The 279,863-nt window shown below is 36.6% G+C and overlaps 3 protein-coding genes across 6 annotated transcripts; 1 reads left to right on the top strand and 2 right to left on the bottom strand.

The window, feature by feature from the left end:
• Positions 1-41,347: 41,347 nt before the first annotated feature.
• On the top strand, positions 41,348-150,732 carry TCF7 (transcription factor 7). 4 transcript variants are annotated; one of them, XR_007950733.1, is made up of 12 exons: positions 41,348-42,460; positions 42,849-42,915; positions 43,546-43,730; positions 121,571-121,679; positions 125,065-125,155; positions 134,285-134,374; positions 135,725-135,838; positions 137,050-137,212; positions 137,679-137,786; positions 138,905-138,953; positions 140,785-142,941; positions 148,695-148,792. XR_007950733.1 is itself a non-coding variant. In XM_051978201.1 (12 exons), exons 1-12 carry the CDS (start codon positions 42,245-42,247, stop codon positions 148,778-148,780), a joined length of 1,374 nt encoding a protein of 457 aa, XP_051834161.1. In that variant the 5' UTR covers positions 41,348-42,244; the 3' UTR covers positions 148,781-150,732. The 4 variants fall into 4 exon arrangements, 2 of the variants coding, with proteins under 2 accessions (XP_051834161.1, XP_051834162.1); XM_051978201.1 differs by having other exon boundaries at positions 140,785-140,880; positions 148,695-150,732; XR_007950734.1 differs by lacking the exon at positions 134,285-134,374.
• Positions 150,733-160,035: 9,303 nt separating this feature from the next.
• Positions 160,036-175,552, bottom strand: SKP1 (S-phase kinase associated protein 1). The gene is made up of 6 exons (XM_051978203.1): positions 175,375-175,552; positions 170,016-170,112; positions 166,337-166,410; positions 163,265-163,408; positions 162,693-162,833; positions 160,036-160,823 (listed from the first exon to the last, which is right to left on the bottom strand). The coding sequence occupies exons 2-6, from the start codon at positions 170,110-170,112 to the stop codon at positions 160,788-160,790; spliced, it is 492 nt and encodes a 163-aa protein (XP_051834163.1). The 5' UTR covers positions 175,375-175,552; the 3' UTR covers positions 160,036-160,787.
• A 25,998-nt stretch (positions 175,553-201,550) lies between these two features.
• Positions 201,551-231,618, bottom strand: PPP2CA (protein phosphatase 2 catalytic subunit alpha). The gene is made up of 7 exons (XM_051978200.1): positions 231,351-231,618; positions 209,227-209,436; positions 207,885-208,058; positions 207,235-207,324; positions 206,631-206,792; positions 204,091-204,209; positions 201,551-203,156 (listed from the first exon to the last, which is right to left on the bottom strand). The coding sequence occupies exons 1-7, from the start codon at positions 231,450-231,452 to the stop codon at positions 203,084-203,086; spliced, it is 930 nt and encodes a 309-aa protein (XP_051834160.1). The 5' UTR covers positions 231,453-231,618; the 3' UTR covers positions 201,551-203,083.
• Between the last annotated feature and the right edge of the window lie 48,245 nt (positions 231,619-279,863).

The following is a 279,863-nucleotide window of genomic DNA, read 5'->3' as shown; positions in this document are numbered from 1 at the left end:
AAAACATTTTGCCCAATTATCTGCTAATAACTGACAACCCAAATAAAATGGATGAATATTTATAAAAGTATAAAATGTTGAGATTAACTGAACAAGAAATAAAGAACTTAAATAGTACAATCTAAAAAAAGAAACTGAAGAAGTCCTAAATGAGTTTTCTCCAAAAGACAAAACCAAGAACCAGATGGATTTGCAAACAAATTTCATCAAAAATTCAAAGAAAATGTAATCTCAATATTATGTAATTTCAATATTACATAAAATTGTTTGAAAAATAGCAAAAGAAGGTATCCTATCAAATTCCTTCTATTATACAAATATAATCTTGATGCCTAAACCAAAGAGGATCAAAATTGTAAAAGAAAACTACAGGCCAATATTCCTAATGGATAATGATACATATGAATAAAATAAAATTAGCAAGGAGGCTATCCCACAATATCACAGAAATTATCCATTATGATCAGATTGGATTTATACCAGGAATGCAAGGTTGGTTCAAATTAGGGAAATTATCAATATAGTACTTAATAACAGATACAACAAAAATAAAATTATTATTTCAATAGATGCAGAAGAGATCTTTGACAAGATATAAGATTCTTTTTTTATAGTGATAGAAAACATAGGTTAAAAATGTACTTTTTCTCAAATAAGAAGCATATATCCAAAGCCAAGAGCCAGCATGATTAATTATATAATGGAGATAACCTAGAAGATTTTTTCAATAAAATCAGGATTAAATCAAAGATGGCCATTATCTTCACTGCTTCTTTTTAAATGTAGTATTCAAAATGTTAGCTATAACAATTAGAAAAAATTGTTGAGGGAATAAGCACAGAGAAGAAACAATTTTTAATAGATTATTTGCTAGTTTACTTAAAGAAATTATTTCATGAAATAATTTCAACAATTGTAGAATATCATCATCATATATCATCAATATTTTTGTATATTAGCAACAAAACCTGGGAAGAAGAGATAAAAAAGAAATTCCATTAAAAATGACCACCAAATGTATAAAATCCTTGGGAAGTTACCTATCAAGATACACAAAGAAATTCAATATATTCAAATGCAAAACACTCTTTACACAAATGAAGAGAAATTTAAATAACTTGGGAAACATTAATTACTCATGGATAGACTGTGTCAATATAATAGAAATGTCAATACCTAAATTGATTTTCTTATTCAGTCATACCAATCAAAGTACTAAAGATTTATTTTGTAGATTCAGGTAAAAAACCTAAACAAACTTCATTTGTAGGAGCAAAAGATCCTACAAGGGGAATAATGACAAAAATGAAAAGAAAGGTGGCCTAAGAGTATCTGATCTCAAGATATACTACAACTCAGTAATTAAAATGATTAATGGAGAAATCAATCAATGGATTAGAATAAGTATATGATATACAAAAGCAAATGAACACAGTAGCCTCATGTTTGATAAACTCAAATACTGCAGTTACTGAGGTAAAAATCCATTATTTAACAAAAAACTTCTAGAAAAATCAAAAAGTAATCTGGCAAAAACTAGAGCGATAAATCTCTCATGCTTTATACTAACATAAGCTTCAAATGGATACATGATTTAGTTACAAAGGAAGACATTAAAAACAAGTTAGAAGATGAAAGAAGAAATTATCTTTCAGATCTATAGAAAATGGAAGAGCTCATGATTAAACAAAGGCTATAAATCACAAAAGATAAAATGGACAATTTCAATTACATAAAATTTAAAACAATATTTTGCACAAAAAAACTAACTAAAATTAGAAGAGAACAAATTACTAGAGAGAAAAGAAGGAAAATATTTGTAGCAAGTCTCTTTGATGAGTTTCATTTAAAAACATATAAGAAATAGGTTTAAATTTATAATAATAAGAGTCATTCCCATTATTGTTCTGTAAGAAATAACCAGTAAGATAAATACAGAGAGGACTGGAGAGACTTACATGAACTGATGCTCAGTGAAATGAGCAGAACCAGGAGATCATTGTATACCTCAACCATGATACTATTTGAGGATGTATTCTGATGGAAGTGGATCTCTTTGATAAAGAGAGCTAATTCAGTTTCAATTGATCAAGGATGGACAGAAGCAGCTACATCCAAAGAAAGAACACTGGGAAATTAATATAAACAGCTTGCATTTTTGTTTTTCTTCCCAGGTTATTTATACCTTCTGAATCCAATTCTCCCTGTGCAACAAGAGAACTGTTCGGTTCTGCACACATATATTGTATCTAGGATATACCGTTACCTATTTAACTACTTGCCATCTGGGGGAGGGGGTGGAGGGAGGAAGGGGAAAAATCAGAACAGAAGTGAGTGCAAGGGATAATGCTGTAAAAAATTACCCTGGCATGGATTCTGTCAATAAAAAGTTATTTAAAAAAAAAAAAAAAAAGAGTCATTCCCCAATTAACAAATGATCAAAGAATAAGAACAATTTTTTCAGATGAAGAAATCCAAGTTATCAATAGCCATATGAAAAACAATTCCACAATCATTAATTAGAGAAAGAAAAATTAAGACAACTCTTGAGATTCTACCTTATTGGCAAAGCTACCAAAAAAAAAAAAAAAAAAGAGAGAAAAAAGAAAAATGATATGCTAGTAGAGCTGTGAAAAATCAGGCACATCCACTGCACTAATATGGAGATATGATTTGGTCTTGCTATTCTGGAGAACAATTAAAACCATGCCCCAAAAGTTATTAAACTCTGCATATCCTTTGAAATTGTGCATATCCTTTGATTTAGCAATAGAATTAGCTGATCTATACCCCCAAGACAAAAGAAGAAAGGGGACCCTATGTAAAAAAATATTTATAACTACTCTTTTTATGATATAAAAGAACAAAAAATGAAGGTATGCTCACCAACTAGATAATGGCTGAACAAATTGTAGCATATGATTATAATAGAATACTATTGTGCTAGAAGAAAATACAAAAGGATGGGGTTAGAAAAACCTAGGAAGAATTGTATGGACTAATAATATTGAGTGAAGTGAGCAGAACTAGGAGAAATTAGAAATACTTATAAATCTGATAAATGAAGTAACTACTCAGGGTTTCAAAAGACCCATTATGAAAAATGCTGCTTATATCCTAAAAGAAAAGTGGTTGACTGAGAATGTAAATTGAGATATATTTTTGATTGTGGTCAATACTAATTGTTTTACTTGACTGTGTATATTTGTTACAAAGGGGTAATTTTTCTTTTTTTTTTTCAAGTGGAGGAGTGTAAAGTTCTGGCTAGCTTTCTGGAAGTCTTTCAAACTGGGCCTTGGTCTCAGCAGAATAATCACCGCAAGAACAGTCAGGAATAAAGTCTAAAGTCTTTATTATTTCCTTCAGCCTCCCACTCTGTACCAGCAGTCTAAGTCAGTCAGCTAATCTACAGTTTCTTGTCTTTTCCAGTCAGCCAGTTAACCAATCAGCAGTCTGCACATATTAGTCTCTGACTTTGGTCTGACTCTGACCTCTTAAATACTCTATTACAATTACATCAATTCATCATACTGAGTATAAGCCAACCATTCTATCACTAGGGAACCATTATCTCATCAATTCCACTGAGTTAATATCTTGTTGTAAGATTACATCAATCATACTGAGTCTTAAGTATACCTTTTCAGAGTTCCTGCCCTCTACAGAGGAGAGAATATAGGAGGAAGAGAAAAGAGAAAAAGAGGAATAGAAAAAAAGAGATATTATTTTATAATTTTAAAATAAATAAAATTTTAAAATAAATAAAACAATATCTATAACTGAAGAAAAATCAAATGTGATTATGAACCAGATTAATTTTTATGCAATTGACATTACCTTGCTTTCTCTGATAAATTTATTTTTTTTTTAAAGGAAACTATCCCCAAGACTTAATTTATCAAAGAGGCCAATGATCAAGCTGATATTATGATCTCCCATACTTCTGTGGTCTTAAAGGAGACAAATTCCCCTGATTCATTAGATATACCTGGATCATCATACCCTACTGACCAGACACATTTCTGTACCTACATGAACCAATGCTCTATCTTTGACAAGAATATTTTCTATAATATGACTAAATAAACCTTCTTTTGTTAATTGTTAGTCTATGAATGTATTATTTCATTAAAATATTGAACCTGAACTACCAGACCACCCTAAGTAAAGCCTGTTTTATAAGAATCTTATAGAACTTCTAGTTCTATTCTAGTCATGAATTTCATCTTACCAAGTCTCAGTGATATTGTAAGATCAGTTTTTCTCCTTGAATTAATTGTTTGTTATCCATATTTTGTGACATTTTACAATTTGTACTTTGGAAACTTTTAGGTTCTATTGTTCTCCCTACAATGAAGCTAATTTCTGTGGTAATTTACTTGATAGATATTCACAGGAATTTTCTTCCCTCTCCTTTTCTTGGCAGTTCAAAGTCCTTTTGATTAGATATACAAAATTAGCCCTTGTTGGATAAATCCAAACTCTGATCAGGTTTTCATTTCTATTTTTTAATTTCTGGTCCAGAAATCTAAATCATTTCTTCTTTTTAAAATTAAAAATATATTAATATCTATTTATGTCACCTTAATTTCCAAATATATTCTATTCCCTTCCCCAGTCTAAGAAACCATCTCTTATTTAAAAAAAAAAAAGAAAGAAACTAATTAATCCATCAACCAAGTCTGTTTGCAATGTTCCATATCCATATCCATAGTTCTCCACATCAGCAAAGATGGAAGAGAAACACATTTTTCCATCTCTTGAAACCCATCTTAGTCATTATAATTATACAGCATTCAGCTTCAGTTTTTTTGTCCTTACTATTTTAGTCATTATGGTTATCCGATAGCATCTTAACCAGTTGTTCATACAACCCTCATAGCAGCAACAAGGATGAAAATATGAACTGTGGTCCTAAGGTCTCTGTCCTCTTGCCCTAGATTTCAGAATTTTTAGCAGTGTTTTCCATATTCCAACATCCCAGTAGGAAGAAACATTGGAAATCATGCATATGGGATAGCTCTAACTCTTAGAACATGACTCCTGATATGAAGCCAAAATTATTTTTTGTAACTTCAGCTCAATTGTGAATTATCAAAAGTGGGTAGAAGTCACAGGGTTTGACCAAGCTTGGGAATTTTGGATCTCACCTTGAATAAGTGAGGCAGGAAGATTTCTCTACCAATCTGCAAAGAGTTGTCTACTTACGCCTCACCAGAGAGGCGCCAGCCACCATGACGAGTGACTTCTTCCTTAATCCTACTATGATTTACCATTCACATCTATAGATCCATTTCATTGTTCCTAGGAGAGCAATAGCTGTTTCCTCTTCAGAAAAAAACAACAACAACAACAACAAAAACTAATATAATTACAGTTCAATATATCCAGAGATCCTTCTTTTCTTTCCCTTCATTTTTCTTGCTCTCCATCTAACTTCGTGATACCAGGACTCTCTGGTCCATAACTTCCCTTTTCTTCTGTTTTACCTTGATGATTTATTCTGTTGGGGAATAGGTTGTTGGGTTTTTTGGGGGGAGGGGGGAGGGAGGAGGGCATTTGGTGTTTTTTTTTTTTTTTTTTTTGGTTATTGTTTTTAAGAGTGCTTCCTTTTAGATAACTGGAGGAGTGGTCAGGTATTCTAAGTGACTTTACTTTTTCTTCAACAAAGAGTTAGGAAATTTAGGTTTTAGTTTTGGCTTAGTAAACTTGACTCAATTTTCTCATCTATAAGATGGGAAGAAAACACGTATATCAGGTACCTCATAGAGTGTGAGGATATATTGACATGTAAAAACCTCCAAAACACTTTCTAAATATTATTTATGTTTGTCATTAAAACAAATTCCACATTTTCTTCAAGATCAACAAACTGTTCAAGATTCTTCAGCAATAATCAAGTGATCTGAAGGACTCCAGAGGATACAGAGAGAATAGTAAATATTGATCCTATGGAGTTTCTGAGATTCATCAGTAGATAAGGAGAGAGGGAGGGGCTGTTGTCTTCAGTTTGTTTATGATCTCATCGGGGAGACTGGACTTATGTAGTTAGAATGGATGTGAATGGCTGGAAGACCTCCCATCCCAAGCTGTAAACATTATGACTACAGGTTCAGTCCATGTATTATTGGTGAACAGAGCTGTGAGAGCTCTGCAAAAGTGAAGCTAGGAGCGTTGGCAAAAGATTTTGTAAGCTGAAATTCCTATTTATGCAAAACCATTTGTTGATGTTAACATCCTAGAGGAATGAAATGTGCTCTCCAGACTGACAGATAATAATAGTCTTTCATATGTATGTAGAGTTTTATACTGAAGATTCAAAACAATTTCTCATTTATGATCTCACCTGATGCTCACAACAGCTTGTGAGGTCAGCAGGACAGATGTCAGGAATTTGAGGTCTAGAGAAGTGAAGTAATTTTCCCACAGTATTTATTGGGAATCTACTATCGGCTCATCCCTGCACAAGACTTCTCTTGCACCTCAGGACATTTCTGCTTTTTCACCAACTGATTTCCCTCCCTAGAGAAACCTCTATTCTGAGACTCACTGTCCTGAGTAATGGCTACTTAGCCCAGACCACCCCTTCTTAAGGGTTTCTAACTATGCCCACTTCACTTTCATCTTGATTTAGTTTATGGATTTCTCCCACACTTTTCCATCTCTTCTTCATGTTTTTTCTCCTCCCATTTACAAAAAAAAAAAAAAAAAAAAAAATCAGCTCCTTGAAAGTAGGGACAGTCTAATTTTTTTTTATATTTGTAATATCTAATGATTAGCACAGCACCTGGTAAATAGTAAGCACTAAATATTTTATCTGCTTAAAGAAATAGTAAAAAAAAAAAAAAAAAAAAAAAAAAAAAGATAATTCCTTTAACCATATTTGGAAAACACACCAGATTGAATTCTCATTGGAAAACCTAAAAAAAAAAAAATCAAAGTGAGTCATTTTCCCAGCCTAGGGAAAATAACAAAGATATGTGTGAATTTTAGGGACAGGATCTGTTCAGGAGCGTGCTAGGTGGAGTATTCTAGTACAGGGAGAAATTGGATATTATAACAAAGGGTAGTCCCTGGTTTAGCATAAAGAGGCTAAACTTCTGCAAGGTTATTGAGGATAGAAGCAAATTGACAACTTCTTTGATTATTGACAGCTTCTTTGATTACTAACCTATTTCAGAACACAGATCCAGAATGAACTAAGGAAAAGACCTTAAGCTAAGATTGGCATTCCCGAGTAAGGAGCAATTGCAGAACCTAGACTATATGCTAACCAAAGATAAAATTCAAAAGCAAGCAGCAGCTGTGTGGCTCAGATTCCAGTAACAGAGAGCAGGATCGCACTTTGTTTCTAGATTAATCTGAAGTCTGCAGAGGAATAACCAGGGAAGGGATCTCAGACCAAGAGGAAGCCTGCAGATCTGCCACTTTGAACCAATCAATTGATAGTAACTGAGTTCAGAAATAATCTTCTGGAACTCCAATCAGAGCAATCCACAGATGTATGGCTTTTACCCAAATTCATATCAGGAACTTACGCAACTCAGAGCAAGGGCAAAAATAAGATTTTGTTTTGGATCAGACCATTTTGGGAACACTGAAAGCTTGCAGGTCCCCAGTCTGAGTTTTACTGATGTCATGAAATAATATAACAATACCCTCAAGAAAGCAGCAACAGGACCAGCCCAGACATTCCATATAAAAATGCACAGAACTCAGCCTTAACACCAAATTCAAAATTAGAAATGGGTTCAAAGAATTCTACCATTAAAAAGCTTTTATGGTGACAAGGATGCTTAAGGCATAAACACAGAATAAGAGAATGACTCGAAAATATCTGTAAGCAAAGCCTCAAAGAAAAATATAGTTTGAGCACAAGTTCAATGAGAATTCCTGGAAGCTATGAAGCAAGAGTTTGGTTTATTTTTTTTTTAAGAGTTTTTGAATTTTTTGATAGATGAAATAACTAAAGTGGAAAATGGGAAAGAAATGAAAACTATGGAAGAAAGAACTGGAAAAGAAATTAACAGGTTGGCAAAAGAAGTACAAATCTTATCCAATCAATATACTCCTTGAAAAAAAAAATTTTGAGAATCTTATCACTTCATGAGACACCAAGAAAGGTTAAAATAGACAAAAGATTATAAATATAGAAGAAAATATGATATGTAAGTATATCTTATATAAATGTAAGATAAAATAATAGCAAATGGATCAAAAAGAGAGAATTTAAGACATATTGGACAACCTGCAAAGTATGACCAAAAAAGTATCTAGACATCATATTTCAAGAAATCACAAAAGAAAACTGTTCAGCAATCTTAGGACCAGAGAACAAACAGGAAATAAAAAGAATCCAGTAATCACGTCCTGGAATAAAACCCAAAATGAAAATTCTCAAAAACACCATGGCCAAAAATCCATTTCCAGGTCAAAGAAAAAAAATTGTGAGTAAACAGAGAGAAAGATATCAAGTATCATTGAACCACAGTCAGGATCACACCCAATTTAGTATCCACCACTATAAAGGAATAGAAAGCTTGAAACATGATATTCTAGAAAGCAAAGAATGTATATTTATAACTAAGAATAACTTACTTAGCAAAACTAAGCACAATCCTACAGGGGGGAAATGGACCTTTAATGAAATAGCAGATTTCCAAACATTCCTGAAGATACAAGAGTCATGCAAGCATGTAACCATGTAAACAATGTAAGCATATGACCAATTGGAAGGGACTAAACAAGGATAAATTATTTATATTCTAATATGGGGAGATGATACAGGTGTCTCCTCAAAACTCCATTATCCTCAGAAGTTATAGAGGGAGCCCAACTAACTGGAAGTAGTTCTATTATATCATGGTGATCTTAAAATAAGAAAAGAAAGAGGATACACAATGTGAGAAAGAACTTCAAGGATATGGATAATTATTTCACATAATCCAGATGTACAAGTAGAAGTCTATACAAATAAGAAGGAAGGCGAGAAGGGAGTGTGTGATACTTGAATTTTTCTCTCATCTGAATTATTAAAGAAGGGAAGAATAGATACACATCCACATACATACAGAGTTGCATAGAGAAATACATTTCATTAAACAGAGAAGCAGTAGCAAAAAGGTAGAAGGAGAGAGAAAAATAAAAAGAAGACATCAATATTAAGCAAAATAAACTTCAAGGATGTACAAAATATTTATATTAATTATTTTGTTCATTAGTATGGGTTCAGGAGTCAGGAAGACTCCTCCTCCTGAGTTCAAATTTGACCTCAGACACTTTCTAGCTGTCACTTGACCCAATTTACCTCAGTTTACTCAAATGTAAAATGAACTGGAAAAGGAAACAGCAAACCACTTCAGTATCCTTGCCAAACAAAAAACAACCAAATGGATTCATAGTCAAACATGACTGAAATGATTGATTGTGATAGAATGTATAATTCATGTTATATATATATGTGTGTGTGATTGAATATATAATGTGATTGAATACTATTTATCTGTAAGATATGGTGAAGGGAATGGTTTCAGACAAACCTTGAAAAATCTAATTAGGCTTCTATAAAGTGAAATGAGCCAATCAGGAAAACACTTTACACAATGATGAAATTATAAAGAAAAATATCTTAGAAAGATTTAGGAACTCTAAGTAGTATAATGATCAACCATAATTCCAGAGGACTCATGATGAAACATGCTGCCTACTATCTGATAGGAAATAGATTTGCTCAGAATGCAAAGTGAGATTTTTTAAATAGAAAATTCAGGAATTTGGTTTTTTTGGCCATGCATGCTTCTCACCAAGGTTTTGTTATTCTTTCTATGTGAGGAATGGGAGGGAAAGAAGGAAGAATTTTGCTGATTAGAAAAAATATATTTTTTTAGAAAAAAGAAATAATAGAATTAATCATAAAATCAGAATCATAAAAAGTCAGAGCTAAAAGTGACCTTAGAGAATAAATGATCTTTAAGATCCTTTCCTGCTTTAAATTTCAAGCCCTGTGCTGAATTAAGTTCAACTCTGTCATTTAACAGATGGATAAATTGAGGCCTTAGAGAAGTGAAGTGATTTACCCACAGGAAGCAGTAAAGCCAGGATTCCAACTTAGGCCCTCTGCTTCCATACCATGCTAGACACAGACCCTATTCTCAGGAAGTTCACTGTATTACTGAGGGACTAGACTATTAAATGTTTCAGATTATAAGTACCATAAAGATTCAGAGGAGACAGGAATAGTCATGGTCAGTGAAAGGAATGAGACCTTGAAAGATGGGTAATTCTTTAAAAGATGAATAGGAGCATGGAGAACGGTTCAATAGTCTATGTCTGCTAGGGACAGATGTTAAGGATGTTCTTAAATATAGTAACATATCTCAATTCCCATAAAGATCTGTTACCTGGTATAACTTTTGGAGACTTTGGATGATTCCCATAATGGGCTGGGAAACATCTCCTCTTATCCTTGAGCCCTGCTAAGTAAAACACATGGGGCTATTTAGGTTTCTTATTATCTCCCCTAATTGTCTTCCACTTTTACATTTGCTGTATAAGAGAAGGAATTTGGAATGACATCAGTAAAGGCCTAAAGGAAGAGACCAGTTACAAGGTTCTTGGAGAAAACATCTTTCTTCCTTTAATGTTTTGCATCTCTGTCAGCTAGAAAGATATGGATTTCTCTTGCAGGATGGTCAAGGCTGGGGGCAGGGAAAGAGAAGCTTACAAATATTATTCTGCACCCTGGAATGGTTCAGATCACTTCCCTAAGAATTATCTGGTCCAAAGTTCCTAAACTGACCAAAACACAGGCTTTCTCTGCTACAACTATTCCAGACACCTTTAGGGACACCAGAAATAAGGCCCTTCCCAGGAAGCTGGAAGTTCTTCCTCAGAATAGCACGAGTCTTTCAGATTTGTTGTTATTTTAGGATGGGGAAAACCTGAGACTAATTCTTGATAGAGATTCTCCTATTCTCTTCCCCTAGGGAAGGCCTATGGAAAAACAATCTTTAACGTTCCTCCTCTGCAGCATCTGCTCTCCCCTCATACCAAGGGAAAAGTCATCCCCTTCAAACTCAAAGTATAATCTGGTAGGTAGAGCCCTGGTCTAACAGTCCGGGCATCTAGGCCACTTACTTTCTGTGTAAGAAGATTTTTTCTATATGGGTTCCATCTATAAAAAAAAAAAAAATCAGTTGGACTAGTGAGCCATGGGTGGGCCCTCTTTAGGAGCAGGATAGTGATGTTATTGTAAAGAATGTTTGAGATGCAGTGGAACAATACATAAAGTACTGTATTGAAAGTCAGGAAGATTACAATTCAAATTCTATTACAATCACTTTCTAACTGTGTGACCCTGGACAATTAATTTAATCTCTCCTCTGAATGTGTTTCCTCATTTCTTTATTAAAAAAAAAAAAAAAAAAAGTGGGGAGTTTAATAGGATCAATCTAAAAGGATTATTATGAATAAAAAATTTACTTAGATGTGAATTATTATAAATAAGAAAATATAACCTTATATCTCTTTTGAAGGATGGTCAGGGCTGGGGGCAGGGTGAGAGATACATGTTACTATTGTTCAAGGATATATTGATGCAATAATTACTAGCATTTATAAAGTGCTTTAAGGTTTGCAGAACACTTTGTAAGTATTTTTCCTAACAATATCTCTATAAGGTAGGTGTCATTATTTTCTGCATTTTACAAATGAGAAAACTAAGATTTAGAGGTGATTCAACTAGTAAATTTCTGAGCCAAGATTCACATTCATATCATCCTGAATTCAATCCTAACATACTATCCAGTGTGCCACCCATTTACCAGCAGTAGAATTTAATTTAAAAGCCTTATTTAATTCACTGAAGTTTTTGTGATTATATATTTTTGCAATCAATGCATGATAGTACAAGTACTACTATATAAACATCCTCAAAATTTTTGACATTAAAAAAGATCTTCATCTCAAAAAGTTCAGGAATTACTAACATAGAGGCAGTGTCATACTCAATAGAGATGTGTCCCTAAAGCTGAATGTTGAGTTAGAAAAACACAAGTTAATATTATTTATGTCAAGTTGTATTTTTACATACTTTGTTAAACATATCTTAATTACATTTTAATCTGGCTTGGAGACACACTGGGAGTGGACAGAAGACAGCTCGTGTCAGCAACAGAATTTGTGCCGATTTATTTTTTAATAGAGTTTTTTTTCCAAATACTTTCAAAGATAGTCTACAACATTCATCTTTGCAAAACTTGTGTTCTAAATTTTTCTTCCTTCTTCCCTCCCCCTTCCCCAAGACAGCAAGCAATCCAATATAGTTTAAAGACGTACAATTCTTTTGAACATATTTCTGTATTCAAGAAGACTCACTGTAAAGCAAAGTAAATCACTTAGAGGCCCTATTTAGGGACCATTCTATGTCACTAGATTTAAGTTACTAAGAGTGCACTTGTGCATACCTGATCCCAAAAAGATTAGTTCACCCTTCAGCTAGTTCTCTAATAGGTAACAACAAGGGACAGGTCAAAACTTCTAAAAGAAAATTTCTAAAAGTTTGATAGACTGAATCCCTGCCCCTCATTCACCAATTCCCTATACTCTGTGACCCACTAGCATCAGTAACAATTAGATTTCACCTTCTGGGCAGAACCCAGAGAGGCATAAGACTTTTTATGAAGCTCCCATGGCATATCACAATAGAACAAGGCAAAACTACTAGTGAAATTTGAGTAGGAGTATGGAACATCCCAGCAGCTCTCCAGGCAATACTGTTTATAGATGGAACCCATATAGAAAAAATTTTCTCACACAGAAATACTCTAGAGATGATGGGAAGAGATGCTCATTTAGAGGGCACAGGATTATAATAACACTCCCTTCTATAAGAGTCTTTAGGTGTGACTCCTGAATTAGCATTTATTAAGCGCTTACCAGATACCAGGCAATCTGCTAAGCACCCCAAATACAAATATAAGCAGAAAGACAGGCCCTGCCCTAAAAGAGCTTACATTCTTTGGGGGAAAGATAACACATAAAAGGGAACAGAAAAATAGTAGAAAGGGAGTACCCAGATGAAAGTATTTGCTGGAGTCATGGTATGAGGAAGTCCAGAAAGTCCAGAAAAATACAGCTAGGAGAAGAATGAATATACAGTTGACCTGGACCTCTTCCCTAAAATGGAGGTTCTTGAAGGAATCAGTCGATCAAAGGGAGAAGCCTCAGAAGCAGAGAGTACTTCCAATATGAGAAATAGTCCAAGAGTTGAGTGAACTTCAGAGTGCAGAGGTTTCTATGACATATCAGAGAAAGTCTGAGGAGATGACTCAGAAATGCAACTGGGAGATGAATGAAGACCAATGAGTTGGTAAGAAAAGACTGAGGTCAGGCTATGGAACATCTAATAAAACTCGTGGTAGGGCATTCAGAACCCAAACAGGAAGTGTTCCTCCTCCCCACTTAAGACTAATACATCCCTGAGAGCCCTTAGCCCATTTGGACATAGGGGACAGCCTGACATTAGATAACTATCATTAAGATCCATAACAAATCCCATCAAGAGCAGTTTTCATGGAGAGGTTTAGGGGCTATAACACTGAATAAAGTGGAAGCATGAGCTTTTATGACTCATCAGTACCTCTAATAGGTGCTTAGAGCAATTTTTATGCCAGTTATTATACATAGGGACCAAATGGAAATTCTTGGAGCTGCCCTAAGCCATCTTAAATAGGTAAAACCAAATTATACCAGATACCTAGATATGGAAAGAGATATTTCCCCTGTGATAATGGAAATGAAGGAGGCCAGACTTTGCTACACTAAATTTCCTTATAAAAATTTATGATAAAGGCAGGTGGTGTTTGAGGTTTACAATGAACATCAGTGAGCTGAATAAAGTTATCATACCAATTAGTGTTACCATTCTTGGCCTTGTCAATGTAGTGAACCATATAGCCTAGAGCACTTGGTGTATTGTAGAGAGTTGTTGATTTTACTAATGTTTTTTGGGTCTGTTTTGGGATTGAAACTAGTCAAGAGATATTTACTCTTTTATTTTCTTTTTCTATTTAATAGTATTTTATTTTTTTCCTATTAGATATAAAGATAGTTTTCAACATTCATTTTTGAAAGATTTGAGTTCCAATTTTTTCTTTCTCCTCTTCTTTCCCTCCTCCTCAAGATAGCAAGTAATCTGATATAGGTTATACATGTACAATTATGTTAAACATATTTCCATATTAGTCATACTGTGAAAGAAAATTCAAAACAAAAGGGAAAAACAAGAAAGAAAAAAAAGTGAAAATTGTATGCTTCAATCTACATTTAGTCTTCATAGTTCTTTCTCAGGATGTGGACTGAATTTTGTGACCACCTTGTGACCAGTGTAATGACAACTTCTGTATTAAGCACAGACATCCTTTGGATTATAACTGCAAACATATTGGCCATCCCATCTCTAGAGGAGGGCATGTAGCTATAATGAGAGCTTCTGAATTATCTGAAGGAGCTTCTGAATTATCTGGAACTTCAAACAAATTATCTTTCAGTTGGCTAGCTCAGCGATTAAGAGGGAAATAAGAGATGATGATCATTTGACATTACTGGTCTTTATCACCTGGCAAGGAATGATTCTGTGCATTTTTATATAATTTAAAATAATGTGGACTTTCTCACAAAATCTAAGTTATTTATTTCCTTTTAACTTTTATGTAAAACATTTTCTCAACATTTCTAGTTAGATTTCTTAACAAGTCTATTGGAATTGTCTTGGAACACTGTATTGCTAAGAAAACTAAATCTATTATAGTTGATCATCACACAATGTTGCTGTTATTTAGTACAATATTCTCCTGGTTCTGCTCACTTCAGTCAGTCTTTCCAGGTTTTTCTGAAATTCACATATTCATCATTTCTTATAGAACAATAATATTCTATTACATTCATATACCATAACTTGTTCAGTTATTCCTCATTTGATGCATATTCCCTCAATTTCCAATTCCTTGTCACCACAAAAAGAGCTACTACAAATATTTTTGTACATGTAAGCCCTTTTCCCTTTGTTATGATCTCTTTTGAATAGAGACCTAATAATATTTGCTGGACCTAATAGATTTGCTGGATCAAAGGATAATTTCATAGTCCTTTTAGCAAAGTTCCAGATTAAGGAGTCATTCACTTTCATTTGGGAAGGAGACCAATATATCTTAACTATTATGCCTCAGAGATATATGAGCTTTACTTCATATTGCCACAGTCTACTATGTAGATACCTGAAAGAAGTCCCCTTTTCTGAAACCACTGATGTATATACTACAATATCAATGACAGAATGTTGATCATATCAGACAGTGCCATGATAATTAGAATCATGTCAAAATTAGCCTAGAAGCCCATCAGTGTAATAATAAGGTATATACCCTGAGCATAGGAAGTTCTGTCAAGTTCATTCAGTGGATGCATATGGTCCCCTTAACTAAAGAGGCAGATACTTCTATCTAATAGTAATTCTCATAATAATTAGAATATATACTTTTAAAATACTATTAATAATAATAATAATATAAATGATGATCGTTAACATTTATATATTACTTACTATGTACCAGGAATTATGTTACATGCTTTACAAATATTATTTCATTTCATTCTCATAACAACTCTGGGAAGTATGCTCTATAATTACACCCATTTTCCAGATGAGAAAACTGAGGCAAACCAAAGTCAAGTGATTTGCCTAGGGCTATACAGTCAGCAAGTATCTGAGACTGGATTTGAACTAAGGCCTTCCTGACTCCAAGCCTAGTACTCTATCCAATGTGTCACCAATTACAGACCTTCAGACCACCTGATTAACAAAATGGCAGACTAGACATTTTCTCTAATCCTCAAAACCATTCAAACCTTTCCAAATTAGAAATTTTACATCAAATAAAGTAATTTCAGTTGTTTCTATTGTCTAGAACAACAAAAAACAAATAAGGTAACAACTAAATGAATGAGAAAAAGGGAGTTGCTAGCCTCTAATGTATTTAACACTCACCATGTTTGGGCATCAGGGTTTCAAAACCAAGTTCCTAGACTTGCAAGAGAACTCAATCTTTCATACAATCTGACTCTCATCTCTAGGGCCACAAAAAAGACAGAACTTTGCTCAGATTGAGACAACAGCTTAGCAGTGTTCAACCTGAGAACTAAGGAAGAAAAGGAACTGGGATAGCACAACTGCATAGCTGCACAGTATTCTACTAAATCCAAGAGAAAGAACCCAACATTCAACTGAGACCAGCCCTGTCTTTCCAGATTTCACTTGGACAAAGGACTGAGGCTGGTAAGCTGTGTTCAACTTTAAAAAGCCTGAGAAGACTTTAAGATCCTGTCTCTAAAGAAAACATACTTAAAAGGGGAAGGAGTCAAAAAATGAGCAATAAGGGATTATAAGGGTGAGGGGAACAGTGGAATTACCAAAGATGTCAGGAAAAAGAAAACTCCATTAAAGAAGCATATGTAGATAAATCTTCAAGATATTGACAGAAGGGAATATGGCCCCCAGATTAGGGGAAAAAGTACAGAAATCTATAAATTAATATCATAAAAAAAGGAAATTAATCAATATGTGATGAGTCAGAGGACCCTATGAAACTCCAAGAAAGCATGGAATCACAATAGGATATCCCTTAATGGTTTAAAAGAAAAATAGGATTTGTGAAAGCAAAATTTATTATAGCCTGCATAGCAGAAATAATTGGCAGAATAGAAAAACTTGATTCTATAGCAGCAAGTCCAACAAAAGAAATTATATACGTGTGTGTGTGTGTGTGTGTGTGTGTGTGTGTGTGTGTGTGTTTGGTCCTCATACATTCAAAACATAAAAAATGTTAATCTTGAAGACAGAATATGTAGAGACAACTTAAGATTCTCAGAAGAATACAAGTCAAAAAAATCTGAATACCATAATGCAAGAAATAATTCATGAATGGTATGATCTTGAACATTTTCATCAAAGTTTGAGGATCTCTCTCAGAATCTAAGATGAATCTTTTTCACTCTAGGAAGAGAGAAAGTTCTCTAGTCCATTAGGTTTTTTTGATATGGCTTTCAAGAAGACTTAACCAATAACTTTGTACTTTTTTTTTTATATACATAATTCCAATTGATCTTCTTCAGTTTTTATTCTGTCTCAGGTACAGAGTTGCCTGATCTGTAGGTTCTTGACCCTTTAAAGGGCTCCATATAGCCAGAGAAATATTTTAGTATCACTTCAATCTACAGGTCTCCTTTCTCCCCTACAATGGTTTGGGCAAGTCATTTTCCAGAAAGATTGCACCAAGAGTAGAATTTTTGGGAAGTGTCTTGTTTTCCAATAACACTGAGTAGATAAACTGTTTCTTTCTAACTGTGGTGAATGTGAATTTACTTTGAAAGTATTCCTCAATATTGATGCATTGTTGGTAGAGTTGTGAACGAATCCAACCATTCTGTAGAGCAATGTGGAATTATGCCCAAAAAGTTATCAAACTGTGCATACCCTTTGATCCAGCAGTGTTACTTCTGGGCTTATATCCCAAAGAAATACTAAAGAAGGGAAAGGGACCTGTATGTGCCAAAATATTTGTGGCAGCCCTGTTTGTAATGGCTAGAAACTGGAAATTGAATGGATGCCCATCAATTGGAGAATGGCTGGGTAAATTATGGTATATGAATGTTATGGAATATTATTGTTCTGTAAGAAATGACCAGCAGGATGAATACAGAGAGGCTTGGAGAGACTTACATGAACTGATGCTAAGTGAAATGAGCAGAACCAGGAGATCATTATACACTTCAACAACGATATTGTATGAGTATGTACTCTAATGGAAGTGGATTTCTTTGAAAAAGAGACTTAACTCAGTTTCAAATGATAAATGATGGACAGAAGTAGCTACATCCAAAGAAAGAATACTGGGAAATGAATGTGAACTATCTGCATTTTTGTTTTTCTTCCCGGGTTATTTTTACCTTCTGAATCCAATTCTCCCTGTACAACAAGAGAACTGTTCGATTCTGCAAACATATATTGCATCTAGGATATACTGCAACATATTTAACATATAAAAGTTCTGCTTGCCATCTAGGGAAGGAGGTGTAGGGAAGGAGGGGAAAAATTGGAACAGAAGCGAGTGCAAGGGATAATGTTGTAAAAAAATTACCCTGGCATGGATTCTGTCAATAAAAAGTTATTATAAAATTAAATTAATTTAAATTTAAAAAAAAAAAAAGAAGAAGAAGAAAGTATTCCTTAGATAACTTGGCAAGTACTTTTGAGTCCCTTGAGCAAAGGTAAGGCAGAGTCCTTACCTGACTTCCTCAAAAAAAAGGCCAATTATTCAACAGAAATTTCTAAAGTGTCAAAGATTTATTATAACACCCCTTCCCCCAAATCCTACTTCATTGGGGCTTCCAAAGAGAAGGAAGTCCTAGCTAGTGATTTGGGGAATCTGAGCTGGTGAGCTGATGATCTGATTGGTTGGTGGTACAAAGTGAATCTTGGTATCAACCCTAGTACCTGCAAAAACTGGGAGAAATGTCCTCTTGGTTACTTTACCATGGATAGTTCTGATCCACGATAAGAATCACTGACTGTGCTAGAGGCATCATCATTTTCACTGTAGTCCAGATGCTCCCAGCACTACTTGCTTTTACCATCAATACTTTTCATCAGTGAACTATAAAATTGATATCATCAACCATATCAAAATCATTAAGATCCAAGACTTGACATTTTTTAAAAGGGGGCAAAACTTGAGATTTTGGGGTTTTGTTTTCCTTCACATTCAAACTGATTTATATTTTTTTCTGGGGGGTCATTACATTACTTCTCTGTTTTTCCTTCTCTGTTTTTTTTTTTTTTTTTTTTTTTTTTTCCTTGTTCTATGCTTCTTCTTGTGTTCTTCCTTCAGAAGCTTTTTACATACCTGAAGTCAAGGCTATTCAGAAAAGGATCTAAAGCCACTGAAGTGATGTTTTGGGCCTGAATCACCAGACTGGTATGATTGAGGCCTGAACCAGAATAATCTAAGATCTCTTCCTCTCATACTCCTTCCATCTTCTGATACTCGTTGAAAAATAAATTCTCCTAAAAACATTATATCTCTTAGCATCCCATCCACAGCTGGCTGCCTCTTCTTTTACACTTCTTAATACACAAGGATAGAAGATGTTAACAAATCTACTCATTTGCTCTCAATATTCACTTTGGGATTTTTTAAACTACCACCACTTTTAATCCTTAAAAGTATATTTCCTCCAAAACTTTTTTTAAAGTTTATTCCATTCTGTCCAGATCCTTGTTGCTACTAAATATGAAGCTCCAAATTATTCCTCACCACTCTGTTCAGTATATGGTCTGTTCTGTAAGTTATTATTGATTCTAAGCCTTTTCTCCTTTACATACCTTGGCTTCCTTGTTCCTCAACTTCTTCAGTTCTGATTACCTCCATTTCTAATCCATTTCAAATACGAACTTTAATAGTCATCTATCTCTTGCCAACCATCCATCTCCACTCAAATAAATTTGATCCAAGTGCCAAAAAAGGAGTTTGAACATTATTCCAAAGGCAATAGGAAGCCACTAAAGGCCTTTGAAACAGGAGTGTAGTGACTAGGTTAGATGCCTATATATGAGGAAGATTAGCCTAGTAACAATATAAAGAATGTATTGGAGTGGAGACTAGATGAAAGCTGGATAGAGTTGGTTCCTCATAGAGATCACTTTGACCTGTAGCTTCAGGGACAAAGTTGTCAGGAACTGTGTGACCCAGATATCTCAGAAGGAAAAAGAAGTGGGAAAGAGAGAAGCAGAATCTGGCTATATAAGCTTCCTCTCTCTCAAAATGAAGGAGAGGAAAAAAGGATACATAGGGAAATCACCTCATTTCCCTTACACATTACATATGCAGGGTTACATTTTTTCCATTTTTAAATGTTTTATTGTTTTATTGTCACTTTCCATTGTCCTCCCCCTTCTTTTATAACAAAGAAGTTTAGTGAAGCAAAATAAATCACCACATTGCCTGTGTCTGACAGTGTATGACTCATTCTCCACCACTTTTCTGCTCTGAGGCAATGAAGCATGTTTCACAATTAGTCATATAAGATGACAACTGGTCACTGAATTGATCAAAGTTCTGTTGTCTTCCAAAGTTGTTTTCCTTCACGTTTCTGTGCATGTCACGAAAATTGTTTTCCTTACTGTATTTACTTTGCCTTCTATCAGTTCATACAAATCTTCCCACATTTACCTGAATTCTTCATATTTATAATTTCTTATGAAACAACATTCCATTATACTCATCCATTTATTTTTCTACATCCATTGTTTCATTTGTTTCCTTCAAGAGGGATTATATGTATTTACAGAAGAATTTCAAAGCTCAAACTTCTAAAAGGTCTCCAATACATTGTATAGACCCTATTGGAAGATCCATGAGAGGAAAACATCATGTAAAATGAGAAGACACTAATGGGTTGAGGTCTGCATTTATGAAAAGAACCCAATTTACAAGATCACTAGTAAGACACATTTAATAATGAAAGAATTTGCAGAAGAGGAAACTCCTCATCTCAGTAATTCTGAGCCCCAGGATGCTGCACAAACCCCATTCCTCATTTCCAACTGCCTAATCCCTTACTTTCATTTTCCTCATTCTTGGGAAATAACCCCAACAATGTCCAATTCCATATCTATAGGCTCTTTCCACTGTGTTCTCTAGAATGCAAGTTTCAGGATTAACAAATTTGTTTTCATCTTAATTTTTTTCTTTTCATCCCTTCCATTTGCCACTTATACTTGGATTTCTTCCAATTACACTGTATACCTAGGCATCCATTTCAGTATTCATTGTACTTTCACTCATATCTTCAACTCTTTATTTGAAGTAGGAAAATTGAAATATCCCTTGCTAGTCATTGTCACTTCCAAACTCTCCCTCTTTCACCATCACTTAGCAACCTCTCTTTATTTGAAATTTATTTAATTCAAATTTATCGTGCAATCAAGATTCTGGTACCTACCTATCACCAATTCATTTTCCTTTCTTCTTCAGTGGTTCACAGTATTTCTTTCCACCCCAAATCCTGCCTTCACACTAGATTTCAACAAAAATGTTATTATTCCTGCAAATATCCTAATTATTCAGACTTCAATCTACTCAGTCCCAATGACCTCTTGTACCTCAGCCACACAAAGAAATGGTTATAACCATGATTGTCCCTTTGCCCACAAATGTATCATTTCCATGTTCATGAACTCTAAAATTCCTTTTATCTCATCATAAACTCTTATCATTACATTTTTCCCTTTGCCTTATGACTTCTAACTCCATTCCTCATTCTCACTGTGACATCTAACCCCTCTAACACTCAATTCTTTCTCTGATCACCATCCCTGAACTGGCTACTCTTTCCTCTCTTCACTCTCTCACTCCCTTGGCAAAACAGTTAAACTCTGTACTATCTTCTACACATGAGTCTCTTTTCCCTTGTCCTATGATCAATCATGCTTTTATAATATCTTGTCATTCATTACCTTCACTCCTATTCATGTGATTCTAGAGAAAACTTCATGCTTACCACTTACTACATCAGCTATTCAAAACTTCTTCATCTCCTCACAAATTTCCAGTGATTGACTTTGCCAAAACATGCCCATTGAGGCCTTGTCTCATAATTTGTTGAAAAAATTGAGACCATTCACTGAGAGATCCCTCTTCTCCTCTGGTCATTTCACATTAAAATCCCAGAGGTTTTCCTTACAGTGTCTTACACTAACTTACTACCTCACAAGAAGATACAGTCAAAATGCCTTGCCAAAACAAACCCTTTTGCATGAATCTTGAATTGCATTCTATCTTGTCTTTTCCAGTATTCTAATCTTTCTATCATTCCTACTTTGTCACTAATCTTCTCTCCCTATTTACTGATTTTTTCTGTTGTCTACAAAATTTCTGTCTCCTCTATCCTTAAAATACTATGATTTGATTCAATCATTACTGATAGCTATTTACTTAAATCCCTCCACCTTTTCAGAGCTAAATTCCTTAAGAAATTTATTTATATTCTATATCTTCACTTCCTCTACTTTACTCCATTCTAAGCTTCTACAATCTGATTCCTGACCACATCATGCAATCAGAAGCGTTCTCTCCAAAGTTATCAGTGATCTATTAATTTCCAAATCTAATGGGTTTTTCTCAAATCTCAACATCTTGACCTCTTTGCAGTCTATTGCAATACTGGTCATACTCTTCTCCTAGATAACTTTCTTTTTGTGACACAATTTTCTTTTACTTTTCCTGTATTTCTCCATTCCTTCTCAATCTTCTTTGTTGGATCTCACCCACTAACCATTGTTGTCCCTAAAGGATATGTCCTGGGTTATTTTCTTTTTTCCTTCCTTATTAGCTTTATTGGTGTTCAGTAGTTATAGAGTCAACTCTTATCATTATGTTGATCTATTTACACTCTTTTCTTGAGCTCTGGTTTTATGTTACCACCTACCTTGAATTGCATTTCTAAAAACATCTCAAATTTGACCGATTCAAAATTGGGTTCCATTATTTTTCCCTTATTATTATTGAAGGTACCACCATTCTACCAATTAAGCTCAAAAGATAGATGTCATTCTTAACTAATCACTAATTTCTTTCTTACATTTAGCCTATTATCAATTTTGATCATTTCTATTGTCACAGTATGTCTCATATATGTCTCCTCTGTATTCACAAAATTTACCCTAGTTGTAATCCAAGGCCTAAGATTTTCTTCTCTGTAAAATGAAGGGGTTGAACCAGATGATCTCTGAGGTTCCTTAGATTTATGAGTTTATGAACCTAAGTCAGAGTACCTCACATACCTTTAGGGCCCTCTAACCCACATTCCCTATGAACTATAAGGGCCAGAATGAAAAATACAGAGGATGCGACCAACTTAAGGTAAAACTCCCTTTTTCCACTAAAAGGCTAATTGATATTCTTGCTAAGAACAACCTTGAGGAAGTTAGGTGGCACAATGTATAAGCATTCTGGAATCAGGAAGACCAGTGTTCAAATCCTGCCTCAGACACTTATTGTTATGTAGCCCTGAGCAAGTCATTAACCTTCCCTCAATCTTAGTTTCCTCACATGTAAAATGGGGATAATAATAGCATTGTCTCATAGGATTGTTGTGAGGATAAAATGAAATAATATGTATAGCAAATTGGAATGAACCATGCATCATCAGTCAGAACTCTTCAGAGGCTTTAGCTTTGTTATTTTCCTGAAGGAGAACAAGATTCTCCCCTATGAGTAAATGTTTGAAGAAAAAGAAGACAGTGAAAAGCACAGGATTTTGAAAAAGAGAACCTAATTGGGCCGTGGGGGGTGGGGGTGGGGGGGGAGGTTAAACCTTGTTACTTACTACTTTGTGTGACCTTGAGCAAGTTATTTTAAAATTTAGATCTCATGATTCAGACCAATTCCAATGATCTTATGATAAAGAGAGCTATCTACGCCTAGAGAGAGGACTATAGGAACTGAGTATGGAGCATAACATAACATTTTCACTCTTTTCGTTGTTGTTTACTTGCATTTTATTTTCTTTCTCATTTTTTCCTTTTTGATTTGGTTTTTCTTGTGTAGCAAGATAATTGTATAAATATCTATGAATATATTGGATTTAACATATAATTTTACTTTAACATATTGGATTACTTGCCATCTAGGGAAGGGGATAAGGGGAATGGGGAAATTGGAACACAAGGTTCTTCAAGGTTTAATGTTGAAAAATTATCCATGCATATGTTTTGAAAAATAAAAAGCTTTAATAAAAAAAAAATTAGATCTCATTTGTAAAATGATGTAAATGTAAACGTAAATCTAAAAAACCGGTGCTGAACTAGGAGGTCAAAAAGACACAGTGGTACAACAGAAAGGATACTAATCCATGGGCCTTGATTTAGTTCCCAACACCAAGCCCAATTCCACTATTCATTACCTTTGTGCATTCCAAGAAGTTAATTCACATCTCTGATTCTTAATTTCCTCATCTGTAAAATTAGGGATTTGATCTAGATGACCTTTAAAAAACACCTTCCAGCTCTAAATCTGTGATTACCTGACTAGATGATCTCAAAATTCCCTTCCAGATCTAAATGTTGTAATTCTCTGAATATTAATAAAATTGTTATGCAAAATGAAGATGGCTTATAAATTGGCTTTGGGGAAAAGGGAGAATTCTTTCCTTAATTCCCATCTTGACCTATCTGTTTTAATGATTTTAGACATCCCTTCATTTTCTTCTCTCTGATAAGATCCCTCCTTGTCCACTGAAGTCTTTGGGAACAGAAGTTGGAGATCAATAGGAAAGGAATATCAGGGGGTTTATTGTTAAAAAAAAAAAAAAAAAATTCACCTCCTTTTGAGAAGGGGAAAGACAGGGCCAGGGACTTTTCGCAGCTACAGAAACAAAGGAAAAAGTATGAACTGGAGGAAGAGAAAATATTCTCCAAAATGACTTTAAAGATTATGGCATAAATACAGAGGGAAAGAGAAACAAAGTCACAATAATGAGCAGGAGGTCACACAAGGGGAAGTCAGAAACAGTCTGGAGCTCATCTCAGTGCAAAATTTCCAGAGGAGGAATGAGTTCCAGTGGTTAGTCTAAAAATCTTAGACAGTTTGCTGGACTGGAAGCAAGCAAGTCTTGACTTCAAATTTCATTTCTGGGAATGACTTACTGTTTAATCTCAGCAAGATACCTAACTTTTGGAACCTGGTTTCCCTTATTAAAAAAAAAAAGGGGGGGGGGCACAATAGAATATGTAAATTACCTTAGGTAAAATTGTTATTTTTATTATGCTGGCCCTGACTAATTAATTAGTCATAAATAATTAGTATTTCTCCAACTATTTAAATCTGATTTTATTTGTATGAAAGTTTTTTTTGAAATAACTTTATTTATATAATCCCTGAGTTTATTTCAGTGTGTACTCCCAGGTATTTTATGCTATCTAGAGCTATTTTTAAATGGAATAAATAAATAAATAATGTGAAAAAAGAAGAGGACTAGGGTGGACTAGGGTGGTCATTCAAGAACTTTTCAGCTCTAAGCCTTTGTCCCTATTAATCCTTATACCCTGAGGAATCTTCATTCCTCCCACTCCATCTGCTTCCAAATTCCCTACTTGTTATAATTAACTCTTTTTTAGTTCATTCAAAGGTCTTTCTCCTCTGGTCATCATCCAAATCTTTATGACTGAAGAGTTGACAATCCAACAGTCCTATCATAGAAGAGATTCCTAATCAGTTTTTGGATTAAATGATCTATTAGGTTTCTACCAAGTTTGAGATTCTATGATAGAGTAAGGAACTGGAGGAATATTCCAGAAATAGAAGGCTGGAATCCTTTGGTCATGGGTTTCTATGACCATTACTGTCATCATCAAACAGCTGTTCAGGGAACTTAGAAGCTCCCATTATCACAACTTCCTCATTTCTGATTTTGTTACTCCCAACAGATTCAGCAACTTCATAAAATTTAGAACTAGGGAGGGACCTTAGCATAACTCCTCATTTTACAGATGAGAAAATTGAAGTATTAAGAGTCATTCATGACAAAGGTCTGATCCAAGATTTGAACTCAGATCTTTTGACTCATAATCCAAGATTTTTCTCATTTTCTTAGACTACCTTCCATTCCTAATACTTTGTTCTGAAATTCAGGCTTCTAAGGTCTCAATTCCATTTTCTTTTCTCAAGGGACTTTGAAGAGGATTTTCATCAGAAAGTCATTTTCAGAATCACTGTTTAAGAAGAACCATAGAAGAATAGAATGTTAGAGCTGGAAGACTTTAACTATTATCTGCCCAACCCAGATTCTTACAAAATAGGGAGAATAAGTTCCAGAGAGATGAAAATACATGCCCAGCGTTGCATGATGACGAATGGAGTTTAAGGCCTAGATCTCTTGACTGCCAATACAGGATTCTTCTCACAGACATATAATGTTTCTCTTTTAGCTAAGAACTAGGGCATAGGCTATGGTAGAGGAAGGGGGAAAGGAAAGCCATTAGGAGAAAATTTTATGTATACATGTGAACAATAAAAGTAAAGACAGTCATATAAAACACATCATTACTTCATCATGAAGCAGAACCTAGCCCAATATTTCTCCAGCTCAGGAGACCCCACAGTTAGGATTACTCAGTGAGGTAACAAGGCTGCAATTTGTAACCTGAGAAACATATAAAAATGTTCCAAATAATTAATCATCAACAACATCATCCTCACCCAGGGAAAGAAGGGAATGTGGAAACAAGTTCTGATTTGAGGGGGAAGCATCTCCCTCCAGAGTCTGTTCTGTGATTTGATTTGAGAAGTGAACTAGGAGTGGGGAAAGAGGAAGAGGAAGAAAAGGAGAAGAAGGAGAAAGAAGAGGAGGAAATGGGAGAAAAAGAAAATGGAGGAAAAGGGAGAGAAATCAGAGGAAGAGAAAATGGAGAGGACACAGGAGATGGAAGAACAGAAAGATAGAGAAAAGGAGGAGGGAGAAGAGGAAGAAGAAGCAAAGAAAGAGGAAGACTGTCAAGAAAGAGGAGGTGGAAGATGGAAAAGAAGGGAGGAAGAAAAGGATGAACTAGAAGAGAATATGAAAGAGAAGAAGGAGGAGAAGGAAATGGAGGGAGTGAAAGAGGAAGATGAGGAGAAAATGTAGAAAAAGGAGGAAAAGAAAAAGAAGGCAATGGAAATGAAAATGGAAAAAGAGGAAGAGAAGGAGATGAATAAAGAATAGAAGACAGAAGAAGAGATGTTGAGGTCTAGATTTGGGGCACCTAAATGAAATTAGGGTTTAGTTGAGGTCTAGTGGCAGGTTTGGGGTACAGGGAGCCAAATGAAGCTCCCCTGCAATCCCCCTGGATTCAGTGCAAGGATACAGCAGTAAATGGAGTCTAGTAGATGAGCGAGTCCCCAATAAAAACATTTATTGGCCCAAGAGCTAGATTGATAAAAGAGGTTTATTATTGGGTTTGGAAGTAAGGAGGTAGATGAAGGTAGAGATAAGGAGGGCATCAGACAGAGGGTCCAGTGGACAGAGGGTCCTCACATGGCTAGCATATTTGGAATCTCTGCAAAGAGGGGGTCCCAGTGTCTCCCTTTTATAATGGGAGATTTAGCTCAAGGGGCTTTTGGGTGTAGCCCCAAAGTTGGGTCAGATCCGGGTGGGGCTGGGACAGGTCCAGATCTTCTATTGGAATGAAAAGGGACCAGGATTTGTGAGTTAAAGGGTAATTTATATTATTAACTAGGAGAGGGTAGGAATCTAGAAAGGAATCTTTTCCACATCATTCCTCCCTCAAGCAGTTGGAACTTAAATTCATTTAAGGAAAAAGACATGGGGCAAAATTGAGACAGAATTGAGGATTTTCTCCTTCCAGGATTTTCCAAGTTCGGGGGTCCCCTCTTCAGAGAGATGAAGTACCCAGATCTACCTTGCAATCTATGGCTTTTTCCATTATACCACATTGTCAGGAAAAGGTAAAAGTCAGAGTCTGTCCCAGGATAAAGCAAAAAAAAAAAAAAAAGAAGAAGAAGAAGAAACCATTAGACAAGATGATTTCTAAGATCCTTTCCCACCTTAGAAGTCTAAGAATCCCTATGTAACATCTTAGTGTCCATTAAAGAATTTTCATTTGAAGGGCTGGAGGAAATTTTTCCTTCTGTGTTATGGTTCTTTCTACCTCCTTTCTTTGTGACAGAGAGGGGAGAGAGACAGAGAGAGATAAAGAGAGAGAGAGACAGAGAGAGACAGAGAGACAGAGAGAGAGAGAGAGACAGAGAGAGAGAGAGAGAGACAGAGAGAGAGAGAGAGAGAGACAGAGAGACAGAGAGAGCCACAGAGAGAGAGACAGAGAGAGACAGAGAGAGAGAGAGAGAGAGAGAGAGAGAGAGAGAGAGAGAGAGAGAGAGATCTTCTTAGTTGAGTGATGCCTTATTGGTTGAGTAGGATTGTAGAAAGTACCATTTTGTTAAAAAGATAGACCACTGTATTTAGAACTGAATAGTACATTCAAACTAGCCTCCTCATTTTAGGGATGAGATTTTGCTAAAGTCACATAAGCAATAAAGAATGGAGCCAGAAATCAAATCCAATATTGTTTCTGTGAAACAAATCTGAAAACTCCAAGCCTAAAAGATCACACAACAAAGCAGACTTGGAGAACTGTGGTTAAAATAATTTAGAAAGCTTAGGTACACCTACTTTGAGATTGAATTATTTTCTTTTAATACTCTGCTAATCACTTTCTGTATTTCTGAATTTACAAATTCTTAGTTCTTTTGTAAATTAAACCTAGCAAACTCCCTCTCAGGTTTACAATGCATATTAGGCAGGGACATCAGAATTAAGTGTTTGATAATGATAGTGAGACTAGAAGTTGAATTAATTGATTATTTAACCCAGTTTAGGGGCCCAGAAGGTCAAGGAAAGTTGGTGCTTCAGTATGTGCCAATATAAACCATTCAGTGAGCATTCATAGATCAATTTCAGAGGTTAATGGGATCTTAGAGGACAATCCCCAAGTTTATAGATTTTAAAAATTGATGCAGAGAGGTTAAGTGACCTAGAACCCTTGACTACAAATTCAGTGCCCTTTTTACTATTCCATTCTTTTCTCTACTCTCTTACTCCTTGGGCAGTCCCAAGGACTAAGTGAATAGGACTAACATTTAGGCTGTCTCATTTCTTTCAAGGAAAATTGTTCCATGCTTCTACTAAGTAATTCTGACTTCAGAAAGGAGTAAGCCCAAATACCTAGAGGAGTATTGAATTTATAGAAAGAGCACTGCAGCTAACTTTAACCTCTTAGCTGGCTGACTCCTGATCTCTTGAAGGTAACACAAACTATCTTGCTCTGACTATTGAAGTTACTTTGGCTGGCCCTGGGGGTCAAAGATATGTCTTAGGGATCAACTACATATTTTAGCTCAGAAAATCCCATTTCATTGGAGGATAACCACACACCAGAAAAACAAAAGTATCTTTTGGAAAAAATTTAGGGAACAACCTGATGACAGATTCTCCAAAATTTAAGGTCCATTTATATTTCCATTCTTATCTCCTATACCTCTTCCACATAAAATTTTCCAGATAGCTTGTTCTACTCACTGTTTCCTACAGCAGTGCATAATGGTCTGACCCCTCCCACATTCCTATTTATTCTTCAAGATCTCAAGCACTATCTTCTCCAAGAAACCTTCCTGGTTTATTACACTCTACAGTGATCTCTCCCATTCTTTGAGCTTCTCTAGTACTATCTCTGCTACTCACTCATTTTTTATGCATTTAATTTTTTTTTCAGTTACATGTAAACCATAATATGACTAAAAAAATAAAATAAAAATTAAATGAAAAAATTTTAACATTTAAAAAAAATCGAGTTCCAAATTCTCTCTCTTCCCCTCTTTCTTCTCCTTGAGAAGGTAAGCAATTTAATATAAATTATACATATTTAGTCATGTGAAACATTTCCATTTCCATGCTGCAAAAGAAAACATAAATCAAAAAATAAGAATAATAAAGAAAAGATCTTAAAGTATGTTTTAATTTTTATCTGGATGTTATCAGTTTTTTTCTCTGAAAGTGGATAACATTTTTCATCATAAGTCCTTCAGAGTTATTTTGGATCATTGTTTTGCTGAAAATAGCTAAGTAATACTCAAATGATCATTATACAATGTTACTGTGTTCAATGTTCTTCTGGTTCTGCTCATTTCACTTTGCTACTCACTCACATTTACATACTACTTTCACAGCATTACAGATTTAGAATTGGAAGGGAACTGAGAAGACATTTAGACTAAGCCCCTCTTTTTACAGATTAGGAAACTGAGTCATTGAAACATAAAGTGACTTTCCCAGGCAACATATGAGGCAGAGACGAGGTTGGAAGCAGGATTCTCTGACTGCAATTCCTACATGACTTATAGTGTATGGTATTTTCTCCTTAACTATGCTTGAATAAATGAATGAACAAAGGAAAAGGAAATAAAGGGGAAAGAAAGATATAAGATAAGAGATCTAAGTTCAGGCATATAGAAAAGTCTGGTGATGAGGGTTCTGTCTGCACTAAACAGAATGTGGCAAAATCCCAAATCAAACAGGGATAATATGAGGAAAGCCTGACTTCTCCATGTTTTGTGGAAAGACTTTTCTGAGCAAATTTTTCATTGTAGCTATCCACAATTACAGAGAAGTGTGGCTTTCCTAGTCATTCTGCTTATAAAGGCAATGGGATTAGAAAGTCTCATGATCTTCTTTCTCTTCATGATCCAAGGCTATGATAATGTCAGGATAGCCTAGAACTATATCTTCAAGTCCTATACCTGCAATGGCCTCCTAGAAGCACAGTATGTAAAGCAGATGATAAAAGTTAAATGAAAAATTTACCCCTCAGAGAGTTTAAAAGATTTGCTCCAGATCACCTAGAGAGAAAGTAGCAAGAGTTTGAACTTGAACTCCCATCCTTTGACTCTGAAACAGTGTTTTCTGCAATTCAAATTCTTCCCATCCTTCAATACTCATTTCTATTATCTCTCCTTCAGGAACTCTTCCTGATTACCGCAGCCTATACTGTTCTCTGTAGTGAAGTAGATAGAGTATCAGACATAAAGGTAGGAAGATTCATCTTCCTGAATTCAAATTCAGCTTCAGATACTTCCTAATTGTGTGACCCTGGACAAGTCACTTGGTCCTGTTTTCCTCAGTTTCCTTATCTGTAAAATGAACTGGAAAAGAAAAGGGAAAACCACTCCAGTATTTTTGCCAAGAAAACCCCAAATAAGGTCAAAGAAGAGTTGGACATGACTAAAATGAATTAGCAACAATAACAACACACTGATCTCTCCTTCCTTTGAGCTCCTATATCATTTATGGTCTGTACTGCTCTTTTGGCATTTTATTCTTTTATTCCTTTTATATTCTAAAATAGGAAAGCAGCATGACTAGAAAGATAAGAAATGACTGAAGATGACTTTTAAGTTAAAGGTCACAAGTTTTGTATTTTACTCTAGAGGCAATGGGAAACCATATAGTCAGTTCATTGTTTCAGGAACAACATTTACAAAAATGAATTATATTGATATATTTTGTTCTTACATCACCTACATTTTCCTGTATTTCTGTCCCTCTCAGACAGTTATTTCATATAGCAAAGAATTACAAATATTATTTTGATAGCTGTGTGGAAGATAGATTTGAAAGGACAGAATCTGGTGGTGAGGAGACTAATCAAAAAACTATAACAATAGTCTAGGTAAAAAGTAATGAAGATCTGAATTAGGGGAGAGACTATGTAAACAAAAATAAGGGAACAAACAAAACATTGTGGAGATGGGGTTGAGAAGATTTAGTAAACTGATTAAATATGGTTAAGGGGGAGGTAAGAGCTAAAGTTTCCTATTAAGGTGACTAAAGGGATGGTAGTGCCTTCAACAGAAATAGGAAAGTTTGTAAGTAGTGGTGGGTTTGATCTGCCCATGTTTGTAGATTGTAGAGAAAGAATAGATAAGAAAACATTGAAGTAAGTTTCAGAGTAGACAAGAAGGAGTGGTATCAACAATATAAATGAAGGTGTTTTTCTTGTCAAAAAAAGAAATCTCTTCAACAGAGACAAAGGAGGATAAAATGAGGGGTTATTCAAGAGAAATGAAATTTTAAATAAAAGAGAGAAAGAAAGGGGGGAGAGGAGAGACAGACACAGAGAGAGGAGAGGGGAGTCCAAAAACTATAAAAACAAAAATAAAACATTTCTTGACCTCAAGGAGCTTGCTTTCTATTGGAGAAGACAACTACTCAAAAGAAAAAGTCTCTCAAATAAAACCTACAGCAATTTTTTCTCCTGATGCAATGGGGGTTAAGTGACTTTCCCAGGGTCACACATCCAGGACGTGTTAAGTGTCTGAGACCAGATTTAAGCTCAGGTCATCCTGATTTCAGGACCGGTGCTCTATCCACTGCACCACCTAGCTGTCCTAGAAAATGAATCTAAATTTCTTGTATCAAACTAGTGAACCTTTGTATAGGGATTTTTTCTCCTTGTTTTTAGTTTTTCCTATACATTGAACAGGAATTAAAATTTCGGCTCTCAGACCCTAGACTCATCATCTACAAAAGGCACAGATCAGAGCACAGACCACTTGGAAGAGCCCAGAGGACTGCAGAGTGATTGGGGGAGGGGCAGGGGAAGACTCAGATTCTGCTTCTGCAAGCTGTAATTTACCAACTCCATCTGGTGGGCCTCGCAGCAGCTCTCTGAGCTCCATGCATTCAAGGGTCCTCTTGTTAGAAAAGGTCAAAGAGTTAGCCTAGTCCTTTCATTTGGAAAGAACTTGAAAGAAAAAGAAAGGAAGTTTATATTTTCAGCTCTAGCCATGATTAAGTGAAAATGTTAAGGAAGTTCCATGAAGTAACTTTTATGCACAATCGACCTATGCTGGACATTTCCTGCTCTAATAGCTATGAGAAGATAAATCTTGGGAGAGATATCCAAGGGCAGCTCTGCATTCCCTGTCCTCACTCATCACCCTGCACCCAGCTCAAGAGAAGAGAATCTAGGCTCCAGTAATTTTCATAAAGATAAAAGTATCTCATTAAAAGAGCTGGGCCCTGAGCCTCTTAAGGAAGTTTTATTGTCCTCCTCTTTTGTTAAGTGTGATGCAGGGATTTGTGTTCCAGAATATTGTCCAAAGGTACTTTAATTCTGAAACACTGTGATGCAAAGGAAAGAGCATAGGGAGAAATTAAGAGGCGGGGGATTTTAGTCTTATAGCATCATAATGACAGATCTGGAAGGGGATTTTAAGGAGTGTCTAGTCCTGGCTTCTTAACTATTTTTTCATCACAAACCCTTTGTCAGTGTGGTGTAGCCTATAGATTCCTTCTTAGAATAATGTATAAAATAAAATACACAGGATTACAAATGAAACCAATTATATTGAAATACAGTTGTCCAGATTTTTAAAAGGAATTTTCAACCTCTCTGAATTCTGTAAGATCAAGGGGTTTGTGAATTCCAGATTTAAAAAAAAAAAAAAGTCAGATCTGATACAGAAAGGTGATGATTAGGTCACACAGATAGTAACTGGTCTGAGAGTCAAACTCAGATTCTCTGTCCCTAAATCTATCATTCTTTCCATTATACCACACTATTTACACCACTCGCTTTGTTTTAAAAAATAGGGATAATAGTTCACCTTCATAGTCACTTGAAGTTTTATAATCCAATCCAAATCAACAATCTTAATTAAGCATCTACTAAAATCAAGGAATTGTGCTAGGTCCTGGGGATATAAAGATGAAATAAAAAACAATCCCTCATCCTCCATGATATTGGGGGGTAGGAGTGCGGGGTGGAGTTGGAGGGAAAGGAGACAACATAAATATTAATGAGTATATAGAGGATAATTTAACAAGGAAAGAAATTGTATTAATGAATATGGAAAGATTTCTTGTTAACAGATAAACCTTTGAAAGATTCTAAAAGGAATAAACACAAATCACTTTGTTGTCAAGAACCAAGGAACTTCAAGCAAAGTGAAATACACTATGTACAAAGTAATAGCAACGTTATGGGATGATCAGCTATGAATGACTTTTCTATTTTCAGCAATATAATGATCCAAGACTACTCTGAAGGACTTATGATGAATAATGCTATCCATATCCAAAGAGGAAACTGATTGTATCTGAATACAGATTAAATGTACTTTTTTTTTTTTTAAATAACTTTTTATTGACAGAACCCATGCCTGGGTAATTTTTTACAACATTATTCCTTGCACTCACTTCTGTTCCGACTTTTCCCCTCCCTCCCTTCACCCCCTCCCCTAGATGGCAAGCAGTCCTATACATGTTAAATATGTCACAGTATATCCTAGATACAATATATATGTGCAGAACCAAACAGTTCTCTTGTTGTGCGGGAAGAATTGGATTCAGAAGGTAAAAATAACCCGGAAAGAAGAACAAAAATGCAAACTGTTTACATTTATTTCCCAGTGTTCTTTCTTTGGGTGTAGCTCTAAATGTACTTTTAAAAAACTTTTTGGAGGGTTTTTTTGGGGCAGAGATCTGTTTCCTTTTGCAACATGACTTTAATGGAAATGTTTTGCATAACTTCATGTATACCTTCTCAATGTCGAGGGGAGAAAGAAGAGAGTCTGGAATGCAAAGTTTTAAAAACACAAATGTAAAAAATTGTTTTGTATGTAACTAGGAAAAATAAAAGTATTAAAACATGAAAAAAAGAACCTATAAGCTTAGCCAATGGAAGTATTATTATCTTCATTTTATGACCTATGTAACAGGGTTGCAGTGGGGATCAAATTAAATAGTATATGTAACATGCTTTGCAAATCTTAAAGTCTAGATAAATGTAAGCTATAATAATTTACATTTGTGTAGTGATTTAAGGTTTATAAAATGCTTTACATGTATGATTTTATTTGGCAGCATCATTATCCTCATTTTACAGATAAAATGACTTGCCTACAGCAAAAAATCTTGTGAATGATAAAAGCTGGCATTTGAACCTTGGTTGCCTTGTGTCAAGTTCAATACCCATAAAGATCAAATCCTCTCTATGGGCATTTTAAAACTATAAAGCACTATAAGATTATAGCTATTATTATTCTGACTCCTTTGATACATATGTGAAGAGGGGAAGCTGCAGATGAAGGAGTAAAACTAAAGGAGAACCAGTCAGAAGGTACAAAAACTTTCACAGAAGTTCAAATCCAATTTGGGTCAGTGATCATAGCTGCTCTTGAGGCATGGAAACATGGGAGTGATATGACTCTGGTTACAGAATGATTCTTTCACTAGAAAATTCAAAAGGGATATGGAGAATAAGCTGGTAGTCCTTTATGCCTGAAAGATGGGTTCCTTCAAGAGCCCAAGGAATCCATTAAAAACTATATTCTTCTTTTTTCTTCTGGCCAACCTGAGGACTAGTCAGCAATTAACCCTCTTTCCTGAAATTCAGGACTTTAGTTGTTTACAATTTTCAGCCACACCTACTGGAGGACCCTCACACATTTTAAAGACATAGCTTCCACAGATCATGACTGAGAAAGCAAAAGCAAGAAAGCTGAACTGAGAATCAAGAGTTTTTTTTTCAGGAGACATCAAAACATGTTTCTGGATATTTTCCCTTCTCTCAAAATAAGAAGTTTGAATCAGTTCTGAATATGGTTTGAGCAGATTATTGGATGTTAATTGTTATTCAATTGAATGTTATTGAATTAGACTAGAATCACACATTAAAAAACCTTCATTCAATCAACAAACACTTAAGCACTTTACTGTGGACAGAGCATTTAGCTAGGTTACTTGACTCCATAACTTTTCATTTGAGCTCTACCAACTCTACTTCTGCTCCAGTCTTCACTATGTAGCCTCTTGTTTGTAGTTCTCACATTAAAGGAATATTCCAAAGCAACTTTGGCACCAGTTTCTTGGCACTGGAGATATGCTGAGAGTTGGAAGGGTAATGAGTAGATCCTAGTCTTGATTAACAAGCATGACAATTTCAACGTAATGTATACATAAGAAGAGGTGAATACAGAGAAACATGGAAAGATCCACTTGAACTGAAATAAGCAAAGGTAAGAAAACATACAATAACTACAAGATTGTGAATGGAAAGAACTACACATACTCACACATGCACAAATCAAAAGTGAGAATTGCAAAATTATAAACAAGCATGAATTGAAAGAAGAGATAAAAGGAGAAACTTCTATCCTATCCCTTTGTAGAGATAGGAAGTGTAAAAGTCCTGTATATTACACATATTTTTTTGATATATTGATCAATTTTGCTGTTTTTTTCTCTTCCATATTTTTAGCCTTTAAAATATTATTTTTTATATGAGATAGTTCTCTGGAAGAAAGAGAAAGGAAGCTGTACTGAAGGAAAGTGATGACTTTTTTAAAGAAAAGACATCAATAAAATATATTAAAAACATAATTTCAAAATCTGAGAAAGTGTTAAAAGTTCCATGTATGTGGGGAGAGAGGAAGAAGCTGGGAACTGATGCTGCTTCCTTTTTCTTCTTTAAAATTCACCATTTTCAAGAAGTTCTTCCTGAATCATCTTACCTAGCTTGAATCACTCCATTATTTTGTTTGTACCAGGATACTCAGATGGTTTTGTGCAAACTGGATTTTGTTGGTCTCTCTTCTATAGTAATAATACTTCATATTTTATCACATTAAAGTTTCCAACAGGCAGTGGGACATACAGGAAAGAGGACTTTGCTTGGAAGAGGCCACAAAGCCTGGAAGTTCAAGTCTTACCTCTAATATATGTTGGCTAAGTGACCATAGACAAGCCACTTAATCTCTTAGTTAACCCCTAGTCAACTTCCTAAAATCATAAGTATAAACTGTTACTGAACTGTTATCAATAGGAGTGTCCAGGGAGTCCCCCACTCCCATCATGCTGATAAAAATATAAGACTGAATAAAATGTTTTCTAAGACTTTCCATAATATACTTGATCCTTATAAGAACCCTCTGAGAGAGAGATGGAATAAATTATTATTCCCATTTTAAAGATGAAGAAAATGAGATGAAGAGCAGTTTAAATGACTTGCCCAAAGTATTCTGGTAGTAAATATCTTTTTTCACTTTACCACACAACTATGGGGTTGTTACTATCTTTTTCCTGGTTCTGTGAGTCCTATCTCCCTGGATCTTACTCTATGATCCTGAGTAGAGATTTTTATTTCTTTGATCTTCCCCCATAGCCTTGTCCAGAGTTGAACACATGCTGCCTTCATCATTGCTATGTCTCAAGGGACTGAATTCATAGGATCATAAATATAGAGTTGGAAAAATCTTAAAAACGACGAATTATTACTCTTCCTACCTGATTTTGCAGATAAAGAAGTAGAGGCTCAGAATTAAGTGTATTATCTAAAGTCACATAGCTAGTATCTAAGATAGGACTTGAATCTTTGTCCTCTATATTCCAAACCCAAAGACCTTCTTAAATCCAAGCTCCTCCTGCCAAAGGGTAGAGATATTTAATTGTTTTTTGAAATAAACTTATTATGGACACCCTGAAAAGGTGAAATATTTCTTAAGGCGCTTTCCTGGGATTAGGTGGGGATAACTTGGGAATTCATTGCTGTCAGGCCTTTCCTTGTGGTTGAACATATATAGAATGTCCCTTCTCTTCCTTTCCCACTACCCCTCCTCCCAACAAGTCTACCAACAGCAAATATGTGCTCCTACACATCTCTAGTTTAATTGAAAGGTTTTCTCTGTATACAAAATTTCCAAACAACAATCCAAGTTGACTTTCCCACCTTCACTACAGCCCTGTTGGGCTTTTAACTGAGCTTTTTTGGAGACCTTGAAGAAAGGAAGGAAGACTTCCCAGGGGAGTTTCTCAAATTCTCAAATCTTTCCTACATATGAAAGAATATTTTTAGCTCTAAGGTAATGTGGAATTTTAAAATTCAGCTTCATCTACAAATCAACTAATAAGCATTTATTAAGTATCTACTATGTGCCTAGCATCATTTCTGATGCTGATGATAAAGAGACAGAAATGAAAATCCCTGACCTTAAGGTATTTACATTCTATGGGGGAGATAACATGGACACATATAAGTAAGCATAGACATACATGAGAAAAAAATAAAGGCAAAATTCCTGCAGGTTCTAGGTTCTTCCTTGAATTTCCAGATGCAAAATAATCTGTATGCCTCAGATACTTTTCTTTTTCTATAAGACTTATTTGGCAGCTGTTGTCTGAGGAAAGCTTAAAAGACTCTCTTGGAAGTATGGTCTCTCATGCTAGGCCCTGATCTTACAAGAAAATGTTTGGCTTCATTATCTTCATGTGAAAAAATTTACTTCATTCTCCTCAGTCAATGATAAAGACTGAGGCTGGGAAACAAAAATGGCTGGGGAAGAATATTAAAGGCATGTGACTTGCTAACCCTAAGGTCTCCCAGGAGTTCAAGAAATCCTTTCTGTTGACCCAGGCAAAATTTATAAAGCTTAGCCTTACCCTAACAGGCCAAGCAGGTCACCCCATCCCACCCCCAGCTCAGTTGTTAACTTTAGCAGCTATCTTCATGAACATCTGTGAAAGGGATGCAAGCAACATCTGGACTCCATGGTCTGGGATCCTGGAAATAGGGAGAAGTGAAGTGAAACAGGACATGTCTCCCACTTCCACTTCATTCCAATTCAGCTGAATCTGGAATCTGGAAGGATCATGGGAGCTTGCAGCCCTATGCAGGGAGCCCAGGACCCAGGTGGCAACTTCTTAGTACTGGACCTCCAAGGCTAGGGAAAAGAAAGAGCAATCCTTGGCTAGCAAAACAACAGCTCTTTTGTTCAGTACAAGTTTCTAACTGCTTAGGGGCTCTAGGTTGGGGATTGTAGGGCCAAGAAAGGACAGACCTCAGCCTTTATCTCTGGAATTCTTCTTCACCCAGGTTTACACACTCTCTTCTGGGTTTCTGGGGCCAGGGACTGAGTGAAGCAGAACCTTTCAGTGGCCCACCTTGCCCCCTTCCAAAGTTCGGGCACAGTCCTGGATGCATAGCCCGCCCGACCCAGATACCCCATTTCCCCTTAGCACATTTGGTCAGCACCTCTGACTCCCGGGAACTGAACCTGAAAGGGAGAGGTTCTGGGTTAGTGCCTAGGGACCAAACCTTTCCCAGGCCTCTTTGATCTGAGGCCAAAACAAAAGGAGAGGGGGTGCCCTGGGGCTGGGGGAAGGAGGCGTTGTCCCTTTCCGGTTTAGACTAGTGTTTCTAACTGTGAAACAGAATTGAGCGACTAGATTTGATTCAGAGTCCGGATTCTCTCTCTCTCTCTCCCCTGCCAAACCATGCTGGGCTCTGTCTGCATTGGGATCAAAATGTGCGTTTAAAATAAAAAGATTGAGCTTTTATGGAGGCAGATTGAAGGAAGTTTTGTTTGTTTGTTTTTAAACAAGATCTATCGATGGAAATGTATGTGTAGACACAAAGGATATAAAGTATAAGGCGCTCCACCCAAGTGAAGTTTTCACCCGATATTTCAAAGAAAATTGAAAATATATAAAAATAATAATAGAAGTATTAGTCTGAAGAGTTGAAAAGTACTTTAGAGATCATCCAACTTAACTCTTTCATTTTTTGGTGGTTATTTTTTCCACAGGTTGCCAAGACTAAAGAATTTGTCATCTAGATACCATTCTACTGATCTGAAGCCTTTCCATACGTTGCTTCAGACCAACTTTTTTCAGAGCACTAGTTAGTCTCTGGGATCATAATCGAAGCTTATGAAGTACAATAGAACCCACTTCCATATCATGAGTCATAAGATCTTTGGAATCTGAGGTCCAGTGAAGAGAAGACTGCCATCATATGTGGCGATTGTTACTGTACAGAGTGCTCCCACATAATACTTCAGAGTCTCCATTTTAAAGAGACTAGGATCAGAGTGAAGCAGATTCAGATATTAGCATTTTGCACAGCACTAATCCTCCCACAGTTTCCACTTCTATACACCCCTTCTCTCAGGTCCCTTACACACCCATATACCCACTCCCTTGGTTCCCGAGCTGGGAAGAACAAGTAGGTACCACAGCTGCAGGAAGTAGCCTCTAAGAGATCAGAATCTAGAGATTCTGAGGTTTATTTTTATTTTTGATGATATGTAAGGCGAGGAGGAAGCATTTTCCTCAATCCCTCTTTCTCCCTCGTACTCCTTAGCTGGGCTTGAGTCCTAGCAGCCAAGCGGAGGCACGGGGTGGGGAAAAGATGCTCATATCTGCTAGCCTTTCATTCTTTCCTCTCAAACGCTCGAGTCCGCGTCGCCAAGTCTCTGTCCGGTCCTAGGCTGGGAAAGGTCTAGGGTCACTGCCCAGGCATGGATCACCAAAACTTAGGAAAGGCTAAGAGGAGCAAGCCCAGCCCCTAAGCCTACGCCCTAGCGTTGGCGGGTTTCTTTAAATAGAAACCTATACTTTGCTCTTCACTCGCCCAGGGCGAAGGAAGCCGAGACTAAGCTTTTATGAAGGTTTAAATGCAAATTGACGAATGAGTGACTGCGCTGCAACCAACATCAAAGGCTCCCCAGAGTCTCCGCATTAATGAGCCTCTTTGTTTCCCCCGGCGAGATTACAACAGGTTTCCCTCTCTCAGCCAGGGTTTTATCTCTGTTCTGGCGGGCGCTAAATCTCTGGCCCAGCTTTTTCACCAGAAAACTCTGTTACAGCTCCCACCAGCCCAGGCCCAAGGCATCTACACAAGGTCATACACACACACACACACACACACACACACACACACACACACACACACACACAGATGTAGTCTCAGAGCGCTAGAGTTGGGTGGTCTTGAGACAGCCGCCTCCAGAATTGCTAGGGCCACAGGAGGCCGAGCAAGTAAGTACTGCCTAGCGGTCTATAAACCCTCTTGCCCCCGCCAGCATCTCGAGAATCCGGGTATGCAAGCCTTAGTATGAAGCCTTGTAGGCACCGGCTGTGCGGGGGAAATGGAAAAAAAAATAAAGAAAAGGTGCAGCGAAGGTATTTATTCCCACGTTTCGGGGGCGGGGAGCAGCCAGAAAACCTGAGTACTTTTTGTGGGCCGGGGAACAGGAGCGCAGCGGGGTCTGGGCGGAGGCTGGGCGGGGCCGAGCCCTGACTGGACCACTGGACCGAAGTCCCCAACAGATTTCTAGAGAAGGACAGCGATTTCGGGAGCCTGTGTCTTAAACCGTTACAAATTGGCGCCGTCTCTGCTGTCACCTCCGCCCCCGCGCCGAGCTGTGATTACGCGGCCCTAGTCCCCACGGAATCGCTGGGATGCTAAAAACCTTTTCGCAGCCTCCAGGTTCCGCGCGCATACTCTCTCTGTCTCTCTCTGTCTCTCTCTGTCTCTGTCTCTGTCTCTTCTCTTCTCTTCTCTTCTCTTCTCTTCTCTTCTCTTCTCTTCTCTTCTCTTCTCTTCTCTTCTCTTCTCTTCTCTTCTCTTCTCTTCTCTTCTCTTCTCTTCTCTTCTCTTCTCTTCTCTTCTCTTCTCTTCTCTTCTCTTCTTTTCTCTTCTCTTCTCTCTCTGTCTCTGTCTCTCTCCTGTCTCTTTGTTTCTCTCTGTGTCTCTGTCTCTGTTTCTCCTCTGTGTGTGTGTCTCTCTCTCTCTGTCTCTCTGTGGTGTCTCCCTCTCTGTCTCTTTGTCTGTCTGTCTGTCTGTCTCTCTCTCTCTCTCTCTCTCTCTCTCTCTCTCTCTCTCTCTCTCTCTCTCTCACACACACACACACACACACACACACACACACCCCGTACTCAAGACCCCCACGCACACAAGGTTCGAGTAAGTGTCTGTATCTGACTCGCATACACTCATATACGCATAGACAGAGAAGCCTTCATTGCAGCCTTTCACAAAACGGATTCCCTGGTTCTGGAAGTCACTGCCGGAAGGCACCCACCTTTTTTCCAATCCCTCATTAAGGCACAATCTCCCCCATCATCCCTTTCTATCTCCCAACCTGGTCACCCCGGGAGTGAGGAAAACTCTTAGAATTTTGGGAGAAAAAGGTACTCAACTAGGGCATGACTTGCCCCTAATGATGGTCCCCCTTCCCTCCCCAGCATACCTCCCACACATACCCACTCTCAATCTCTCCGAAACCTCTCCAATTAGACACTATGGGAGCACTGGCCCTTTAAGGCTACTCCTGCCTTCCACCTTCTTTGAGTTAGTGTCCGGGCCCCTGGATCCGCCCCTTCCCCTCGTGCCCCGCCCCGCCTCTGTCAATCATCGGCGGCGCCTTTGATGTCTGGAGCTTCGAGCTCTCCAGGAGCTCCGGCAGCACTCCGAGTCTCCCGCGCCTCTAGCTGCTACCGCACCTCCAGCCTCTAGTCTGTCCAATCCTCCCGCTTCCTTGCTCACAGAGTCCGCACTTCTTAGTTCTTTTAACCCTCCCCCAGCCCCGGGGGAGCCGGGCGCCGGCGTGGGCTAAACACGGGTCAACCTCGGCCCTCCCGGGCAGAGGAGCAGAGAAAGGACCCTCCCCACTACCCTCCCCCCCCCCCCGCAAGCCCCGATAGTGCCCCAGAAGTTTTCCGCAGGCATTTCAGAGTGGAAAAGTGAGTCCGAGAGGCGGGTGAACTGGAGCCAGAGCCCCGCGGCTCCAGCCCGATCATGCCCCAGCTGGGCGGAGGCGGAGGCAGCGGGGACGACCTGGGCGCTACCGACGAGATGCTAGCCTTCAAGGATGAGGGCGAGCAGGAGGAGAAGATTCCCCAGGGAGGTTTCCCCGAGCGGGATCTGGCTGACCTCAAGTCCTCGCTGGTCAACGAGTCCGAAGGCGCGGGCAGCAGCAGCGGCCAAGCCGGGAGTGGTCCGGGTCAGACAGAGGTGAGAGGGAAGCCGAGGCGGGGGCTGCCGGGGAGCTGGGGGCAACCGGGGGCTACAGAGAGTGCTTTTACGCCTCCTGAGCAGCGTTGGATGCTCCTCTGGAGTCCTTCCCCCCTTTTCTCTCCCCCCTTCTCTCCCGCCCTCCCCCTCCCCGCCCCCCACGCTTTTGCCCTGTCCTCTCTCGACTTCTCTTATCCTTCTTGTCTCCCTCCGTATTGGTGGCTGTCTTTCTATCTCATATGTATGTATCAATTTCTTTTTTTCTTTTCTCTTTCCCTGTCTTTCTGTCTCCTTTTACTCTGAATCTTTCTTTTTTCCTGTGTCCTTTTCTCTGAATCTCTCTTTCCCTTGGTGATTCTCCTTCTCTATTTCTGCTCTTTCCTCACAGGCGCTCCGGAGAGCTCAGAACTCCCAGAGGCTGTACCAGGACAAAATCCCAGATGCCTTGGAAGAAGGTGAGTATGGGGACCGTTCAGGCCCACCCATTGACTTTCAAGTTATTGCCACCATCATCAACGGCAGCACTTCTGGGCCCCTGGGAGGGGGCGGGGACCGCCGGAGGGATGTAGGAGAGCAGTGCCTCCTTCCAGCAAAATCAAAGTGGAGAGTTGTCAGAGAGGCTTAGATGGGGGACTGTTGGAGGCGGGCTTTCAGTCCTCAGGGCAGGCTCCCCCCTCGATCGAGTCATTTCCTGTCCACTGACCTTTCTTAAGAATAAACAGACCCACTCCCCCCCAACCTCCACCCCAGGTGATTTTGAAAGGCTGAGGTGCTTCTGGGGAAAAAAGTTGGAGACACGGTAGCTGGCCAGGGAGGGGATTGGGGATGGGTGATTAACTTGGGGATCCAAGCCTGCCGAGTTGGGTGATTTTTCGGGCTCCCCAAGACAGACATTTTATTCCTGACAGAGTTCCCTCCCTTCTATGCTTCTGTTTCTACTGACTTCACACACCCCAAGAATCCACATGGCTGCTTCTTTTAAAAATATTTTTATCTTAAGAAAAGGCAGAAAGATCCCTTTCTTCCCTCCTTTCCCCTGACCACTTCCAGAGGGGCAGTGTGTCTTACAGCCTCTGGTTTCTCAGGCCTCAAGGCCCAGGACAGCAGCAGCATCGGGATGTACAAAGAGTCAGTGTATTCAGGCTACAATCTGCTGGTGCACTACCCAGGCAACGGAGTAAGTGCTGGAGCTGGAGCCGGAGCTGGGACAGGAGCTGGAGCAGGAACCGGGACTGGAGCTGGAGTAGTCACTGGGGCTGGACAGTCACTGGTGAGTCTTGTCCTCTCCTCACTCTGCATAATGCTTTGAGGCTCTTTGGCTAACTATGTTGACAGGTGGAGAACACTTGCTCACTGAAGGAAAGGGGAAAAAAGCTTCCAAGAAGGGTCTTAAACCCAAATTGGACTGGGAGCCTGAGGCACTTCTAGGAGTCTCAGTTTTCTGTGGGCTTTCTCAAATCCTATTTCGCAGAGGACTCATGGACACAAGGAGCAGAAGGGAAAATTGTATCCCTAACCAGGGGACTTCTATCCGCTATGCATATAGGTCCTATTTCTAGTGAGAGCATTGGAGTTAAACAAAGTCAGAGAACTTTACCTCAGTTCTAAATTCAAGATCTATCAAAACTCTTTGAAGGTTTGAACAGAGCTGAAGGGTTGTTCAAGAAAATTAATTGTGCCAAGAAAATTGATTTAAAATTTCTCTAAAGAATTATTTCCTAGCTCCACTAAGAAGGATCAGAATTAAAACTGGGAGTTACTTCTATCATTTTTTGAAACTAAAAAGGCTATATAAATTACAATTTATAAACTTTGAAGAATTTTACATTCTGGGAAACTTAACTTTCCTATGGGGTCACTTTTGATAAATTTGGAGAGTGGAGCTGGAGGAGGATGGGAGCAGTTCTTGCTATGTCTGTGCTATGTCTTACAGTGGAATCTTTGATTTGAGTACAGCTTCAGAGATGTGCAAAACAGCAGGGTAAGAGCCAGAGTCTTCCAGAAGCCTAGCTATTATGGCAGAAGGCCTCTGCCAAGAACACACCCTTTTCCCTCAGAGTTAGGGCACTCAGGCTAATCCAGCTGCCAGCTGTTTGGGGAAACCTGGGAAATAGACCACATATGCCCAGTCAGTAAGATATATATGTATGTATGTGTTTTTATGTCTGTCAGCGTGAGGGACCCTTCTGAGAGAAATTTAATTTTCCCTGTCTTCTATTACTGTTCATTCCTTGGTAGCTGGATTCTTTTTGGGGGAGGGACAGCTAATTTGTGAAAAAGCCAGCCCCCTTCCCATTCTCTAATCCCTATGTAGAATCTAAGAATTGGGTCTCTTCTGCTGGGATGGATTGAGCAAATTTGTTTGTTACTTTTAAGGTCTTTGTTATCACTAAAAGTGGAATACTTGTACTGTAATGCTGGATTCTGATGCTACTCTTTACTTGAGACAAGTCACTTGGGTTTTAGTTTTCTCATTTGCAAAATAGAGGGTTGGACTAGAAGATTATCTCTAAAATGTCTTTACCTTGTGAACTTGTATATGTATACATGAGCTCATCTTGGTATAATGTAGATATTTCTGCAATTTGCCCATAAATTTAATTTTCATAAATTGATTCCTGTTTATAGTGTACCAAGGAAGCTTATTATTTAAAGGAATTTGGCAGCAGGTCCTTTAATAACTAAGAATCTTCAGAAAAATTCTTAGATCAGCTCCTAATTTTTGGACAATTAGATTGCCATAAATCTTATTTTCTTAAAGTGGGTATGTGCTCAATTGTCACATAATACCATAAAATCTCATTAATTCGGATTCCACTAATTTGGAATTAGTCATTCAGAAGAGCTTGATGTGACTTTCACTTTTCTTTCATCTTGACCGAGAAATATCAATAAACATTTTTTCCCTGATGCAACTGGGGTTAAGTGACTTGCCTAGGGTCACACAGGTAGGAGGCGTTAAGTGTCTAAAGTCAGATTTGAAAAACGTTTATTTTTAAATAGGCAAAAAATTCTCTTTGCTCTCAAGAATCTCACAGACTGTTGGGGGAAAAGATATGCAAACAAGTGTATACAAAGAGACAACTACAATGCAGGATAAATTGAAGATCAACAAGGAAGAGGTGTTAAAAAGGATGGGAAAAGGCTTTTTGTAAAAGTTGTAATCTTAGCTGGGATTTGAAGGAAATCACAGAAGCAGAGAAAGAAATGAAGAGGGAGAGAATTCCAAGCAGTAGGGACAACCAGTGAAAATGCCCAGGGCTGGGAAATGGAGTGTTTTGTGTGAGAAGCAGTAAAGAAGTCAGTATTAATGGATTTCAGGGTATGGAGTGGAGAGAGGAGGGTATACTGTATAAGAAGATTGGGAAGATAGGAAGCCAGATTACAAAGGGCTTTGAAAACTAGAGGATTTTATATGTATGTGATCCTGAAGTAATTGATAACACAACTGAAGTTATAGGGAAGAATGTTTAAATTATTATAATTTCAATCCAAGGAACCACCAAATGGTGATTATACCTAAAGCCAGGACTCTGCTAGCTGATAACAATACAATGACACCATCAGGAAGCATTTTATAAACACTATTTGCTTTTAAACTACAAAATATCATTTTCTAATCCTTGAGGTGGTTAGTAATACTAGTAACCTAGTTTGAACTAAATATAATTGAAAGAATATTATATTTATAGACATATATAATTGTATGTATATATGTATGTGCTAGAGACTATATATATATGTATGTGTATATATATATGCATACATACATATATATGTAAGATTACATAAACATATATACTATATAACCTGCTCAGGTAGCTACATGGCGCAGTGGATAGATTGCTGGAGTAAAGAAGAGCTGAGTTCAAATTTAACCCACAATACTAGCTTGACCATGGGCAAATCATTTTAACTTATTTACTCTGTTTCATTTGTGAAATGAGCTGGAGAAAGAAATGGCAAACCACTCTAATTTTTTTGCCCAGAAAACCCCCATGGATGGCATCTCTACTCCCTCAACCATTCTGTATTGTATGAGTCTATGGAAGATAAATGTCTTTATATAAAACTTAGTCATAAGTAGTTACAAAGCAAAGCTCTGATTTAGAAAAGTTGTCGTAAACTCCCAGCACATTAGATAGATCATTTAAAGAGGAGGTATGGAAAAACATGAGAAGAGGATAGTGTTGCATACTTGAAAGAACTCTGGACCTGAAGTGAGATGAGACCTTGCTTCAGAGTCTATCTCTAATCAGGTGAGATCACTGGCAAATCACTTGATCTCTCTGAGCCTGTTTTGTAATCTGTAAGATAGGTGATGAGTAATAACCATAGTCCTGACCTGACAGAACTATACAGAACCTACTACATGTGAAATGCTTTACAAACTTTAAAGAGCTGTATAAATGTCTGCAATTATTTTAAGAATCAAAGAATGAGAAGGGTTGTGATTGTGCCACTGGAAACACTGCTAAAATAGATACTGAAGTCAAGACCTCTTAAAGAATTTTAGATTAGAACACTGAGTAGCAACTGTGCTACCTGGATGAAGATGAAAGCCAAGAACAAGCCTTCAGGAATGAATGTAATTCTTGGCTGTAGAGTCAGAGTTCAATCATAGGATCATACATTTAGAGCCAGAATTGAACTCAGAAATCATCTAATCCAAAATCTTAATTTTCTAAATAATAAAATTGAGGTCTAGAAAAATCCCTTAGATTTACCCAAGGTAACAAGAACTTGTTATTCCACCATGTTTGACTCTTCATGACCCCATTTGGGGTTGTCTTGGTCTCTTCCAGCTCATTTTACATATGAGGAAACTAAGGCAAGAAGAGTTATTAGATGTCTTACCCAGAGTCATGTAGCTTCTAGGTATCTGAAGCCAGATTTGAACTCAGGAAGAATCTTCCAGTCTCTAGGCCTGGCACTCTACCCACTGCACCTCTTAGCTATCCATTACCTAAAGATAACAGAAGTTAAGGGGCAGAGTCCAGATTTTCTGAAGCTAATGTCAGCCAAATTCATCTCTTGCCATGCGTAGGAAATTGAAGTTGTCCAGTCTTCCCACATCCAATGTTCTGGTAATGCCATTTAAACATATTGCCTCTAATGAAAGTACTTCTTTGGGAAGGGCCCCCTAATGTGGATTCACACACTATACACAGACATATTTTATTGATCTCATCAGCAGCGGAGTCTAATCTAGGGAACCAGGATGAGTTTAACCGACTTTTTCTGAAAATAATTTAGCCCACAGTGCCCTGGATTTGGATTAAAATATTGCCCATGTAACCTTGGACCTAAACTTTCTGGGTCTCACTTTCCTCATCTTCAAAAAGACAAAGTTATATAAATATCTTCTAAGATTCTTTCCATCTCTCAATTTGTGATTCTATGAACCCATAGTCTCTCTTGAGTCTGACTGTGAACACCTTAGAAAAGGCACAGTGGTGAAGTAAATAGAGCACTGGCATAGAGTGAGGAAGCCCCTAAGTTCAACTTCAGACTCAGATACTTACTAACTGTGTGACCCTGGGTAAGTTATTTAATTTCTCCTTGTCTTAGTTTCCTCAACTATAGTTGCGGAGAATAATAGCACCTACTTCCAGGGTTGTTGTGAGAATAAAATGAGATATTTTTAAAGTACTTAGCATAATATCTGGCACTAGTCAGTATTATGTAGATTCTAGCTATCATCATCATCACCATTATTAAGACTGAACCTGAAATACACTAGCATATATGAATGGATTCATTGGTCAGTAGTGCCAATGGCCAGGGGGCTTACTCTATCTTTGATAGTCTGAAAAATATATTCCTTTGACTATTGTCCCTACAATTATAGTTTCTTTGCCTGAAATTGGATCCTTGTGATCTCAGTGAGAGGGGGACAATGGAAGGGAAGAGATTTAAAGGACGCCTTCCTTCTGTTAGCTCTCTCCATACTTCCCCCACTTTTCTCATTTGTCTTTTAAATAAGACATAGTTTCAGAGTATCCATTAGTAGATGCCTCCCCCATTCTAGGGCTTCCCTATATCCTCTTGCAGAAATAAGTAGGTGACACTTCTTTCACTACAAAATTCTTATCAGCTTCTTTCCTCTGTCTGCTCATTAATGCCATCAAGGAAAGGAGGAAGAGCTAGGGGCTTCTTGTCTGAGATCTTGGAAGTGGACAGGCATCTGGCTAAGAACTGAAGGAGGTCACCATAAGAAGCTGGGCAAGAAGTGAAAAAGGAATAATGGGTGAAGCAGGGATGGGGGAACATAGGGTGAGCAAACCTTAATATAATAATGCTTAATTAAGTAAACTATAACACATTAAAATGCACATACCCTTGAAAAGCAAATTGAGTGGCTAGCTGATTATCTTAGGCCCTATTTAAATGGAACAGAGATTTTCCAAAGTACTAGCTTCTTATTAGTCAGTTAGTCTTGAGAGGCAGCTAGAGAACTCAGTGGATAAAGCACTATGCCTGGAGTGGAAGACTGGAGTTCAAATCTAGCCTCAGATGCTTACCAGCTGTGTCGGCCCTGTAAGTCACTATAATTACTGTTTGGTTTGGTTTCTTGGGCTGTAAAATGGTGCTAATAAGCAACAGTACCTGCTATGCATAGTTGTTTTGAGGATCAAATGAAATGATATTTGTAAAGTGTTAAGGACACCATCAGGCATATAATAGACAATATATGTTTATTCCTTCCCCTCCTCCCAAAAAAGATAGGGAATTCAGAATCAAGTTGCTTTTTTTTTTTTTTTTTTATACGACTTGAGTGTCATTTAGATATAGCAAAATAAATTTGCAAAAAATAACTAGCTGAGACTAGTAACCATGTCTTAATGTTTTTCTCCCTGACTGTGACCTGGGAGGGGAACTAGGACTAGTAAAGACAATTGTCACTTTGATCAGTGAGACATGATCTGTTATGAAGGAAAACCTTCCATTTATCTGGCAGGGGATTCTCATAGTTAAATTAAGACATCTGGAGACATTAGATGGAGACTGATCTTAGGAGGGGAGCTCTCTACATACTTTATTTGCTGTCAGGAAACTTAATACTTTGTATTAAAAGTAAATTTCTTGGTATTTGGAAGGTGCCCATGCAGATAGAGGCCTTAAGTTCACACAATATTTTGGGTAGCTGTAATCAACTGAAAAGAAAAGATACTTAATTATCTGATTTAAAGAGAATATCTCATATCTGTATGTTAGATTTTCTCCCACTCTATTTCATTTTCTCTCCATCTATCAACTATTTTCTGATTGCCTGCAAACATGTGCAGTTCTGCTCCATTCATTATGAAAAGAAAAAAAAACCTTTTTGTTCAGTTTTGTATTACCCTCATGCTAACATCCTATATCTCTTTTCCCTTTTCAAGCCAAACTTATAAAAAGAATCTTCTATATTTGCCCCTCATTTACCCCCTCCCCACTCAATTCTCAGTCCCTTGTAATCTGCTTCCCTACTTACTGAAACTGTTCACTTCAGGATTGTCTAAATCTTTTATTTATTGCTATATTTTATTTTTTAATAGCACCAGAATTTCTCCCAGTATTCCTCCTCCTCCTTTTCCTTCTTCCAGAGAGCTATACTGTATAATAAATAATATCTCAAAATTGAAATTGGGGGAAAACTCAGCAAAATCTAACAATAAATCAAAAAAGTTTGAAAATATATGCACTATGGGGTAGGTAGGTGGCACAATGGATAAAGCACTAGCCTGAAGTTAGGAGGACTTGAGTTCAAATCTGATCTCAGACACTTAACATTTCTTAGCTGTGTGACTCTGGGCAAGTCACTTAACCCCAATTGCCTCAGCAAAATAAATAAATAAGAAAGAAAAGAAAAGAAACAAAGAAAGAAAGAAAGAAAGAAAGAAAGAAAGAAAGAAAGAAAGAAAGAAAAAGAAAATATATGCAGTATGTCATACCTGTGGACATTCTACTTTAGCAATGGGTTGGGTTAGTAGTATCTTCTTTTTTTTCTTTCTTTTCTTTCTTTCTTTCTTTTTTTTTTTTAAATAATTATAACTTTTTATTGACAGAACCCATGTCTGGGTAATTTTTTACATTATCCCTTGCACTTCTGTCCTGACTTTTCCCCTCCCTTCCTCTACCTCCTCCCCTAGATGGCAAGCAGTCCTATACATGTTAAATATGTCACAGTATATCCTAGATACAATATATGTTTGCAGAACCGAACAGTTCTCTTGTTGCACAGGAAGAATTGGATTCAGAAGGTAAAAATAACCCAGGAAGAAAAACAAAAATGCAAATAGTGGTATCTCCTTATTTCTCTTCTTTAATACCATGCTCACTCTTTATTATATTTCAGCATTCACTTTTCTGATTTTGTTTGTTCTTTCCATTTACATTGTTCTAGTCATGCTGTTTTCTTGGCTCTGTTTATTTCAGTTTTCATCAGTTCACTTAGGTCTTTCCATGCTTCTCGGTATTCACTATATTTTTCGTGTCTTACACTACAATAACTTTCCATTACATTCATATATACTACAGTTTGTTTTTGTTTCTAATTTTTTGTTACCATAAAAAGTGCTACTATAAATATTTTGATGTGCAGGGAGACTTTCTTATTATCAATAACCTCTTTGATGATTAAGCCTGGTAGTTACTCTGGGTTAAAGTATTTTGGCATTTTAATTATTTTAATTATATAATTCTTATTTGCTTTTTAGAATTGTTGTAGTGATTAATAGTCCTTCCAATTTCACATTGTCTTGTTTTACTTCTTTCCCTCTTAGTGATGTGGAACATTTTTTCATATGGTTGTTAATAACTGAAAATTCTTCTTTTGAGAATCATCTTTGTCCATCATCTTTTGACCTATTATCTATTGGAAAATTGCTTTTAGTATTCAGTATATTTGTTTGTTGTCTATATAGCTTCAATACTAAAACTTTATCTGAAAAATCTGAAACAAAGATTTTTTTCCCAAATTGGATCATTTTCTTTTTTAACAGAAAGTTTTTAGGTTTCACTTAATCAAAGTTACCTGTTTTATCTTTTATAATTGCCTTTATCTGTTGTTTGGTTAAAAATACATCTCCTTTTCATAGTTATAAAAGATATATGAACAGCTTCTCTTCTAATTTTTTACGGTATGATTTTTAATATTAAGGCTATGTATCCATTTAGACTTTATTGTAGAATATCGCCTTAAATGTTGGTCTATGCCTAATTTTGCCATAATGCTTTCTAGTTTTCCTAACAGTTTTTATCAGAGAGTTCTTTTCTAAGTAATTTATATTTTCCAACTTATTGAACATTGGGTTATTAAAGTTCATGGTTTCTGGTTTTCTCTTGTCTAGTTCATTTTATCGAACTATTTCTGTGTTCTTCAACTAGTACCAAATGGTTTTGATGCCTGCTGTTTTGTAATATAATTTGAAGTCTGAAAGTATGTTCTATTTCATGCCTACCTTTTTTCATGATTTCTCTCAATTGTCAAAATCTTTTGTTTCTCTAGATGAATTTTATTAATATATTTAATCAAGTTTTATAAAGTAGCCCTTTGATAGTTTGATTGTTATAGCGTTAAAACTGCAAATTAAGTTTGTTAGTTTTGGGGCAGCTAGATGGCACAATGGATGGAGCACTAGCTCTGGAGTCAGAAGGATCTGAGTTGACGTTTACTTTTTTGTGCAAGTCACTTAACCCCAATTACCTTGCCCCTCAAACTGAAACAAACAGAAAACTTTGGTAGTGTTGATAATTGTTTTGGTATAACCCAGCTATGAGCAATGAATATTATTGTAGCTATGTAAGTTGTTCTTTCTTTCTTAAAGGAACATTTAATAATTTAATCTGTACAAGTATTTTGTGTTCTTTGGTAAATTGAGCCTTAAATATTTTATGCATGTAATAGTTGTTTTAAATGGAATTTTCTTCTCTATCATTGGCTCTTAAATTTTGTTCTTATATAATGACTTAATTTTGTTGAGGCTTTATTTTGTATCCTGTAACTTTACTTAAGCTTTTAATTGTCTCAGTATCTTTCTGATTCATGAAAATTCTCTGAATAAACCATTGTATTGTCAAAAAAATAGGGATAATTTCATCTCCCCTTTCCCTGTCTTTACACTTTTTAAGTTCTTTCTCTAGTTTTATTGCTAATGCCGTCATTTCTAAAATCAAATAATAGTGGGGAAACTGAGTATTCTTACTCTACTTTTATGCTTACTGGGAAAGGTCCCCCCATTGCATATAGTGCTTGCTTTTGGTTTTAGATAGATATTGTTTGTAATATATAAAAGTTCTACCTTATATTCCAATATATAAAAGTTCTTTGTAGGGTTTTTAACATAAATGAATATGGTACTTTGTCAGATTTTTTTTCTACATCTATTGAGATAACTGTAGTTTTGTATGCTTCTTTTTTTTTTTTTTTTAACACAAATAAGTCATAGTGTTGATTGGTTCCCTAATGTTGAACCATTCTTGCATCTCTCATATAAAATCAAATTAAACTGGACATGGCATAGTTTTTGTTGTTGTTCGAATATTTCAGTCATGTCCGACTGGGCATAGTGGCATGCTGATAATCCCTGCTGCCAAGGAAATCTAGTCTGATGGATTGTTTGCATTCAAGCAGTAGGGCTAAAGCTAATTGGATGTCCACACTAATTCCAATAAACAATATAATAAGCCCTTCTGAAGTGGGGTTCATAGGGCTGTCATAGGAGAGTGAACTGTTCCCACCTGGGGGAGATTGAGATCCAGTCTCAAACATTTGATGAATCAGTCTTGGCCATGATGAATAAGACATATACACACAGGGTAGAAGTAGTGTGTGTATATGTTAAGTGCAAAAACAATATTATGGGAACTCAGAGGATCTTCTCATATTCTTACTAGAAAGATCAGAGGCAACTTCATGGAAAAGGCAGGAGTTGAGCTGGGGAGGGATCTTCAAGATTGGGTAGATTTGGGACAGACAGAAATGAGGGAGGGAAAACAGAGGATGTTGTTAATCAGTTAAACAGTTTTACATCATCATACTTCCATAATTCAAAAAATGTGATTTACATAATCCATAACACATTTCATGAATGTCTTCATTTCCTTGGCTACAAAGAGCTTTGAAGAATCTAGCCAATACTCAGTTGGAGGTTACTTTCTGATCTAAGGAGGAGCATTCAAGCTTATTTCATACAAATTCCCAGGTAGTCAAATCAAGTTAACAAGCCTTTATTAAGCTCTTTCTGTGTTCCAGAAACTATGCTAAGCTCCTGGGTAATGAAAAAAGGTGGGGAGGGGAAACAGTTCTTGCCTTAAAAAGCTCATTCTTATGGGGAAGAAAAAATGCAAATAACTAGGTACATATAATTACGTGCTCATAGTAGTTGGAAGGAAATGAGAGAAAATACTTACAGTGTGGGGGAGATTAGAAAAAGTTTTTCACAGAAGGTGGAATTTGAGATGGTATTTGAATGAAGAAAGAGAAAAATTAAGAGATGAGGAGAGAGATCATTCCAGGCCTGGAAACAGCCAATGCAAAAGCAAAGAAGGGAGATGAAGTATCATGTGCAGCAGAGTGATTAGTCTGCATTTATCATATGGAAAGTCAAACAGTTCTTCATCTGGCGCTGGGGACTTTTGGGAAGTGGAGTTGGAAAGATGAGCTAAAAGAGTAAGGGAAGAGCTTTTATAGATGATATTGCAAGCTCAGACAAGTCTCTGTCCCAGACTACCAGGATCTTAGAAATGGACATACAATGGAAACTCTAGGTAACTCTTCTGTGGGGCCAATCTAGTTAATTAGATCTTACTCTGCAATACCTACGTCACCCATCTTCATCCAGTGGTTGTGGATAGAAGAAAGGAGTATTTTCTTTTCCATCAGCACAACTTCTTCTTTCCTTGAATGAATAGGTTGAGCAACTTTTTAATATTAAAAAAATTGAAATGCAAAACAAATTATATTCAATAGGAAACAATAACCAAAACAATCAGGATCTAACTTAAAGGTATTTATCAGATTTTTCCAGGGCAAAAGAAGAGGTCCCTGGTCCTCTAAGATACACTTTTATCTTCTGACTCAAGCTTGCTTCCCATCTTAAATTCAATGAAAACTGCACTTGGAGTCAGGAGAGAAACCAAGCTTGAATCCTCATTCTGATGGTGACTATTTTGAGACAATTCAAAAATCACTTCACTTTTGAGATTTAGAGATAATAATATTCAATCTAACTATATTGAAACTTTGTAATGATCTTAGTCCTGCTGTGTGAAGATGAATTATTGCATTATTTTCCTTATTATTTTTCTCTCAAAGGAAATAATCGTGGTCCAAAACAAAACAATACAAAAACGTGAGAAAGATTTTTAAGAGTTCTGTAGATCTCAATATCTCCCTTCCTACAATTCTTTCTTTCTTTTCTTTTTTTTCCCCTCAATAGTATTTTATTTTTCTAATTACATGTAAAAATAGTTTTAAACATTCATTTTTGTCAGATTTTGATTCCACATTTTTTCTCCCTCTCTTCTTTCCTTCCCAAGACAGCAAGCAATATGATACAATTCTTTCAATATAAGTTTAGGCCATTTTTACTTTGCTCTTTTGGATGGTGCTATGAGGGAATTAGTCATATTAAACTGCTGCTGGTGACACTGCCTTTCTATGCAATGTTTCTATATAATATCCCAAGAACCATAAAACTATTTAGACCTTTCTAATCCATTATTATGCCTATTCATCTCATTTTACATATGTGCAAACTGAAGTACAAGGAGATGCCAGGAGGAGTGCAGACTTAGTGGGGGAATAAAGTATAGCCCGCTGCTCTGCTGTCTGATAGAAGAGGTAGCAGCGCTGTGTCTACTTGCCTTTCTCTCTCACAGTCACTTTTCTCCTACTCTTGCTAGCCTTATGTGTCTGACACAATTCTAAATGTTTTACAAATATTATCTCATTTATAGTCTTGACAGAAGCCTTGCAACGTAGTTTGTAAATTATTCCTATATTATAGTTGAAGAAACTGAGGCAAATATCAGTTAAGTGATTTATTCAGGGTCATAGAGTTAATAAGTGTCTGAAGCTATATTTGAACTCAGTTCTTCCTGACTCCAATACAGCACTCTAATCAGTATACTACCTATATGACTAAATACTCTAGAGTTCCCCTGATACCAATGCCATTTTACCTCCTCATTTCCAGATAGGATTGTCTGCCAAGTCAGCTGCAGTCAGATTCATATAGTATGGAAAAGTTAAGAAGCAAAGGCTCCTGAAACCCTGGACCTAAAAGAAGAGATGGATGGCAGCTCTATAGAATCCATTTAAGATTCAGGAACACCTCATCAAAGGAAACAGTTTCCTATCTCTATATGATCTGCAGTCGATAGAAAGGATCCTGTATAGTTGCCAGTCTTACTATGAAGTCAGGGCTTAAAATATAGTGTCTTCTGACTATCTAGGTGGGCTTCCTCACTGAGACTATTTTAATACAAAGATCCAAATCTGCTCCCAAGACTGCTTGTTCATCCTAAGACAGCTTACCACAGACACCAGGGAGATGAAAGATGGAAAAATTATCTCAGGAAGGCTTGGACCCAAAGCCCATTTGCTTGGAAAAGAGTCTTTCCCTGTCTTTTGCCAAGAGTTGTAGAAAGAGTTTGAGTCCTTCATTTTTGTTTCAATAAATAAGTATCCCTGTACAAGTTTGATGCTAGGATATATACTATATACATCCTGCTCTCAAGGAGCTTATAGAATAATAGAAGGACAGATATTCACAAATTATTATGATGTCAAGCTAAGTGCAAAAGAGATGTCCAGACAAAGCACGTGAGACATTTGAGGGAGGGGATCCTAATCAGGGATTCAAGCAGTGTGTCATAGTTGTTAGCAGAGTGGGCCTGGAATTAGGAAAACTTGGGTTCAAATTCTCCCTGAAACTTCTAATATCTGTGTAACCCCGGGCAAGGCACCTAACATTTCTGAGTATCCTTGTTTATAAAATGAGGAGAATATAACACTTCCCTTGTAGGGTTAGCTGGAGGATCAAAAGAGATAATGTATACAAATTGCCTTATAAACTTTACTATTTGTAAATGTTGTTGTTAAGTGATAGTACCTAACAGAGATGGGGAGATGCAAAAGAGTTCTTATATTGTTGTTCTTGTTGTTCAGTCATATTCAATCCTTTGTGACCCCATTTGGGGTTTTCTTGGCAATTATATAGGGGGATTTTTTTATGAGGAACTCACACATGGCAAACCCTCACAAAGTAATCAGAAAAAGTGATACAAGGACACTCTCAAAGTTCCTCTTAAGAATTTTAGAATTGATTGTATGACATGGGAGACACTGGCACAGGATCGCCCAGCTTAGTGCTCTCATCAAAGAAGCTATTGTGCTTTATGAGCAAAGTTAATAGAGTCTACCCCAAATGTTCATAGGGACTATTTGTGTCGGACCTGTGACAGAGCATTCTGAGCTCCTATTGGTCTGATCAGTCATAGTTGGACACACTTGACTCTAACATAGTGAAGTCATTTTAGTCCTCTTCTAGAACATAAGACAACAAACAATCAACCAATGAGTAAGGGAATGGAAGTAGGAGACCATGATAGAAGAAGAATAAGAGAATTAATTGATTTGACTAGAACATAGATTATATGAAGCAGAATAGCATGAAGAAGACTGGAAAGATAGAGTGGGGCCAGATTGTAAAAAGTCTTGAATACAAGGATCTGGGATTTATTCTTTATTTTGTAGATATTGAGGACCTACTGAATAATTTTGAATAAAGAGGCAATATGTTTTGAGCAGTGTATTAGAAAGATTATCCAAGTAGCTTTATGGTTGAAAGAATAGAAAGGAAGCAAGATTAAAGGCAAGATGACCAATCAGAAATTTATTGTAATAGTGTATTATACTATTAATATTATGCTAATAATCCTAATTAATACACTATTAATATTATACTAATAATGCTATAATAGACTGAAACTAGTATGGTGGCAATGTGAAGATAAAGGAAAGGATGGATTTAAGAGATGCTATAGAGATATATTTAATAGGACTTGGCAATTGATTAGATGTAGGCAATGATACATATGAAAGAGTCTAAGATAATAATGGGATTTTTGAATCTGGGTCTTTGAGAAAATAGTATTAACTATTTAACTAGTTTCACTGTTCCCCAGTGAAATGGGGAAATTGGGGGAATAGAAGGCAAATTTTAAATAAAAATTGATGCACACTGAATTTGGGGGGGGGCACACTGAATTAGAGGTATGGATGGGAATAACAGGATATTTCTAGCAGGCAGCTGGCAATATCCAAGTGGATAGCAAAGAAAGAAAGATTATGTGAGAGCTTGGATAAATCACTTAGCTTCTCTGAGGCTCAGTTTCCTCATATAAAATGATCTGAAAAAATCCTTTCTCTTAAAAGATTATTGTTGAGGAGCAATGCCAGAAAGTATGAAAAAATTATTTTTCAAACCTTCAAAGTCCTTATGACTACTAGCACTACCTTTTCTGGAGCTCAGCACTTTCATCTGAAAAATGAAGTTCTCTTTAAACTCTGAATCTATGGTGTTTATTTGGAAGTTATTTACATAAAAGATGTTGCTGAAGTCAGAAAAATAAATGCAGTTGCCAGGGAGGAAAAGTAAAGAAAAGGGTCAAAGATAGACCACTGGGAAACAAAACACAGTTAATCAGTGAAAACAGAAGGACTGGATGACTAGAAAACCCTAAGAGATTAGAACATACAAGAAGAAAAGAAATTGAAAAGGGAGTCAGCAATGTCAAATGTTGTTAAATCAGTAGAGAGAAAATGGACATTAAAAGCCATTGAATTTAACCTTTAGTCACTTCAGAAATCTGCATAGAATGATGGGATTGGAAGCCAAATTGTTAGGAGTGCATGAATGAATGGATGGTGAGGAAAGAAAGCAAATTTAAACTTTGTGGAAGTTTATGATGGAAAAGGAAGAGAATAAAAGGATGGTATATTGAAGGTTATGGAAGATCAAGGGGAGGTCTTTTTTATATTGTTTCTAGGACTAGAGGAAACAGAGCATGTTTGTAGAAAGAGGGAAAGGAGTCAAAAGCAAGGGAGAGATTGACAATACACAGGACCTAAGGGATCATTGCTAGCGTGACTTTGCAAAACAGACAGAAGGTGATAAGATTAAGAAAGCAAGTGGAAGTGTTAACCTTGCTAAGCAAGAGGGTCTCTTCCTTCCGGAAAAAAGTGGACACTGTAAGATTTAAAGAAGTAGAGGAACTATTCATCTTTTCTGAACCTCAATTTCCTCATCTGTCAAATACAGAGATTAATCCTTGCCCAGTGTACTTCACAAGAAGGTTCAAATAAAATAATTGATGTAAAAGTCTACAAATGTGATGGGTGATATTATTTATCCCATTGCTTGAGCCCACTCATAAAATCAGAGTTGGCTGACCTGCCTTTTCCTTGGCCTATGTCTGTGCTGGGAATGACTTTCATGCTTGTTTTTTGCTCTTCTGACTTCAGCTACAGAGGGATGGAAGGTAGATGGGTAGGAAATAGTGCCAACATTAGGACCTTTAGGTCACATTTAGAGAGAATCCCAGATAAGGGAAACTCCCATCTCTTCAAGACATTCACCTGCTGAAGCTGAAGTTCTGAAGTCTTTCCCCAGTAATAATTAAAAGAGCTGATGACATTCTTCTAAAGAGAAGTTTTAGGTAAGGGGTTAAATATGTCTCCAATGTCAAAGTAATTATTGGATAAAGGATGTAACTAATTGGTTGGATCAGAGTAACCTCAAGAGGATGGGCTGGCAGTTCTCCTTCAGTAGCATGGGACACTATAGGTCCTTATAATTGTCCAGAAGTTTCTTTTTGTCCCTAAAGCTATAAATATCCTTTGTGATTATGGGTGTCCTGGGAAGAATTCGCAATTAAGACATTGTTTTTGAAAGCAGATGCTTTATCTGGTTACATTGTAATCACTGCAAACATTTGCTTTTCAGTCCCACAGAGCCACAGAATTTGGGAGCTAATGGGGGCCTTAAAGAGCATTTAATCTAACATCCCTCATAGTACAAATGAGGAACCAGAAAGGCAAAGAGATAAAAAGACTTGCCTAAGTTACACAGTAATTGGTAAGACTAGGTCTTGAAATTAGGCCTCAAACTTCCAGTATAGTTCTTTTACTTCTTTTACTATATAGCTCACTGCTTTTCAATGCTGTCATTTTACAGAGAGGTAAACCAAGATCTGGAGAAGGGAAGAGAGGTGTTCAGAGTTACACAGGAGCAGAGTTAGAACAACTCCCAGTGAAACATATTGTTATTTCCTCTCAAGAGCTCTGAGAGATAGGTTATTTCCATTTTAAAGCTGAGAAAACTCAGTCTCAGGACAGGGAAAAGATTACAGAATGGTAAGTGGCAGAGCCAGGAATAGAAGTCATTCATATCTTCTAAGTCTTGGTCTGGGGTTCTTTCCAATATTATTTGGTGCCACATTTTCTAAAAACAAGGAAGGGTACATATCTAAATCTCTGAAGCCAGAAATAAATTGAGGAAGGCAACCTTTTAAGTAAACTCAACATACTAAAACCCAAACAGCAACATTAGGGGATGTTACAAAAGTATGGGGACCCTGAGTTCTTTGAAACAAGCCCTTCTCCCTTAAGGCAAGGTCTACAAGGGCCCCAAGGTCACCCACAGAGTTACCTTTTTAGCAGCCAGAACTGTTATGATAAGTATGTGTCACATCTTTGGAGCTCTTCGAAATATAGGAGAGTGAAGTATCGCTACTGAAGTTCTTTATAGTTTGTGGGCACTCTCCTCAACCATATAAAGTTGGTGGATATATGGGAAAGCAGTTGGTTCAGATTGTGGAGAGCCTTGAAAGCCATGCTAAATAGACTGGACTTTATGTAGGCAGCAAACAGTTTCCAGAAAAGTCACATTTCCTACTGAGGAAAGAAATTTTCATGTATTTCCTATTCCATTCTCCCCTACTTTCCACCTTAATAACCTAACCCTTACCCATCTCTCCATCCCCTAGTGGACCAGAGTCTCAGTATCTCAACCTGGCCACTAGATGTCTGTGTGATTTTTGGACAAGTCAATAAGCCTCTCTGGGTCCCAGTTTCCTTTTCACCAAAAAGATATAATCATATCCATTTTTGAATAATAAAGAGGCTAATAAACAGTATAGTTCTAAAGATGCAAGGGAACAAAAAGCATGAAAAAGGAAGAAAGGGTTAATAGTTTCAAATGTCATGTAAAAATAAAAAATGATGAATTCTGAGCAAAGACTATAAGTTTGGGTCCAAAAGAGGTGATAGGTACCCTTTGAGAGAACTGCCTCAATTAAGTAAAGGAATCAAGGGTTTGAAACAGGAAGTAATAGCCGGGGGAAGCAATAGATTCAGACTCTATGCTCAAGAGGAAAGAAAAATGGGATAGTAGAAAGTGTAGTGAACGGGAACACAGAGAACGGGAGAGGAGGTTGGTTGACACACAACCTCTCTATGGAAAAGCCTTCCTTATGAGGGTCTCCTTGGGATGAGAGGATGAAGAGGAACATGATTCAAGGCTGAATGTCTGGTGGCCTCCACTCTCTATTAGCAGGAATAGCTTTGTTTACTTGGCAAATGCTAATTACATTTTGATGGTGGTAAACATTGCTTCCCAGAAAACTCCCATTTCCTACTGAGAACTGTTTTTAGTATATTTCATACCCCACTCCTCTCCTACCCCCAGTGCTGCCCTGCCAGGGAGTTGAAGTTCAATATGGTGTAATGGGACCAGGAGTCTGAATGCCCAGTTTGGCCACCAAATAAAGCTTAACCTTGCTGAGCATCAGTTTCCTCATCTGTGAAACGGTCATTATTATATCCCTCCTCAGGTGATCTGGATATGAAAGTGTGTTGGCAAATATAGATCAGTATGAAAATATCAGGAATTATTATATCATTGCTATTATTTGGCTGTTTGGAGAGAGCTAATCCCTCAGAATTGTCTCTTAAGGATAGTTGGATTGGAAGAGTCAAAGGTGTCATAGTAAAGCGAAAATGATAAAACTGTATCCTAACTTTTATACTTAATATCTTTGTGATTGTAACTAAGTATTCTAACCTCTCTTAGCCTCAATTTCTATAAAATGGAGATCATAATATTTTGGAGTACTGATCACACAGATTTGTTGTGATGATCACACACAGATTTGTTGTGATGATCAAATGAGATGTTAACTGTTGCTGTTGTTGTTTGATCTTTATCCTCAAAAAGGACCCAAATGATATCATGATTTGTATTTTGCAAAACTTTAAAACACTATATAAATGTCAACTAGTGTTTTTTAATCTAATGCAATACCTACCCAAACTGAAATCCCCAAGGGGCCATGCGATAGATCTCCAATGACTGGAAAGTAGTGGGCTGCCTATGTAGGCAACCTGTTCCACTTGTGGATAGCTCCAACCAATTGTGAGGCTGGCTCTAAATCCACTTCTGCAATTCTTATTTCCTAATTCTACAATGTGTAGAATAAGAACAAATCTAGTCCTTCTTTGCCATGATGTCCCTTTAAATACTTGAAGGAAGCTCCGGGGTCAACATTTCCCCACCAAGAGTTGGTACTCTTCTGCCCTGGGTTTCTTCCACCTCTGTTTGGATGTCATGCATCCTGGCTGCCCTCCTCTGCACACAGGCCAGGTTGTCGGTGTGTACCCAAACTGGATTAAAAAATTCCAGATATGATCTAATCAGGACAAAAAGCAGTAGGCCTTTCATCTCCATCCTGGAAGATCATGTCATTTTTTTTTGTTTGTTTGTTTTGTTTTGTTTTTTGGCTATTGTATCAGACTTTGAAACTCAAAACTTTCCCTTTAAAGTGGAAGAAACTTTAGTTCCAACTTTAGTTAGAGTGATTTGCCCAAAGTCACACACAGAGCAGTAGGCTAAGAACTTGAACTCAGGCCTCCTGACTCCCATTTCAGGGCTTTTGCTTCTTTCATGGTGTTTCCTCCAAAATCTCTTTTTTCCTGTCATTGTTCCGCCTTAACTTTAGCCCCAAAGTCATTTCACCAGGACTCCACACACCATATGAAACACATTATAAATGCCTTTATAAAATCCACATCATGTAACCACATGAAAGGTTGTAGCCTAAAAATAGTTGTTCACAGAGCACACAGGGCAGGAGTAATTTTGCTGGCCATGAAATGATTCTGTGGAGACACATGTACCCTCCCCCCTACATATACACACACACACACACTCTCTCTCTCTCTCTCTCTCTCTCTCTCTCTCTCTCTCTCTCTCTCTCTCTTTCTCCCTCCCTTCCCTCTTTCCCTTCCCCCTCCCCCTCTCTCTTTCTCTTTCTCTCCCCCTCCCTCCCACACACCCCCAATAAAGACCTCAATGATTCTGCTAACTGGGAGACATTTTCACAAAAATTTTCCCTGATATTTTCCCAGCAGCTTTTTCAGTCCTACTTTTATCTAGATTCTGCTCTCTGTCTATGTCTCTCCCTCCTGTCCTTCTCTCTTTCTCCTTTTCCCTTTCTTCCTCTCTCTTCTCCCACTTTTCTTCTCTTCTTTCATTTCCTGGTCCCTCCTTCTCTCTGTTCCTCTCTCTTCTCCATCTCTCCCCCTTTCTCCCTTTCCTTTTTTCTTCTCACTCCCTCTTTCTTTCTCCCTCTCTTCTTTCATCTTCTCTTTCCTCTCCTCTGTCTTTCTCTCTCCCTCTCCCTTTCTCCCTCCCTTTTCTCTCTTTCTCCACCCTCTTCTCTCTCTCCTCTTTCCTCTCCTCTATGCTTTTTCTTCTTCTCCCCTTCCCTTCCTTTACTTCTCCCCTTCCCTCATAAGGAAGGCTTTTCCATAGAGAGGTTGTGTGTCAACCAACCTCCTCTCCCGTTCTCTGTGCTGGGCCACTACACTTTTTATTCACTGATGCTTTTTCCACAAATGATCTCACTGGATAGAAACATGTGCTATTCTAGATGCTGAAGCTAAAAACAGTAAAGAAGACACTGAACAAGTGAACTTCAATTGCCCTAGGAGGTGGTTGAGGGCCTTATTTGGAAATAATTTCCAGGTAGTTCTCTCTGAAAAAGAAGGGGCCCGTGGTTTACTCAACCATTCTCCAGTTGATGGTCATCCATTCATTTTCCAGCTTCTAGCCCCTACAAACAGGGCTGCCACAAACATTTTGGCACATACAGGTCCCTTCCATTCCTCAATTACTCCTTTCCATGCTTTACAATAATAATTTTTGACAGAATCTGTGATTTCATCTGTATAGGAAACTTCCAATAAGTAAATATCCTCTACTAATACAGACCAGCACCTTACAACTCAACTTGCTTACAGCCCTCAAATTGAGTGATTGCCCTGGGTTGTTACACTGGCAGTATATCAGAATCAGGTGTTGAAGTTGGGTCTTCCAAACTCTGAGGTCAACTCTCTGTCTTCTTTACATGACAGTCTCTACTACTACTGTCTGATATGTATATGTTTGTGGTTTATAAAACTTGAATAGTGATTTCTATTATTATCTCCATTTTACAAGTGAAAAAACTAAAATTTAGCAAGGTTAGATGACTAAAGCTATTCAACTAGTAAAGATCTGAAGCTAGATTTGAATTTGTGTTAAATCCATTGATCTCTCAGACAATCAACAAGCATTTATTAAGTACTTACTATGTGCTTAGCACTGCGCTAAGTCCTTGGGATCCAACATACAAAAAGATATGCATACAGTGTAAATGAGAAAGCCCCTGGGAAAACTTGGGCCTTAAGGTTTCCTGCAGAAAGTGGGATTTGAGATGAGTCTTGAAAGAAGCCAAAGAAGGAAGCCAAGAGATGAGGAGAGTGAGCATTTTAAGCCTAGAGGGCTGCTAATAAAAAGGCACCAAGTTGCCAGGTAGAGTCTTGTATGCTAGAAATAGCGGGAAGGCTATTTTCACTGGATTGGGGTGCTTAAAAGGATAGGAAGGATTTTAAAAATCCAAGTATTACATATTTGATCCTGGAGAGGGAGCCACTGGCATTGAGCAGGTGACATGTTCAGAACTGTACTTTAAGAAGAATTTTTTGGCAGATGAATGGATGGATTGGAATGGGACCAAAAAGCTATTGCAATCATCCAGGCAAGAGGTGGTGAAGATATATACCAGAGTGACAGGTGTTTAAGTGCAGAGAGAATCATGTAGGAGATCAACGCTGTGAAGGTAGAAATACATATTCACTAACCCAAGAATTGTAGCCAATTCATACTTAAGAGTAAATCCTTCCTATTTAAACCAATCTCTTGACTAGTACTGGAATTAGTAGGTTTCCACCTTTTGTTACCTTGATCTTTTCTAGGACATATTTTATGAAGTTGTTTACCCATCCCTAGCAAACTAAATTGATTACATTTTATAGGGTATGAATACATATGTTCATTTTTCCTCCCACAAATAGTGTTCTTTTATTGACTGTTTTGATTTCATTCATTCATTCAGAAAGATTTTCTCTAAACTAAATTCAGAAGGCTCCAAACTTCTGAGAAGGAAAATAGGAGAAGAGACCCTGTCTTTGAGGAATTTGACATGTAGTTGAAAATATAAAGTTAACACAGAAATAGAATGATTCAAAGGTATCATACAGACTTGTTTAAGTTTATGTGGCAGATTCTTTAAAGTCTGTGGGAATTTAAAGAGAGGAAGAAGCTCTAATAAGATTTTTTTGTGAGCATAGCAGGGGTATGATTCAGGTTAGATGCATGATTTGGGCTTCAGATGCAGAAGAGAAAGACAGACAGATACATAATTTATAGAAATGCTTGTAAACAAAAACAATTTGGACTAGGCCACCCAGAGGGTTCCTCCAGCACCTCTGCTGTTTAGGTCTGGGGCATCTAAGATGACCTGGCCTCAATTTCCAGGATAGGCTCCTAATTATCATTTCTATGTCCCTTCACAGTTTCTCAAGCCAACTGGAAACCACTCTTTTCCCTAAAAATAAGTTTGCTTATGGGATTGAGGGAAGCTTTGTAGCTATCAAAGAAAATAACAGGGTGTTTAAGAAAATTACATTTCATTTTAAATAACTGGCATGAAGGTCATTAAATTTGAAGTTTCATTTGAATCAGATGGGACTGTGGTTTCCGTGGCACAAACACCCCATCTTGGGGAAGCAGCATGTTGAGGGCTTTGCTGAATGATTTTTATTCTTTTCAGATGGATTTTGAAGGTTTGGGAGAATCTTGCTACACACACAGCTGTAGCATTCCAGCCTTTTAATCAGGTCGTTGAGTAAATTTCAGGATGGGCTCTCAGAGACTTTGAAGTCTAGAGTGAGGTCACAAACAGTGACCCCATTGCTCCTGGTCAAAGGCATGAAGACTCCCAGGGCTAGAGCTTCTTCAGTGTGTGTGTCCTTGGCAGAGTTGTAATTGGCGTTTCTGTGCTCCCAACAGGCAAATAGCATGAAAAGCACCCTCAAATCAACTTTTTAGGGTAAAATTATTTTAGAGAAAAAGGGTTTGGAAGAGAAAGAGAGAGAGAGAGAGAAAGACAAAGACAGAGAGAGACAGAGACAAAGAGAGACAGATGGAAACAGAAACACAGACCCAAGAACATAATGAAATTATTGCAAAGGATAGGAAATAACCTCAAATGCCTTTCTATTACAACTAATTAATTTTGTTTACTGGCATAGTTGGAAATAAAGCAGTCTTAGAATTAGGAAGAACTGGGTTCAAGTCCTGACTCTCACATATATTGTACTGGCTTTTTTTCAGTAATGATGAATTTGTAAATTATTTAAGTTAACATAACAAAATTTTAAGCCACTTTGAAGTTCATTCAAGCAATTTTTTTTTCCTGGATTGTTATACCAAATGGATTCTAATCCTTCACCCACTGAGATATTTCTTTTCTTTCTTTTTTTTTTTAAATTCAGTAGTATTTTATTTTTCCAGTTACATGCAAAAATCATGTTCAATATTCATTTTTGAAAGACTGGAATTTTGGGAATTAGTTTGAAGTTGAGTCAACTTTTTTTCACCACCTTGAACAGGAACTGTGCAGTCTATCTTTTCTAATTCTCCAGCTTGTGTCTAGTAAGCTAGATCCTTCCATAGAAAAGATTTTGTCCAACTACTGAAATAGACCAGATACCTTGTAGCTTTTTCATGTTATTGTGGCTTTTATTTTCTTCTTATGACCAATCCCGAATTGAAAAATAAGCTAAACATTTGGTATCGGTGAAAGGGTGATTTTCTTGCTGTCCAGTCACGTTATTCACTGGCCACTAGAAAGTGTCTTCCTTAGAACATTTTCCTGAGAAAGAAACAACTCTACTTATTTTCCACTAATAAGATTGCTGGATCACAGATGTCAAGCACTGAAAGGGAACGTAGAAATCCAGTCACGTAATATATCCAGCCCTCTCATTTTATAGATGTAGAAACTGAGTCTCAGAGATGGGGAGGAATTTGCCCATAATCACACAAGTAGTTCAGTAGCAGAAGCTAGGATTCAAACTTGGGTTCTGTCTTCATATCCAGTACTCTATTCATTAAACCATACTAGTATTTGTCTTCTTTTTCCTGAAGGGACAGGAAGGTCTGGGAACACTGGAATATGTCTGGGAGGGTCATTTGGAGTACAAAAGACAAAAATAGCTGTAGAGAAGTCTAGCAACATGGCATCTCAGAGTTGGGAAAGACTTTAGAGAACTCTCAGTCCATTAGCATTTAAATTTTATTCCTTTTTTATTTGAAAAGATTTTTATTAATATCTTATTTTTAGATTACTTAGACTTTTCCCATGGGTGTGATAGAGCCAAAACCAGAAAGCTGATTTTTAAATTTTCAGGGTGAGCTCTTACATCTTGAAAATTTGCAAATATAAATCAGAGCTTGATTTGTTGTTATTTTTAATTGTCTAGGCTTAAGAAAATAATGGAGATTTTAATCTTATTTTTCTTGCGTGACATGACAAATATGGAAATACGTTTAGAAGAATTGCACATGTTTAACCTATATTGGATTGCTTGCTGTCTTGGGGAGAGAGAAAAATTTGGAACAGAATGTTTTGCAAAGGTAAATGTTAAAAAATTATCTTTGCATATATTTGGAGAAAATGTAATACTACTTTTAAAAAAGAAAGTAATGAAGAATATGTTAATAACAAAAATTAAATTTAAAGTTCTGTCCTACATATGTTTTCATACATTTTTCCCCTGGAGAGCTAGTTGTTAAACATTTACTAGCATACTTCTTTCCTCTTCCTCCCAGAGAGCCACCCCTTATAACAAAGAATTTTTGTGTGTGTGTGTGTGTGAAAAAATATTTATTTCAAAGGTATAGAAAGAATGAAATACTAGCATTCATCCCAGTCTCTAGAGGGAAGGAGGATTAGGTACACAGCTTATTTCAATTCTTACATAGCACCAAATTCTATCTCAGTTCCTCTCTTGACACCCTGGCTTCTCAGGGCTTCCCTGATGTACTTGTTGCAGCATTCAACCTGGAATCTCAGTTCTAAAGTGTTCATGAATTGAGCTCTAGATCTGTGAATCCACTCCTTGCACTTAGAATTGAAAAGGACAAATAAATCAAGACCAAAAGCCCACATTGCATTTTGAGGAGGAGGCCCACAGGGTCTAAGAAGAAGAGAAAGTAGCCCTTTCTGACTCAGTTTACTGCATAGTACCTATGCTATGGGTAAATAAGACTATTATCCTCTGCATACTATCAGAAAAAGTCACAAATGTTAAAACAAACAAACAAACAAAAAGGAAGACCAAAAAAATTCAGCAAAAACAATCAATACATTGACATATGCAAAGGTCTACACATGTTCTTGTCTCACCTCTGCAAAATAATGGGAGTGAGAAGAGGAATTTCCTCTCATCTCTCTTCTCTGGGACCAAGCATTATTTATAATTTTGTATTATTCATTTTTTATGGTGGTTGCTCTTTCCATCAACATTGCTTGCTTTCCTGGTTCTTTTCTTTGTGTAAGTTCATGTAAGTCTGTGCCTCTGTGCTCATACAATTCACAGTTTCTTATAGCACATATTCATAATCTCTTAGATTCTTATACCAGGACTTGTTTACCTATTTCCCAATCAATCTAAAGTTCTTTAATTTTATAGATGGCAAAACTGAGGCTTAGAATGGAAGAGATTTGTCCATGTTTGGCTAACTTTAACTTGCAACTTTAAATATTGTGATGTTGAGGTTTTGTTTATTTGTTTTGTAATATTTAAGAATCCCATCTCCTTCCATGAGTCTGAGAGCTTTCAGAGGGCAGGAAACAGATTTCTTCCTCTTCTTCCTCCTTTCTGTCTCCCCCAGAGTTTAGCTGTGAGAGCCTTCTTGTTTATGCCCCAAAAGCTCAGGGTAGTGCCAGGCTTAGTAAAACAAAACAAACAAACAAACAAAAAAGCAACACCTTGTTAATCAAATTCAATTAATCTGTCTAGGGGATATATTAAGTAGCCTTCAATCAATCACCCAAGCACTTTTAAGTTTCAGGAACTACGTTGGTGCTGGGAGAAATAAATAAAAATGTGAAAATCTCTTACTCACAAGGAGCTTATTGGGGAGACTGAACATGCATATAGAAATATATACAGAATATATTAAAAGTGAATACAAGTTAGGGAGGAGAGGGCACTAGTTGCTGAAAGTGGAGATCAGGAAAGGCTTCCTGTTAAGGTGGAGCATGGATTGAGCTTTGAAGAATGTCAAGAATTCCAAGGAGTGGAGGTAAGGAGGGAGGGCACTCCCAGCCCAGAAGATAGCCAGTGCAAAAGCACAGACATGTAAATTGGACTTTTTAATGATCAACAGTTGGGCCATTATAGCTGGACAAGATAAAAGAGTGCATGGGGGGAAGTAATATATAAAATGAATGGAAAGGTTGGAAGAGGCCGGTTTGTTTGCTCTCCTCGTGGAGAGCAGGGTCTATCTTGTTTTTCTTTTTGTATCCCTGGCACTTAACACAGTGTTTTGTACATAGTAGATAGTTGATAAGTTCTTTTTCATTCAAGCATCCCAATACAACTTAGGAGTCAGTTTTATAGGACACACATGTTTAACATGTGCCCATGAGTCACTTACCAGCTCCTTTCCCCAGGGATAGTGGCAAGGGGGTACCAGCACTATGGTCACCCATCCAAACTTCTGGATATGTCATTTAAATTCCCTGCTCCCCAGGGGAGACCTGTTGGTCTTGGAAACCTTTTCTCAAACAGCTGTCTCTGGGAAATTGGATTTGTTTAAGACTATGAAAAACTAGTCTATTACTCACACTAAATTAGGGCTGCAGTAGGGACAGTGCCAGTAGCAAGGATTTGCACATTGGGAGGAAATGCTAATGCTGGGTTGATCTATCTAAACCTCCATTCAAGCTCTTGGAATGGTACTGAGGAGTTGTCCAGATGGTTTTTGCTGTTGTGTTTAAGTGTGTTTTACTGATCCTACATATATATATATATATATATATATATATATATATATATATATATATATATATATATATATAATATATATATATATATATATATATATACATACACACACATATATACATATATGTGTATATATATACACATATATACATATATACATATATGTGTATATATATACATATACATATATACACATATATATGTATGTGTATATATATATATATATATATATATATATATATATATATATATCTCAGAGTCATTCCCAAATATGAATGCTCACCTTCCTATACCTCTTCTCCTTATAACAAAGAAAAACAATGAAAACAATGGCCAAGTCTGAAATGTACTTCCCTGCCTCTTTCCAAGACTAGGGAGGCATGTTTCCTTACCTGATCTCCAAGGCATTATTGTTTCTTTTTTTTTTTAATAGTATTTTATTTTTCCAAATACATGCAAAGATCATTTTCAACATTCACTTTTGCAAAAGTTTGTATTTCAAATTTTTCTTCTCTCTTTCTTCCTTTTCCTTCCTTAAGACAACAAGCAATTCGATATAGATTAAACATGTGCAATTCTTCTAAATATAAATATTGGGTCTTTTAGTTACTCAGTTCTATTTAATTTTTTCATTTCCAATCATATTGCAGTTGTTGTCATTGTGTATATTATTCTGTTTCTGATCATTTTACTCTGCATTGATTCATACAAATCATACCAACTCTCTTTGAATTCTTCATATTCATCTTTTCTTACTGAATAGTAGTAATATTCCATTCCATGCACATTACCATTCTGTAGTCAATGTGCACTCATTTTGTTTCTAGTTCTTTGCTATTGTGAGAAGTTTTGCTATGAATATTTTGGTATATAATGGACCTTATTTCTGTCTTAAACCTACTTGAGTACATATACAATGGTGGAATCAATGGACCAAAGAATACGAATAGTTTACAGTCACTTTTCTTGTACCCAAAGTCACTTCCAAGGGAACTAGGGGAGTAAAATTTATTTCTGGATAGAAAATGTATTAGTTTATTCATTTATTCATTTCATACATAGTGAGGAGGCAACATTCATGGAGTAAAAAAAAGACTTCTTTGGGGCTTAGGAGACCAAATATCAGGGTTCTTTCATCTGTAAATGAGGTAGTTGGACTCAAATCCAAGGGTTCTGGGGTCCTTTAAAGTTTGTGGATTCTGTGAGTAATTACCCTTGATTTGTGTTTTGTTTAGAAATTTTCCTATGTTACTAAAGAAAATGTTATCCCAAAGTGCCAGGCAAGATCATAAACATTTAGAATGTCTAAGAAGGATGCTTGGGGGATCAGCCCCTTTATTTTACAGATGGAGAAATTGAGTCTCAGAGAAGATAAGAAATTTGCCCAAAGTTATATGATAAGTCAGTGGCAGAACCAGAACAAAAAACCAAAACTTCTGACTCTGAAGCCATTGTTCATAGCAGCACATGGCTCGTCATCTTTTCCCCAAAGCCAGATAAAGGGCCCAAGAGGAAAAGTTGATAGACTGGAATGGGTCAGAACTTATTTTCTTTCATCAGTGATCTCCTGATACCCTAATAGATCTTTATTGAGTGGTGGATTCACATTTTTAATAATGTTTTTAGATTTACAAAATGCTTTCTTTAAACAACTCATGAACTACACAGTATGAATATTATCCCATTTTCCAAAGAAGAAAATGAGCCTCAGAGATATTTTAATTGACTTGCCAAGGATGATATAGCTAGCAAATAGTAGAGCCACGTGAACAAATTGCTTTTCTCCTTTCCAGGCCTCAGTATCTTGGCACCAGGTCTCCTAACTCCTAACTTTCACCTTGCTGTTCTATTAAGCTTTCTCAACACTGGTACCATTGTCTTGCCCCAGTTTCTCCTCTCAAATTTAACTAACCAACAAGAATTTATCAGTGAATATTGATTTCCCCAGTTAGACATGAACCTCCCTGCCTTTGGGCCGCAACCTGAGAGTGAGAGAGGAGTCTTTAAGGAGTTCACCTTATAGAGTAAGATTAGCTTTATTAAGCATCTTCTTTACACTTGCCACCCTACCCAGAGGCCTTATCACCTCTAGGCTTGGACTACTGCAATAGTCTCCTAATTGATTCCTCAACTTCTGGCTACTCCCTCCTCCAATTTATCCTCCATACACCTGCTACATTAATATTCTAGAGATACAAGTCTGACATTGTCACTCCCTAATGCATCTTCAGCAGCTATTAGAATAAACCAGAAGCGCCTCCATTTGATATTTCAAGTTTTATAGATTTACTGCTATACATTCCTCCCATTCATGCACACTACAGTTCATTCAGACTGACCACTCTATCTCCCATCCCCATACTTTTACCATATTTGAAAGTCATTTCCTGTTAACTTCTACTTCTTTTTCAGAGATTCAAAGCTCAGGTCAAATGTACTTTCCTATAGGAAGCTATTTCTAATCTGTAAACTTCCCACCCTTTAATAGTCTCCTAAAAAACAATTTTAAGTTCTCTGGGGGAAGTTCACTGTTTTAAGGCTTCTTTTATGAAAATTGAGGAGAGATTAATTTTATTTATGAAAGTATTTTAAGTTTTAAAACTTAAACTTATATATGAAACTATTCCAGTGGGAAAACCCACCTGTATAAGTTGCATTTTGTGCATTTGTTTGTTGATTCAAAACTTAATGAGCACCTATTATGTGTAGGATCCTGTGGGGCAAAGTTCTTCCCTTCAGGAAGTTCACCTCTACCCCAGGACAAGACATCGTAAACATAGAACCTGTACATAATAAGGTAAATAACAGTAAAATAACATAAGGGGATTAAATCAAACCCTTTGGGGATTCTGAGAAAAGAGAGATCACAGTTTTCTTCATGGATAATTTCTCCTGGAAACCTATGTGGAGTGGGAGTACTGACTACAGCCAGTGTCCATACCTTTGGAGTGGAAGGAAATGAGGGGAAACTGAGGAATGTGGTTTCATCCAGTAGTAGGCTCTTGTTTTTTAAATCACCAGTGGTAGCTAGCTTCACTTAGATCCCAGTTTCTTGAACAGTTGCCTATCCTTGATCAATACTGAAGGTATTATTCCTCTTCTTGAATCTGGAGTTAGTGATATCTTTTCTCCTTCATCCTCCCAAAAATTAGTTCCCCCTTTCTCTCTGCCTGATCTAACTTTGGTAGCCTCAGACCATTCTGCAGGTGAAGAGGAGGCCCTTTCAGCCACTCCAGTTTCCTGCTTCATAGGTTTCTTTTGTCATATTGACTAGAGAGTGAAGACATGGGTAAGTTGATTTTCTCCGAATATTCTCATCTTTTCTTCACCTGTAAATTGGGGATATTAATAATGGCAGTAGCTATCCTTAAGCCTCAAATGAGATCATATGAGTAAAGTGCTTTTTATATGAGTAAATATGAGTATATATTAGTATATATGGGTAAAGCCCTAAGTAGATCAGCTATTATTACTTCAAAACATTCCACCAGACCCTAAACCTGAAGTAATTTTTTTTTCTTAATTCTTTTTACCTCTTCTACTATCCAGTCCCCCAAGGTCCAGGACTCTTGGGGACCAGGAACAGTGTTTGATGCCCTGATGTGTTGGGAACTGAGTACATGGTCCCACTTATTCAAGAGCTTTTCATCTTAAAAGTGTAGCCTATATGTATTTTTAAAGACTTTACAATTCTAAGAGATTTGTGATAGAAAGAGCCATTTATATCCAAAGACATAATTATGGAAACTGAATGTGGGTCAAAACATAATATTTTCATATTTTTTATTATTGTCTGTTTGCTTGGTTTTTTCTTTTTCTTTTTTTCTTTTTCCTTTTTGATCTGATTTTTCTTGTGCAGACAAATATGGGAAAATGCTCAGAAGAATTGCACATGATTATCCTAAGTCAGACTGTTTGCTATCTAGGAGAGAAGGAAAGGAGAATGGAAGGAAGAACAAACTGGAACACAAGGTTTTGCAAAGATGAATATTGAAAATTATCTTTGCATGTATTTGGAAAAATAAAAAGCTACTTTAAAAAAAAAAAAAGATAGTTAAGCACTTGTGGTGCTAGAGCTTTGAGAAAATTAGGAGGATGCTAAGTGTCTCAAAAGTCCCCAAAATTACACATAGTCAAGACAGTTTGTGGTCAACAATAGCACTAGGTTGTAAGTCAAGAAGATAAAGATGAGGGGTTGCTGATGAAGGGAGGGCAGGAGGGGGCTAGCAAATGTTTAATCTGCATAATTAATAATAAAACAATCAAACCCTGATTCTTCCCCAAAAAAAATAAATTTTAAAACTATCTTAGGGATCATCTTTTGCAACTGTGGCATCAGGTAAAGAGTGACTCCATCTCTGGAGTCAGTCAGTCAGTAATTATTTAGTAAGCCTCTGCTCTATGCCAGACACTAGCCTTTAGATTCACATCTCATCTTCATGAGATTTTGGCCAAATCACTTTGTTTCTTCAGTTTCCTGATCTGTAAAATCAGATTGGGGTGCATTCAATGGCCACTGAAGTCCCTTCCAGCTCTAAGTTTCTAAACTCTCTCATTTTATAAATGAAGAACCTAAGGTTCAGAGTGGAAAAAGTTTTGTTTAGTTGTTTTTCAATCATATCTGACTATTTGTGAATCCATTGTGGATTTTCTTGGCAAAGATACCAATGGGGTTTTCTATTTCCTTCTGCACTTCATTTTACTGATGAGGAAACTGAGCATGCAGGGTTAAGTGACTTGCCTAGAGGCAAACAGCTAATAAATGTCTGAGGGCAGATTTAAACTTAAGAAGATAAATCTTCCTTACTCCAGACCCATTGCTCTACCCACTGTGCCATCTAGCTACCCCAGAGTAGAAAAAGGGACTTGCTAAATAATGGGAATAGTAGAGACAGGACTGGATGGTAGAGTGGTTAACTGATAAAGATTATAGTTCAGAATCTGACCCTGGGCTTTAATTTGGGTTTGCTCAGCTCCACACAACAAACACAGCTTTAGAACTAACAGAATCCTTTCCCCTTCTAAACTGGTCTTCATGAAAGGGTACTTACTCATTGATCAGAGCAGCATTTAACAGCTTTGTAATCAGGGTGAATTAAAGCAACTCCTCACACCTTTACCCCACACCAGAGTAAAGGAAAACTAAAGTACCCATTGAAGTGGTAACTATGAACATCTTCTGGTTTTTATGTTGATAATTTAAAACTGATAACAAAATTTGCTTTGCTTGAGGGGTATTCTTTAGAGGTAGGTTTGGCCTGAAAACTCCAGTGCTAATCAATGACTGTTTACTCTGATCTCTTTTATTTGAGGGAAGGGTCATAACTAACAACACCAGACTTCACACATGAGTTCTTGGTATTAGGGAAATTGTTCATTGTAATTGATTTTGATGGGAGAATTCAAAAACCAAAAACCAAAGACCAGACTCCAGCTTACTTTTGAATAGCTGCAAAGATAAGGACCAGATAGAAGTCTTCTTTATGAACCTATTCTTGATTCTTGAATAGCTTTAAGAAGCTTAGGTGGTGCAGTGAATAGAGCATTGGCCCTAGAGACAGGAAGACCAGTTCAAATGTGGCCTCAGACATTTAACATATTTACTTACCTTGGGCAAGTCACTTAATCCCAATTTACACACACGCACACACACACGCATACGCACGCATGCTCAGCTTTTTTGCTTCAAACAACAGAAGTTACAGGTAACTATCTCTGAGACACTAGAATATTGGTTTTAGTCAACCCTGCCCAATTCGTAGGAGGCTTAAGGGTATGGTAGGATCCTCTTTTATTCAGTCCATTATCATCCTTAGTCTGAGGTTCTATAAAGTGGCCTACATCTACCTCCTTCTCTACTGTTCCAGTTACCTTCTATCTTCTTAAATTTGTGTTACATAGTGGAAAGAGCCATGGACTTGGAATCAGGAGGCCTGAGTTGCTAGAGATGGTCCATGTTTCTTTAATTGCATGGAGCTTTAGTTTTTGTTTTTGTTTTTGTATATAAGGAGTGAAAACAGTTGCCCTGAGGTAGTGTGGGATAGTGAAGAGGCTTTCTCGAAAATCTATTCAGGCCAGGCCTTTGTCACCCTGGGCAAATGTCAATTCAATCAATTAATCAGTTGGTAAGACACCTATTATGTGTGTTGCTTAGATACTAATGAAACAGTGCCACTATTGACATTTTTAAGTTGCAGAATAAGTTCTAACTTGCAGTAGTGGAAGAAATACCACCCTCCTAAAACCAATGAAATTGTGGGAAGGGAAGGGGGGAAATGTCATTATTATAGTCTCTTTGAAAAGCAGTATCTTTTGGGCTCCCAGATGGCTTGGTGATCTCCCTAGATAAAAACTGCTAGCATGGTATAGAGGTGGTTGTTTATCCTACATTCTCAAAGAGGGCAATAATATCAGGGAGGTAATGCCCTGACTTGCAAGTGAACTGCACTTAAGCGAGGGAGAGATGTGCAAAATCACCTACCTCACTTTCCCCTCCAGAGCCATCTAGGTCCAGTGACAAGATACAGATCAAGAGGAAACAGGTGGTTTTAGGCTATAGTATAGAATCTCAGATCAAAATGATAATGGACTGAATAGAAGAGGGTCTGATTTTGGATCCTTATTCCCATCTCTAAAATGGGAGTGGTAATAATTGTATTTCCTACCTCTATAGGCTGGAGCAAGGCTCAAATGAGATAACGTATGTAAAGTACTTTGCATAAAGAGCTATATAACAAATGTAATTATTCTAATTTCCAAGAAAATTCTCCCTGGTGTTTCTTGCCTTGCTCTCCATTATTTCAATACAGTTCAATTCAGTAAATATTTTTAAGGGCCTAATACAGATGGGAGGGAGCCTTGAGGCTATGAAGTGTTTATTCCCTGGTTCCTCTGTGCTTCTTGGGACAGGAGGAAAGGCAAGGAAATATGAGGCAGGGTATTTGCCCTCAAGGAGGTCACAATCTAGTTGGAAAAAGAGGTGACTTGTGAAAAATTTGGAGAATGCAGAATAAGTACCATTGACTCTCACTGGAAGGAGAAATCTCAGGAGTTAAGAAAGGTTTTTTTTTTTGAAGACAAAGACATTTAAGATGAATCTTAAAGGATAGGTAGAATTTTGACTGTTAAGGCAAAGAAGGGTCCAGGTGGAAAGAAAATTTATGTAGAAAGACAAAGGCAGGAAAGAGCCTGTAGCATGAGATGACAGGGAAGAGATCAGCTGGGTTGCAAGCAGTAAGGGGAAGGAAGGGGAATGGAGAAGGTCCTTTGGGCAATACATAAGCAAATACATACATAAGCAAAGGGTGTGGAAAACAATAGCATAGAAAGTGGGCTTTACACATCCAGAGTTAGAAACCTTAGCTTTTTATTACAATGGATTGTCAAAGTTGGAAACCTTCCTCCAGGGTCTAAGAGGGGAGGATGACAATGAAGAAAGGTACAAGTCAGAACCTCCTGGGCACTCATGTCAGGAACCCTTCAAGGTCTCTACTCACCCCATGGGAAAATTTCTCTCCTTTTCTACCTAGAGATTTTTGAGCAAGAAATTTCTGAAGGGGAGGAATTTCTCTTAGGGAAACACCACTTGATATTTAGGAGGCCCCAGACTACAGCCCCTGGGATGTAGTGCACACTGAGGACTATCAGCCCTTAACTCTCTCCCAGTGCTGGAAACTTGACCATTAAAGCTTCAGGGCTTTGGTCTCAGCACAACAATCTCACTTTTCCGTTGTAATGCAATTTCTCTACCCCGAAACATTTGAGTCAGGTCTTCAGGAAGGTTGTAAGAAAGGAGAGGTATAGAGCTTAGAGAGTTCTGAGGTACTGTATAGTTTAACCCTCTTATTTTCTAGATGAGAAAATTGAGATCCAAGGAGGATGTGATTGATTTATCCAAGATCACAATGAAAGAAAGTGTCAGAAGAAGGATTTGAATCTATTTGAAGACTCCTGAGACATTTAGACTTATGGGTTTTCTTAGGTTTGGAAAAGATTTTAGGGAATAAATGAGCTTTTACTTAGCATATAATTAAAGATGACCTTAAAGTAATAAAAGTCAGGCAGTCTTAATTCCTACTCCCAACTGATAATACCTTCCCTCCTCATATTTTATATATATTTACATGTAAATATTTCCCCCTGATTGAATGTAAATTCCTTGAATCCAGGGCTTTTAAAACTTTTTTTTTTTTTTTTTTAAGTCCAGATGCCTAGCACAGAGTCTGGCATATAGTAATAGATACTCAATACTTAATATATAATTGTTGATAGTGTAAATGATAAAATCTAATCTGTTATAACAACTTTCAAATTATTTTAACAGCTAGGTAATAATGTGAATAATTAATCCTGCTGAAATGGTTGTGTTACTTTATTCATACTTTATATTTCCACTGGACTAGAACTAATGAGCATTTTTTACACAATTATAGGATCTAATAGTTTGAATACACAGGACCACTTTTGTGGGATTCATTATGCTCTCTTATTGGGTTCTAGTTGTAGCTGTGTTACTGTTGATCTCCTGATTCCTCCTCATGATGTAAGAGTAACCTTGGGCTCTTCAAGGTTCAGCCAAAGGAATCTTGAAAGTCTTGAAAGCTAAATGTGCTGAGATAGACTACTTTATCTTTTTCTTTGCATTTCCAATACCCATCAAAGTTCCTGGATCCCTTAATAAATGCTGTTTAATGACTCAGTTATCTACTGTGGGCCTACCATCATAGAAGACCTGCCTAAGTTTGGAAAGACTTGCTACTCTCAGGTTGGCCACCGGATGATAAAATCTTTGGGCAAAGCCATTCATGTATGCTGCCCAAGAAGGTGTAGAAAAGCTGTCATCTGTGTCAATGGAGGCTGCCCCCACACTGATGTAATCTCACAGCTTTAAAGTCTTGCAGTAAAATTAGAGATATAATGCCTCTAGCACAAGGAAAGATGGCACACACTCCCATGCAACTAGGAAAAGATTGCACTACTAGGAGTGTGACCACTCACAGAGCCTCCACCCACCCCTGTTAGAAAGAGGGTAGCCACAAGTCAAGTATTTGGGTGGTTTGGGTTTTTATTATGAAGATAATTCTACTCGCTTCAATGCTGGGTATGAAGGGAGGGGAGCGATTTGAATTGATACCTTAGTTGTGTCTCTTTCGTGCCCTGGGTGAAATGACATGGAATATCTGAAAAAAGGCAAGTGCCCCTTCTGGGGCAGGAAGGAATAAGGATTCAAGAGAACAGTGTAAAGGTTTAGATGGATAAAACATCCCAGCTGCAAGGAAACAGAGCCCCTTTCAAGGCAGGAATCCTGCCAAGTGTACCATGGAATTCCCCATGCATAGTCTTCAGTTGCAATTTGCTACCTACTCAGTCACTTTGCTACCTACTATAAGTCAGTCAGCCAGTCAATCAATCAATAACTGTGCTAGGAAAATAAAGACAGAAGAAAGGGAGAAGATGTGAAAGGGGAGGTTCAGCTGAAAAACCCCAAGGAGTGCCAGAGAGGTTGAGAACCACTTGGTCCATTCCCCTTGTTCTATTTATATTTAAATATTTTTCATGCTTTTTGCTTTAATATCACAATCATTTCCCATTGCTATCTTTAGACTGACAATCCTCCCTTGTGACAGAGAAACAACTAACACAAAACATCTAGCAAGGTCAATCCTAGTGTCCCTCTCTGCTGTTCAAGGAGGTGTTTTGTTGCCCCCTTCAGTCAATTCCTTCATTTGATTCAAGCCCAGGGGGGGAAAGATACTTCCTCAAAATCACACTGTACATGAAGATCAAGAAGAAGGCTGGATTATTCTGGTTCTCACTTAGTGATTTTTTCATATCCCTAAGTGATGTTGGCTAACTGCCTCAAGGATAGTATATGTCTGTGTCATATTTCTTCTCCATGACTAAGCTCCTTGAAGCCAGAGTCCAATTCTACTCATCTGAGTTTCTGCCATAGGTCAGTAAGTGTTTTTCAAAATAATGAATGAATGAGTGGACAAAAGAAGAGAAAAAAAGAGTTTTTTGAAGACAAAGGAACTTCAACTTCTTAAGTTTGCCCCAAATCTAGTTCCTCAGAGGTAGGCTCTTCTGGATGTGATTCCTACTCCCTAAATAAGATCTTGACCTTAGACACAATTAATAATTTCACTCAAGATAATGACAATGATGACATCTCATACCAAAATTTGTGGGATGCAGCCAAAGCGGTAATAAGAGGAAATTTTATATCCTTAGAGGCTTACTTGAATAAAATAGAGAAAGAGAAGATCAATGAATTGGGCTTGCAACTAAAAAAGCTAGAAAAAGACCAAATTAAAAATCCCGAATCAAATACTAAATTTGAAATTCTGAAATTAAAAGGAGAAATTAAAAAGATCTTCACCTTAGTTGACAGAAGAAATAAAATGCTATGTCTATTTTAGGCTCTTCTGTGATGTCTATGCTGGTCCCCAGCCTGTAACAGTAATATAATCTCTACAGAATCTCTACAGAAGTTCATATTTTCCTCTGAAAACATCCTAAACTGAGGAAAAAGCAGGCAAAAAAAAAAAAAAAAACCAAAACCAAAACACATCCTCACCTCCGCCTCCCCACTATCACCAGAGAGGGTGATTCCCGCAGCAGCCCAGGACAGATATTGTGACTTCGCCTACCGGAGCATGTGGTTTGCCAAACTCCTCATACAGTAACCTCATCATCCATCAACAGGCGTGTGAAAGGGAGAACGAATGTGAAGCTGGTGGGCTGTGGGTAAAGTACCCCTCTTATCTGATCTCATGTACAGTTGGTGACAACGCACTGTGGACGGGGAACAATCAAAGGGTTTGTAACCACATGCACACCTGGCACATCTCACAACAACATGGGCAAACAGTCCTTCCCTGGGGCCTGGGGTGGGAAGAGGTAGGAGGGCCAAAGAGAAGACAGGCTCAATGGGGTGGGGCCGACAATGACTCCTTGTCCTACTGAGGCAGAAGGGAATATCTTGGGGGAAGAGAATAACACAGAAGAAGAAAGCATGAGGTTAGAATACGAAATGGAGGCTAAGCAAGGGAAACAATCCATGGATTATTTATTGGGACTTATCAATTAAGAGGTAGAGTGAGAAAGAGTAAGGAATGCTGGATCAAGAACCATGGTCCTGGGTTGGAATCCCATTTCTATCATTCACTCCCTGTGAGATTTAGCCTCTTGTGAGTTTCAAGTTTCCTCATTCACCAAATGAAAGAGTTGTGCTAGATGGTCACTGAGGTCCCTTTCTTCTTTAAATATATGGTTCTAGTAATTGCCTCTCATATGTAAGATGATTTAAGACTCAATGCTCATTTGGAACTATGCTCAGAAAGTTATCAAACTGTGCATACCCTTTGATCCAGCAGTGTCTCTACTGGGCTTATACCCCAAAGAGATACTAAAGAAGGAAAAGGGATCTGTATGTGCCAAAATGTTTGCGGCAGCCCTGTTTGTAGTGGCCAGAAACTGGAAAATGAATGGATGCCCATCAATTGGAGAATGGCTGAATAAATTGTGGTATATAAATGTTATGGAATATTATTATTCTGTAAGAAATGACCAGCAGGATGAATACAGAGAGGCTTGAGAGGCTTGCATGAATTGATTCTAAGTGAAATGAGCAGAATCAATACACTTCAACAACAATACTAAATGATCAGTTCTGATGGTCATGTCTCTCTTCAACAATGAGATGATCCAAATCAGTTCCAATTGTTCAGTAATGAAGAGAACCAGCTACAGCCAGGGAAAGAACTATGGGAAATGACTGTGGACCACAACATAGCATTTATACTCTTTCTGTTATTGTCTGCTTGCATTTTTGTTTTCCTTCTAAGGTTATTTTTACCTTCTTTCTAAATTCAATTTTTCTTGCACAGCAAGATAACTGTATTAATATGTACACATATTATATTTAACATATACTTTAACATACTTAACATGTATTAGACTACCTGCCATCTAGGGAAGGGGGTAGAGGGAAGGAGAGGAAAAATTGAAACAGAAAGTTTTGCAATGTTGAAAAATTACCTATGCATATGTTTTGTAAATAAAAAGCTATTAAAAAAAAAAAGACTCTCACAATGCTCAACCTCAAGGAATTTATAGCTTAAAGGGATGGAGAGGGAATGATCCAATGTATACACAAACAAATATAATAATAGAATGAAAAAGAGAATCAGGCAAAGTACTATGAGACATTTAAGAAGGAAGAGATCTCATTTATCCAGAGAAAGAGAGATTGTAGGGAAGGATTATAGAAACTTTTAAGTTGAGCTTTGAAGGAAGAGAAAGACTTCAATCAGAGATATAGAGGATATGCTCCTCTCTTGTTCTTTTTTTTTTGTTTGTTTGTTTGTTTTTTGTTTTATTTTGGTTTGGTTTGATTTTGTTTTGCTAAGGCAATTGGACTTAAATGACTTGCCCAGGTTACACAGCTAGGAAGTGTTAAGTATCTGAGTCTACATTTGTACTCAGGTCCTCCTGACTTTATGGCTGGTGCTCTATCCACTGCACCACCTTGCTGCCCCTCCTCTCTTTTTTAAAATAGCTTTTTCCAAATACATGAAAAGATAGTTTTCAACATTCATATTTATTGTGTTCCAAATTTTTCTCCTTCCCTCTCCCCCTCTCTTAGGCAGCAAGCAATCCAATATAGGTTAAACATGTGTAATTCTTCTAAACATATTTTCATAATTATTATGCTGTGCAAGAAAAATCAGATCAAAAGGGGAAAAAACATGGGAAAGGGAAAAAAATGCAACAACAACAAAAGGTGAAAATACTATGCTTTGATTCACATTTGGTCTCCATAATTCTCTCTCTGGATGCGGACTGAAATTTCCTTAAATGAAGATATTCTTCTAAGTTCAGAAAATATTGTGGAAAAAAGCTCAGAGAGGGAGAACAGCATAAGAACTGGGAATGGCAAATTTGACTGGGACTTAAAATATCTAAAGGCTGAATGGAGAAGGAAGGCAATGAGGAAACAATGAATTCACGAGTATTATTATTACGTACTCACAGTGAGCTAGGCCTTGTGCTAAGTCTGAAGATATAAATGTCACCTGCCTTCAAGGAGGCTATGTGCTTTTGGAGGAAATTACATAAATATGTAATTATATACAAAATATATACAAGTTAAATATAAGGTAATTTGGTGGGACGAAGGCACAAGCAGCTGGGAGGAGGGACAAATTAGGCCTGATATAGGAGATGGAAGTTGAGTTGAAGAAGTTAAGACTCCTAAAAGGCAGTAAGAAGGGAGTACATTCCAGGAATTGGAGGGTGGGGGTAGGGAGTTGAGGTAAGGCAGAACCTGTCTCTGCACAGATGAGAGATGGAATATAAGGTGGAAGTTCAAAAGATCAGATGGAGCATACCATACAGAGAATCAGTCAGAAAACTTATATTTGGTGCTGGTTCTGCCATTGGTTTGGAGGAAGTGTCTGTGTGCGTACGTATGCATGTGTGTGTGTGTGTGTGTGTGTGTGTGTGTGTGTGTGTCTATATGGGAGAGAGAGAGAGAAAGGAGAGAGAGACAGACAGAGAGAGTGAGACTTTGGACAAACCACTTCACTTTCGTGCCTCAGTTTCCTCCTCTGAGAAATGAAATGCTTAAACCAGCCCTGCAATTCTTTGCTTCTGTGGTTCTGTAAGGTCAGGACAGTTCTGTACTAGGTAGTGTCTAGAGGTACAAGGTATTCTCTGAGTCACGGTGAATTAGCAAGAGCACTCCATGTGACTGGTGGGTAGGGATCAGTGTGGTCAGCTTAAGAAGTTCCATGGGGCTTGATGACCATTTCCTCCAGACAATTTGAGCAGCCCTGGAGGCTGTGTGCCAGCAAACTTTTTAACAGGGTTCCCACATGTTTCGGCCAGTTGAGCCCTGTGTTCTCTAAGGAATAAGGAAGCAAATGCAGTGGGGAAGTAAAAGACAGATACCATATATAGCAAATCAACTCCAGGAAAAGACTCCCCTTTTTCTTCCTTGATGCACCTCCACTTCCCACTTCTTTTTTTTTTTTTTTTTTAACATCCACTATGTATTTCTTCTTCTGCATGCCTTCAAGTAGGTTCCTAAAACATTGGGAATAAATTAAAAATTTTGCAAATTCAGTTACATTTTAATTGCCCTGGGAGCTCATTACATAATTAATAATAATAATAATAATAACAACAGCAGTTAATAGTAACCCTGGGAACTCATTACATAATTAATAATAATAATAATAACAACAGCAGTTAATAGTAGCACCTATCATATTTTTTTTGTGAGAATCAAGTGAGATAATATTTGTTTAGGAAAAAAAAGTCCTAAGCACAGTTCCTGGCATTTTTAGCAGGCAGTATATAATTGCCTTCTCTTTGCTCTCCTTTTATTAGTTGAGGAATATAAAGTGAATAATCCCAGAATCACTGAGTTAGAAGAAATTTCTGAGCCTATCATCTATCTGGTCCAGTAAGACCCTATACAAGAATTTCTTCAGAATCAATACTCTTCCTGCCATCCCTGGGAAACAGAGCTTTAGTGAAAAGGAACTCCTTTTACCTGAGAGAGCCCATTTCACTCTTGGACAGCCAGAATTATTAAAGAAGTTTTCCCCTTATGCTGAGTCAGAACCTGCTTCTTCCAGTTCTTAGACTGAGCAAATAGAATTTCTTACCATTAAAAAAATACTTCTTGAATAAAGGAATGAATCTAGATTTCTATATAATGAACTTGCTTAAAATGAGGTCTACCTATTCTACAGCAACCTGAGACTTACAGGTACAGAGCTTGAAACAAGGCCTTGGAATACAGTTTCTACATTTGAAAAAGAGGAGCAAAGAAAAGATGATTAACAAACAGTAGCTCTCACAGATTGAGAGATATGTCCATGATATACCCACCTTAGGATTTGCAAGTAACTAGGAGTATTTAGACTTCACAATTACTCTTTATAGGTAAGCACTAAAGAAAAAGGTATTATTATTCCCATTTTTCAGATACGAAAGTTGAGATTTAGGAAAGATGAATTCCATGGTCAAACTCAGCTCTCTTTTGCTTCCCAAGCCCGTCTTTCGCTTCACTGTACTATATTGCTTATGCCCAAAGCAATGAAGCTCTTACAGTAAAAATAATAGGTATTGTAGCACCTGAATGAAGATATATTTGGGATGATTGAGTCTCTTAGGACCTCCTACAAACATCACCCTATATAGGTAGCCATACAGCTGGCCCAACCCAGAGGTTGGCTCAAAGCATACGGAGATGGAATCGGACATTCAGATTTATTATTGCTTAATGGGTTCTATAATTGGGCCTAGCCATCAGGCAAGATTCAAGAACCAGACTTTGGTGGAGATAGTGTCCATGAGTTCTGGCTCTGACATTCCAGGCTCATTTGGAAACTGAGTGAAGTTCTGTACTCAGGGATGCCATATGCTATGTCTCTTTTTCTCCACAGGTGAATTTTGAAATTGAGTCAGGCCCAGGAGAAGTGGGGAAAGAAAAGGGAGGAAAAAGAGGTCACCTTGGCAGAAGGCTGAGATCCAAGGAAGTGAGATTTAGGTCCTAATTCAGATTGTCTGAATTAGACAATGTTTCTGCTATCTCTTATCCTTCAATATTTCTATCATGATGCAGGAATAACAACTCTTACTTCTCCTTGCCTCTTAGGGAGGGTTATAAAGAATAATAAGATGCAGGAGGTGCAGACTTCTTAGTTATATACACGGTGTGGTTGGGAATAAGAATATATGAAAATAGCAGAATGAATTAGGACATAGTAAAGCCATGTATTTCAGGTATTGGAAAGACCGCCATACTAGAAGTTAGACATTATTTCAACCCTTTGTCGTCTTTCAGCTGGGCTATTGCTATAGCCTTCCATTTGGTCACTCTGCCTCAAGTCTCTTCAAATTCCAATGAATACTTCAAACAGCCAGACAGATTTTCCTAAAGTACAAATCAGCTCCCTAATACCTCCAGGTTTAAATATAAATTCCTGTTTTCCATTTAAAACCCTTCCTATCCTGGCTTTAATTTACCTTTCCAGACTTTAATCCAAGCCAAGCTGGTCTTATTCTTCATGCATGGCTGTTTGTCTCTACTCTTTGCTCCCCTCCTCCAAACCCTTCCCTCCCTGTCCCTAAAATACCCCATCATTCAAGCCCTATTGAGAGATAATCTTGAATACCTTGAGGCAAAAGGAAAGTTGATAGATCTCAGGATAAATTGGATTATTCTTTCCCATTATCTGAAAAGACCACAGAGCAGAACACTTTGAAGACAATAGAGATGAATGATGTCTTAACTATTTCATCTGAAGTTTCTTCCAAGATGACAGTGCATGGAGTGTTGAACTTAGAGTGAAGAGGGCCTAGGTTCACCTCTCACCTATGACACTAGCTATGTGAGTCTAGGGCAAGATACTTAGCCTTTCTAAGCCTCAGTTTCTTTATCTATGAAATGGGAATAATAATGCCACCCACCTCACAGGAGATAATTATGCAAAGCCCTTGGAAAATGTTCAAGTTTTCTATGACTGTCAGGTTTTTTTTTGTTTGTTTGTTTTGTTTTTGACCTCTCACATTTAACTTTGGCCACGCCTTCTTACTAATCTTTCCCCACTGAATTCTGCCTTCTCATTGGCTTTCACATGCACCTCTGGGGAGTGCAGTGCTAAGCCTCACCTAGTGGCTGAAGTGTCTCATACATCAGACTGGCTTCAAGGCTAGACAGTGCAGGCAAAAAGGTTTTTAGCCCTTAGCAAGAATAAAAAATACCAGATGGAACCTAAAAGAAGGGCAACTAGGTGGCACAAAGGATAGAGTGCTGGTCCTAGAATCACACAAAGATTCCTCTTTCTGAGTTCTAATCTGGCCTCAGATATTCACTAGCTGTGTGATTCTGGGCAAGACACTTAACCCTGTTTGCCTCAGTTTCCTTACCTGTAAAATGAGATCAAGAAGGAAATGACAAACCATACCAAGAAAAGAAAACCCCAAATGGGGTCATGAAGAGTCAGATGCAACTGAAAAAATGACTGAACTAAATCTATTTAGAAACCAACATCCTAAGAGTGCCTCCTTTCTCCATGAACATCTCCATAGACCTAGTACAGAGTTTTACTTTGGAAGCCTGGAGAAAGATTAGGGAGTTCTCATAATAATATTCTTAAATTAACAAAAAGATTATTTTCAAAAGAAACAAAAAAATTAGTGGAAATAAAGATGTATAAAAATAAAAAAAAGATTCCTCCCCCCCGCTCCAAGTTCCCTGTCTCTGAAACCTATCCATAGGCTCCACATTAAGAACCTTTGATCTTGAGGAAATGCCAGACATTGGATTGAGGGGTTTTTTTGGAGGGGGAGAGGGCCTGATCTCATTTGAATCCAAGTTACTATTGGGACTTGCTTTTCTACTGATGTTCCCAGCTGTAAAATGAGAAGCAGGCCTCTCCTTAGACTCTGTTAATTACTGGTTATAAAGCAGTTTGGGATGGGCAGTTGAGAAATTCTCTAGCACTTGGTATCTCTCACCAGGAGATCTTCAGAATTTATTAGTATTTGATTAGCAATTCAAAGTCTGTAATTTATTAAAAATCTAAGTCAGGGGAGAGTGGATAGTGGAGAAGGGAACAGAGAGATAAACTAAATAACTAACTAGATTATCAACTCTTTCATTGGGAAGAATTGGTTTGAGTCTGTCTGGAAAAGTTATCTTTGGGGAAGAATGCTGGGTTTTAGACATTCAGTTGAGACATTCAGTGTGGAAAATTGATGATTGTGGGGTGTACATGTTAGGAAAAATATAGGGAAATCTAGGCCCTGAATCTTAACCTATGTGATATATACCCAATCTTCCTAGAGGAACTATTGTCTAGGAGGTTTTAAGATAAAGTGAAGAGAAGCTGGTATTGGAAAAGAAGGAAAGTTAATTGCTTCTTTCTATTTTCTACAAGATTTATTTTCTACTTCACTGTAGAAAGAACTCTGAGCCAAAAAAAAAAAAAAAATTGAGGTTCTAATTCTCTGACTCTTAACACCTAAGATAAATCACTTTCCTTGTCTGACGTTCATTTTCTTTATCTGGAAAATGAGAACATAATACTTGTGCCACCTGCTTCACAGGGTTGTTCTGAGAAAAGTGTTTCTTAAATAACTCTCAAGTACTTTGAAAATAAGAGGGACTCTAACTGTTAATGAAATCTCTGCTTATTTCTATCTCCTGGAAACGGAAACCAATTTGGTAGTCCAAGTTGAAAGGTTGCAAGACTTGAATTTTGCCAGGGATTGAGTAGCCTATTTCTAACCATCTCTCTATCAGTCCTACCCAACATGGGCTGTTCTGATACTCATTAGTATTTAGTCTCCAGCGCTGTCTGGCATCTCAGCTCCTGGTGATGGGGAGGTAATGATAACTTGGTGCAGTTGTGGCAGGCAGGCAAGCCCTATAAATAGTAGTTACCAGGTTTGCCTGGAATGTAGGAGAGCTGGGTAGAAGTGCCTGACTTTTTCTTCCCTCCCTTTATGTTACTCACAGTTGCTGCTGAGGGGAGTTGCTTGGGAAAAGTTGACTTAGGAATAATGGAGAGATGGGGGTGGAGAAGTTGGAAACCATCCCAGCCATAGCCTAGTCCATGGGATGGTGATGGTATTACAGGTTTCTTGTGCTGACAACTGCAAGTGTTGGAATGGGAAGACAAGAAGAATTGGGAACACACTTTCTATATATTTTAGCAGGCTCTCCTAAAAGACTCCTACAGTGATACAGTATGATAAATCTTTCCCTAACTCACAGCCCTTCTCTGTGGCTTATTACTATTTATTTGGGGAGAGGGAAGAGAGAATCCCCAAAGAGCAATGAAAGTTTTAAAGGAGCAAATATGAGATTGATATAAGAAAGACTTCCTGCTCATCTCACTGCTACTTGCTTCATTCTAGAGCCTCTGCCATTGCCTTCAGGAAAAAGCATTATTAAGAGGGCGTCAAGCCCAGTTCTTTGCAATGACTGCTCATAACCTTGATCCATTCTCCTACAAAGTGATAAACCACTGCTAGATGGCTATTGTCAGGGATTCTGGAAAAGTACATTTCTGTACTCCCTAGGTATGAAATAGAGGAATCTCTTTCATATAGCAGATAATTTTTCATTCTAGGATCCTATGATTATCTGTCTCCATGGGGAATTTGGCCTTTTCTGAGGGATAAAAAAGCAGCAGGGTCCTCAATTCCTAAATCCTCTGCTCTTCAACCTGTCTTCCTGGTGAAAGATCCAAATGAAAAAGAGGATTTCTTATTGGTTAAATGGAGGGCATGCTGAGAACAGAACATGGACTTGAAGGCAGCTGCCACTTTCCTCCTTATCATTGGCTTGGAGTTTGACAAGAGATCTTTATCTTTCCCCTAACTCCCAGCCCTTCTCTGTGGCTTATTACTATTTAGCAACTTAATCATGCATCACCCCGTTAATATCTCAAAGCAGTGACATGCAAAGGTCGGTTGAAGGAAATGGGGGTGGCTGCCTTCCAATAAATGAAGTTGTCATGTGAGAAATGGATTACATTTGTTCTGCCTGGACCCAGAGGATAGAACTTGGAATAGTGAGTATAAGATACAGAGAGGCAGATTTCAGCTTGAGACAAATACTACCATGTAGTTGAGTTCCCATCCCTGGAAGTAAACAGGCAGAAGCTGAATAATCCCTTGTCAAGGATATCATTGAAAAGATTGCTATTGAAATATAGTTGTGTCCTTGAAAGTCCTTTCTGACTCTTGATAATTCTGTTATTTATGGGGGGCTCTTTCTGGTCTCTGGGCTAAGGAGAGATCAGTTGCCTACAGGCCTCCAAACAAGGCTGTGGTGAGAAACTTGAACTTTCTTCTCTGAAAGTGTTTGAGGTATGTTTTTTTATTGTTGTTGTTGCCACCCCCGTCAAGCAGTTTGGGAGTGTTAAGGTTTTAACGGTAAAAGCCAAGCAAAGTAGAGTCAGGGGGGCGTTTCTGAGGGCTGTAGGTGGAAGATACAGTGATGCAGACTAGCCCGCTGTGGTTTGCTGGGGAAAATGCAGGCTGTGTTTATTTTTCACCTGGGCCACATACACACTAAAGGGAGGGGTGCTAGAGACCAAGTATATCACCCAAAAAGAACAATGTGTGACACCAAAACAAGAGGAAATCCATTGAGGTTTTCTTCGCTCATCTCACTGCTACTTGCTTCATTCTAGAGCCTCTGCCATTGCCTTCAGGAAAAAGCATTATTAAGAGGGTGTCAAGCCCAGTTCTTTGCAATGACTGCTCATAACCTTGATCCATTCTCCTACAGAGTGATAAACCAGGACGGAAAGGCCAAGTGACACTAGTGGGCTAGACTGGTCCAGGAGGAATAGACCGAGGCAGAAGCAAACATCCAAAGGCTAGAGATTAAGAAAAATATTGTCCTTAAGCCATAAACCTTAGACCTTAGAATTTAGCTAATCTAACACACTTGATTTACAGGAAAGAAAATTCAGGACCCGTTTAATCTTCTCACCTAACTTTGACAGTGGTAGAACCCCAGCATCTGAGCCTCTAGTGTGATTGTTTGCTTTCATTTCATTTGACCATTCTTTCCACCACTTCTTCATGTTTCTACTATGAAGAGCCACTTTTTTACTCACAGAAAGATTGTGGATCTAATTTCTCACTCTTTTAGTCTCATTAGATTTGAACCTCATTAGATTAGCTTCGGGAAAAGGTCAAAGATGAAAGTCCTTTCTCTGCAGAAAACTTTGAGCTGGGATATCCAGTGTCTGTTCCATTGGTGGAGGTGAGAAAGAGAGACAGGATTGTCAAGGATAGATAACTTCTGAAAAGAGAGAGTAGACTTTAACATGATTAAGCTTTGTTTCTTGTCCTGCTTCCAGCTACCACCAGGCTCCTATAGACAGAAAAGTTCAAGATTCTATCAAGTATAAGGAGTAATATCATCAGATAGAACATCCAAATTCAGTCCTGCCATTTGTCAACTGTGAGCAAGTTACTTCCCTCTCTGGTTCTCCAAACTTCCTCATCTGTAATCAGGACGACACTAGACTGGATGGATTCAAAGCTACTTGCCTTGCAACTGGGATAGCCTGTGAGTCTGATTTCCAGTTCAGTACCATAAATCCTTGCTGAACCTAAGTGCCCAGGTGAGGGCTGGGCAGTGGGGAAAAAAAGAAGAGAAGTTGCTAATCCTGTTCTTAAAGGACTCACATAAGCCAAAAATCAAGATAAGACAAGTTGATAAGCAAATGACACAACATAAACTATAGTTAAGAGGTATTCTGGGCAGGTAAGAAGGGAGAAATCTCATGAACTAAGCAGAGAGGACTGTCCAGGACTGGTGGAATCTAAATTGAGCATAATAAGAATAAGCAGGTCATGGAAGGGAGAAAAATGTCCCTGGTAGATCTGGTTTCCCTTGGGGCTTATTAATTCTGCTGGGATTGTATTCTGTTCCAGGCTCTAATATAAGGGATTCTTCTGGAAAACTAATTCATATCCAGATTCCTGTGTTCCCCTACACATATACACTTATGTTCTGGACTGTATCCTGTAGCAGCAGGCAAGCTTGTTGCTTCCGCTGGCTGACCACAGTCCCTAAATGATAGACCCAGAAACTGGTGCCAGTCTCATTCAAGCCCCTTGCCAACCTCTAAGAAAATTGTCAGCTCATATTAGCAGCTGAAAGGGCAAAAACATGAAGGGAAACTGCCAGAGCTTAGCCAGTCAAACCCAGAGGTTCCTTCTTGTCTTTCTAGGGTGATGCTGGTGCTAGGAACTTCAAACTGGCTTCTGAGGGAATTGTGATGCTCCCTTTTTATCTGGACCCAAAAAATACCCTTCCCAACAGTAGTAGTCTGTTTAACTTAGAAGCTGTGGCCTTTGCAGTGGCAGGGATAGGAGAGGAGGAGGCAGAAGCAATTCAAGTATGGTGGGGATCTACATGTGTGCATGATGGGGAAGTTGGGAAGATATATTTATAGGATTATTTTCATAGCACTCTTAATAAAAGCAGATGTATCTGATTCTGATAGCTTCATTAAATAAGATGTGCCAATTCAATTCCCACCCACCAAACCCCTGTTCCCTATTATGAATGATGCCAATCTGGTATTTTAAAAGTTGCCATTGTCCAAAGAAATCCCTTTGGCTGGTAAGCTCAGAAATTGGAATGCTGGTCAATCCTAGGACATTTTTAGGAACTGGAGGTGATACCTGGCCTTGGCCATTCTCCTCCGTAACAATGATAAAATTCTTCTGTCCGTATTAGGGCAGAAGATAACTCTGCTTGAGGATGGGGAAGAAACAGGCTATGTCCTTAAAGGGGGACTTTCTTATATTACTATATCCTGAAAAGGAGCAGAGAAATTTTGTTATTACCAACTCCATAGTGAGAAACCAGTCACTACTTTGAATTCACTTTGCAGGGCAGTGTGGTCTAACAGAGAGAACCCTGAAAGTGACATCAGGAGACCTGAGTTAGAGACCTGCCATAGGGCAAACTGACTAGGCAAGTCATTAACCCTAATTCTCAAGTTCACTATCAATAAAATGATGAAACTGAATTAGATTGAACTAGATGGTCTCTAAGCTCCCTTGCAGTCCTTAATTTGCAATCCTAATATCTTATAAATTCAAGACAACTTGAGGTAGTACAGAGTATTGGTTTTGGAATTGTAGGTTCAAATTCAAGCTCTGCCATTTATCTTGTCAAAATCTTGTCAAATCCTGCCCATAAATTATTGCATAGGGTTCTGGGATTAATCTTGTGATTTTTAATGACTTCTCCTCCATCTCTTCAGCTAGAATAGTCCACTTAGGGACAGAATACTAAGGAAATTGAAGAAGGTTTACAGGATGATTTAGCCATGAGGCTGTGATAAATATGAGACATTTGGAAAGGGAGGGGATTGGAGACACTTAAGACCAAGCACAGGGCCAAGTCTTGGAAGAACGAACAATTATGTACCATGATTATATTGACATTAGCTCCATGAAAGACCTGTAATTATCCATTATTTGTACTACAAGTTGTGTGAGTGAGACCTCTCTGTACCCAAAACTATCCTGGCATGCTTCAACAATAGTGGGCCCCACTGATCGGTGATGTCTTCATGGGTCCCCCGTGTACTTATCCTCAACTGGCTTTCAAGAGAACAAAGCTTGTGTCTCCCTCTAGTTTTTCCTTTTCTCTCTTTCTTCCTTTATCTAAAAGAACATTTCAGAGAGAGAACTCTTTGGAAATAAGCTAAAGACACAGAACAGAGAAATGCCTTTTGCTAAACCTCTTTGCAGAGAGCCATTCCCAATGCTCATTCTTTTGGATCCAGAGGGCAAGGTAGTAGATGTGTGCCTCAAGAAAAGGAAGGTGCCCAAGTTCCTCAAAGAAATGATCGAGGCAGGCCCCCTTTTCTTTCTTCTCCTGCTGCCCTCCTTTGTTCTAGCCAGTATAGGCAAAGGTGACTGTTTCTTGTTTAACCACCCAAGCGGAAGACATGGTTACTTCTGGTCGTTGTTTGTCTGGGTAACCACAAGTTTACATTACAGATAAGAGAAATATAAACAAGACTGTTGGCCTCTAACTGTGGATCCTGCAGCTCAGGGAGTTGGAACCCATGGTCCTTGCTGTAGTCCTCGCAATCTCACTGAGGGGCATTGATTGGCCAGGCCATCTCCTTCATACAAAGCAGGGGGGTGGAACATGGGTGGATAGTGTGTAAAGATGAAGCACAGCCTTCCTTGTGGCTTTGGGATAGTGCCTACCAGGTAGAAGAATGCAAGATTTGAGAGTTCAGTGCCTGTCCTAGGGCCCTTATAACTGCAAAACAATGCTTTCCTATCCTTCCCAGTCCAACTCAAATGCCATCCTCCCCAGGAAACTTCCATTGATTCCTTCTCTCCAGCCAAAAGGAATCACTTTCTTCTGAACCTCTATAGCACTCCCCTCAGGGGGGTTACAGGGTAGTAGAAGCGATAGAAGATATGCACATAGAACACTTTAATATAAAATAAAGTCTAATAAGAGCAGAGGAGAGATACTGTGTTTTATATATTTATGTCTCAGCACAGGACTCTGAACATAGCAGGTATTCAATAAATATTTGATGAATGAATAAATGAATGATTGCCAACTAATTCTCTGTCCCTCTACTTCCCACTGACCCTCTCCAGCTCCAGCTTGTGGGTTGCATCTTCAGACAAATAAGCAGATATTTATGGCACAGAGGCAGCAAATAATACTTACATTTTCATGACCAAAATATTGGGCCTTCTGTGTACCAAGCTCACCAGATGTCTTCAGCTCTGAATCCACTACTAAAAACTATTTTAATTTATTATTTATTTATTTTAACATCTTTTTTTTTTCAATTTTGAATTCCAAATTCTTCTATCCTTCTCCTATATCCATTGAGAAGGCAAACAATATAATACTAGTAACACATGTGAAATCATGTAATTATGTAATTATTATACTATATTAGCCATATTTCATATTTTAATTTGCAATCAGAATTCATCAATTCTCTCTCCGTAGGTGGATAGTACTTTTTCTTCATGAGTTCTTTGGAATTATCTTGCTGTATTGATCAATGTAACCAAATCTTTCAGAATTGATCATTATTACAACATTGCTGATACTATACACAATGATCTTTCAGTTCTGCTCTCTTCACTTTGTAGCTGTTCATTTAGATCTTGTCATGTTTTCTCAAACTATTCCCCTTGTCATTTCAAGTAGCATAATAGTATTCCATCATAATCATGTGCTGCAACTTGTTCATCCATTCATTCCTTGATTAACAAGCATCTACTTGATTTTTAATTCTTTGCCACCACAAAAAGAACTGCTTTAAATATTTTTGTACACATAGGTCTTTTTTCTTTTCTCTTTCATGTTTAGACCTAGAAGTGGTATTGATGGGCCAAAGGGAATGTACGTTTTATAGCCCTTTGGGCATAGTTCCAATTCGTTCAGAATGGTGGACCAATTTCACTACTCCAGCAGATCATTAATGTACCTATCTTTCCCTCATCTTTTCCAATATTTGTCATTTATTATAGGTTGAAGGCATGGTACCTTAAAATTGTTTTAATTTGCATTTCTCTAATCAATAGTGAATTAAAGCTTTTTTTTTTCATGTGAGTATAAATAGCTTTAATTTCTTCTTCTGAAAACTGCCTGTTTATATCCTTTGATCATTTATCAGTGGCTAAATGGCTTTTATTTTTATAAATGTGACTCAGTTCAATACTCAGTATATATTTGAGAAATGAAACCTTTATCAGAAAAACCTGCTGTAAAATTTTTTGATAATTATCTCTTTTAATTACATTTATTTTTGCTTTTGCTTTGTCTGAAATCATGATTGCTCCATGAATACATTTTCAAATGTTTGATAAACTTATCCTGCCTTAAAGTGTGAACTGTTAAGACAAAATATTTGTTGATATTCTCTGAGTGGTTTTAAGGGACTTTGGCAGATCAAAAAAGGTTTTGCAATATCTTTATATTATTTCTTTAATTATATCTTTATTACTTTATTATAAAGAATTGTATCTTTAATACTAGACTTTTGGAGGTATATGAAAGGAAAGTGGAAGGGGAGTGGTAGTTTTTTTAAACAAGGCCCTACCCAACAAACTTCAGATCAGAACATATAGGGAGGGAGGTACAAGGGCAGAAAGAAATGAACTTTTAATCAGAAGACTTGAGTTTGAAACTTGATTCTATTGATCATTAACAGCCATGGCAGCATGGGGTATACAACTCTAAGATTCTATAAAACAAGGGCAATACCATTGATCTTAGAGGTTGTTAAGAGAATCTCATGAAATAATACACATGAAGCACTTTAGTGATAAAGTATTTGCCAAATTATACTTTTTATTGTTGTTATAAATGGAAGGAGCACTGAATTGGAAGCCAGGACATCCACTAATTGGTGGTATAATTTTGAGCAAACTACTTCCCTTCTCAGTTTTAGTTTCTCTATTTGTAATTTGAAGGGATAGGCAAGATGATTCTAAAATGAGGAGACTTCCCTTGAAATTGAGCTAAATTGTGATATTCAAAATAGGGAGGAAACTTAAGACTCTCATTAACTCAGACCAGCAGAAATCACATATAGGTTACAGATCAGGTTTAGTTAAATTCTCCCATTAGAGCCAAGACCTAGACTAAGGGCACAAGAAGGCCTTACAGGGAAAAAACAACAGAATCTTAATTTTCTAGTGTTCCTTTTGGTGCAGGGGGCTGCATAGTAGACAGATGACACTAAGGGCCAGGGGTAATGTAGAAAATGAGAAAGAAGTTTCTCTAAGAAATTTCCCCCCCAAGTCCCCATTAAAGGCTAGAAGCCTTCTCCTCCATTTTCTCCTTCTTCTCCCCTCAGAACTAAAAGCTACCCTTATTACTTGGTCCTTCTGTGAAGACCAGGAGCCTGCCCCATGACCTTTTATGTGGTTTGGCTAGAGTTAGAGCCGCCTTTTTTACAAGGCTTGCTCTAGGTTCCTAGGGAAGCCGTGGCTCCTGAGCCAAGCTCAGATGATGGGAGAGAACTGCTAGAGGAAGGCCAAGCCCCTCCCTCCAGGGAGTCTTGAAACACCCTCTTCCTCTCCACCATCACGTATCCCAACAGGCCTACGGCCTTCTGCTAGGCAAATGAGCAGGCTGGGGAGCCTGCTGGAGCTGAGGCCTCTTTGGGAGTACCAGGCTGCAGGTACCAGTAGGGAGCTGAGAGTAAGAGGGAAAATGAAGCTTTAATGCAGTTACAAACTTCCACGTTCAACTCACATTGTCCTCTAAACTCTGGAAGCCATGTGCCTCTATCATATGCATTATAGTTATTTTGGTATTATCCTTCTACTGAAACCTTTGAGAGCAGGTTCTGGGTCTTATTTATCTTTGTATACCATGAGGACTACCTCATGGGAGAACCATAAATTTTTAGAGAGAGAAGAGACCATTTATTCAAGTCTCATCTGGTCCAGTCCTTTTAGAGAAAAGAACATCAGCCCAGTGGAAGGAACCACTTGCTCAAGGTCATACAGCAGAGCCAAGATTCCTGATTCCTGGGCCAGGACTTTTTCTATTTCACTACTTGTTCTATTTCCTTGAAAATCTGCTATTGGATAGTTAACTATGCTGGGGAGCCCTTCATTCTTCTTCTCTCCTTCAGCCTACTCCCCTTAACTTTCCCAGTTTCAAACATATTTCAAGGAATTTCATTCCCATTACTCTAAGTCTCATTTAGTTCAACTCACCTGCCAAATCCAGTCCTCAAGCCCTTCCCCCCCCCCCCAAAAAAAAAAAAAAAAAAGGATGGGATTTTTGGCCCAGATCACTTACTTCTCCCCATTCCCTGTCCATTATCTTATTCTCCTGTAGAGGATTGGGGTTCCGGGATGTAGTATTGGGACTGAAAAAAGAATGGACTGTGGAAAGGATTCAATTCATTTGATCTATTCATAAGCAGGAACCACTTCATGAAAGAGTGAAAACAGTGCTGGACTTGAAGTCAGAAAAATGTAGACCTAAATCCTACTTCAGATATTTATTAACTGTATAAACTTGGGTAAATAATTGAGCCTTTCTCAGACTCAATTTCCTCATCTGTAAATAATTGGGAAATAATAGCATTTATTGCACAGGGTTATGAGCATCCAATGAGTTTTTATATACATGTAGCAGTCTGCAAAGCTGAAAACAGCTAAATTGTATTTATTATATATAATACATATAGTTAACTGTCATATGTATTATGTTATATATGTATTATAGTTAGCTTATATATGTTATAGTTAGCTATTATTATATTGATAAGGAGCTCATTCCATTGTTTGAGTGCCCTAGAGCTGTGAGTGAGGTCATCAGAGTGAAATCTTCCTCTCAGTGCCTCAAATCCATTGTTTCCTGTTCTGTTGTCTGAGGATTAGAAAAACTTCTTCTATGTGACATCCTTTCATACCTGACTATAAGAAAACTTGAGTATTAGAAGACTTTTCTCAATCAAGTCTGCTCTCTCCAATCCCCTCATGATTTTGGTTGCCTTCCTCTAGAAATCTTTCATGGAGTTTCTGGAGTCAAAGACAATAATCCATCTTTGATCTGACTAGAACAGAGCACATACATCGGGAAAGATGGAATCTCAGTGTTGAGAGAGATGTCAGAAGTCATCTAGTCTAACTCCTGTTTGATCAAAAATCCTCTCAACCATATCCCCGACAAATGGCCATCCATACCTGACTTGGACACCTCCAATGGTGGGAAACTCAATCCTTGTTGAAGCTGCCCATTCTACTCTTGGATAGCTTTAATAATTGAAAATCTTAACCTTTATGTCAGGTCTGTCAACATCTTTGCAACTTCTTTTTTTTTCTCCCAGTCTTGTCATCTAGGCCAAACAGACTATGTCTAATTCCTCTTTTACTTAAGTCTTTCAAACACTTAAAGGCAACAATTAAAGAACATCTATTATGTTCTGGACTCTAAAACTTGAAAATTGAATTTGACTATCACATGTCTTTGTATGACTTCAGATCCTCAACAGAATCAGGGTAAATTCTTGAGCAAAGGATAGAGACAGTAGTGTTTCCTATTCAGCTTAATTCCCAAGGTTACCTGCCTACAAACATTTTTCTCTCCCCATCCAGTCCATTGAAATATGTTTTGAAAGGAGACTACTGACTCCTCTCCAGGGCAAAGTTACAGTTATATCCAGGAGAAGCAAAGCAACATGTTGCCCAGATGTCCCAAATAAACCTAGAGGAGAGAACTAGGATATCATCTGTACGTCAGCACTCTAGCCCAATGTTTACTTTTTCTTTTTTACTGTAATACAACTTGCAGAGTTCTTGACTGACCACACACACATATACTCATATACATATGCATTGCCCCAGGCAAGTCACTTCCAAGAAATGAGTCTCCAACATAGGAATAGATATATAATATGTGTCTACTACATATTGTGCTTTGTAGCACAGCTGGGCCAATCCAACATGTTCAAGTTTGAATTTTCAGATAATGGTTATTCACTTTACTAAAAAGATTGACCTCAAGGGGTACATTAAATAGAAACCTCCTCTGCTGGTATTTAAAATAGATTTCATTTTACAAAAAAATTTCATTTGATTCAAATTAAGGAAAAGCTCAAACACTCTTGGGAAACTAACCTAAAATGATGGCAGAATCAGAAATAGTGAGAAGCATAGAGGCAGATGGAAGAGAAGAGACATGTAACTCTGATGATATGATTTAGAGTAAGTCAGTCACTCTCTGTTAGCCTTAGTTTCTTTAGGTCTTAGCTAAGAGCCTAGGATCATGTCATGCCATGTTACCATTGCCTACCAAATAAAATCCCGATTTTTGATCCTAACATTTCCAGCTTTCTATAATCTGATCAAAACTACCTCTACAATTTTATCTCATATCATTCATTGCCACACATGCCATTTTACAACCAGGCTTATTTTTTTCCCCAACCATGCTCATTTCTGTATTTTTTCATTTATCATTCCTCTACCCTATTCCTATCTATCCCCCACCATCAAAATCTTTCTACACGTATTGATATTCTACTCATTCTTTAGGGCCCAACTCAATTGACACTTCTTCTTCCAAGAAGTTTCCCTTGCCCACAATATCCCATAAGGATCTCTCCCTCTTCTGAATTTCCATAGAATGTACTGCTCATCTTACCCCTTGTTAGTAGTTTAATAAAGTATGTCATCTTATTCTTTAATGGCTTCCTGCATATAAGATTTGTGTCTTGACCAAATTATGAATACTAAAGGATCAAGACTATGCTTCACACATTATATCTCTTTCCCATAACTTAGGAAAGCCAGAGAATAGAAACTCTATATGAAAAGGAGGTTTTCCTCTCACTTTATTAGAAGCCACCTGATCTTTGATTCTTGACTCCTTCTATTGTCATTCCCAATAGAAGGAAAGAGCCGGGTCACCTCTTGTCTAACTAGAAGGTTCAGTAGCTCCCTGTATTTGGTATGAATCAGGCTATTAGGACATCATTCCAGATAACTCCAGACCCCAAAGCAGGGGAATCTGAGGGAGAGCTTTGACTTTATTCCAAATTATTTCCTGATATGGTATCCCAGGATCCAAAGTATATATTTAAAGGGTAGGGAGGGTCTCTAAGTAAAACACTGTGAAAAAGAGCTTTGGGGTAGCCTAAATTTGATGCTCTCCCACCTATAAGAGATCCTTTCTGGTTATTCTAGTTGGCTTTTCTCTTCTGAATGCCTATAATCCACAATCTATTGAGATTGGAAAAGTATTACATTAGCCCTTAGACTTTTACCGACTAAATCACATAAGGAACAGTCCCTGAGACTTTTCCTTTCTCCTTGCCTACACTTCTACTCCTGAAATTATATCTGAAAAGAAGCCTACCTATCTCTGTTACCTGCACATTCTTTTTTTTTTATTATTATTCTTTAAATAACTTTTTATTGACAGAACCCATGCCAGGGTAATTTTTTACAGCATTATCCCTTGTACTCACTTCTGTTTCGATTTTTCCCCTCCCTCCCTCCACCCCCTCCCCCAGATGGCAAGCAGTCCTTTATATGTTGAATAGGTTACAGTATATCCTAGATACAATATATGTGTGCAGAACCGAATAGTTCTCTTGCTGCACAGGGAGAATTGGATTCAGAAGGTATAAATAACCCAGGAAGAAAAACAAAAATGCAAGCAGTTTATATTCATTTCCCAGTGTTCTTTCTTTGGGTGTAGCTGCTTCTGTTCATCCTTGATCAATTGAAACTGAATTAGCTTTCTTTATCGAAGAGATCCACTTCCATCAGAATACATCCTCAAACAGTATCGTTGTTGAGGTAATATAATGATCTCCTGGTTCTGCTCATTTCACTTAGCATCAGTTCATGTAAGTCTCGCCAAGCCTCTCTGTATTTATCCTGCTGGTCATTCCTTACAGAACAATAATATTCCATAATGTTCATATACCACAATTTACTCAACCATTCTCCAATTGAAGGGCATCCATTCATTGTCCAGCTTCTAGCCACTACAAACAGGGCTGCCACAAACATTTTGGCATATACAGGTCCCTTTCCCTTCTTTAGTATCACTTTGGAGTATAAGCCCAGTAGAAACACTGCTGGATCAAAGGGTATGCACAGTTTGATAACTTTTTGAGCATAGTTCCAAATTGCTCTCCAGAATGGCTGGATGTGTTCACAATTCCACCAACAATGTATCAGTGTCCCTGTTTTCCCACATCCCCTCCAACATTCCGCATTATCTTTCCCTGTCACTCTAGCCAATCTGACAGGTGTGTAGTGGTATCTCAGAGGTGTCTTAATTTTCATTTCTCTGATTAATAATGATTTGGAGCATATTTTTATATGTCTATAAATAGTTTCAATTTCTTCATCTGAGAATTGTCTGTTCATATCCTTTGACCATTTATCAATTGGAGAATGGTTTGATTTCTTATAAATTAGAGTCAATTCTCTATGTATTTTGGAAATGAGGCCTTTATCAGAACCTTTGACTGTAAAAATGTTTTCCCAGTTTATTGTTTCCCTTCTAATCTTGTCTGCATTTGTTTTGTTTGTACAAAACCTTTTCAATTTCATATAATCAAAATTTTCTATTTTGTGGTCAACAGTGGGCTCTAGTTCTTTGGTCATAAATTCCTCTCTCTTCCACAGGTCTGAGAGGTAAACTATTCTATGCTCTTCCAATTTATTTATAATCTCATTCTTTATGTCTAGGTCATGAACCCATTTTGATCTTATCTTGGTGTACGGTGTTAAGTGTGGGTCAATGCCTAGTTTCTGCCATACTAATTTCCAATTTTCCCAGCAATTTTTGTCAAATAATGCATTCTTATCCCAAAAACTGGGGTCTTTGGGTTTGTCAAACACTATATTATTAAAGTTATTGGCTGTTTTGTCCTTTGAACCTAACCTATTCCATTGATCAACTAATCTATTTATTAGCCAATACCAGATGGTTTTAGTAACTGCTGCTTTATAATATAATTTTAGATCTGGTACAGCTAGGCCACCTTCATTTGATTTTTTTTTCCATTAATTCCCTTGAAATTCTTGACCTTTTGTTTTTCCATATGAACTTTGTTGTTATTTCTTCTAGGTCATCAAAGTAGTTTTTTGGGAGTCTGATTGGTATAGCGCTAAATAAATAGATTAGTTTATTACCTGCACATTCTTGTGTGCTTCAGTTGGTTGGGTATCAGTCATGTACTTTCCCATGTCAGTGTTTAGAGAATAGTTCCTTAGAACAATTTAGTACTAGTTTTGGGTTACCAATCTTGAGTTATTAAGACTTTGTGGGGAGGATAATAATAATACTATAGAGCTAGAGCTAAAATGGACTTCAATAATCCAGACCCTTCTTTTTACACACGAGGACACTGAAGTTAAATGACTTGCCCAAAATCATATAATGAATAGCAAAAGGAGCCGAGTCTGAGCAATTGTCTTCAGAAAGTTAGAGCAGCTAATTTAGTCAAAAAGCCATATTAGTTTTCCAGAGAGTATTTCACACTAGGTTTCCTAAAAATGTTGGGATGCAATGAGAGCAGTAGTGAATCTTACCATTAGGATTAATCTAAAGCTTCCCAGAGGAAGGACTAAAAGGAAACTTTCTTTAAGGAAGATCATTGAATCCTAGCATCTCAGAGTGAGGCAGACCTGGGGAGGGGGGAGAAGGGGTAGCCAGGTAGATTAATCCATATCTGAGTAGGAATCCTATCTACAACATGCCTAACAACTAGCCCTTTATATCCTCTAGAGGCAGGCAAACCATTTTATTTTTGGCTAGGTCTGTTTGATTCCAGCTCATCATAAGATGTCTTTTTGAAATCTTTACTCATGGGTCCTACTTCTGACCATTAGAGACCTAAGAAAACAAGATTTTTGAGCCTGTTCAGTAACAGAAACATTTGCTCTTTGATAGCAGAGAATTTGTTGACTAAAACTTTTCTGCTGATTCTCTCCTATCTTTCCCCACCTTAGCCTCAGTCTCTAATCTTTCCAATGCCAAAGGACAAATAACTACTCAGGCAGTGAGAGCCACACAGTTTTCACATCTTTCTTTCAAGTGGTAGAAAAAGCGAGAAAAATGGAAACCTTCAGTATGTAAGCTGCTCAAACTAGTAGTTTTGGCAGCAGAGCTTGGTTTATGGATATCTTCCTGCTTCTATACTAGGTTTCTACAGGAGATTGGAATGGAATCCTATGGGCGATATGGGGTTTGAGGCACTGGGAGAGTGGGGCTTACAAACCTATTCATACTTGTTGATTCAAGAGTTGATTTTGTTTTCCCAAAGGAGCTAGCTCCCTCTGAGGATTTTCCCCTGGCAGGATTAGTAACTATGGCTTATTCCTAATCCTTTAGGCTCCTGTTCCACTAGAATGAGAAAATGAAGAGTCTCTCATCTGAAGTGTTGTGTTGTCAGGTTTGCTAATTTTGAAGTTCATAGGCATTTATTTCAACCAAAACCCCATAGTAATCTCTGTTTTCTGATTTTTCTGTATTTGTAATCATAGCTATCCAACTTGAACCCTGTATAACCAATTCTAGATGAATGAGTCCTATCTTTACCATAATACAGAACTCAGTAATAATATCCATTGAAGGACTGATTTATTCCTGAAACAAAAGTCCAAAGTTTTAGACTATATTAAGCTAATCCTGGCATTTGATATATGATTATCTTCTATCAACTCTTCTCAACTCTTTAACTTTCATAGGATCACAGGCCTCAAATCTGAAAACAACCTTAGAAATTATCTAGCCCAAACTATTCATTTTCCAAATGAGGAAACAGGTCCAGAGACTAGAAAAATAGAGGTATTTTATAAACAGTAGAGCTAGGATTCAAACTCAGATCCTCTTATTCTTAACTGCTGCCCCTTTCTTTACTCAAAGAAACCCAGCCAGGCAATAACCCAAATTCAAGTTTTTTTTGTTTTGTTTTGTTTTTGGAATATCCCTAACTTTGGACCTCTTATCCTTGGGATGCGAGAATCCCTGTGGCCAGGACCTAAAACCATAAATGTAGAGCTGAAAGGGGACTCAAGCCATCTAGTTGAGTCCTCTTATTTTAGATATGAAGAAACTGAGATTAAGGGATTTGCTGAAAGTCACATAGATATTAAGTGTCTGAGGTAAGTTTTGAATTCAAATTCTCTGACTCCAGAGCCTCTTTCCCTTATGCTTTCCAGTCTTCCTAAAATATTATACCTGTGAGAGACCTCAGAGTTCAGAAGAGACATCAAATTTCACTAGAAAGAACACTGAATTTGGGGTCAAAGGACTTGGTTTGAATCACAGCTCTCCTCCTTACAAGGGGGGAAGTCATTTAACTTCTCTGGGCCTTAGTTTCTTCCAGTGTACAATGTTGGGGTTGAACTAATTGGTGTCTATGCTTCCTTTTCATTTCAAAACTACGATCCTACGGTTTATATTATGTTGCCCTCTACTTTTCAAATGTCTCATTGCCCTTATTGTTGATGGTTAGAGCCAAATTTTCTCACCTAATGAACTTCTCTCAGTGATTTGCCATCAGTCTTGACTTCTCAAATCCAGCACTTAAAGAACTTTTGGATCAGCCAAGGAAACACAGTGCTACAATCTCACCATTATTATGTGGTTGGTGTTTCAAAAGCCATCAGAGATGTAGATTATAGGTTGATTCTGCGATTTGAATATCTTGTCCACATTAGGCTTACAAGATAGGGCATCTGTATTTATATTCCTGATTTCCATTAAGGGATAAATATTTTCAGAAGAGTTTAAAAAAGTCAAGTGAATCCCCACAAAGTGAATCCCCACTCCTGATAGTTATAGGTGGAGCTATTTGCCTATCCTGAAAACCATAACCATGTTTCCATTTAGTTCACCAGCAGCAATCTTCATTTTACTCATTCATGTAAGGTTCACTTGAAGCAGCTCTGAAGTTATTAGTCAAGATTAAGAGCTGGACAGAAAGGCCATTATTCTATGGAATAGGAAACTAAGGCTTGGGAGGAGTTAAGGGTCATGTGACTTCAGGCTCATAAAGCTAATGAAAGGGTTATAACTTGAACCAAGACCTTCTGAACCCCAAGATCAAATATACCATGCTACCTCACATGTTTTTTTTTTTAAATGGTAAATTCCTGGGAGTGATGATAGCTTTTCAAAAATATCCTTCCAAAGTTTTTTTTAATAGTTAATTTTTATACAGTACAAATAATGTTTCTCTTTGGATGCTTACATAACTCCCTATCATCCACAGTGAGCACATTCAAGCAAACACCCAGCAGTAGGCAGAGGGTAATAGGGATGAGTCAAAGGGAAAAAAAAGAGGGACAGAAAGGAGAATAAGGACTTAGGAAAGAATGGATCCTCACCAAACCAATTAATCACGCAACAGGCATTTTTAAAGCATCTAGTATGTGAAGGGACTAAGGATTCAGAGAAAGAAATGAAAGTCACAACCCTTAAGAAATTTACATTCTTTCAGAATTCTATATGAAAGGTGAACTTTATCACCTCCTTCATTAGATAAAGAGACAATTCTGGTGGTTTGCTGCTGTTCCTGCTCATGGCCACAGTATAGTGAAAATGGGAAAGGATGTGGTGTGTCTATATTGGTCAGAGCATGAGCTTGTGCTCATGGTGGAGAAATTCTTTCCAAAACTTCCAACTGTCTTTTATTGGATCATTTGAGATATTATGAGTACCAAAGCAGCCTGCACAAATTTTTTAAATTTTTTAAAGTAGTGACACTTTTATGTTTTTCTTTCTCTTTTTTTGTTTTTCCCCTAAGAAGGCACATGAAATACTGACCCAATAGAAGCTCCATCCTCAAAGAACAAAGACCATTTCAACAAACAATGGAAACTGCCTGGTGAAAAAAAAACAAACACAAAGAAATTTCATGGCTACCCCACAACTTCCTGTTTTCTGTTGCTGTGCCAATAATTGTACTGAGAAATGTTCACAGACATTTGCATCATTTCCATCCGCTGGCCAGAGCCAAGCTCAGCCAACTGCATCTATCTTTGTGGTTGCTGGCATGGGGTCCACCAGAGAGAGCTGGTCAGGGCCCTCCTTACCACAAGGAAGTCTTCCACTCAATTAGATTTACTTTACTTGAGCTGGTGTACTTGGCCCTGTGTTTGGCTATATTGTGGAGGAGACAGAGAAGGAACACATTCAGGCTCTGAGCCTGGGGAATTCGTAATCTTGAGTAAGAGTCCGAAGGTCTGTCTTCAAGGAGATCACAATGTGGAGGAGAGAGAAAAAAAGCTGACCCAGGCCTTTCCCTGTAGGGATCTCCATTGAAGGGAAATAGAAGAGATGGGATAGGGAGGTATCCTTAGGAACCCAGAATCTGGGAGAGATGGGAGATAAATGAGCTCTCTGCCTTGGGAATTCAAAGACTGGGGGGAAGATAAGACATTCTCATGAAATGATTAAATCACAAAACAGTATAAGGAGACTCAGGTGAGCAGAATAGACAGGAAATGCTGCAGTTCAGAGCTAGTGGTAGCAAAAAGAAAGGGTGGTTCTTAATTCTGAAGTTGACCTAGGAGCAAGGAGCAGATTTTAGGGTTCTCAAAGACAGGATATGCTAGAGAGATGTGTGGGAGCAGGGGCAATCCTTTCTCTCCTCAGTCCAGCTGCCACACAGCAGTACCAGCCTCATGTGGCTGGAGAATGATTTGAGGGTTGGATGGTGGGTAGGTGTTTCTTTTGTGTGGTCGGTTTAATAACTGGTGTTAGTGAATTACCTTTCTACTATGCCACAATGAGCTGGGTTCCTCGGGGTTATCTAAATAGGATCCATCCTCTGTAGGACACAGTGGATAGTTCAGCCTAATTCCAGTCTTTTACATCTTTCCTTGACTGGCAGCCACCTGTCTTGTACCTTGCCATCTCAACCAAACAAGTGAAGTGAGGGGTCAAGAATGAGGCAGCAGCATTTCACAGATCACCCTGCTGCCTAATATGTTTATTAGGCCCATATAACTTAAGAGCCTCCTTTTGCTTCCAGCCTTATCATTAGTCCAGTTACTGAGTTGGCATAAGCAGTTATGGTAACTGGTTCTTCTCCCCAATTCTTCAGAGGTTCCTCTAAAGAGGATACAATATAAATCAGGGAATCAAATTCATTTTGTTTCTCATAGCCTTCTAGTTCATAGGAAGTATGGACATATGTAATAATGATAATAATGGACATCTAGGGTTTTGAGGTTTGCAGTGGGCTTTTACATACATTAGTATTTGCAACAATCCTGTGATCCTTTAAAGATCAATAATTCCCCATTTATTAAGTACCTACTATGTGCCAGGCACTGTGCTAGGCACTGGACACACACAGAACATGCATTCTATTAGGGAAACGTTCTGCAGAAGTCTACTGAGAAGAAAATATATACTCATAAATGTAAATATAAAATATGTAACAAGAGAAGGTAATTTTTGTCCTTGCTAGCCACAGAAATTAGGAAAGGCCTTAGCAGGATGCTTGGCACATTTGCTATTGTTAAGTTGTTTCAGTCACATTCCATTCTTCACCTTTTCTTGACCCCATTTAGGGTTTTCTTGGAAAAGCTATTGGAATTTTTTACAGGTGAGGAAACTGAGGCAAACAGCATTAAGTAACTTACACAAGGTAAACAGATAATAAGTGTCTGAGGCCACATTTGAACTCAGGAAGATGTTTTCTTGACTCTAGATCAAGTGCTCTCTCCACTCTACCATTTAGCTGCACTGTCACATAGTAAATGCTTAATAAGTATCGATTGACATGGTGCTTGAGCCGTACCTTAGAGAAAGCTAGAGATGTTAAAATGAAAAAACTAAGAAGGAAAGGTCAGTAACTTGCCAGTACTCATTCACATGACCATGTGTACATGGTACATGACCATGAAAAAGAACATAGATGAATGAGGATTGCCCAATAAAGGAATAATCCCTTTCCCAAGATGATAATAATATTAGGATTTAAGTGTTGCAAAGCACTTTACAAATATCATCTCACTTTATCCTTACAACAATCTTGGTGCTATTATAAAACTTTCTGGTTTCCTTCTCCTTACCTGGGCCCCAGTTTCCCATAATACTTCTGAATGGGCACTGATCAATTATGCTGGATCTTATAGGAGAAACATCAATGAAGCTTACAATTCAATATATCTTTTAGTCTCTACCTTTTTAGGAGCTAACAGCCTGGATGGACAGGAAGACACACATGAAAATGTATTGTCACTTACAATCCCAGGCAGTACATGTGAAGTCCAAATGGTTAGTAGAAATAGGAACTCCAGACAAATTATTCTCCCACTCTTCCAGGTCACCAAGAAAATTCTTGTCAAAAACCATGTGTTCAGGACAGTCTCAGATGTTTGATTTCAAAAACAGTGTATCAGGGTTAAAAGGGACCTGAAACATCCACCTACTCCAAGTTCTTTGGTTAACAGACACAAAAATAGAGGCTAATGTTGGGAAAGGGGCTTAGTATGCCCAAGATTTCCAAGCCCAAATGTTAGTAAAACAAACCTGGGAGCCTCTTAACTCCCATTTCAAATTTCTCTCCTCATGCTAGATAAATCACATGCTTTCAAGGAAATGCATTAAAGATGCCCCACTGATGCTCTCACGTGGACCATGAAGAAGATGTGTGCCCCATAATGGTCATAGCAGGTTCTACAGCTGAGGCTATTCACTACACTCCCTCTTCCTTATCCTATATTCCTCAGATTCCTTCTGCCTTTCCCTCTTCCTTGATCCATCTCCTGTGAAAAAGTGGCTCTTCTCCCTGCCAAGGCAAACCTCTCTACATATACAAGTGATTTCATTCCATTCTTTAAAAATCCTCTCACCCAATTTGTAGTTAAACTTCTTGAGAAGGACTTCTATAATTGTCAGATACCTCTACTTCCTTTCCTCTCACATCTCTTAGCTGTGTGCAGTCTGGCTTTCAGCCTCATCTTTCAACAGAAATTGTTCTCTTTAATGTTACTAATGATGTGGTTAGTGGCAGGTGCAGAGAGTTGTGGGAACCCCTCTGGTCGACACAGGTCCAACGTGAAAAGAATTCATGAACCCGAAAAGTCTGGAAGGCAAAAGGGAAGTTTTATTCTGTTGTCACTGCAGAAGCCAGCTTTGTTAGGAAAGACAGACTTCTGAGTGACAAGGTCCTGGCAGAGAAATAACAAAAGATTCTCATTGAGAAAAGGGTTTCCTCATAGCGGGCAGGCTTCCTGGCAGACAGCTATGCCAAGGAGAGAGATTCCTTGACAAGGCGTAATTCTGCTTTGGACATTCTGCAAATTGTGTTTTTTATAGGAAATCTGAGTCTGAGGTTTCAATTGAATGAGATTCCTTCAATGTTGTCACTGCCCCCAGGGCCTAGATTTCTAGTTGAATGAGACCACTTAAGTTCCAGCTACTAGGACTGGTCCTGAACTAATTTTTAGCTCAATAGAGAGTGCATGCAGCTAGTCACCAACTAGATAACAGAATGAAGCCACTTACCTTGATTCCCTGAGGTGGGCCTCTCCCAGAGGAAAGTTTCTCAGAGTTCATCCCCATTGCTTCCCCCCCCCCCCCATAGTCAAGGACTACAGTTTCAGGGTTTCCTCCTTTGCCCCTGTCACTAACACTCTTAATTGCCAAATCTAATAACCCTTTCTCCTCTATTTTTATCCTTCTTGGCCATTCTGCAACCTCTGACAATGCTGATCACCTTTTCCCTGATCATTTTTCTAGATTTTTATGAACTTGCTTGGTTCTCCTATCTCCCTGATTTTTCTGGCTTCTTTGCAAGACTTTTATCTATGGACACAATATCATGGCCACTTTACATGGCCCCCTCAGGGGGGCTCCTGAAGGCTCCATCCTATGCTCTCTTCTCCCTATAATCCATTCCAGCATAATTTCAATTGTTTTCTCTACACAGATGACTCCCAGACCTGTTTTCTTCTAACTTCACAGCCTCACATTTCTGACTGCCTATTACCTGTGTCTCAAACAACATACTCTCTAGATATCAGCATGTTCAAAACTAAACACTACTTTTCTTCCCCAATCCTCCCTCTCTTCTTAACTTCTTTGAATTACTGCAAAGGGTACCACTATTCTCCCAGTTATGCAGGTTCACAATTCCTCATTCTCCCTCTATATCCAATCAGTTGTCAGTGCCTTTTGTTTTTTCTACCTTCTTACCCTCTCTTAGCTCCTTTAATATTGCACTCACTCTGGTGAAGACCCTCATCACCTCATGCCTGGACTATTGAAATACTATTTTACTTTGTCCCCTACCTTGCATTTTCTCCCCCATTCCATCCTCCATCATCAAATTGATCTTCCTAAAACATAGATCTGACAATGTCATCCCCACCCTCACTCCCACTTCAGTAAATTCCAGTAGTTCCTTATTATCTCTAACTTCCTTTTGCTTTTTAAAGATCATCTAGTTTTCCAGTCTTTTTTTATGCCTTACTCTTCTCTACATATTCAGCGCCTCTTTGCTATTTCTTGAACATGACACTCACATTTTACAAGTCAGAGAATATTCACTCACTGTCCTTCCCACCTAAGAATACTCTCTTCCCTCATCTCTGCCTCCCAGCTTCCCTAGATGCTTTCAAATCTTAGCTAGTTATCATCTTCTGTTAGAAGACTTTTCCAGTTCCCCTTAATCTCAGTGTCTTACCTCTAAGAAAATCTCCTATCATCTTGTTTGTACCTAGCTGTTTGTTTGCTGTCTACTCCATTAGACTGTAAACTCCTTGAGGGAGAGGGAACTGTTTTTTTGTTTTTGTTTTTGTTTTTCTTTGTATTCCCAGTGCTTAGAACAATGTATGGCATAAAGCAGGCTCTGAAGAAATGCTAACTGACTGATTGGCAAATTAAATAAATGATGACTACATCTGGGAAAAAGAAGGGAAAAGGCATCTGTTAAGCACTTATTATGTGCTAGAAACTGTTGAGGTTGTATTTAAGGCAAACATTTCCCAGAGTATTTTTCTCTGTGCTTCCATATTGTGCAGTATAGCATAGTGGACACTTCTAACACTTGGGATGTAATCATTTAACTTGTCTGAGCCTGAATTCATTCGTAAAATGAGGATAAATGTCAATGTCCCAGTGGTTGTTGTGAGCTTCAGATGAAATCATCATGTATGGATTGCAAACCTTAAAGCATTGTTTACATGTCAATTAACCTTTTATATTGTTGTCACAAAATATATTCATTAAGGCACAATTGTATCCATTTCATTCTTTCTGCTCAGGGAGAATGAATCACAGGATTTTCAAGTTGGGAGGGGCCCAAGGAAGCTATTACTACTGTCCAGATGGTTTATGAGGAGATTTAGCGATCTATTGGGTGATTTGCAAAATTTAGTGTCAGTATACATACACACACACACACACACCATCTCTAGATACATATCTCCTCCTTGTCTGTACATACAAATATAGAGTGAGAGGAGCTCCGAGACACCCTTTCCCACCCACCCACCCACTTTCTCATTTGAGGATTTGGGGCCAGCAATGAGGGAAAGTTTGAAAGTGACGTGACTAATACATAGTCCTCATATATTACCTCAGTGAGCTAAGATGTGCAAACCACAGGCAGTCAGAGCTTGAGAGCTCAGCCACTTTGTACAATATCTGGTTGGTCACCATGTCAGGTCAGTCATAACAGGACTTGGGAGTAGGGGGATGTAAAGAGGAGTAAGGTTCCAGATTTGGCTCCATGAGGTTGCTGCAGATACCTGAGAACTCCGTGGGGCTATAGCTCCCATCTGAACAGCCAGAGCTCAAACAAAGAGAGATAGGGCCCTTAACTTCTTTAGAGAACCTGGGAAAGAGATGATAGTTCTGATTTGGTATACAAATATCCCTGAACTTAAGAGTTAAGAATTTAAGTTCTAATCAGGGTTGTGCTGGGAAGCCAGTGCTGCTTTGAAAAACAATTATTAAAATTTCAATATGAGCACTTAAGCTTAAAATATGCATAAATCTAGGCTTGATGTGTTGTTTTGTTTATTGTCTAGAAGTTTAAAAAATATTAATGTAGATTATAGTTTAAAATGTGTGTAAAAGATCCTTTTCCTTCTTTTCCTCCACCTGCCTCCCCCCTCAAGCTTGGTTATTAAATATTTATTGACACACCCTTGGTTCTAACTATCTCTGCAACTATCTTTGCAACTATCCGTGCAATTATCTCTGTGTGACTTTGGGCAAGTCCCTTCTCCTGTCTAAGGCTTCAGTTTCAGTTTTCAGTAAATTAGAAATAATAATCTTTATCCTGCTTCCTTCACTGAACCATAATAATCAAATGAGAGAAGGAATGGAAAAAGACTTTGTAAACTGTTACTTGCTATTAATGCAAAGTGATACCACTTAGAAGTCAGGGACAGTGACCTCTTAAATCTCTTTGGATACTCATTTAATGATGCTCTTCGATGTTTGGATTCAATCAGGATGGCTCATCCCAGGGAAAAATTTTGACCCAACTATGTGGCAATTTAGCAGATCACACAGGTAACACTGGTCCAAATGGCACATCTCTAGTGACATTGATACTTCACGTGTGTGCTCTTCTCTTCTCCAGACAATCCACTTCTGGATTAAAAAGTCAAGAATATCTGAGCTTTTTGACCACCTCACATACTGATTAGTGTGTGACCTATGTATCATTTAACTTCAGTTTCTTCATTTATAAAATGGGAATCATAATAGCATCTACTTCAAAAGGTCATGAGGATCAATTTTTAAAAATACTTTGTAAATCTTAAATTGCTATAGAAATGTGAGCTGTTATTATTTGTCTCCTTTCCTGGAACAAATGGAGGGAATTTTATTTTTTATATAGATGAACCTGCACTAAGGATCTGGAAGCACATCTGTCTATTTGTCCCCAGGGTGATAAGTACACAGTAACATAGGATTTAGAGCTTAAGACCATCTGATTTACACCCCTCTCACTTTTAAAAATGAAAATTCTTGGGTTCAGAGAGTGGAAGAGACTTATCCAACTTCACACGAGAAGTATGTAGCAGAACCAGGAATTACTACAGCTTTTTTGACTCTGGGTCCCATGTTCTTTCCACTTTGGTTCCTATGGTTATCCCTAAATAGAAAATTTGTGGGGTTTTTTCCCCTCTAAATCTTGTTTCCCAACTGGCTGAATCTGATCATTTCTGAGTCACGACAGTAATATGATGCCATGAAAAGAACACTGGATTTGGAATCCAAGGACCTTAAGATTGAACTGCAATCTTAGTCAAGTTTTCTGGCTTCAGTTTCTTCATTTGTAAAAGATTAGATGACTCCTAAGGTCCCATCTAAGATTTAAATCTCAGGCTCCTCCCTGATAGGGGTCTATGACTATTAAAGACCAAACACATAAGACTCTCCAAATCTACTTAATAATTGCTTGATTAGCGGATTCATCTTTAAAATGGAGATAATAATACTCACTGTGCCTTCCTCAAAGAACTTTTGTGAAATTCACTGAAGAAATGGAAAAGCTTGGTGGCAGAACTTCAGCTCTTATATACCAGTTGTTGTTATACTACATCAGTTCAATTCCATTCAATTATAATTCACTGTAGACATTTATCTTGTGCCAACTATGAACATATATAAAGTTTAAGCTATAGTTCTTGCCTAAATGAACCTTATAGTCCTGCTAGTTGATGCAGTGAATAAAGTGCTGGGCCTGGAGCCATCAAGACTTGAGTTCACATCTGGTCTCAGATGTTTACTAGTTATGAGACCCCTTGGGTAAAGCACTTAACTATCATCTGCCTCATCCACAAAATGAAGATGGTAATAACACTTGGATTATTGTATTTAAATAAGAACTATTTGTAAAATGCTTTGCAAACCTTATGTTATATAATGTATGTGATAAATTTGCAAGTGATTGTAATAAAAAATAATCCATAATAAGTGTATTGGAAATACAACCAATATGAGGCCTATTGCTGGTGTCCATGCGATGCCAAGGGATCTAGGGAAAGATGCTGAGTTCTTTGGACAAAGGATTCATCGGAGAATGTGTAGAAGAGTCATAGGATGCAAAAATGTAGATGTATCATGACTTATACTAGAGGAAGGGAATTACAGATCTATCCAAGCTTAATGCATTAGAGGCACATAAACCAGATTGCTGTTCAATGTCTGAAAGAGGAAGGGGCATAATTAAAGGAGGAATAGGGGAAGAACTAGAGAAGGTTTCGTGGAAGAGGTGGCCTTTGACTTGGGATTTAAAAGCAAAATAGGAATACAATTTTTTTAAAAAGACTTTGAAGAGTTGAGCGTTAAAGGCTGTCTTCAAAGGGAAAAAAATGGTGTTTCTCACATGTATGTTTAAATCACACATGACTCAATAGCATATATCCTTATGGAGTTTTGTTCAGTGATCTGATGAGGGGTCATTATAGAGGGAGATGCATTTATCTCAGATGTTTGCTAATATCATGCAGCACGTGTCCTTTGTGATGGCTCAATGAAAGAATTCTTTTTAGATGACAAGAATCTCAGGAGTCCTTCTCTCTGTGTCTCAGGATTGGCTAATTTGTTGATATATCACTCACAGCCAATAGTTCTCCTTCTCAGAGGAAAGCAATTCCTTTTAATTAAGCAAACATTTATTAAGAACCTACTGCACAAAACTGAAATAAGTCCCTGCTTTCCTGTAGGAAAAATCAATTCAAAGAGCATTTACTGAGTACATATTTTCCATAGGGTCAGGTATTACAATAACCACTAGGGATACAAAGACAAAAAAACAATGGAGCTTTTATTTTAGTGGACAAACCTTCCACCCAACCACAACTCTTGGCAATTTCTCTAAGCTTCTCTCGTGGGCATCTAGGTCTGGCTCAGTAGGTAGAGCACTGGGTCTGGGATCAGGAAGACTTAAATTCAAATAAAGTTCAGACACCTGTAATACAGGCAAATCACAACCTCTGTTTGACTCAGTTTCCTCACAGTGAAATAGGGATAATAATAGCACCTACCTCCCTGAGTTGCCCAAGGGTTACTGTGAGAATCAATTAAGAATATTTATAAAGCATGTTGTAGCATAGTGCCTGGTACATAGAAGTATTTGCAACTGCTTCTTTTCTTTTTTAATGGACTATACAAAAATCCAGCGTGGAGAGATGAGACCTAAAATCTACCTGAAGTGGATGTCTGTAGAGACAGGATGACTTCAAGCTTTTTTCACTGGAAGCTTGAACAAACCTAACTAATTTACAAATTCAGTTTCCTATCAAAGGCATCTTCGTGGAAATCTTATCATCTTCTCTAGGAATTGAAGCCATTGGAGTCTTCCATGTCTCACAATCCTCTCTACCAGGGATTATGTAATCAGCAGAGAGCTGTGGAAACTCACCCTTTCTCTAGACAGGGGCCACACCCACAGCCCTAATAGGCTAAGTTCCTAGTTCCTACCCTAGTAGGGAAGCCATAGTTAATTAAGGCTTTATGGAAAAAGCCTCAGGCTAAGAGTCAGGAAACCCAGGAATTGAATCTTCTTCCACCATTAAACTTCTGTTGTAATCCTCTCTCTGGTTCTTAGTCTCTCTCCTAGTAAAATGAGAATGACCAGTCCTCGTTTTTATTGAAGTTTCCTCTGTGAGCTAGAGTGAAATTATCACCTGCCTGCCTTTACAGATGAGGAAACTGGAGCTACCTTGTGGTATCCCCTGGATTTAAGCCTAGTACTTTTCTGTTAGACCACAGCTGCCTCTCTGAGGATTGACCACTAAGGCTACTTCCAAATCTAATATTTTAAAGATACTGACTGAGCATGGTGACTTCTATAAAGATCTTCCTCAAAGTCTTGAGGACTAGTCTCACCCTCATTAGATGGAACCATGAGGCTGAGTAGCTAAGAAGAGACTCAGGCCATCAGTTGCTACCTCTCTCTAAGGAAAGTTACACTTCCCAGACTGGTGTTTGATAGAACAATGGAACTTGATTAAGGGAGGGTAAGCAGGGGAAGGAGGGAGAAAGAGCTCTCTATCCCCACAGGAATCAGGACATCCACCTTCTTTCTCTGGCTCCACCATCTGTCCAACCTCAGTCCAATTCTCTAAGCATCACTTTTCCCAAGATATGGATGATAATCTTTGTTCTACCATCCTCTCAGAGCAGATGTGTACTTACATATGGCAAGTGCTCACAAGGTGATCAGAAAAAGTGATAAAAGGACACTCTCAAAGTCTCTCTTAAGAGAACTTTAGAATTGATTGCATGACATGGGAGACACTGGCACAAGACCACCCAGCATGGCGTGCCCTCATCAGAGAAGGTTTCTGTGCTCTGTGAGCAAAGCAGACTTGAATTAGTCCAGGAAAATTGCGAGATGACACAAAGTTAGAGAAACCTTCCCAAATGTTTATAGGGACAATATGTGTCCAATGTATGACAAAGCATTCTGAGCTCATGTTGGTCTGATCAGGCACAGCTGGACACACTATAACTCAATGCTAACATAGTGATATCATTTTGGTCCTCTTTGAGAGTGAAAGACACCAATCAACCAACCAACCATTTTGAATTATGACATAAATGAATGAAAGTATAAAATACTTGGGAAATACCGTATAATAGAGGGCTCTCTTTCCTCTCCCATACCTTAATTACTTGAATCATAGGTCACTGGGGTGTGAGCATTAACTTCCTATGAAGGCAAATGTGGCTAGAGTGAAACCTCTTTCCTCTTGGGGAAGCTAGATAGCACAATGGATAGAGTGCTAGCTCTGGAGTCAGTACATTCAATCTCAGACACTTACTGGCAAGTCACTTGATCCTGTGTGCCTCAGTTTCCTTATCTGTAGAATGAGCTGGAGAAGGAAATGGCAAACCACTATAGTAGCTTTGGCAAGAAAACCCCAAATAAGGTTATGGAAAGTTGGACAGGACTGAAACAACTCAACAACAATGAAAATCCCCTTTTCCCTCTAGACCCTCTAGAGCTCCTTCCCCATCTGTCTTTCACCATGGACTAGGGTTAGCAAGTTTTACTTGGCTGTGACGTTTCAGCTCAATAGATCAATCAGCAATCCCTCCAGGGTTTATAAGGTTGGTAACTCTGAGCTTTTCCCAGATGAACTAGAAAAGTAAGAAAAAGATCATAGTATCATGGAATTTAGAGAAGGATTTTAGAGATTATCTGGTCCAAAACCATCATTTTATATATGAAGAAATGGAACCTTGAAAGGTTAATCTTAGTCCAAGGTCACAGAGATGGCAAGCAAGGAGACAAATGGTAGGGACTAGAGTCTAGTGGTTTTTCTATTTATTGCACTGGCCACATTCTGGGGCTACTCATTATGAAATAACCCCATTTTGAGATAAAGTAAATGAAGCTCAGACAAGTTGTGATGGTGTGGTACTGTGGAAAGAGTGCTAAATTCAGATAAATGCAATTGGGATTCAAAGTTTGGCTTTATCGCTTAGAATCTATGATGTCTTAAGCAAGTCATTTAACTTGTCTGCACTTTAGTTTTCTCATCTGTAAATGGAGTGTTTGGGTCAGATTACCTTTAAGATCACTCTCAACTCTACATTTGTAATCCTGTGACTTCCTTACAAAGCAAGTCAAGTCAACTATTTGGTGGTTTGGGCAGGCCAACATAGGGTTACAGCAAAGGGTCTTGGAAAGGAGTTGATAGGAGAAGTGAACTATCTTCCTAGTGAACCCTCCTACAGGAAAACCACCACTTTGGCCCTGGGACTTGAGAGAACAGCCCCCTCCTTTCTGCCTCTCCCCATCTTCATATCTCAGTGAATCATGAGTCATCTCTGAATGCCACTATAGGCCATTTCTACGAAAAGTAAGAGTTCTGTGGCCTCCTGCATGAGTGTGACAGGAAACTTGGGTAGTTTGGAAAGCAGAGGCAAGAACCCAGCAAACATCCAATAGCTCTACTCAGAAGAGTCTCAGATCTAGAGGTGGTTGGGGGGAAGTTATCCCCCAGTTCTGCCTGTGGCACCCAGCTCTGCAAGGGACTCCAGTCTCTATTCAATAAGTAAATTTTTTTTTTTTATTGATCACCCCTTTCCTCTCCTCCCCGAACCATGTTTCTAGCCCTGTGCTTTGTCCTGTGTGGCTATGACAGTGTCCCTTCCTTCAGGAAGTCCAATGTTGAACCAGGGTCAGACTCACAGGATCATGGATTTTATAAGCTGGAAAATCTTTTTGAGGCCATTTTATCTTGAAGTTGAGAAAATTTAAAGATTTGCCTAAGGTCACAGAAGTGGTAAAGCTCATAGATCATTTGGTCCAACTTCTTCACTGATGAGAGAGCTAAGGCTTCTCCAAGACCTGCTGACTCTTAAAGGTTAGTAGAAATTCAAAATAGCAAAGTATGTGTGAAGAAGGAAACTAGCAGGAAGAACAGGATCCTGGATCTATATCTGAAAAGGGACCATCATGCCCAACCCCTTCGTTTTAAAGATGAAGATCATGAGACCCAAAGAGGAAGGGAAAGGATTTGTCCAAGAATACATGTAACTAGTAACTGGCAGAAACAGAAGTCACACGCAAGTCCTTGTGACTTCATGTTCTACACTTTGCCCATTGTACCACATCATCTATGTTCAAGGGACAAAAAGCAGTACCAGCTTGATTGTCACAGGCTGTGTAGAGCACAGCACATGAGATCTGTCTAGAAAAGGAAGGCTGTCCTTTTTGTAGTGGCAAGGAACTGAAAACAGTAGGGAATGGCTGAATAAGTTATGGTATATGAATGTTATGGAATATTATTGTTCTATTAAAAATGATCAGCAGGATGATTTCATAAAGTCCTGGAAAGACTTATTAAGTGAAGTGAGTAGAACCAAGAAAACATTGTAAACAGCAACAAGAAGATTATGTGATAATCAACAATGACAGACTTGGCTCTTTTCAAGAATGAGGTGATTCAGGCCAATTCCAATAGACTTGTGATGGAGAGAGCCATTTGCATCCAAGGGGACTAAATGCAGATCATAACAATATTTTTACTTTTTTGTTGTTGCTTGTTTTTTTCTTTTTCATTTTTTCCCTTTTCATCTGATTTTTCATGTAGCAGCATGCATGATAAATGTGGAAATGTTGAGAATAACTGAACATATTTAACCTACATTAGATTACTTGCTGTTTAGGAGAGGAGAGGGGAAGTAAGGAGGAAGAGAGAAAAAATTGGAAGACAAGGTTTTGAAATGGTGAATGTTGAAAACTATCTTTGCATGTATTCTGAAAATTAAAAAACTTTTTTTTAAAGAAAAGTAGGTTGTGACTACATTATAGAGGGCCTTGAATGTTAGGCACAGAAGCCCAAATTTTGTGAAAAATGTTTATGCTAAACACCAGTGGAGAAGTGTGGATAATAAATGCCAGGAAGGAGAGATAGGTGAAGATTAGGGCAGTTAGTGAAGTCTTCCTTGAGATGGAAGATCTGGAGGTATAGATGATGGAGAGACTTTGGATATGCAGAAAAGGAAGAACTGTGAGCAAAGATACCAGTAAGAAGTGATTATGGTGACAGCTCTTTTCAGATAATGAAGGGCCTTGAATGCTCGAAGCAGTCATTTGGAACTTGAATTCAGTAGGATTCAGGGGCTCTGTCATCTTTTGCTGCAAACTGGGTTGTTCCCAGATCCTCCCCACTTCTGGATATTCTGGCTGGGCTAGCTCTTCCATGGAGAGCTTGGGGTGAGCCAGTGGCTTTGCTAACTAACTGCTTTTCCCTTTAAGACCCAGCTGCCCCACCCACTTGGCTATTTATGGGTCTCATGCATCCCCTCTACCTTTTCCATACCCTTTTATTTGTGGCTTCTCATCCTTGCTGGGGCCCTTTAGTCAACTTCCCACACCAGGTTACCACCAAAGGGCTTATTGGTTGTGGCCCTAGTTTCAGTCCAAAACAAACCCGACAGTCCTGTTCCATGCCAAACCCTGCCCTTTTCCCTTCCTCCTTCCTCCACTTCCAACCTCATTTAGGAAACTCTCCCAGAAGAACTCAGCAGAGCTCCAACAACTCTCTCACTCCCTTCCATTCCACATCCTTCCTCTTTCTCCCTTCTCCTTTCCCCCTTTCCCAAGGAGGTTGGAGGGGCAGAAGAGAGGTAGTTCTTTTTGAGTGTTTTAATGATGTTCACTTCAATATAATTTAATTTTCAAATCAGCAAACATTTCTTACATATCTCCTCAGGATCCTTATCCTGGACTCTGAGGACTACAAGTCTTTATGTTCTCTGACACAATTATGTGAGGTTCAGAAGGTTCATAGAGGAGGTGGTATCTTAGTTGAGTCTTGACAGAAAGGAAGGACTTTAGAAGTCAGATTTAGAGAAAGAGTTTGTTTCAGGCTTGGGGTATGTTTATGCCTACTCCCCTCAATCTGGAAGGGGCTTTAGAGGCCATCAGGTCTTCATTTTATAGATGAAAACCATGAGATCCATAGAAGGGGAAGGGATTTGTCCAAGAATACAGGTAAGGCAGTGGTGGTAGGGAACAACAGATTACATGACTCTTAAATTCTCTCTTCTATTCTTACCCTACCATGGTATTAGTCAATAAAATCATGATCAAAAGAATAGGTACAGCTGGTAGCTTTCCAGAAATATGAACTCTTCTTCTTTACTAGAGAAGGAACTAAGGTTAGCTTGGAGGAAGCACTATGAGTCAACCTTGGGACTCACAATTTAAAACTCTACCATTGCAGGTTGGTGTTTATTTCTGCAGTGTATGTAGTCTTAGAGAGTGGCCTAGAGCAGAAGAGTCAAACGTATAACTTCTTTCTGTTTGAGTCTGAAACCACTGGCCTAGAGTACTGAACGGCTAAATTAAGATCTGTACATGTTTGTACCATCAGTTTGTGTCAGAGATGCAATCATAATGCCTCTCACAAAATAGAATTCTGAATACCCAACCTCTTAGAGATCCAGCTGTGGGAGGCAGTGTGTTAGGGTAGAAAGAGCCCTGAATCATAGATCAGGAAATCTGGATCCAAGTATGTTGTAAGATTCAAATGAGATAATGTAAAAGGTACTTCGAAGACTTTAAAGCACTGTATAAATTATCATTTTTGGTCTACAATAGCCATCCAACGTCGTAATAACGTCATTCCTTGAGCCTTCTCTGGTAAATCTTCTGGATTCAATGTTTATAAAATGGTGTAGGGGTATGGGACATGCTTTTAAAGTTTAATCTGCTTATTAGCACTCTGTCAACAAAACGATAAATCAAGGTTGATTCCTAGTGATTGCTTGTTTCTGAGGTGCAAAGGTCCACATTGAAAATTTAACAATGGACTTTTCCAAAAGGGTTGGAGCTGGCTCCAGCACCCTCTTGCTTGGATCTCCGCCCTGATATGTTGCTTGGTGAATTGAGATCTTTCTTTTTCTCCCTTCTTAGTCTCAGTTTTCCTATATATTAAAAAGGACTAAAAATACTTGCTCTTTCACCTTGCTTCCCAGACTGTGAGAAGGCTCCTTTGAAACCATGAAGTTTATTGTCAAGCTCCAGAAATTCTGAGTTGCTGAGGGTGGATTGGATCATTTTCATGTTTACAGGTGGGTGGCTGGGGGCTGTCTCTCTCATGTCTTTCAGCACAACAAGCCTGGCCAGCCCTCCCATGGAGTTACCCAGCTCACACCCCTCTATGAACATTTCAGCTCTCACCAGACACATATCTCTGCTGACATCAGCCAGAAGCAAGGTAGGATCATATGATTTTTTTCTTCGTTTTTTTCAATTAATATGCATTTCTTTTTCTTACCCACCTTTCCCTCACTGAACAACAACAAAAAGACAATCATTATAACATATGCATAGGCAAGAAAAGCAAACTGGGAATGTGGAGACACAAAAGAAGGTGACAAGCAGTAGATAGCACTGAATGAGAGGGCTGCTTTCCTAGAAAAACACTAAGAATTGTTTAGCAGGGGCAGCTAGCTGGTGCAATGGATAGAGCTCCCTGGCCCTAGGAAAACCTGAGTACAAATCTGGACTCAGATACTTAGCACTACTACCTGGGTAAATACTTAATTCCAAGTGCCTCACCAATAAATAAACAAACAAACAAATAAATAAATAAATTTTAAAGGATTTGACATTCTTCTTTAGGTTTAGGATTTTAAGTTTAGATGCTCCAATATCCAATATGCTCCACCTCAGAGAGAAAGTGAGAGTGCTACATACATTTTACAGCTAAAGAAACAAAGGCAGGAAAGATTTCTATCAGCATTGGGAATTAGCACAAAACCTGAAAAGAATTTAAAGAGGGGGAATAGTCAGGATTCAGGCTTGATTGGCAGTGGCCAGCAGGGCAAAGGGTGAATTTAGGCCAGATACAGCTTGCAAACCATAATCATGTACTTTGAGAAAAATAATTAATGGGACTGTTTGAAATGCATAGCTAAAAATAGAAAAGTGAGATTCAAGCCTGAAGGAGCTGGGATAGGGGTTCATCATGCTAACAATAACAGTAATATCAATGAGAATGATGTTTTGTATAAAGCACTTTCACATACATTTTCTCAATAAACTCTCACTTCACCTATTGAAGCAGGAATATTGCTTCAATAATAATAATAATAATAAGTAACATTTATACAGTACTTACTATGATAATCATTTTACAATTATCTCATTTGAGTCTCACAACCACCTTGGGAAGGTACATGCTAATATTATCCTCATTTTATAGTTTGAAACTGGGGTAAAGATTAAGTGACTAACCTATGGTCACACAGCTATTATCTGAGGGCAGATTTGAACTCAGGTGTGCCTCACTCCAAGACCAGCATTCTAATCACTGTAGCAACTAGCTGATTAATATATCATCTTTCAACTGATTCAGATAGAACCCCACCCTCTGTCAAAAGATGATTCAGTAATCACCCTTCCAGTGTCAGGTGTCTCCTAACTTAACTAGTTTGGGTTTCAGATGACATACAATTCCTTACCTGGCCTTCATTGAAAACATCTCATTATGGTAGGACCTACCAAAGTCAGTGCTCTAGGAACAGAGACTTCAAGAGCCCAGAGTGTCATCATGATAAGGTATTAGAGCAGGAAAAAACTGAGGTTGAGAGAGTGAAAGTGACTTGACTCACAGCCCCACTGCTAGGTTTCCTGATTGAATGTAGGGAACTTCTCATTATAGCAGCTCTAGAGATACATTCATTTCAGTTTTCCAAACCTTTGTCCCTTATCATTGCAAAATAGGTATAAAAGTCCTTGCTGCTCTCAACCTATAGGACAATGCTTCTTTCATTTGGCCTATGGCTTAAAAAGTCAGAATTTTTTTTTTTTTAATTCCTCAACAGGAACTTTTCCCCAAGAGGGCAAACCCAACTTTGCCCCAATTTTAAGCCAAACCATAAAAACCACTGGTGGTTTTCCATTGCTTTGTCCATAGTTACCTCCCTAGGAAGTGCAGGGATTGTTCTCTGAGAGAGAATGGCCAAGTTATTCTTAGTGGGTTTGAAGTTTATCTGAAGCAGACCAGAACTCTGGTCCCTCCAGATTCTTACCCCTCCTCAAGACTTCCAGCCCAGATCTCTAGGAACCCAGGGCTGCTTATCTTATACCCCATCACCAGCCATTCCACATACCCTCGCCTTACCCTAACAAAAGGAGGGTGGGGGAATAAATCAAAAGACATACACCCTCTGAATCACCCCCAGATATATTGGAGTAAAGAAGCCATTCCTAGAAAATAAGTATTGTTTCCAAACATAAATGCCCAGATTCAGGCCTTACCCTTGGATAGCCCCCAGATCCCCACTGACTTTCCATTTCAGGGAGTGGTGGCTACTCTCCAGGCCTGGCAAACTCAGTACTTTTCTCATCTCTCTGATACCCTCCTGCATCAATTGCTGTTAGGACTATACTTATTTTTGCAATTGGTCATGATGATTGATACAGTAGCTAATTCTAATTTATCTGTTTTTAGGAAGTTTAGGAAATTTGTTCAAAGGAGATAAGGGAGGAGAGGGAGGATTCCTGGTGCCTCCAGAGAGGATTCTAAATCTCTGAGTTTAAGTCTTATTCACATTTTGTCCCTAGTGAGATTTTGGAGGCTGAATCCACCTCACTTCTAGGACCTCTTACAAAGTCTGTGGTGTCAAAAATCCCACCTATACCTCCCCCAACTATGCTTCCCCTCTGATAATAAACTGGATCCTCTTCTTCCCAATTCAACCTGAAGTGTTAGAATCTAGGTACCAAATGGCTGCTTCTCTAGGAGTGGAGCAAATAGGGATTACCCCCTGAAGCTAACATGGTGACACCCAATCTAAGATGGCAAGATGATGCATTTGGAGGTATTGGGAGAGCTTCAGTTCTGAATACATTGTTTCCAATAAATTGATCATGTAGACTCCAGATCATTTAGATAACTCCAAACATGTACAATCCTTTAAATCTTTTTTTTGTTTGTTTGTTTTGATGCGCTGAAGGAAATCATAGCCACCATCTAATACAACCCCTTCATTGTACAAATAAGCAAACTGGGAATCAAATAAGGGAAAAGGACTTAGCCAAGATTCTGCCAAAAACAGCAAGTTCCTGTTAAGCAGCCTTCACAAGAGTACATGCTGGGCTCAGAAATGCTTTTATATCCATTATTTCATTTGATCCTCTAACAGCCCTTAAAGGGGAGACAGGGCAGAGATTATCATCCCCATTTTACACATAATACTGAGAACCAAAGGGGTGAAGGGATTTTTCTCAAGAGAAGCCCAGCATAAGAATACAGTCTGCATCTCCTTTTCTATAGCATAATAACTCCCTCTAGACTGGTGATTCTCAAACTTTTGTTCTCAGTACCTTTATTCCATTAAATTCCTTTGATCTGTGTTCAAAGAATTTTTGTGTGGTTTATATTTATATATATTTACCCTATTAGAAATAAAAACTAATTTTTTTTAATAGACCCTCTGACAGAGTTTCAGAGATCCCGAGGATTCTCTGGACTACACTTTTGAGTACCACTGCTCTAAACCAAATATAGATCTTGTGGATGGAAATTCTCCACTCAGGGAGGTTGAGGCCTCTCTCCCATCTCTTTCCCTAATCCATCTTGCTTTTCCGTCCAGGTGTTCACCGCCCACTACAGACCACTGACATCTCCAGTTTCTACTCTTTATCTCCAGGTGGTGTTGGACAGATCTCCCATACCATGGGCTGGTGAGTATCACCAGGAGTGTTATTGTTTCTGAACAATTTAGGGCCCTCTCTAACTTAATACCCACTGTCTGAGTTTTGGGTCAAAGAGCCAAGATCCTGGATGGCTTAATCAGCCAGTACCACAATACTGCTAAGATGAGCTACCAAGCCACTCCTGTTCCAAGAAAACACCATTTTCCCCAGGGGTCTTTTCTTTTCTTGTGAAAAGTAACATTTTATTTCACTCAGTCTCATAATCTAGCACACAAAGTCGCTCAGCACCAATTCTGAGGTAAATGGTGTTTAAAATTATAAGGGTGTCTTCATCTCTGTAAGGGAACTCCAAAAGAGTCACATATTATTCATGGGATTTACAAAGCACTTAGTTCTCCTTATGGTGCTGATGAAAAATGAAAGGTGCTGACCCTAGTAGCTCTCTTCCCATTCTTGAATTTGTTTCATTTGGTGCAGTTGAGTTTTGTTTAACCCCTGAAGTAGTTGGGGCTGGCCAGTCACCATCCTGTTTTCTCAGTCTGTAGAATCCATTATTTAGGAAAATATTTTCTCTTTACACCAAATCACAGAGCTTTTCAGAAATCAAAGCAAGGCAGGCTAATTTCAATAGCCTATTGCAAGGGAGGAGAGCTGGGTAGAAAGGAGATTGGTTTTACTCTGGGATAGGGAAGAAGTCTTGGGGCTGAGTGTTAGAAAGTGAGCTTTGAGTTATTACAGCCAATACCTATAGATGAATTAATTAACCACATTTTTGGTGCACGGAGAAAAGCTTATCATTGGCCCTTCGAAGAAAAAAATGGAAGAAATTAGGTAACAATCTCAGGTTTTGATAGTCCTCGGGTAATTGAGAACTTCTTGTGGGAGGTAGAATATAAACAAATGAAAAAAGAAATACTTAAGGAGGTATTGTATGCACTATGGAATTACTGGGATAGGGATGTCCAAACTAAGTGGACTTGAAGCAGATTTACTTTTCCCTTTCTTTGTTCCTGAGAAGCTCTAGTCTCTAGGGGAAAAGGGAGAAGTTGAAGTGAGTATATAAATTAGAGGGAAAGATCTCTGTTAGAGAGAACCCGGAATGGGGGAGAACTCCCAAGTTTCTCTGACATATCCAGTCTCTAGAGAAGATGATAGGGGAGGAAGTGCAGTATTTCAGAAAACTATGCCAGCAGAGGAGATTTGCTAAAGAAATCTAAGGCAGCCAGAAAGTCCACTAGAGGATTAGGCCTGGAGTCAGGAAAAGCTGAGTCCAAATATAGTCTCAGCTGGTTAGATAATTTGAACATTTTCTGCTTCAGTTTCCTCAATTGTAAATGGGGATCATACCTCAAACTGAGATATTTGTAAAGTGCTTAGCACAGTTGCCTAGCACATAGCAGGGGCTTATTAAGTGTTTGTTGCTTTCATTCTTTCCTTCATTATAAGGAGATTGAACCTAAAAGTAAAGAGGCAGCTTGGCAGAATGAATTGGGGCTGTTATGATTTAGAATCAAAAAGACCTGAGTTCAGATACTATTTGAACATATTTTCTTGGGTTGTGTGACCTTGAAACACATTTAACCTCTCTGGACCTGTTCCTTCGAACTCCAAGGTCTCTAACTCCTAATCTCTGATTCTATAATGTATTTTAAAGCAGAAGATTCTGGAGAAAGGGAAGAACATCCTGACGGTGATTGGTGTTAATCAGACAATCAAACATTTTCTGAGTAAGGGCTTACTGAAAGAGTGTTTGTGCTTTTCTCTTGCTGCTGTTTATGTCCTATTCCTTGCCCTCTAATAGCATTTCTCTGGGCATAAAGGATTTCCACATGTACAGTTAATCAGATTTGGCAATTAAGGAGAAATTCCTGTGGGGTCTGGAGTAATCAAAGAAGGTGGAACTATTCGATTTACCCTAGGAAATAAATAGTCTAGGGCATAAAGGGGGCAGAACTTGTAACCTGAGGACAAAGGAGAGAAGGGACCATCATGGAACCCATGAATTTTTAATTATACAATTAGCCTGAGTTTTGAACTTAGGCCTTGAGACACTGGGAGAGTCAGGGCAGATAGTGGGTAGTCCCCAGCCTCTGAGCCCCTCCGCTTTCCTTAAGAGGAATTCTAGTCTTTGGAAGGTGATCTCATTCATGATCACTAAGCCAACCAGGGGCCAACATAGCTCTTCTTAAACTGCCTTATCCATCTTTCACTAATCCTCTTCTTGTTGTGTTATCTTAGGCAAGTTCCTTTTAATTCTTTGGACCTTAAATTAGCAAGTTGGGCTAAAACTAAAAATCTCCTTCTGGTTCTAAATCAATTTAAGTCAGGTGTTCAGATTAGTGTATTTCAGCAAGCTTAATCCCGAAATTTGTGTCAGAGTCTGGTGTCCTCCCCGCACACATGTCTGTAGAATGCCCACCCCTTCTTTGCCAAAGCACTCCAAACCTCTATCTTTTATTCCTCCAAAACTCTCCTCTAGGGTTCCTCTGACAGTACTGGTGTAGAAGATACATCTAGGGTCTAAGGTACATTCCCCTATTTCCAAGCCTCAGGCTGCCTTCCTAGAAGCTCTGCTTACAGTGTGGCCCATTGCCAAGCCCTCCACAACCCAGTTGGCACAGCTTACCCCATGAGAAGTGTTATTGCCTCACAGTCCTGACCCTCACTATCCTTGACCCAGACAGGCTGTGGTGCTAAGCAGGGTCACCATTACCACATCCTGGTCAGCCCCAGCTCAACTACCATTCAACCAACAGATCTGGAGGGGAAGCTGGCTCCAGGCTCCCTTTGTTCCTGAGGGATTGGGAGGGTTGGACAAAGCCTGAAGCTGTGATCTGTGGAGTATGACTGTAAAGGTGGCCCAGAACTTCAAGGTCCAAGCTTCTATTCTCTCCTCCTTCAGAATAGCAGGAGGAGATAGATCATGCCAGGGAGGAGCCTTATTAGATTCCCCCTTTCTTAGTTTTTTGATCCTGTGAGGATGAGAAAATCTTCTGGGCTGAGGAGGCTGTGAATGGATCTGAGAGCCCAGGCCTCAGGAGTAAAAATGTCACTCTTGAGATTAACTCCAGCAAAGGATTTTCTCATCTAATGTTAACAGGAATGCAGAACTTCAAAAGGCTGGGTTTTTTTGTGTTTCTTTTTTTTTTTTTTTTTTGGGGGGGGGGGAAGGGAATGAAGGGAGTGAGTGTAGCCATTGTCTGTAAACACTGCAATAGGCCAGATTGTTTTGACAGATTATAAACATATCTTTGCACCACAACCTGCAGGAAGGCTAGGTACTAACTATCCAGGGATTCTACTTCCCTAAATGTCTATTTTCCCCCCCACATACATAGTGAGCCTATGGTTCTCTTCTCCTTCCTGCTCAGTGAATCCTAATAGTCTGGAAAAGAAAAGTTCTTGGGATTTCTAAGGATGAAGAGAGGAAAATGGCTTTCACTCTCTTAGGTATTGTGTGGAACTCCTTTGAAAATTTTATTAATCTATTTTTTTTACATCTCGGTCATTTCTGGATATAACCCTCTTGTGGGAGTTGAATATGGCCTTTATCCTACAGTTTCTACCAGTTCTCAGTGGGCATAAAAAGATTTGAAGTTGAGACGAGAAGGGGGAAGGGCAGGCCACAACCAGATGCTGTGGACAGCACAATTGCCTTTGTCCCAGCTCATCTTCCTCTTCCACTAGAAACTAACTTAGCTAGGTCAAGAAATTTCTCCCTGATTCTGGGAGTTCCCTGGCTGAAGGGTCTGTGAATTCTATAAAAAATTTTTTTCTTCAATAAACAAACATGTCTAAGCTCTAGGGATACAAATACAAAAAAATGAAAAAAAAAAATGAAATAACTCCATTCTTTTAAACTCATTCTTTAAAAAAAAAAAATTTCTTTTTGATTAACAAGCATTTTATCTCCATTTTTTCATAGCTACCCACCCCAGTCAAACAAAAAATAAAATAAAATGAAGGGGAAGAGGGAGAGAAGCAGCTTCATCATAATGCAAAACAAATTGCCTCATTGGCCATGTCCAAAAATGTGATATGACCACTTAAAAAGTCTAACTCTATACACAAATTCCTTAGGCAAACTGTAGGTAACAAATCCAGTTCTCCAGAGGACTAGAAATATGTCCTCTACAACCAGAGAAAGGGACAAAATAGAAGGTAGAAAAGAAACAAGCCCTGCTTCTGGCTCCTAGGCTTTTGTGGCCTGTTAACATTAATACCGCAAAGGGCCATCATGGTATGGTGAAAATAGTGCTGGTTTTCAAGTCCCTTCTCCAACACTTACTGGATTTAAGCCGAATTCCTCTAACCTCAGTTTCTGAATCTCTAAAATGGGATTAATGCCAATATCAATGGAAGTGTAGGTACCATCAATTTATAGAGTTCAAAGGGAATCTCTTCTGCTCCAATTTGCTAACCTAAAATTCAGATAAAGACTAGTTTAAGTGGCTAAGAAAAGGTTTAGTGAAGGATGGGTTAAATTAGTCCAGGAAAAGATGTGTAGGCCCTATCTGGTCAGCCTACAAACCTTATGATCACTTTCTAGGGTTCTATAGTTTTTTCAGTATCATTTGCATTTCAACAATGCTTTGAAGTTGATTAAAAATACTCACAAACTGGGTCCCATTTGCTAATTCAAAACTCTTCATCTGAATACTTTAGAATATGTTGGAGAAAAATGCTTCTTTCCTCAATGAGAATATGCAGGGTGGTCCCTCAGCCTGGCTTGGTCCTTGTCCTCATTCTCTGTTATCTCTTGGCTTGTAATGGAGATCCCAAAACTACTGAATCATAGTCACAATACAACCCTTTCCTTGTCCTTTTAATTCTAACAGAAGTTAAGGCCTTTTTAACACCTTACCTAGGACCCAACCAGGAAAACTAAAATCTGCAGAAGCCCCTGCTTGTTCTGGTAGACTCATTCCTTAGGGATCATGGACAGAGAGAAAGGGGAACCATTCCTCCCCTCCCCCCAAGATTGTTCTCTTGAATCCTACAGTCTTGAAATCCTGTCCTCAGCCAACTGATTCTTTCATTCATTTATTCACTCACTCCACCCAGCAACTGTTACCATGTTTAAGACAAAGACAGAATCACAGAATATCAGAGTTGGGAAGAACCTTAGAAACAGCAGTGAACATGTAAGCCCCAATTCTCTCCCCACTGTGTAGGAATTCTCAAAGATGGGACTTGGTTCTGTTCTATCTGTCTCACTCAGGCTGAGCTCCCCGAGGGCAGGGTTTGGGGTCTGACCCATCTCTCTTTTCTCCTAAAAAGATGTACCCTCAGGGGCAGGGTTTGGCCTGAAATACACCACTTTGCCTCTCATTGTCCCAATCTTGGTCTTTCAAGTTTGCCTCCAGTTTGGAGGGGAAGATCCTGTGCTGTTTTTCCCTCCTGAAGAATGGCCTTTAGGATGAAGGATGCTGCCTTTTTAAGAAATGCAACCCATTCCTGTATCTCCAGATTCTTGTCTCACTGAATAAGAATTACCTTACTCAGTTTGGTGGGCAGGGACTTTGTTTTCCCATTGTTTGGTGACCTCAATCAAGTCCCTTAACTTTTCTAGGAACTGATTGTGACTATTCTGTTCTTTTGCAAGGGTTGCAGTTGTACAAGTGAGGTCAAGAATTTGAGAGCTTCAGGGAGGAGTGTCCTTGGAGGAATGTCCTTAATAATCTTCAGTAGAAGAAGCTGCTGCCTGAGTTAGTCAGCACTGGCCTCCCTTCCTTAGCTCTAATATTTCCCATCGTTTCCTCTCAGACTGGACTAGGTCCTATTTCAAAATAAGGATGAGAGGGAGAATTATCCTCTTCCTACAGACTTTTTGGTTTCCAATTGAGTGAGTGGGTCGGCAGTGCACCACCTAATTAGTAGTTTTTTTGAGATCCGGAATCCCCAAATCTACTTCCTAGATCTGGCACCACTGAGGAAGAGTTCAAAACAGGAATCTGGTATAAAGAATTTCGAATTGGAAAGCTTGGATTTAAGTCTCTGCTCTCACTCTTTGTCTTTGAGACCTTAAGCAAATTCCTTTGCTTGAATTGTTTCCTTTTGGGCTTAGGTTTCTTTATCTGTCAAATGTGAGAGTTAGATTAAGACTAAATCTGTGATCCTCCGAACCCAAGTGCGCCCAGAGTCTCAACCTGAACTAAGTGCTGGGGAGGTACTATTCTAAGACTTTATTCCATTACCTTTTTCTTTCCATAATTGGGAATATTCCTTTCCCAAATTCCCCAGGGTTCCCACTTTGATTTTAGGCTCCAGTCCTCTACTTCACAGAGGGACTGGCTACATCAAAATCTGTATCCGAAGAGCAAGTTTATTTGGTTCTATCCTGAAATACACAGATTGTGGCTTATTTACCACCTCCCCAAAACTCTAGACTGCTCATAATGATGGGCAGCTTCTCCAGAGTCCCACCGTGAAATCACATAGCATAGCCCGAGTTCAGGGCTGCTTCCCATCCCACACAGGCATAAAAAAATCTCACCCTGAATACTATATCTAGAGTTGAGACTCCAAAGCCATCTAGTCTAGAATCTTCATTCTAAAAATAAGGAAACAGGCCCAAAGAGGTTAAGTCCCACAGTAAAGTATTCTGTGACTGTTGTAAAATACTCTCTTTAGGGTTTTCTACTTAACTCCCTTTGTAATCCTGTATTGGCGAGTATTAGTGTAAGCTTACAGCAGCAGTCCAAGTCAGGAAAATTTAGCTCCTGTCTACGACCCAATTCTTTCTTTCTCCTCTTATCCTCCCTCCTCCCCTCTTCCTCTAAATATAAGGTTTAAAAAAAAAAGTGGTTTTGAAGTCAGCACCTGTATTCAAATCCTACCTGTTACAGCTTTAGCATAAGTGACCTTGAGAAAGTCAATTCTTTCTGTTTTTGTAAAAAGCAGGTAGATCAAATGATCTTATATCTTCTTTCTTCTCCTTCCTGGAAGAACTTCTTCCAGGAAGGAACAATCTTGGAACATAAGACACTGAGGAGATTTTGGGATGCATATTTGAACCGAATGGCCTGGGGAAGAGGCATGTTGATGCTCAATCTGAATTTCCTTGGGCTTTCAGGCACTGTGGCAGAGGCATTTTAGGTAGGGGCTCTACCTATGGATAGTGTCCAGAGTCTGAGGAAGAACTTAATCTTTATTCACAATTCCTCCCTGTACTTCTCCCCATGCACAATCTTTATGACAGATGGAAGAGGGCTGGAGAACTCTGGGGTTACAGAGAAGGGGAATTGATCCTTCTCAGGCACATGCAATGAAAAAAGCCAACTGTTTAGAATCCTGGCCCTCTTAGTGGGAATCCGAGCTCCACTCCTTACCTTTGAGCCTCCAGGGCACTGAACTTAATTTGATGACCTTAAAAACCATTTCTTTGTCAGCAGTAGGTAGATGTGATGTCCCTTGTTCTCTAACAGCATTTGAGACTCAGAAAAGACAAAGGAAAGTCTCTAACTTGTATAGAATGAGTTTATGACAATCAACTTGACTTCTGCTGTCCCCTTGTGGTGAAGGGAAACAAGGAAAATACCTGATCTCTACATAGGATCATAGGCTTGAGTTTACAATCCTTAATCTTAATGCTTTTCCTCTGAGATTAACACTACTATCACCAGCACTAACACCACAGATTTTTCCTGTTTGTATTATTTGTACTTGTTATCTCGTCTCCTCTATTTAGACTATCAGATGGTCCTTGAGAACAGACAGGTAATTTTGGCCTTTCTTTTTTATTGCTAATGAGTAGTAGTATTTGCAGCACAGTAAGTATTTAATAACTATTTGAAGACTGGCTATACTATCCCCTCTCTGTCTACTAAAGTTACAAAAAATTTTTCATTTTCTTTGAATTTTTTTTCATATAACATTTCCTCCTCTTAGCTATCATCCCTTATAATACAGGAGAATATTAAAAAAAAAAAAAAAACTGCAGCAAAACCAATACATCAAAAAAAAATGTCATCTTCATTCACATTAACAATCAATTAAAAGCATGTATCACAATGGTACAATGGGATACTGGAGTTAGAGGGACAGGGAAGCAGAGTGCCTTTTGAAGTGGAGAGTTCTCCATTATTAGTTGTCAAGTATATGTTCTGTCAGTGGCACTACCATTACCTTATATTCAAAGCTTTGAGGATTTCTTTCCCTCTTAGCTCTCATTTTAGTTTCAGCCCTTTTCAATTCCACATTAGCATTCTTTTCTATGTCCTCTCTTCTCCATGTGTCTGTGTGACCAACTATCTTTGTTTTCTTCTCTGTCCCTTATCCCTCCTCTCCATTCATCCTTCAAATTGCTGCTTGGGTGACTCTTCCATTGCAGGGATCTTATGTTACTCATCAGTTGAAAAGAAATTTTTTTTAATAGCATCCAAATTTTGCTTGGCATTCAAGATCACAAATGATCTGATGTTGTATCATCTTACTTTTTTAAACTATAATTTCCATCTACCCAAATATATGTTCTAAATCATACTATATATTCTCTGCACTTAAGGATACCCACTTCTGTTCTTTGCTCATCTTGTTTCCCTATACCTACAATTTCTTCTTTCCCCTTTGTTGAATCTTTTAAAACCCAAATCAAATGTTTGAAGTTCTTTGATTTATTTTCCAGTTATAGAATCTTGTGATTCTTCATATCTTACTTTAAGTATATTTTTTGCATGTTACAGTATACTCTCAATTACCCATGTATGTCTTCTTATCCAGTTCTACACACTGCAATGGGAGCAGGGACAATTTTATCTAAATTTATTATCTTCCCCATTACCTAGCATGGTGATCAGCACACACAGGAAGTATTTACATGAATAAATGAATATAATGAATACAACCCCAGACTGTAAACTGTTAGTTCGGTCCAAAATAGTCTGATCCTATTCAATTTTCCGCCACACTGGAATTTCCCTGAGAGATTCTATAGAAGGGACTATATAGAATCTTTGACTTTGCATCTAGCTCTTAGAATCTGTTGCAAAATGTTTCTAGAAAGGAATGTTTAGCTAGTATCCCTTGGAAGCCCTTCCCAAATGTCTAGCTCTCCATTGTCCTTGCTCCACTTTGAGCCAGCTTCCTCTTGCCCTTTCTTTCCACCCTCAGCAGAGCCAGAGCAGCTGCTGAACTCTCTCTCTTCCCTGATCACAGGGCAAGCCCGCCTCTCTATCCCCTCTCCCCTTCCTGTGGATATAGACAGCACTTTTCGACTGCAGTCTCCCCGGGGGCACCTTACCCTAGGTGAGTATGGGCCATTGGTTCCATGTGTTCAGGTGGCTCAGCCATATACCTTTGGCTTTTTCCATGTGTTGTTCCACCAATGCTGGCAGTAGAAAGGGCCTTGTCCTGTCCGTCCATTTGTCTGTCTGCCTCAGAAGCAGACTTTAGCTTGCAGTGTTGTCTGTCCAGCCTTTCCATCCATCTACCTAACTGATGTGTATTATACTTCCCCCTTCCAAACTCCTCCTCCCCCCATCTTCCTCTCTCCTTCCCTCATCCCTTCCCCCCTAGGGCAGGGAAAAGTGGTTTAGCTAAGCCATTCCTAGGTCTCCTCTTCGGTCATATACTGGAAATGGACAGATCTTGGCATCTCTATGCCCATCTCAGGGTAGACAAGCAGAAGGAAATGGACCTCAGGGAGATTTTTCCTCCATATACCATCCTATTATGGTGCTTTAACAAAGGAACACTAGCCCTATTCCACCTCACTCCAGTGAAAGGGCCTGGAAAAAGGTCCAAACTTCTGTTTCCAATGCATGTGTTGGACTATATGTACACTTCTGTGTGCACATATCAGCTCTTATGTATACTTGCTTTAGCTCCTGCTTTTGCTCCATTTTGCAATAGGTGGAAAGAACCACCCAAATCTTCTGGGAGAAACCTGGAAATTGCTTGAGGCAGTGGCAGGAAGATTGCCAGCTTTCTTCTCAAGCCTCCTGCCTTAATACTCTTAACAGTCTTCCAGCATTCAGTAGAAACTGAGCCTTCTCTGCCATGGTTCTAAGCACCCAAATACTGATCAACATTGATCCCTATAGCCCCCAAACACCATGGTACAATGTATCTTTTGGGGAGGAATCAAGGAAATGAAATTTAAGCTTTAATCACCAAAAATGCTGTGTAACAGCAATAGAGTCATTTGAGCCTGCAAATGGAAGCAAATTTTCACCTGAACCATCTACCTCCCAGGTCAGTGGTGAGAAAAGTATTCTATCTTAAAGCACGACATAATAAATGTGTGAGGGGCAGTGTGCTCCAATAAGAGTTGTTGGATCTGTAGTCTGGGAACAGGGGTTCAAATGCCAATTAACATCAGTATTGACTTTGAGCAAGTCATTTAAACTTTATGAACATTGATTTCCTCGTGTGTATATATGTGTGTGTATAGTGTTTTATTTGGGGGATGGTGGTTAAGGGAGTGTGATGAGTCTTTGCTCAGTGTTGTTTGAGAATATACGTCTGTCTGTCTCATAGCCTCTTTTCCCTGGCATTTTTTCCTTGTGCCTCCTGATTCAATAAACCCAGTGAGTGCTCTGGCCTGGAGGTCCCGCCAGTCAATGATCTTTCTTTCTTTCTCTGCTCTTTCCCCAGGTTCACCCATCCATCTCTGATGCTAAGCTCAGGTATGCACACCACTGGCATCCCTCACCCTGCCATTGTACCCCACTCAGGAAAGCAGGAGCTACAGCATTATGACCGGGGCCTGTAAGTGAGCTGGGAGCAGAGATTGGGGGTGATGTAATCCTCAGTGCAGAACTAGAAGACTTGGGTTCAAATCCCAGCTCTCACTATTTCCTTGCTATGTAACTTGGCAAACTTTGTCTTTGGATTCTCTAAATTAGTTTTCTCATCCATAAATGGGAATAGAACTATTTGTTCACCAAAGAAAGTAGTTCTGAAGAAAGTACTTTAGTCCTGGCTTTTTTGCTAACGATACCTCTTTTTCGTTTCTGATTCGTTTCTGAGCCCCAGTTTAACCTTTTACAGTGAGGATAACTAGAATCATGCTGTGACTGAAATATACATCCAAGAGTCCAAGATCCTACCAGGATGAGTCCTTAGATGGTCTTAGGAGTACTTTCTGACTTTACAACATCTCATTTTCCCTTAGAGATCCAGGACTATATATAAATCTGCCTGTAACCTTGTTAGTATGTCTGGTCGTCTTGGGGTTCTATAGGTCTAAAAGAGGAAGCTGAGAGAAGGGTCAGTCTTCAAGTGAAAGTTTGCATTGGAAAGGAGATCAGGGATGTAACATGGTAGCTGTTATATACCTCATTTAACCTTCAGCTCAATTTTCAGTTTAGCCTAAAGTGACTTCCATATTCACCTCTAAGGATTCAGGTTGTACCTCTGACATACTTTGTGATTTTTGGCCATATGCTGCCCCTCTGTGGACTAGAGTGGCAAGTTCATCCTTATTACTACATGCATTAATCCCCTCTTAATTTATAGAAACCTGATCCAAGCAGAAATTTGTTTGCAAACAATAAGCTGGGGGGAGATGGGGGGGAAAAGAGGAGAGATAATTCGCCTTAATAAGAACTCATCATCGCCCAAAAATAGCCACTGGTCCTCTGAATTTTTAATAGCATCTGATTTATAAGAAGCCTAATTACATATAAATTTTCAATGTCTACCATATAGAATGAGGTACAGCAGCAATAACCGATCTTCTGTTTGTGTTCTTGTTATATTCCATTTCATAATAAAGAAATTAAAACGAGATAGGTCTTGGAAAGCCAGGTCTCTCAGTCCCTAATAGTTCTTTAGGGCAATTTGGCAAAGTTGGGGGAGGAAAGAGGGATAACTTAAATGTCATGATGTTGCTTATCCCCACCTCATGCTGTCTTTATTTAATTCCACCCACTCATCCTTACCCAAACTACAAAAAATCCTATCTCGGTCTCTGCCAGGAAACCTCCATCAGAAACCAAGCAGGAGAAAGAAGCTAAAAAGCCAACCATTAAAAAGCCCTTGAATGCATTCATGTTGTACATGAAGGAGATGCGGGCCAAGGTCATCGCAGAATGCACACTCAAAGAGAGCGCAGCCATTAACCAGATCCTAGGGAGGAGGGTAAGAGCCAGGAGTCCCTTGAGTCAGAATGGTTTGGGCACCCAATGGGAAAGGAAATGTAAGGGAGGGAAGGGGGAAAGGAGTCATCTTTAGAAAGTGTACATTTTCTAGCCACCCCTAACTACTCTCAGACTTATCCCATCTTTCTTAGTGTTTCTCCCCCCCCCCGCCCCCCCCCCATCTCCATCTGTTTTTTTAATTCTGTATCTTGTTGTAGTCTTTGTTCCTCCCTCCCACATTGTAGTGCATTCTGCACTAAGCAAACTGGGTGAGGCCCCTTGAGAACAGTATGCTTTTTCCCACCCAAAGGTTCACAAGTAGAGGTGAGGATCACAATTATAGGGTTAAGGTGGAGAATATGGGAGCAGAAAATATAAAAGGAACCCTCCTAAGGAGATGGATTAGGGAGGGCTCAGACTTTCAGGGGACTGGGCCAGGTAATCACAGCACCCATGTTCCATTTCAGTGGCATGCGCTATCTCGAGAGGAACAGGCCAAGTATTACGAACTGGCCCGAAAGGAACGGCAACTCCACATGCAGCTCTATCCTGGCTGGTCAGCTCGAGACAATTATGTGAGTGTTGGACTGTAGGAGACCTCATGGTAGATGTCGATGTGGAGTACACTCCGAGTTTTTCCTATTTGAACAATTCATGATTGGTCAATTTTCCACACTTTCCCATACCTTCTCTCCCAATGAAAGCCTGGTAGGCGTAAGGATGAGTATCTCTTCTCATTCCAACATCCAAGAGTGGATAAGGGAGGAAAGAAAAGAGAGATGTTAGGAGCATACAGAAAAGAAATACAAGCTAACCCAGAGATATTTATAATATATAATAGACATATAATATAGGTGCCTGGTAGTTGGAAGGGCAAGAGGAGATAGGACAATGAGATGGGCAGTGAGACGGTAGAGAAAGCCCTTCCCTGCTGTAACCTTTAAGAGGCAGTGGTGAGTAACAGGGAACAAAGGAAAAATATTCAGAAGTGTCCACCATATGTACAGCATAATAATAGCTTTAACAACTTTAATCTAAAGGCTGCCTGAGAATATAGCATAAAAATATTAGAATATTAAACATGTAAGTGAAGAAATTTAGAGATCATTAATCTAATCTATGCTCAAACAAGAAATCCTATCTACAAGACTTCCATAAATGGAGAACTAAGTGCATCCAGACAGTGAGATTATTACATGCCTTCACAATTAAGATACACATTAGCTATTTTGCCTGAAAGTGTATGGAAATTGTGAATTCAGTGAAATTAAGTGTGCTGAAGGCAAGAAAACACTGGTGTAACAAAAGACCTGGGTTTGAATGCCAGTTCTCAATTGATTTCCTCATCCATAAAATGAGGAGGTTGGACTAAGTAATCTTAAAAGTTCCTACTAGCCCTAAATTCTAAGTTTTTAAATTTTATTTAGACAAAATAAATTTATGAAAAAGAACAGACAAAATTGTTTGGGAAAGATGATGTCTTTTTAACTATTGATATTTGCTTCATATACTGTCCTCCTAAGAGACTCCACTCAAATTAAAATTAAAGTACAGTGATGGAAGAAGGATTAACCATTGTTTTCCTTCCTAGATCATGAGGTTAGGCCTTAGGAAGAGGGAATGTGGCTAGAGGATAATGTCCCTGACCTTCCTAGCATTCACATTTTAAGATTATGTCTTCTCACCCACACAGGGGAAGAAAAAGAGAAGGTCAAGAGAAAAGCATCAAGAATCAAACACAGGTGAGCATGCCCTTAGGCAGCCAATTTGCAAGATGAGTAGTAGTAAAGAAAGAAGGGATAAAAGAGTCCCAGAAGAGAAGTTCCTAGTCCCAGAGGAATTAACAATTTGTTTATCCATTCTTATTTCTTAGGGATCACTCCATAGCTAGGCTGCCTGGAGACAATTTACTTGGTAAAAACTAACATTTTTAAAAAAGTTTTATGGATCCATCTATACCACTGCTGCTGATTTTGGCCAGGAAAGACTGGTCTCAAGTCAAATTGTGAAGTGTAGGGTGACCAGGATCCACTTTCTGCTTATATAACACCCTCTTACCTACATCACCATCACGCCACCCTCCACACCGCCCCCCCCCCCCAAAAAAAAAATAACCACCACAACCCTGGCCAAACCTGTTTTCTGGAAGTTCTCTCATTGGGAAGATTCTAAATCAACTTATTCAACAAAATGAGCTAATGACTAAATAACTAAGGTCTTTAGAGTGTTTATCTGTATTCTGATAGGAAACAAATACCTCAAAGGATAAAGAACGTTCTACTGATTAATCCCAAAGTCAGAGTTCTAAAATGCTCGAACTAAAAGGGAAGTCCAATGCTTTCAGTTTCACAGATAAGAAATCCTCCCCCGCCCCCAGGGGAAAAAAACTTAGTTCTCACTGTTCATTTAATGGAAGAGCTGAATGTAATGTGTTCCCCCTGCACCAAAATGGTTGTACAGAGTTGAAATGATAATGATTATCATGATGACTAAGCCTCACAAAATATGGTCATGTTGAGTAACACCATTCAGAAAAAGATCTTCCTTCTGTATGATGTTATCATCTCCCCCTGCATTGGTGGTCTTTTGACCAGCTAAGATAAGAAAGGATATGATAAAAATGATGACATTGATTAAATCTAGAGAGTTTGAATATTGAGGCAAGTTAATGAGAAACCTTCAGGTCTACAATGGGTTACACTATCTCAATCCTCTATCTACAAGGCAGCAAAACTGGACTAAGCTACATGGGGGACCTATAGCATATCTACAAGAACTTGGGGTTGTCACACACTGAAATGGGTACCAGACAATTTCTAAACTGGAAGAAATATTAAGAGATACTCTAGAAGCAGGTGATATTAACCTTTTGTTTTTGTTTTTTTTTTGGGGGGGGGAGTGAAGGTCTCATGAAGTCTTTGGCAGTCTTGTAAAGTTGAAAGACCCCATTCTCAAAAGAATGTATTTAAAATACATAGGATTAACAAGAAAAAAATTAGTTATTTTAACATTTTATACTTTTAATGTTATTTTTCATTAAGATTAAATCTTAATTTAATTTCAACAGTCAATGTGCCCTAGATATTGGTGACAAAGAATTCAACAATAATGAGCATTTATTATTTATCTATAAGCACTAAATGCTGAGGATACAAAAGCAAAAAAGGAAACTCCCCTTTTCCTTGAAGCAGCTTACATTCTAATAGATTTTAGATTAAAAATCATGTATAAAAATAATTGAATAGTACAAAGGCTGCAAGATAGGATCTGAAGGTAGCACCAAAAACAAGGTAAAACCTTGCTGAAAATTATTTCTCTGCTCGAGATGACGTCAGCTCCTGTTGCACTGTAGAATTAGAAGAAACAAGATAACTACTAAAGATATCTGCTTTACTCAGGAACCCCAAGAAAGGGACAGTTTGCCACAAGAGTTAGCTATAATGTCAAACAAGAAAGAAAACAGGAGATCTGGCTTCCAAAAAGTTGGGATACAAGGAATTCTTTGGTGACCCTCAAAACATGTACTAGGTTTGTATTATTTATACACTAAGCTCAGGTCGGTCTTCCTCCTAGGGGAGAAGGTGAAAGGGCTGGAGGAATGCCTCTCTACACTCCAGGTTACCAGGGAGAATGAAGTGTTCCTTGAAAGCCTAGAAGAAGGGCTGCAAGGTAAAACCAAGAAAAATGATACAAAGAGGCAAAGGGGGTATACTGTCCTCATAAGTTTGGAGAGTAGAAGAATGCAATACAAAAAAAGGAAGGGAAGAATAATTAGGCTTTGAGGCTTGAGCCTAATGAACAGACATGTAGATTTTCCCAAAAAAGGGGTGGGGGGAATTGGAGAGGTCTTGTTTTCCAAGGAGTAGTGATGTAGTACCAGGAAAGAAATTATCAAGATAATTAGTGGTGATAGGTGGCTTCTTGCTAAGGAGTCAAGAGGTTGCTATATGGGAATAAGCACATGACATAGGGAGATTTCCAATGTTTGTCAAAACTTGACCTATTATAGTGATTCATGTAAAAACCAATGATACCACCAAAGGAATTTAGAAAGCTTGCTAGGAATTAGGAACTCCTAGGCAAAAAACTAAAGGAGCTTAGGGCTTTAGCGTAGTACTTTGATCATTACTTCCAGTGGAAAGTGGAGGTTTCTAAAGAGAAAGACTGACTTAGGAAATGAATGTCTGAGAACAGGATCAGGATTTTAGGACTATAGTTAACAATAGAGGTATTATGAGTCTTGGTCTAACAAGGGTGGTAATATTATATTTGTCTGGAATCAAGAGGAATTTAAGTTAAAACATGGAGCAGGAAAGGGAAAATTACTCTAATCTTTCAAGGCTTTGTTGAGTAGCAGGTGCAACACAGGAAGACAGAAGCCAGCTAAATAAATTCATCACCTTAGATGTCTATACACAAATGCACTGAAATAGAGATCCTAACTAAAGGAGGCAAATTTGGCTTTGTTGATATCACTAAGATTTGAAGGGATAGTTCTAGAAAAAATAGAATTAATTAAAAACAGATCAAAAACCTTGCAGAGAGGCAAAATTGTAATTAATAGTGACAGAGACTTAAATTATCCAGATTTTTTTTTTACCGAAGTTCTCTCTGCAATTATGATTTGCTTTAATAATAAATTGATTTTAGAAATGATATAAATAATCTAGGACGTGTTCAGAAAAGCATGGTGAAAAACTAGAAATAGTGTCATTTCTCAAAAAAGATCAATTTTTTCCATGTAACACTGGGAATGTCCAACCTGGAGATAAGACCATTAATTCTTAAGTACCTGAAGGGCTAGCCCTGTGGCACAAGAACTGATTTGTTTTCTTGGACCTCAGGTGCAGAAGTAGAAATAATTGGAGGGAAGAAGAATTTGTTCAGAATCAAATTTCGACTTTCCTAATAAGATCTGTCCAAAAGTGGAAATGACCACCACTACCTGAAAGTCACCCTCCCACCCATGGGAAGGTTTCAAATAAAAGCTGAATGGCCATTTGTTAAGGGTGTTGTAGAAAGGATTCTTGTTCATCTAGATAACTTCTGAGGTCCATTCTGATATGCTTTGATTCTCTCTAATCCCTTTATTTTACAAAGCAGAAAACTGAGGAAAGAGAAAGAGTTTTGCTCAAAGAGTTACATAGGAAGTAGTGGAGTCAAGATTTGAATACAGGTCAACCGTGCTCAGTATATCATGTTATATTAAAAGCACAGAGATATCTGCTCTTCTTAGTCCAAATGAAAGCAAGACTCATCTGACCCCTGTCCAGAGGGGGTGAAAACCACTGATCTTTTATACTCTTGGCACCAGGGAAATGGGCTCAGAGATTATGCCCAGTGAGAAGGAAAGGACTAGAAATTATAGACTACAGGTTAAGGCCTCCCACCCCTTTTCTCTGCTGTCCTGCTTGAGGCTCTGCTTTGCCTTACAGACTAACCTCATTTTTTTCAACTCAGGTTTCCTGCTGGAGTGATACTGCTTTTGCAAAATGGATGTGTATGGTCTAGGTTTTTATATTTTTATGAGTGGCTAAAATAGATGTTTGCCTCTTCTCTCCTACTCCTTCCCACCTTTTTCTCTCTCCTGCCCCATTCCCATTGCCTTTCTGCCTGCTCTCCAAATTTGCCTCACCCTCGCATGCTTGTGTGGGCAGACCCTGGCTCTCCTAAGAAATGTCGAGCTCGCTTTGGCCTCAACCAGCAGACGGACTGGTGCGGTCCATGCAGGTGGGTATCTCCTCCTCCCCTTCCCTGTCTGTATTCCCTGAAGCTGCTTTCTAGAAAGGGGTTGGGGGATGCATGATACCCTTCCTAGGGCATCCTTAGAAGTCAGTAATACACCCATCTTACTCCTTTTTAAGATTTCTTCTTGCTGTTCTCTTCCTGCTTCATGTTCCACCACCTGTACTACCAATACCTATCCAAATTTAAGGAAAGCTTACAGGCATCCTCATTTTCCAATATAGAATCTCTTATGAACAGAATCAAGTCTTTGATCACTGTAGGCTGAAGAAGGCTTTATGGAAGCCTTTTTTAGCTCAGGCTAAATCTTTTAGAGTGGATGAGAAAATAAAGTGGGTGGGAACACAAGCTGAGATGGGAGGTATTGTATGCAGGGAGAACTGTGTGCAACAAGAATGAGGGCAAAATGTGTCCTGGCCAGATTGATGCAAAGAATGCATGGGATAAAGTGATGAGGAGCAGTGTTGAGTCAGACTGAGAAGGATCCATCAGAGAATTTAAACTTGGCAGAACAGGCAATTAAGAGACATTTTAACGAGATAGGTGATACACTGTAAAAACTTTTACGAAAAGAGTTAAGAATCAAGACAAGGAAGTCACAAATCAAAACAGTAGTTCCAGGTGAGATGCAGAGGATGGCCCTTAAATGAGAAAGAAGAGCGCGAATGCACAAGACTAGGCAATTGGATGATTGAAGATAGAGGTAGAGATGAAAGCAAGGAAATCTGGATGGCTGGGAAGGTAATACCAATAACATATGAGAAAGCCAGATATGTTGACTTTTTCCAAGAACACTTTTAGAGAGAGATACAGACTCCATTTCAAGCCTGGAGGTTATACTAGGTGTCTCTTGGGTTGAGACATAAACCATTTTATTCCAGATCAGCCATTATTAGTTCCTCAACTAAGACTCTAGCCCCTCAGAAAAAGCCAGGGTACCTCCCCAGAATTATTAAAAAATTGGTAGGGTACCTGGGTGATGGGGAGAGGATTTAGTCCTTTGATTGAATCATAGTATTGATTCACTGACTCCCAAAACACTAACTCCCTTCACTCTCATCTATTAATATCAGCTTGAACTCTAACCTCTGTCAAGGTTTTCTCCTTTCTGCCTTCAAACTTGCTTTTCTGGTCTTTTTCTCAAAATCATCTTCTCAATTCACACAAAAAAGAAAATTGTACTACTATAAGATGGATATCAACTTAATATCCCCAGCTATGCAGTCAGGAATATAAAATGATCGAGAAATAGATGAAAAGTTGATGAACAGATGGAATATTGCCAAGTAAAAGGAAGAAGAGGAGAAAGTAAAGGAGGTCAGGGACAAGGCTGTCCAAAAAGAGGACCATCAAGTTATACTCCCCAGATGCTTTACTGCCCCCAACATAGAAATGGGATCTTTTACCCTTGAAACGCCTGCTAAGCAATTTGCTAAGCAAAAGTGGAGATCATGGGATCATAAATGAAGAGCTGGAATGAGTGTTAGAGAGCATCTATTCTAACTCTCTAGTTTTAAGATGAAAAAAGGCCCAGGTGTCTACCAAGAAACTTGCTTCTAGAATTATCTTAGTAAGTAGATTCAAATACAGATTCTCTGAGTATAAATGCAGCTCAACTTTCCACTACACCACATTGAGTGAGCCAAAATCTGATTGTCAGTAACATTCTCTGAGCCTTTCTTGAAATAAAGTGGGAAATTAGAAAATGCAACCAATATAACTCAGGTTTGAATGGCAGGATCTTCAGGACCCAGGATTAATAGAAGAGCAAAAAGAAAACAAATCTCAACAAGATTAGAACCAGCAGGGAGAAATTATATATATACACACACACACACATACATACACACATATATATGTGTATATATACATATATGTATATATACATATATATGTATTATATATACACACACACAACACACATATATATGTATTATACACACACACACAACACACATATATATACAGCAGGCTCTTCCTTGAAGCTATAGATTAGGGACTAGATAGAAGATGATACCTCCTTGTCTTGGCTTTTTACTACAGAATCAGTCTTTGACCCATGAGAGGGCAATTTCACGTTTAGTGAACAAGTAAAAGAATGAGATTTGTAGTCAGAGGACCTGGGTTCAAATCTTAAATCCATTATTTAATGCCTGTATGATTTGGGGCAAATTACTATCCCTCCTCCCTCCACCACCCCCAGTATTTAGTTTCTTCTGTAAACTGAGGTTAAGCTAAGATGATTTCTAAGGTTACTTTCCAAGTATAAAATCCTACAAAGGCTCCAGAAATTCAATTCCATTTTTATTGAGCCCAACTCACATTTGTAGGTCATCCAATTTAACCCTGAAAGGACTATGAATTCCACAGATCAAAAAGGAGTCACAGACAAAGTTGGAATTCCTATCTCAATTCAATTCCATGGACATTTCCATACATTTGAAAGAAAAAATGCTAGGGAAAGTATTCCTACTCTACAGGGTGCTCAGTCGTTTAACCATCTCCATGTATGATCAATAGTAAAGTAGATTCTTAATGTCCTTGGCCCCAGAAGTTAATCCATCCAACAAGCTTGTAATGATTTTCCAATGTGTCATGTGAATTAAGCTGTGGTAAAGATCCAGTGACCATTAAGATACTGATAGCCTAGCTGTAAAGACAAGACTCACTTTTATAAAATAACTAGAGAATATAAGAAAAAACTGTTAAGACAGATTAGCATAATGAATACCTCAAAAATCAACAGGAGAAAAGAAAAATGTTAATAAACTTACAAGTCTGTCCTGTATGTGGAGAGTCAGTTGTTAAACATTTGCTTTGGCCTTTGGTACTACAGAAATTCAGAGAAAGAAAAACCACTATGGATTTCTATTCAGAACGAACTTTCTAGAAGCAGACACAAACATATATGTATTCATATATATATGTATATATATGAATGATATATTTTAATGCTAAACTCCCTTGAGTGAAGATTATTTCTAGGTCAAAAAAGTGTAAAGATCCGCTCACTTTGGGTAATTTCTAATAGAACATTCCTGTCTCAACAACAAAGGGAGTGTCTGGTAAGTAATGGCAAAATGATAACAAAGAACAGACAAGACTCCTCTCTTTCCCTCACTCACCTTCCAAAATCTCCAAGATCAAGTTCTGCAGCCAAGGGGAGATGTTTTCTGTCCAGCTAGAGTCCAAAAGCCTTTCAGAGTTTTTGGTCATTCTTTTGTTTTTAAGTATTATTTGGAATGCACCAAATCAAAGCTATAGTATTAGTGGGGAGGCATAGGAGGGGGGGAAAAACTAGGGTAAACTATTTACTCTAGAGGAACTGCCTTTGGTCAAAAAAAAGAAGTGTGCCTTTTGCTCTTTATCTCTGTAATTGTCAGGGTACAGAGCTCATTTACAATGTGCTCACATCTTTGCATTTTGTACATAAGGCTTATCACCCACAGGCTACCAAGCATATTATATATTATCGAAGACCTTTCCATTCCATACCACCATCCAGATGTATAGATCAAGTTTACCAGCTTTCAGATGCCCTGGGACTCCAATAGGTTGTTCCCAGGCTGTTCTCCTAAGAATGCTTATTGTTTTGCTACTTTGTGGCTGGTGCTAGAACTAAAATCATCCCTATGTCCTTGAAGGTAAGACTTTACAGCATAGTTCATGGAATAGTTATATACTAAGTTGAGAAGACGATCTTTGACCAGAATTCTAGCTAAGCCAAGCAAGGAAGAAAATTCAAATCAAGAATTTTTGAAGTTTCTAATAAGACTTAACAGAGTATTGAACTGGGCATTATGGAGGAGACAAGAAAAAATGACAAAGTCCTTGCCCTCAGTGGAGCTTATCATTGAGTGAAATAGAACAGTTCAAACCAACAGTTTACTAAACAAATGCAGGGAGATGTGCTAGGAGCTGATAATACACAAAAAATAAATGGCATAGTCTTTGATCTTAAAGAGCTTTAATATTCTACTGGAGAATTTCACCACATCCACAAAAAAACCCTAAAATAAGATAAGGAGAAATAAGAGCTCTCTGAATAGGGCTATCTGAAAAGGATGAATGACACTTTGAATTAGAGGATGAAGGAGAAGGAAGATCATGGAAAGTTGGACATGAGAATCTGAAGGCAAGGACAAGGAAAAATACATTCCTTTAACAAATAAATAAACCCATGGAGGCAGAAGGTTGAGTTTGAGGTTCAGTCAGTAGCTAAGAAAGTAGGTAAGCCAGGTGGGTAGCTGTAGGATTAGGAAGTGTTTTAAATGCTTGGATTAAGAAGTGTGTATTAAATATAAGGGAGGCAAGGGAATGGTAGTAGAGTATAGAAAAAGCAAGCTGGCAGGCCTTTGTAGCCCTAAGCAAGTTGTTTAACTTTCTAGTGTTCTGAGCAGCATTTTAAAGCCCTAAGTTGATTGGGGAAGTTGTCTCTCTTATGAATTTCCTATACCAGATGAAATAACAAATATTTCGTACGAGGCAATAAAAAACAATGAAGATTTCTGAGCAGGAAAAGGACTGGGTCAGCTGTTTTGTTTTAGGAAGATTTTTGGCAATTGGTGAAGGGAAGAGACTAGAGAATAGGAAGCTATTACAATAGGCCAGGCAAGAAGAGATAATGGCCCCAAATACAATATGTTTGAAGAACAGGGAACTGGAGATTAGTGGAAGTATAACTTATACGAGTACACAAATTATTACAAGTTATATTGAAGCATAAGGTGATACAGGAGTTCTTAAAAAGAATTTGTTTCCACCTAAGAAATGCTTCATGGAGTAGGCAGCATTTTTCCTGAGCTTTGAAGGGTAGGTAGGCTTTCAATTTATAGGAGGAGGTAGGAAAGATATTTCAGGTATAAAAAAAGGCAAAGAAAGATACAAGTAACATATATAGGAGTGTGGCAAACAGTTCAAACCAAGTCAAGGTTGAAACTTAAATGACAAATAGTTTGGAGCCAAGGAATAGTTTTAAAAATAATATGATCAGAAGGGAGGGTTAAAAAAGTATGATATGAAAATTGGTTGGAGAAAACTGGGAATAAAAAGTTAAGAACGTTGTTTGTAAGGTCCAAGTGAAAGAAAATAAGAGCCTAAATGACAATGGTAGCAGCAACTTAAGTGAGAAGGACTAGATGTAGATGCCAGTCATAGAAGAATAGATGGGAAATTTACTGGGGCTAATGAAAGAAATATAAAGCCAGGAGGAAGAATGGGAATCGAGGGAGAAAGAGAATGAATTGGCTTTGTGGCAGGGAAGAAAAAAGATCCGAAAGGGAAAAAAACATTCTTCATCACTGTTACAAGAGCCACACATCTGCTGTTAAGATGAGCATTTGCGTTATTAACATTCTCCTTATACATTCTTTTCTCAACAATCTGGATGAGGCAGACAAAATCCAACTTTTAGAATTATTGGCCTTAGAAGGGCATACCCTATTGCTTTTTTAAAGCATACTTTTTGATGTAGAAAAACTGAGTTGGAAGGGAGAAGATTAAGAAATTTGTAGCACAGTCATTTAATGGGAAAGACAAGCATATTTACTTGCTAAACAAATAGAAGCTTCTAAGATGGCTTCTCAGCAGGTGGTCTCTAGGAGAAAAGAAAGGAATCAAGGATCTAGTTCCTGTAAGGTTTTGGCTTGGTGCAGTATCAACAAACCTGTTTCAATCTGAGGTGTATGAACTGTCAATTCAACCCTTTGCTTACAGATAACTCTCTTCACTATTCTTAGGAGGAAAAAGAAATGCATTCGGTACTTACAAGGAGAAGGAGAAGGACGCTGCACCAGCCCAGTTTCTTCAGATGGCAGTGCTATAGACTCCCCTCCATCCCCTCTGGATTCCCTCCAATACATTCGCCCTGCTTTTACCCTAGACCAGCTCACCAGTCCCACTGACTTCACACACAGACAACCAAACTGCCCTTTCTCCCTCTCTCTCCATCTCAAATCTACTCCTCATGGGGCTGGACTCCCAGCAAGGTGATCCTTAGCCCTCGGCTTCCCAGCAGCCTTTCCATGAACATTCAAGCATCATGGCAACAGGAACACAAAAGGTTCTCTTCCATTAGGCAGCTATGTCAAAAGCATAGGACACTTTGCTTCCTCCACAAGTGATTCAAGAGCAAGCCAGACAATCAAGCAAAACTGGCCAAGGGCCTCACCCCATTTCTCACGTAGTGCCCAGCCCTTTTATACAACAAAATGACCCAGAGCAAGCTGTTCAGGAGAGTGGTCAGTCCAATTTCAAAATGTCATCTCATCTGCCAGCCCTTTGTGTCTAAAGTGGATTTCTGCAAGGTGGACTTGTATTCAAAACATTTGAACTCTAGTCCCAGCTCCTATTACTACCTAATGAGCTTATACAGTGATCTCAGGCAAAGTACTGCCTAAATCTCAGTTGCCTCGTGTATAAAATGGGAATAACATCTGTTCTATAAATAAGAAATAGGAAATACCATAAAGTACTCTAAAATGTAAAGTAGTACTAATTAACCAAATAGTCACAACTTCTTGGTTTCTCACTGTTAAGTATTAGCAAGTCACATACCTGCTTCTGATCTTTTTCCTTTAAAACTACTGCTCAGCACTGCCCTCTCAGCTTTCCCCTCACATTCTGTAAAGAAAGAAATCAGGCACCTCTCAAAGATGTACATCCAAGATCTAATCCACCAATGACTAACTGTGAAAGAGGGAGTCTTTTTCACAGCAAATCTTGTTCAAAAGACAGGAAAACACTGTTTAAAGAGGTAACTGTCTTAACCTGGCCAAGGGCCTTGTGTAAGCTCAGAGGAAATATTTATTGCTCTGCTTGCAATAAATTCCATACTGAGGGAAGACCAGGAGGGCAGGGAAGTCTGGCCACTGCGCCCAGTTTGAACCTTAACTATTCGAGATGTTTCTTAGAAACCTGAATTCCTCAGAAGCATTCCCTAATGATTCAATGCAGAGCTCTGTTTTGCCTGATAAGCAAAAACTGTCTTTCTGCATCTTGGCTATGACCAGCAGTCCACATTCTTTTTAAAATAATTTTTTATACATTCCCATATCTAATTTTTTAAGACTGCTTGTTAAGAGTCTTGGCTTATTACAGTAAAGTTTTGATGTAGGAATTTAGATATGACATTTAAGACCCATAGATAAACCTTAAACTTCACTTAAACGTTTAGTTTCAATTTCAACTTCCAATTCTGATCTAAATTTGTGCTAGTATCCTCTCAGCTAAAAAAGACAGTTTATGGGCTTTCCTCCTTTGGTGCTTCCTCAGTGTTTCCTAGGAGATAAGGTCCCACTGGAGTTAATAAAGAAGGATGATGTGCCTCCCTCCTCCCCCCTCCCTTCCAGGAAATCAAAAATTTCCTGCATTATCTTTTCAGATTCACTGGTTTGAAGTAATAACAACAGGGCCCCAGAAAGGGCCTCAAATTTACTACAGTGGCTATTATAATCAATTTCTGAGCCTATTTAACTTTGAGCCTTGGAATCTTACCATACTTTTTTTTTTTTGGGGGGGAAAGGGGGACCTTTCTCTCCAAAGTATATGTTAACCTAGTTTCAAAAGGAGCCATTCATTATAAGGGTAGTCTATTTTTCCCTCCTATTCTACCCAACTTCTTATATACTGAAGATAATGTATTATTTTTGCTACAGCACTGCAAGAAATTAAGGAAAAAACGATTATAGTGTACAAAATATTTTTGTATTTTCTTAAAGCATCAACAAGGAATGCAACTTTTTTACATGAAAATAAAGATATAGGTTTCTATAACAATTTGAACCTTAGGAGGCTGTTTACAATGCGAGTACTACATTTGATTTGCTTATTTTCCTTTATACAGCTACTACCCAGTAAAACCTTGGAGTCTTTATTTTTCTTTAAGGGGTGTGCACACACAAATAAAATTCCTGGGGCTTTGCACAAAAAAATTAGTCCAAGGACATAACCTTTTTTCTAAGTCAAAACACCAACTTACTAACCCCTCTTTCCCAGCCAGGAACTGCTGTCTTGTTGGGATCAAGGCCATAATGACAAAGGGGTTTTCCCACTCCCAATGGGGGTCAGGTTCTATAGATCATTTCAATGTTTATCTCTCTTCTAGGAGATATTTACCTACCATGCTTACTTTACTTTAAGGGACCCAAACTTCTCTCCCTTCAATCTGCTCATTCCTATTTCCAAGTAGCAAGTGACTTTCCCAAAAAAATCTATATATTCTAAGGTACTAGAGAAAAAGACATCATAAGCAGATGACCATTCCCCAGGCCACATGCAAAAGACAAAGCAGGGGAAAACAAGGTTCACACACTGAATTTTTGGGTAAGACCAGTCAAAATCCCTGGAAGTCAGTGGCTGAATTTTGGGGCCCAACAGGCAGTAGAGAACAATTTTAAAATTGTTTTGATATAAGCTCTTTAGCTTTATCTGAACAAATAATACACGTGTGCTTGCTGTTAACATAAACTTTTTTTTCCTTTTGGGAAAAATGATTTGATGGAAAATGAACTAAAAATCATTTAACAGTAATGTCCAAAGCAAAAAATCTAAACCCTGTTTTATTACCTCTCCCACATCCCCTTTTTCCAGAAGTTACCCAAAGTGTTATTTTATTACAAATCATTTTCATATATCATGTATGCATTAGTATGCAGAATTCTTGTACACTTTCAATTATTTTTAAATAGAAAATTTCCTAAAATGTGATGAAAGTAGGAGTCACCGCAAAACCATATCATCATAACCAAGTAAAACCACTGTATGTAGAAGGGATAAATATTTAGCATTTGGAGCAACTGGTGCAGCCATTATCATGTGTTGTAATTTTTTAAAAACTTCATTGACTTTGTAACTTTTTTGTTTAGCTTTATAAATAAAGCAATTTACGAGAAAACCGTCCATTGGGAATGGACCATTGGAGGTTATAAATACCAATTTTGGGGGATAGAGGAACTGGGAAATGGTACAGGCAGTGACATCTCTGGATTGTATACACAAAAAGTGCTGGCAAGTATGGCCTTCCATAAAAGTTCAGTAAGTAGAGGCCAAGACTTACTAAATTTGGCAATCAAAATCAAAACTTTAAAAAAGGTAAAAGTTAAGGCCATAGTAACTGATTAGATAACCAAAGCAAAGGAGGGCCAGGAAAGAAAAGTTGGGGACACAGATACTTGGTATGAAATATACAGAGAAGAATCTGAAAAGAAATTAGCAAAGGAAAGAAGGAACAAGCAAGGCAGATTTATTGTTATAGAAGCCAAAGAAAGCCAATGGCAAAATGGTGTCAAATGCTAACTCTTGAAGAAAAGCCACTTGCTAAGGGTTCAATTGTACATAAAAGGGCAACTCAGCATAGCCATGAACAGTTGTAGGAAAAGTGCATGGTAGTTTGAGGGGTTGGTTAAGACTTGAGGATATAATATGCCAAAGCAGCATATAGACAGGAGGAAGAGACAACAGAGAGGGAAGAAAACTGAGGGGATCACTGGAAGGGCTTTGGAAGGTAGTAAAAGGAGATAAAAGTACAAGCTTACATAGCTTTGAAGATGCTACAGGTCACACATCACAACTTCCACTCTAACTACACAAGTAAAATATAAAGCATCATCTTAGTAGAAACCAGGAATCCACAGTTCTAGTTCTAGTTGTGTCATTAGCTAGCTTTCCAACCTTGTTTTTGTTGTTCACTTATTTCAGTGATGTTCAATTCTCCATTATCCCATTTGGTTTTTTCTTGGCAGAGGATACTAGTGTTTTTGCCATTCCCTTCTCCAACTTATTTTATATGTGAGGAACTCAGACAAACAGGGTTAAGTAACTTACACAAGGTCACAGAGCTAGTAAGTATCTAAGGCCAGATTTAATTTGGGAAAATGAGTTCCTGACTCCACACCAGTCCAATGTGCCACCTAGCTGCTCCTTTAATAACCTTAAGGCAAGCCACATTTTGGGGGTTTTTGCTTTACTCCTCTATAAAATGAGAGAACTTGGATTAATAATCTCTTCTCACTCTCATCCCACGTACCCAGTCTGTTGCCAAGTCATCTTGTTCCTATTTACGTTTCTTATATCCTCCTCTTCCCTCTATTCACATAGGCACTCACCTATTCCAGGTTCTCACCTCGTACATAACTGCCAATATGCTTCTTTTGATTGTTCTTCCTGTCCTCAAATCTCTTCTCTCTCTCAATACCTTTTCTGCTTGGCTACCAAAGTAATCTTCCTAAAGCCTAGGTCTGACTATGTCACTCCCTTAATTTTACTTCCCAGTGGTTTCTCCCTATTATTCCCAGAATCAAATATTAAATGTTTGATTTTTTAAAAGCCTTTTCAAAACTTATTAAAACACTTATACATTACTTTCTTCCATTTATTCTCATTCAGCAGCACTGCCATATTGTTCCACATACACAACACCGCTTCTCAACTTGATTTTTAATAGCTGGCTATCCCCACATCTGGAATACAATTGCTGCTTACCACCTGTGACTTCTGAATATCTCCAAAACTCAACTCAAACTATACCTGCAAGAGGCCTTTCCCATCTCCCCTCTTCTCTCCTCATATAGTTCTCCTTTCTGAAATTCCTTTCTATTTAGACTATAAATCTTTTATATGCTGTCTCCTCCATGAGGGCAGGAATAATGATTTTTAAAATATATTTTATATCTGCAGTGCTTGGGCAAATATGTAACAAACAAATGTTGATTGACTTGGGGGAAGTGGCAGATGCACTACACAAAATTAACGATGGAAAGATTTGGAAAGGGCATAATAAAGAAGCTGAGTCTTCACAACATAAAATTTTGAAAAAAGCTTGGGAGCAAAATCATTTGATCAAAGAACCTTGAGGTTTAAGGAATTCAAATTAATTCCTCTGAGTCTTAACCCAGTTGTTCTTGTGACACTTGCAATCTGATTTCCTATTTTTCTTCCTATCTAAGGTAGATCTTCTAAAAGCCAAATTATTCAATGCTCCCTAGCATAGAATTCCTATTTCATCTTGTGGCAATAAGCCTCAGATTATAATCTTCTACTACCTCCTTTTCATTTTAGCAGTAGAGCCTAGAATTGGACCTAAGTCCCCTAGAGAGGCTCTTCACCTATGACTGGACTAAAAAGAAATCTAGTTGGGAAAATGATTCAATCTACAAGCCTTCCCAGAGAAGACTGAAAGAAGCAAATTCTAAAAGAGATAAAAGCAAAAGAATTATTTCTGATGCACACCTGAAAGGAAAATGTGTCAGAGCAAGGGGATTTAATATTCACTGCACAGTACAAGGTCAAAATCTAACTTTACCTCGTTTGCAACTGGAAAAAGGAAAGCTTTATGTGCTTAGATTTCAGAAAGTACAATTCCTTTTGTTTAACAGGTGACAACTATCAACTTACCCAAAGACTGGAGCTGGAAACTTTCACAAGTATAAGTCATAGCAATTCTCACTTACCCAGCACCTTTCCTCCCTGAGGACCACAGTACTTCTCAGTTTAACTGGCATCTTTCTGGATGAAGGCAGATACCGAAGACCTCAAAACCCAGTCTACTCACACAAACTGTTTAGTGAGATCAGGATTAGAATAATTTCAATCTTCTGAGACATGAATCAGGCAGGCAGCTTAAACATATAGCAGATCATCATCTTTGGCATATTTATTTCATGGACCTTAAGATATAACATGATTCTCTCAACCCACCCCCAAAATCTAACTACGCATAGTAAAATGGTATAGAGCACCATGGATTAAGTCAGTTCTTATTCCAGCTCCACTGGTAATATAAGAACCATACTATAAAAAAACTACATGTGTGTGCTTTTCCAAGAAATGTAAGCTTTCTAGAAAATAATTCATCATCAAAATACTACAGAACACTCAATATAAATTTGAATTATCTAATTGGTTAAAATTACTAAACAAAGTGAGAAAACAGGGATTTGAAGCCTAGGCTCTACTACTTAAATTATCTTCCCCTGAGCAATATTACCTCCCCCCTTCCCCCCTTGACCTCAGTTTTCTGTCCTGTGAAATGATGGAAATTAGACTAAATAATATGTAAAAACCTTCCCAAACAGCTATAAATTTAAGACATGCTCTCAGCATGATAGAAGCAAATCCCCACAATTCAAATTTACAATAAGGACAACCCTTGATTCAAGAAAGGTATGTGTGATCTTAAATCACTTCCCAATGAGCTGTAGTCATTCAGGAAAACCATCAAAATCTGTAGAAAGAGGAATGGAAACATGTGATGTCCATTCATCACACTACCTCTGTGAAAATCTGTTTACTATTTGCAGAAAATCTCTGGCAGAGAGAGAGAGAGAGAGAGAGAGAGAGAGAGAATGAGTGTGTTTGTGTATAAAAAAAATCTGATGTGATTTTTTTTTTTTTTTTTTTTTTTGCTGAGGCAATTGGGGTTAAGTGACTTGCCCAGACTCACATAGCTAGGAAGGGTTAAAATGTCTGAGGCCAGATTTGAACTCCTGTCCTCCTGACTTCAGGGGCTGGTGTACCACCTAGCTGCCCCCCCGATCTGAAATTTTCAGGAAAATGGAAATTAAGTGGAAAAAGTTCAAACTAGCAAGTTAAAAATAACCTAAGGGACAAAGGATTAATCTTTATGAAGACAGACTACAAAAATGCATTGATTTTTGGCCTTTCCAGATATCAATCATAGTCTAAAAATGTTCAGAAAAGAAAAAAAAAAGAATGGGAACACAGCTCCCTTAACAAATTTTAGTACTAGGAAAGAAAAGGTGCCCAAAGCTTGAAAAATACATACTAGGCAGAGGAATTTATGGAATCCATGATTCTTAAATAAGTGAAAACATATTGAAAATACATATGGTTTCAAACAATATATCTATAAATCCACAGATGATAGATATAAGATTTTTTTTTTATTGTTTTTGAAGAACCGTGACAGACAAGGACATCCTCCTATACAACGCTTTTTGTTGCCATGTGTATCCCCCAGGCTCGATTTTCTACTGTTATGCCTTTGGCTGTGACTCTTATTTCTGATAAAGACGATCAAAATAAATAGCCTTTCAAAAGGCTGCAACAGATACTCTTTCATGAACCCTTCTCCCTAAGGGAACTAAGAATCAAACATATGTGCTTTTCTCTATACCTGTTTGTAATTTATCATATTCTGCCCTGTATTTAACAATTCAGCTCAAAAGACTTATTATTAAGTATCTACTTATATAAAATGTGAGGGCACTGTACCAAGCCATGAGGAATAAAAGAGAAAAAAAAAAATAATAATAATAATCAACCCTCTATGAGTCAAAAGGTATTTATTAAGTACTTACTGTGTGCAATAAATTGAATATGAGGCCATCTGAGAAGGGAGACAACATTAACCAGAGAATCAGAAAAAAGACACCCTGGTTAAAGTTTAAAGAATGATAAGATATTATGAACATCATAAGCAAGCATTCTAAACATGGAATTCTTATACACAGATGGGAGATGGAAGGTCAATATGGGAAATAAGCTAGTATAATATTACAGCTTGACTAAAATGTACACGTAGGAAGGAGTATAATTTAAAACCAGCTGTTTCATCTTTTTTTTTCCCAGTTCTTGCCTAAAAATAGAGAATGCTAGAAAAATGCTGCATTCTAGTATTAATTAAGGGAAGTATAAGATGGAAGTTGGTAACACAATGGCGCTAATCATGTCTTCAAGAGAAATTTGAAAGCAAATGCTTACAGTAATACAAACTTTGTAAACTTACTAGACAATTAAATTGTTGTTAAGTAGTATCCATCTAGGGAAGGTATAAAGGAAACTCCTCAGCTTTCTATCTGTTCCCTCAGTATTAACTTAATCACAACTATTATTTTTCTTGTCTATAACCTAGACCAGAACAGTAGTGATCCAGGCTCCTTGCTTTCACTATCACCTTACCTGTCTTATAGTTAACCCAAAATAATCTTTCCTTGGCTTCCTTTAGCAACTGAATAGGAAGTCAGTTCTTTCTATCCAGACTATCTACCAGAGCCTATACCCAAAGGCATCTCCTTCCACCACTTTAAGAAGGCACAGTTTCCAATTCAATGAAATTTTCTTCCAATTTTCAATGCCTTTCTGATAAGGCATCACTTTCAACAAGGAGCTTCCTTAATTTCTACCTCTTAAAAATGAAATTGTGATAATCTAAGGCAGGAATTATAAATGCTTGAGCTCTTAATTGGAAATTGAGTGAATGACTGTAAGAAGTAAGAGAATTAGACAAGTTCTGAGATTTCCCTTTAAATAACGCAAAAGGAAAAAGTCAACAGAAGAACTGTCTTTAGGAAGGATGGGAAACAAGAACAGAAAGAAGGAATTGATGAGTTGTGAATATGTTATACAGAGTTATCAAGCTACAAAAAAGTGCAAATGATCAAAAGCAATGGAAATGTTTTCAGAGCAGAAGAGATCACAGTTAAAGTTTCAGATCTGAATCATCTGCATACAGACCAACATACATATTAAAAACCATTCAGTGATGTTTTAGAAGATATGCCCACAGGACTGGAGAAGGGCAAAAAGCCCAGTTTACAAATCATATGTTAATAAATTTGCTGACTCAAATTCTGGAAAAAAGTCTAAAACATTAAAGGGATTATTAGTGAAGTCAGGAGTTATAAAGAAGAAAAAATCAAAGATAGAATCTTAGGATAATGCAGAGAAGGAGAGAAAAGTGAATATATCATTCTAATATCCTGGACCAAGAGCTCTGCAATCAGTAATTTGAGTCTTTTTTTTTTTTTTGGGGGGGGGGGGGAATAGTAGAAAGAATAAGGGAAGATGATGATACTAAAACAAAGGTAGAATTAAACTTTATTACTTTTATTTTCTTTGACACGAATGAGATTTGTGATAGAAAAAACAATTAGTAGAGAGCTAAAAGCATGGCAATAGTAAGAAGCACGGTCAAATTACCTGATCCAGACCAACTAACATATTAAAAACCATTCAGTGATGTTCATTCAGTGATGTTTTAGAAGATATGCCCACAGGACTGGTGAAGGGCAAAAAGTCCAGTTTACAAATTATATGTTAATAAATTTGCTGACTCAAATTCTGGGAAAAAGTCTAAAACATTAAAGGGATTATTAGTGAACATATAGAAAAGAAAGCTACTATGACAAACTACTGGGCTTGGTTGCATCAAAAAGATACCATGAAAATTGAGGGTTTTTCCTTCCAAATTCCATCAACAAGCATTTATTTACGCTTTTAATATACCAGACTCTGCTAAATGCTGAGGGCTACCTTACAATCAATCAAAAAAACTTCCATTGTAATAGGAATGACACAAATACATGCAAACAAATAGAATATATACAAAATAATTCAAAGTAGTTTTTGTAAGGAAAGACAGCATACTGACTTCTGTAGGTTCACTCTCTACTAAAAGTGTGAGAAGAGAAATAGAATTTTACAGTAATTAGGAAAAAAGGTGGTGGCTTTTGTAGCTCTCATCTCCCAGATAAGGAATTGATATATTTCTTACACAGCCCAAGACAGGAAAGACTTCATTTTAAGATCTGGCACTTAAATTTGGAAACTAAGTAGAGGTGAAGAGGGAGAACTTAGCCTGTGTACAGGCTTGGGAAATGGGGAATAGTATAAAGTTCAAGGAACAGAAACTAAGACACTAAGGTTACACTACAATGGTTGTAATATGATTAAAGAGATTGGAAAGGTTATATTTTACTTATGAGACACACATCCAACCAATTCAGAGTGTCATTAATAACATTAAAAATCAATGTTAAGTTTGGAAAGAGATATCTCTGAGGGAACAGCTCAAATATCATTCTGCTTGCAGTCCCTGATATTTTTACCACTGACTTGAAGAAAAGTGTAAATGGCATGCTGCTCATCAAACTTGGATCAAAACAAATTTTTTTTAAAGTCCAAATAGGATTGAAAGATTAATCAAAATCTAGTAATGATAAATACAAAGTTCTACACTTGTGAAGAAAATTTTTTAAGAGTTATAGGTTGATGAGAGTATATATAAAGACCTAGGTAAACTAGGGATTGTGTACTATGAGGAGTAGGTATTGCAGGGTTGAGTAGAGATGGAAAGAATTCTAGTAAGCCAGTCGGCCAAACACAAATCAACATGAATATTGATGGCACCAAAGAAAAGTGCAAGGGTTGGAATGAAGACAACTAAGCCACCAGAGGCATCAAAAAGTGTTGGAAAATAAGGTATCAGCCCAGCGAACTAATAAGCAATAAAAATCTGAATGGATTGATATAATCTGATACTTATATCAAAGGAGAAGTTGCTGAGTCACTGATTGCAGCAAGGAGAGGATGGAAGTATACAAATGCTAAGCTGCCACTTAGCTTAGTGTAATGTGCTATATATGAGGTTGGGAAAAGGGAGGCAAAAGATGTGTTATCTTTGAGAAAACACCTAGTATTCATTAACATGGAAATGGGAGAAACTTGAGAAAAGATCAAGGATGAAAAAACTATTAACAATAAAAAGGCAAAAGGAGAATTTCAAAGACTATCAGGGAAGGGAGAGGCTGAAATAGATAGGGATAAATGTGAGGAGATAAAAGGAAAACCACCTTTGAGGAGGAAGGTTCTGGGTCCTGAAAAGAAAAAGTAGCAATTTGCTAGCTATTATGTAGGAGAAAAGTGATCAGTGTCACCAAGCTGCTATGAAAAAAGACCTCTAGATACTTACCCTGGGCACCTCTCCATTAAAGTGAAAGAAAGGTAAAAAGAGGCTTATAACTAGGGAAGTCATGAAAGTGGTGGGTGGCCTTCTGTAGTTCTCATTACCCAGAGGAAGTATACTTCTTGCAGAACCCATTAGCCCATAACCTTTTACACACCAGAAGATTAGAGAATCACCACTTTAAAATCCTCCATCAGAGATAGCTTAATTGAAATCGCCTTTTATTAGTTTTTTTTTTTTTTAACATTTGCAATGAGTATCAGTTTTTAAAACACTGAATTAAACTCATTTCACAAACAAGTAGTGAGAAGAATCCCTCTACCCCTACCCCCACCCCCACAAGGGAATACTAATTATAAAAGGATGACCACACCATCTGGGTTAAGTGTCATGTTTAATTATGAAAAGCTTAACAACTCTATCTAGTTCACATTTCTGCCAAATAACCACAAGCTGCTTGCTGGTTAGTAACTAGTTCTCCCCAGTGAGCAAAAAAATACTCAAATTTGACAGCATTCAATACAGACATATCCAATTTAAGGAGGCCTGTTTGCTATATATATATTGCAGGACTAGTCTTAATCTACACCAGTAGTTCTCTATTTTTTCACTCTGAGGAACTAGAAAAAAAACATCCATGAAGAAAAATCATTCAAAACATTTACCTCATTTAGCCTTCTGCCTGTTTCAAGCTCATGAATAAAGATAACACTTTGTTAATTCTAGTGTGGAAAACTTTTTGCAAGTGGTTTTATTTACAATGCCAAAGTTCCTTAAAGGGCAAGTCAGATAGCAAGAAAACTAAATTTTAAAGCTGGACAATAACTGGACAAACTGCTTTACAAAATGAGAAAAGGAAAGCCAAAAGTGCCACTTTCCACACAGAACCCACAGTTTCAGTTTTATTCAGACCAAAGTAAAAAGACTTTTGATTATACTGGTTAAAACAGCCATAGGATTAGACTCTGGACTTAAAAAACACTACACATGCAATGGGAACGATCGATATCCTGCTAATACAACGGATTTGCTGCTGCATTTGTCTAATATTAACAATTATAAACAGAGCAGTGCAACTAGTTATTTGGAACGATCCTTACAGTGTTACAGTGTCAACAGGCACAAGACTTCACTTTTCTTCACACCACTGGTTCTCTTTGCGTACCTAAAATTTAAAAAAAAAAACTTTTTATTTATTAAAAATAAGGATTTAGGAATACTATTATTAGCTACAAAAGCCATGACACCAGTAACCTGACTATTCAACCACTTTTTCTAGAAGCTTGAAATGATTCCTTCTCATTTACTCTTAAGATGTTTATTATAGGGGTAGCTAGGTGGTGCAGTAGAAATTTGATTCCGGCTCAAGAGTCTTTTCTCCCCTGCTGCAGAAGAGTAAAAAGGAAATAAGAATGGAAAGCTAAGTAGGAGTCAAATAGTGATGAGTCCTAAGCCTGAAGATATAGTTTATCTAAGAAGCAAAATAGTCAGTCATTAGAGAGTTACAAAGATAGCATTTTGGACAAGTTATGCTATTTAGTTTTTTCATTAATGATTTAAAGAGGACAGATATTTAAAATAGCTTTTCAATTAACTCAAGTGGGATAGAATATTCAAATTGTTTAATGCTTTTTGTTAATTGTTATATACATATACATTTTATACACACACACACACACATATTAACTCGAAACAAAATAATCTAGCAAATTTTGAAGTATCAAATATTTCTAAATCCTTTCTGAAAAAGCATAATGTGCATATATACTAAATATGGCCAGAAAAATTATACTCATAAATCTTACAAGTTTACAAAACTCAACTAGCTACTAAGTAAGTCATCACATATTAACCCAATCCAGAAGGGTTATGTCTATTTTTTCCCAAGATAAATTATTACATAACTATTTTAAATTATCTCATCATCTAGATCAAAGGTACTGTAATAAAATTTTTAAATTATCTTTTCATTTAACATTCATTTAACAAGTTATTCTTCTTTCCCTTCTCTACCATCATTGAAAAAACAAAATTCTTGCAAGAAACTATGCATATTCAAGCAAAACAAATTTTCATATTCAACATGTCCAATGATGCCCATTTTCATCTGGCATATTTACTCCATCTAACCTCAAGTACAATTTATCATCATTGTTCCTCTGAAATTATGGCTGCACTGTGTTGCTCCAAATTCGTTATGTCTTTCAAAATTGTATAGTTATGATGTTTTTGATATAAATTTTATTCTTGGTAATGTACATTTCATTTTTTATAATATTAATTTTTAAAAAATATTTTGATAACCGTATGGCAATATAACTGGTTTTCTTTTGTATTTTTACATATTTTATTTTATACATTTTAAAATCATTCTTTTGTGAAAGGGGTCTCTGTAGACTACCAAAAGAATCCATTACATAAAAAATTTAAGAACTCCAAGATGCTTAGGGACAATAGGAGTTTTTAAATGAATTTATCATGGAAGGAAGGATAAATAAAGATAACAAACATTAAAAGCCAATGACCAATTTTCTAAAACCTAACATAGAACAGATTTAAATTATATTGCTCAAGCTCCAAGGTTTACAAATGCTCTTTATTTCTCTTGCATTGACAACAGCATTTTAAAAGTTACTTAATAAATTATGAAACTGAATTATGTATAAAACATCACTTTTACATTAAGAGCAGGACAGTAGAAAAAGGAAATCCACTGGTCCAGATTAAAATCCTACCTCACCTTGAGCATTATCTGTTAACTCACTTTCCTCAAGGCTAAAATGAAGTTGTACTATATGACCCTCCTCCTCCCCCAAAAGTCTTCCAGCTCTAAATCTATGATGCTAAGATTTGCCATATATAAATGATAATTTGATACAATATACACAATTTATAACTTTCCAGAAAGTCTCTCCCATAATGTGAGATGGATAGATAACATGCCATACATACACATAAGGTGAGAGAGTATACATAATACGTGTGTATCATCTTGGACTACTAGATTATTTTATTTTTAATAACTATAAAATACCTGGGCTTCTTCCTCTTCAGTAAAGTCATTCTTGATATTGAATGTTTTGCGAATCTCTTCTGGAGTTTTTCCCTTGATCATATTTGCAACAGTCTTGCATGTGACATCAAGCAAACCTTTAATGTCCAAGTAGTTTGCAGCCTGTAAATGACATTTTTTTTCTTAAATATAAATCAAACTACAATTTTTAAATATTTGTCTTCCAGCTTGTAAATTTTTTTCCTAATTATAATCCTCATAATCAAACTACAATTTTTAAACATTGTCTTCTAGAATTTAAAGATACAATGAAATGTCAATAGCCAATTAGGGCTAACTTCAGAAAAAGAAAAATTAGGGAGTTATATTGATTTTTTAAAAACTCATTAAGTCATATACATTTTAAACAAACTACTGACTACTTGAAATTAAAATGAGATCTACTATTAAGTGTTATTGTGTTGACCAAAGAAAACTAAAAGTTACCCCCCCCCCCCCCAAAGTTTAATAGATGTGAATTTAACCATCTAAAAGATTCCTGGACTCACAATGGATGATTTTCTGTAATACAAACCCCCATAATACCCACATACCAGAATAAGTTCAAAAAGGGTTCCTTGGTCAACTTTCAGGAATTCTTGGTCCCAAACAGGAATATCATCTGTTCGCTTCTCTTTGTTCTCATCATCCTCAGGAGGAGGAGGATCATCCTTGTGGTGGGTGCACCACTGGATGACCTAAATACAAAAGAACAAAAAGTTTGAGGCAAGACCAATAGGCTTCATGTATTTTAATTTAACAATTATCAAGTAAGAGCTCATTTAATAGTAATGCCTGAAAAAATAATTTTTCCAAAATTAAAAATGAAACCAAACTTGTCTTAATTGAAGAATTAAAGCAGCAATGATGCCAGCAAAAATGGAATAGGCTACAATCTTTCCAGATCAATGACATATTTTCCATCTGTAATTTACTGTAATCTACTATAATATTGTTAACAAAAATTTTCCAAGTCATCTCATAAAAATCTCAAATCCTACAACAAAGTATAATTGCCACAAAACTTATTCACCTGAAAAATGGCATGTGTTGATGCAAACTTAAGTGTGAAAGTTTTCTGTTTTAAAATTAATTTAAAAGAACTTGAGGAAAACCCCATCTATGAGACTCATTAGGCTACTTACCTGAATTCTAGTCTGCACAATTGGGCTGGTTCAACCAATTTAGAAAGGTTGAAAAATATGAGTCTGATAGAATTGTATCACTTACACTAACTAACTGGAAGTTAGTTACTTTGAACAAGTATCACTTTTTAAGAAAACAACTCTGACCAAGTTTTTTGGCTGTACTATAAATACAAGTTTTTCAATATGTGCAGACCCTTTTGTCTGCACATCAAAACTAGACTCCCCACTCCCACCCTTAGAGCCTGATAAGCTATGAAGCTTTCCTCCCTTTTCTCAGCCTAGGGAAAAAAGCTGCCTATCTCACTTCTCAACTCTTTCCAATCTGATTTCCAACTTCCATCATTCAACTGAAAACAATAATTTCTTATAATTATTGTATCTCTGATAACCTTTTTTTTTCAATCCAATTACTGCATCTGACCTGGGTCACCATTTGAATCATTAATTGGCTAAAGGTTATCTTAGTATGTATGTATGTTTCAAAAGACATTTCAAATTCAACATGTCAAACAATCTTGCTTGCTCCCAAATAACTCCTTCTCCCTATTTTTCTTGAAAACCACATCTTCCAGTCTCCAAAGATTTGTTTCTTCAGTATGATTCCACTTTTTACTCTCCCTTTTTACTTCACATATCCAAATCAGTTACCAAATTTTGCCTGTGATTTCTACTTCACAATATCTCTGATCTCATCCATTTCCAGAGAGAAAAGACCTAACAAAGTCCTGTCACACATTATAATCACCTAAATTACAGTAACAATTTCTTAAATTTGGGTCTCCCAAGATATCTTCCTAATTCCATCTATCCCCTCCCCTCCATACTAGGGCTGCAAAAGAGATTTTCCTAACCAATAAATCTTCTGCACAAGGGCTTTCTATAAAATAGCCTCTAAGATCAAATATAAAATTCTGTATAAATTTTAAATTCCTTCATTTAGCCCCCAACCATATTTCTGTCCTCATTGAATATACATATTTCCATAGGGAGCACAGTGGATATGGAGTACTATGCCTTGTACTTAAACTGTGTGGCCCTGACGGCAAGTCACTTAAACTTTAGGTCTTCCCTCAAAGTTTTCTCAGCTATAAAATGGGAATAACAGCTCTATCTCTTCCCAGGATGGTTGTGAGGATCAATGGAAATAATATTTCTAACACACTAGTAGACACTAGTCTACTAGTCTACTTTTTTTTACCACTTCCCTTCCTACACTGTGATCCATCCAAACTGGCCTTTTTTCTTATTCCATTTCCCATTCGGTGCCTTTGTATTGGCCCATCTCCCATTGCCTATAACATATTCTCCTCTCCTTACCGGTCATAAAAAATTGCCATCTTCAAGATATAGCTTAAGCACTATCATCTATATAAAACCTTTTCTGATTTCAACTGTTTACTAGAGTTGGCTACTTATAATCACAGCCAAAAAATTTACTCTATACCAAACTAGCATGCATTTTTAAATTTATATTATGTGTACACACATACTCCTCCCTTTTTCTCCCTCACCCCATCGTGTAAACTCCTTGCTAGGAATTGTTTTTATTTACTGTATTCAGTCAGTGCCTACTACATTTCTGATACAGACTAAGCACTTATCTTTATTATTGTGGAGTAGCAAACTAGTACAGAGGCTAAACCTCTTGACTACTATTCTACTTTCACAATGTAAAATCTTTTCCCAATAACCAGAATTCCCAAAAATCTGTTAGCAACACTCCAAGACCAGTCATTTTATTATCAGCAGTTAAGAATACATATATCCAAAGCAAGTCATCACATCCGAGAAGACTTTGTTCTTGGCAAAAATTCTTTTTTAAAATTTCCCCCTATCAAGAATCTAGCTAGTTTGAGATTTTACACATACATGTATTTTATACACATATGCACACAAATGAATGCACACACTGTCCTGTGTTATGACAAATTCATACTTTGAAACATTATTGTCAGAATGGAAATGAACCATGTCAAGGTATTAAAAGAACAGAAGGTCTTTAGAAACTAAACTGGGCAGATCCTTTGCAGTTCAAACTTTATCAAGAATTTATACAGGATGACAATTCATGGAAGAGGAAAGGGGTTGTGATCTGGCTTAGCAGAACTAGCATTCTCAAGATAATAAAATCCTTTAGAAGTACTTTTTTTTGGTAATTAAGTATTAGGGATAAAACAAAACTATCTCTTGCCCTCAAAGAACTTAATAGTATTTGTGTTTGGGAATAGACCCACTTAGTATATAAAGACAACAGAAAATAATTTCAAGAAAGGAACAGACCTCAAAGGATATTAGTTTACAATTCTTCATATCAAATGAAAAAAGTTGTCAAAAGATAAAACAATGTCCCCAAAGTTATACAAATATTAGATGGCAGAGTGGAATAAATTTCTGGGTCCAAATCCCTATCATGCTGTCTTCTTCAAGGACCAGAAACCTAATTATTCCAAGTAAACTATAATAAGTAATAGGCTTTACCTTTTTTAATATTGCTGCATTAACATTTGGTAGAGGAACAGGATCATCATCCCCTTCATCATCCATTCCCAGATCTAAAAAAAAAAAAATAAAAATTCCATTTTTTCAAAACTTAAGCTCTTCTTTGAGATTTATAGAAGCAACTGTAATGGCCAAAATACTAATAATGTGCTCTTGTATATCTAAGAAAAACAAAGTTTTAGGTTCAGGAGTATTTTTCCACTTTAAAAGTCCATCCCTTTCCCATTTGTAAAATGAGGGGGTTGATCCAGGTCTTATTGAAATCTAAATCTACGGTTCTATAATCTGGATTCAATTTTGACCTCTAACACTGATCGTAGACATGTCACCACTTTGTATATCAGTTTTCTCATTTGTAAAATGGAGATGCTAATAGTTCACACATCTGGTTGTGAGGAAAGTGCTTTGTAAGCTTTATAAGCCTTAAAGGTAGTATTTATATAAAAGAATATTTAGAAAAATTAGAAGAAAATTATTTTGAATGATGAGGAAAGTACAGAAATATTGTAACCTTATTCCAAAATGTAAGTAGTATATAAAATTGTAAGCAATTTTCAGTAGTATTCCATGCAATCTAGAATAATTCCCAAAAAGTAAAAACATAACTAATTTGCTGACTTAATTTACTCTAAGTGACTCAACGCACTGTCAGTTTTAATTAGTTTTTAGGCAGCATTATAGATCTTTGATAGTTGCACTTTGATAGTTTAAGATTTAGTACAGAACCCATAAAAATTAAAGTTATCACCAATACTAATAAAATTCAGTGTTCAAAAGAATTAAGTTGAATAGATTAGTATGATAGATTGACAATTCATAAAACACATTTAGAATTTAGTGATGCAGAATAAAGTCTTTGAATAAAATATTTTAAGTCCGCTGACTTACTACATATATAAGCTGGTTGAATATATTACACATAGTATCATTAATGATTCACATTGATCTAATAGTTTGTCGTTGATGTGTACAAAATGATTTATATCTGTTAAATGACAACAGGGGGAAATCAATGGAAAATGTAAATGCATTTTGTGTATATGATTGTACCATCATGTATTCCCTTCTCAAGTATTTCTTCTAATGGAAATGAGGCCAGTAAAACACTCAAAACCAAAAAATTATTTGGATAAAATTTGTTAAGAATGCTATCTCAAGGGGGTAAAAACTCACAATTATATATATGTATCATTTTGGTAAATAAAATCAGTTTGTCAGCCATTGTGCAATGTCTGTAATGCTTTGGTACTGTCTGCCATGGAGATGTTCCAGAATATAATCCTCCATCTGTAAATATCTTGAATGTTGAAATAAAAATGAGAAATGTGCTGTTTTAAAAAAAGGACAATTTTTATGTATAAGATGTTCTACAACAAATTCTTACAATAATCCAACTAGTTATTTTTCTTACTTGAACACAAAAACTCTGGTTATACTTAGCATATATTCCCAGAAGCAGTAGTACCCAAATTAGAAGCAAATAAACTATGATGTCAGAATTCTCAACTAATTCTAAATTTTAAAAAGTTCCATTCTTTTTTTAGCAAGGGTCATAAAGAGTTTTTAAAGCTGTTTATGTTTATGCAACAAAAATTAAAAGGATGAGATAATAAGCAATAAACTCCCTTTAGATCAGGAAACAAACTGAATACATGAACATCAACAAAGAGCCACCTGTTTTAAAACTTTTTTTTTTAAGCCACTTTTTTGACAGTATATTTATAAACTGGTATTTATTTACTCGGGGAATTACATTGGTCCAGAATTACTGTTCTAATGTTGAAACACAAGAATGTGCATTGTCCAAAATTAGTGCTTTGAAACCATAGACAGTTTAAAAAAAAAAAAAAAACCCTCAAATGACAGAATAGTTCTTTTAAGCTATTTAATTTCAAGAACTTTAAAGTTACCTGAATACTCTTAGTTATCACACCCTAAAAATGAATTTGATTACTCCAAATATATATGCCAAGATTTTCTCTGATTGTTCTAAGTGATTCCATTTTCTAAGTTATATAAAACCCATAATCAGTGTGATTAAGTACAAAGTTTGACTAAGGAAAGAAATGATAAATCTTTAATTTCATAGAATGGCAATCCTCAAACATCTAAATTCCATCTAATTCATTAATATAAAACTAAGATAAAACAAGTTATCTCTAATTCTTAAAGAATTCTGTCAAGAGAACAGAACAAGCTGATTGTTTTGGTAAGTCCTGACTAAATTGGTTCATTCACTTCAGTAACTGGATGCCAAAGAAAAAGAAGTTTAAAAAGATATTCTTTTACATTGGCAAAAGCTATTCCAGAGCAGCATACAAAAGACTTTATTAAAAGTGTTCCACACAATAACTAAGATGAAACCAAGGCATGCTTTTATTCTCTACCAAAGCAACCATTCAGGCAACAAAACAAATTTTAAAGTATTTGTTTATTATTCTCCTAAAACCCAAGGAAGCCCACATAACTAATTTGCTGACTTTTCACACTACAGCAAAAAATTAAACATTGACATAACCCTACTAAATTAATTACAATACTCAAAATTTGGCTTTATTATTTTTGCACATGTTAAAAGTGTCCAAGGCACAGCAGAACAAAGAGATGTTATGATGGGGAATTCAAAGGTTCCCAAGAGCTTCTTGGGGGGAAGGGGAGGGGAGAAAGGGAAAAGTCTATATAACCATAATATAACAAGGGAGAATAATCATATGTAACTGGCAGAACTCTCTGCAGTTGACAGATTCAAATGACGATTTGGGATGAAGAGAGGAAAAAAAGAATGTTAAGGGATTAATTTTAAAAAGTGAGTTGACTTCCTACTAGAAACTGGTTAGTAATCCTTTATTTCTTGAACTTTAAAGATTATTTTTCTTCCCAAACTGTCAATTAAAATATAATACTGAGTGACAATGACATTGTAAGAAAATTTAATTTATATTAGCTTTTATTTTATCAATCCTTTCAAGAATTCAGAACTTAATTAAGTTTAATACAAAAAATCCTATTTCTAAAAAATTAGGCATTCATTACTACCCCTTTTAATTTTTATGTATTTTCTTGAAAGGCAAAGCTTGAAATTAAACCTACACTCTTCTACTAGTCCAACTCTTAACTCCTAATACCCCGATTTTCTTTTAAAAGCTCAACTCAAACCAGGTTTTTGTTTACTTTTCTTGCCAGCCTACTTACTTACTGTCTTCCTCTTATATCCCTCATAACCCTAATGTTTTCTGTATTATAAGTTGTAAACTCCTAAATGACAAGAAATAGTTTCACTTTCACTCTTGTCTTTTTAATCTTGCTTTTTTTTTCCATTCTAATACCTAAAAGGTGCTTTAAAACACTTTTATATGATTATATAATCAATTCTTAAAAACGCTCTTTTTTGATATTTCATAGAAGTCTAAATAAAGCTGACACCAAGCACAAAATTTGTCTGATTTCCATTTTACAGATGGAAATCATAATTTAAATTATGTTTTCTGTTTTATAGACAAGAGAAGTGACTTATCCATGGTAACAAAGATAGTGTCACAGACAGGATATGAACACAGACTACTGGCACTCAATTCAATATTCTGATTACCACTTTTTTTTCTGCTAATATTGTTTTCTTCATCCAACTTCAGGATGGGAAAGTAAAAATATGTCTTACCTTCCAACATGGTCTTGATAGTTACAGACTGTTTTGCAATTTCAACATCAACTTCAAATATCTCTCCATCAGAGCTCTGCAACTTAATTGAAGGCATCTAAAACACATAAATTATTCATAATGGTGAGAAAAATTCCAGAGCATAGGATTATCACCACCACCACCGATTTTTAAAAATTACTTAAAATTCATTTTAAGACAGTTGTTAGGCTTCTAAGCCTATTAGACTCAACAAAAAAACACATTTATAAACTAGTTCTTATTAGTAGCATGTCAACCTGAAGACAACTCTTCTTAGTTAACTGAACATCTGTGAATGTGCTCTTTTCAAGATGCTTTTTGAATCTCTACTACCTAACCATAGGTAAGATTACCACACCTAACCATATCAGTGGAAAAAATTCCAGAAAAACTTGTAGTTTCCCACAAAGCCTATTCAATGAAAATAGGTTATACAGTCATTTAACATATGTCCTATTGCAGTACTACCACACACCTGAATGAAGAAGCTAAGGGTAAAAAAATGAGGATGATAGTTTTGTAGCAGTTTAAATTTCACCTTTAACTTTAACTTGCTTTAAACTTTATACTTTAAAAATACAGACTTGCTTTAACAAAACAGCAATTTTAGCAAGCAGGTGCAGTTTTTTCACATGAGCAACTGAGGTATTTGAGATCGCTTCAAATTTTAAAATAATCTTATTTCCAAGGAATTTTTAGTTAGCTCCACAAAACAAGTTTGTTATCAAAGATCTTGCCCTCCCCACCCCCAAAAAAAACACAACAGTAGTCAAGTATGGGACATGTAAGCAAAGAATTTATGCTTCTGACATTATTACTTCCAAGAAAGACTTGGTCCTTGAGCAAAATCATCATCTTAAAATTTTACTCTATACACATATACAAACATGCTCTTCAAATATACTTTGTGCATACCTTGGTAAATGTATGAACATTACTATAACTCTTTATTTTTTGTTTTATTTCCCCAAAATACTTTCCTCCTCCAACAATTGCAACTCCTTCCCTTATAAGCAAAGGAAAACAGCTAATTTTAGGTCTGACTATACCAACTACCCCTACCTCTCCTCAAACCAACCTCCAATTAAAATTTTGTAACTCCCTATTAATTTCCACGAAGAAATCAAATCCTCAGATTTCTAAAGCTCTTCATAACCTGATCCTTTCCTACTTTCCAATTAAATCTCCTCCAATGAACCCTACCATTCATTTACACTAGCTTAATTGCTGCATACCTTGTACAGAAGATGCCACTCTGAGTTAATCTCAATTAAATGCATTTTAGTGTTAATTTACATTAGTGTGTGTTTTGGTTCTGCCGACTCTTTTACACAAGGTTTGTATCCAAAACTTATTTTGGGATTCATTCTCTGAAAAAGATTCTAGCTTTAAATTAGAAATTAAAAAAAATTGTTTAAGCATATGTAAAGCTTTGAACTAAATGAAAATGATCTGTGCACAAAATTTAAAATGTATATTGTTGTGGATTCACAATAGTATTTTCACTTTTTTTTTGTTGTTTGCTTGTATTTTTCTCATTTTTTTTCACTTTTGAACTGATCGTTCTTGTGCAGCATAATAAATGTGGAAATATGTTTGTTTAGAAAAATTGCACGTTTAACCTCTATTGAACAACTTGTTGTCTACGAGGGCGAGGGAGAGAGAAAAAGTATTTGCAAGGGTGAATAATGAAAGCTATCTTTGCATGTATTTTGAAAAAAGCCATTTATAAAAATGTATATTAAAAACTTTATCAAATGCACTGTACCACATCTTATAATTGGAAAAAAAATTATAGCCATTGAAACTGGAGTAAAGTAAGCTCTAAAAATGAATGCTGGCGTTGAAAATGAAAGATGGGAATTGATGATCCATTTTCTCTCAAAGTTAATGCAGTAATAAAAAAAAAATTTAAGCAACAGGCAGACACATAATATATTTACATAGAAAAAAGACTTTTTATTTCTAGGCATATGAAAAGATGCTCCGAGTTATTATTAATCAGAGAAATGCAAATTAAGACAACTCTGAGATACCACTACACACCTGTCAGATTGGCTAGAATGACAGGGAAAAATAATGCGGAATGTTGTAGGAGATGTGGGAAAACAGGGACACTAACACATTGTTGGTGGAATTGTAAATACATCCAACCATTCTGGAGAATAATTTATCAAACTGTGCATACCCTTTGATCCAGCAGTGTTACTACCGGGCTTATATCCCAAAGAGATAGGGAAAGGGTCCTGTATGTGCAAGAATGTTTGTGGCAGCCCTCTTTGTAGTGGCCAGAAATTGGAAACTGAGTGGATGCCCATCAATTGGAGAATGGCTGAATAAATTGTGGTATATAAATATTATAGAATATTATTGTTCTCTAAGAAATGACCAGCAGGATGATTTCAGAAAGGCCTGGAGAGACTTACATGAACTGATGTTGAGTGAAATGAGTAGGACCAGGAAATCATTATATACTTCAACAATACTATATGATGATCAATTGTAATGGACCTGGCCATCTTCAGCAATGAGATGAACTAAATCAGTTCCAATGAAGCAGGAATGAATCGAACCAGCTACTCCCAGCGAAAGAACTCTGCGAGATGACTAAGAACCATCACACAGAAGTCCCAATCCCTCTATTTTTATCCACCTGCATTTTTGATTTCCTTCACAGGCTAATTGTACACTACTTCAGAGTCCAATTCTTTTTGTACTGCAAAATAACCGTTTGGACATGTATACTTATTTCGTACTTAATTTATACTTTAACATATTTAACATGTATTGGTCAAGCTGCCATTTGGGGGAGGGGGAAAATTGGAACAAAAGGTTTGGCAATTGTCAATGCTATAAAATTACCCGTGCATATAACTACTAAATAAAAAGCTATAGTTAAAAAAAAAAAAAAAAAAAGACTTTTTGAAGAGATTTCATTCTTGGTCTTAAAAGTAAATATTTGAAGACATCAATTCAATTTAGAAAAGCTGTCTTTCTTATCTTCATATGAAGGAGTGTTGTATACCAAATTGACTGCAACCAGCCCTGCCCAATGGAAGTGAGCCCAGTTTCACTGCAGATGATTTACAAATACCAACAACTTCAAGATTACATAGACTCCATACCCAAGACAACAGGCATTAATAAACAAGGCTATTTCAAAAAAGCTGCCTGCCCCAAAGGGAGTCAAAATCTAGGTAAGTTTTGCATATATAAGTGACATTAAGAATTTAGATCAAGATATCATGTGGACTATGTCACAATAAGTCTGACATGTAAGTTCTCATGTTGATCCAAAAATAAAAAAAAAATCATTAGCAAAATTTGCTTTGTCATAAATTTCAAACATATCTAGTTTCTGGGATCTTTAAGATCTTAAAATAACACTGAAAGGATATGTTTAATTTAGAATTCAAAGCAATTTAGGAAAGGAACATCTCCAAATTGCACATACACCCCACCCACAAAAACAAAAACAAAACCTCTTTTTCAGAACATATGAATGCTCTGCTCTGAAAACTTGCCACCTAATGTTAACAACCACAAACTACTAAATTTTATAAATATGATGTTTTATTTATTACTTTCCTGATTAAACAGGTTAATGAATTCCATTACTAAGATTAAGAAGATGTTCCAAGATCTTAATATTTCTAACACTTGCAATTTCAATGCAAAATGGGACTCAACTCTGCAAAATTTAGGCCAATCCTGTTCATAAGTTTTATTAAAAACAGTTTGCATTTAAATCTTACCATTCTAATCAAATACAGAAGGAATATTTTCCATTAGCTTCTTAACCATCTTTCAAAAGCAATTTACCATCAGATAGATCATGAAAGCATAACTTTTATTAATTTCTTTCCTGATTAATAGGTTAATGCATTCCATTACTAACATTAAGGAAATGTCTAAAAATCTTAATATTTCTAACACTTGCATTTAAATTGCAAAATGGGACTCAACTCTGCAAAATTTAGGGCAATCCTGTTCATAAGCTTCATTAAAAAGAAAAATTTTGACTATTGGAAAAGTTTTGTTTTTTTTTTTTTAAGTTTTCACTTGTCTTGCAATTCTAATCAAATACAGAAAGAATATTTTCCACTAGCTTATTTACCATTTCTTTCAATGACACTTTATCTTCATGATCATGAAAACATAAGTTTTTAATGCTTAATCAGCTTAGATGCACTGCAGAGTTCTTTCCTACACAATTATTCTGAAGGAACTCTACGGTCCATCAACTAAACTTGGCAAAAGCTATGCTGCCTTGGGACAACCAATGTCAACAATTCACCCCCCTACCCTCACTCCCACCACCCACGGGCTCTCTTGCAGTTGTTGCCTCATTGCCCTCCCCAAGTAACAAGGTGATCTAAAGCAAAATTCCAGAAGCTAAAATACGCCCAAGAAAAACGACAAACTTTATGTCACCAATCACGTAAGAGCTAGCTCCAAGCAGTTCTCCAGAACTGGAGAACTAGATAGCGCAATCATATTGCATTACATAGTTTTTGCAGCAAAAGCAAACAAAATGCATTAATGTTTTCAAAATTCAGGATGCTCTTACGCTACCAACGTGAATATTTTTCGAAAGGAAAAGGTTAAAATTAACCTTTCTCCACAGCAGATTAATTAGAAAGTCTAAAGCTTTAACAGATAGAAATGAGTGTATGCCCTATTATTCCCCCCCCCAAAAAAAAAAAACAAAAAAAACAACCTTCCCTTCTCTTACACGGTCTGGATTACTCAGCTCCCACTTCACACAACAGAATACAAGCTGACAATCGGCTAAATATTCCTCTCCCTGAGAGAAAAATAGGTTTATATTTATTGGAAGGGGCACAGTCGGTGCTGCATCATAGAGAAGAAAGAGAACTAGCTCCGATTCAGCATAAAGGGAGGTGTAGACGCACCCTGGAGGAGGGGGGAGGGTCGCACGCAGAGTAAAGCTGAGTACCAGCTTAGGCTCCCACGAAGCGGGCAGGGAGGAAGGCGGACCCTCGGAAAGCCGTGATAGGGCCGTGGACTGCGAGCGGGCCTCAAGGGACCCCGGCAGCAGGTATACAGGCAGAGTCAAGGCGCCTTAAGCAGGCAGGCCTATGGCGTGCGTAGCCAACGTCGGAGCTCGAGCGGCCTAGGGCAAGGGAGGGAAACAAAGTCGCGCCCCCGTCTGCTCTGAGGGCCGGAAACATAAAGAGGATGGGCAGGGGATGGGGGGCTTGCCGAGCTCCGAAGGGAGCAGGCAAGGCCTAGGCCATCGCCATACAGCAGCTACCGAGACGCCGCCCAGCCAATCCTCCTCCACCCTGCCTTCCTGAACGCCAAGGCCACTTACGGTTCCGGATCCCCGGGGACCCCGGCGGGCTAGCTGGCGGAGCCGAGAAGGCCGGTGGGCTAAGGGGCAGGCGACGAGGGAGGAAAGGCCCCAAAGCAGCGCCGAGCACCAAAACCAATACAGAAGCAGCGCCAGTGGCGGCGGCCTTTATAAGGGGAGAGAAACGAGTGGTGCCAAGGACCCCGGGCCTGGTGACGTCACAGAGCATAGTGAGATGTCCATGGACATTGCCTGAATGGCGAACAAACAAACACCAACAAGGGAGGAAGTCGCCTTTTCTAGCCTCCTCCTCTCTAACGTCCTGGAGACATTATTTATTCATTTCCACCTCTCCTTAGAGTGGGGCGGCTTGGAGTCTCAGGCCGGAGTGTCTGTTGAAGCGCCTGAACCGGGCAAGGGGTCCTTCAGGCAGAAGCTGTCTTAAGCAGAATCTTGCGAAATTTGTTGCGTGTATATAGTGTGTGTTTGTTGATGACGAGAAAATAATTTAGAGGGATTATTTTATATTCAAATCATTGAGCTAGTGAAGAACAGAGCTGCAGGTCGTTTTTCGTATTATTTTAAGGAATTTAATTACTTGGAAGATTAGAAGGAAACTGTGATGCAAATGCTTGAATACAAATTTTTGTTCTGTCCTATGTGAATCTGAACAAGTCACTCCCAGGGTCTAAGTTTCCTCTCTGGAAAATGAGAGGGTTTGAACTCCTTACCTCTAAGGATTTCTCTTCTTCCCTCTCCTCTCCCTCCCCAAGTTTTTCTAGACCACCCTTTTTTCCTCAGAGGTCATTACTGTCTTTCCAGTAAGCCTGGTTTGCAGGGCCACCACCCTTCTTCTGTTCACACAAGTTTGCAACACCTTAGTTATCAACTTATCCTCTTTATTACATATCCAATCAGTTGCCAACTTTTGTCAATTCTATTTTCTCCCATTCTACCTTCCTCTACCCAACTACCCCCAGTTTTGGCCCTTCAATTCTTGCCTGAACTATCCGGTAGACAGTCATACCTCAAATCTTCGCCTATTTACCTTCCATCTAGTTGTCAAAGTGATTTTCTTAAAAACAGATAATCACGTCATTCCTCTTCTTTAATAAACTGCAGCAGTTGTTATTTTAACTAGTATCATATACAAATCTGTTCCACAATTAAGCTTTTTACAACCTGGCTCCAAACCACCTTTCCAGTTTTATTCTAACCTTCAAAGATTCAATTTGATTAGCCAAATTTGCCTTGTGCTAAATATTCCTTACACAACTGACCCTTTTTATCTCCCATCTCTGTGGATTTCTAGACCAAGAATACAGAGACATTTAGAATTCTCAAAAGTGAATCCAGTCTTCAATGTCTCCCTCTCCAGTGGTTCATTTCCTATTGCCTATGTCTCTCCTATCCTAAAAAAAAATCATCACTTGATCTTCAGTGTTATTGTATTACATCTCTTCTGCCCATACTTTAACAAAAGTTAAACTCTTTGAAAAATCTGTCCATAAATTAATGAAAATAAAATGCAAATGAAGATGACCTAGCTGTACTAGGCCTAAAAACTCTATTAAAAAGGATTGGTCATCAAAACCATTCAGTAGAATAGGTTAGGTTCACAAGACACAATAATCAATGACCATAGTGATAACAGTGTTTAATAAACCCAAAGACCCCAGCTTCTGGGGTAAGAACTCACTATTTGACAAAAACTTCTGGGAAAATTGGAAAATAGTATGGCAGAAACTAGACACTGACCAATACCTAACACCTTTTATACCAAGATAAGGTTGAAATGAGTTCATGATTTAGATATAAAGCATATTATAAGCAAATTGCAAGAACAAAGCATAGTCTCTCTCAGATATGTGGAGGAGCAAGGAATTTATGGCTAAAAAAGAACTAGAAAATATTATGTAATTCAAATTAATTATTTGATATTAATAATTTTGATTATATTTAAAAGATTTTGTACAAACAAAACAGATTAGACAAGATTAGAAGGGAAACAGAAAACTAGGGGAAAGTTTTCACATCCAAGGGTTCTGATAAAGGCTTCATTTCTAAAATATAGAGGATTGACTAAAATACATGAGTATAAGCCATTCTCCAATTGATAAATGGTCAGAGGATATGAACAATTTTCATACAAAATTAAAATCATTTCTAGTCATAAGAAAAATTGCTGTAAATCATTATTGATCAGAGAATGCAAATTAAGACAACTCTAATACCACTACACACCTCTCAGATTGGCCAAGATGAAAGGGAAAGATAATGATGAATGTTGGAAATGTGGAAAAACTTTTATATTGTTGGTGAAGTTGTGAGCTGATCCAACCATTCTAGAGAGCAATTTGGAACTATGCCCAAAGGGCTATCAAAGTGTGCATACCCTTTGATCCAGCAGTGTCTCTATTGGGCCTATATCCCAAAGAGATTATTTTAAAAAGAGAAAAGGACCTACATGTGCAAAAATGTTTGTAGCAGCCCTTTTTATAGTAGCAAAGAACTGGAAAGTGAATGGATTCCCATCAGTTGGGAAATGGCTGAATAAGTTACAGTACAGGAATATTATTGAATATTATTGTTCTATAAGAAATGGTCAGCAGGATGATTTGAGAAAGATCTGGAGAGACTTAACAGGAACTGATACTAAATGAAGTGAGTAGAACCAAGAGAACATTGAACATAGCAACAAGAAGATTATGCAATGATCAATTCTGATGTACGCAGCTCTTTTCAACAATGAGATGATTCAGGCCATTTCCAATAGACTTGTGATGGAGAGAGCCATCTGCAACCAGAGAGAAAACAATGGCAACTCAATGTGGATCACAACATAGTATTTTCACCTTTTTTGTAGTTGTTTGCTTTTTAAAATGCTTCTTTCTCATTTTTCTCCTTTTTGATCGATTTTTCTTGTGCAGCATGATAAATGTGGAAATATGTATAGAAGAATTACACGTTTTAATATATATTGGATTACTTGCTATCTAGAGGAGGGGTTGAGGAGAAGGGAGGGAGAAAAATTTGAAATACAAGATTTTGCATGGTGAATGTTGAAAACTATCTTTGCATATATTTTGAAAATAAAAAGCTATTTTAAAAAGAAATAAAAATTTATCTACAACATGTGCTTCCACATGATCTTATCTCATCCTCTTCTGAATTCTAGTATATTAGCTTAAAGAGTAACCCTAAAACTGTGCTGAGTTCTGCTTTGATTGGACAATGTGGCATGCAGGTAAGTACTGTACAACCTGGAGATAGTCATCTGTTGTGTGCATTAGTAAAAGGGTATGTAATACCATAGAGCTTTTACAAAGAGAAATATTTACTTCAAAAGATAATCACAGATAAATAAACATATTTTCTCCCAACATGTGGGAGGCATAATTCAGTTTCCTCCTTATACCACCTCAGTTTCTAGGGAGGGGAAGAGAATTAGATTCATAATTTATCTCATTTCCCATAAAGCACAGACCTAGTTCCAAGTACAACTCCACCCTTCCCACCTCAGAGCTAGAACTCCAGGTTTTTCAGGGTTTCCTTGCTGAGATGAATACAGCTGCACCACCCTACCTGCAATCCTGGCTCCAAAGTCAAAGTCATAAATGGTTTGAATTTCCAGGCAATAGGTATCACCTCTAACACTTGAAACAGAAGACAAAGAACATAAAGCAGAAACACAACAGGCCCAATTCTTAGAACCTAGCTAAAAAAAAAAAAAGAGAGAGAGAGAGAGAGAGAGCCAAGAAAGAGCAAGTCCCTTCCCCCTCTTACAGATTTAGTTCACAGTACTCAATCATGGCATCCACACTGGGTGCAGCAGCCAGGGACACTGAAAAGATGGTAGGAAGAAAGCTAACAACTTGAGAACGTTACTTATAAACATAATCAAGATAGCTATACCCACCTTATGGTCAGAGACATAGTGAACACCATCTTTGGCAAACTGGGCTTACTTAAAATTGGGTTACAAATGTGATCTAAATTTATATTTATGTGCAGTGATTTTATCATTGGTGTTTTGCTTTAATATATCAATATTTGTAGTACTTTCTTTCCCCTAAACAGGGTTTATCCCTAAGATCATGATTTTGCACATAAATGTATGGTGGTGAGCTTAACTCTGGAAACTTAGACCTGCTAGTGTGCACACTGGTTGGAGTATTTATTCCTCACTTTATGAGCAAACCTATTCCGTGGCACTACATATAGGGTGTTATATTTTAGAATTAGATCAACAAGCATTCCATTTGCCTTTACATGGTGCCAATGAGCTCCTTTTTCTCTCCTCTTCCTCATCTCACATGGTTCAGATACTTTCTGCCAGTATCATCTCCTCCACCTGACACAGAAGTGATAGAAGAAAGGTACAGAGACCTATTTTGGACATGGCTACTACATAAATTCATTTTGCTTGACTATACTTATTTGTTACAAGAATTTCTTTTCCTTTTTTTTCTTCCCCTCTTGGTTTTTCATTGGGAAAGGTGAGTTAGAAAAAGAGGAAGGGAGGGGAAGTAATTATTTATAAGCTCCTACTATGTACCAGGTACTATACTTTAACAAATAATATTTCATTTGACCTTCACAACATCCTTTTGAGGTAGATTATGTAACTATGCTTATTTTGCAGATGAGGAAACTGAGGCAAAGAGATTAAATCACTTCAGCTGAATATAAAACAATATATCATAGCCTGATATTATACACATCAAATAAATAATATGACATATTATAGCTTGTAAGGTATATATGTTATAAATTTTATATTGACATAGATATCTTATAAAATAGATACATAGATGATATCTTATAGGCTATAACATGTTATTTAAATCATATATTTCAAAAGCTATAAATATATCTTATATAAATGTATCTAGATACATCTATATCCATACATATATTTCACAGGATATATTTTTGTTGTTCAGTTGTGTCTAATTTTTCACCACTCCAAGTGGGTTTTTTGGCAAACATGCTGAAGTGGTTTGCTATTTCCTTCTCCAGCTTATTTCACAGATGAGGAAACTGAAACAGGTTTATGACTTGCCCAGAGTCATACAGCAACTAAGTGTTTGAGGCCAAATTTGAATTGAGGGAAATGAGTCTTCCTGATGCCAGGGCTGACATGTTCTCCACTGCACCATCTAGCTGCCCCAGCTATACTATTACTTAACTGTGATTGGTCAGGTTTGTAAGGGATCACTTAGATCTAGTCCAACCCAATCTGAGTTAATAATTCCTTAATTTTTACCTTCTAAATATATGTTGGCTTTTATGCCTTTGAAGTCGAGGTGAGGTTTGATTTTAGTGCGAAATGGAAGAGTTTCTTGTAGCAGTTTTAGGGGCTATTTCTAGGTTTTGCAGGTGGTGGATGGAGACTCATTTCCCTTCTTCTGCTATTCCAAATTTTAGCCACCAGATGATACCAGAATCAACTGACTTTCAATAGAGTAGGAAACAATATTTGAGGAAGCCTTTGCATTTCTTTCTTTTTTTTTTTAAGCTTTTTATTTACAAAACATGCATGGATAATTTTTCAACACTGATCCTTGCAAAGCCTTCTGTTCCAAATTATCCCCTTCTTCCACCCACCTCCTGCCCTAGATGGCAGGTAATCCAATACATGTTAAATATGTTTAAAAATATATGTTAAATCCAATATATGTATACATATTTATACAGTTATCTTGCTGCACAAGAAAAATCAAATCAAGAAGGAAAAAACTGGAAAAAAAAACAAAATATAAGCAAACAACAACAGAAAGAGTGAGAATGCTACGTTGCAGTCCACACTCAGCTCTCATGGTCCGCTCATCACTGAACAATTGGAACTGGTCTGACTCATCTCTTTGTTGTAGAAAACCACGTTCCTCAGAATTGATCATCATATTGTTGCTATGTATAATGATCTCCTATTTCTGCTCATTTCACTTAGCATCAGTTCATGTAAATCTTTCCAGGCCTCTCTGAAATCATCCTGCAGATCGTTTCTTACAGAACAATAATATTCCATAATATTCATATACCATAACTTACTCAGCCATTCTCCAATTGATGGGCATCCCTTCAGTTTCCAGTTTCGTGCCCTTACAAAAGGGCTGCCACAAACATTTTTGCACATGTGGGTCCCTTTCCTTCCTTTAACATCTCTTTGGGGCATAAGCCCAGTAGAAACACTGCTGGATCAAAGGGTATGCACAGTTTGATAACTTTTTGAGCATAGTTTCAAATTGCTCTCCAGCATGGTTGGATCCATTCACAGTTCTACCAACAATGTATCAGTGTCCCAGTTTTCCCACATTCCCTCACCATTTATCATTATCTTTTCCTGTCATTTTAGCCAATCTGAGAGGTATGTAGTGATATCTCAGAGTTGTCTTAATTTGCATTTCTCTAATCAACAATGATTTGGAACACCTTTTCATATGACTACAAATAGTTTCATTTCTTCATCTGAAAATTGTCTGTTCATATCCTTTGACCATTTGTCAATTGGAGAATGGCTTGAAACCTTTGCATTTCTTTTCTGAAAGTCCTCAAATAATCTTTTAGCACTATGTGTAGGGATATCATCCTATAGTACTGATTAATCAATCTACAAGCCACCATATTTTGACCAATGACTTCAAACAAATCTGCAAAGGAATAGTCAATAAACATTTATCAAGTGTCTACTGTGTTCTAGTTACACGATAGGAGGCAAAAGACAGTCCCTGCCTTAATGGAGCTCACAATTTAACTGAGGAGACAATAAGCAAATAAATATGTACATATAAGCTATACATAAGATTAATGGGAAATAACTAAAAGAGGGAAGAAACTAGAAGGTTTGGAATAATTAATGTGCTGGAGCACAGTTAAAATCTAAAAAAATCTTAAGTTAAAAAAATGGGTCAAATCTAATGGGATGAAATTTAGATTATATATTCTTAAATTAATTTTATATATACTCATATATACTTATGTGTCATCCCATTAGAATGTTAACTCAAGAACAGGGACTGTTAAATAGAAGGCCTGGTACAAAATAAGTATTTTAATAATGCTGAATGGTTGATGCTCTTAGACTTGGCTGTTTAAAATCATCCCTATGATTTCAGAAAGGTTTGAAGAGACTTACAGGAACTGATGCTAAGTGAAATATGTAGAACCAACAGAACATTATACACATCAACAAGAAAATTATGTGATAATCAACTCTGATGGATGTAGCTCTTCAACACTGAGGTGATTCAAGCCATTTCCAATAGAACTGTGATGAAGTGAGCCATCTGCATCCAGGGAGAGGACTATGAAAACTAAATATGGATCACAACATAGTATTTTCACCTTTTTGTTGTTATTATTTACTTGCTTTTTTCCTCATTTTGTTTTCCTTTTTGATATGATCTTTCTTGTTCAGCATGGTCATTGTGGAAATATTTAGAAGAATTGCACATGTTTAAACGATATTGGATTACTTGCTCTCTAAGAGAGGAAAGTGGGAGGGAGAGAGAAAAATTTGGAAACCAAGGTTTTGCAAGGTGAATGCTGAAAACTATCTTTGCATTTATTTTGAAAATAAAAAAGTATTAAGAGAAAAAAAAAAAAAAAACAAGACCGTGACGAGTTATAACAGAAACCAACATGACTAAAATTGGAGAGGGCTATATTTAGAAAGCTGAACACCAAACGTAAAGTTTTTGGACACAGTTGCTTATATAAATAGACCAGATAATTACAGCATTAAATAAATATTTGGGTTTTGTTGAAAAAATAAAATGGGGTTTAAAAAGTCATCACAAATATGATTACAATGAAAAGAAAATCTGGACATTTTTGGTCCAAAAATGTCCAGATTTTCTTGGTGGATTATAAACTCAGTATTCATCAACAATATTACAAGAGAACAAAAAAAAAAAAAATTCATTTGCTCCTAATCTGCATTGAACATCCAGAATAAGAGAGGGGAGGTGAGAGTCCAAACATACAAGGCCTTGTTCAGAGCTGGAATTATATTTATATATTTTAGGAAGGACATTGATGAACTGGAGAATATCTAGGCAGACAAGGAGTTTTGGGCCCCAGTATAATAATATCTTATAAGGATAGGTTAAAGAAACTGGAGGTGTTAGAATAGAAAAGATGTAAGAGGGACATGAAAGTGACAGCTATTGTGTTTATTAAGTATTTAAAAGGCTGTGATGTGAAAAAAGGTATGTCTTGTTTCATTTAACCTCAGAAGGCAGACTGAAAACAGTAGGTAAAATTTAGAGGTAGATAGAGGCTTGATATAAGAAAAAAAAGCTTAAAAAAAAAAGTGTCTAAAAAGTGGGGAAGGCTGCCCTATGATGTAGACCTTTCCCTAGAACATGAAGTCTCTAAGCAAATGGATTACATGTTGTAGAGAGACTTCTTAGATGATGAGAGGTCCCTTCTATCTGAGTTTTTGTCCTGTGGTTTAGGGAAAGTTTCATATTGATAGACTAAGATGAATGATATATAAAACCATCGTACTTCCAAAGTATGTTCCACATTCAGAATTATTTTTTCTAGTAGTTTTTTAGTTGATTCACTAAATATATCATCTTCAAATTTCTTTGAATTTCTTTTTCTTCTAAGTGAAGCTAAAGCTAACATTTCTAGTATAATCTAGTATAATATTGAGTAATGGTGGTGATAATGAGCAACCTTATTTCATCCCTGATCATATTGGAAAGGCTTCTGGTTTATCCTCATTACATATAATGTTTGCTGATGCTTTTAGATAGATGCTATTTATCACTTTAAAGAAAACTCCATTTATTCCTATGCTCTCTAATATTTTTAATAGGAATGGGTGTTATATTTTGTCAAATGCCTTTCATTCATTGAAATAATCATATGATTTCTGTTAGTTTGGTTATGGATATGGTCATTTATGCTGATAGTTTTCCTGATATTGAACCAACCTGCATTCCTGGCATCCCACTTGGTCATAGTGTATTATCCTGGTGATAAGTTGTTGTAATCTCTTTGCTAATATTTTATTTAAGATTTTTGCATTAATATGCACTAGGGAAATTGGTCTATAATTTTTGTTATGTATTTTAGCCCTTTCTGATTTAGGCATCAGCATCCTATCTGTGTCATAAAAGGAATTTGGTAGGACTCCTTTCCCTATTTTTCCAAATACTTTATACAGAATTAGAATTGTTGTTCTTTAAATGTTTGGTAGAATTCACTTGTAAATCCATCTGATCTGTGAGATTTTTTCCTTAGAAGTTCATTAATGGCTTGTAGAGTTTCTTTTTTTAAAATGGGACTATTTTTTTTAATTTCCTCATTTATTAATTTGGGCAATCTATATTTTTGTATATATTCATCTGTTTCACATTTATCAACATACTTAGCATGCAATTAGGCAAAATAGCTAATTATTGCTTTAATTTCCCTTTCATTGGTGATAGATTCGCCCTTTTCATTTTTGGTATTTGTAACTTACTTTTCTTTCTTATTTCTAATCAAATTACTATTGCAATTTTGTTTTGTTTTGTTTTTTTAATAAAACCAACTCTTAGTTTTATGAGTTCAATGATTACCTTACTTTTCAATTTTATTAATCTCTCCTTTAATTTTCAGAATTTCTAATTTGATATTTAATTAGGGGGAGAACAGTTAACTAGTTCTTTTTCTAGTTTTTTTTAGTTGCACACTCAGTTCATTTACCTTCTCCTTCTCTATTCATGTAAGCATCTGGAGATATAAAATTTCCCCTAACAACTGTCTTGGTCATATCCCATAAATTTTGATATGTTGTCTCATTATTGTCACTCTCTTGGATGAAATTATCAATTGTTTCTATGATTTGTTTGACCCGTTTGTTTTTTATGATTAGATTACTTAATTTCCAATTAATTTTTTGTCTCTTTTTCCATGGTCCTTTATTACATATAATTTTTATTGCATCATGATCCAAAAAAAAAAATGCCATTTACTATTTCTGCATTTGACTGTGAGGTTTTTATGCCCTAATTCATGATCAATTTTTCTGTGGGTGCCATGTACTGCCAAGAAAAAAGGTATTAAAGATCTATCCTACCTTTTCTAAAATTTTGTTCCTCTATTTATTTTTTCTTGTTTATTTTGTGGTTAGGTTTATCTAATTCTGAAAGAAGATTGAGATCCTCCAACAGTATAGTTTTGCTATCTATTTCTTCTTGCAACTCACTTAACCCCTTCTTTAGAAATCTGGATGCGCTACCACTTGATGCATATATCTTTAGTATTGATATTACTTCATTATTTTTGGTACCCTTTAGCAATATGTAGTTTTCTTCCTAATATCTTTTAATTAAATCTATTTTTGCTTTTGCTTGATATGAGATTAGGATTGCTACCCCCGCTTTTTTTTTTTAAACTTCAGTTGAAGCATAATATATTCTGCTTTAGCCTTTTACGCTTACTCTGTATGTATCTCTCTGCTTTAAATCTGTTTCTTGTAAATAATATATTGTAGAATTCTGGCTTTTAATCCAATTTGCTATCCACTTTAATTTATGGGAGAGTTCATCCCATTCACATTCAGTTAAGATTACTAACTCTATTTTCCTCCATCCTATTTTTTCCAGGTTATACTTTTCTCTCTCCTTTCCCTTTCCCTCCTCACCAGTAAAGATACTGGTCAGAGCTTCAATCGGCCCTCCCTTTTATTAGTCTTCCCCTTTCCTTTTCCCTACTTCCCTATAAGGTAAGATAAATTTCTATACCAAATTAAGTATGTATGTTATTCCCTCTTTGAGCCAAATTTGATAAGATTAAGATTTAAACAATGCTAATCCTCTGTAATTTGCCCCATTTTACTTCTCCTTTCCTTTTCTCCCAGTACAACCCCATTTTCACCCTTAATTTCTATTTTATATCATCAAATTAAAGTCAACTTATACCTACATCCTCTAAGTATACCCCTTCTAACTGTCCTGACAAAGATACAGTTCTTATGAGTTACATGTATCATCTTTCCATATAAACATTTTAACCTTTAAAAACAGGTGTTTTTCTTCTATTTACCTTTTTATGCTTCTCTTGAGTCTTATATTTGGAGATCAAATTTTCTGTTCAACTCTAGTCTTTTCATCAGAATGACTGAAAATTCCCCATTTCATTGAACGTTCATTTTTTCCCCTGAAAGATAATGCTTAATTTTGCTAAGTAAATGATTCTTTATTGTAATCTAAGATCCTTTGCCTTCCAAAATATATTCCAGGCCTTCAAATTCTTTAATGTGTAACCTCTTAGGTCTTGAGTAATCCTAATTTGTAATGTTCTCAAATTTGGTTTTCTTAGGGTCTCTGGAAGTAGCCTTCGTTTCAGTTCAGTAATCACCACAAGAGTAGTCAGGTGTTAAAAGTCCAAATCCTTTATTATCTCTTTCAAAGTCTTGTCTCCTTTCCTGGGACCCAGTTAGCTTTCTTAAAGGCCTTCTGGAGTCTTGGTTTCAGTGGAGAAACTGAAGGAGGAAAGCCTGCCACCAGGAACCTGACTGAAGGTTGAAATGAATCTGTTTCCTTGGCTCCGAGAGCTTCCAGTGTGCCTGTCTTCTCTAGTTCTCTCTCAATACTGAATGAACCTAGTTTATATGCTCTACACTGAGTATAAACCAATCATTATTGTCACTAGGAAACCATTATTTGTTGTAAGATTAAATCAGTCATACTGAATTTAGAGAACTATTAAGCACCATGCTAAACTAGATAACCATTATCTCATCAATTCTACCTAGTAGAATAATCCTTGTTTCAGGTTCAGAGTTCTGGCCCATAACACTAATTGTGGCTCTTTGATATTTGAATTGTTTCCTTCTGGCTACCTGCAGTATTTTCTCCTTGATCTGTTAATTCTGGAATTTAGCTATAATATTCTTGGGAGTTTTCATTTTTGGGGTCTCTTTAAGGAGGTGATCAGTGAATTCTTTCAATGGCTATTTTATCCTCTGGTTCTAAGATATCAAGGCAGTTTTCCTTGATGAGTTCTTGAAAGATGTTGTCCAGACTCTTTTTTTCATCATGGCTTTCAGGTAATCCAATAATGGTCTCTCTTGGATCTATTTTCCAGATTAGTTGTTTTTCCAATGAGGTGCTTTACATTTTCTTCTATTTTTTCTTTTTCTTTTTTTAAATTTTATTGACCAATTCTTGATGTCTCATTGAATCATTCACTTCCATTTATCCAATTCTAGCCTTTTGTGATTTTCTTCAGTTAACTTTTTTAACCTTTTGCATTTGGCCAATTGTGTTTTTAAAGGAGTTGTTTTGTTCAGTGGATTTTTTTCCCCCATTTTGCCAATTATGTTTTATAAGGAGTTGTTTTCTTTTTATATTTCACCAAACTTATATTTTTAAGAAGTTGTTTTCTTCAGTATATATTTTCTCATTTTATCAAATTTATATTTTAAGTAATTTTCTTGAGTTAAGCTATTGGCTTTTTTCTCCAAACTATCATAACTCTCCTGCATAGCTTTCATTTCTTTCCCCACTTTTTCCTTGTACCTCTCTTTTAAGGTCCTTTTTGAACTCTTCTAAGAGAGCCTTTGAATTGGACCAGTTCATATCCCTCTTTGAGATTTCACCTGATGGCATTTTGCTTTTGTTGTCCTTTTCTGGGTTTGTGTTCTGGTCTGCCCTGTTTCTATAGTAGCTGTGATCAGAGCTCTTTTTCTTTTTTGCTCATTTTTAAAAGTTGAGATCTGCTCTTATGGCACAGGGAGAGATTGTTCCGAGCTTCCTCTGTAGAGTGACAGAGGCTTCTCACTGACTGTGATGGGACTAGTGATGTTGCAGGCTTCCCTACCATATTGGGTGAGCCTGGCCAATTTCTACCTGTTATGCTGGGGTTTAGAGGATCACTATTTTCCTTTTGTAATTGTGTTGGTGATCTCACAGCTGGTCATCTGATCCACTGGCCTTCTGAACTAAGACAAAGTAGCCAACGCTGGTGTATTTTGGCTAAGGGACTCCAGCAAGATTCCTGGTCTCCAGTCTCCTTGTACTATACCTGCACTGGACCACCTTCCCCCTTGCACAATTGTGACAAACTTTCCCAACGTCCTTCCAAGATATTTTAAGCTAGAAAATTATTACATTCCGAATATTTATGGCTTTGGTTCTATCATTCCAAAATCCATTCAAAGGCTTAATTCTAAGGGAAGCTGGGGAGAGCTCTGGCAATGTCCTGTCTAGTCTGCCATCTTGGCTCTGCCCCTGCACTCATATTTTAAAATGTTTATTTCTATTGCTTTGGGTAAAGCTTTTAAAAACAATCAGCCATATATCCCAAAGAAATACTAAAGAAGGGAAAGGGACCTGTATGTGCCAAAATGTTTGTAGCAGCCCTGTTTGTAGTGGCTAGAAACTGGAAAATGAATGGATGCCCATCAATTGGAGAATGGCTGAATAAGTTGTGGTATATGAATGTTATGGAATATTATTGTTCTGTAAGAAATGACCAGCAGGATGAATACAGAGAGGACTGGTGAGACTTACATGAACTGATGCTAAGTGAAATGAGCAGAACCAGGAGATCATTATACACTTCGACAACGATATGGTATGAGGACATATTTTGATGGAAGTGAATTTCTTTGACAAAGAGACCTAACTGAGTTTCAATGGATAAATGATGGACAGAAGCAGCTACACCCAAAGAAAGAACACTGGGAAACCAATGTGAACTATCTGCATTTTTGTTTTTCTTCCCGGATTATTTATACCTTCTGAATCCAATTCTCCCTGTGCAACAAGAGAACTGTTAGGTTCTGCAAACATATATTGTATCTAGGATATACTGCAACATATCTAACATATATAAAACTGCTTGCCATCTAGGGGAGGGGGTAGACAGAGGGAGGGGAAAAATCGGAACAGAAACGAGTGCAAGGGATAATGTTGTAAAAAAATTATCCTGGCATGGATTCTGTCAATATAAAGTAATTATTAAATAAAATTAAAAAAAAACAATCAGCCACTTTGCTATCTTAGAGATTATGAAACTACAGTGGGGCCATCTGTTTCTGGCCATTCTTCTTATTCCCCATTCCCTAATTCCACTTGTTAATATTAAACACTTGGAGGACTGACTCACAGAAATTGTACCTCAAAGAATATATCAGAAAGAAAAGGGTGAGTTCAGGCAAATTGCTTTTCAACTCCAGGTATAACCCAGTGATGGAGCTGATGAGGATAATGTTACTTCTTGTGGACTCTGATGTTAATATCGGTCAACATAAGAAAATGGTATAATTTTCAACTCTGAAAGCAACATTAAAAGACATTACTATCTGCTTTGACACTGGACTCCAAGGACCAGAGGACTTTTCATCTGACTTGGAGCTGAAGCCTTCCATATTTTTGTCTTTTCCATTAGAGTATAAGCTTCTTGAAAAAAGAGACTGTTACTTTGTATTTCTATTCCTAGCACTGGCATAGAACAAGCCTTTAATAAATGCTTTTTTCATTAATTTCAAGTATGCATCTTCCATAGATCAAGCTAGACGCTTGAAACACCCCTTCAGTTAACCTAGACTGGATGCAAAGACACTTAGGTAGTTGTGTTAGTTTGTTTGGTTTTTTCAGAGGCAATTGGAGTTAAATGACTTACCCAGGGTCACACAGCTAGTAAATGTTAAATGTCTGAAGTCACATTTGAACTCAGATTCTTCTGACTCCAGTGCTCTATCCACTGTAATCTATTGCCCCAGTTGTGTTAAATTTGGTCAACACCTTTTACATACTCCTTCAGGCTTGAGGAAAACTGGTACCTTTCAAAGGCAAGTTATTCTTTCACCAGAATGACCATTACTTATATCATATTTTAAAGCCAGAGATTCTCTATCTTATTTCAGCCTCAAGACCCTAAAGGTAATAGAGGTAACCTTTCTATTGGAGACCTGATTTCCCATCTTACCCATGCTGAAAGCACAGTGACTACTCACAAGTAACATCCAACTGCTGACACAGTTGCACTTGTTACCACCACTTCTCCTCTCACACCTGTCCCCCTGGTTGCCCCAGGCAGCCCGATACTACTCCTGGCTTAGGGGGCTCATAATATTAGAATGACACTCAGTGTAGGACATTAGCTCTTTAGCCCTATTGCAATTCAGAATACCCGAATTCAAGCAATTCATTGGCCTTCAACCTCCTTCTCTCCACCCCCAACAAGAACTAATAAACATGTGCCACCATCCCTAGTTTATTACCCCCATTGTTCAAAGGAGGAAACTCAGAAATCTGCTACCTCCCCAAACAACTAATTTCACACTAGGGGATTCTGTTTGTTTATATCAAGACTAAATTTACTTCTGCAACACCAAACTATATTCCTAATTCTTTCCACTATGGCCAGGAAGAACAAGTTTAGCCCTACTTTGAAATTCAGTGGAATGTGAAGGGCAATTCAGACCCTGAGTGTGTCAGTGCTCTGAGCCTTCCATTCCCTCCTGGGTGCAGTGTGTGTCCTGAGGAAAGGCTCCTAGGGGCCAGACCAAACATCATTCACATGTCCCAAAACAAATCCCATTTCCATCTGTACCAGCACAAGACATCTGCCACTTCCCACTGCAAGTCCAGTCTCCCACCTGGATTGTGGAGAACCTTATTGCAAAGAATAACGTTCTTCAACTTCCCATCTCCTGCAAGATTGGTGCTCTGCACTTAACAATGTAGATTCTCATAGTTGGTCATACCTTTAATATATCCAGGGACTCTGAACTGCTTTAGATCATCATGCAAATCCCATTCCTCATCTCCATGATTGAAGTCTTCATTTCCCTCCTTCTCAATCCTTCTAATCCAAAGTTTCATTCTAACTCCACCCAGATCTTTAACTGTGCTTTTTGAAAGCTATTAGCAACAAATTTTACTTCATCTTAAATCCATTACTTTTCCACTCCTTTTACCTACTAGCTTTTACTAAAACTTGGCTCTTCACTAATAACATAGCTTCCCATTCCATTTTCTAGTACTGCTGCTTCTTTACTCATTCTCCTCTGCTTACTAGTCAAGGCAGAGTTGTAATACTCCTTGCTACCCATTACCACTTTCAGGTTTTCCCCACTTCCTCTATTAATCAGTAATTTTTTTTCCTTTAAGGTGTGTGCTATTTATATCTATAGTTATATCTATATCTAGCCAATCAAAATCTTGATAGCTTTTTTCTCTAGACCCACACATCATTCCTCAAAGAATTTGATACCTCAGTTTCATTTTTCCCTCTCCTCCCCAACTCCTACACTCATACAAGGGAACTTATTCCCTCAAATGTCCTAACCATTCAGTACCTCAATCTGCTCACTTCCTAAGAGCTACTCCTTTATTACATTTCAGTCATACACAAAGATGGCCATAGCCTTGCTCTTACCATTACCCATAAATATACCTTAATGTACAAGAATTCTGAAATCCCTTATCCAACCATCATCTATACCTTAGCTTTTTATCTTTCCTTCTGCTTTTTTATATCACCCTACTCTTTACCTGCACTATCCCTTGATTTCTCAATTCTTCTTAGGTTAGGCTCTATCCCCTGTACTAGCCACACTTTCTTTCCTCAACTTTATGATGCCCTTCTTTCTTGAATCCCATGGCTATTGCTGAGTCATTTTTCAGTTATGTTCAATTCTTTGTGATCCCATTTGGGGTCCTCTTGTCAAAAATACTGGCTGTTCTTTGTCATTTCCTTCTCCAACTCATTTTACTGATAAGAAAAGCAAGGCAAACAGGGTTATGTGATTTACCCAGGGTCACACATCTTGCAAATATCTAAGGCTGGATTTGAACTCAAGAAAATGAGTCTTGACTGCAAGCCCAACACTCTATGCAATGCACTACTTAACTGCCCTACACGACTATGTTCAGGCTTGGAGTTCAGGCTTTGAGATTTTAAAATCCTGAATCCAACAGGGAGAACTGACAAACAGGAGAGCTGCTGTTTTAGTAACAACTACTTTAAAAAAAAAAAAAGAGAGAGAGAGAGAGAAAGAGAAATCTTGACCTAACTTGTTAAAAGACTTGAACTTCAAGGAAAACACTGCAGAACAAAATGCCTAACTGCTTCATGTTTAGATGATTTAAAGGATCCACCTTCTAGATTGGTAGAACAGTGTAGCCTCCCACTCAGAGTTTACAGTTACCAGTTATGCCTAATTCCCAGGCCTTCAGACAATCCTGTCTCACACAGTGGTTCTTTACCAATTTACTCCAATCAGAGGTCTTAAAAGATCTCTGGCCACAGCCTCTCACGTTCAGCAGAGCACCCAAGGACACTGGCATGTGAGCTCAAGATCTTTATTCCATGTGTTCACATTCTGTCCTCTCTTGCACTCTTACTGATCTCCTGCTGACTCCTAGTGAACTCCCTTGAACTCCTAATGAACTCTACCTACTTCCTGGTCCCCACTGCTTATATAGGGTCTCTGAGGTCACATGCACAGCCAATTAGAGAAGGCGATGCCTCCCATTGAGGATACAACTGAAAGTGACCGGAGCTTCCACTCACAAGGGGGTCTGTACTGCTCACAGAAAACCACATGAGGATCTCAAGGTTTAAGGCCTTGGTACTTCCTGATTGTACTGTGGGAGTTTCCTCTTCAGATCCTTACAAAACAGTAGTGTTATGGTTTGTTTAGGTTAAATCTCACTGACAATGTGCATTAGAGTCTTTTTTGTGCTTAACCTTTAAGGGAAGTAAATTGTTCCGTAAAAAAATTCCTAGCCCCCTTATAATATCACTGATTACTCTCATCAAGCCTTAACCTTGGATCACTCCCATCATTCATTGCCTTTGCAGCTAAATGAAGATAGAGAAAATCACACAATTGTTCTGAGTCCACTACAAATTTATATTACATAACCTCAGCTGAACTTTCACTGCTCCTAAATCCTCTATCAACTCACTATCTCATTCTCCATAGTTGCTCTTTACACATTCTAAACCTTCTCTAACTTTCCACAACTCCCCTTCCCTATACTCTCTCAGATGAGAACTTTGCCTTATACATTATAGAAAAAATTGAAGCTGTTTACCATGAATTTCCTCTTCTCCCCTATTCCTCATCTTCCATTACTTAAGTAAATTGCCTTCCACTTTCTCCTTCACCTGATAAAAGGGCCTTACTCCTTATGAAGATTAACACCTCTTTTGTCCAAATGATCCTGTTCCATCCCATTTCCTCTAAGAGATTATTCACTATCATCCCCACTCTTTTTAACTTATTTTTAATCTGTCCTTCTACTAGCTTATTCCCTACTGCCTACAAAGCCCATGTCTCCCCTATCATGAAAAAACATCCACTCAATCCTTCCATCTTTGATATCTTTCTTTCTCTTTGTAGCTAAATTTCTTGAGTAGGCCATCTATAATAAGCAAGTGCCTCCATGTTCTTGCTTCTCACTCTTAACCCCTTACAACGTGGCTTCCAATATCATTCCACCACAACTGATGTCTCCAAAGTTACTAATGATCTCTTGGTTGCCAAATCCGATAGCCTTTTCTCATTCCGTATTATTCTTGATTGCTCTTTGACACAATTCTTTACTTTCTCCTTGATATCCTCTTCTTATTAAATTTTTAGGACATAACGCTTATTTTCTCTTACTGATCTGATCCCTCTTTCTCTGTCTCCTTTACTGCATCTTCCTCCAGGTCACAACTTCCAACTGAAAGAATCCCTTAGGATTCTGTGCTGGGCCTTTTTCTCTATACTTCTTCACTTGGTGATCTCATCAGCTCCCATGGCATTTCTATGATCATCATCATCAAATCTACCTTTTCTGTCCCAACCTGTCACCTGATCAGTAGACATCCTAAATTCAATATAGGCAAATAGAACTTAGTATCTTTTCCCCAAACCTCTCTCTCATTTCCTCTCATTACTATAGAGGTAAACACCATCCTTAGTTCCTCAGACTCAATTTAGAAGTCACTTTGGAGTCCTCATTATGTCTTATCCCCACATCAGAGCTGTTGTCAAGGCTTGACAACCTCATCTTTGCAACATCTCTTAAATATGCTGCCTCATCTCTTCCAATAGTGTTATTGCTCTAATACAAGCCCTAAACACCTCACATTTAAAATAATGTAATAGTCTTGCTGGTGGGTCTGTTTGGTTCAAGTTTCTCTCCACTCCGATTCATTCTCCATTCAGTCATTAAAGTTATTTTCCTAAAATGCCAATCTGATCATGTCACACACCCTACTCAATAAATTCCAATGGCTTTCTATTGCCTGTGGGACCAAATAAAAAATATTCAGTTTGGCATTTGAAGATTAGCTCCTTCCTTCCTTCCTTCCCAGTCTTGTGCCATCCCTCAGTTTAGCTCTTATACAGTTTATAGCTTGTTTCGTATTTGCTCAGTCTCCTCCATGTAATTAAAAAATTCCTTGAGGGCAAGTACTGTCTTTTGCCTTTTATTGTATCCTCAGTGCTTAGCTCAGTGTCCCAGAATACAGTAAAAGCTTAATAAATGTATATTGAGTACATATAGTGCTTATTTATAATCTAAATAAAATGCACAAATATTCAACCCAACAGCCAGCAGGCAGTGGAAAGAAACAATGTTAGGTGGTTTGGGCTAATTCTGTCAGTGACTATTCTGTCAGATTTTGATGAAATCACTTTACATTTGTGGGCATTAATTGCTTTACATGCAAAATGAGGTCCACTCATCGTGGCATTCAATGACACTCAGTGACATTCAATGGTTCTTTACAACTCCAAATTGTCCCATGCAAGATTTTAAAATTACTGAGATCCCTTGACTATCTGGACTTTGGCTGGACTCTGCAATGGAAATAGATAATACGGATAAGACATAAAATGCTTGGCCAAGTGTTACAGAGATTGTTACACACTTCTCTAGGGCCTCTCATTGTAGCAGTTGGAATGAGGACTCCCTGAGAGTTTAAAAATAAAATTTGGCCAGTTTCTCACTCATTGGAATTCCTTCATTTGGCAGCAAATACTTTCCCAAAATGAGTAACAGCCTTTATACCAGGGGAAAATAAAGAAATCAACGCATGTGACTGACCTCCAAAAGTGATTTCTTACAAGCTGTTCAGTCAGCTGGAGATGGGGAATACGATGCTTGTGGGCCTCCAAATTTCATCCACATTTGATGTGATATTCTGGTCATTCTTTAGATTAAGATAGTGATGTGGCAGTTACTGAAGATGTCTTCCCAACTTTCCTTTTTAGCATTGTAAAAGTTTCACCTTGATTAGAGATGCTACCTTCTTTTTAGGTCAATCAAGATGGTGATTGGTGGAGAACAAGGTTTTATCTGTTACCTCTGTTTCTATCATTTATATCTAGAGAAATTTGGGTGAAATAATTGAGAGTTGAGAGTAACTCCCAAATGTACCTAAAGAGAACATGGAGGAGCTTATCTAAGATACTAGATATTATGCAGCCAAGAGATATGATAAAACTAGTTAAGAGTCCTTACATCCCCTTTAGTCCCATCCCAGTTTATAGATGGATGCCAACGAGAGTAGGTAAAGCAGGTATGGGAACTCAACATTCCAGACCTAATCCCCATCTTTCAATTCCAAACAGTGCTGATCTTCCACTCTTACCTCTGCTTGAAGCCATGCAGAGCCCTACTCTACTCAGATCTTTGGGGCTACTAAAAAAAGGTGGGGACTCCTGAAGGGGAAATGTGATAGATGATATCAAGATTGTGTCTGTGCTTACTGATTTCACTTTTTTTTTTCCATGGGATCATTCAAAGGAGAAATGCTCTGGATACAAAAACACTGGCCTGAAGAGAGATTAGTCAGGTTGGTAACCTAGCTCAGGATTAAACTTGAGAAAAGGTCCCATTGTGATAGAAAAGAAATCCCAACTCTGCAAATTTTGAAAGCCATTTAACCCCTTCTAGTTTCTGTTGATATCTATAAAATGAATTTTACTAAATTATTTTTAAGGTCACTATTCCAGCTCTAAATATTAAGTACTAATAGCAGGGTTATTAGATAACTATGCGCTATCCTTGGACAACCATGATAAAGAACTGGAGATTCTTTCAGAACCGACTATATCAGCTGTTATAACAGGAATCCAAATGTATAGCAGAGACCATGGCTTATAAAAATATCTTAAGACATCACTTTTTCAGTGACTGAAATTTACTTACCTACAGTGGTAGAAGTTTCCTTATTAGGAATTCCCTATACCAGTTACACATGGTTAGAGACCAAAAAGTACACTACTCTGAAGCAGTATAGAGTCAGTGTTATCTTTATTTTAAGGATGAAAAAGTTGAGGGTTGGGAGAAATGATTTGCCCAAGATCAATTAATGACAGCTGAAGCCCAGGGCACCTGACCTAACTTTGACTCTAACATCTCTCTCTTTTTGTTTTACTGTAAGCTCTACTACCCTGGACTTGGTAGCTGCTCCTCCCTTCAGGGAGCTTTGGGATAGCTCAAGTGCTCAGCTAGGAAGAGTAAATAAATAAGCTTTGTCACAACCTTTATAAAAGACACTGAATTGGGGGACCTCACTAGCTAATTTCCCAAAACCTACTTCTGCCATCAATGAACGAAGTAAGGAAATAATTTCAAGGGTAGGAGGACCTGTTAAATGTTTTGGCTTCAATAAACATATCCTAATATACTCATTGAAAAAAGAAAAAAATACCTCTTTCCTATCAGAGATCTAAAATCTTCATAGTTGTATTTAAAAGTCAGACCTGAGCATCATCTTTTTTTTTTTTTAAACATGAATATAATGGTAATATAACCTACTATATGAAACAATGATATAGATTCTCATGGAAAAGATCTACATGAATAGATGCAAAGTGAACAGAATCAAGAAAACAATACATGACTCCAACAATATAAAAGAATAAAACCACCCATTTAAAAAAAAAAATACAATGAATAAGCTTGGTCCCAAATAAGAAATATGAGAAAACATTTCCCCCACTCCTTTCAAGTGGATGTGCATCACCAAAATTAAGAGTTTTGTTCCTTAGGATAATCTTTTGTCCACCCAAATTATCATCAGTACCCCAGCTCCTCCTTGTATTTCTTACAAATTTGATAAAAAAGGATTCTTTCCTAAATCCTCAATATAAGTAGTGTTACTAGTTTCTCTCACCAAAAGAGATCAATATTCCCTAAGACTAATATTTCACTGTGAAAGAATAAACTTGGGCCTAAGTCAGAAAATCATAAAAAGGAGCCATAAGAATGGAGAGCACTTTCTATGGTGAGGAGGCTTCTGTGCCATGATAAAGTCTCAAGAATGAGTGGATCCTGGTTAGAAATGAAATCACAATTGAGCTCAGTGACTTCCCTAAAAAAGACATTTTGGGAAAAGCCAGCCAGCTAATCGGAGGAAGAAGCCACAGGAACTGAGTATAGTATCCATATATCATGAATATTCCTGGTACTTTTCATGGATGTCATTCAATCTGGTAACAAAAAAACATTTCAGAAAAATTCAACATTCAACAAATTTTGCCTGGACATCCAGACAGTAATAGCCAACTAAATGAGGAATAGTTATTCTCTATCTAGAGCCTCCATATTAAGAAGTTATCAAGCCAGTCATGTCATTCTTCTCCAAGCTCCACTCCAAACTTCACATTTTCTCTATCTTCTAAACCCAATCATCCTTTCAGCTTCATTTTGTATAGCTTCTCCCAATAAATGTACGTGATCTATGGACAGGGACTGTCTTTCTCCTTGTATGTGGATTCTCAGTGCCTAGTACAATACATTTTTTGTTTGTTGACTTAGTCTGAAGACCAAGTCAGTGAAAAAAATTGAGGTTGTGGAATCAAATCTCAGTTTAGACTATCACTATGAGTTTAAGCAAATTCTCTCCAGCTTTTTCTACCTCTTTAACATTAAAGAACTGGACTAGATGACCTTGAAGCTCTCTTCCAGTACTATACCTATGATCCATGCTATTAAGTGACCTGAAAAAAAATCAACTTGCATTAGAGAATGACTAATCTTTGTGCTGTCTTAAGCCTCACAGTACTTTTTTGTTTTTATAAGCTTTTATTTTTTATTATCAATTTGACAAATTAGGAAATGAGTGTTTTATAATAAACTTGACATCTTAGTTTTAAAGTTGTCCTCCACTGAACTTATTCTCTTGAATATTTTAAAAAATGTTTCAATGATGTCAATTTTTTTCTGGCACTATTTCTATATCCCATTAAGTCCCCCTACTGCCCCCCCCCCAACTTCCTTGTACATAATCAAGGCAAAACAAATTCATCTGTTGGCTATGCCTGAAAATGTCTCATTCTTCACCTCTAGTCTATTCACCCATCAGCAGGTTAGTTACATTCTTCATCTGGAATCCTATAGGTCATTGCATTGATTAAGCATTCTTAAGTCTTTCAGTTGTTTCTCTTTGTCATGGTGTTATTGCTTTCCTGGTTCTGCTGACTTTATTCAACCTCACCTTTTCAGTGTTTTCTAAAATCTCTTATTTCTTATGTCAGAATAATATCCAGACACTCTTAAGGTAAGGTTCCTTAGTTTCCCTTCTATTTTATCTACATTACTTTTGGCAAGAGTATGCTGTTTTTTGTAATCAAAATTGCCCATTTTTGATACCTGTGATTCTATTTGATCAAGAATTTTTGATCTAATATTCTACTTTTCCCCAGTACATTATGACATTGACATTTTATACCTAAAGATCATGCATTCATTCTGGGAGCTTTTTGAATGGAATATTTGCACTTTACAGGAAGATTCCATTCCCTAGAAAGCATCTTTCAATTCCCAGTCTTTTTAAATGCACAATTGTTCATTTTCTTTTCTAAAACAAAAGCAAAGGTGCTCTAATGGTTGAATTTCAGACAATGGACTCCCCAAAGCAAAAAGGGCAGGGTCCTGAATTATAATTTCCCAGAAAAATCAATGACTTATTAGGGATCAGTTCTTAAGACAAAAGTTCATATAGCAATTGACAATAATATAATTCTGACCTGACCACCAGTTTTTAAAGTTCTCATTGGACTTATAAATTAGAATTTAGGGAATGGAAAAATGAGAGACAATGTACTCAATAAAATTCTTGTTGCTATCCCCCTTGCTTTGGCATAAACAGAGAACTCTAGATAGAAGAAGTCCAGGGCTCTGAGTCTTATTGTGCTTCAGACCACCCAGCTTTCATGGTAATTCATCAAGAGGTTGGAGATCCCTTTGTTGAGAAGGACCTACCCTTCAAGTTGCCGAAAAGAAACTGTGGCCAGTAGAGAATTAAGTCCAAGAGTCTCAGGAAAGAGTAGTGTCCCTCCAGACTAGTACTAATGATTCACATTGTGGTAGCTGGCAAGACTTTCTAAAGCTATTTTCACAGCTTCACTGACCCTTTCCAAGCCAAGTTCAAACACATAACCAGCAATCCCCTGCCACCATCACTAAGACATGAGAAGTCACTAGCCAAGAAGATTTTTAACTACTCAAAATTTCTTGAAGTTGATTAAGAAAAAAATCTTAAAAATAGCTATTGCTACAATCTATCCCACTTAATGTCTAATTTCATAAATGGCTTATTAGCCATAATTTATTTGGGGGAAGAATTGTATGTTTGTACAAACTATTCCTATGTTCAAGGGAAGAAAATGATTAGAAAAGGGGACTTCAAAGTTATTCTCTTGTTATATGAACTGGGGAGATCATTGGGAAGTGAATTCAAAAATAAGAAGCATATATCAATCATTTTTTAAAATTCTGAGCATTTTGATCTTTCTTCTCAGACTGAGGACAAATGCCGCTCACATATTTCAGATTTTATATTTGACAAAAAACAATCTAACCTGTAAACTAGACACCGCATTTTAAATAGGGACAATTTCAGAGCTAATATTTGATCAGAGTATTCATCAACAGACAACTTAAGTCATGCAAAAAAATTTTGGGGAGAAGGCAAATTTGTTACATGCAGTAACAAATTAATTAATTATAAACCGATATATTATATCTTTTTGTGAATACAGACTAAAACAAGTCCCAAAGGAGTGTTTTCTCAATAAAAAACCTGCTTTTAAAAAAAGAGGAGGAAGTGAGAACTTCTTATCAAATCAGAACACATAAAAGCTATACAGTAATCTTGTACTGAAATGAGTTATAAAAAACAATCAGTAAGACTTTAATAAAATCCACTTCCTTTAAAAATTACTATATTTAAATTTATTTAGTTTAGGTTTTTTCCTGTCTCATACAGGGAATCATATTACTTACTATAGGCTTGAACAATTCTCAAAAATAACTTAAGCTCTCCTATAGAACTGTAACAACCAAATCAAGGCCCATTCTATGTCTTGATGTAAGGAAAATATTAGACAGCTAAGTACATATGAGAAAAACACCCTTCACCTTTATGAACTAGTTTAAAGACTTCTACACTGAGATTATCCTGTGGGAAAAATATTTAAGAAATTAAAACATGAATGCTATAACAGTTTAAAAATAAATGCAAACTTCAAAGGACCACATTTTTGGCACACAGTCGGTGCCAAGAAACAATACAATTGCTAAGTTTAGATTGATTGATTTAAAAAATGATTATACCTCTTCTTACTTTGCAAAGGCAGAAGGAAGGTTAAATTTGTAATGTTTTTCAAGAATAAGTGCTTCCAAGTGCTATATAAAAGCAAAGCAAATTATTAAAAGGGGGCTATTTTCCAACATCTGTATTTTAAAGGAATTTACTGCAATCACCAACAATCCTTACATTTAACTCTAAGATTAAGATGATATATGTTTTGTTTAAAAAAAAAAAAAACAAAATCTAGGCAGATTTAGCAAATAAGTGCCCTATGGCATTTACCCTTGGAAAACACAAATACCTACCTAAATAGCTTGCATGAATAAGTCTACAGGCACCTGACTTTGTTGGGCAATAGAGACTCCTTATGAATGGAGATAAGATGAGGGGGGAAAAAAAAGCCAAAAGGTAACTAAAGAAGTAAATCTAAGAGTGTGAAGAAACATTAGGTTCTTGTAAAACACTGTCAACACCTTAAGAAGAAAAAAATGTTCCAATGTTTGTAGAGATCAATAGTTGAGAAAAATGGGATATCTAGCAATTCTTGAATCCTTTGCCAAAGGTTATCAAAACACATTTACTCAGTTAAGACAATATTCACAGATGACCAAAAAGGGAAAAGTAGAAGATATCCAACTCATGCAAACAAAAACATGAAAACTTTAATGAAATCATTTTTATACATAACAAGGAATTGATCTGTTAAATTTTATGAGTCATATAGTGGTTCTGTACTAGTAACTAAGTTAAATTAAGATTCCAGAGGCACTATGTTAACCTCCTAATCTTACTACTATAAAGATTAGAAATGACTTTTAATCAAGTCATTAACATTAATGCCATTTTATTTACTTAATTTGCCTGGGTGGGGGAGGGAAATGAGATACACATAAAAGCCATGGTCCAAAGATTTATTCATATCAAGCCTTATCTAACAGTCAAATTCTGCTCCAGAGACCCAAAATCTAATGCTTTAACTTGCTCTTATCTGGAATTGTGCTAAATTGTAGATAGCAAAGTCATACTTATTTGTTACTACAAAATAATTGACAATTTGACTTTTTAAAAAGGTCTCATATGAATATGGTATTTTCAGTTTAAAATAACAGTATTTGAAAACATGGTATTTCTTAAAAGAAAAAAAAATTTTGAAGCATCAGGATTTTATTTTTACACACTATCATCAACTTCATCCCCTCTTCTCCCCCCTCTCTCCCCCCCATTAAGGCAAATAAAAAAGCCTATTCTTATAGAAATGTAAATGTGGTGAAAAAGATGGAGTGGTACCTATAAAGTTTTAGTCTCTCTGCTGGAAATAGTCCTGAAGTGAAAAGTCAAGAACTAGCAATAAGTTTCCACAGAGATTCTGTAGTGGCCTTGATTTTTATTTTTCTTTACCTGGAATTCAACAATTTATAAATTGATTCTTTGTTTGAATAAAACAGCACCAGTCTGCCCTTTGCTACAATCAAATTTTGACATTTTTCAGTACTTAGTTCACAAGTTTATTATGAAAACACTGCAGCGCTCTTGTGCAGTAACATCTTACAGGAAGAAAAAAAAAAAAAAAACACATTTCAGTTCAAAACAACTCACCAGTATCTGACAATAACAAAGAACAATGTAGGGCTGAGGCTGGGAAGGGAAATAAATTGAGTGCAGACAAATCATACAATTAAATTAAACAGTATTCCCTGAAAATAAACAAAACAATTTCAAAACTCACAAATAGAGGGGAGGCCTTGGTACTTATTTTTCAAAACGTTCATTAAGCTCCAATGATTGTTTGCTGCTATCCTTATCTACAGTCATGCTGAGTAAAGCTATAGCTAAATGGAAAGTTAAATTGTATTCACGAGGTGTTAATGTTTACATCTTAATATTTGCAGTCTCTCAGAGAAAGCAAAAGTAACTACAAATAGCCTATGCCAGAAACTGGTTTCTTGACCAACAATGTTGCTTCAGCATGCAATGAACTGGTTCATTCTAAAGTGGTCACGGCTGTTGATGACAAGAGGCTTTGTATTTTTATATGGCACATCTTTTGGTCCGTATGAAAACAAGTTTTTTGAATGTTAACTATGTTCTGACACTTTGGAGTTACTGTTGCTCTTCCCATTTCCTTTAGGTCAACGTATGGTTCATGGCAATACTGTACAAGTTTAAAATCTCATTACAGGAAGTAGTCTGGGGTACGACGAGTAACATGTGGTTCACCTCTACGTGGTGCTGGGTCAAACTGCAAGCTGAAAAACAAATTGTTTGTATTTCAAGAGGTCAAAATGATGGTGGAAACAAATTATCTTTCTCTTATCCCAAAGTTAACTTTTCTAAATTTTAGCCTTCCTTAAAACTAATAGTTCACTATAATATATCAGATTTATATTTAAAGCCCTAAAGCCGTGATCTGCTATGACCTATAAAATATAAAAATTATTCTTAGCCTGGCCTACACTTAGTCCAACATGCCCAATTTCTCTCCAACCTACACGCTACTGAATCTCAAAACTCTGCCCCCCTAAATGTATAATCTCTTGTGAGTTAACTGAAGAATATAACTTCCAGCTAACTATAAACAAAATATGGATATAGAAGGAAAACTGCTTTCAATCATATATTTTAGGGATATTCAATTTATTTAGTGCACTAATTACATTTCATGGACATTTTGTGTCCTTGAAAAGCAAGTTTATTATTAGGGTCCCTAAGTGATCACAGGATTCATATTTCATATACAGATTTAAAAAAACAGAAGTGTATTTTTCTTTAATGGTAACTCAAAACCCACATCCATTCAATATAACTATGTGTTTCAAAGTAATTTTACTGATAGGACAGAGAGTGCACACTGGATTTAGTCCCAAGGGTCTTGGTTTTGACTCTTAGGTCATATCTTTACTATAACGTGACCAGAAGAAAATGTGCCCTTATTTATCTCATAAATAAAATGAGAATAATTCTTATAATATCTATCTCACAAGAAGGAAGTACATTATAAACTCTAGAATATTATATGAACACTAGTTCAAGTAATTGTTATAGCAAACTGATTCAACTGTTTCATTTCTACACCTTTAGAATTGCATTCAACTATTAATGGTTCTAATCACTATCAATTCAATTCTACATTAAAAATTCTATGTTGTCACTTAACAGACAACTTATCATGTAAATACTTACAAAGAGTACTTTAGAGTATCATCAAGTTCCATGATTGCAGCTTGGTTACCACAACGGTAACAATAATTTGGAGCACTGAATATTGTTACTACATTCCTGTCATGGCACCAATTATATCCCTAAAAGAAGCAAAAAGAAAATACCAAGTTAGAAATGACTTTATTACTATTTGACTTATGCTATTAAATAAAAGAACACAAAACATTTTTGTCCTGTTTTGAGGATTACTTCTTATTTATGGGAATATATCATGTACACAGATAAACAAACATAAAATACAAAGTGATTTCAAGAGGAGGAAACATTATCAGAGGAATCAGAAAAGCTCTTAGAAGCAAGGAGTTTTATGATGCAGGGATGAGGAAGAACATCCCAAATAAGGACAGCTGTTAAATGGACTAGTGAGATGGGCAGAAGCAAGACTATGAAGATCTTGAAATGTCAAGCACAGGAGTCTTTGTTTTATTCTAGAAGCAATCAGGAATTACTAAAGTGGAAAATCAACATGGTTAGGTCTATACTGTGAGAAAAATTCTGAGAGCTAAATGGAGCAGTAAACTCTAGATGAACAGCAATGAGGCTATTGCAATGGTTCAAGATAGGGGTGAAGACAATTTGAAATCAGGGTGGTTGTGGTGTGAGCGGAGAAAAGGGGATGAACAAAAGAAATATAATAAAGAAAGAGTTAATGAAACTTGACAACTAACTAAAAATATAAGGTAAAGGAGAACAGAATGAGTCAGGAATGATTCCTATGATATGATCCTGAAAAAACTGTAAGAATAGTAGTGTCTGGGACTAGACAAAAAAGGACTAGATATTTTTCCCAGCTTTCAAGATGTCAAAAATCACTCCAAAATAGTAATTGTGCACCAGAGACGAAGCAATTTAACTGTTACCACCAACTAGAACATCAAAGAAGCTAAAAAGCCAATCAACTAATAACAAAGAAGAGTAATATCTCACTTCTAACTTACTCAACATTCCATCTTCTTCCCCACATTCTGGCAAATTGCATAAACTGACTTACAAGCTTGCAACAGAATTCAACTCTATACTTTCCATCCACTCCCACAGAAAATCAAAAGGCAGAGAAACTTATTCTTTGCTAGGCCTGGAATATTTTCTACTGAAATATTAGTGAGAGAACTGAAAAAGAGAACTAAGACGGGATACCAATGTGTGTGCACTTATCAGGCTTGCTAGATTGTGTGGTAAAGACTGAAACTGCTAAAAGCATGTAAGTCTGAGATGGCTTTGAGATTCCATTCCCAGAGAAAGCATGATTAAAAAAAGGGAAGGAGTCAGAAAGTGAGTCATAAAATTAAGGAATAAAAAATGAAATGACTAAAGATGTCAGGAAGTCAATTAAAGACCTTGAGCATAAGCAGATAAATTAACAGTGAAGAAATTAATAAGAGAAGAAAATATGGCCTCCAAATTAGCTGTGATGAGGCAAAGGACTGTATAGATTCCCAAGAAAGCAAAAACAAGACAAAACAAAAAAACCACCACCACTCAGGAAAATATTTCTGAATGCTTTTAAAAAGAAAAGAATCATAAAAGCACAATTTGTAGTCCGAACAGCAAAATTAATTGGCAGAATAGAAAAAATTTGAATCCAAGAAAAGCAATGCTCTCCAGAAAAATGGGGAAAATGGGAGGGGATTCAGTTTAGAGGAAAAGATTATGAATTCTGTTGTGAACATGCTAAGTTTGAGATGCTTATGGGACAATATATAGAAGGAACTTTGAGATATGAAATTGGGGTAGAAGATTGCATATGTAGAGTCTAAGAATCAGTAACATGGAGATGTTAGTTGAACCAGAAATAAGCGAGATGGGGGAGGAATAGGGGAAGGGAGGAAGAGAAACAGAGACAAAGAGAACCAGAGAGAAAGAAATGAGAAAGTCGACCAGGATAAAGCACTATGTCTCAAGATAGATAAATAGACAATAAACTTCTAAATCTAAATAGATAAAAAACTTCATGGGTCTTAGAGAAATATAAATAATGGTAGCTATACTGCAGGACATATTCTTTTTGGTATATTGTATAAAGATTTAGTGTGCAACTAAATTTAGCTTATAGCAAAACATACACATAGAATAGGACTTATTTATTTAACTATATATATATAATTTATATATTTAACTACTAAATGCCTAAATATTTAATATGCTGTTTATATAAAAATAGAAAATGCCAATTATGGCATTATAGGGAATAATGGGGAGCATAGTGTAGTCTTTGGGCATCATTCCAATTATGCTTTTATCCTACATCTTTCCAGATGATCCAGAACATATCAGGGAGCCCAAGGCTCAATTTCTCTATGAGGGGAAGAATGACTACCAGTATCCTTTTTTCAATTTTGACTTTCTATATTAGGACATAAAACTTAAAAAGAACAGGATCCTTCTCATTGCAAATTTTCAAGAAAGTCTGGATGATCACTTGTCAGGAATATTATAAAAGAATAATGAGGTGATGTTCACTTTAGAATTCTGGCTATAATCTTATGATTTTTATGACTTACCTCCATCACCAGCTGGTGAGCTCTGGATACCAACGTGAGGCCATTGGCATGATTAAATGTCTCTGAAATATCTTGTCCAAATGTATATCCAGCACCTCGAGGAGAAATACCCCAACCACCACGGTCGTCTGGATCTGACCAAAGCAAGTCACACATTGGACCCTACAACACACATTAAAATTAAAATCAATCAATCAAAATACCAACTATGAGCCATTTGAACCTCTATATTAGAAATAGCATATATTTGTATATAAGAACAAGTTGTTGTTGTTGTTTTTTTAATTCTGAGTTTGAAATTATCTTCCTCCCTCACTCATGGAGACAATTCCAAAAAGATTATGTACTTCAATTTGTTGTTCCAGGAACAGAGACGGATGGACTTGTACTGATACAACCAATAATTCTCTTACCTAAATTCTATACCGATCAGTATATTTCAAGGTAGCCAAATAACAGCCAAATATCTAGACCTAAATAATACATATCTTAAATGGTCGCTAGTTTAAATATAAACAAATATGTGTAGATTTTAATTATTAACCTCCCCAAAAGAGGAGGGAAATGATAGAATAGTTTATAAAGAACAAATAAAAACAAATACCTCATGGGGAACTTCTTGTAGGCGATCAAGTGCTCTGATATGATCCAGTGTATCTATGGATGGTGAGAGGCCACCATGTAGACAGAATATCTGAAAGAAGTATTTACATGTTAAGATTGCTCAAGAGAAAAATAAAAATAAAAAAATTACTCAACAGAAGCTTTAGGTATTTTGCTTTATGTCTATTATTAGAGCATTCCATAAAAGCCCTAAGCTTATTTAAGCTCAGGTACTTGTACTATCCCTATCACAATCTCATATCACACAGGAAGGTTAATCATCATGGTAGTCAATGTTCATTATCCTTTATTCTCTCTCATGGTACCTTTGTGCATATTATTCTTCAGGACTGGAAAGCTCCCTTCTCCCAAAATCTACATTTACTACTTTCAAATTCAATTTGCTTCAACTTCTCCAAGCAGTCAAAAAAGACTTTTCTGATTAACTTCATCCCACACCAATCACATATTTGCTTTTCATTTCCTTGGTATTTTTATGTAGTTTGTTCTACATAAAACTATACAACTGAACTCCATGAAGGCAGGAATGAAGTTTCTATCATCCTTTGTCCCATTATGGCTGCTACTCATTTAAACAAGTGCTAAGTACTGACATTAAACTAATACACAGAGAATGACATCAAAACATACCTGACCATCCACCAAGGCAGTTAGAGGAAGATAATCAAAAAGGTCTGTAAAATATTTCCAAACATTTGCATTTCCATATTTCCTTAAACACTCATCATAGAAACCATATACTTGTGTGATTTGTCTACTCTCATGATTTCCTCGAAGAATAGTGATACGTTCACGGTAACGAACCTGAAAACCAAAACACAAAGGAATATTAATTAATGTCTTAAAAGGAAGCCAATTACAACATAGAGTGAACCTCAAAGTAGTTATTCCAGTTTACTTAGGAAAATTCCCAATTTTCCTTCCTAATAGCCAAGTATACAGGGTTTAAAATATTCTTGAAAGCTTATTCTCCTATTGCTAGGCAAATACTAAAAGAACATCCTTTAACCCTGAAGTCACACAAATTCTTAGGGAAATGAAATACTCAGATTTCTGCTGATCATGAAAGTAATTCTGGATTCTAGGTATAGTGGATTTCCAAACTTTCCTTCATGCTTTCAATTTGGTTAGTCAGTACCATAGGATTTTAGAACAGGAAATTGTCATTCAAGAGTGACTCAGGGGGCGGCTAGGTGGCACAGCGGATAGAGTACCAGCCCCGAAGTCAGGAGACTTGAATTCAATTCTGGTCTCAGACACTTAACACATCCTAACTGTGTGAACCTGGGCAAGTCACTTAATCCCAATTGCTTCAGCAAGAAAAAATAAAATAAAGTTAAAAAAAAAAAAAAGAGTAACCAAGAAATAAAACTAAAAGAGCCCAGGAAGTCATACACAGTACAACTTTTTATGGAACAGATGAAGATTTTTCTCCTTAAATTATATAGAATATTTCACTTGTAATTGCGACCAAGCTTCAAAATCTCAAAGAAAAAAAATGAATGACTATTAATTCCTTCCAAAAACCCACCTTTTGGAACTACATTAATTCACTCCTTTCAAAACACTGAGAAAAAGCAGCTTGTGGCTGCTACATTATGTATATCCTTTCACAAAACTAAGTTTGGCCTGCTGATTCTCAGGAGATCAATAAATTCTAATAATGCCTTGCAATCAGTTTTTCTTCAAAAGGAGCTATAGATAATATTAAAAACAAAAATTTCTTTTTTACACATTCCCAGTTGCCAACACACAAACTCCTGGGATACTTATACTAATTATGTATCAGCACAGCTTTTTAACACTAGTTCCTAGACACAGCTCTCTTGAGAAAGTGTTTTTTTTTTCTCTTCCTATCTCTTCATTCATTTTAAAAAGTCAAGAAATGTCACTGTCTATTTTCAGTAAAACATACTAGGATAGTAAAAAGCATTCATGGTACACATGGCCAAAGAAAAATTATAAAAGTTACCTTAAGAGCTACAAGCAGTGTTACTGTTTCAACTGAATAATATCCTCTGTCAACATAATCACCCATAAACAAGTAATTTGTGTCTGGTGATTTGCCACCAATTCTAAAAAGTTCCATGAGATCATGAAATTGCCCATGAACATCTCCACAGACAGTGACTGGACATCGCACCTCTTGTACATTGGACTCCTTTGTAAGGATTTCTTTAGCCTATAGATGAAGAAGAAAAAAATTAAGTATATTAGTATACTTAGCAACAGAAGATAACAGCCAATTTTACTTGCTATCTGTAATTTCTATTAAATAAAGTGGATAACAGATAAACTAAGTCTCAAATTAAAAGGATCAATTAAGCAAATTTCTTTAAATGCTAATGGTATAGGAAAAAAAAAATGAAAACAATGGATTCTCTCTGCCTGTCACTCCAATGACTGCCAAAAATTATCAGGGTACACTATATTCCTGTCAGATGTTTAGACTTCTTAATGACATTCAACTAAACACTTATTAGCACTAGTGTGACAAATGTTAGTGAAATAAGTTTTTTCAACTAGCATTTCATGTTGAAGATCATTTTTTAAAAAGATTAAATTGTAAAATTAAGCTTGCATAATTTTTTAAAAAAGAATTAGGTAATGATTTTTTTCTTCTTGTTGGAACAAATGCATTTCTGACCCATTCAGTTAAGTTGCTAGGGCCAAGAGTGGAACCTCTTAGGAAGAGAAACAGGCACTGTCTACTCTTTCCCAATTATTATTACTTTTAATTATAATAAAAATTTTTATTTCTCTCAAAAGAAGAAACCAATAGTTTAGTTTAAACTTTCAGCTGAAGACTGCAAAGAAAAATACTATAAGCATATTCAAATGTTCTAAGTTCCTCAGGTATTCTTGAGCATTCTTCTTAACAGTCATTTCATTCATCCCCTTGTGTTACAGCCAGAGATGAAGGTCACTGGGCAATCACTATGACTAAGGTTTGTTTGGCATGAATATTTATCTAATGAATTTTCAGTACCCATTTATGTTAACAATAACAGCAACAATAAATCATAGGCTCCATCCACCCCAATGAAGTTAGTAAGAAATCGGATAATGACAGGGTAGAAGTTACTTTTAAAGGGACAATGATTCAGGAAATGATGAACTTATACACAGAAATCTTGCTGTAAATATGCTGCTGCCTATTGCCACAATTTAGATAAAACTAAGTTTCAATATGTACCTCTGGACTCAAATAATTTTTTTATCTCAAATAGAATTCCATGCTTGAAAAGAAAGCTATTATTTGTAATAGAAGCTACCCAACACCAACAACAAAAATCCCTGAATATTTTGGCTCTGGAGAAAAGATGTTAAATGCATTTATATCCCTTCTTTTTAGAAGTGAATGACTAGTTTGTCGATGTGATATCTAATAGAGGTGATATTTAAAATTATGGATGTCTACCTAAGAATAAGGGAAAGACAGATATGTGGAAATTAAGGGGATATAAAAGCAAAAAATAATAAAAAGTAAAAAAAAAATAAATAAAAGCTGCTCATTCTTAACTACAACTTTAAGTTCTAAATGAACCAAAACAGTTGGTTAATTCCAAAACATACACTGGTAGAGGAAAGAACTACATTGGGAGTCAGAAGTTTTGTGGGTTAGAAGTCTTGTGGGTTAGAAGTCTTGTGGGTTAGAAGTCTTGTGTTCAAATTCTATGTGCCTAGTGACTATAGCAAATTATTTTAGTTCTACTGTTCTGTTTCCTTATCTCCAAATAAGTGAACTTTGATTAAATTATTGATTTCTAACAGCTAGATTTAAAAGTCAATGTTTTAAGTTTATTTTCTCAAACTAAATGAACCAACTTAATCAACAGATATTCATTTATCACCAACTATGTGCCAGGCACTGTTCAAAGGACACAAAGACTAAGAAATATGTATTGAAATGATTATACATAAATTCAAGAGTAAAGAGGGGAATGAGTGGGAAAGATTAGGGAAGGCTTCATTCAAATCTGTTTTGAAAACAGGGACCTCTTATAGGTGGAGAATTGAGGTAGGATTATATTCCTGATAAGGAAGGCAACTGGTACAAAAATGAAGATGAAGTAACATATATAAGGGAACAGGCAAGACAGCCAGGAAGCTCATAAAATTCTACCTAGACTGAAAACTTGAAAAACTTCTAGATCAATAAGATTAATGTTGTTGTTCGGTCATTTTTAGTAGTGTCCAACTCTTCATGATTCCATCTTAGTTTTCTTGGCAAATTCCAGATCATTTTAAAGATGAGAAAACTGAGGCAAATAGCAAACAAGTTTACAAACTAGGTCAGGACCACAGCTGCCCTTTAAAACCAAAAAAGTATTTGGTTTATATACTTGATGTCATTATTCACCTAGGATAAATTCAGATTCAGAATTGTTATCATAGCTTTATATCCAAGTACCTATGTCATTTATAAAATAAATTAGGAGATGATTTTGTCAGTTTTAATCTTGCCTAGATACTCTTTTTGGAATTCTTGCTACAAGCTCAGATTCTGATTGCCATTCCTGTTCCTTCAGCTGGGCAAAGCTATTTATTATAGCACTCTTTCTGACTCCCTTAGAAGTCTTGCCTGCTTCACTGTTGCAGATTGGTAATTAACAGCTTCCTATCCAAAGAGCCAAGGCTATACATACACACACACACATATAAAAATAATGTATATAGTTGGTAAAAGAGAGGTTTCTAGCTGCATCCAATTAGAAGCCATTTCTTCTTTGAAACTGTTTATAGTAACGTCTTCTTTTTAAAAGTTCAATGTCTATGACTACAATATTTTGGTTACTATTTACAATTACTTCTTTCATAAGAATTGATTTATGCTTAACAATTATACAGAAAAATTTCCATTTTTAATAATATAAGAGTTATAAATACTACCAAATTGGGACAAATCAGGCAACTAAATGACACAGGAGCTGGAGCTTTGGCTTGAAGTTAGAAATTAAAATTATTTCAAAACTAACCCTTGAAGACTTACTAGCTGTGTGATCCTGGGTAAGTAATTTCATCTTCCCTCAGACAGTTTCCACATAAAATGGGATAACAACACCTATATCCTACAGTTGTCCAGGATAAAATGAGATAATTTTTGTAAAGCATTTTATAATGCTAGCTATTACTATTAAGCAAAGTTTAAAATTGCTACTTAATGGAATTCAGGATTTCAGGTTTCAAAACAGATATGCAGGAATTTCAAAGTGGCCTGAATAGTATACATAATGTTTATCTTTTTACTATGGTCAAATAATAGCAACACATGGACAAAATGTATGTGGAGGGGAGGAGATGTCTCCTTAGAAAAAAGGGCAAAAAGGCTAGTTATTAGAAAAAATGTAATGTTTAAAAATGGATGGGCTTTAGGCTAAAAACAAAGATGTAAAGAAGCAGCAAGTAACATCAGAAAGCCAAAGAGTTAAAAAAAACATGACATACTAGAATAAGAGAATACAAAGCTAAATAACATGAGAATCTTTGGAGAAGACTCTAGTGCAAGGAATGATGTGAATTCATAAGTGGCATGAGGAGGCAAACTGGATAAAAGGAAAAGGAATCAAGTGATAGTAGTGATCATTGACTCCCTGATGTGGGCTATTTGTCAGACTTTAATGACGGATCAGATGTTTTTCCTAGAATATAATTGATATAGGATCGAAAGCTTCCCAAGATTTTAGACACATCTAATAGTATTATCTGCTCTCATGCATATTATACCACCACAAGGCACTTAAGAAGCAGTGTTGGGGTTTAAAAGTCCTAAACAGGTCTCTGAAAACATATAGGTCCAGATATTTTCTTTACTATTGTTTAAATTAAAGGCAACATGGGTTTCAAGAGAGAAAGGCACATTTAGGAAATGATTAGTTAAGCTAGTCTCCAAGAATATGATGTAGATTTCTGGAGTATGGCTTAATGATGGAATCTTAACTATGACTGGTAAAAATACTAACTGGGTACAATGCAAAGATTTACCTTAGCTTCTATCTATAGATAAACACAAAACTTAGTAGTAGTAAACAAAGCAAACAAGAGATCCAACAGACAAATTAGTCCTAATCATTTATTTTGTAATTAGAGAAAACTTATGGTGGGAACAGGAGATAGTCATGGGACCACCAGACTAATCATCTGGACAAAAGGAGCAAACAGACTGGGGGGTTTAAACCAGGAAACATCATAATACCATGAAAGTATAATGTTATAGTGATGGGGAATTCAATGATCTCAGAATTTGCTGGAGCACTCCATTTAGGAACTACAATTTTGGCCTGTCTTAAAGAGAATTTAAGTACTATTAAAAAGGTATTCTGACTGGGTTAGCCAAAGAGTAGGAACTGGTCTCTATTAAAGTCTTTTGTATTGGTAGGTTTTTCAACTGTGTATAGGGCTTTACCTTTAAGGAGTTATTTACTACTTCACTGTAAGATATAAGACTGGTCAAAGTGTTTGTCTTTGATGCAAATGGGAACTTTGAAAGGAAGAGATATGATAAGAGCTGGAGATCCTAGATCATAAGAGTTTAGAGAAACAACAGGAAGGATTCTCATGGTCTAAAATTGCACAGAAGTAAGAACACGAGGAACCTTTCAAGAAAGAAATTCTAAATTTCAATGAGAAAGAAAAGGATTACTATCTAATGAAGGGGCTCTTAAATTTGGTTCCAGGATCAGATTTAGAACTCTGAATCTGATTGGGAGAAAAAATGTCATGTTTATTTTCACTAGTTTAAAATTTGGCATTTCTTTTAATTATTTAAAAACATCATTCTGAGGAAAGGGTTCATAGATTTTACCAGACTTCTAAGAGTCCCTGGACACATAAAAAGGCTAAGAACACTTGATCTACAAAATGACAATCAGTCCTGTAAAGCATATCTTCAATGGTTCAAAAGGAACCAAAAAAGAATACTAAAGAGAAGGAAGAATTATTCAATTTTAACTTTGCTTGTTTTCCTCTTTCTATAAGGATGATCTTTATGTAAAGAATGAACAAAATAAATGAACATAGAGAGCAGGCTTACAGAACTGTATGTCAAGATACTGAAGAACCTGATATATGTTATAGCTAAGAAGCAGTTTTTGAAATATCTTAGAAAACATTTTTCTCCTTAATAGTATTTTATTTTTCCAAATACATGTATAAATAGTTTTCAACATTCATATTTCTAAGATGTATTCCAAATTTTGCTACTCCCTCCTTTAGCTGCCCAAAGGCCTGGGAAACAGTGTGACCCCCTTCCCAAGATAGCAAGCAATGTGACAAGGGTTAAATATGTGCAATCCTTTTAAACATATTTCCATGTATCATGTTGGAACATTCAAATTTTTTAAAAAGTGAGGACAGAATTTTCAAACTAAAGCAAAGACTGTAATTCCAATCTATACTTTCAAATTCTCAAAAAAATATATTGTTAAAAGGATTATAAGTAAACATTTGTAAACATTTTTTTAAATGAAGCAGAGACTGCAAAAAACTGAGTTTCCTTAAAAAATGATAGAAGTTGTAATTTCCCCCTTTTTTTAAACAGGGTCACTAGAAGGTCAGGAAATATTACATATAAAGTTCACTTAAATTTCGGCTTTTGACAAGGTCTTTCATGACAAATTTTGTGGGTAAGATGGGGAAAAGTGAGCTAAATTATAGTATTGTTAGATTTACTAAGAACTAGTAGAATGACTAGACTCAAAGATCAAGTATTAATGGATAAATGTCAATTTAGATGAAGCTCTTTGAGCTTGTTCAATGTTCATGTTCACGTTCAATATTTTTTAATCAAGAGATTAGATAAAGGGATAAATGGCACATTATCAAATTTCCAAATGACAAAGCAGGGATAAACAAATATGGTGGATGAAAGAGTTACTATCAAACAAGTCCACTGAAAAGGGTGGAGTGGTTAGTTAAGTGGACTCCAAGCTCTGGTCAGAACACATTTGGAGCACTATATTCTGTTTAGACACATTTTAGGAAGGAACAAGCTGGAAGACCAGAACAGGAGGTGTCTCAGGCCATAACAAATAAATGTCTAGTTTTTTTTTTTTTTTTTAAAGGAATTGAAGAAGTTCAATCCACAGAACATGAAGGGGTGGGCAGGGGCTTGTTTTTATTTAAAAGGTTATCATGTACATAGGATCCTAATATTTAGAACTGAAAGGAGATATTAGAGGCCATCTGGTTAAACTCCATTATCTTACTAAAGAAACAGAGGTCCAGAAAGGTGGAAAAGGTTGGCCCATGGCTACATAAGAAATTGATTCATTCCAGAATATTTTTCCATTTGGCTGGCTGGTGGCGGAAGAAGAGTTTTCAGAGGAAGAAGCTATGAGTCGAGAATTCAGTGAAGATTGAGAAGGCCCTCTATGAGGCACAATCAGATTCATCTTCATCTCACACCACTGTGGTGGCTGGGCTCCTGCACTTCCCCCACTGAGACCAAGCTGGTCTGAAAGATTCACCAGAAAGTTAGCCGAGCCCCAAGTGAAGGAGACACAGGATTCCTTCCATCTTTGTGCTGGCTGGAGGCTAAAGAAAGTAGAGGCAGAGGCTGAAGGACAAAACCTTTGGATTTGGAAACATTCGGAAGGAGCTCTTGGAACCCAGCAGAGAGAGAGAGAGGCCTCAACTAACCAGGCTACATTGGAAGGAGAAAATAAATGTTTGTATTTTTACCAGCTGGCTGCATTCAGGGTAATTATTGACCTGAACTGATATTAAGGCTGCCTCCAAGAATACCTTCCCCGAGAAACCTGCTCTCTCCCCCAGAGAGAACTATTCTACTTATTTTAAAAGAACAAGAATCACCACATTTTGGCGCCCGAACAGGGAAAGAATCACTCTTCACTGGTTTATATATGACTCTTCTGAAAGAATGGGATTATGAGTTTTCTCCCATAGTGCTCTCTGGCCCTAAGAGCTTCAAGAGAGATGTGAATTCAGATATCTCATAGTAAACCCTGAAATTTCCCAAACATGTTAACTCCAATGAGTAAAGGTGTGAACACAAGCATTGTATCAATCAGTTCTACTTAGTGCCTTGTTTCAGGTTCTGGCCCAAAACATCTTCTTGTAAGATCAGATCAATAATCTATCAACTCTAATGAGTTATCAGTTTGTAAAGATTCCAACAAGGAGTAATTGAGGTTGATGTAGTGTAAAAACTTCCACTTCATAATCATTAGAGCTGTCCAAAAGGAAAATAAATTGCCTTGGGAAGCAATGATTTCCCCTCACAAGAGATGGACATGACAACTGGATGATTACTTTTTAGGGATACGCTATATAAAGGTCAGTCATGGATAAACTTGATGATTTGTGAAGTTCCTTTTAATTCTGAGATTATTGAATTTAATTTTTTATTGTTCAGTCATGTCCAACTCTTTACAATCCCATTTGAAATTTCTGGACAGATACTGTAGCAGTCTGACATTTACTCCTCCTGTTCATTTTACAAATGAGGAAACAGGGTTAAGTGACTTGCACAGGGTGATACAACTAATAGGTGTCCTGAGGCCAGATTTGAAGTTGCGAAGATGACTTCCTCATTTCAGGTCCAAAACTTTATCCACTGTATCACTAGTATTTAATTAATGATGAAAAATGTTTTCCTCTGAATGGATCAAATGAGAAGCTATTTTCTTTTGTTAAAAATTAACATCACAAACCAAATCAAGTCATTCAATTCTATAGCAAAGTACAGAAATGATCAGTCTATTCAATTGATCCCATAGGATCATACTTTTAGAACATTAGCACACAATGTGAAAACAGGTCCCGGTTCTCTGTGCACAATACCCATCTGAAAGGATGTTTTTCCGTCTCAAAATATTTTAGCATTTAGCTTTGGCACACAGGTATTAACAAACTAATTCTTGCTTCAGACAATTTTTATTTTAAAATTTATCTTTTCTTGAAGACATTCATCACTAATTTTTTTTTAAATCCACCTACCAAGAAATTATCTAAATCATAACCTGTATTTAAATGTATTTTTTTTTCTATTTAAAATGTAAGGGGAAGAGAGGAATTCTTGAGGGAAAAAAAACCAAATGCAATTTGTAACCTTTTGTGCTCTATTTAGATGTACAAGTCCAATAGGTTTAACATCTGTAAAAAACCAAACTGCCTCCACTTGAACCAGTTCATTATACACTGAGTTATTTTAAATGGTTTACATATATACTGTTGATAGTTTTTAAAGCATGTTAATCTTAGGGTCAAAATAGGTCACAATAGGAGAAAAAAGACTTTAAACTTTAAATGGATGATAGCTTCCAAGAATTAAAAAGCAAAACAGAAACAGAGCTCTTGAATAATTTGCTTTGCCAATGTAAATAACTTTGGAACTTTTAAACCTACACTACATAGAACTAGACTGAAATCAGTAATTAATTCCCATCTATTCAATATATTAAAGGTCCTTTTTTTTCCTACAAGAGAAAATCTGCATATCCTTTCCATAAAGACTTGGGCATGGTAAGTCAATGGTTGAAGACAGCACTAGAGGTGTCTATGCTGAGGAAAATGTTAAAGTTCATGAGTTAATCTGTGCTTTACTACAGAGAGGTAACCAAACTATTTTTATACCACAACACTAATATGAAATTTACTACTCTTCAAAATCATTAATAGGTAATAAAGTAATAAGTCTGGTATGCTTCCAAGTAAGGGAAGACTAGCCAAATCCTGTGTATAAAATACTGAAAAAAACTCAACTCTGTTCCTTATCTCAACACAATCACAGAAATAAAATCAATTCTCCTAGTAGCAGGATCACTTAACATTAATGTACTCTTCCATTTTTTCCCAGATGCTTTAAGGTCTAATTTTTATAAATATGCTCATTCTCTTTTTCAATTATAGTCAATAAATGACTTAATAAAGTTTTACTATACACCAGCTATGCCAATGTGCTAAGTGGCTAGAGATGCCCCTCCCCTTCCAAAAAAAAAAAAACTCTGCCCTCAAAAGCTCACAATTCTAATGAGACAAGCAAACAAATAGGTGTACACAAACTATACACAGATAAAGAAGAAAAAGGAACTAGAATGGATAAGAATTGGGAAAAGCTTCCTATAGAAGATGGGATTTTAGTTGGTACTTAAAAGGAAACCAGAGATGTCGGTGAATAAAGATGAGAAGAACCTTCCAATATTGGGGGATAGCCAGAGAAACTACCTGGAGTTCAGAGATGGAGAAAGGTATAAAAAACCAGGGAAAGTAAGGGAGAGGAGGCTGTTACGAAGGGTTTGAGTGTAAAATGTATTTGATGCTGGAAATGATAGCGACTTTAATAAGCAGACAGGTTAACACAGTAGAAACTGCACTTTGGTAGCTGAATGCAAGTTGACTGTAGTGAGAAGACCTGGGGTAAGCAGACCCACCAGCAGGTTACTGCAATAATACAGGCATGAGGTTATGAGGACCTGCAGCAGAATAATATCTACATCAGAAAAGAGAAAGGAGCAGATTTGAGAGATGCAAACATTAAATATGGCAGCTTGGATATAAGGGATGAGAGATAAGTTAAGGACTCCTAAGTTGTGAACCTTAGCAAATGGGAGAAAGATGGTTCCCTCTACAACAATGAGTTGTTCTGGGCAATGAATTGTTCTAGGTTTAAGATATTACTGGACATCTAGTTCAAATATATGAAATGCAATTGCTAGATGCAAAAATGGAAGTCAGGAAGGATAGGGAGATTTGAAAATTATAATCACAGAGCTAAGCAAAACAAGCAGAACCAGGAATACATTGTACACAGTAACAACAAGAATGTGCAATGAGTGGTCCAGTGATCCAAAGCAATCCCAATAGATTTTGGACAGAAAAGGCCATTTGCATCCAGGAAAAAAACAAAAAAACAAAAAAAAAAAAAAACAACTGTGGAGAAATGAATGTAAATCAACACAAGCTATGTTCACTTTTTGGAAAAAAAAAAAAAAGAGAGAGAGAGAATTATAAGCATAGAGAAGATAGAAAATCCATGGGAGTTACTGAAATCTTCAAGTAAAGGGCCAAGATAGAACCCTATGAGACAATAATGATTCTACTGATTCAACACTTCACTTTCCTATTGCAAAAATATTTTAGTATCTTTAATCTTTGGAACAAGTCAAATGAGAGGACCCAAAGACTAATCATTAATGGCTGTCCTGTCAATTGGAGGAATATTCAGGATCAATTTGGCATATTTAGCAATATAACTTAGAGTTCAGTATAGATTGCATGCTTGTCAAATGCGTGGGCTAGATACAAACCTGGAATAGACAAAATAACGGATAACAAAACTAGGACCAACAAGCTATTTATCAAATCAGAAGTCAAAGCTAAAAACCATGACATCAAAATATATCAAAAAATATGACAAAAATATTAAGAATTCTCTGAAAACATTTCAGAAAGGATAATGATAAAGACAGAAAAAAGGATCATAGGATGATGAAGACCAAGACGTGGAAGAATAAGAATTTAGGGCTCTTGAGACTGGAGAAAAAGAAAAATAAAACAGATGTTTTTTGAAAGGCTAACTTTTTTTTTGGGGGGGGGAAGGGGAGAAGGAGAGCGTGATTAGAATCAGGTAGAAGTTGAAAAGAGGCAAATATCAACTTCACCTTGATGTAAGAAAAGCAATTTGTTCAATTGTTTCAGTCTTGTCTAACTCTTTGTGATCCCATTTGGGGTTTTCTTGGCAAAGACACTGAAATATTTTCCCATTTCCTTTTCCAAGTTATTTTACAGATAATGAACTGAGGCAAATGGGGTTAAGTGACTTGCCCAAGTCACCAGACTTGCTCACCAGAGAGCAATTAGGTGTCTGAAGCCAAATTCAAACTCGGGAAGAAAAAGTCTTCCTGACTCTAGGTCTGGGATTCTATCTACTGTGCCAACTAGCAGCCTCTTTCTAAAAATCAGAGCTATCCAAAAGTGGTACATACCACCTTAGGAAAGAGTAGGTCGTTTCTTCATTCTCTCCACTGAAGTTTTTCCAATAAAGGCTTTATAACCACTTTATTTGAAATGTTATAGAGGAATTCCTTCTTTAGGTATGATTGAGGTAGATGTCCTCTGAGATCTATTTTAAGATTCTATGAATATAAATATAGGATAGTATAGAGGAGAAAATAACTTGAGAAGAATTCAAGTTACTAGCTATCTTTACAGACCCCTCTTTTCTTAATTAGTTCTCATTATAAAGTATAGATTTCTTTATAGTATCTCTAATCATATCAGAATCTTTAAATTCATTATTACCCTTAAAAAAATTAGAGTAAAAGTCTTACTCAACTTTGTAATAATTATTGTTAAGATGTCATTTAAAACCAAAAGATAAAAGATGTCCATCTGGAGAAACCTTACCTTTTTTCTTACCTTCTATTTAGTTCTACTACTGAGGAGAGGAATCTGGGGTTCTACAGACTATGTATTTCAGAAAAACTTGGATGGTAAACATTACCATCCTTCTTTACATCTTTATTTTCATTTTCACTAACTTTTGGTTTCCTTTGTCCTATATAGTTTATGAATTAAAAATAGTATTCTGAGAAGAGATCCAGACTTCACAGGCTGCCAAAGGGTTCCACGGCACAAACGATAGAGAACTTGTATAATATAGTTAATTTGAAATGATTTTAATAACCCAAAATTAAAACAAAAATTTTCAAAAACAGTGGATAAGAACTTAGCTAAACTATGCTTAAAGGCACAAACAATACTCTAATTTTAACTCAGAAGTATTGTTTACCATTAATAGCTAATAAATATTTTGTAATTAAACCACAAATAATCTATTTGATACACATATGAATAAAGCATAAACAATCTTTAAGCAACATTCCTACCACAAGTTATTTCTCCTGAGTTTTAAATGTGTCCTCTAAAAATGTAAAATTATAACAAAACCCAAAGAGCTTTTTAAAAGAACAGTTTCTAATGGCTTATGCTCGCACAGAACATCTGAATGGGATTCAGGAGAACTGAGTTTTAAGACTCTTTCCACCAGAAGCAGATAGAAGTCACTTTTCTCTCTAGGTTTGTTTCCCCATCTATTTAAAGAGAGAGAGAGAGAGAGAGAGAGAGAGAGAAATTTAAGCAGATGATTTTTAATATCTATTCCTGAAATTTGGTTCTATATTAAGCAACTCATTAACTTTCATAGGGAAATGCAAATATTACAAAGAGTTTGTTGATAGGGAGAGGCTTTCTTTTTCAAGTATCTCAAAGATGCTTTTTAAAGAAAATGTCCACTTAGTTTGGGAGAAAATACTTAAAACCATTTATAACCACAAAAATAAATGCAAGTGAGATTAAACTTAATTTTGCAAAAACAAAGAATTCCTTTTAACCAAAATTGCATAGATAAAACATACGGTAAATTTATAGGATGCTATTTCCAAAAAATAAAGAGATTAATTAATATCTAAAGAATCCATCAGTTAAAATTCTCCCTCTCCAAATAAGTCATAGTGTACAAAATAATCCTTTTCATTTAAGTAGAAATGCCTTAGGGCAGGACTTGTTTCAATTCTGCCCATCCATGTCTCATCTTATTCCAAAGTCATAGCGTTGAAACAAATGGCAAATTCATTGAGCTCTTCTTTCTCAACTACCTAATGAGAAAATGTTTATGTCAAAAATATACTGTAATTCAGGAGTGTCATCAGAGGAAGAAAACAAAAATTACAATGGTCAGTTTGAGAAAGTTTTTGGATTGTTTTCTAGTAAATAGAATTAAAATCAAGAGCAACTTCTTTGGGTCAATCCTCTTCTCAAACTAATTTTATCTAGGTTGTTACAAAAACCTTCCCACACTGGCCAGACTGCCACCTTTGTTGCAGAAGACAATTAAGAGAGGCAGGCTGCTAAAGGATTATTCCTCATTAAAATTTTGGTCAAACATGATCCAAAGAACAGACTAAAAGGTTTTCAAAATTGAGATGCTCAATGGAAAATAAAAAATAGAGAAAAACTACTGAAAGGAATAAAAAAAGCAAACATGTAGTGGTAAAAGCTCTCTCACAAATGTCCTAATCCCTTGATTGCCCTAAAAAGTAGCATACATATACCACTTTCCTTCCCAGGATCCACTTCCTTCTAGTTTGATTGCCTCAAAATTTTACAGGCAGTAACTCTCCAGTTTCTGCTAATGGATGGTTCAAAGAGAAAACTCTCTTTTTGCCAAACATACCACTCTCTAGGGGACTAGGGAGGAGTGGAGAGAACAAGATTTTGACACTAGACAGTTTCTCATTTCTCAATTTGCAAATGCACATAACTGAAGTGTGTGATCTTTCTATAATGGATCCCCATGAACTGAAAACAGTGACTATACTTCTATCACAAAACTATTTCCCTTTTTAATCTCACTAATCTCAAAGTGGAGCTAGATGAAATAGCCAAGTGCCCAGGCCTGGAATCAGGAAGATTCATAGGCCTCTGATACTTAGCTCAGTTTGACCCCCAGAAAAGTAACTTAACCCTATTTGCTTCAATTCTACATATGTAAATTGAACAGGAAAAGGCAATGGCAAACCAGTGGAGTATCTTTGTCAAGTAAACACTTAGTGAGATCATGAAGAATTAGACACAACTGAAAATAACTGAGAAAAATCTGTTACCCCTGAATTCTCCTCTTTCAAGAGCATTAAAAAAAAAAAAAAAAATCTAAACCGGCTATATCACTCTGTTCCATACCTATGTCAAGGAACATTTGATTTATAGTACGAACAGGTGGAACCTGTAGAAATATTCTGACAGTTGGTACATTTATGAAGGTTCCAGATTAAAAAAAAAAATAGTGACAATAACATCATTAAAAACAAAAAAGTTAACTACAAGTGAAGCTGATAAAAACTATACAGCTCTTCTTTACTCAAATCCAATTCACTCGCATGTCATGGCAGGTTGTCTTGGAGAGCGAAGGATAAACAACAAAAACACCACCACCAATTACATTACAATGTTTTGGCTCCAGGTAGCACCTAGAGTACAATACTGCTTGTAGATTCTTGTTCAAATATAAATAGCTTGTTACCTTGCCATTCAATAGCCATAAGAAATTCAAACAGAATAATATTGAGAAGTTATTTCAATAAAGAAAATAACAAGCAAATTTCGTACTAGTCACTCAGAGAGAATTCCTCAAAAGAACTTATAACCAAATAAAAAGGAACCTCCACTTTATAAGGCTGTTCATTAAGCACCTCAATTTAGATTTCTATTAGGAGCCAATAATATAAATCACCTGACCTAAAAACAGCACTAATACTTTCTTTTCCAAAGAAATTTATAAAGTTTTACACTTTCCCTTCAGAATACTCTATAAGGAGGAAAAAAATCCTACCTACTCTTTCCATTCATATTTCTATCCATCCTTTAAATCCTGTCTTCCTTCAAGGCACAGTTCAAAAGCTACTTCCTCAAACAAGCCTTTGATCTTCCACCTGAGCAGTTCTCCATTGCAATTTATTCCCATTTCTCCTATAGCACTTAACTAGTTTTGTCTATCTCCTCTACTAGCTAGATCAGACTAAGTTCTGTAAGAATAGGGATCAAGTGTTGATTGCATTTTTTTCTCATCCAGAGATTTCAATGGATTGACCACTGCCTCTTCCACACAAAAAGAAAAAAAAAATGACATTTACCTTGTTTATATTATTGTGTTTTACATGTTTGTGTACCATTTCTCTTAATAAAACATAAATTCTCCTCCCAACTTCTTATGGCAGGGACTCATTTATTTTTGTGTTTGTTTTCCCAATGCACATATCAGGCCAATGATAATGTTTGGTGACTGAGTGTCCATTTCCTTTGTATCATAATGAGAGATACACATTTATCCACACCATAATCTCCTCAACTTCATTTTTCTATCACTATATTCAAGACAAAATCCCATGATGGCTTTATCTAATGAATTTGATACTTATGGTCACATTCATGTTTCTCAAGGTAACTTTATTGAGAACATTGCTATTTCCATTCTTGGAACAGAACATGAATTTAACAACTAAATAATAAGCACCACCAATTTATTATTATTATTATTTTAAATTAAAGCTTTTTTATTTTCAGAACATTTACATGGACAATTTTTCAACACTGACCCTTACATAACCCTGTGTTCCAAATCCTCCCCTTCCCGTCTTCCCTCCACTCCTTCCCCAAATGTTGAGTAATCCAATATATTTCATTAATTTCTAAAAGCAGAGATTTTAAATTATATTACTTAATGCAATTTTGTGCTTAAAATAAAAAAAAAAGTACCGAAGTATTCATTATTATATGTGGCACCTAAAATAAATTTTGAACATAAAATTTCAAAAAAAGTTAATTAGATGAAAGTGCTTCAACAAACACAAACTCAGAGCAAAAGGGGAAAAATACTAATTCTCTAAATTTCTAGAACACTTATAAAAATTTTCAGAACTGATTTACTTCCAAAGGCCTATTTCAAAAATTCAAAAAACAGAAAGGTAAAAATTAGGATAGCTCTACTAAAAATGCTCTAAGAACCTAGTATGTACATGTATGTGATCTTGATCATTCAATTTTTAAAGCCTGAAACATGATATACAAAATGAGTTGGTATAAAGACATAACTTCAATGATTTCCAGAATTTTTATGTCCTTGAACAAGACTGGGGTAGTAACAAGGCAGAAAAAGTTGTTTCAAGAACAATGGGAAACAATATACTTATTTCAAATATATATAAAAATCTAAAAATCACTTATAATAGGCAAAAATTTTATATATGGTGTATATGTCATAATTTTTTTCCCCAACAAACCATATCTGGGGAAAAAATACTTAAAAAAAAATTCTCTGGTTATGCAAAAACTTTAATAGTTTTGAAAGCATAGTTGCTATAATTGTATCTAAGTTAAACTAAATTTTAGAAATCAAAATACCAGCAACCCCTACATATCTACAACTGGTATAAAAACAGCAGTTGGGCTGAAAATATAAAAATTATATTAGAAACTGTGTGGCAAAGAACAATCAAATGAGAGTACAGAGAGGTAAAATTCTGGCACAAGTGGGAATTTTTTGTAAACTGGTTGAACCATTCTGGAAAACAATTTGGAACTATGCTCCAAAAGCTATAAAACTGTGATCAATCCTTTAGATCCTTTGATCCAGCAAAACCACCATTAAAGATCTGTATCACAAGGAGATTAAAAAAAAAAAAAAGAGTTACATGTACAAATATTTTTATGCCAATGTTTTCTGTGGTGAAAAAGAATTTTAAATCTTCATTTGGAGATCAATTAATTGGGGAATGGCTGAACAAATTGTGGCATGATTGGAATGGAATACTATTGTACTTTAAGAAATGAGCAGAATGATTTTAGAAAAACCAGATTAAGGATTAAGTGAACAGAGGCAAAGTCAAGTGAAAAGATCCAGGAAAACATTGTATACAGTATCAGCAACATTGTATGGTAATCAACTGTAAATAACTTAAGACTCTTGTGAAGGATTTATGATGAAAAAAATACTATTTACCTCGAAAGAACTGATGGAAGTTTGGCATGTAGATCAAAGTATACTATTTTTCACTTTTCAAAATTTTTTTCTAATTTGGGGGGAAGAGAGGAAAATTTTCTTTCACAACATGACTAACATGGAAATGTTTTGCATGACTAAACATGGATAGTCTATCAAATTGGTTACTATCTCAGGGAAAGAGAAGGAAAAGAGAATTCAGATGTGACCAAGAAAAAACCCAAAACATTATTAAATAAATTGAAGCCCACTATCCAATTTTGGCACAGGCAATTAATACCTTTGTGTTGTTTCCTCAACTGTTAATAATATTAGAATAAAACTATCTCAGATTTGAAAAAAAATGCTTTGTAAACCTCAGAAAAATACACTAGTAAGAATTTCTTTGAAGAGATAAAATTCAGTGTTCTAAGTATGAGGAGATTTAGTCTTTCCTTCCAGCACCCGTAACTGTTTTTAATGATTGTTCATGGTATGCCACTTTGCAAATCTCAGTGTTTTTTACCAGAGACTCATCACAGATTACCACTGTCATTGACATCAAATATTTTAATATGAATAAGCATTTTGAAACAAACTCTTGCAACTCTTTAATGCAACTCAGCTAAGCAGCATATGTTGACAATCACTTCAAATTTTTCCTTCTGAAAGTGTAGATACTTTTTAAAAATAAAAACTTTCAGAAGGATTTTTGCAAAAGGGATCTAAGAAGCTTGAGAAAGCCTCAAGATCAGAGCAATTAATATTATTAAAATATCATAAAAACATAATTAAAAAGATATCAAAAATACCATTTACAGCATCAGGCACTAAGATTGCTAATATAAACAGTACCTTCTCAGAATTTACAAATATATACAAAATAAATATAACAAAATAGAGGAGAGGAAGAGCCTACAAAATGAGCTTGAAGTAAAATAGCAATTCGAAGTCAGAGATGAGAGAGAAGAGGCATTGCAGGAATGGAGAACAGCCTGTGCAAAGTCTCCAAGCCAGGAGATGAAATATCTTGTGAAGAAAAGCAAGAAACCAGTTTGCCATGGCTTGACTTCAGAGTGTGAAGATTATTTTGTAGTAAGGCAGGCTGGAGTTGGATTATAAAGGATGCTAAATGCCAACCAGAAGGTTTTAGTCGGTTTTAGTTTATTCTGGAAGCAAAGGGTAGTCACTGGAACTTTCTGAGCATAAGTGATATGGTAAGATCTGTGTTTAGAAATACCATAATTTTAGCAGCTATGGAAAGGATAGAGCAAAAAAGACTGTAAAGCCACTAATTCGGGTGAAATGATAGCCTCAACTAGGGCAGAGGAAGGGATAGATGATATATGTGGAAGCAAAAATAACTTGGTAACTGATAGGATATGGGAAATGAGGGATTGAGGATGATCCAAAATTGTTATCTAAAGGACATGTAGGTAGAGATGTCCAGCAGGCAGGTGGAGAGCAAAACTGGAGTTTAAGAGAGATTGAGGAAAACCTACTTTTCACCAGATGAATGAGGTGGGGAATGTAGTTTTATATTAAGTCTGCCTCTTCAGACTTTATAATTAATTTATAGGTTTACTGAAAATTTAGGGAAAAAATAAAAACATATGAAGATTGACAAAGTGGTTAGCAAAATCACAAAAGATAATATTCACTATACGTGGAATAGCCTTTTATAATCTGACTGAAAAACACACACAAAAGCAAAACTGCTTAGAAGAGATTATCAAAATATATATTAACCCAAAACTTTCAAATTAGTGATCAAATGATCATTGGCTCTTCCAGTATACAAAGAGATCCATTCCAGGAAAAATATTTTATTCTGAGATTATAAATAAATTAGAAGAAAACAGGATAGTTTACCTCTCAGATTTGTGGAGGAGGAAGGAAATTGTAACCAAAGAAGAACTAGATATCATCACTGATCACAAAATAGAAAATTCTGATTATATAAAGTTAAAAATTTTTGTACAAACAAAACCAATGCAAACAAGATTAGAGGGGAAGCAATAAATTGGGAAAACATTTTTTACAGTTAAAGATTCTGATAAAGACTTCATTTCCAAAATATATAGAGAATTGACTTCTAATTTATAAGAAATCAAGCCATTCTCCAATTGATAAATGGTCAAAGGATATGAACAATTTTCTGATGATGAAATTGAAACTATTTCTACTCATATGAAAAGGTGTTCCAAATCATTATTGATCAGAGAAATGCAAATTAAGACAACCCTGAGATACTACTACACACCTGTCAGATTGGCTAAGATGACAGGAAAAGATAATGACGAATATTGGAGGAGATGTGGGAAAAATGGAACATTGATGCATTGTTAGTGGAGTCGAACAGATCCAACCATTCTGGAGAGCAACTGAGCAATTTGGAACTACACTCAAAAAGTTATCAAACTGTGCATACCCTTTGACCCAGCAGTGTTTCTACTGGGCCTATATCCCAAAGAGATATTAAAGAAGAGAAAGGGACCTGTATATGCAAAAATGTTTGTGGCAGCCCTTTTTATAGTGAATGGAAGCCCATCAATTGGAGAATGGCTAAGTAAACTGTGGTAATTGAATGTTATGGAATATTATTGTTCTTTAAGAAATGACTAGCAGGATGAATACAGAGAGACTTGGAGTGACTTACATGAACTGATCCTAAACGAAATGAACAGAACCAGGAGATCATTATACACCTACCTACCATCTAGGGGAGAAGGTGAAAAGTTAGAACACAAGTTTTTGCAAGGGTCAATGTTGAAAAATTACCCATGCAAATGTTTTGTCAATAAAAAGCTATAATAATAATAATAATAAAAAGGAAAACAAACTTTAATAAAAAAAAACTTTATTCAAAAATGAAACGGGAATTTTCTTGAGGGCCAAGAACCAAGATCTCTCCCTTTCCCCAGCACTTAGCACAGTTCTGTGAAATATGTAAGTGCTTAGCAAAAAACAATAGGAACTAAGCATTTGTTCATATAATTTGAATTTTAAAACCTTTGTCTTTAAAGCAAACAAACAAACAAACAAAAAATCCCAACACTCCCCCCACCCCCCAGCAAAAAAAAGGATTCCAGACTCATAAAACACTCTGGGAAAAAGCAAATGAGAATTCAACAGCAAATACTATACATAATGCAAGGCAATGTATTAGGTTTGAGGACTATGGTAATAAAAACAACTTATGCTCTCAAAAAGCTTATAATTTAAAGGTAGATAGAAGCAGCATATATAGAAATATACTATAAACAAACACTGATAGATGTTTACATACATACATGCGTGTATATACTTACACCTTCAAATACAAACACGGATAATAAAAGGGGAATACAAAAAGAGGTACAAGTCAGAGCATTATGAGAAAAGAAGGGAGCTATTACTTACATTTGAAGTGTATTGGGGTAAAGAAGGTGTGAATAGCAGGCACAAGTTAGAACTTAAGAATATAAATAAGGGCATAGAGCTCAGAATAATTTTCATTCTGACATTTAAATGACTTTTTAACTACAAATTTATACCTCCTTCAGTTGGAATTATACCAGAACATTATTTCTAATTTATTTTTAAATCAAAAGATGATGTTGGGGATTTTTTCCTGTACAAAGGTGAATGGACTATTGTACTTTTAACTAGAGATTACCCTGGTGCTATTGAATTAGGGGGTCAACAACTAGTACACGTTTCCAAGATAAATTAGAATTCCAATACAAATACAAATTCAATCCCATAACGTAGCAGTTTGCTACTACCATCTATCGAAGAGACTACTCAGGTTGCAGGGAAAACTTTTAAAACTGTCAATTTAGGTGACAGTTTGAAATACAGTCTCTTAAACTGCCAATTTCAGGAACACAAAGAACCCTTCCACATCTTTAAGAAAACAGAATTGTGCAACAGATTTTCAAATAGTTTTTGTTTAAATGTAAATTTCATATTCGACATTAATCCAAAGCTTTCCATTTAGTCAGTCAACAAGTAATTCTTTATTTCCCTCTCTAGAGAAAAGCTTTAGACTATACCTTTGATTCCCTCCAAAGAGGATTATATTTGATGAATAAAGTCTGTGAAAAGAAATCTCACTTAAATCTTAAGAATATAAGTACAAAAGATTGTGATACTCAATATAAGCTTTATTAATAACATCAACAATATTGTAAAAAGTGCAAAATGTAGAGCCACCTAAATCTATCTATACACACACATATATAAGAATTACAAGTTATTTAGTTGATTTTCCTCAGGTAGTTAGTCAAAATTGTTGTTAGTCAAAGTGGATCGTTATCTGCATAAGGGGGGAAGGCTGCTTGAGGAAAAATATTAATATATTTAACGGTTCTTATAATAGCTCAATATTTTACAACATTCATTTGAACAAAATTCAACAAATTTCAAAACTAGCACGTTTCTAAATTATGACACTTTTTAAAAGGGGGGGGCAAGAATATTTTTAAAAAAAGCTGATAAGTTATAAATGAAGAATTTTATGGATACCACTTACTTTAATGACATTCAACATGCTTTACCAATTTCTTTCAATGGCAAGAAATTATTCTATTTTATGATAACATCATTTAACCACGACTCTTCTTGTAACTATGACAAGATCCAACAATTACGCTGAAATATTAAATTCAAGACTAAGGCTCCTTAGAAGCCCAGAAAAACTTACGATTAAAAGTTCACAGAATGCACTTTAATTCCATTTGAGCAAGTTATACATTGTAACAAGAGTTGAATTTCCTATCCAATTTTTTAAAGTCCCATGACCTTTATTTCATATAGTTCTGGAGACTCTAACTCTAGAATGTTATTTTACCTTTAGATTTTTAACCCGGGAATTTCTTGGGACCATTTCTCCTCACGCAAGGAGAATCAATCCCCCTTAAATCATCTTTCCTCCCACACAACCCACTCCTCCCAGCCTCCCCTTGCCCACCCCCGTCTCCCGCCCAACACCGAAATCTTTCTTGGTTCCCGATGCCAAACTTAGTCCCGCCACCCTCTCTCTCCCTTGCTGGAGACCCCCTCCTCCCCTGCCTCAGTTCGAGGCTCCCCGACCCCCTCTCTTCCAGCCCAGCTCCTGCCGGCCGGGACCCGGCCACTCTCAGAGCTTCCCGAGACGCAGCCGAGCGGCGCCATTTTAGGCAGAGGCAGCGAAGGCGGCCAATCCCAGCGCTAGAGCCAGGGGGCGCCGAGCAGCCCCGGGAAGCGGGGATCAAGAACCGGGCTCAAAGGAAAGGCTTTCTCCAAGCCGGACCACCTCAAGTAGGAAAGAACAGGGCGTCGGGTGAATCCGGCGGATTCCGCCATGTTGCCAGCCGCAGGCTGTCCATACCCCCTCTCTCTGCCCTAGCAAGAAGGCAGGCCAGGGTCCTCAGGAAGCCTCCCTTTTCCCCACCCCGCCTCGCTTCATGCTCATGGGATAGACCGACCGTGTCTCCCAGGACGGAGAAGGAAAAGGCGGCAGCTCACCCTCCCCCAGCCTTCGATCCTCGCGCAGAACCCGGGGGGCCCCGGCTCACCCTCCCGGGAGAGGGGGCGGGCACCGCTGACTCAGGCCCCGGCCTGCTGAGCGGCCTCACCTTTTCACAGAGACTCTTGACCTGGGACTCCGAGAGTTGCTTGCATTCATTAAGCTGCTCGATCCACTGGTCCAGCTCCTTAGTGAAGACCTTCTCGTCCATGATGCTGCCGCCGCCGCCGCCTCCGGGCCCCACCGGCACCCTCTCCCAGTCGCTCCGGCCGCAAACACGCACTCACACAACTGCCACCGCCTGTCGCGGGGCCTGTGGGTGGCGGCCGGGCTCGCTTCTCGGGACCGGTTCTTTGCCCGCTGACTCTCCTGGGCGCCGGCGGCAGCGACCCCTCCTTTCCCCTAGCTCGGGAGCTCAGCTTCTCTGTAATGGCGGCCGCCCGGCGTACTGACGTCAATTCCCCGACGTGGGGAGGCGGAGGAGAAAAGAGCTGGCAGGAATTTAGGAAAGGAGATGGCGCAGCCGCAGTTTCAGTGCGGAGGGTGGCGTAGGAAAAGAGATATAGGGTGTGGGCGAGATTAGCCCGAACTAGGAGGAAGAGGCACCTTAGCTTCAGGGCGGGGTCTCTGAAGGGAGGGAGTCCCGGGACTGCGCAGGCGCTAGGTCACCCGGGCAGAGGAAGGTATACTGTAGTATACCTAGGTGGGGCGAGGGCGCAGGCGCTGCAAGTGGCGCCTTCCTAGGAGAGAATCTGGCCCAGTAGTGTAACCGAGCGGCTTCTACTTTGCTCGGGCTCTAGCTTCCGACTTTGTAAGAACGTGGCTTAGATTTGGTCCGGGAAAAGCACGTTGTATAAATAGATTAGATCCCATCCTAAGGCCTCTATGATAGCCTTTCTCATAGCATTTTGGGCCAGGGGAGGAAGGGTACGCTTTTGGCGTTGGGAGCTTTCCCACAACCTGTAATTAGGTCACTCGTAGGCGGGAAAGACCGGTTGTACCTCTTGAGAATATGGGTTCAGCAACCACGTGAATGTTGCCCTTACTTTGCACGGGTTGTGCTGATGGCGATCCCACTTTTGCTTCTCCGAGAACCGGGAAAGGAAAAGGCTTCTTTTGGCTGGGAGTTTTTTCCCTCGGAGCCTCTCAATAATTAAAACGTTTAGGGCTAGCCCTCGACGTGTATGGTGCAAAGAGAATTTTAACAGAGACCCAGTTGTAAAAGTCAATTTAGTCTCCACTTCCTCATTTTCCAGAAGAGGAAGTAGGCTCCTCCACCACCACCAGGAAGAGTGACAGTCACATTAGAACCCAAGCCTTCTGACCTAAGTGTTCTGATTAATTTGCTTGAGTCATTCCTCCCAACCTTTGGCCTATTCATCTTCAAAAACATTTATGATTGCTATGCTTATGTTTGCATAAACTACTGTGTACAGAAAACTATTGCCTTGGTGAAAAGGAATAAACCTGGACTTCCATTCCTGCTTTAAATAGAAACATTATGCTGACCTGTAAAAGATAACATTAACTCGATACATTAAAAAAAAACAGTATATTCCTAAAATAACATGTTTCCTAGAAATATAACTAGTTATGATAATAAGAACGATATTGTCACTATCAGACTAGAAAGAACACAATCCCAAGAATTTAAAAAAAAAAAAAAAAAACCTGCACTGGATGCCCCAGTCCTTGGTCAAATATAACTTCCTGTACTTTTACCTTAGTCTCCTCATTTATAAAATGAGGGTGTTGGAACAGGCCCCTTTAATTTAACATTTATTAAGTGGCTATTTTGTACAAGCCACTGAGCTAGGTGCTAGGAATACCTAATTTAGGGGAAAAGAAAAAAGAAAAGCCAGCTCTAATTATAGATTTTTGAGCAGGAAGGAATTTCAGATGCTATCAAGGGCAATTCTCTCATTTTTTACACCAGAAAACTGAAGCCTAAATAAAAGGCTTTCTCACAATCACAAAGATGTTAAGTGTCAGCTCCTCCCCATATATAATATTCCATCTCCCATTTTAAAACCTTTGTATCTGTTGTTCCCAAGCCTACAATCCTTCTTCACCTATAGTTCTTACGATTTCTGACTACTTTCAAAAGAGCTTAAATGCCACCTTCTATAGGTATTTTCCCATTCTTCTCCCCTCCCCAAACTGATACTGCCTTCCCTCTCTAAAGTTGCTCTGTAGATACTCTGCATATATGTTAAATATATGTTCACATAGCTCCCATTATATTATTAGTTCCTCAAAGATAAAGGCCATTTTGCTTTTATCTTTGTATACCCTGTGTTCATCATAGTATCTGTACTTGTTTATCTAGTCCAGTGGCTTTATTTTATACATGAGGAAACTGAAACACAAGTTAAGCAATTCTCCCAAACTCACATAGTCTCAAAGGCCAGGTTTACACCTAGGTCTTCTAATTCTCAATTCAGTACACTGCTCTGAGATACCACTATATGCCTATCAGATTGGCTAAAATGACAGGAAAAGATAATGAGGAATGTTGGAGGGAATGTGGGAAAACTGGGATGCTGATACATTGTTAGTAGAACTGTGAACAGATTCTAGAGAGCAATTTGGAACTATGCTCAAAAAGTTATCAAACTGTGCATATCCTTTGACCCAGCAATGTTACTACTGGGCTAATAGCCCAAAGAGATCTTAAAGGAGGTAAAGAGACCCACATATGCAAAAATACTTTTGGCATCCCTTTTTGTAGTGGCAAGACACTGGAAACTGAATGGATGCCCATCAATTGGAGAATGGCTGAATAAGTTATGTTATATGAATGTTATGGAATATTATTGTTCTGTAAGAAATGACTAACAGGATGATTTCAGAAAGGCCTGGAGAGACTTACATGAATTGATGCTGAGTGAAATGAGCAGAACCAGGAGATCATTATATACTGCAACAACAAGACTATACGATGATCAGTCTTCGTGGCTCTCTTCAACAATGAGATGATTCAAACCAGTTCCAATTGTTCAATGATGAAGAAAACCATATACACCCAGAGAGAGGCCTGTGGGAACTGAGTGTGAACCACAACATAGCATTTTCACACTTTCTGTTGATGTTTGCTTGCATTTTGTTTTCCTTCTCAGGTTTTTTTTTTTTTTCTTTCTAGATCCCATTTTTCCTGTGCAGCAAGATAACTGTAATAAATATGTATACATATATTGGATTTAACATATATTTTAACATATTTACCATGGGATGGGGGGAAGGAGGGAAAAATTTGGAATAGAAAGTTTTGCAAGGGTCAATGTTGAAAAATTACTCATGCATATGTTTTGCAAATAAAAAGCTGTAATTAAAAAAAAAAATTCAGTACACTATTCTTTTTTTTGAAACTGGTTGGCTTTAATCCCCTATATAGAAAGAGGCTATAGTTTACAAAGGACTTTCAAAGACTTATCTCATTTAATTTTCCTAATAACTCTGGAAAGGAAGCAAGACCATGCTTTTTCTGCTAACTTTACAGATAAGGAAACAGTCTCAAATAGGGACTTGAGGACCTGAACAATGGCATAAAATGGCATAAAACATTCAGTGACTGAACATAGATTAAAAATTGGGTTTCTTTGCATATAATACCCTTTCTTATACAAGGGAGTGTCAGGTCTTGGCAGTAAATCAAGGTTATAATGGAGTCTTACTGTATAAATTAAATTAACATGACCAGGTTAGAGGAAAAACTGTGCTAGGAAACTGGAACCCACAGAAACAGTAGCTACTCATTTGCTCTGATAGAGGTCTTCTTTGTTGGTTGTTGCCCAGCAGGCCTTGTCCCACCCTGGTCTAAATGGAGAATTGTCTTTCACAACCTGCCTAACAAGGCTAACCAGCTCAGGCTCCCTAATTCTGAAACAAGAGCTGTGGCTTCCCCTAAACACGTAATTCTGTGTTGTGTTATACTTATACTTGAAATAAGATTCCTTCACCACTCTATTTGCCAACCAAAGAGATGGCCTATTTTTTTCCAATTCTAATCCCACTTTAAAGTAGAAGGTTCCAGAATAAAAGAGAGTTGAGAAACCTAGATTGTAATCCTGGTTATGGCATCAATTCACTATGTGACCCCAAATAATTCACTTCATTTCTTTGAGATGTCCTTAATTTAGTCATCTGGAAAATGAGAGAGTTTGAATAATTAATCACCAAAGATCTAGCAATTTTATGATTCTAAGTCTTTCTAATTCTTGATTCTAATACTTTGCAAATTATAATGCACTATTCTTTCTAATTTTCTTTTCCAGTTTTGCTATTACTATTGCTGTGATTCATGTACTGTACATGCACAAGAATTGTCCAAGGATCAGAAGGCATTGTATTTGATTTACTCTGTCAGAGGGAGTCATAACCCATATCATAACCCACACCAATGAGGTTATGGATTAATTGAAGCTCCAAGGATTATTATAGAGAAGAAAATAGTCTATCTGGTGTATTGCTCAACATAAAGAGTCCAGAAGGATCATAGAAAAATATAAATATGAAAATAAAAAAATTGAGTATTCACCTTCTAAATATAAACATTAAAGGCAATTCATGCCTTACTTTGTGATAATAATGGCAGTGCTTATGATACCTGGCATTTATACAAACTGTTATGACTTACAAAGTACTTTTTTTAATATGCATTTTCTCAGTTGAGACAACTCTGTGAGATAGCAAAGTAGTAAGTGAAGCAATAACTCCAGGTATTTTTATCCCCATTTTATAAGAGAAATTGAGACTTAAAATTTTAACTGTCTTGTCTAAGATCATACATTTAGGAAGTATTTGAAAAAAGATTTGAACCTAGGAGTTTCTGACCTAAAATGCTGTTTCTCAATGTAATATATAAAACAATACAGCCTTTCCCACTCCTCACCTCCTAAAAGTATATGCAGATATTCTCTCCTTCTTTCTGATGGGTCTTTTTAGAGTTCAGGTCTGAATTTGAGCTAGCTTTGAGAAATCCTTCACCACAGCCTAGCTGTACCAGATCTAAAATTATATTATAAAGCAGCAGTTACTAAAACCATTTGGTATTGGCTAAGAAATAGATTAGTTGATCAAAGGAATAGGTTAGGTTCAAAGGACAAAACAGCCAATAACTTTAATAATATAGTGTTTGACAAACCCAAAGATCCCAGTTTTTGGGATAAGAATGCATTATTTGACAAAAATTGCTGGGAAAATTGGAAATTAGTATGGCAGAAAATAGGCATTGACCCACACTTAAGACCGTACACCAAGATAAGGTCAAAATGGGTTTATGACCTAGGCATAAAGAATGAGATTATAAATAAATTGGAAGAGCATAGGATAGTTTACCTCTCAGACCTGTCAAAGAGGGAGGAATTTATGACCAAAGAAGAACTAGAGATCACTATTGATTACAAAATAGAAAATTTTGATTATATCAAATTAAAAAGTTTTTGTACAAACAAAACAAATGCAGACAAGATTAGAAGGGAAACAATAAACTGGGAAAATATTTTTACAGTCAAAGGTTCTGATAAAGGCCTCATTTCCAAAATATATAGAGAATTGACTCTAATTTATAAGAAATCAAGCCATTCTCCAATTGATAAATTGTCAAAGGATATGAACAGATAATTCTCAGAGGAAGAAATCAAAACTATTTCTAGCCATATGAAAATATGCTCCAAATCAGTATTAATCAGAGAAATGCAAATTAAGACAACTCTGAGATAACACTACACACCTGTCAGATTGGGTAGAATGATAGGGAAAGATAATGCGGAATGTTGGAGGGGATGTGGGAAAACAGGGACACTGATACATTGTTGGTGGAATTGTGAACACATCCAGCCATTCTGGAGAGCAGTTTGGAACTATGCTCAAAAAGTTATCAAACTGTGCATACCCTTTGATCCAGCAATGTTTCTACTGGGCTTATACCCCAAAGAGATACTAAAGAAGGGAAAGGGACCTATATGTGCCAAAATGTTTGTGGCAGCCCTGTTTGTAGTGGCTAGAAGCTGGAAAATGAATGGATGCCCATCAATTGGAAAATGGTTGAGTAAATTGTGATATATGAACATTATGGAATATTATTGTTCTGTAAGAAATGACCAGCAGGATGAATACAGAGAGGACTGGCGAGACTTACATGAACTGATGCTAAGTGAAATGAGCAGAACCAGGAGATCATTATATACCTCAACAATGATACTGTTTGAGGATGTATTCTGATGGAAGTGGATCTCTTCAATAAAGAGAGCTAATTCAGTTTCAATTGATCAAGGATGGACAGAAGCAGCTACACCCAAAGAAAGAACACTGGGAATGAATATAAACTGCTTGCATTTTTGTTTTTCTTCCCGGGTTATTTATACCTTCTGAATCCAATTCTCCCTGTGCAACAAGAAAACTGTTCGGTTCTGCACACGTATATTGTATCTAGGGTATACTGTAACTATTTAACATGTATAGGACTGCTTGCCATCATGGCAGGTGTAGGGGTGTGGGGAGGAAGGGGAAAAATCGGAACAGAAGTGAGTGCAAGGAATAATGCTGTAAAAAATTACCCTGGTATGGGTTCTGTCAATAAAAAGTTATTTAAAAAAAAAAAAAAAGAGAGAGAAATCCTTCACCACTATGCTAAAACAGAAGAATTGGTGACATAGGACATCCTACTCACTTGAATTGGTGGCCTCTTTCTGGAGGTCCTCTTGTTTGCAACCTTCTAGGTGACATGATACAATTTCATCTAGGAGAAGAAACCAGAAGAAAGTCTTTCTCCACCAAATTGAGCACAAACCCAACTATCTTCACTTCTGCTGGGTCCCCTGACTGGCTTTGTTTCTCATGTCTTTTCTTCTAGCCTTTCCCATTAGCCTTGTGAGCAATGGAAAATCTAAAGATATTCTAATAACAGCTGATATCTTCTCTTTCCCTGACACCTGAACAGTTGCCTGGAGAGAGCTCCTAGGCAGTAGTGGGCTAGCTACATTCGAAGAGAGGAGAGGTCACCAGAAAAATCAAGCTTAGCCTGACAATGTTAACAGAGGTGAAATGTAATATGGTTATCAAGCTTACAAGAATTGTTTATGTCCAAAATTAGACTTAGATATTAGCTTCCCAGCTTGACTAAACTAGTTAAAGTAAGTTAAACTGATGAGTGCTGTTAAAATTCATTCAAGTTCATTCAAGTTGTACTTCTTATATGCTGTCCTTGCTTCCTGTGTGGTTATAAATGAACTGTTTTGTTCCAGATTTATATTGTACATTGAATACCTCTTTCACTTTCCTCTTTTGGGGAAACCCTAGGTTAAATTATCCCTGCAATAGCAAAAGTTTGATAGCAAAGTTTGATGAGTCAGTGAAGGAGTCAGGTTTATTTAAGCGTGGGACTCTCTAAAGGACCAAATGACTAGATATGGGAATGGGACAGTGAGGAGCAAGCACTATATTCCCAGCCAGTGTGATTTCATTTTTGCATAAATGAAGCTGGTTTAATCCAACAAGAAGTGAATATCTGCTGTGTGCTCACCATAGCAATAAAGGATTTTTTTTTTGCCTAAAATACTCTGAGCTTCCTTCTAATAACATAAATTAAGGTGTTACCTATTTTTTTCTCTGAGTAAATTACTTCACTCTTGTGCCACTTCCCTGACAAATGGAGGCAAGAAATTTAATTATACCTGCTTAAAACATCCTAGTAATAAAATCATATGTGATAATTGCATAAGAAATGAATTCTAGGAAGTTCTCATTGGTCAGTAAGAAAACACCATAAATGCAAAAGAAACAAATAATATAGTTCTAGATTATGTTGGGATTTCTCTTCCATAAAAAGAAATCCAGAGTACTTTCTTATTCTATGAAAAGTGAATAATAGAAAGAGCTGCAGATCCATACTCCACTTATTCTGAAATAATCTGAATTGAAAGACTTGACAGAGCTGCAAAATACTTAGAACGACAAATAAAAGCAAACCAAAAAGAAGAGTTCCTTTTTTTTTTTTCTTCAATTTCTTGGCAAGAGCCAGAGAGGAAATGAATCAATGAGGTAAATGGACTCTAGGAGAGGATATTCACCCAAATGGCAATGTATGAATGTTATTTGTAATGTATGTGTGGATATAATTAAAACTCATCTTGACAGAAGCAAATCATCTTGATCTTATAGCTTACCAAACACTCAGATAAATTGTTACAATTGGCATTAAAGCTCATAGAAGGAATGAGATCTAATGTTAGTTCATTCCCTGACTTATAAATGGCCTCCTTCACATACTGCAATAAAGAAGTCCTTGGTGACTTCTAAGTATCCATTAACCTATTTGGGGCTAATTAAAATAGACTTCTTATGTACTATTGTAGACTTTAGGATAGATCATGTGGTTTTTTCCAAAATACTGTCCAGAGAAAAGGTAATAGCTTAAAAATATATAATATATGGGATATTAATGCTCTATTGTTCATAGAGCTGTGAACTAATCCAATCATTCTGCAGAGCAATTTGGAACTATGGATTGTAAAACTCTAAAACCCTTTAACCCAGCAATATCTCAACTGGGTTTGTATCCCAAAGAGATTAAAGAAAAAAAATAGGACCTATATGTTGATAACAACTTCTTCTGTGTTTGCAAGGAATTGGAAATTGAAGGGATGCCCATCTATTGGAAAATGGCTAAATAAGATATGGTATACATTTGTGATAGAATACTATTGTGCTATAAGAAATAATGAGCAGGATTCTTTCAGAAAAATGTAGGAAGACTTACATGAACTGATGCAAAGTGAAGTGAACAGAACCAGAAGAATATTGTACATAATAGCAATATTGTACAATGATCAACTGTGAATGGCATAGCCATTCTCAGCAATTCAATAATCCAAGACAATTCTGAAAATCTTATAACAAAACATGCTGTCTGCCCCCAAAGAAGTGATAGAGTCTGAATGCGAATTGAAGCACACTTTTTTTTACTATCTTTATTTTTCTTGAATTTTTTTTGGTCTGTTTTCTTTTGCAAAATGGCTGCTATAGAAATATGTTTTGCATGACTTTACCTACAGAATTTATATTATTGAATTGCTTGCCTTCTCAAGGAAGGGAAAAGGGTGAAAGGAAGGGGAAGAATTTGAAACTCAAAAAAATTTTTAAATTAACATTAAAATTATTTTTACATGTAATTGAGAAAAATATATTTATTATATGTATATAACAAATAAATATAAATATAAAAGGTCATCATCTTTAAAATAGAAAAAATGGAGCATAAAAAGATGTCCTCATTTTTTAATTATCAAAATGCAAAACCCAAGGAAACATGTAATGGAGAGGTAAAATCCCTCAAAACTAAAGATATAATCTAAATATTCCTACCAGGTATCTGCACTATCATTTCTCCAACTCGGGATTCAATTTCTGATGAAGAGCCTAATTGTTGATTAGATAAAGACTAGAATATCTTAATGTCAACTTTAATGATAGGAATAAAAAAATTAATTTACATTTATAAAGTGCTTCTTCACAATGACAGATAGTAAAAATATTAAGATCTCAATTTGACAAAAGATGAAAAAGACTCTGAGAAATTAATTTAATTTCATAGAGTCATATAACTTCCTAATATTAGAATGGACATTTGAAAAAAGTAACAAAATAAGAGAATATCAGATTTGGAAAGCAAAGTCAGAGGCCAAGTAATTAATCCCATATCTAAGAGAGAAATATTTCCATAAATTAGAGAGAAATTCCATTCCTCTTGTTGGTTATTGGTTATTTTTGTCACTTTAAAATTTTTTATGATTATTATAAATTTTAAAAACATCAAAAAACATGAATATTTACACAGATAGCTAGATAGTACAATGGACAGAACTACAGTTAGGAAGACCACAGTTCAAACCATGCCCCAGATAATTACTAGATTTGTGACACTGAGCAAGTTACTTAATTTCTGTCTGCTGAAGTTTCTTAATCAGTAAAATGAAAATAATAATAGCAACTACCTCCTAAGATTGTTGAAAGTATCAAATCAGTTTTCTGGAGTCATGGTTTGTCATTGCATTGATCAGAGTTCTTAAGTCCATTAAGTTGCTCTCTTTTACAAAATTATACTCATCATATAAATTGTTCTCTTGATTCTGCTAATTTCATTATGAATAAGCTCATACAAATCTTACCAGGTTTCTCTGAATCCATCTCTTTAATCATTTTAATTATGCTCACAAAACATAATTTGTTCAGTCATTCCCCAGTTGCTTACTTCTTTTCTAATTCATTGCAACAACAGGAAGTGCTTCTTTGTAAAATAATATTTTAATTTCTCCAAATTACATGTAAAGACAATTAACATTCATTTTCTTAAATTTTTGAAATCAAAATTCTCTGCTTTCCTTCCCCTTTTCCCTTCTATCTGACAAGATAAGCAGTTTGATGTATGTTTTGGGAGCAACCTGCTAGTAGCTGCTAGGGATTTAATTCTGACCAGCAGAATAGATCTCTTCATGTGAGAGGATGATAATGATACAAGGAGACTGAGAGGCAGTTGGATTCTTTGACCTCTCTCCTCTTCCACCCAATTTATTTCATTCCCAATTCACATGCAACATCTGCATCAGTAAAGGCTGATTTGCAATTCCTTCAAGTGTGTTATGATTCATAGCTATAGGGCTTTTGAAGAATTGATCTGTCCCTTCACACTTAGGCATGCTCCTTAATATATATAGGTTATTCATGTACAATCATACAACACATATTTCCATATTAGTCATGTTGTAAAGAAGACAGAGACAAAAAAAACTCCACCAAAAATAAAGCATGTGAAAAATTGTATGCTTCAATCTTCATTTAGACTCCATCTTTGAAGGCAGATAGCATTTTTCCATTATGAATCCTTTGAAATTATCTTGGATTATTGGATTATTGATTATTATTGTATTGGATTGAATTATTGTATTGTATTGAGAGTAGCTAAGACATTTACAATTGATTTTTGTGAATATTGCTATTACTGAATATTGCTGTACAATGTTCTCCTGGTTCTACTCACTTCACTTTGCATCCATTCACGTAAATCTTACCAGGTTTTCTAAAAACCATCCTGTTCATCATTTCTTATAGCATAATAGTATTCTATTATGTCATATACCACTTGTTCATTCATTCCCTAATTGATGGATACCCCTCAATTTCTAATTCTTTGCCACCACTAAAAGAGATGCTATAAATATTTTTGTACAAATAGGTCCTTTCCTTCACCCCCTTTTTAAAATCTCTTTGGGATATAGAATTGGTAGTAGTATTGCTAGATCAAATGGTATGCACAGTTTAATAGTCCTTTCGGCACGATTCCAGATTGCTTTCCAGAATGCATTAATATCTCAGTTTTCCCACATACCCTCCAATGTTTTTCATTTCCCTTTTCTGTTACATTAGCTAATCTGATACAATGAAAAAGTATTTCAGAATTATTTTGATTTGTATTTCTACAATCAATACTGATTTAGAAGTTTTTTATATGACTATTGATAACTTTAGATTTCTTCTTCTGAAAATTTCCTGTTCATATCCTTTGTCTATTTATAAATTGGAAATGATTTGTATTCTTACCAATTTGACTTAGTTCTCTATATATTTGAGAACAGAGGTCTATGTCAGAGACATTGACATAAAAATTGTTTCCCACCTGCCTGCTTTTCTTCTAATTTTGGCTGAACTGGTTTTGTTTATGCAAAACATTTTTAGCTTAATATAATTGAAATTATCTATTTTACAGATTATGTTTTTTCTCTCTCCCTCTCTCTCTCTCCCTCCCTCCCCCCTTTTTTGGTCGTAGAATCTTTTCTTCTCCATAGATCTGACAGGCAAACTATTCCTTACTCTCCTAATTGTTTATGGTAACAATTTTATGTTTAAATCATATATCCATTTTGACCTTATCTTGGTAAAAAGTACAAAGTATTAGTTTCTACCATGTTTCTACCATATTGTTTTCATTTTGTAAGCTTTTTTTTTTCTCAAATAGTGAGTTCTTCTTTGGGTTTATCAAACATTCAATAACTATGGTCATTTATTACTGTGCTTTATGTACCTAATCTATTCTGCAGATGCACTACTTTATTTCTTAACCAGTAATAGATTGTTTTAGTGATTACCATTTTGTAATACAGTTTGAGATTTAGTATGACTGGATCACCTTCCTTCACATTTTTTTCCATTAATTTCCTTGATATTCTTGATCTTTTATTCTTTCAGATGAATTTTATTATTATTATTTTTTAGTTCTATAAAATATTTTGGGAGTTTGAATGGCATGGCAATAGATTTGTAAATTAATTTAGTTAGAATTGTCATTTTTATTGTATTGGCTCAGTTTACCCAAGAGCAATTAATATTTCTCTATTTGTTTAGATCTAACTTTATTTATGGGAAAAGCATTTTATAATTGTATTTATAGAGTTCTTGAGTTTGTCTTGACAATGAGACTCCCAAGTACTTTATATTGTCTACAATTATTTTAAATGGAATTTATCTTTCTATCTCTTGCATCTGGACTTCATTGATAATATGTAGAAATACTTATGATTGATGTGAGTTTATTTTATGTCCAGAAACTTTGCTAACATTGTTAATTATTTTACCTATTTATTTGATTCTCTAAGACACTCCAAGTATACCATCATATCACTTGCAAAGAGTGATAGTTTTATTTTCTCATTGCCTGGTTTAATTTCTTTCTTTCTCTTTTCTAAAAAATAGCTAGCATTTCTTGTATAACACTAAATAATAGTGAGATTAAGAACACTTTTGCTTTACCTCTGATCTTACTGGATAGGCATGTAGCTTATACTCATAACAAATAATGTTTGCTGATAGTTTTAGGCAGATACTGTATATCATTTTAAGAAAAACTTCATTTATTTACTCATATGGTTTCTACTGGTTTTGTTATTGATATGGTTAATTTGTTAATAGTTTTCCTAATATTGAACTAGCCCTACATTCCTGATATAAATCCCAGTTGGTCATAGTGAATGATCCTTGTGATATATTGTTATTATGTTCTTGCTAGTATTTTATTTAAATTTTTTGCATCAATATTTATTAAATAAATTGTACTACACTTTTCTTGTACTCTTCCTGATATCAACACCATATTTGTTGGTAGGACTTCTTTGCCTATTTTCTCAAATGGTTTATATTATATTAGAATTAATTGTTTTATGAATGTTTGTGAATCCATTTGGTCCTAGGGATTTTTTTCTTTTTTTTTATAAAGCTTTTTATTTTAAAACATATGAATAGATGCTTTTCAACATTTACCCTTAAAAAATCTTGTATTTCACATTTTTCTCTCCCTTCCCCCCACCCTTTCCCCTAGACAGCAAGTATTCCAATATATGTTAAACATGTGCAGTTCTTCTCTACATATTTCCACAACTGTCATGCTGCACAAGAAAAGTCAGATCAAAAAGGGAAAAAATGAGAAAGAAAACAAAATGCAAGTAAACAACAACAACAAAAAGTGAAAATATTTTATTGTGATACTCAGTCCCCATAATCCTCTCGCTGGGTGCAAATGGTCTATCTCATAAGACCATTGGAATTGGCTTGAATCACCTCATTGTTAAAAAGAACCATGTTCATCATGATTGATCATCATATAATTTTGTTGTTGCTGTGTACAGTGTTCTCTTGGTTCTACTCATTTCACTTAGCATTAGTTCATATAAGTCTCTCCAGGCCTTTTTGAAACCATCCTACTGATTATTTCTTATAGCTTTTTCTTATAAAGAAGATATATTTCATTACATTAATAACCATAACTTATTCAGCCATTCTCTGATGGGTATTCACTCAGTTTCCAGGTTTTTGCCACTACCAAAAGGGCTGCTACAAACATTTTTGCACATCTGTATCCTTTTTTCTTTTTTTATGATCTCTTTGGGATATAGGCCCAGTAGAGACACTACTGGATCAAAAGGTATGCACAGTTTGATGGCTCTTTGAGTATAGCTCCGTATTGCTCTCCAGAACGTTTAGATCAGTTCACAACTCCTCCAACAATGTATTAGTGTCCCAGTTTTCCCACATCTGGGGATTTTTTTCTTAGGGAGTTCATTGATAGCTTGTTCAGTTTCTTTTTCTAAGATAGGGTTATTGAAGTATTCTATTTCCTCTTTTATTGATTTGGGCAATTCATACTTTTCCACTTCACTTAAATTGTCAGATTTTTTGGCATAGAATTGAGAAAAACAGTCCTCACAGTTGCTTTAATTTCATCTTTATTATTTATCTTTTTCATTTTTGATACTGGTAATTTCATATACCTTTTAAAAATTATATTAATCAATGGTTTTTCTGTTTTATTGTTGTTGTTTTTAATAAAACCATTCCAATCTTTATTTATAAGTTAAATGGTTTTCTTTTAATTTTTAAAATTTCTTCTTTGATTTTCAGGTTTCTAATTCAGTATATAATTGGAGAATTGTTCTTTTTCTAGTTTTTAGTTGTATGGTCAATTCATTGATCTGCCCTTTCCCTATTTTACTGATGTTAGCATTTAGAGATATACAATTTCCTCTAAATACTGCTATAGCTGCATCCCATAATTTTGGTATGTTGTCTTATTGTTGTCATTCTCTTTAATGAAATTATTGATTGCTTCTATGATTTGTTGGTTGACCCATACATTTTTTTAGGATTATTTAGTTTCCAGTCAATTTTTAATTTATCTCCCCATGGTCCTTTACTAAATGTAATTTTTACTGTGTTATACTCTGAAAAAATGCATTTATTATTTCTAGCATTTTGCATTTAATTGTGAGGTTTTTATTCCCTAATACATGGTTAGTTTTTATGTAGGTGCCATGTACTACTGAGAAAAAATGTATTTCTTTCCATTTCCAATCACCTATCTCCATAGTTTTTCTATCATATCTAATTTTTAAAAATAAATTCTGTTCACCTTCTTAATTTCATTCTTGTTTATTTATTTATTTTTTGGCTAGATATATCTAATTTTGATAGGAGAAAGTTGATGTCGTTCACTAGTATAGTTTTGCTGTACTGTAACGCCTTTTTCTTCTCCTTTAAAAATTGAAATGTAGAGCAGCCTGGTAGCTGATGGATAGAGCATCAGCTCTGAAGTCAGGAGGACCTGAGGTCAAATCTGGCCTCAGACACTTAACACTTCCTAGCTGTATGACCCTGGGCAAATCACTTAACCCCAATTGCCTCAGAAAAAAAAAAACAAAGGAGAATGTTAAAAAAAAATTGAAATGCTCTATCATTTGATGTATATATTTAGTACTGATATTGTATCATTGTCTATGTTACCTTTTAGCAAAATGTGGTTTCTTTCCTTTTCTCTTTTAATGAGATCTAATTTTGCTTTTGCTTTGTCTGAGAACATGAGAAAATGCCTTTTTTTTTTTAAACTTAAACTGTAGCATAATAAATTCTGTACCAGACCCTTAGTTCTATTTTGTGTGTGTGTGTGTGTGTGTGTGCTTTTCTCAGCAATACAGTGATCCAAGACAATTCCAAAAGACTCATGATGGAAAATGCTAAGGACATCCATAGAAAGAACTATAGAGTCTGAATACAGATAGAAGGATGCTATTTTCTCTTTTTTGTTTTTTCTTTCTCACGCTTTTCGCTTTTATTCTGATGCTTCTTTCACAATATGACTAATGTGGAAATAAGATTAATATGATTATGCATGTGTAATCTATATCAAAGTGTTTTGCTGTCTTGGGGAGAGAGGAGAAGAGAAAATTTTAGAAGTCAAAATCTTATAAAAGTCAATGCGGAAAATAATCTTTATATATAATTTTTGGGAAAATGTAATTAAGTGGGGGGGAAAGAAAAAAAGGAAAAATGTATTTCTTGTAAACAACATATTGTAGGATTCTGGTTTTTAATACACTGTTGTCTGTTTCTATTTGATGGGAGAGTTTATCCATTCACATTTACAGTTATAATTACTGTGTATATCCTTCTATCCTGTTTACCCTCTAATTATTTCTCTCTATCTCTGTCCCTTTTTTCTGTCTTTCTTTATCTCTGTCTCTCTCTTTTTACTCTATACCTCCTTACCAGTATTTTGCTTCTGACCACTGCCTTCCCTAATTTACTTTCCCTTCTATCTGTCCCCCACCTACTTTTATTTCCCTTATCTCCTACTTCACTTTCACTTTAGAGTAAGTTGGATTTGTACAACCAATGAAGTGCATATATTATTCCTTTTTGAGTAAGTTCTGATGATAGGAAGTTTCAAGCAATGCTCCCCTTCCATCTTTTCCTCTCCTCTAATAGGTCTTTAGTGGTTCTTCATGTGGAATAATTTATCCCTTTCTACCTTTCCCTTTCATTTTCTCCCAGTGCAATACTCTTTCTCACTCTTTAATTTTTTTTTTATATCATCCATTAAAATCAACTCCCACCCACTATCTATGTATACTCCTTCTAACTGCTCTAATAGTGATAAAGTTTTCAGGAGTTATAGGGATCATCTTCTCACATAAGGATATAAACATTTTACCTTTACTGAATCTCTTATGTTTTTTCTTTTCTGTTTTTCTTTTTATGCTTCTCTTGAATCTTGTATTTGGTGATCAAATTTTCTTTTCAGGAAATGCTTTTTATCAGGAATGCTTGAAAGTCCTCTATTTTACTGAATATTCATTTTCCCCACAAAGGATTATACTTAGTTTCATTGGGTAAATTATTGTTTAGTTTTGTTTTTTTAAATAACTTTTTATTGATAGAACCCATGCCAGGATAATTTTTTACAGCATTATTCCTTACACTCAGTTCTGTTCCGATTTTTCCCCTCCCTCCCTACACCCCTTCCCCCAGATGGCAAGCAGTCCTTTACATGTTGAATAGGTTACAGTATATGCTAGATACAATATATGTGTGCAGAACCGAACAGTTTTCTTGTTGCACAGGGAGAATTGGATTCAGAAGGTATAAATAATCCGGGAGGAAAAACAAAAATGCAAGCAGTTTATATTCATTCCCCAGTGTTCTTTCTTTGGGTGTAGCTACTTCTGTCCATCCTTGATCAATTGAAACTGAATTAGCTCTCTTTAACAAAGAGATCCACTTCCATAAGAATACATCCTCAAACGATATTGTTGTTGAGGTATATAATGATCTCCTGGTTCTGCTCATTTCACTTAGCATCAGTTCATGTAAGTCTCATCAGTCTTCTCTGTATGGGTAAATTATTCTTGGTTATGATCATTAAACTGTGCCTGCTCTTTGATTCAGTGACACCACCATCATGTTTATGTCTCCAAAAGCTCCTTCCTAAACAAAGGGAAAGAATCCATATGTAAAAAAATTATAGAAGTACTTTTTATGAAAAACAGAGTCATGATGGTGGAATAAGGCAGAGATATACCTGAACACTTCCAAGTTAACCTATAAACAGTTATAAAATAATAACTCATATATTATATGAGTAATTATATATTTATTATATTTATATATGTGTGTGTGAATATAAAATAATAACTGTTGAGTCATAAAATAATGATTCAAAACCAATTCCGAAGTACAATCAATGAAAAGATGTGAAATAACAATTTTGCAGCCCAAGACAATCAAGAAGGTTGACAGGAAAAATTTTCATTCAGGTAAAAGGGAGCACAATCAAGTACAGAAGATGTCCAGATAAACCAACAAGAGGCTAATCTCCATCAAACCAGCGGGAAGGGAAGGGAAGGGAAGGGAAGGAAGGGGAAGGGAAGGGAAGGAAGGGGAAGGGAAGGAAGGGGAAGGGAAGGGGAAGGGAAGGAAGGGGAAGGGAAGGGAAGGGAAGGGAAGGGAAGGGAAGGGGAAGGGAAGGGGAAGGGAAGGAAGGGGAAGGGAAGGGAGGGGAAGGGAAGGGAAGGAGAAGGGAAGGGAAGGGGAAGGGAAGGGAAGGGAAGGGAAGGGAAGGGAAGGGAAGGAAGGGGAAGGGAAGGAAGGGGAAGGGAAGGGAAGGGAAGGGAAGGGAAGGAAGGGGAAGGGAAGGGAAGGGAAGGGGAAGGGAAGGAAGGGAAGGGAAGGGAAGGGAAGGAAGGGGAAGGGAAGGGAAGGGAAGGGAAGGGAAGGGAAGGGAAGGGAAGGGAAGGGAAGGGAAGGGAAGGGAAGGGAAAGGGAAGGGAAGAAGGGAAGGGAAGGGAAGGGAGGGGAAGGGAAGAAGGGAAGGGAAGGAAGGGGAAGGAAGGGGAAGGGAAGGGAAGGGAAGGGAAGGGAAGGAAGGGGAAGGAAGGGGAAGGGAAGGGAAGGGAAGGGAAGGGAAGGGAAGGGAAGGGGGAAGGGAAGGGAGGGGAAGGGGGAAGGGGAAGGGAGGGGGAGGGGGAAGGGAAGGGAAGGAGGGGAAGGGAGGGGAAGGGAGGGGAAGGGAAGGGGAAGGGAAGGGGGGGGGGGGGAAGGGAAGGGAGGGGAAGGGAAGGGGAAGGGAAGGAAGGGAAGGGAAGGGAAAGGGAAGGGAAGGGAAGAAGGGAAGGGAAGGGAAGGGAAGGGGAAGGGAAGGGAAGGGAAGGGAAGGGAAGGGAAGGGAAGGAAGGGGAAGGGAAGGAAGGGGAAGGGAAGGGGAAGGGAAGGGAAGGGAAGGGAAGGGAAGGAAGGGGAAGGGAAGGGAAGGGAGGGGAAGGGAAGGGAAGGGAAGGGAAGGGAAGGAAGGAAGGGGAAGGGGAAGGGAAGGAAGGGAAGGGAAGGGAGGGAGGGGAAGGGGAAGGGAAGGGAAGGAAGGGGAAGGGAGGGGAAGGGAAGGGAAGGGAAGGGAAGGGGAAGGGAAGGGAGGGGAAGGGAAGGAAGGGGAAGGGAGGGGAAGGGAGGGGAGGGGAAGGGGAAGGGAAGGGGAAGGGAGGGGAGGGGAAGGGAAGGGAAGGGAAGGGAAGGGAGGGGAAGGGGAAGGGAAGGGGAAGGGAAGGGGAAGGGAAGGGAAGGAAGGGGAAGGGAAGGGAAGGGAAGGGAAGGGGAAGGGAAGGGAAGGGAAGGGAAGGAGAGGAAGGGGAAGGGAAGGGAGGGGAAGGGAAGGGAAGGGGAAGGGAAGGGAAGGGAAAGGAGGGGAAGGGAAGGGAAGGGAGGGGAAGGGGAAGGGGAAGGGAGGGGAAGGGGAAGGGGAAGGGAGGGGAAGGGAGGGGGAGGGGAAGGGGAAGGAAGGGGAAGGGAGGGAAGGAAGGGGAGGGGAAGGGAGGGGAAGGGGAAGGGGAAGGGAAGGGAAGGGAAGGGAAGGGAGGGGAAGGGAAGGGGGAAGGGAAGGGAAGGGAGGGGAAGGGAAGGGAAGGGAATAAACAAGGGAGGCTTAGAGTGGAGTGAAATACAATTAGTAATCATAATTCTGAAAAAAATTGAAGCAAATGTCTTTGATAAACCTATACTCTCTTTAAAACTTTATTTTATTTTTCTCAGTTGATTTCTTCTTTCCCTTTTACTTTTACCTCTAACTCCTCCACTAAAAAAGAAGAAAAACTTTTATAACAGATATACGTGATCTAATAAAAACAATCCCTGCAATGATTCTGTATATATATATGAAAATAAATCAATAGATCAGATAGATGTCTCAGCCTTCACTCTAAGTCTGTTGCCTCTCTGTTAGAAGGTAGGTAGTATTTTTCCTTATGAGTCTTATTGAATATATTTAGTAAATATGTTGATCATAGGTTGTCTCCCTTATCCTCTTCTTCTTATTATTAGAGGGCTGTAAAAGAGGAGAAATATACCCAGCACCAATGCCCTAGGTTTGATGCAGTCTGTTTCTCCTCCCTTATGTTTCTCTCTCATTTAGAGTCCAATTATCTTTCTTTTTTTCCTTTTAAATCTCCTTCATCATCTACCCTCCAGAGTTAAGAGTTTGTTTTGCTTAGGCGGGTTCTTAATTTACTCTTTCTTCTTATCCATCTTTCCCTTCTCCCCTTTTTCTTCCTCTTTCTCTATTGAATGAAATGTATTTCTTCATCCAACTGAATGTATTCTTCCCTCTTGTGATCAATTCAGATGAAAAGTTTGAGTCTTTCTGGTAAGATAATTTCCCCCCATCCTTCATTCTATTTCTCCTGCTCCAGTATATTCTTTCCCCTTCCCTTTTATGTATTTTTACATATTACTAAAACATAAAAAGCGACTTTAAGTCCCCTAAGGCTCCTTCCATGATCCCTTATAATGACAAGATCTGAAGAAACTCCCCAGTTCCAAGGGACTTGTGATGGAAAGAGCCATCTACACTGAGTCCTCTGATTGTGGGGAATGAGTGTGGATCACAACATAGTATTTTCACCTTTTGTTGTTGTTTGCTTGATTTTTTGCTTTCTTTCTAATTTTTTTCCATTCTGATTTTTCTTGTGCAGCATGTTAAGTGTGGAAATATGTATAGAAGAATTGCACATGTTTAACATATATTGATTACTTGACATCTAAGGAAGGGGGTAAGAGGAAGGGAGAGAGAAAACATTTGAAATACAAGGTTTTGAAAAGGTGAATTTTGAAAACTATGCATATATTTTGAAAATGGAAAGCTTTAAGAAAATGTAAATGATCCTTTGTTTAGTCCTTTATGGTTGCTCATGTTTCTCTTGACTCTTATGTTAATATTTCAAAGCTTCTATTCATGTTTGGTCTTTTCATCAGGAATATCTAGAAGTATTCTATTTCATTAAAGATCTATTTTTCTCTTTTCATGATTTTTCAGTTTTTCTGGGGAATTATTCTTGGTGATTGATTAGCCTATATTTTTCCTCCTCATATATCATATACTAAGCTCACTGTTTCTTTAAAATGGTAGCTAATGATTCTTGTATGATCTAAACTATGGTTTCTTGGTATTTGAATTCTTTCCTTCTGGTTTTCAACAGTTTTCTTTGACCAAAAAGCTCTGAATTTTGGCTATAATTTTCCTGAGAGTGTTGGCTTTGAGATTTCTTTCAAGAAGTAACCTGTGGATTCTATTTTAATTTTGTCCACTGGTTCTAAAAGATGTGAGTAGCTTTCTTTTGTGATTCTTTAAAAATATGTTGTCTAGGCTTTCTTTTTTTGGTCATGGATTTCTAGTGATTCTTACATTTTTTTCTCCTTGATCTGTTTTTCAAGTTAATAGTTATATGTGTTATCTTACCCTTTTTTCTATTATTTTTCAGTAATTTAATGTAGTTTTTAATATTTCTTGTTGACACATAGAATCTTTAATTTTTATTTGATATGAGACCTTGCTCTGCTTTTTGGGGAAGAGCCACAAATTTCTTTTTTTTTTTTTTTTTTTTTTTTTTTTGTCTTATAGCAATTTAATTTTAAATAATAATATATTTTTTATTTTTTAAAATACATGCAAAGATAGTTTTCAACATTCATCGTTACAAAATCTTGTGTTCCAAGCTTTTCTCTCTCCCTCCCCACCTTGCCCTTCGTTAAATAACAAGTAATACAATATAGATTAGATATGTGCAATTCTTTTAAACATATTTCCACATTTATCATGCTGCACAAGAAAAATCAGATCAAAAAGGAAAAAAAATGAGAAAGAAAAAAAACAAGCAAGCAAACAACAACCAACAAAAAAGTTGTGAAAAATTTCCATTATACATTCCCAAGACTTTTCATCCAAGTATTTTTTTTTGTAAACATAATCTAGCCCTTTTTCTAACTTCTACAGTTTAGTAAAGAGAATTATTTTGGCACTATAAATAATCCTGATGAATATACATAGAAATTAATTTTGCTGATAAAGAGAAAAGAAGATATTTACATTACCCTGGTGGTCCAGATATAGCTTAAAAGCAGAGGGGAAAGTGATTTTACATATTGTAAATGAAATATTAGTGGAAAGATGTAAAGGGCTGAAACTCTTAAAAGATATGCTTGAATTAGACAACCAAGCACTTAAGGCTAATTACCTATTGGACAATGATTCTATTAGCATATATTTGGAATTGCTCTTCTCTCAGTTAATGCGGGCTGAATGTTTGGGGTTAAGACAATTGTAGGTAAGGATTAGGGGATAGAGTGAGAGAGGTGAGAGAACTTCACTTTGCAGCAGGACCAGGAGAAAGGAGGTTGGTGGTGAGCTTGTGGCAGTTTGTCCATCTCCTTCACTTCTCCCCCTGAAGATCAAGGACTTTTGCTTATCCTGACTCTGGCTGATCCTGAGGCCTCCAGCGAGCTACCTTGGACTTTACAGGAAGGGCTATTATGCTGCATAAATGGAACTTTGTTGATGGTTCAATTTTCTGTATCTCACAAGTTAGCGTATAGATGTATATGTATATACCTATTTATGTATAAATAGATATAGATGTATTCTTTTTTTCTAAGTTCCTAGTTTTATAGCTTTTGTGTTTCTAGTTGACTGTAAGATATTTAAGGAAGACAAGACTTGGGACCCTGTACTTGAGTGATGCAAAATAGTTTTTGTTAACTAGATAATCATTTTTATTTTTTAGACCAGGTTGTAGGCTTGACATATTAAAAAACATAAAACTCAGTATCTTTGAACACAGCCCTGAGAACTTAAAAACATCTGCAGTTGGGTCCCAAGTCAACAATAAAGAACCCGGCCTTACTTATTCTACTTCCTGTACTAAAAAGAAACGAAGTGGCTTATCTTTTTTTTTTTTTTTCTTGCAACTGACTGCATGAATTTGTAGAAATTGGAATGTCATTGTCATGTGTCAATGCCACTTTTGTGTGTCACTTTTCTCACATATACAGAGGAAATGATTCTAGCCGCCTGATTTTCCTCTCAGGGAATATTATGAGGACCAAATGGAATAATGTGGAAATGCCCTGAAAAACAAACTCTATAAATTGAAGAGAATAGTGCTATTCATTTGTCTTTTAACTTTGAGATTCTTAGATACTCTCTCTCAAAGCTTCTTAAACTGTAGGTTGTGACCCCACAGGGGATTGTCTAACTGATTGTAGGGATCATGAAAACTTTGGCAAGAGTAAAAAGATTTTGAATACACAATGATAATAAATTAATTCAAAATCAAATACGTAATGAATCCAAGATGTTTCTAGTAATGTTTGCCTGTGTTCATCACCTGAGCACTGTAACCTTAGTTCAGAACATATAACATGCTTTCCTCTACTTATAGTGTCATACCATGCAATGCCAAAATATGCTGTCAGAAACACTTTGGCTCAGATTAGACTATTGAATATTATGGATTGCAGTTGTTTTTATTGGATACAGAAAGTTTTCTGCTCCTATAGAAATATAATAGTTTAATTATGGAAAATAAAGATTTTCAATATTTTCCCACCATCATTCCTCAGCACGTAAATATCAAATTAGAATATTTTTAGATTGCATTGTGTTAGAATGTTTGATTTTTAAAATTGCTGTTATCTCTTTCTTTTACAGAAATATGTTTAATTGCAGCAAGACAAAAGTCCTTTATATATTTCTTCACTATCACAGCTGTATGTGTATATAAGTATGAATATCAGTTTTTAACTGATATTCTGATTTAACAAACAAATGCAATTTCATAAACTACAACTAATATTTAAAAATTATTAGCAATATTTATATTTTAGTACAAAAATATTTTTCAGTTATGGATAACAGCTAAATTCAGACAGAAAGAGGTAAAAATATTGATGAGAATGCAACAGAATCTTCATTATCAGATCGTAGTACAACTAAGTTGACAAGAAAAAGAAAATAAGTCAAATAATTTTGCAATATTAATTTTTTTTTTGCTAAGACAATTGGGGTTAAGTGACTTGCCCAGGGTCACACAGCTAGGAAGTGTTAAGCGTCTGAGGCCAGATTTGAACTCTTGACTTGAGGGCTGGTGCTCTATCCACTGCACCACCTAGCTGACCCTATCAATTTACTTCTAATAATGATAGTGTGAAAAAATCTCTTTGCTTAATTTGTAATGAAGTTTTGACAATAGAGAACATGAAACCAGTCAAACTAAAATGACATATAAATGTTAGGCATGAAAGGGACTACAATAAACTAAAGGAATATTTTGAATGATTTTTAAAATCACCAAATAAAGAAAAACAATATTTTGATAAATTTGTTGCTGTTATTGAAAAGCATTTACTTGCATCTTAAGGAACTTCTTATTTAATTGAAAAAAACTAAAAAGCCCCACAAGATAGATCTCATGTTACTTTCTGCTATTAAAATGTCAGAAATAGTTTATTGGGAAAAAGTATGGTGATATAATTTATAAATTTCCTTTATCAAAAGATATTGTTTCCAAAAGAATTTCTGAAATTAGTAATGAGCAACAGCTTATTATCGGATTTAAGGGCAACCCAAAGTTTGTAATTCAGTTAGACAAAATAACTGATGTTTCTAACATGGCATAGTTGTTACTTCATGTAAGATAGGTTTATTCTTTTTAATTTTTTCATTTAATAGTATTTTATTTTTTCTAATTGCATGTAAAGATGGTTTTCCATGTTCATTTTTGTAAGATTTTGAGTTTTGATATTTTCCCCTTCCCCCTTCCTAAGCCAGCAATCAATCTAACATAGGTTATATATGTACAATCATTTTTAACATATATACATATTAGTCATGTTGTGAAAGAAAAGACAAAACAAAAGAGGAAAACCACAATAAAAGAAAAACAACAACAAAAGTGGAGATAGTATGTGTGCTTCAATCTACATTCAGTCTCTATAGTTCTTTCTTTGTATGTAGATGGCATGTTCTATCCCAAATCTGTTGGAATTGTCTTAGATCACTTGGAATTGCTGGGAAAAACTGTCTATAATTGATAATCACACAATCTTTTTGTTGATGTATAGAATTTTCTCATTCTGCTCATTTTATTAAGCCTCAGCTCATGTAAGTATTTCCAGAACAATAGTATTTCACCATATTCAAATAATACAGTTTATTTAGCCATTCACCAATTGATGAGTATTCATTCAATTTCCAATTCCTTGCTGCCACAAAAGAGATGTTACAAATATATTTGCACATGTGGTCCTTTCCCTCTTTTATGATCTCTTTGGGATACGGACCCAATAATGACACCACTGGATCAAAGGGTATGTACAGTTTTATAGTTCAGTTATAGATCAGTTTATAATTCCACCAACAATATATTAGTCACAGTGTTCCCACATCTCTTTCAACATTTAGCATTATCTTTTTCTGTCATCTTAACCAATTTCAGTAGCCAAGTATTCTAGCAGCTTACATCAAGCTGAAAAAGCTTTGAATGATCCAAGTAGCAACTCTGTCTACTCTCTGAACACCAATCTATTAAGACAGAGAAGTTCTTCATTAGTACATTTAATCATTAAGTGATATATTTATTTTGGTCATGATGACAAATGGAACAAAGAGAAACAAAATAAAGCAGCTCTCTTTCTAACTAGACTACTTCTTCTTGTGACAGTGGAAGAAAGTTCAAATAAAGGGGATAAAGGGTAGGAATCATGCAGTTTTTGTTCTGTCTATAAATTTTTTCGGTTCCTTCAGTATCTTTGTTGTGATAATTGATTTATACTGATTAAATTTCTAGATGACATTATTACATAGTTGGTTTTCATATAATTTCTTTTGTATATTTCCCATTTTAAATTTTCAGTTATTTGTTTAAATAACTCATGATTAAATCACTTTAATTGTATACCTTATTTTTTCATCATTATTTTTCTTCTTTTTCATTTATTTATTTATTTCCTGACTACTAAAATGTAATGTAGTTTATTCTTTATGGTATTACTTGATGCTTACTATGTCCAGTCTCTACCAACTCTTTGGTCAAAAAAAGTATTCATGATAAAGTGGTGTAAAGCATAATCTTCAAGTCTTTAGTTTCTCTCATTTCTTCTTAAATATGCTTTCTCATATATTTCTCCCAATCATCTTTTTCCACCTTTGAAAAGAAAATACTCAACATTAAAGTATACATCGATTTGATTTGATGGTTATTATCAAGTTTTTCATGGAATTTTTCTATGACTTCATCTCAGCAATATTGGTAAATGAGCTGAAAATATTTTCTTTTCCTTTTTTTTTTTTTGCAAATAATTGTCACTAGAGTTGCAACATGTTCTGTGAAATAATATTTTTTATTCTTACAATGCAATAAAACCAATTCTAATAATAATTATTGTTATTTATTATAATCACTAATATTTATATGATATTTTAAAGTTTAAGAAATACCTTTTATATTTCACCTTATTTGATCTTCACAAAAATCCCAATTATTATCCCCATTTTAGAGATTGTACAGTTAAGCACTAAAAAAGGATTAGAACCCAGGTCTTCCTGATTCCAAGACAGAAAATCTTTTGTTTTTGCTTTTGCTTTTTCAAGGAATACTTGTGAGCTATTTAGCTGAAAGTTCCTTTTTTCTTCCAGTTTAGTTTACAACAAAAATGTCAAAATTATTATAGTTCACCTGTTTCTGCAGTATATCCGTTTGTTGATTGTTGGACAAGGAGATCACATTTAAAAGCATAATGAATCAAACCGAAGTTTAATGATAGCCTAAGGAACATGTGGTTCTTGGTATCCAAAAAGTACTTTAGTCAACAAACATCTGACTTTTTTTGCCAGAAAGAGAGAAATAGTTATCAAAGGCAACACTGGGCTAGATGATGAGCTAGCTTTTAAAATCTTACAAAGAAGGATATTATGTAAATGTAAGCAGTATTATTTCTTAAAGCAGAGAGAAATGGTGTTTATTGTTTACTGAATATAACAAAGCATTTGATTTAACAAAACACTACCTTATAGTTTTGTTTCATTTTTTGTTTTGTTTTTAACATCAAGATCTCTTTTATTCAAACATCAAGATCACCTATTGGAAGATGTAACAACAGAAGTAACTTCATTTAGCCATACCCTGGTAATAACCAATGTGAGGAATAAATTAAGGAAATATTTGCTAGGAGGAGGAAGAGTCAAGATGGCAGAGTAAAAGCAGGGGAGCTCCCATCCAAATTCCTCTAAACAAATTTTAGAGCAGCAGAATCCACAAAAAGATGGAGTGAAACAATTTTCCATCCCAAGACAACTTAGAAAGTCAGGCATGAAAGATTTGTTCTACCTGGGTGAAAGGGGAGCACAGTCCATCCAGGCCAGGCCAGCTCAGCCCTAGTCCCAGCAAACCGAAGTAGACCTTGGGAGCCACTGAATCAATAGCAGCTATTTCCAGAGTTCTCAGTCCACAGATGAAAAGGGGGTTGGATTACAGGAGATTACAGGAGTCTCTTTACTAACACTGAGGTTGTTAGACTCTGTTGCTTTTCCTATACTTGAATCCAGGTTACAATCCTGAGTGGCAGTCCTGGCGGCAGTTCTAGAGCAAGAATTATCAATACACAAGGACTTGCAGCCACAGTGGAAGAGGGACCGTCCTCATAGTTCCAGGGTTTAAAAGAGTGCTTATCGTTATTTGCACAGTCAGGAGAATAGTAAACATACTTCTTAGAGCAATCCACCTTGGACGAACTAAAAACTTACAGAATCCTAAAAATATCTCTGAAAACAACTGCATAAAAACTCTCAAGCTTGGGACAGTGCCCTTTCCATCCTGGAAAAAAAAAATCTGACCACATGAAGTTACTATAGTGACAAGGAAGATTAAAACACATACTCAGAGGATAACAAAATCAAAGTTTCTATATCCAAAGCCTCCCAAAAATATAAATTGCTCTCAGGTCATGGAAAAGCTCAAAAAGAATTTGGAAAATCAAGGAAGAGAAATAGAGGAAAAATTGGGAAGAGAAATGAGAGTGATACCAGAAAATCATGAAAAGCAAGTAAATAGCTTGATTTAAAAAAAAAAAAAACATACACAAAGACTCAAGAAAATAACATTTTAAAAATAGACTGCCAAATGGTAAAGGAACTATTAAAAAAAAAAAGCTAAAAAGAAGAAGAAGAAGAATGTCTTAAAAAGCAGAACTGGCCAAATAGAAAGGGAGGCACAAAAATTCACTAAAGAAAAAAATTCCTTAAAGAATAGATTTGGCCAAATTGGAGGAGTGGGAGGGAAATATGCTAAAGAAAACAACTTTTCTGAAGATAAAGAATTGTAAACCAAGGAAAATTGGAGAATGGCTGAATAAATTGTAGTGTGGGATTATGATGGAGTATATATAATACAAGAGTATTGTTGTAGCATAAGAAATGATGAGCAAGATGCTATCAAAAAAACCTGAAGAGACTTCTATGAGCTGATATAAAGTGAAATGTACTACATACAAAGTAACAGAAATGTTGTAAGACAATTAGCTCTGAATGATAAAACTATTCTCAGTAATACAATGATTCAGAACTTATAATGCTATCTATACTCATAGAAAGGATTAAGAGTGTCTGAATACAAATTGAAGCATCCTTTATTTAGTTCTTTATTTTTCTTTAGGGCTTTTTTCAGTCTATTTTTTCTTTTCTATAATTTCTTTGTATTATGGAAATGTTTGCCTGATTACACATGTATAATCTATATCAAATTGCTTGCATTCTCAATGGGAAGAGTTGAGGAGAGAGCAAGGCAGAGAATCTGAAACTAAGAGTTTAAAAAAAAAACGTTAAAAATTATTTTTTCATATAATTGAAGAAAAATGTTTAAACATAAAAAAGGAAATATTTGCTTGACAAAGACTTTTGCTATTGTAATAGAGAAGATAAATATAGAGTCTGGGTCAAGGAGTTGAGGATAATAAGATGTTCCTCTTTGTGAATGATATTGTGCTAATTACAACAAGTCTCAGAATGTTGGGAAGCCTCCTGGAAAAAAGTTGTAATCACTTAACAATTTGGCTTGACCATCCACTCTGGGGAGAGAAAAACAGAACAAAAAAAGTGTTACTGGGGGAGCTAGATGGCAGAGTAGATACAGTACTGGCCCTAAAATCAGGAGGACCTGAGTTCAAATCTGATCTCACACACTTAACACTTCCTAGCTGTGTGACCCTGGGGCAAATCATTTCACTCCAAGTAGTATGAGCATGCACTTGCACTTACACACACACACACACACACACACACACACGCAATTTAGAAATTAAAAATTTCTGTTACCCAGATTTCTAGATGCATTCAGATGGACAACAGACTATCTGGGACAGACAGCATATGTGGAAAGTTGGACTACTCAAGAGTAGAAAAGTATGAGGAGAGAGAACTATAATATTTTTGGGAAACTGCTTAGCTCTTTTACCGAGCTCAAGATTCATATGAAGGCATAGTCTCATCTTTTAAAATATTAGTATTTTAAGTATTAGCTTTCTGGCAATGAGATATGTAATCCCTTAACCTTTGAAGAACCAGAAATGGGTATCACATAGAAGGCAATGAAGAGGTTCATAATGAATATGAAGAGGCTGCAAAATATTACCAATGTGGAATTCTGAATAAGAATGAAGGATATTATCAAGAAATTTTATGATAAAAGAGAAAAAAAGAGCATGACCATAGTGTGCCATTGGTACCAGAGAAAAGTGAGAAACACCTTTAATGCAACATTGGGTGGACCCCCATCTGACTTAGGGAGAGCATGGATTGTCCTCCAAAGGATAGATAAGTCTGGATGAGCTACAATTTTCATCATTGGAAAGAATTCCCAAATCAATGAAATCACAGATTTAGTTGTGAGTACCCTAAAATATAAAATCTATTTCTGATTCATTCATTCAATAAGTACTTATTAAGAACCATCTATCTGCCAGGCACTGTGTTAAGCAATGAAGGTAAAAAGACAAACAAAATAGTTCCTGTCTGCAAGAAATCTGCTACTGGAGAATCTGAATAAGATTATTATTGATATTCTAATTACATGGTGAGATCAGAACACATGAGAAAGTTGCAACTAAACAGAAAATCTGTTCATAAGTTTTTCTTGGAAAACCCTAAAGGCAAGGAACTGCTTCTAAAACACTTAGTCATTTCTTCTGAATGTACTCATTGAGCATAAGCAGTGTATATATGTCTACATTTATTGCAAAGAACAAAGTGGATAAATTCTATGAAGAACAAGATTCTTCAGTCAATATATACTTCAATACTTTGGTGACCTCAGTGCAAAAGTACTTGTAGAAGATCTTAATTAAAGAGATGAAAGTCTCTCAATGCATCCATGGCCATTTCAAGTTGTCCTGTTTTATATTTTGCCACTGGACCCAGATGAGAGGAGAAAGAGACTTTGATGATTTTGCACAGCCCTCCGTCATTTAAATCCAATTCACTTGCAAATCATGGCATCACTTTTCTGATCTCATGGTTCTTTTTGAGAATGAAAAACAAATAATAGTCCTAGATGAGGATGGTGAACTATATATTGGAAAATATGTATGGCCATACATATTTTGGCTCAAGATTAAAAAATGAAAGCTGCCAAAGCTTTCTCAGAAGTTTTACATCTATGTTTTAAGAACATTTCCTTCAAGAACATAGTCAGAATGTTGAGGACAAAATGAGCACAAAACATACATCCAAAAAAGAAAATTTATTATATCTCAATAGACAAGAATCAGATTACTAATGTGAAGAGTTTTGTTTTAAAATCACTTGTGTTTGTGGTTAAACTACTGACTATTTAAACAAACTTTTAAAACTTAAAACAAAATTAAAATCAATATTGGATTTTTAAAAATTGATGAAAAGGAGATATTTTTGCTGTTATAATAATTCCAATCTGAGCTGTTCAGGCAAGATAATAATATCTAAAAATAGGATATAAATAAATAGGCATTTACATGAAATATTGCCACTTCCTATAGAAGTTTAACTTGTGTAAAGCAACTGTTAAAGACGCTAAAAGAACCTAGAAACCACCTCAGTTAGCAAAATGATGAGAATCTAGTAATATCCTATTTGATTGCCTCATGAATACAAGATATAAGGAAGCCAATATCAACCAAAGATTAGACTCCATCTTCTTAAACTGTGAATCATGACTTCAGATAATGTTTCATAACTGAATGTGGGAGTTGTGAAATTATGATTTATTATTAGTAAATGTTTGATTTGTATGTATACTTATTTTATATTTCCTACATACCCAGGGTCACCCAAATTTCTTAGATGAAGGGCAGAGCCAAGATGGTGGAAAAGACACATGTTTCTTTCTGATCTTCTCTCAGGACCCTCAACTAATTAGTAAATTAAGCCTCTGAATTAGTTCTGGATTGGCAGAATCCACAAATATTGGGAGTGCAGCAAATTACCAGCTGAAGATAATTTCAAAGATAGCCAGAAAAGGTCTGTTTCAATTAGGCATGCAGGGAGGTGGCCAGGGGCAGGCAGGCAGAACACCAATACCAGTCCATGCTGTGCAGACCCCCGAGGGGGGAGGGGGAGGTGTGCATTCTCCAGGGTGGAGAATCTACGAGGAGGAATCTACACCAGTGTTGGCTACTCTGCCCTGGTTGCAAGTCAGTAGATCAGCAGAGAAGTTATAAAACATCCAACACAAACACAAAAGGTAAATAGTGAACCTTGAAATGCCAGAATCTCACAGGACCTGGAAAAGCCCATCCAGAACCAGGAGTGAGTCAGCAAGATCCAGCTGCTTCACCACTTGTAGAGGACGCTTGGAAAACTTCCCTTGCCCTAAAAGCAGATCCCAACAATTTTTTTTTAATGAGTTAAAAGGCAAAGAGAACTCTAACCATAGATAGTTTTTATGGTAACCATAGATAGTCTCCCTGAGGAGACTAAAAGCAGATTATCTCCAGATGGAGCCCCAAAAAGTCATATAACATAATGCCCATCTCACAAGGTTCTACTAGAAGAAATTAAAAAGTACTTAAAAAAGAGCTAGAAGAAAAAAGATAGGTTTGACAAAATGGAGAAAGAAAACAACTCCATGAAAAACAGAATTTGTGAAATGGAAAAGAAAAATAACTCCTTAAAAAACAGAATTTGTGAAATGGAAAAAAAAATTCCATAGAACAAAACAACTCATTTAAAAACTCAATTGGACAAATACAAAAAGAAGTAAAAAAAGAAAATAATTCACTAAAAATCAGAACTGAACAAATGGAAATGAATGACTCAATGAGACGTCAAGAATAAGTCAAGGAAAAACAAAAAATGAAAAAAATAGAAAAAAAAAGTAAAATACCTACTTGGAAAAACAACTGACCTGGAAAATAGATCAAGGAGAGACAATTTAAGGATTATTGGATTCTCTGAAAACCATGAAGAAAAAAAGAGCCTAGCCACTATTTTTCAGGAAATCATAAAAGAGAACTGCCCTGATGTCATAGAATTAAAAGGTAAAATAGCCATTGAAAGAATTCACCAAACACCTCTGAAAGAGACTGTTATGTGATTTTAGGGAAAAGTTCCAATCCGCTCCTATAAATGATGCTCTCGAACTCAATCAAAGTGAAAGTAAAATTTAATTATACAATAGATGGAATAGAATGCTTACAATAACAATTAATACAGCAAATAATATATAAAAGACAAATAATAATAATTATTATTATTAAAATAGCAGAGAGAGAGAAAGAGAGAGAGAGAGAGAGAGAGAGAGAGAGAGAGAGAGAGAGAGAGAGAAAATACCTCACCGATTGGGGGAGCTCTGACTCTAATTTACTCACAGTGGTTGGGAAATCCAGATAATTCAGCCTTTGAGTCCCAAAGGGGAAAATCCTAGGCAGATCGTCATCTCTGTAGATGAAGTTTCAAATGGAGAATGCTTTACCCGCTTTTTATAGGAATCAGGACAAAGAAGGCTTTGAGTCAAATAAAGATCTCATGTAAGACAGGGATGTACTGACAAGGGCTCCAGATGGTTATAGTCAAGTGTTGCATTGACAAGGGGGCCTATCGACAGCAACTGTTCCAAGGAGTGGCAAGTTCCTGGAATCACGTATTTGGAGCTAAAACACATGTGGTATGTTCCCAGCTTATAGGTTAAAAAATGGTCAAGTTCTTATGAGAGAAGGGGCTAAAACATATGTTCTTATGGGTTAAGGAACAGTCAGGTTCTCACAAGAGAAGGGGCTAAAACATATGCTCTTAGAGGTGGGAGAACAGTCAAGTCCTCACAGGGGGAGTCATGTCCTACCTCGATTAGGTTCACAAGGTTTACATGGGAATTAGGTTCACGTGGTGAAAGTCAGTCAGATGGAGATTGGGTTCATATGGTTCACGTGGAGATTAGGTTCACATGGGGAAAGTCACATCCTTACAATGATTTGAAATGAACTTACTAATAATATAGAGATTTCTTATTCAGAGACACCAAAATTAAAACTCCAAGGAATATCGTGGCTAAATTTCAGAACTATTGGACCAAAGGAAAAAATATAACAAGCAGCCAGAAAAAAGGCAATTCAAATACTGAGGAGCCACAATAAAGATTATCCAACATCTAGGAGCTTCTGCCTTAAAGGATTGAAGGGTCTGGAATCTGATATTCTGAAAGGCAAACAAACTTGGAATGCAGCCAAGAATAAACTACTCTACTAAATTGAGCATTTTCTTCTAGGGAAGAAGATGGGCATTCAATGAAACAGGTGAATTCCATTTATTTCTGATGAAAAGATCAGAGCTAAACAAAAAAGTTGACCTCCAAATATAGGAATTAAGAGAAGTATAAAAAGAACTCTTGAGAAATGTATTTCTGTTATGGGTATACATGGAGAGTGCATGTATAATATAATTTGACTGTTATAATATAAAAAAGGAACTAAAGGTAGAAAGGGGATTGTACCAGAAAAAGGGAAACGTGGAGGTAAAATGAGGGAAATTACATCTTATGAAGAGAAAAGGAAACCTATTATATTTGAGGGAAGAAAGAGAGGGGGATGAATATTGTGTAAATCTTACTCTAATTAAATTTGGCTCAAAGAGAAACTATTAGACATATTTGATTTACAGAGAAACTTCTCTCACCTTCTTGAAAAGGGGGAGGGGAAAGGTGAAAGGGGAAGGAGTAGGCTAAATAGAAGGAAAAACAGAAATAGTAGGAGAAAGGTATAAGAAAGGGGGAGGAATTGTAAAGGGGGAGGACTGCTTGAGGCAAATGGTGCTCATAAGTTAAATACTGGGAAGGAGGGAAAGGGGAAAAGGAAAGAGAAAAGTATTAAGCTGGGGATAATAAGATGGCAGGAAATACAGAATTAGTAGTTTTAATTACAAATGTGAATGGGGTGAACTCTTCCATAAAGCGGAAATGGAGAGAAGACTGGATTAAAAGCCAGAATCCTACAATGTGTTGTTTTAGAGCAGAGTAGTAAATACAGAGTAAAGGTAAAAGGCTGGAGCAGAATCTACTAATGCTTCAGGTAAAGTAAAAAAAGCAAGGATTAGCCATCCTGATCTCAGATCAAGAAAAAGCAAAAATTGATCTAATTAAAAGAGATAAGGAAGGAAACTATATCTTGCTAAAGGGTACCATAAATAATGATATCATTACTAAATATATATGCACCAAGTGGTATAGCATGGAAATTCATAACTGAGAAGTTAAAAGAACTGCAAGAAGAAATAGACAGCAAAACTATAATAGTCAGAGATCTCAACCTTGCTCTCTCAGAACTAGATAAAGCAAACCACAAAATAAATAAGAAAGAAATTAAAGACATAAATAGAATACTAGAAAAGTTAGTTATGATAGATCTTTGGAGAAAATTGAATGGAGACAGAAAGAAGTACACTTTCTTTTCTGCAATTCATGGGACCTATACAAACACTGACCATATCATAGGACATAAAGATCTCAAAATCAAATGCAGAAAGGCAGAAATAGTAAATACATTTTTTTCAGATCATGATGCAATAAAATTATATTCAATAAAAAGCCAAGGGAAAATAGACCAAAAAATAATTGGAAATGAAACAATTTCATCCTAAAGAATGAATGGGTGAAACAGCAAATCATAGACATAATTAATAATTTTTTCCAAGAGAATGACAATAATGAGACAACATACCAAAATTTGTGGGATGCAGCCATAGCAGTAATAAGGGGAAATTTTATATCTCTAGATGCTTACTTGCATAAAATAGAGAAAGAGAAGATCAATGAATTGGTCTTGCAACTAAAAAAACTAGGAAAAGAGCAAATTAACACACACCCCCCCAATCAAATACCAAACGTGAAATTTTAAAAGTAAAAAGAGAGATTAATAAAATTGAAAGTAAAAAAAAAAACTATTGAATTAATAAATAAAACTAAGTTGGTTTTATGGAAAAAAACCAACAAAATATATAAGCCTTTAGTAAATTTGATTAGAAAAAGGAAAGAGGAAAATTAAATAGTCTTAAAAATGAAAAGGCAGAACTTTCCACCAATGAAGAGGAAATTAGAGCAATAATTTAGGAGTTACTTTGCCCAACTTTATGCCAATAAATTTGATAACTTAGGTGAAATGGAGGAATACCTACAAAAATATAGATTGCCCAGATTAACAGAGGAGGAAGTAAATTGCTTAAATAGTATCATTTTAGAAAAAGAAATAGTACAAGCTATTAATCAACTCCCTAAAAAAAGAATCCCCAGGACCAGATGGATTTACATGTGAATTCTACCAGACATTTAAAGAACAATTAACTCCAATACTATATAAACTATTTGAAAAAAAATAGGGAATGAAGGATTCCTTCCAAATTCCTTTTATGACACAGACATGGTACTGATACCTAAACTAGGTATCATGTAGGATGAAAACCGAGAAAGAAAGTTATAGACCAATCTCCCTAATAAATATTGATGCAAAAATCTTAAATAAAATATTAGCAAAGAAGTTACAGAAAATCATCCCCTGGATAATACACCATGTCCAGGTAGGATTTATACCAGAAATGCAGGGCTGGTTCAATATTAGAAAAACCATTAATATATTTGGCTATATCAATAATCAAATTAACAAAAACTGTATGATTATCTCAATAGATGCAGAAAAAGCATTTGATAAAATCCAACACACATTTCTATTAAAAATACAAGAGAGTATAGAAATAAATGGACTTTTCCTTAAAATAGTCAGTAGCGTCTATTTAAAACCATCAGTAAGCAGCATATATATAATGGGAATAAACTGAAACCATTTCCAATAAGATCAGGGGTAAAACAAGGTTGCCCACTATCCCCATTACTATTCAATATTGTGTTAGAAATGCTAGCTGTGGCAATAAGAGATAAAAAAAGAGATTAAAGGCATTAGAGTAGGTAATGAGGAAACCAAATTATCACTCTTTGCAGATGATATGATGGTATATTTAGAGAACCCCAGAGAATCAACTAAAAAGTTATTAGAAATAATGCACAACTTTAGCAAAGTTGCAGGATACAAAATAAATCCACATAAATCATAGGCATTTTTATACAACACTAACAAAATCCAATGGCAAGAGACACAAAGAGAAATTCCATTTAAAATAACTGTTGATAGTACAAAATACTTGGGAATCTTTCTGCCAAAAAAAAGTTAGGAACTATATGAGCAAAACTACAAAACACTTTCCACACAAGTAAAGTCAGATCTAAACAATCAGAAAAATATCAAATACTCTTGGACAGGTAGAGCAAATATGATAAAGATAACAATACTACCTAAATTAATGTATTTATTTAATGCTATATCGATCAAACTCCCAAGAAACTATTTTACTGACCTAGAAAAAATAACAAAATTCATCTGGAAGAATAAAAGGTCAAGAATTTCAAGTGAACTAATGAAAAAAAATGAAGGTGGCCTAGCTGTACCAGATCTAAAACTATATTATGAAGTAGCGGTCATCAAAACCATTTGGTACTGGTTAAGAAATAGACTAGTTGATCAGTGGAATAGGTTAGGTTCAAAGGACAAAATAGTCAATAATTATAGCAATCTAGTGTTTGACACCAAAGACCCCAACTTTTGGGATAAGAACTCACTATTTGACAAAAACTGCTGAGAAAACTGGAAATTAGTATGGCATAGACATTGACCCATAAAGTCAAAATGGGTTCATGATCTAGACATAAAGAATGATAGTATAAATAAATTAGAAGAACATAGGATAGTTTACCTCTCAGACCTGTGGAGGAGGAAGGAATTTGTGACCAAAGAAGAACTAGAGATCATCATTAATCACAAAATATATGTACAAACAAAACTAATGCAGATAAGATTAGAAGGGAAGCAATAAGCTGGGAAAACATTTTTTATATTCAAAGGTTCTGATAAAGGCCTCTTTTCCAAAATATATAGAGATTGACTCAAATTTATAAGAAATCAAGCCATTCTCTAATTAATAAATGGTCAAAGGATAAGAACAGACAATTTTTGGATGAAGAAATTGAAATTATTTTTAGTCATATGAAAAGGTGCTCCAAATCACTATTGATCAGAGAAATGCAAATTAAGACGACTCTGAGATACCACTACACACCTTCAGATTGGCTAAGATGACAGGAAAAGATAATAAGGAATGTTGGAGGGAATATGGGAAAACTGGGATGCTGATACATTGTTGATGGAATTGTGAACAGATCCAGCCACTCTGGAGAATGATTTGGAACTATGCTCAAAAAGTTATTGAACTGTGCATACCTTTTGACTCAGCAATGTTACTACTAGGCTTATATCCCAAAGAGATCATAAAGGAAGGAAAGAAACCCATATGTATAATAATGTTTGTGGCAGCCCTTTTTGTAGTGGCTAGAAACTGGAAACTGAATGAATGCCCATCAATTGGAGAATGGCTGAATAGTATATGAATGTTATGGAATATTATTGTTCTGTAAGAAATGACCAGCAGGATGATTTCTTTCTTTCTTTTTTTTTTTTAAATAACTTTTTATTGACAGAACCCATGCCAGGGTAATTTTTTACAACATGATCCCTTGCACTCGGTTCTGTTCCGATTTTTCCCCTCCCTCCCTCCACCCCTTCCTCCAGATGGCAAGTAGTCCTATACATGTTAAATAGGTTACAGTATATCCTAGATACAATATATGTGTGCAGAACTGAACAGTTCTCTTATTGCACAGGGAGAATTGGATTCAGAAGGTATAAATAACCCGGGAAGAAAAACAAAAATGCAAGCAGTTTACATTCATTTTCCAGTGTTCTTTCTTTGGGTATAGCTGCTTCTGTCCATCCTTGATCAATTAAAACTGAGTTAGGTCTCTTTGTCGAAGAAATCCACTTCCATCAGAATACATCCTCAAACAGTATCATTGTTGAGGTATATAATGATCTCCTGGTTCTGCTCATCTCACTTAGCATCAGTTCATGTAAGTCTCTCCAATCCTCTCTGTATTCATCCTGCTGGTCATTTCTTACAGAACAATAATATTCCATAACATTCATATACCACAGTTTACGCAACCATTCTCCAATTGATGGGCATCCATTCATTTTCCAGCTTCTAGCCACTACAAAGGGTTGCCACAAACATTTTGGCACATACAGATCCCTTTCCCTTCTTTAGTATCTCTCTGGGATATAAGCCCAGTAGAAACACTGTTGGGTCAAAGGATATGCAGTTTGATAATTTTTTGAGCATAGTTCCAAATTGCTCTCCAGAATGGCTGGATGTGTTCACAATTCCACCAACAATGTATCAGTGTCCCTGTTTTCCCACATCCCTTCCAACATTCTGCATTATCTTTCCCTGTCATTCTAGCCAATCTGACAGGTATGTAGTGGTATCTCAGAGTTGTCTTAATTTGCATTTCTCTGAGTAATAATGATTTGGAGCATATTTTCATATGGCTAGAAATAGTTTTAATTTCGTCATCCGAGAATTGTCTGTTCATATCCTTTGACCATTTATCAATTGGAGAATGGCTTGATTTCTTATAGAGTCAATTCTCTATATATTTTGGAAATGAGGCCTTTATCAGAACCTTTGACTGTAAAAATATTTTCCCAGTTTGTTGTTTCCCTTCTAATCTTGTCTGCATTCATTTTGTTTGTACAAAACCTTTTCAATTTGATATAATTAAAATTTTCCATTTTGTGGTCAGTAGTGATCTCTAGTTCTTCTTTGGCCATAAATTCCTTCCTCTTTCACAGGTCTGTGAGGTAAACTATCCTATGCTCTTCCAATTTATTTATAATCTCATTCTTTATGCCTAGGTCATGAACCCATTTTGACCTTATCTTGATGTTAAGTGTGGGTCGATGTGTAGTTTCTGCCATACTAATTTCCAATTTTCCCAGCAATTTTTGTCAAATAATGAGTTCTTATCCCCAAAACTGGGATCTTTGAGTTTCCAACAGGATGATTTCAAAGAGACCTGGAGAGACTTACATGAATTGATGCTAAGTGAAATGAGCAGAACCAGGAGATCATTACACACTGCAACATGAAGACTATATGATGATCAATTCTGATGGATGTAGCTCTCTTCAACAATGAGATGATTCAAACCACTTCAGTGATGAAAAGAGCCATCTACACCCAGAGAGAGGACTATTGGAACTGAGTGTGGACCACAACATAGCATTTTCACTCTTTTTTGTTGTTGTTTGCTTGCATTTTGTTTTTTTGTTTTTTTTTTTTTTTTACTGGTTTGATTTCATTTTTCTTGGGCAGCACGATAACTGTATAAATATGTATGCATATATTGGATTTAGCATATATTTCTACTATGTTTAACAAATATTGGACTACTTGCCATCTAGGGGAGTGTGTGGGGGAAAGGGGGAAAATTGGAACACAAGGTTTTGCAAGGACTAATGTTGAAGAATTGTCCATGCATATGTTTTGAAAAATAAAAAGCTTTAATAAAAAAAAAGAAAATGATATTCTGCTTAATTCAGAAAGGCCATGCAAAGAAGGTTTATATTCTTGGCTCTTCTCTGGGGCCAATATTAGTCATAAAAATTATAATTACACACTGGTCAGTGTGTAATTTTTTAATGTTTTTGTTCTTTCCATTTAAATTACTTTACTTATGTTATCACTACTATGAAATGTTATTTTTCTCTTTTTTGAACTTCTTGGAAAATATGTCTAGTAATGGTATCTCTTGGTCAAAGGGTATTGAAATTTTAGTCACTGCTTTTTTTTTTAAAAAATTTTAATGAACTTAACAAACATGAATATTTTACATATGCCAAGAAAAACAAAACTACTACATGTGAAACTGTGAATTTCTATGAGGGACATCTTGTATTTTTCACAATATGTTAAATTTAATATGGTGGTACCAATAATACTTTGTTAATTTCTGCTTTTGATCTTCCTTTTCTCTTTTGTGTATATTGTGTTCATTGATACTCTTTTCTTTATTCTTTTTCTTCTATCACTATCATTACTTATCCAACCACAACACAAATCTCTCCTCCTATCCCAAATAAATGTCCTCTCTTATAACAAATAAATACAACTAAAATAAAACTTACACATTGTCCAGTGGCTGAAAAGGCATGCTTCCTTTCCATACAGTTCATCATTTCTGTCATGCATCTATCATACCTTGATTGGAACTTTTAATGCCTTCAATTATATTTTCTCTTACATTGTGATCAATATATAAATTATTCTTTTGGTTTTGCTCACTTCACTGAATTTACAAGTCTTTCTGGATTTCTCTATACATAACTCTTTCATCATTTCTTATGGTGCAAAAATGCTAGATTACATTCATATACAGTGGTACCTCAGTACTAGTTGTTAATTGATTCCAAAAGGCATGAGGAGTGGCAAAAAAAAATGAGTACTAAATGAATTTTTTCATAAGGACTACATCTTTAGTCTGCAGCCTAAATATCCTTCCCCACCTAATTCCTCGAAGGACAAGGGGAGCAAGCTAGTTCAGCCTACTTTTGACCCAACTCACTTTCTGAGAGGAATCACAACCTTTATAAGTCTTCCCCCACCTCTCACCAGGTTCCCTGGTGGGGTGAGGGCCTTGATATGGAGGTAAAAGCTATGGTCCTGAGTTCTCTGCTACCCTGGGCTCCGGCCACTGTGTTAGGCTCGGGGCTGCCAGGAGTCTTAAGTCCTCTGTTGCAGCCTGGGCTCCTGCCACTTGCTACTCATATTACAGTTACTGCTTCTGCTCCTGCGCTTCTCTTTCTGCTGAGAATACCAGCCACTCCATGCCCTTCCAGTACTACTGTTTTGGGAGCTAGGAGATTATACACTTCAGGCACATGTCCCTCAGGAACTGTTCAGAGACTTGCCCATTGGCATGCTTAGCCTCAGCATCATGGACTCCAATCTGACAGTCCTGTATACCACCACCATCACTGGGGAGGAGCTGCCCATATCAGAGAGCAAACTTAGGGGGGAGGAGGGAGGGCTGGGCAGTAGCCTGGCCAGTCTCACATTTCTATTTCTCAATCAAGACAGCAACCAAATGCAACTGCCAAGCAATCTTCTAGTGCTGAAACTTTTTTTTTCCTCATCCTAATTCCATGAATTTCGAAACAGACTAGCACCTAGGTACCACTGTACTATAATTTGTTCAACCATTCTTTAATCAACAGATAATTCCTTTGTTTCCATTTCTTTGATCGTACACCAAGATAAGGTCAAAATGGGTTCATGACCTAGGCGTTTAAGACTTTGAATTCCAGATTCTCTCCCTTCCTTCTTCCCCTACTCCTTCATCTCCCATTGAGAAGATACATGTGAAGTTATGCAAAACATTTTCATAAAAGTCATGTTGAGAAAGAAAATATAAATCCCCTAAAATCTTTCAGAAAAATAAAGCTAAAAAAAAGAACATACTTAAATCTATATTCAAATACACTAAGCTCTTTCTTTGGATATGGATAGCATTTTTCATCATAAGTCCTTCAGAGTACTCTTGAATCATTGTATTGCTGAGAATAGCAAAATCATTCACAGTTGATCATGCCACAACATTGCTATAACTTTGTACTCAGTACATTTCATTTTGCATGAGCTCATGGTGGACTTTCTAGGTTTTCTGAGAGCATCCTACATTTTGTGAATCACAACATCCTCATAATCATATACCACAATTTATTTAGCCATCCTTAATTGATGCGCATTCCCTCAATTTCCAATTTTTTGCCCTGAGAAAAGAACTGCTATAAATATTTTTGTAAACATAGATTCTTTTGCTTTACTTAAAAAAAAAAAAAAAAACCTTTCTCTTGGGATACATCCCTCATGGTGGTATTGTTAGTTCAAAAAGTATGCACAATTTTATAGCCTTTTGAGCATAGTTCCAAATTGTTCTACAGAATGGCTGAATCAGTTCCCAATTCTACCACCCATGTCTCATTTTCCCCACATTCCCTCCAACATTTGTCATTTTCCTTTTCTGGCCCATTTATCAATTTAATAGATATGAGGTGGTATTTCAGAATTTTTAAAATTTGCATTACTCCATTAAGTACTGAATTCGAGTATTTTTTTTATATGTCTATAAATACCTTGATTAGTTCATCTGAAAACTGTTCATATCTTTTGATCACTTATCAGTTAGGGAATGGTTCATCTTTCACAAATCTGATTCAGTTCTGTATATGTTTGAGAAATGAGGCCTTCATCAGAGAAACTTGTTTCAAAATTCTTTTCACAATTACTATTGTTCACTCCCTATTCTATTCTCTCTCTCCTTTTACTCTGTCCCTCCTTAAGTTTTTTGCTTCTGACCACTTCCTCCCCCAGTATGCTCTCCCTTTTATCATCCTGTTCTGTTTCTTATATTCTCCTCCTACTTTCCTGCAGGGTAAGATAGATTAAAAGTGCTACTGTGGCTATGTGGGTCCTTTTCCTTTATCTTTGACTTACTTGGTATATAGGTCTAGTAGCAGTGTTGCTGAGTCAAAAGTTAGGTGACTTTTTGAGTATAATTCCAAATTGCTTTCCAGAATGGTTGGACTAATTCGCAGCTCTGTCAACAGTGTATTAGCTTATACTTCCTCTCATAAGACCCCCACTATTGATTTATAAACTTGGTGGAAGATTATAGGCAACATTATTTTATAAAATACCAAACAGTAGTGGAGGGATATAGGAGTCTTGCAAAAAGCTTAGTATGAGATCCAGTTAAGAGATCATTTCAAGACGATTTATAGGTAAAAGAGGCAAGAAGATAATAAACATAAAAAAATGGGACAGATCTATCAGCATTTCTATAACAAGCCATTTTTATCATCAATAATTGTAGATGACCACTTTTGGACTATAACATTGCAGTGTTTAATGTAATATATTAAGAAATAGAAGTGGTGTTAAAATAGACAAAAAAAAAAAAAAAGAAAAAAAATCTCAACCACATCAACTATGCACGGAGGATATCTGTGTTGGAGATACAATTCTGGAAGTACTGCTCAATCAGTTCTCAAAGTATTTGAAAAGAAGAAAGATACCAAACAATTGGGGATTAGTTAATGAAATTATTGATAACTTTTGTTGTTATTCAATCATTTAAGTCACATCCAACTTTTCATGACCCCATCTGGGGTTTTCTTGGCAAAGACACTGAAGTGGTTTGACATTTCCTTCTCCAGCTTATTTTATAGATGAAGAACTGAAGGAAACAGAGTTGTTACTTGCCTAGGATCACACAGCTTCTAAATATCTGGGACCAGATCTGAACTCATGAAGATGAGTCTTCCTGATTCCAGGTCCATTTGTCTGTATGCTGTGCCACCTAGATACCCCCTTTATTCATAAAATCTTCATGAGACTAATTTATATATGTATTGAAAGGACCTTGATAAAAATATGTGAAGGACACAGGAAACTTTTAAAAATAATTTTCTATAGCAACCTACATCTTAATGCCACAAATCAGTTGCAAAAGCACATAATAAAATCAGCAATCATATAGAAAAAATATTTGATTTGGTAGAGAAAAATGCACCCTTAAAGATCTTCTACCAACAACTTGTCTCCATGAAGACAAGACCATATGAAGTACTTTAATAGGTAACAGAGTAATAGCTAGCCATTTCAACATTCAGGGCAAGCTTCATAAAGTGTACCCATAGTAAAAAGCATGGTACTTTGGATACGGGAAGGGACCATGGACTTCTATGAAACTATTGTTGGAGGTACTACTCTGGGATAGGGGGTTAGGGGAACTAAGAGAGAGTAGGTGGGGAAAAGTATCTAGAATGTGGGAAAGGAAGCATGACATCTGATAGTTTCCTATTTTAACTTAATCTCTATTATAATTATTTTAATTGGTTATTTACTAAACCTAATTGTTTTTAAATTGTGTTTTTTTTTTAATGCCCTTGTATGAAATCCTGCTTTTTCTAACCTTGTTATAGCTCTGATTATCAACATCTAGCAAGACATAAAATGGGAAGATATCTGTTAGTCAAATGTATCTGCCAATGTCAAAGCAGCTATCCAGTGCAAAGTCTAAATAAAAAAGAATATAGATAATGAGAGCCTCCCAATGTTTGTCTTTGTGCATTAATCCCCAAAATATTATAGAATCTCCTTAACAGAGTTTACAATTACCTAAAAGTACTTAATTTAACAAGCCATACAAGATAAATCATCAAGATGATATATATACTCAAGTAAACAGAATAATTGGACAAGGTGGTGGAAAGGGCAGGGACTCACCTGAGCTCTCCTAAATTCACTTCCAAACACCTTTAAAATAATACTTCAAAGTAAATTCTAGAGTGACAAAATCAATAAAAGGTCAGTGTGAAACAATTTTCTAGCCTAAACAACTTATGAGGTCAGTAGGAAAGGTTTGTCTCAATGTGGTGGTGATCAAGTGCACCAAGACACCAGAAGCAGGTCTGAGAGGCACTACAGCAGTAGTAATACCTTCTGGAGCTCTCCACTCACAGATGACAAGGGGCTCAGAACTCATCAGAAGAAGATACAGAGGACTCTTTACTGGTACTAGATGTAGAATTCTGTCACATTGTCCATATGCAGTTCTAGGTTACAGTCCCAAAGTTAAAAGGAACACTAGCACTTATGGTCACAGAGATGTGGGGACTCTGATCATGGTTCCAGGGTGAAGAAAAGTGCATGTGATCACCCACAGAACAGAGCACAAGCCAAGAGAGCAATGATCACATTTTCCCTTAGATCATACCATCTTGGAATAAACAAAAACGTAGAGATCCCTAGAATTAGCTCTGAAAATAGCAATGAGGATGGTCTGAAGTTTGAAACAGTCTCACCTTCAATCCAGAAACAGACCAACTTTAACATAAAATGATGTCAAGAAATAGATATCAAGAAATAGATTGGAAAAATACATAAATGACAAAAGAAGAACCTAATCATAGAAATTTACTATGATGACAAGGAAGATCAAAAAAAAAAAAAAACTCAGAAGAAAATAATGAATTCAAAACAGGCTACATGAAAAACTTCAAAGAAAAATGTAAATTGGTTACAGGCCCCAAAAGAATTCCTGGAAGAGTTCAAAAAGAATTTAAAAATCAAACGAGAAAGGGAGAAGAAACTTGAGGAAAGAAATGAAAATGATGCAAGAAAGTTATGAAAAGAGAGTCAACAAAGACATGAACTGATGCTGAATGAAGTGAGCAGAGTACACAGTAACAAAAAGATTATATGATGATCAACTGTGATGAACTTAGCTCTTCTTAACAATGGAGTGATAAAAGGCATTACCAATAGACTTGGGATGGAAAATAACATCTGCATCCAAAGGGAAAACTATAAATCCTTCTGGTCTAATTTTTTATATACGCAATAAATATGAAAATATGTCTAAAAGAATTAAATGTTTTTAATCTATATCAGATTACTTGCTGTGTTGGGAGGGAGGAAGAAAAATCTGGAATACAATTTTACAAAAATGAATGTTGAAAACTATCTTTACATGTATTTGGAAAATAAAATATTATCTCATATGTTAAAAAGAAGAAGAAAAGAGAGGCAACAGCTTGATAAAGAAGACACAAAGAATGTTGAAGAGAATAATACCCTAAAAAACAGAATTGGCTGAATGGCAAAAGAGGATCAAAATTCACTGAAGAGAACTTCTTAAAAAGAAGAATTGACCAAATGTTAACATGCATACAAAAACTCAGTTAAGAAAATAACTCCCTAAAAATCAGATTTGAGTTGAAGCTAATGACTCCCTGAGACATCAAGAAACAATAAAACATAGTCAAAAGAATGGAGGGAAATAAAAGAAAAACATTAACTATCTCATTGGAAAAATAATTGACCTGGGGAAAAAGGTCCAGGAGAGATAATTTAATAATTATTGGACGAAGGGCAATTATGATGGCACAATGTCTAGAACACTGACACTAAAGGAGAACCTGCCTCGTACACTTAAAATCCAGCCTCGTACACTTAAAAATTACTAGCTATGTGATCATGGGCAAGTCACTTAACTCCAAAAGGAAGAAGAAGAAGTATTGGACTACCTGAAAGTCATGATCAAAAATGAGCCTACCAATCATGTTATTCATTGTTATTCTGTAAGAAATAGAGGATGATTTCAGAGAGACCTGGAGAGACTTACATGAACTGATGCTGAGTGAAATGAGCAGAAGCAGGAGATCATTATACATGGCAACACCAAGGCTATATGTTGGTCAATTCTGATGGACATGGCTCTCTTCAATAACGGGATGATTCAAACCAGTTCCAATTGTTTGGTGATGAAGAGGGCCATCTACACCCAAAGAGAGGACCATGGGAACAAAGTGTGGTTCACAACATAGCATTTTCACTCTTTTTGTTGTTGTTTGCTTGCATTTTGTTTTGCTTCTCTCTCTCTCTCTTTTTTTTTTACTAGTTTGATTTGATTTTTCTTGTGCAGCATAATAATTGTATAAATATGTATGCACGTATTGAATTTAGCATATGTTTCTACCATGTTAACATATTACTTTCCATCTAGGGGAGGACATGAGGGAAGAGGGGAAAAACTGGAACACAGGGTTTTGCAAGGGTAATATTGAAGAATTGCCTACATATATGTTTTGAAAAACAAAAAGCTTTAATTAAAAAAAAGAAACAAAAATTATCCTGATATCATAGAACCAAATGGTAAAACAGAAATTGAAAGAAATCACTGATCATCTCTCCTGAAAGAAATCTCAGAATGAAAACATGTATATAATTAATTTTCAGAATTTCAGAATTCTCAATAAAAAAGAAAATATTGCAAGCAACGAAAAAGAAATAATTCAAATATTATGGGGCCACAGTCAATATAATACAGATTTAGCAGTTTCTACATTAAAGGATCAGAGGGCTTGGAATATGAGGGCAAAAGAGCTAGGATTATAATCAAGAATCACCTATCTAGCAAAACTAAATTAATTAAAAAGAGAGAAACACACAGTTAGGAATCATAACTGAACGTAAATGGTTAAACTTGTCTATAAAATGGAAGTTGATAGCATACTCTTGAAACAGAGAGACACACACAGTAAAAGCTGTTACAGAATCTATTGTGCTTCAGCTGATGTTAAAATAGAAGGGGCAGCAATCCTGATGTCAGACAAAGCAAAAACAAAAATGGACCTAAGTAAAAGAGATAAGCAAGGAAACTACATTTTTCTAAAAGGGACTATAGCAATGAAGTAATATTCAACATAAATGCTCCAAATTGTATAGTATCTAAATTCTTAAAGGAACAATCAAATGAGTTACAGGAGAAAATATACAGTAAAACTATATTAATTGAGGACCTGAAGTTTCTCTTCTCAGAACTAGACAAATCTAACCAAAAAAAAAAAAAGTAAACAAGAAAGGAGGTGAACAGAATTTTAGAAGTTAGATATGTTGGAGAAAAGTCAGGAGAAAAATGAATGGAAATAAAAAAAGTATTTTTCTCAATAGTACATGGCATCAACATAAAAACTGATCATGTATTAGGGCATAAAAATATCACAATCAGATGCAAAAAGGCAAAAATAAAAATACTAAATGCATTCTTTTCAGATCTTAAGGCAATAAAAGTACATATAATAAAGGGCCATGAAAAGATAAATTAAAAATTAATTGGAAATTAAATAATTTAATCTTATAGAATGAATGGGTCAAGAACAAATAGAAATAATGAATAATTTCATGAAAGAGAATGATACCAAAATTTATGGGATACAGCTATAGCAGTACTTAGGAGAAATTTCATTTTCCTAAATGCTTACATAATAACATAGAGAAAGAGCAATCAATGAAATGACTATACAATTTCTAGAAAAAGAACAAATGAAAAATTCCCAATTAAACATCAAGTTGGAGATTAATAAAATTGAAAGTAAGAAAATCACTGAACTAATAAATAAAACTATTAAATACATAAACCATTAGCTAATGTAATTTAATGCAATATAATTTTAAAAGGAAAAAAAACCAAAATTACCCATATCAAAAATCAAAAGGATGAATAAAAAAGAATGAAGAGGAGATTAAAGCAATTATTAGGAATTATTTTGCCCAATTACATGCCAATAAATTTGACAATTAAATGAAATGGATGAAAACTTATAAAAAATATAATTTCCCCATATCAACAGAAGAAAAAAATTAAACATTTATATAACCCTTTTTTAGAAAAAGGAATTGAACAGACCATGAATGAACTCCCTAAGAAAAATTCACCAGGATCAGATGGGTTCACAAGTGAATTCTACTAATCATTTAAGGAATTCTAGTATTATATAAGCTTTCAAGGAAATAGGCAAAGAAAGAGTCCTGCCAAATTCTTTTTATGATACAAATGTGGTACTGATATGTAAATCAGGAAGAACACAATTAAGGAAAGAAAACTATAGACCAAATTTTCTA

This window comes from Antechinus flavipes, chromosome 2 (assembly GCF_016432865.1).
Source record: "Antechinus flavipes isolate AdamAnt ecotype Samford, QLD, Australia chromosome 2, AdamAnt_v2, whole genome shotgun sequence".
Lineage (NCBI taxonomy): Eukaryota > Metazoa > Chordata > Mammalia > Dasyuromorphia > Dasyuridae > Antechinus > Antechinus flavipes.
This window is presented reverse-complemented; position numbering and strand designations above follow the sequence as displayed.

Coding starts and splice junctions, on each gene's coding strand:
- TCF7 (XM_051978201.1), top strand. CDS start 42,245: ATGCCCCAGCTGGGCGGAGGCGGAGGCAGCGGGGACGACCTGGGCGCT. Junction 137,787..138,904: donor GGTCAGCTCGAGACAATTAT/GTGAGTGTTGGA, acceptor TCACCCACACAG/GGGAAGAAAAAGAGAAGGTC. Junction 138,954..140,784: donor GCATCAAGAATCAAACACAG/GTGAGCATGCCC, acceptor TCTTCCTCCTAG/GGGAGAAGGTGAAAGGGCTG.
- SKP1 (XM_051978203.1), bottom strand. CDS start 170,112: ATGCCTTCAATTAAGTTGCAGAGCTCTGATGGAGAGATATTTGAAGTT. Junction 166,411..170,015: donor TATCAAGACCATGTTGGAAG/GTAAGACATATT, acceptor TTTTTTTTTTAG/ATCTGGGAATGGATGATGAA. Junction 160,824..162,692: donor CTGAAGAGGAAGAAGCCCAG/GTATTTTATAGT, acceptor TTTAAATTTTAG/GTACGCAAAGAGAACCAGTG.
- PPP2CA (XM_051978200.1), bottom strand. CDS start 231,452: ATGGACGAGAAGGTCTTCACTAAGGAGCTGGACCAGTGGATCGAGCAG. Junction 208,059..209,226: donor CACTGCTTGTAGCTCTTAAG/GTAACTTTTATA, acceptor TTTGGTTTTCAG/GTTCGTTACCGTGAACGTAT. Junction 204,210..206,630: donor CTCACCAGCTGGTGATGGAG/GTAAGTCATAAA, acceptor TGCTTCTTTTAG/GGATATAATTGGTGCCATGA.